Consider the following 242836-nt stretch of genomic DNA (forward strand, 5'->3'; position numbering starts at 1 on the left):
TTTTTACTGCTATATTTGATTTACTCCACATTAACAGTCTTATCTAAACATGTATTCCTATCAGTAGCAGCTCAAAACCAGATAATTTACTGTATTTTATAAAGCGATTAAATTAATTTTGAGCAGAATTTAGTTCAGAGTTTTGGTCCGGCCCCTGCAACCTTCGTGGTATTGGTCATGTGGCCCCTTGGGGAAATTAATTGCCCACCCCTGCTCTAGCTGCTGTAATAATTATGAGTGATGGCGCAACTCAAAAGTTTCACTCCGGTTTTGAGATGGGTGGTTGACTGGTCGAACAGATGTCGGACTTTCACCCAGGAGAACGGGGTTCATGTCCCCATGTGAAAACAAAAGTAAACAATGTGATTTCAACATCGCTGAACTGCCGTGTCTCACGTTTTGTGCATCATGTAATTATGTCACTTCCAGTAGTCACATCCTCGTAACTACTTCACTTCCGGCATTTACGTACATTTATTAACCTTTAAACTGCTATTTCGAGAACGATCCGCTCCGCTCTGTACCCTGAACCGCTCATATATGTTGTTCTGGATGGTATTGACAAATAACCTATTTTGTCATTCAGGTTGGAGATATTGTTGGTCCCCTGTGCTTTTAGTAATGTTCTAAACTTGTCTTTAGGCTTTTTGAACCTGTTATGGGTTATGGCTGCCAGATACTGCCTTATTTTGTACAGTTTTTTTTATCATCCATTCATAAAAAGGTCCTGTATGTCTCTGTAATCATGTGTTCATGAATAAATAAATAATTTTTAGTTTTTATTGTATTCATGCATATTTTATTTTGTGCGGGCAGTACATTTTACATTTTATTTTATTTATTTTGATCCCATTTTTAATTTATTTTATCTTATTGCATCTTACTGATCTATTGTTTACTACATCTCTTTGTATTGTGTTATGTATTTATTGTTTGTGCAGCACTTTGGAAACCTTGTATTTGCTAAAATTGTGCTATATAAATAAAGGGGATTGGATTGGATTGGAAACAAAACTCCTGCACATCTGTGTTCTTCCACAGCTTTATATCGAATTCAATTTGATGCAACTAACAAAAAAAACACTGGATCCAAATCTTTTGTTCCATGCTCTTATTGCCTTATAACTTGTTCCAGAACTATCCTTAAATTGTTTGCATGATGACCAAAGTATTGAAATATTCATAATAGATTCAGTTGGATCTTTTTATGGCCTGGAAATGGAGATAAGTGTGCATGTTAACATAGCCAGCAACAGTTGAGCAAGAGAAGTAGAGGAGGAAGAGAAGAGAAAACAGAGGAAAACAGAGAAGGGGAGGACTGGTGATACATTCCCCAGTAGGCTCATAGTGTTCTGGCGGTTAATGATTTTGTACCTCTTACTGCAAATGTACAGACGCTCTGCAGCTCCCTCACAGACATACAGAGGGCGGCTGTTTTCGATTGTATCGCCATGGAAACGTTAAAACATTTCAATGTGTTAGGCATGAGTGAACTAAGCTATGACTCATTATAACCCCTCCCAACGCAGCAGTGCACGCACACAGTATGGATTCACCCAACACTCATAAACACAGAGAAATGATCACTTACTGAAAATGTGCAACAGGTCAGATTTTGAGGGGGGACGAGCAAATTAAATTTATTTTCAACAAAGGAAATCTGCCAGATGATGTTAAATCAATGCAATGTTTAGTGTACTACATACACTACCGGTCAAAAGTTTTAGAACACCCCAATTTTTCCAGTTTTTTACTGAAATTCAAGCAGTTCAAGTCAAATGAACAGCTTGAAAGGGTACAAAGGTAAGTGGTGAACTGCCAGAGGTAAATAAAAAAAGGTAAGCTTAACCAAAACTGATAGATAATGTACATTTCAGAATTATACAAGTAGGCCTTTTTCAGGGAACAAGAAATGGGTTAACAACTTAACTCTATGGAGTCTTGGGCTATTTTGTCCATTTTTGAATTATTTTCATGTCTTTGTAAGTCATTTTGTGTCTTTTGGTGTCTTTTTTTGTCATTTTGTGTCTTTTTTTGGTCATTTTGTGTCTTTTTTTAGTCATTTTGTGTCTTTTGGTGTCTTTTTTTTGTCATTTTGTGTCTTTTTTTGGTCATTTTGTGTCTTTTTGGTCATTTTGTGTCTTTTTTTTGGGTCATTTTGTGTCTTTTTTTAGTCATTTTGTGTCTTTTGGTGTCTTTTTTTGTCATTTTGTGTCTTTTTTTGGTCATTTTGTGTCTATTTTAGTCCTTTGGTCCAACATAAAATGTGATTTTGAATCTTTTTTTTACTTTCAAAACACTATCATGCTCAATAAAGAATTTTAAATGTTGCAAATGTGCATTAATTTCAGAGTGCACTGAGACATTAAACTGCATCATTTTCAATTAAATTCTGGAAAACTTGGCGTGTTCTAAAACTTTTGACCAGTAGTGTTCGTCTGCTCCATGTGTTTGAATCCACTCTTGGCTGAAGACGGTTCTCCATAATGTTTGCTCATAAGAGATAGCAAGAGGCTGCCGACTCACACAGAGACTATGTGATCTGCTTGAGGAATGAAGGCCATTAAAGTTGCAGTATGTGAACCATACTGACAGTGATATCCTTAGGTTGTGTGCCACTTTTAGCCCAGGAATCTCAACGGACAGGTAATTTAGCTGCCTCGTCACAGGAACTAAATGGAGACAGTGACCCACAGCTCACTGATAATAGATGAAGCAGCTTTTGAGTCTGTTAGGTAACATTTAACACATATATCACAAATATATTTGCACTCAATTGAGTCTAGACGGGGTATTTAAATTTGGTTGATACTGTGAAATGACTCCATGACAGTCAAAGTCCTGCATTAAAACTTACTGAAGTAAAAGTACAAAAGTATCAGCATTAAAATGTACTCAAAGTATCAAAAATACTCATTATGCAGAATGTTTATATATTCCAAATTTATCATCGTATTGTTATTATTGATGCATTTATGTCAGCAGCAGTTTTATTTTCTCATGGTAGAGCTCATTTTGACTACTTAATATAGTGTTATACACCGCAAAAAAAGAAAAGTTGGGTGAACTCCAAATTTCAAGGCAACAAACTTCGATAAAATTTTAAGTTGGACAATTAAACTAAATATTTTAAGTTTTGTTTTTGAGTTTGCTCAACTCTGAATTTCTCTGGCACGATTGTAACGCCGCTATGAAATGTCAGCTAATGTTGTGACCACAATTTTGAGTTAGCATTGATACGCTAATGGCTACTCTTGTAGCTGTAACAAGCAGCGCCGCTAGCATCAGTTAGCCGCTAGCGTCAGTTAGCCGCTAGCCTCAGTTAGCCGCTAGCATCAGTTAGCCGCTAGCTTTCGCTAATGACCGAATTTCACAACAAAGAAATAAGAGTTAGCAGAACTATTGTCCCTTGTTGTGAACCCCAACTTAAAGATATAAGTAACAACAACTCGTTTTTGAGCAGACAACTGGCTTCCTTTGTTGTGCTAACTTACATTATTGCCCTAAATGTCAATAATTTATATTTCCAAGTTTTACCAAATTAAATCACTGTTTTAGGCCAAAAAATACAAGTTGGCTTTTTTGCAGTGTATGCTTTTTTATTTATAACACTCATTTTGAATTAATCATATTTAGTAGAAGTATAAAGTTACATAAAATGGACATACTCAAGTAAAGTACAAGTACCTCAAAATTGTACTTAAGTACAGCGCTTGAGTAAATGTACTTTGGTACATTCCACCACTGCCCACCAATAATCAATAGTAGACGATGGCTTTAGCAAAGAGGTTGGGGAAAAAACCTCTGGATGAGCTGGAAGAAATTCTCATCTACCTTATTTTATCCTTTTTATTGAAGCTATGAAAGCTGAAACCAAGGAAACGACGAAGCAGTATTATTATATTTGGGTTTGCTTCCCTATTTAAGTGTCTCTAGTTAAGTTTACTCCTGTGATGTTGGTTGTTTGTGTTGGTAACAGGGACAGGGAGAGGTGTGGTGGGGGTTTAGCCAGTTCCTGTTGTTGGTGGTTTCTGAAAGAAGCTAATGGCAGTCATATGTCAGATCATGAAGCGCTCTTTTAATTCCCTAAATGTTATATCACTGCAAGTTAACTTCTTTATCTGAGGCAGGATGTGTTCAGCCTTCTCTCCTTGGATTATAAATATCACGTTATTAAAGGAGATACTGTGCCATCCCATTAGCATTTGCGTCTTTTCCACTGCATGGTTTCGCTCAGCTCAACTGGCTTTTGGTACCAGGTGTTTCTACTTATTGGGTTTTCCACTACAGATGTTACCACCTCAGGGGAGGCGGAATTCTCAGCTGATCGCCATAGCAACGTCACATGAAACAGCCGTGACATCATCTTTTAAAAGCAACACATGTACTGGATCCTTTCATCGGCATTCAAATCAATGAATGTCTGCACTTGTGTACGATACAGTGTATGTCGGGCACGGAATAGTTTAAAAATCTGTTGTTTTTTATGTTTGGGTGAATAAAATAGTTACGGATGCTATTAAAGCAGGGGTGTCTAACTCTGGCCCGCGGGCCAAATTTGGCCAGCACTGTAATTTTATTTGGCCCTCGAGGCAATACCAAATTATTATCTTATTATTGTACTATAAAAGCTGACCCGCCGGTATTATACGGCGCATTTACAGCTAATACTAGATTTATTATTGTTATTTTATTTTTAAATGTATTAACCTGTTGAAAAAGTGTATTTTGATATTTAAATCAGAAGGATGCAAATAGAAAAGAGGCATACGATTTTTATTGAATTTTTATTTAATAAATTAATGACATTGATGTGTTTTTTATTTGAAATTTGATTTTGCATGTCTGCACTATTTAGTTATATATTGTATGTTTATAAGTGTTGCTGGTTCCATATTTAATGTTAAAGCACAACATGTTTGGTATATATTAAAAGGTTAATTGGTTCAATGTTGGCCCGCGATTTTATTCAAGTTTTAAATTTTGGCCCATTGTGTATTTGAGTTTGACACCCCTGTATTAAAGGTCGTTTGGCTATTAAAAAATGTTAGGTTTGTGCAGGATGTTTATTTGGAACCTTGACCAAAGTGGTATCAAAAAAGCTAAAAAAAAAAGGTACTATCCTAAACTTTTGCCAATGGAAAACCTAAAAAGAATGATTCCTAGCATGTGCAGTTGAGTGGAGCCGTGCTGTACCATGCAGCGGAAATAAAGCAACAGATTATACCTGAAGTTAAATAAAGGCTCTTGTTGCTAATGGACATTTTGTATTGTAGACTGCAGCCTCAGGTGTGTGTCAGCGTCTCCTCTCCAGGCTGTGACACCTCCTCCTCCTCCTCCTCCTCCTCCACCTCCTGCTTCCCCTTCCTTCCCCCAGTGGCTCTCCTCCACATTCAAACCAGATGAGCAAGTCCCGCGACACATATGTACTCCACCCACTTCTGACAAGTGACTCCCTCCGCACCCACCCACCCACACACACACACACACACACACACAAAACAGTGATGTCAGCATGTCTTGGTGCAATTTGAAACTCACTTCAGAGTTCAGTGGAAGAGCTTGTATGTTAGGACAAGACTCAAAGGTAACTGGCCCCTTGTGACTTGCCTCACCTGTCTGTCTTTTTTTTTTTTTTTAACTTCTTTTAATTTCCTTTTTTCCAGGTGCAGTCATACATTCACAAATTCAAAGAAACAGCACAGGTGAACATGGGGTAGAGGAGCAAGAAGATTAACCCATTGACGCCTAAAACTTCCTGTAAAACCTCTGGCCGATTTTAAAATAAGCCCCTAAAACCTGAAGTTTTTCTGTAAATTCAACAGAAGTGTCAACGCTTCTACTAAATAATAGATTTTTCAGCCTCTGTAGCAGATAGAAATGAAATTCAAAAAGTATTTGAGAGCTTATACAAATAATACAAAACGACGTATCCGCTTTCCAGGCTTCAATGGGTCAATATACAGTGTACAAACATTCATTATTCATATTTGAATGGCGAGGGAGGAAAAAATAAAATAGTTAAAGAATAATACATAAATCAAACAAAAGCAAAATACACAAATATAGAACACATCAATCAGATCAAAGGTTAGTAAAATCTGAAATAATTGGGGACCATTTAGTCAGGAGTACATCAGTTTTCAAGTGTAACCTTGCGGTTATATTTTCCATATAGTAAACATCCTTAACTTTCTCTCTCCATTGTGCTACTTCACCTGTCTGTCTGATTTTGTGTGTGTGTGTGTGTGTGTGTGTGTGTGTGTGTGTGTGATGTTTAACAAGGGGTCTCAGGTTTCCACCTGGCTGCACAGTGACAGGAACGAGCCACTCCCTCTTACCTGCAGAAAAAAAATACCTGAGGAGCCTCTTCACCTTTGCCAGGCCACCTTCCAACACTGGACTGCTTAGTAGTTTCCCAGGGAACTTGTCATCACATTTCGTTTTTAATATCTGTTTATTATCCAGTGGTGGAAAAAGTATTCAGATCTCCTACCTAAGTAAAAGTACTAATACCACACTGTGAAATTACTCCACTACAAGTAAAAGTCCTGCATTCAAAAGTTACTGAAGTAAAAGTACAGAAGTATCAGCATCAACATGTACTTAAAGTATCAAAAGTAAAAGTACTCGTCATGCAGAATGAACACACTCTTGTTTTTTCATTTGTATCGATGCATTTATGTAAGTGGTTTAATTTTGTAAAAAATAGAGGCCATTTTATCGACTTGATGTAGTGTTATGGGTTTAGGTTATTTTAAATCTCGACCTGAAAGGTAACTTCTACTAACTGTAGATATTATTAGATTATTCATTTTGTAAAGATAGGACTAATTTTAACTACTTAATATACTGTTATGAGGTATAATTTATAAAAATGCCTAATCATTTTTAATTTATCATGTTTTTTATGTTAAATCTAGACCTGAAAAGTAACTAAAGCTAAATGTAGTGGAGTAAAAAGTACAATATCTGCCTCAAAATGTAATGAAGTAGAAGTATAAAGTTACATAAAATGGAAATACTCAAGTAAAGTACTAGTACCTCAAAATTGTACTTAAGTACAGTACTTGAGTAAATGTACTTAGTTACATTGCACCACTGTTATTATCCCAATAGTTTTTCGAGTTTCAAGAAAAAAAAAATCTTTGTGAAAGCTACACAATAGTTCTGCCAGGCATTATGTTTAATATTTTTGCTTATAGAGTGATCTCTCTGGCCCAAGGTGTGTATTTTCTTGCCATGATGCTTTGTGAGCAAGAGGTTCCCCTCCTGAGGGAGTCTGGAATGACTGCACCTGATCCCCGGAAAGGAGGCTAGGTGAAAAAAAAAAAAGGAAAAGCCAACAGCAGGACCAGAAGCTACTAATGACCCAGGTGAAGGATTAAGTACTGAAGCTAAAAAGCTAAAAAAAGCAGCTGTTTAGAACGTGATAAAAAGCAACTGTAGCTGGAATGGTGTGGCTAACTCCTAACAACACTGTGAGTGGAGGGAGGAGAGGCTGGCTCTCATACAGAGGGAGGGACTCAGAGAGCATGGAGCTTCATTCACTCTGCTAAACACACACACACACACACACACACACACACACACACACACACACATGCTCCGCAAAGCTGTTCTCAGACTGAGAGAAAAGAGGGGAGCGGAGGAGAGGACTGCACGCTTGTTCAGTAAGTTGTATACTCTTATCTCCTGTCTGGCTGTTTTACAGCAAATATTTAGCATTGTTTTGCTAACGTGACGCAGAGGAAGCAGATGAATGCATGTAATTATCTACATTCTTTAAATGTGTCTTTATGAAGTACAAAGTATGCATTGTGCAAGTATTTTTCCACTGCTAGTTTTACAGAATTGAACTTCTTTCTCTTCTCCAGCTCACCCATACACTCTTTTTCTGCTGATGTGAACCACATGTCACACATGCATGCACACACACACACACACACACACACACACACACACACACACACACACACACACCACACGCACACACACACAGGCTCTGCAGAGGTCCAGCTCGCCTCCCAGGGGCTTCTCTTCTACATACACAAAAATCAGAGAATAGAAAAAGGGGAGTGGGGGTGGACGAGTGAAGGGAAAACTTTAGTAGGACATTGTGGGAATGCTCTGGATACATTTATAACAGTTAGTCTGGTCTATTTTCCCAATTTGTCCTGATTTTCTTCTCTATTATTTCTATTGTAAGTAATAAGTAATAGACGATGTTGCCTTGTTTCAGTTAATCTCCCTATCCAGAATGAATCTGCACTTTTTTCTGGCCTTGTTCTTGCTTCCTCGTGTCACTCTTTCCTCCTTCTCGGCTTCATTTTAATCATTTTTTTCTGCCTTTCCATCTCACTCTCTCTCATCCTGCTGATCTCACTGTTGTCCCAGGTGGTGACGGACAGGAAAAACAGAGACTCTGAGTGAGGCCAGAGGGGTTCATCAAACCCTGGAGAGCAGGGAGGTTTTAGATCCTGTGACCTGTTCCCCACTGAGGACACACTGATCCAGGTGGAGGTACCGGGCCTTAGCTCCCAGGACCAACCTCCAGGATGTCCCGGAGGAGGTCTACAGGGGACCTGGTGCCCAGGGACATCACTGAGATCTTAGCCCGTGAGGCGAGGGTTCAGCGTGGGCAGAAGAAGCCGGGGAGCTCCCTGGGACAGGCCTTCAGCTGGTTGAAGGGGAGCCGCAGGAAGAAGAACCTCGGCAACGGGCTGAACCGGACTGGGATTGGTGTGACGGACGCCAAACTTCAGAATCACGACCCTGCTAAAGGTGAGTGGGTCAAAACTTTCTTTTTCATTTTAAATGTTCAGCTAATGAGTGTGACAATAAGACATAAACCTACCAACACCAGCTGCACGTTCTTTCTTTCACAAAATTCAGCACAAAATTTTACTTTTATCAGTTCAGTTTACATTTATGAACACAAACAAACATATTTTAAGTCTAAATCTAAACTCATACGATCTTTTTTATGCTGTGCTTATCAAAATGTTTACACTGAAATGTGAATGTTATCACTTGTGGTGTTCAACCCACAGACAATTATCACTTGACTGCAGTTTCTCTCAGTTTTATGCTGCGCTTTAGCGTCTTTCAGCTCGTTTTGACTTTGTAGCCTGCAACAGTGTTGTTTTGGTTCACTTGAACCTCATTTACAGCTACAACAGGAAGCCATCATTTATCAGCAACAACTAGGATAAACCCACTGAAAGCAACGTATCTAGCATCAGGTAGCTACGTAGCAGAGGTAAAGTTAGCAGCTAGCTAGTGAACATAATTGAGCATTTAGCAGCTGGGAATGTTGCCCCATGTCTGCTGGAAGATCAAAGTGTTTGTTAATATGTTCCCCATAACAACTTTACTGCATAATGTAATATACATGATGTCAGTGTTTATAGCTTCATGGCCAGAAATTCAATTAATGCAGGTTTAAAAGAAGAAAAAAAACACTTAAAATGTGAAAGAGAAACTTTTCAAACCAAACCAGGAAATGTACTCTGTTCTACAAGTTATTGTTATTGTTTTTAAGGTTATTGTTTCTTTTCAATGGATTAGGAAAAGATCTAGGATCTACTAAGATCTAGTCCAGACCTGGGCATTGGGCGGCCAACGGGCCACATCCGGCCCGTTGGCTGTCCTTGTCCGGCCCGCGTGAGGTTACCCAGAAATTACAAATTAATACAACCGCAGTGCTTTTATTTTGAAGGCGACTTACGTATATCTGAGTTACCCGAGTTACCTAGGTACCTTGTGAATCCACCGTAAGTGCTAACAAACATTAGCATTAGCACTTGAGCAAACAAGTACTTTTACTACAGTTAAGACAACAAATATAGACAATAATATATATGACAGAAGAAAATAAACTTTAACAAACCTTGTGTCCTGTCAGTCAGCCACTATAGAAACATTTTTCATACTTTATATCAACTTTATATGAGTTGCGGTGCACTCGTTATTATTTACCGTTCGTTTTTCATTTAACCGTTCCATCTGTTATTTCCTGTCACTACCTTTCAAAATTAAAACACCCGTTTCACACTGGACGGCACCTTTTCAAAATAAAAGCACCACAACATTGTATATTTTCTAGGTGTTTTACAAACATGAAAAACAAGCTATATGAAACAAAAATACCAATAGGAACCTTGCTAAAGGTCATTTACAGTTGTGTTTAAAATAAATGGAAAAGTGATATAGTGATCGGAGTATTTACTACTTTTTACTGCTATATTTGATTTACTCCACATTAATAGTCTCATCATAACATGTATTCCTATCAGTAGCAGCTCAAAACCAGATAATTTGCTGTATTTTATAAAGTGATTAAATTAATATTGAGGTCATGTGGCCCTTTGGGAAAATTAATTGCCCTCCCCTGATCTAGACTATGTCTGTTATTGCATGTGGGTCCAATGGGATAGGAAACTTTGACCAACCTTTGGTGGCTATTTTGAAAAATGCAAGTTTGTGATAGCCTAATATCTATATCTATATCTATATTTGGTGCTTTTATCACAACCTATGCACCATGGAAGTGTGTGTCAGGATGGATTTTCCTTGTAAAGGTTCAGTTTAGGTGAGGACCAAAGTTTTGATGCCATGTTTTGCTTGTTTGGTAATTCTGTCTTGTTTTGTCTGCCGTGATCACAGACTGTGTGGTTATGATGTTTCGGAGAAATGTGTTGATTTTTGGATTAAGGTGGAAAGGATTTTGTTATCGTGAGGACATCAGTCTGTAGATTTATAACTTGGCAAAAGTGACTCATGAGCACACATACACACACGTAGTCTGACACAGGGGTCTAATCCCCCTTTCTGTTTACTGATGCGTTTGCTTGGTCGGCAGCACAGAGATTACCCACAGTCCCCATTTCCTGTTTTTGTTCCACCTCCAAAGCCATCCCTTTCTCTGCTGTCATTGTATGTGTGTGTGTTACTGTAGTAACTATCCAAAAACTCTTGGAAATCCAGATTCACAGTCTTTCAGACCTCGTTTAGCCTTTTGTGGTTTTTGTGCTCGTTCCGCCTAAAAAGGAACTTCCATGATCCCTTATTATGCCTTACATTGTGGTTTTGTAAGGTCTATGGAGGACTATGAATACTGGATGGGTCACAGGCAGTGACTCCATTTAAAAACCAAAGATTAACTAGTCGTAAGGCTAATAATTCCCCAGCAGAGGATGTGGTCAAAGGATGATAGTAAGAATGTGTGGGAACTATATTTTTTTGGCATTTTGTCTCATTATTATTATTTTTTTTAATTTTAAGACTAAAAAAAGAACCACTGTCAAGCTTGTCCAAGAAACAGAGCACAGATAATCACCCGCAACCAGCCAACCATGAGTTGTACACTGCAGAAAAAGAAAAGTTGGGTGAACTCAAAATTTCAAGGCAACAAGCTTTGATAAAATTTCAAGTTGGACAATTAAACTAAATATTTTAAGTTTTGTTTTTGAGTTTATTCAACTCTGAATTTCTCTGGCACAAAATAAATAAATATCTTACTTCTGCTAACTTCTGCAATGTGCTGAATTGGCACGATTGTAACGCCGCTATGAAATGTCAGCTAATGTTGCGACCACAATTTTAAGTTAGCATTGATACGCTAATGGCTACTCTTGTAGCTGTAACAGGCAGCGCCGCTAGCATCAGTTAGCCGCTAGCATCAGTTAGCCGCTAGCTTTCGCTAATGACCAAATTTCACCGCTTTCCCGCATTTCCCAACAAAGAAATAAGAGTTATCAGAACTATTGTCCCTTGTTGTGAACCCCAACTTAAAGATATAAGTAACAACAACTCACCAACTTGTTTTTGAGCAGACAACTGGCTTCCTTTGTTGTGCTAACTTACATTATTGCCCTAAATGTCAGTAATTTATATTTCCAAGTTTTACCAACTTAAATCACTGTTTTAGGCCAAAAAATACAAGTTGTTTTTTTTTGCAGTGTAGGTTCACTTTATTCCCTTATTGGATTGGATCTTATTAAATTTAACCTGACAACTTATAAAGGAGGTCAGTAGCTGTTTGTTCCTTATTCCACCATAATGAACAGCTGGTGTTTTCTCTCCCACTTGTGTGTGCAAGTTGTTCGGTCTGGATTGCCTCTTTTCTTTGGTGCTTTGTCTCCTTCAGAAAGACTGAGGGAATCCTGTTTTCCGAGCAGTAAATAATTGGTGCATCACATCTTTATTTTTCTCTTGCCTCTTTCTGAACCTGCTAGGCGACTGTACCAACCTGACGAGACAAAGAAAAATATCTGTTCAAAGACACATGTCACACTGACACATGTACAGTGTGTCCTCATAGTCTCCTTATCTAACTACTTGGTCTGTTTGCCTTCTGATATACTGGTTTACTGTATTCTTTCTAATGACCAGCAAGTCAGTGCACAAAGGAGTCTGGTTGTATAGATGTCTATGAGAAAATTACCCTACTTCTCACTTGATTTATAACCTCAGAAAACTTTTCCCTAATGAGTTTATTGGGTTACGCTTTATATTAAGGTCCTTGTAATAACCATTAATTAACAAGTAATAAGGCATTGTTCTCGCTTTAGATCCCTTTAGCTGCAAAAAGCATAGTAAACTGTTAAACAGTGCAGAGTTAACTTATAATAGATGAGCAATAAAGTATATTTTAATATGAATAAGCAAACAAAAGATTAATAAAGGCATGGCAAAGGCATAATGGGTGGGTTATGGGTGTTTGTAATGCTATTATGAAGAATTATAAGATACTCATAGGGCTTTTATTAATGTTCTTATTATACATCTCTTATAGCCTGCTATTAGCTGTATTATAATGCCATTATTAACACTTATATAGGCTTATAAACACACAGTAATGTTAATAAGCATCTTGTAAGGACTTACAAGGGCCTTATTACTTGTTAATTAGTGGTTATTACAAGGACCTTAATATAAAGCGTTACCGTTTATTGTCTCAATCACTAGTTTAAAGTCATTTTCAAGACAGCATTTAGTAAATTATGGACCCATTTACATTAAAAGATTATAAGGCAGCATATGCTTTAGGGTGGAGCTACTGTACCTTGTGACTGACAGGTCGCAGCTTTTTTTCATTTTTAAAATTTTTACTGTTTCACAGAATCAAAATGTATTCTAACATTTCGGTTGCCTAACATTACCTTGATCAGCATTTGGTTGGTCTAAAATATTAATATTGGTCTTGATACGAGTGTAATTATTCCTTAGTTTTAGTTGCTTTTGACTCTTTCAACAAAATCGCTACTTAAAGAACATTCAGTTTCCACCATTTCATCTGAATGTCTGAAATTCAACTGTAACGCTCTGCACAATTTAGTGCCTTCAAAAATTCCCTCACAGGGCAAAAACATTCAACGTATTACTTTGCTCATATGATAACTGGTCTTTAACAGTTACGGTATACAGATAGATGATGATTCGTAAGTGAATCATAGAGAAAACAATGAATGCATAACAAGGAAATAATTTCAGATGCAGCAAACATTTTTTCCAGAGTTCTTGTTGAGGAGATCTGAACTTAGGATAGACATTTGTTGTGGTGTAATGACATTTGACATGATGTGACAGTGACTTCTCACTCAGTAAAGCTTTCTGACTCTATCCTCCTCCAGAGAGCCGCCCCGCCTACTTGTTCCTGTTGCAATGACATGTAGCTTCTACAGTAATATGTCTTTGTTGGTGGGTTTACATTGGCTGTGTCAACCCTGCAGGATTGGCTCAGACCTGCTCGTCTGTGATCCACAGCTCTGCAGTCCACCGCTGACTGCCGGCTATATTTTAAAGAGATTCCTCTCCTATAAAAAAATAACACTCTTTGATGTGCTGAATTCCTCAGAGCAGTGCATCAGACCAGTTTGTGTGTGTGTGTGTGTCAAGGTCTGTTAGCGTGCATGTGTGTGTGTGTGTGTGTGCGTGGCAGCCTGGATGCCAGATTGGACCTAGAGTTATGCGATGCAGAGTAGAGATTACAACAAATCACAAAGGCCCATTCAGCCTTGAGAGGACTCTTAGGGAACACTCTCTCAATGCTTTTTTAATTAGAGCGACTTCTCAACACACACACACACATACACACAAACACACACCTATGTCTCTTTCTCTCTGATTTTTCAGTTTCTTTGCCTATTCATTACTGCATATTACTGTTTTTGATTTGCTTCTCAGATTGCTTAATACCCTCTATTCAGCAGTGCTGTGGGTGTGTTGGTCTTCACTGCTTATTATTGTGTAATCAGCGTGTGTTTAAAGTTGTGTGTGAGTGTGTGTGTGTGTGTGTGTGGACATCTACAGTGCTGAGTGAGGCTGTGTGACCGAGTGCTACCCTGTATCAGAGGGTATCTCTGTGTTTGTGTGTCAGCAGCATATTGCTAGGCTTAGGGCGGCGCCGACCCAGCGCCAGCGCTCATTACATCACCTCCACACACACACACACACACACACACACACAGACACACACACACAGAAGGGCGTATAGAGCCCCCGCAACTACCTGCTTTGTCCAGCACAGCCCCATCTTCGGCTGCTGGCTGTTTGAGCGGTGAGGTCATTTTGCACAATCCCTGCCTGGGATTCCACGTGTTTTTTTTCGAGTGTGTAGTCATTGTTTTCTACATGTGTGAAGCCATGTGTGTGTATTTTGTTTATTTGTTTATTTGTTTATTGAATGGATCCCCATTAGCTGACGCCTTGGCGACTGCTAGTCTTCCTGCGGTCCCTAAAAAGACATAGAACATGACATACAAACAACATAAACAAAAACAGGACATACAAGAAAAACAATCACAAACTCAATTAATACATACATGCATTACTGTTAAAAAATGCTACATTCATATTTACCCGACAAATGTTATACTGCAAAAATTAATTCAGATGTCTATAGTGTCAATATCAGCTGTATACACTTATAATTTATCATTTCATTAGAGCAGCGGTTCTCAACCTTGGGGTCGGGACCCCAACTGGGGTCGCGAGATGATTTCTGGGGGTCGCCAAATCATTTTGGAAGTCAGCTCTGTCTCCACTGTGTTAAAGTGTTCATGATTTTTAGTCTTTTTGGTCACTTAATGTCTTTTTTTTTGTCATTTTGAGTGTTCTTTTGATCATTTTGTGGTCAATTTGTGTCTTTTTGGTCATTTTATTTCCTTTTTTTGGTAATTTTGTGTCTTTTTTAGTCATTTTGTGTCTTTTTGGTAATTTTGTTTCTTTTGTGGGTCATTTTGTGTCTTTTTTTGGTCATTTTGTGTCTTTTTTGGTCATTTTGTGTCTTTTCTAGTCATTTTGTGTCTTTTTTGATCATTTTGTGGTCAATTTGTGTCTTTTTTGGTCATTTTGTTTCTTTTGAACATTTCAAAGGAAGAATCATCCGGCTACAGATATGTATGTGTGGGAATACTTTATACTGCAACAAATGCAGGCCTCGTAGATCTGTTTGTAATGCATCCCGCTCTTTGAGTGATGTTCTGTGTGTGTGTGTGTGTGTGTGTGTGTGTGTGGGTGTGTGTGTGGGTGTTGGTGTAGGTGGGTGGGTGTGTGTGTGTTTGTGGCTGCCACATCACAAAACACAGTCAGGGTGTGTAGATTCACAAACTATAATGCAGATTACAGACCCAGCTGAGTAATTGAAGAGCAAACATCTCATTACATAGGGAACATTGTATACAGGCTGAGCTCTATTACAGGCCACAACTCAGGGCGACTTTAATACAGTTTGACAAGATGAAGGCAGCGAGTGGAGGGCAAAGAAAGGCATGCAGCAGAGGGGGGGAGTGTGAAAGTTTAATGCAGCCACACAATGTTCCCTGTAGGCATCATTCAGCACTCACGCACACTTTGATGAGCGAGGTAATTTTACCTGGGTAAGCAGATACCTCCTCCTCATCCATCACTGCAGACCTGAAGCCATGCCGGTGAGGTAAACGTCTCCCAGGCAACAGCATTGTGAGGCAGCAATACTGCGTGGCTGCAAAAGGGTTTGTGTCGGGGTGAAACATTAATTGCCATTCAGGTCGCGTTTAAAGTGAGGATATATACAGTTGAAACCAGAAGTTTACATACACTATATAAAAAGACACATATGCTTTTTTTCTCACTGTCTGACATGAAATCAGAGAATCGCTTTTCCTGTTTTAGGTCCGTTAGGATTACCAAAATGATTTCTATTTGCTAAATGCCAGAATAATGAGAAAGGGACACAAATTGACCAAAAAAGACACAAAATGACCAAAAAAAGAAATAAAATGACCAAAAAAAGACACAAAATTACTAAAAAAAAGACACAAATTGACCAAAAAAAGACACAAAATGACAAAAAAGACACAAAATGACAAAAAAAATACACAAAATAATTTAAAAAAGACACAAATTGACCAAAAAAGACAAAAAATTACCAAAAAAGACACAAAATGACGAAAAAATACACAAAATGATTTAAAAAAGACACAAAATTACCAAAAAAGTCACAAAATGACCAAAAAAAGACACAAAATTACCAAAAAAAGACACAAAATGACTAAAAAAAGACACAAAATCACAAAAAAAGACACAAATTGACCAAAAAAGACACAAAATTACCAAAAATACACAAAATGATTTAAAAAAGACACAAAATGACCAAAAAAAGACACAAAAGGACAAAAAAATACACAAAATGATTTAAAAAAGACACAAAATGACCAAAAAAAGACACAAAAGGACAAAAAAATACACAAAATGATTTAAAAAAGACACAAAATGACCAAAAAAAGACACAAAATGACCAAAAAAGGAAACAAAATTACCAAAAAAAGACACAAAATGACCAAAAAAGGAAACAAAATTACCAAAAGGACACAAAATGACCAAAAAGACTAAAACACATGAACACTTTAACACAGTGGAGACAGAGCTGACTTCCAAAATGATTTGGCGACCCCCAGAAATCATCTCGCGACCCCAACTGGGGTCCCGACCCCAAGGTTGAGAACAGCTGTTTTATAGGACATGGAGTGTGTTTGATGTGGAGGGGAGCAGCTGGAAGATATCAGCGTGGGACTGAGGCAGTGGGAGTGTGTATACACGGGGATATACAACTGATTTACGTGTGTGTGGCTCCTCTTATGTAACTTGTTGTAATGGATACACCTGTTGAACGCTGTTTACCTGATCCAGCTGCATGTTCTCGCGTTCCGACTTTTTTTTCTGTGGAGAGAAGAATAGACCAGACGATGACAAAGCAGCTGAGGAATTCAGTCAGTTAGTGAGTAAAGTTGACGTGTGGGACCATATATGTTCTGATGGCTTATTGGGTAAAACATCTTGGAACACAGAGCAGTCTGACTTTATCTTATCTCTAATTTGTTTGTTTCTGGTTTAAGCTGTAATGCCACACTATGATTTATCATCTGACTGGCCTCTTCACAAGCTTTTAGTCACATATTTATATTTAGCAGGCTGCAGATTCTCCACAACAACTACACATGCTGTCCTACGCCACCAACAGGAAAGGAAAGTAACAGCAGCAATAGTTAACCCTTTATCAGGCAAAGAACTATATTTGGTAACTTCAGTGGATATCAAAACGGTGTGGAGAAAAAAGTTGCAAATTTACTAGATTAAAGTGGCAAATCTACAAGAAAAAAAGTTGCAGATTTAAGAGATTTAAAGTGGCAAATCTACAAGAAAAAAGTCGCAGATTTTAGAGATTTAAATTGGTGAATATGTGAGAAAAGTTGCTTTTTTCCCACTTCTTTCTCATAAATCTGTGACTTTTTTCCACGCAGATTTGCTACTTTAAATCTCTTAAATCTGTGAGTTACCACATACGGGTGAAGCAAAGTTATCAGCTGTTGTTTGCTAGCTAGTCGGATTTGCAAGGTGCATCTGTACTTTATTTTAACTGGTACCCTTGCCATAAATCACACCCTGCTTTATTGTCTATTTCACTCTCAATCAATATGTGCTGTGTGTGAGTCTGAGTGTGTGTTTGTGTGCGTGCATGACTAAATGCGTGTGTGTGCATGTTTGTGTATGTATACTAACAGAGAGGGGTCGGTTTTGTCATTTTTATTGTCTGTTTTTATTCTTATTTTTTGTAAAGCACTTTGTGTTGCATTTTTATGTATGAAAAGCGCGATATAAATAAAGTTTGATTTGATTTAAATGGCACCATTATTTACAGAGTGAACATCATTCTGTATAATAAGACAAACTTACCAGAAAAATCTTTACTGATCTGATAAATGAAATGAGAAATAGGGTAATTTTCTCATAGAACTCTGTATGGTCGGAATTCTTTTTGCAATCAGTACAGTTGCCCCCTGCTGGCTAAAAGACAGAATGCAGGCACTTCTGCATTGGTTTTACTTTTTAACCCTGGAGGCTACGTCTACTTCCTCTATACAGAACAAGCTGTTCTTCTTTCAGTTCTGCAGCCAAATGTTATTATGCTATGTAGTGTTTGCATCAAAATAACTGTATGGGTTTTTTATTGTGATAGCAGAGCCTTGCCACAAGATGGAAGTGCTGGGTTGATGTCAGATTCATTGGCTGTGGAAATCAAACTGTAAAGAATATCAATGCCATATAGGTCAATCTATAAAGACTGCCAGTATTTTATATAGCAACTTTTTGTAAATAAATTAAGTTCTCTGGGTGCACACTCATCAGTAAAAGTACACCGGAACAATTAGAAAGGTTTTTTATGGTTTAATCCTGTCTTGAGGCCCTGGTTATGGTCACCCTGACAACCACCTTCCCTGACGACTATTCCCTGACAACGGCATTCCTCTACACAAACGTCCTTTAATGTACGCATGCGAGCGTGCACACGTCCACACACACACACACACTGACTCGCTGCGCTCCGCTTTGAGTTCCCTGCAGCTGTCAAATCCTAAAATCTCTCTTGACAATGACACACACTTTGATCACTCTCATATTTAAATGTAACTGGGGCAAGTTTGGCACGTTGTGTTGCAGCTCGTAGGTGAAGGCAGGGTGCATCCAGCACACACACACACACACACACAGAGACACACATACTGTAGGAGTGCACTCTCATAGCTTTATGACAGTTGAGATAGTGAGCTCGGAGTACTCTACCAGCACAAATGTACTGGGTGTGGTTTTGATGGTGCTGCATTAAGAGGCTGCATCTCTCTGTGAGCATTTTATTGCAGATCATTTTACACTGAGAGGCTTGAGTGATATCATACACTCACATCTTTCATCTCCTGCTCTCTCTTCCATGCAAACACATTTCTACACATTGCATTTCTTATTCATATTTGGAAATTCCAAGTAGCTCCTCCTGCTCGTCAGACGATGCATTCATTCCTGCTCAGTAGTCCAGCACAGCTCCCCTTCCTCACAACCCCCCCAAGTCAGTAAATCTGCTTTTTATTGGAGGCTTTTTATCTTCCAGTAGTTCTCCACACATGAGAGGGGTGGGGGTTGTTGGAGGGATGGGAAGAAACGTGATCAGGGTGACCATGATGAGTGTGTGGTTTCACTTTCTTGCTCTTCGTCATCACACTCCTTTCCTCATCCTCCATTTTGTTCCTTCAAGAAATCTCAGTTTCACGTGATATGAACAGCGTGCTACATACTCAAGTCATTTCTCTTCTTTTATATGTCTCTCTCTGACCTCATTCTGGATGATTGCTATTGATCCACTAGCTCTGGGAGCAGTGTCACAGGCATTTATCCTGCATTTTTACTGCATGCTACAGCACAGCTTACCTTCACTTGTGCTTTTTGGCTTTCCATAACCATAAGTTGTGAGTATTAGTAACCTGGTATCTGGGACTTTTTTTTGGCACCTTGGTTGAGGTTCCTCAATAGCTGAATTTAGGGGTGTGCCATATCGTATCGTTCACGATAATATCGGTATATTTTTTTTATGGTTAAAAAAAAATTCATATCATGATATTGGCAACATCCCTACTTCTTGATGTAGTGGTTAAAGTTGTTTTAATCACAAAAAGCTACTTACTCCCTGTCGCTAAACACATGCAGCTTTCAAAATAAGAGCACAGTGTGTTGACAGAATCCACCACAGAACTTACAAGAAGACTGTCAAAATAAGATGCCTTAAATAAAACATACAAGAACCTTTATTCTTCTTTACAAAATTTAATTAAAATATGCCCCCGGAACCCCTAAATGGATATTTTTTTTTATTTGCTCATACTCAAGAATCAAGAGTAAATTTTTTAGTATTTGGCAACTGTTGAGATTTGCACTTCACACTACATTTTAGATTTTTATTTATTTATACAGACTAAAAAAATCATATTTTCTATATCATTTTAAGTATTTGGTAATATCCTGAAGAATATCGTTATCGCAAAAATACCCTGAAATATCGTGATATTCTTTTAGGGCCATATCGCCCAGCCCTAGCTGAATTGACACTAAAAGGAAGAGTCAGAACACTGGAGAGTCCTGATTGATCATCACAAGACATTCTGCACAAACATCTCATTATAAATAACAAGGCTTCTGTCAATAGTGACCGCAAATTTTCTCTACACTTGACCCAGATTTTTTTTTAATGGCAGCCTGCAAAAGTATGCGTTACACTTGGGCATACCACTGACTGTAACGGTGTGGTGAGGACCCAATTGCAAGAGACAAAACAGCAGGAGTAGTTGATAATGACTTTATTTCTTGGCAGCAGCAAGAAATGAAACAAGTATGTGGCAGTATAGTTCAAGACAATGAAGCTCCACACAGCCACAAGAACAGACAGACATAAACTAGTGGTCGGGGACAGAAGGCTGAGGCTTTTACGGGGGAATCGACGAGGCAGGAGAGTCAGAGACAGGCAGGGTCGGCAACAGGCAAGCAGTCCAAAGTTGCATCAAGGGCTTAGAACAATCTGGCACTGTATGTGTGTGATGAAGGAGTCTTTATACTGACCAGAGATCTGAGAGCAGCTGAGTGAACAGGTCAGTGGAGCTGGGCTGATGAGGTACACTGCAAAAAAGCCAACTTGTATTTTTTGGCCTAAAACAGTGATTTAAGTTGGTAAAACTTGGAAATATAAATTACTGACATTTAGGGCAATAATGTAAGTTAGCACAACAAAGGAAGCCAGTTGTCTGCTCAAAAACAAGTTGGTGAGTTGTTGTTACTTATATCTTTAAGTTGGGGTTCACAACAAGGGACAATAGTTCTGATAACTCTTATTTCTTTGTTGTGAAATTTGGTCATTAGCGAAAGCTAGCGGCTAACTGACACTATCGGCTAACTGAAGCAAGCGGCTAACTGATGCTAGCGGCTAACTGATGCTAGCGGCGCTGCTTGTTACAGCTACAAGAGTAGCCATTAGCGTATCAATGCTAACTCAAAATTGTGGTCGCAACATTAGCTGACATTTCATAGCGGCGTTACAGTCGTGCCAGAGAAATTCAAAGTTGAGCAAACTCAAAAACAAAACTTAAAATATTTAGTTTAATTGTCCAACTTAAAATTTTATCGAAGTTTGTTGCCTTGAAATTTTGAGTTCACCCAACTTTTCTTTTTTTGCAGTGTAAGAGTGGCTGGCACTCTTACACTAGGTAGATTAGAAAAGTACTGGGAGTCAGAGGTGCAGGAGGGAGCAGAGCTGAACTGAGACCCTGATGAAGTGTAGACATTCTGTTTGTTTGCTACATGCTGATGAAAGAATGTGAAAGAGTGTCGAATTGAAGATTATGTCACAGCAGTTTCACATGCGTCACTATGTCAATCAGCTGAGAATCCCGCCTACACTGACAGGGTGTAACCCAGGGTGGAAAACACAATACACAAAACAACCTGATACAAAAAGTTGAGCAGAGTCAAGTGGAGCTGAACCCAAACAGTGGAAATGAGGCATTAGAGATGCACTGTAAACAATTTTCTTGTAAAAAAAAACAGTAAAATACTGGCAGCAGGGTTTCCAGCATTCTACTGTTAATTTTACAGTTCCTTTACTGTTATCTACTTTACACTATGTTACTGTGATAAAACCACATACTGAATTATAGTAAAATCCTGCATTTCATTGATTTTTACAGTAGACTAAAACACAGTATAGTGCTGAAGCTAGTTGCAATATTGTTGCAGTATACAATGCAGACATTTTTTGTAAATAGAGCATATTACTGTCTGAAAGCCAATTACTACGACTACGAATATGAATACGAATATGAATACGAATACGAATACGAATACGAAAACTTTATTATCCACTGAGTGGAAATTCCTCTTTGGTTTCACCATAGACATGTCTCAAAACAAACAGAATAAATAGTAAAACAATAAAGAAAAACATTTCAAGGATAGAAAAATATAAAATAGCCTACAGCAATAACTGTACTTCACACATCACCCATTCAAGTACAATTTAAGCACTGTCTTCACTGTAACCTCAGTAATTTTAATAAACCATATACTGAATGAGTTAGTTAAATAAAATACAGCCATTAAGAATGTGGATAAGAAGAGACTTAGAAAATATCATAGATTTATATCATATATTTTATGGGAAACGGCAAGTTACCTACAAATATTGCCCAGAGTGCATTGTTTTCTACAGTATAATACCTTTTTAATGGGAAAACAGTATGTTACTGTCACAATTTGGCTGTTTTCTTACACTGCAAAAAAGCCAACTTGTATTTTTTGGCCTAAAACAGTGATTTAAGTTGGTAAAACTTGGAAATATAAATTATTGACATTTAGGGCAATAATGTAAGTTAGCACAACAAAGGAAGCCAGTTGTCTGCTCAAAAACAAGTTGGTGAGTTGTTGTTACTTATATCTTTAAGTTGGGGTTCACAACAAGGGACAATAGTTCTGATAACTCTTATTTCTTTGTTGTGAAATGCGGGAAAGCGGTGAAATTCTGTCATTAGCGAAAGCTAGCGGCTAACTGATGCTAGCGGCTAACTGACGCTAGCGGCTAACTGATGCTAGCGGCTAACTGATAGCCTACTAGTGGCGCTGCTTGTTACAGCTACAAGAGTAGCCATTAGCGTATCAATGCTAACTCAAAATTGTCCAACTTAAAATTTTATCGAAGTTTGTTGCCTTGAAATTTTGAGTTCACCCAACTTTTCTTTTTTTGCAGTGTATGTTACTGTCACAATTTGGCTGTTTTCTTACAGCAATCTGTTACAGTGTGGCAAAAGTCATGATTTCATCATTGCGTAACATCATGGTATTTAGGGACTGCTCGTTATTTTCAGCTTGAGGGACGGAAACAAAATAGGAAGGAGCAGAAAGGAATGAGGAAGATCACGACTTACCGTAACCATTACTGAGTTTTGGCTCAGTGTTGACCAAATCTGTATTTGCTTCCTCATCTTTGCTGAATATTGTCTCACATTACTGTTAGCGCTCTATTAGATTTCGCTTACATTACTTCTGTGAAATCCCCCATCATCCCTGTTTCTGTAACTCACCCATCTGGCTCAGCATCTGTATTTTCTCTAAGCGTAGCAGGAATGTTCTCATCTGAGAACAAGCTTTGATCTGTCCGACCGACCGGTTGACTGGCATGTATCCTGCTCTTTCTAGTTTTCATCTACGTCTGTGTGTGTTGGGAGGAATTTCAAAAGGTGCCAGACAGGAGAGCTGTACCTGTGAAGATCATTTGAATTATTGAGCATGGCTCTGCTGTTTTTTTAGTTTCCACTCTTGCCTTTATCTCAGTACACTGTAAAAAATAATCTGTTCAATTTACGGTAAATTACCGGCAGCTGTGGTTGCCAGAACTTCACGTAAAAAATACAGTGAGAGGGTTTTCTACTGTAAATTTAAATGTAACTATCAAAAACTGAAATTTAGACTGAATATTCTCGTAATTTTTACGGTAATTGTATCATTCATTCACACATCATAGCAAATCTCCATTAACTTTACATGAAAATGTTATATTTTTACAGCAAAACTGTGCGTTTCCTACAGTTCATGACAGTAAAAGTAAAAATTGTGCTATTCCTTGATTTACGGTAATTAAAAGTGCCTACTACGGTGATACACAATTTTTAATTTTACGCCCCATTCCTGATGCAATTTGCCAGTGTTTTACTTTAATTTCTACAAACATTTTTTACAGTGTATTTATACCATGTTTTTGTTACTCATCCCAACATAAACACACCATAATATCTGTTCCCAGCAGCAGCTTTTTCCCTGTGTGTGTGTGTGTGTGACTGTCATAGAGGAATCTGTGTTTTCTCCATCAGCCACATTGTGTTGACAGGATCTATCAGCTGTGCTTGTAATGGTTTGAAATAAAGACAACTGATAACTGATTGCTGCAAGAGTAAATAAGGGAAGATAAACAAGTGAAGAGTTGCATTATGACAGAATCATTTGATGATCATATATTAGTGTGTTTGTGTTTTCCATGCTCAGCTGTGTGATCGCTCAGCTCGGGAGCTCAGCGATCACAGAGGCAGAGAGTGGGAGGGGCACTTACACACACACACACACACACACACACACACACACAATGCATACACACACTTGGTAGTGAGCTTGTCAGTATTGGATGCTGCCGTTGCTTCAGCAGCTGGATGTACAGGACTGGAAGTGTGTCAGATCGCAGAATAGGACTTGATTTGAGTGTTTGTATGCTGCATGCTGGACCTGTTTGTGTGTGTGTGTGTGTGTGTGTGTTAGCATTCAAGCTGTTTGTTTCATAGGAATGGTGTCAGTGGGTCTGTAGCACACATTCACTTTACCGTGGTGTGTGTGTGTTTGCAGGACTGAATCAGCAGGAATTATTTAACCAAAGGGATTCAGGAGCGCGTTATTGACTTTGACTCAGGGTGTGTTTTCATGCTGAGGAGCGAGGGGCTGTTGGGGTCTTTTTAACTGAAGGAATACACGTGTAATGTCACAGGACAACGAGATGATAGACCCCCTTTAGGGATGCCAGGACTGCCCCGAAATGGGGAACAGCGTCCAGAAGAAGAAGAAGAAGGTCCAGTCAGAGGAAAACTTCTCTGCACCACCGTCCCCAACCTCCAACCAGGAAAAATCCAAAGGTTTATGGCTGCTTGGACATCGAGACAAACTAAGAACAGGTAAGGGGAATAGGAATGGATTGCCATAAATGATCAGAGACAAGCTTTGAATGTTCTTGAAAGGCTTTGCTGATGGAAAAGTATTTGGAATTGTAAAATCACACTTATTATCTTCGCAAAGGAGGTTATGTTTTCAGTTTGTTTGTCGGCATTTCAATAAAACTACTGACCCCATTCTCCTGAAACTTACACTGTAAACAATTGTCTTGTAAATTAACAGTAAAATACTGGCAGCAGGGTTGCCAACATTCTACTGTTAATTCTACAGTTCCCTTACTGTTATCTACTTTAAAAACCACATAGTGAATTACAGTAAAATCCTGCATTTCATTGATTTTTACAGTACACTAAAACACAGTATAGTGCTGAAGCTAGTTGCAATATTGTTGCAGTATACAATGCAGTCATTTTTTGTAAATAGAGCATATTACTACGAATTAAGCGCTGTCTTCATTGTAACCTCAGTAATTTTAATAATCTATATACTAAATGAGTTAGTTAAGAGAAATACAGCCATTAAAAAGTGTACAAGAAGAGACTTAGAAAATATCATATATATATAATATATATATTTTATGGGAAACTGCAAGCTACCTACAAATATTGCCCAGAATGCATAGTTTTCTACAGTATAATACCTTTTTAATCAAAAACTGTATGTTACTGTCACAATTTGGCTGTTTTCTTACAGCAATCTGTTACAGTGTAGTGGAAGGGTGTAGCACATTACATTTTTAAGTGGATCCGAATCATGAGGGGATACATGAAGTATTATTCACTTTCATTAACATCGCAAGTCCGGACGCTTGGCTTTGGCAGAAGTGCACTTCCAGTTCTGACTGTGACCACTTTGAAAACAGGCTGAGATTCCTTCTGTAGCTGGCTGTGTTTACCTGAAGGTGTGTGGTCATGTAAATGAGTTCCTACAGTAAGCTTTTTACATGCAGAGTGACAATATTCCCATGCTGACTTCCCCTTAGTCAGCTCCAGGGCTCCCTGCTTATTGCACAAGTGTGCAGAAGAGGGTTGTGTGTGGGCAAGTGTGTGTTTTTTTCTCTGTTTGTTCCGGTGATTTGTTCCTCCTGCTGACATATGAGTGGTAACAGAGGGTTTTAATTGAAGACAGATTCTGAATTTGCCTCTTTTTTTGTGTGCCCAAAACCTCAATGCCCTTTAGCGCCACAGTGCGTGAGTGTGTTTGTGATCCCGTGCCTTAGAGGGGGCATTATTATAATTATTTTATGATTCTGTGAGCTGTTTTTGTCAGACCAGTATACCTGCAGCGGAAAACAGAGCTTAGCCTGTCCCACGCTGATCATTGTCTCTGTTAACAGTCCCTGAAGCAACAAAAAACACCAGACAAACAGGTTTAACACCAGCTAGCACTGACACAGACAGATTGTCAGATAATGCTCCACCACTGAGATTTGTCTTTCACAAAGCTGCTGTTGACGTTTTCTGTTTCTCAAGTGTTGCTTTCTGTTTCATGTTTTCCATCCTCAACCAGGACTATTTTTACTCTACCTGTGTTTTTCATCTCTCTTCTGCCTCTAATAGGTTATTATTGACAAATAGGGCGTGAAATTAAAAATGTTATATCACCGTAGTAGACACTTTTAATTACCGTAAATCAAAGAATAGCACAAAACTTTTACTTTTTTCTGTCATAAACTGTAGAAAACACACAGTTTTGCTGTAAAAAATATTAGATTTTTCACTTAAGATGAATGGAGAAATACTATAATGTCACAAGGACATAACTACCCTAAAAATAATAGCAGAACAAAGGACCTAACAAAGGACCTAAAATGACCAAAAGAGTCACAAAACGACCAAAAAAAAGACAGAAAACGACCAAAAGAGACACAAAACTATCAAAAAAGACACAAAATGACCCCAAAAATACATAAAATTATCAAATACAACACAAAATTACCAAAAAAAAAGACAGAAAACGACCAAAAGAGACATGAAATTATCAAAAAAAGACACAAAATGACCAAAAAAATACGTAAAATTATCAAATGAGACACAAAATTACCAAAAAGAGACACAATAGGGATAAAATGGCAAGTGATTTTTCAGTCTAAATGACAGATTTTGCTGATATTTACATTTAAATTTACTGCTGCCGGTATTTTACCGTATTAAACATATTTTTTTTTACTGTCATAAACTGGGAGAAACACACAGTTTTGCTGTAAAAATATAACATTTTTTAAGTAAAATGAATGGAGAAATACCATGATGTGTGAATGAATGACACAATTACCCCTAAAAATAACTGGAATATTCAGTCTAAATGACAGATTTTGCTGATATTTACATTTAAATTTACAGTAGAAAACCCTCTCACTTTATTTTTTACGGTAAAGTTCTGGCAACCACAGCTGCCGGTAATTTACCGTAAATTTAACAGATTATTTTTTACGGTGCAGGGAGTTGCTTGTTCCACCTCGACCCTCGAAGCTGCGATAATCCATGTTTTTATATTAACAATGTATCCAGTTACTATGTGCAATCTGAAGGTGGCTCGCTGTGATGAATCCACAGATTAGTTGAAGGGCAGACCTCCGCCGAGGCCATGCCCCGTCTCACAATGTTAGCTAAAGCGGAACATAATTGGTGTATCTGCTGTGTGATTTGCATCAGCTCCAAAATTTAATAGGTTGTTCCTCGGTCCATGCTGCCCCCAAGGGCAGCTTAATGAAAACTGGGCCAGCGGGGTTTTTCTGAGTCATGCTGAAGTGGCTAAAGACGAAAAAAAGCAAAAAGTTGATTGAATGTTGAATTCACATCTTCCAAATGGTCAAAGCCCTACCAACTTAATAAGGTAATAATATGTCAGAGTTGTGTTTTTAGCTTGTTCTGCAGCTCCAAGTGGCAAAAAAAACAACATATAGCTGCTCTGGTGAAGGACGCTTGCAAATTTAATTGATCATTTTTTTAGGCTCCACTGCTATTTTGCTCTTATAAACAATCCTTGACTGCCAGCATTTAAACATGGATTTTAACATGGATTTAAACAGGAGTCATAATTGCCAAGATTAGTCGAGCAGTGTAGCTCCATCATGACAGTAGTTCTCAGGTCAGATCACCCAAAAAAGAAACAAAATGACCAAAAAAAGGAAACAAAATGACCAAAAAACACTCAAAATGGCCCAAAAAAAGACACAAAATGACAAAAAAAAGAGACACAAAATGACAAAAAAAAGAAACAAAATGAGCAAAAAAGACTCAAAATGACCACAAAATGACCAAAAAAAAGACACAAAATGACTAAAAAAAGACACAAAATGACAAAAAAAGAGACACAAAATGACAAAAAAAAAGAAACAAAATGAGCAAAAAAGACTCAAAATGACCACAAAATGACCAAAAAAAGACACAAAATGACTAAAAAAAGACACAAAATGACCAAAAAAAGACACAAAATGACTTAAAAAAGACTCAAAATGGCCACAAAGTGACCAAAAAAAAGAGACACAAAATGACAGAAAAAAGAAACAAAATGACCAAAAAAGACTAAAAATGACCAAAAAAAAGACACAAAATGACTAAAAAAAGACGCAAAATTACCAAAAAGAGCTGTCATTTATTCTGTTGTTTTGCCACGTTCATTACCTAAGCAGAGTCACCTGGCTCATCGTTATACACAAGGGAAATGGCCGGGTTGCCTCTTCTGTCATGGTTATCTGGCCATTACTTGGAGTTGATGTATTACAATATTACAAAATGCATCTATCTGCTTGTGTCATTGGCTGAAATATTGCCAACATTATCTGGCAGCAAACAGCAATAACAATCAGACCAAGACTCATTAATTCTCCTCAGACTTCCATTTTTCTTGTGGGTGTGTTTTCTATTGCAGTTAAACTTTCAGATAAACAAAATGTATATTGTGGCCTGTATTTTTTTCATTTATAATTTTCTTATTAGTTCAGTTCGGTGTTCTGCACGTCTTGTGTTTCACCAATACGACCCCGCTGAACCCTGTGTGATGAAGCTATGTGGATGCATGGGCTGTCAGAAAAACAAGACCGGGCAGTTAAAGTCTCTCATCAGAACCTCATGATGGCGTTTGTGTGTACAAAAAAAGATGGATTATGCTCATTGTAGGTAATGAATGTGTGCGTGTATACAAACACATCTTGAGATAATTTTCTGTCAGGGTGGTCGATGTCCACACAGGCGTGCTGTGTGATTGTCTGTTCTCCTGGATTCACCGCCTCATTCATGGGGAGATTATTCAGAAACTTGGGGTGTGAATGCATTCCTGCATTCCAGCTGATTTCTTTACGCATGAGCAGCCATCCAGCATTCAAGCACACGACTTCTTGAAGGTTTTGAGGCGATTGCAGCAGCTTGAAGGCAGATTGAGCAAGACAAAGAAGGAAAGAGTGCATTGTCTTGCATAGAATTGTCATTGCACATGGTCAAGACACAAAATGACCAAAAAAAGACACAAAATGACTTAAAAAAGACACGAAATGACCAAAAAAAGACACAAAATGACAAAAAAAAAAAAACACGAAATGACCAAAAAAAGACACAAAATTACTTTAAAAACAAAAACAAAATTACTTTTAAAAAAAGACACGAAATGACCAAAAAAAGACACAAAATTACTTTTAAAAAAAAGACACAAAATGACCAAAAAAAGAGACACAAAATGACTTAAAAAAGACACAAAATGACCAAAAAAAGACACAAAATTACTTTAAAAAAAGACACAAAATTACTTTTAAAAAAAGACACAAAATGACCAAAAAAGGCACAAAATTACTTTTAAAAAAAAGACACAAAATGACCAAAAAAAGACACAAAATGACTTAAAAAAGACACAAAATGACCAAAAAAAGACACAAAATGACAAAAAAAAACACGAAATGACAAAAAAAGACACAAAATTACTTTAAAAAAAGACACAAAATTACCCAAAAAAAGGGCACAAAATGTCTTTTAAAAAAAGACACAAAATTACCAAAAAAAGAGACACAAAATGATAAAAAAAAAAAACACGAAATGACCAAAAAAAGACACAAAATTACTTTAAAAAAAGACATAGAATTGTCATTGCACATGTTTATGTGCAGCTAAAATGACGCAATGCTCTTTAAAGTTGTTGACATTATTTATATATAGTAGCAGTAAGCCGTAGCTAATGGATTAAAGCCACAGTGAATGCCAGCCACACAGTACATGTTCTCTCTGTGCTGCAGTAACGATGATGAAACATGCAGCGGATGAACTCAATGACTACATTCTCCCTATGTGCTCCTGAAATATGTGTCATGTCTGAGCTTTTGGACATGTTCCAAACTAGACACCCTGCTCGTGTCCTTCACCACACCTGAGAGGTTGTTTATGTTGAGGAATACAACACTTAGCAGACTGGGAAACGACTGGATGTCACACATGGAACGCCTCGTTGTTTCTGGATTTTTTATTCAAGGTCATCCATCAGTGTGTTTCTCTCTCCTTCTGCTTTTAAAGGGGGATGTTAATGTTAGCAGCAGTGATCCTGAGGATTCATAATTGCCAAGATTAGTCGAGCAGTGTAGCTCCATCATGACAGTAGTTCTCAACCTTTTTGAGACGCGACCCCCAATTTAACATGCATGTTGTCCGCGACCCCCACTCACTGAACAGAATCACCAAAAAAGACTCAAAATGACCACAAAATCACCAAAAAAGACACAAAATGACCAGAAAAGACACAAAATGACAAAGAAGACACTAAATAACCAAAAAAGACTCAAAATGACCCAAAAAAGACAATAAATGACTAAAAAAAAGACACTAAAAGACCAAAAAAGGAAACAGAATGACAAAAAAAGACACAAAATGACTTAAAAAAAGACACAAAATGACCAAAAAAGACACTTAATTACTTTTTTTTAAAAAGACACAAAATGACCAAAAAAAGACACAAAATGACTAAAGAAAAAACACGAAATGACCAAAAATGTTGTGTTCAAAATGATTTGGCGACCCCCAGAAATCATCTCAAAATGGCCCAAAAAAGACACTAAATGACAAAAAAAAAGACACTAAATGACCAAAAAAGGAAACAGAATGACAAAAAAAAGACACAAAATGACTTAAAAAAAGACATAAAATGACCAAAAAAAGACACAAATTACTTTTTTTAAAAAGACACAAAATGACTTAAAAAAAGACACAAAACGACCAAAAAAGACACAAAATTACTTTTAAAAAAAAAAGACACAAAATGACCAAAAAAAGACACAAAATTACTAAAAAAAAAACCCACGAAATGACCAAAAATGTTGTGTTCAAAATGATTTGGCGACCCCCAGAAATCATCTCGCGACCCCAATTGGGGTCCCGACCCCAAGGTTGAGAACAGCTGCATCATGCAGGGAGAGCCAGAGAAGCGCTGAAGAAGAGTTACTGTCGACTGCAACTAAGCATTATTCTCATTCACGATGATTATTGTCTTAATTCATTCTTTGGCCCAGTAACATTTTTGTAAATTATGATAATCACATTACATCTGTGTGTAAGACAGTGATGAGACACATTACTGTTCCTAAATTTAGTAATCAATTTACACTTACTAATCATTTACGTCGTTTCTTGTGTTACATTAGTTCTTAGAGGCTCTTCAGTTTTGTGCAGAACAAACATATTGTCTGTCAAATGATTTGAGAGATTCCTCCTAATGAGGTATAACCACTGCTTTAGTAATAAACACGTTCAATTAGCTGAACTAGTCTCCTATTAAATTATGGTTTAGCATCTCCAGTGAGTGAGTGTTTGGCCTGTAAAATGCACTTCAAATGCTATTAAAACTCTCTTTTCAGTCCGTCATCATCTGACTGTAAAGTGGCAATTACGTGATAATGCATCTTAGTCATTGTTTGTGGAGTAATGGAAGAGTAATGTAATGAGCAGTAGTAACACTTTACTTTCTACAGGGACTAAATAATAAAGAATGCATTGCTTTTCTTCAAACTAAGCTATGTAATGTGAAATACCTAGCTTTTTTTACATGCATGTTGTCCGCGACCCCCGTTCACTGAACAGAATCTCACGCGCACAGTTCAGATCACCCAAAAAATAAACAAAATGACCAAAAAAAGGAAACAAAATGACCAAAAAAAGACACAAAATGACTTAAAAAAGACACAAAATGACCAAAAAAAGACTCAAAATGACCAAAAAAAGACTCAAAATGACCAAAAAAAAAATGACTAAAAAAAGACACAAAATGACTAATAAAAGACACAAAATGACTACAAAAAGACACAAAATGACCAAAAAAGGAAACAAAATGACCAAAAAAGACACAAAATGACTTAAAAAAGACTGACTTGAATATCAGAAAATAGGGAAAATGCTCATCACAATCACAAAGTCAAAGGTCACCTCTCACATTGATTATTTTGTCCAAACAACGGTTCAAAACCCACATATATTCAAGTCACTACAATATAAATAATATATATATATATATGCAGCAGATCATCACGATTGAGAAGCCAGAACCAGAGAAAACAATTAAAGAACCAGCCAAGTAATCGTTTCAGCTCCAGTGATGCTATAAACTCTGAAAAAACAGGGAAATGTGCTTATTGTGACCACAAATAGGAAACAATGTGCTTAAGAACTATTTCATATGAACTTTGTTTGACCTGGCTCAGTCATACTGTCAGCTCATCACTGCTTGTTTGCACACACACACATGGTTAAAAGACACAATATGGTGTTCAGAGTTTAGATTCTGCCAGCTGGACCACAAAGATACCATTCATCTGTTGATGTGAGCGCTAGGACGCTAGATAAGATTAGCTCACTGTGAGCTCACTGCTGCATCCACAGGTGGTCAGTGATGCAGAGGGAGACACACACACACACACACACACACACACACACACACACACACACATCCTTGTACTTCCATCTTTGTGAGGTCCCTCATTCATTTGAATAGTGAAGTTTGAGGGTTTTTTCTTCATTAGTTTTAGATTTAATTTTGTTGTGGATTTTTGTTTTCAAATCCAGTTAGTTTTAATGGAAACAAAGGACATTTTCACTATAATTTAGTTAGTTTTGTAACCACACAATACAGTTTCAGTTAATTATCATTATCATGTAACCTTTAACCCTTAAAACAAAGTCTGAAATCTCAAAAAAGCCTTTAAAGAAGTGAGGACCGGCCGAAATGTCCTCACTTTGCAAAAATGTGTTCTGGTCCCCACTATGTAAGAAGTACAAGAACACACACACACACACACACACACACACACACACACACACACACATTCTTGTACTCCTATCTTTGTGAGGACCCTCATTGTAACAGTGAATTCCGTATCAAGGTTACAATAGTTTTGGATTTTTTATTAGTTTTAGTTTTAATTTTGTTGTGAATTTTTGTTTTCAAATTCAGTTAGTTTTAATGAGATTTTAGAGTGAGTTTGCTAGTTTTAGTTTAGTTTTTATTAGTTTTAGTTTTTTGTAATGGGGTATTTGTTGGGTGGGAGATTAAAAGAGGTCACAGTAAATTTTGCCTTTATTTCCTTTGTCTTATCCATCTTCATTATGTATGAAAAAAGTTGACAAAGACGAAAACGAAATACTTTTTTTTTTTAGTTTTAGTTGGTTTTGTAACCACACGATACAGTTTCAGTTAATTATCATTATCATGTAACCTTTAACCCTTAAAACAAAGTCTGAAATCTCAAACAAGCCTTTAAAGTAGTGAGGACCGGCCGAAATGTCCTCACTTTGCAAAAATGTCCTCACTCTGTTGGTTAAAAAAGTGTGCTGGTCCTCGCTATGTAGGAAGTCCAAGAACGGATTTTTCATTAGTTTTAGTTTTCATTTTGTTGTGATTTTTTTTAATGCTTTAGTTTTAGTTTAGTTTTAATTAGTTTTAGTTTTTTGTAATGGGGTATTTGTTGGGCGGGAGATTAAAAGAGGTCACAGTAAATTTTGCCTTTATTTCCTTTGTCTGATCCATCTTCATTATGTATGAAAAAAGTTGACGAAGACGAAAACGAAAGACATTTTTCTTTAGCTTTAGTTAGTTCTGTAACCACACAATACAGTTTCAGTTAATTATCATTATCATGTAACCTTTAACCCTTAAAGCAAAGTCTGAAATCTCAAAAAAGCCTTTACAGAAGTGAGGACCGGCCGAAATGTCCTCACTTTGCAAAAATGTCCTCACTCTGTTGGTTAAAAACGTGTTCCGGTCCTCACTGTGTAGGAAGTACAAGAACACACACACACACACACACACACACACACACACATACACAAACACACACACACACACACACACACAGAAACTCTCTTTGTCCTGTCATCCTTTATTCTTGAGCCCTTTTGAGGTTTTATAAACTCGTGATGCAGCTGATTTGCCTCCAGATGTTTCATATTACTGCCTCATAAGTGTCATCTGTGGAGGGAGAACCTCAGCTGGTTTTCATCACCGGATAGAGGAAGTCCCTGCAACATGAGACATATATCTAATACACTACTTCACTGTACACTTGAAACTGAAATATTAAGATATATTGTTGAAGTCTCACACCTTCCCTGCCTTCTAACTTCACCTCGTTCCTCCACACTGTAAAACCCAATGTTGCTTGTTAAGCTACATAAAGGTTTTAAGATAAGCAATGGATGAAATGACTTGTGAGTTGTTGTTACTTCTTTCTTTAAGTTGGGGTTCACAACAAGGGACAATAGTTCTGCTAACTCTTATTTCTTTGTTGTGAAATGCTGGAAAGCAGTGAAATTCGGTCATTAGCTGACGCTAGCGGCTAACTGATGCTAGCGGCTAACTGACGCTAGCGGCTAACTGACGCTAACAAGCTGCTTGTTACAGCTACAAGAGTAGCCATTAGCGTATCAATGCTAACTCAAAATTGTGGTCGCAGCATTAGCTGACATTTCATAGCGGCGTTACAATCGTGTTGAGTTGAGAAAAATTTGAATTCAGAGTTGAGCAAACTCAAAAACAAAAAAAAATTTAGATGTTGCGACTTTTTACCCAACTTTAGCAGCTTTTAGCTCATTGTTTTGGTTGTTCAGCCTTAAATTATTTTATCACTTCCTTGAATTTGACCATTATTCTGTCTGTCAGCAAGATAACGGAGAAAACTTCAGACCCAATTTTCATGAAACCGGCCTGTACACCGTACCGGCTGCAACATTATATTTACCGGCTTTTTCAAAAAACTAAATAGTGCCAAGTTAAGTTGTGTACATGTTGTTTTGTGGACTAAAACCTTGTAGTTTCTTGTTTGTAGTTGCTTGTTTGTTATTATAACTCATTTTTACTTTTCAATACAACAAATATTTGTGCAAAAAGTAATTTTAACTTAAAATTTTAGGTCAAAAAGCAAGATTCATTTGAGTTAACTACATTGTCTTTGTTGTCTTGACATAGAATTCTTTACTACTTTACTCTTTACTACAATACTCAAATATTGAAACAAAAAAAAAAGTTGGGTTTTACAGTGCACACTCCCCTCCATCTAATCTCCTTTATGCTGTTATCACCTTGACCTTGAGATTGTTGGCTGGTTATTTATCTTCCAGCATTCCAGAGGGCAGATATTTGCTTGTATACACAGTAAGATTTACTCATACTGCACCTTTGACTGTGAAAAACTTGTGACTTTAGGGACAATGAACACTGCAAAAAAAGAAAAGTAGGGTGAACTCAAAATTTCAAGGCAACAAACTTCGATAAAATTTTAAGTTGGACAATTAAACTAAATATTTTAAGTTTGGTTTTTGAGTTTGCTCAACTCTGAATTCAGATTTTTTTACTTATTTTACATTGTAATAACTTTTAATCCTTACTTCTGCTAACTTCTGCAATGTGCTGAAGTGGCACGATTGTTACGCCGCTATGAAATGTTAGCTAATGTTGCGACCACAATTTTGAGTTAGCATTGATATGCTAACGGCTACTCTTGTAGCTGTAACAAGCAGCGCCGCTAGCATCAGTTAGCCGCTAGCATCAGTTAGCCGCTAGCTTTTGCTAATGACCGAATTTCACAACAAAGAAATAAGAGTTAGCAGAACTATTGTCCCTTGTTGTGAACCCCATCTTAAAGATATAAGTAAGGGTCGCCAAATCATTTTGAACACAACATTTTGAACACAACATTTTTGGTAATTTCGTGGGGTTTTTTTTAGCCATTTTGTGTCTTTTTTTAAAAATGACACCACCTACTACATTCATTTAACATGACAATCCTTTGCTAAATAAAAGCTACATAAAGGTTTAAAGATAAGCAATGGATGAAATTACTTGTGAGTTGTTGTTACTTATATCTTTAAGTTGGGGTTCACAACAAGGGACAATAGTTCTGATAACTCTGATTTGTTTATTGTGAAATGCTGGAAAGCAGTGAAATTTGGTCATTAGCGAAAGCTAGCGGCTAACTGATGCTAGCAGCTAACTGACTTGTTTTTGAGCAGACAACTGGCTTCCTTTGTTGTGCTAACTTACATTATTGCCCTAAATGTCAATAATTTATATTTCCAAATTTTACCAACTTAAATCACTGTTTTAGGCCAAAAAATACAAGTTGGCTTTTTTGCAGTGAAGGACTGAGGGGTGAACTGATGACAGAATTAAGGAGGGATAATTAAAAGAAGGTGACTCCCGTCTGGAGAACATAAAGGCTAGAGAAGAAGGGATGAACTGAGTATAATTCGAGAACAAGGCTGGCAGCAGATTTCCCTGCCATTTTCATTACAACTGTCTTGTGTGGGTTGTGATATTCCATATTCCATTATCCTGCTGGGTAAGGCTCGCCTAAGCCTTTTGATTTCTGTAAGCGGGGCTAAGACGCTCTCTTCTTGGTCCTCCTTTGAAGATCCCATTTAATGTGTGCCACTGTCAAAGTCGTGGACTCCCTGCAGAGGGCTTAGGCAACACACAGTTGGATAATGGAAAGATGACTTTTCCTCCCTGCTATCTATCCCTCCTACGCTCCTCTTCCAGCCCTGATCTTTCATGTTCTGGTGCTGTTTGTCTCTGTGCATCTCTCTGCTGCATCCATACATATATAATCTCTATTTCCCTTCTTTTTGTTTTTCTTCTGCTCTTTTTTAAGCTGAATTTCCGACCTCAGGAGACAAAACAATAGGAAAAAATGACGATGTTATTCCTTAACAAGCATCTGTCTTACTTTTCTGTTTTCCTTTCTTCTCCATCTGTAGCTTCAACAAGATCTCCAACCTAAACATCAGTACCACCCCTAATGATCCATATGATCATTTCACAGGAGTGAGCATTAAACAATAACACACACATTTGTCATTATACATACATGTACGGTTCGTGGTTTTAAAAAAAAGGCTGCAGTTTCTTTGAATTTAGGCTACAAAACCACTGGCCTAGGTTAACCCAGCTGTTCTCAACCAATTATATATATATTTTATCATGCTCTAGTTCTTTTTTCTTTTTTTTTATTGTTTTATCTTTTTTACCTAGCTTTTTATTTTATTATATTTTATATATATATATGCTTTCCATTGTCATTATTGACTTTTACTTTTTTTATTTTTTTATTATTATTATTATTATTAATAATAATAATAATAATAATAATAATAATAATACTTATTTTATTTTATTTTATCTTACTTTGTCCTTTATCTAATTTATTTCTAACCTGCCTCCAGTGTTTCCTCACTGCTCCATGTTGAGATGGAGCTTCCTCAGTTCCTCAGTTTGTGCTTTGTTTTTAATAGGATGGGGGGGATGAAGGTGGGTGGGGTGGAGGGTGTTTGTTTCTATGTTTTGTTATCTTTTTATTATCATTATTTTCTCCTTTCTTTTTTATGTAAAGCGCTTTGTGTTGCATCATCGGACTACCAACAGAAATCAGAACCTGTCTAATACTAAAATGTTGTCCTCTTCCCTACAGATTCATACACAGATATCTGTTTATAGACATCAGTCTGCTTTAGACCAAGTAAGTCAGTGAAAAGTCAGTGAAAGGCTCTGCTTCTTGCCCCAAAGTGTTCTTTGATTGAGTGAGCTTGTTACCATCCTATTCCACTCTGTCCTCTCTTGCTCTGTAGCTGTAGGAACTTTTGTTTTCATCTTATAAATGAAAGGACGTTTTTGGCAGCATGCAATTGTGGTTCGTCTGCATACTCCGCTCCTAAATGTAGCATGGGAATTCTTTCAGCCATTGGACGGCTTCTCCAGAACACTTTAAAGTAAGAATAAATCCTTCTAAAGGATCCACAACCCGTTAGCAAGTCTGTCTCATGCATGCAAAATAGAAAGTGCATGTGGAGTATTCTAAGGTTTGCTATGTGAAGACTTGACCCAAATTTAACTTAAGCTGCCATTAGGAAAGAAATCCTGTTATTTCAGCTAAGGCTAGGAGCGCTGTTCTCAGTACTCTTTTAAAAAGACTACTGTTTGAAGGCAGTAAAAAATGACACCACCTACTACATTCATTTACCATTACAGTCCTTTGCTAAATAAAAGCTACATAAAGGTTTTAAGATAAGCAATGGATGAAATGACTTGTGAGTTGTTGCTTATATCTTTAAGTTGGGGTTCACAACAAGGGACAATAGTTCTGATAACTCTTATTTGTTTGTTGTGAAATGCTGGAAAGCAGTGAAATTCGGTCATTAGCGAAAGCTAGCGGCTAACTGACGCTAGCGGCGCTGCTTGTTACAGCTACAAGAGTAGCCATTAGCGTATCAATGCTAACTCAAAATTGTGGTCGCAGCATTAGCTGACATTTCATAGCGGCGTTACAATCGTGTTGAGTTGAGCAAATTCAAAAACTTTTTGGCCAACTTGTCTTTGTAAGTCATTTTGTGTCTTTTTTAGTCATTTTGTGTCTTTTGGTGTCTTTTTTTTGTCATTTTGTGTCTTTTTTTAGTCATTTTGTGTCTTTTGGTGTCTTTTTTTGTCATTTTGTGTCTTTTTTTAGTCCTTTAGTCCAACATAAAATGTGATTTTGATTATTTTTTTTACTTTCAAAACACTATCATGCTCAATAAAGAATTTTAAATGTTGCAAATGTGCATTAATTATAATTAAGAGTAGACTGAGACAATAAACTGCATAATTTTCAATTAAATTCTGGAAAAGTTGGTGTGTTCTAAAACTTTTGACCAGTAGTGTATGCCACATCACAGATCTTTGACATTTAGGGGTAGAATTTTTTTTAAAACATCATAAATGTGTTCTATGTGGTCCACTTGGTCTGTTTTAATATCCCCCATAACTTTCCTTTAAATATTACTTGGTCTGGGGTCTTATGGGTTAAGTTTCAGAGGATGTATGACATAAGTTTCTGCTCTAACCCCTCAGAGTGATTTCCATCTGTCTCCAGAATAAAAGCCCTCAGTGTTTGTATTGCTCTGTAATAGGGCTCAGTGCAGTGACTTCCTGCATTGCCCCCTAAATTGAATTAAAGCATCAGACCATAGCATTAAACACCACACACACTCAAACACACAGACCTGCGTCTGACCTCTCCATTTAAAGGTCATTATTATGGCTTGGATATGATGTTTATCATTTTGAAACAAGAACAAACGAATCGTTTATAGCTCTTGTTAGGCTTAATTTTCTGACATAACTATGTCCAATCTGTAATTTGAACCTTGTGACAGTCTTAGCTCAGCGTGTCCTGTTGCTGATGTAGCAGGAAGTCACGTCCAACCTCAGATGAAACCTCGCTGAAATTAAGTTATCCATCAATCAAACTGGCTTTTACTAGCTGCCTCTGAGTTTTCTTCTGATGCTGATAAGAATAAATTAGTTTCTGAAACAAATACTTTTGAATTGATTTAATCAAAAATCAACAAACTTGATGCCTATTGCCAGCTTTTCAGTTAAACCACAAATTGTTGCTCATAGCAGCATAAAATAACTTAATTGTCAGTATTTTTAGACCATTATATGGTATTAATACCTTCCCTAAGTCCCATATTATTGTGAAATCTTTTAGGTGAGTTATAAGGTATGTTAGACAGAGAGGTTTAGCATAAACTTTGAGTCATTTGAGAATTTGAGTAAAATCTCCTTCCCACATCTTCTTGGATTTGTTCATCTCGTCAGATGTTTGAAATCATGGTAATTAACTTTAGTTTACCTAACTTTATTATAAAATAAAGTTACAAACATTATTTAGTCTAAATTAAATTTTGTACAAATGATAAAATCTTGGCTTTCCTGTTGCTTTTGGTCCTTCTGGGAGAACGTCCTGTGGACAGATGAGACCAAAGTAGAGCTTTTTGGTAAAACACATCATTGTACTGAAAATGAAATGAGGCCTTCAAAGAAAAGAACACGACCCCTATGGACAAACATAGTGGAGGTTCACTGATGTTTTGGAGTTGCTTTGCTGCTTCTGGCGCTGGATGCCTTGATTGTGTGCATGACATCATGAAATCTGAAGACTACCAGAGAATTTTGGGGCGCAATGTAGGGCCCAGGGTCAGAAAGCTGGGTCTCCGTCAGAGGTCAGGGGTCTTCCAGCAGGACAGTGACCCAAAGCACACTTCAAAAAGCACCTAGAAATGGTTGAAGACAAAGCGCTGGAGGGTTCTGAAGTGGCCAGCAATGAGTCCAGATCTAAATCCCATAGAAGACCTATGGAGAGATCTTCAAGCAGCAGTTGGGAGAAGGCTCCCTTCAAATCTGAGACCTGGAGCAGTTGGCAAAAGAAGAGTGGTCCAAAAGTCCAGTAGAGAAGAGTGTAAGAAACTCATTGATGGTTACGAATACGAATACGAAAACTTTATTATACACTGAGTGGAAATTCCTCTTTGGTTTCACCATAGACATGTCTCAAAACATACAGGAAGTGATTGATTTCAGTTATTTTTTCCAAAGGGTGTGCTACCAAATATTAAGTTGAGGGTGCCAATAATCTTGTCCAGTCCATTTTTGGAGTTCTGTGTGGAATGATCAGATTTGGCTTTTTATTCTCTGCTTTTTTTGTGTTGTTCAAATGCAAACAAAAGAAATAAACATGTGAATACCAAAGCATTTGTAATTGCATCAATTTTCTGACAGAAGTGTAGGGGTGCCAATATTTTTGTCCATGACTCTATATGTCATGTCAATTGGTGTAATACTTGACACCAGCCATAATTAACCTCAACAACTTAAGTTATGTCATCTCAACGGTGTCAGGAGACCTTGGCCTCATGTTGGCAGAGCGGTTCCCTCGGGGAGGCGAGTGTGTGAGCCAAGCAGATGGCGTGGCGCCGGCGCCAGCCCCGACCGCCGTTTGTGCTTTTGGCAGCAGGTTTACTCGAACACGCTGTCGTCTTTTCACGCGGATTTACAAGTGTTTTCAGACTGATTCAGTCAGAGTGGGTTTGACTTGTTTACGAAAGGGAAGCTTAGTTCATTGGCCGTGCATAATGGGATTTCACTGAGGAAGAGTGATGAGGAGGAGTGTGTTTCTGGGACTTTAATGAAGGCTCACAATTGGCAGAATGAGATGTTGTTTTCTGTGGGCAGGAGGCACACACAACCCTCGTTTTCTGCATATCTCTCTCACACACACACACACACACACACACACATTGTAGCACTTAGCTTGTTGATGAACAAACTATTACATTCACTGAGTGTGTGTTTTTCGTGAGTGTTACATGCATTGAAAACAGGGAACGTCTGTTCAAGCCTAATGTGTTCAGTGTGACAGTCAGATGAACTTAAAGTCTCTTTTCTCAGCAGTTGGGACGTCAGCAAATGTTTTCCATCCAAATTTTGCTCCTTATTCCTCATCAACAGGCTCAGTATTGACTAAAAACAAGCATCAATATTATATTTCCCATTTAAAAAAGTTTCTGGGGTAACGCTTTATATTAAGGTCCTTGTAATAACCATTAATAACGGGTGTGTAAAATGACAGTAGGTGGTTATTGTTGACGTTTTATTTTTTAAATGTGTTACTATTTTTTCTTTTTTGTGTGTTATTGTTGTTTGTTTGTTCATTGTTGTCTCATTATGACTACATGGGTGTATGTGTACTTATGTGTTTGTAAGTTAATAACAAGTTATGTGTGTTAATAATGGTAATAATGAGTTTATAAACTACATTACTATGTGTTATACATACATATATATAAATATTATTGTTATATAACTGAATATAGTAAATTAACATAGGGAGAAGGGATTTAATAAGCTTTGGCTCCTTTTGAACACAAATAAGTGTTGAGTCTTGTTGTTGTTTCATTTGTGTTGTTGTCTTGTATTTATTGTTGTTCGTTTGTTTTTAAATGTTCATCTTTTATTTTGTGTTCAAATAAATTCTCAATCAATCAATTAATTAACAAGTAATAAGGCCCTTGTAAGTCCTAACAAGATGCTTATCAACATTATTGTGTGTTTATAAGCTTATATAAGTGTTAATAATGGCATTATAATACAGCTAATAGCAGGCTATAAGAGATTTATAAGCACTAATAAGCTTGTTAACAGTTTGCAAATGCTTAAGAACATTAATAAAAGCCTCATGAGTATCTTATAATAGTTCATAATAGCATTACAAACACCCAAGTAATAAGACCCTTGTAAGTCCTTACAAGATGCTTATTAACATTATTCTGTGTTTATAAGCTTATATAAGTGTTAATAATGGCATTACAAACACCCATGACCCACCCATTATGTCTTTGCCATGCCTTTATTAATCTTATTTTGTTTGCTTATTGATATTAAAATATACTTTATTGCTCATCTATTATAAGTTAACTATAAGTTAACTATGCTTTTTGCAACTACCGGATCTAAAGCGAGAACAATGCCTTATTACTTGTTAATTAATGGTTATTAAGGACCTTATTATAAAGTGTTACCAGTTTCGGTAACTGTTTCCTCTGTGTTTCAGCAATTTGTGGCTGAATCACATGAGATTAATCCAATATAATGGACAGATTCCATGTACAGAAAAAGAACAAGGGAGGATTGTCCCACAGAAATGTTCCCGTCTGGAAATCTTTACAATCTCTATAATAGATAGAGAGAGATATTCCAGAAGAGGACATGGAATGATATAAATGACATTTTGGTTGGAAGGAAAGTCAGACATACATTCTGATTGGCTGATGAGACACGCCAGACTGTGACATTAGGATTTCGTATCATTATAGCAATTGTAGAAAGGTCAAGGAGACAGCTGCTAAATGTGAGGAACACATTCCTGTAAAGTAGACATCTTTATCTGATGGATGTTTATGGTGGTGATCCAGGTCTGTGACAGTGGGGAGATACACTGTCTTTTGGTTTGTGGTTTGGGTTTTCTTGGTCAGTGAGTCTCGTGTCAGTCCAAGGAGAAATATTTTTTGATTACAGGATAGATAAGTAAATCCATGAAACCACTGACTTGTACAGCAAGTATGAGTATGTACTTTTAACGATGGCTGAGAGCGACATGGATGAACTCACATAGAGAAACATTTTGGAGAGGTACAGCTTAAGCTTTTGTTTGTTTAAATTTTTAGAGAGCACTTGTGTCTCAAACATACACTTACATTTTTTTTTTTCCAAGCAGGAATCCTGACTTCCCTGTAAGTCAGACGAGAAGATTGCTGCTACTTTTTTTAATGTGGTAAATGTGTTGTTTGAGTCTCAATGGCAGTTTATTTTAGTCATTTTTGAGCCAAATTATGAGATTAGTTTAGTTTAGTATAACATTAAGACTGTAAGCAGGGCATGACATAACCACAGTTGGACCAATAACCAAAAGTTGGACAATTAAACTAAATATTTTAAGTTTTGTTTTTGAGATTGCTCAACTCTGAATTCAGATTTTTGAACTTATAATTTTACATTGTAATAACTTTTAATCCTTACTTCTGCAATGTGCTGAATTGGCACGATTGTAACGCCGCTATGAAATGTAAGCTAATGTTGCAATTTTGAGTTAGCATTGATACGCTAATGGCTACTCTTGTAGCTGTAACAAGCAGCGCCGCTAGCATCAGTTAGCTGCTAGCATCAGTTAGCCGCTAGCTTTCGCTAATGAATGAATTTCACTGCTTTCCCGCATTTCACAACAAAGAAATAAGAGTAGCAGACAACTGGCTTCCTTTGTTGTGCTAACTTACATTATTGCCCTAAATGTCAATAATTTATATTTCCAAGTTTTACCAACTTAAATCACTGTTTTAGGCCAAAAAATACAAGTTGGCTTTTTTTGCCGTGTGAGCTTTAGATATGCTTCGGTGGATTTTGTTACATTTGCTTTCCAAACTTAACAGAAGTCAGGCTAGCTCTTCCTGTTTCCAGTCTTAATGTTAAACTAAAGTAATCTAGCTGCTGGCTTTAGCTCCAATTTTCAGTCAAAAAGTGAATAAGCTAATTATCCAAAATGTCAAACTATTCCTTTAACTGATATACTTTAAATATAAGACCATAAATGATGAGACACTTTTAAAATATGTTGTTTTTGAAGTCTGCTTCAGTTCAAAACCAGCCGATCAAGTCCTCAGACTTTCCTGAAGAGGGTCCGACAAAGGAGTCAGACTTGAGATTGTGGGGCCAGTCCGGTCCTGTCCCGTCTGACATGAGACTGTGAGGAAGCTGAAGGTCTCTCATTAACTCATCAATCACTCTAAATCAGTCCATTCACCATTAGGCAGACATGCCCTTGAATAACCTGCAGCACCTGTGCTTTTTTTTTCCTTTCCCAGCTGTTGCCTGCGAGGTGTTCCTTTACCAACTGCTAATGCATTTAATTAAGAGGTGAAGTTTGCTTCTATAGAGATGATTTCTGGGGGTCGTCAAATCATTTTGGAAGTCAGCTCTGTCTCCACTGTGTTAAAGTGTTCATGTGTTTTAGTCTTTTTGGTCATTTATTGTCTTTTTTTGCCCATTTTCGGGTTTTTTTTGGTCATTCTGTGTCTTTTCTAGTCATTTTGTGGCTTTTTTTGCCCATTGTGCGTTTTTTTTAAATTAATTTTGTCTTTTTTGGTCATTTTGTGTCTTTTTTGGTCATTTTGTTTCTTTTTTTGGTCATTTTGTGTCTTTTTTGGTCATTTTGTTTCCTTTTTTTGGTCATTTTGTGGCTTTTTTTTGCCCATTGTGCGTTTAAAAAAAATAATTTAGTCTTTTTTGGTCATTTTGTGGCTTTTTTGGTCATTTTGTTTCTTTTTTTGGTCATTTTGTGGCTTTTTTTGGTCATTCTGTGTCTTTTCTAGTCATTTTGTGGCTTTTTTTTTGCCCATTGTGCAATTATTTTTGTCTTTTTTGGTCATTTTGTGTCTTTTTTTTGGTAATTTTGTGTCTTTTTCTGGTCATTTTGTGGTCAATGTGTGTCTTTTTGGTTATTTTGTGTCTTTTTCTGGTCATTTTTTGTCATTTTGTGTAGTCAATTTGAGTCCTTTTTTGCTTAATTTGATGTACTTTTTTGGTCAATTTGATTCTTTTTTGGGTAATTTTGTGTCTTTTCTGACAATTCCCAAATTAGCAAGTTATTACTTTACAAGGAGTCTCTGGCTTGAAGCTGACTGTTACAAAAAAATACATAAATGCACAGACAGAGAGATGTTTTAGTTGTTGTCTGCTTCATTATTTGTCCAAAATTCGTCGTATCAACTGAGTTTGTATGATCTGAACTGTGAGATTGTGTTCAGTGAGCGGGGGTCGCCGACAGCATGCGGGGTCGCCAACTCATTTTGGAAGTCAGCTCTGTCTCCACTGTGTTAAAGTGTTCATGTGTTAATGTGTTTTAGTCTTTTTGGTCATTTTGTGTCTTTTTTTGGTCATTTTGTGTCTTTTTAGGTCATTTTGTGTCTTTCTTTTCTCATTTTGTGTCTTTTTTTGGTCATTTTGTGTCTTTTTTTGTCATTTTGTGTCTTTGTTTGGTCATTTTGTGTCTTTTTTGGTCATTTTGTCTTTTTTGGTCAATTTGTGTCTTTTTTTGGTCATTTTGTGTCTTTTTTAGTCATTTTGTGTCTTTTTTTAGTCATTTTGTGTCTTTTTTTGTCATTTTGTTTCTTTTTTTGGTCATTTTGTGTCTTTTTTGGTCATTTTGTCTTTTTTTGGTCAATTTGTGTCTTTTTTTGGTCATTTTGTGTCTTTTTTTAATCATTTTTTGTCTTTTTTGATCATTTTGTGGTCAATTTGTGTCTTTTTTGGTCATTTTGTTTCCTTTTTTGGTCATTTTATTTCTTTTTTGGGTGATCTGAACTGTGAGTGTGAGATTGTGTTCAGTGAACGGGGGTCACGGACAACATGCATGTTAAATTGGGGGTCGTGACTCAAAAAGGTTGAGAACGACTGCTATAGAGTTTCATGCCTAGTGATTAGCATCTGTCTCTGAGACACTGAACTGGAAACATAGAAAAATAAGTTAGGATAATTTTTCAGTATGCTCTGTCTTCTCTCAGGGGGTTTCGTCTGGAGGCCTTTGTGTCTCTCCATACCCTCTCATTTCCCAGGGTCACCCTGAGGACTCCTATGCTCTCTCCCACACCACTTGGCAACAAATACATTTATTATCCTGCGTAGCTGAATGCAGTGAACAGTGAATCAACTGTGTCTGCACTGTGAGCCATGCAGGCGTATCTGTATCTGTGTCTGCAGAGCTCTCAGTTCGGCTCCCAAAAAAAAGAGGTGTTCCTTTACCAACTGCTAATGCATGTTAATTAAGAGGTGAAGTTTGCTTCTATACGTAGAGCAGACCCCCCAATTGGGATCGCGAGATGATTTCTGGGGGTCGTCAAATCATTTTGGAAGTCAGCTCTGTCTCCACTGTGTTAAAGTGTTAATGTGTTTTTGTCTTTTTGGTCATTTATTGTGTTTTTTGCCCATTTTGTGTTTGTTTTTTTGGTCATTCTGTGTCTTTTCTAGTCATTTTGTGGCTTTTTTTTGCCCATTGTGCAATTAATTTTGTCTTTTCTGGTCATTTTGTGTCTTTTTTGGTAATTTTGTTTCTTTTTTGGTCATTTTGTGTCTTTTTTTGGTCATTTTGTGTCTTTTTCTGGTCATTTTGTGGTCAATGTGTGTCTTTTTGGTTATTTTGTGGCTTTTTCTAGTCATTTTGTAACTTTTTTTTGCCCATTGTGCAATTAATTTTGTCTTTTTTGGTCATTTTGTGTCTTTTTTGGTCATTTTGTTTCTTTTTTTGGTCATTTTGTGTCTTTTTTTGGTCATCATGTGTCTTTTTCTGGTCATTTTGTGGTCAATTTGAGTCCTTTTTTGCTGAATTTTATGTGTCTGCACTGTGAGCCATGCAGGCATATCTGTATCTGTGTTTGCAGAGCTCTCATTTCGGCTCCCAAAAAAAACCTTTTAAGTTGGAACGACAAGAAGCAAAAACAGCTCATCCTCCGTGAGGAAAAACAGCCACAATCCCCTTATCAGGTAGAGAGAGACAGAGAGTGAGAGATGGATAATTACAAAAAGAGACAGTACTATTTTTAAACACAGTGGGTGCTGCAGCAGCTTAGTTGAGCTGTGAGTTTGTGTTTGGTGGCAGTGGGTCCTGAAGAGGAATCAGAATTCGGTGCAGTATAAACTATCAAGGAACACTTGTTACACTTTCATACTTTAAAAAGAAATGTTTTACTTTTATCCATTCATACATGGTACCAGAGCAGTAGTTGGTTAAATCTCTTGGCACCCACCAAAAATAAATAAGTAACCTTAACCCTTAATAGGGCACTCATTGAAATACTTGCAAATTCCAAATTTTAACCCTAGAGAATATTGGAGGATATTACATACTGCCAGAATGTATAAAAAAAACATTTACAGAAAAAGTTTACCAGATTAAAGTGGCAAATCTACGAGAAAAAAATGCATAGATTTATGAGATTTAAAGTGGTGAATCTGGGAGATAAAAGTTGCTTTATCCCCACTTTTTTCTCGAAAATCTGGGACTTTTTTAGCGCAGATTTGCCACTTTAAATCTCTTAAATCTGGTAAGGATCCTCCCAGACTCAAAATTACTAGAAATAGACACAAAATTACCAATAAAAAGATACAAAATTACCAAAATAGGCACAAAATTACCAAAAAGACACAAAATTACCAAAAAAAAAGACTCAAAATGACTAGAAAAAGGTACAAAATTACCAATAAAAAGATACAAAATTACCAAAAAATGCACAAAATTACCATAAAGACACAAAATTACCAAAAAAGACTCAAAATGACTAGAAAAACATACAAAATGACCAAAAAAATACACACAATTACCAAAAAAGACTCATAATGACTAGAAAAAGATACAAAATGACCAAAAAAGACACAAAATTACCAAGAAAAACATACAAAATGATCAAAAAAAGACACATAATTACCAAAAAAGAGGGGGAGAGGGGCGTCTGGAATGCCCTGCTTAGCCTGCTGCCCCCGCGACCCGGCCCCGGATAAGAGGAGGAAAATGGATGGATGGATGGCTATTTAGTAAAACTTTTTTTTCAAATATTCATTTATTTTAGAATAATTTTAACCCCTTACATGCCAGTTAGTTTGCATATTGCCATTGCCAAGATTCTATGCTCAATGCTAACAGTCTGGGAAATGTTGATTGAATGTTGAATAGCAACATTGATTTTGATGCATTGCTTCAAACAATTTAAAAACCCAGAGCACTAAATTAAAGGCCTGGAAAAAATAATGTGTGATTATTGTTATAATAGCTTTGGGATCAAAAATAGATGTTTTAATGGATTCAATGTGGACATTGTGTCATTCAGAGTCTGCGTGTCTCTACTTTAAAATTGAGATTTTTAGAAAAATGTTTATTTACCAAAACTAAAATCTTGCAATGACCTTGTTTTTCTTGTTTATCAAAGTAAACTAACTAGCTAAATTACACCCCCCTCCCTTTTTTTTTTTTAACATAATCCAATTAATGGTGGAGAAGCATGATATTGCCCACAAGATCATTTCAGATAATCTTATGATAGTTTTGCTCAGTGCTACAGTTTCTCCTCTTCTCTTCTCTTCGCCCTCTTCGTCCTCCTCACCGTTTCTATTCAAACCATTTTTCTTCCTTTCTTTCTTGTTCTCTTCTTATCTTACTCTCTCTGTGAGCCACCCAGAGGAAATCAGAAATGCGGGGGTTCATGAGCAGTGACAGTTCCTCTACCCAGTGATTTATGTCCTTCCTCTCCCAGGTACCTTCCCTCCTCTCCTTATTTCCTCCGCCCTTCCCTCCGTCTCCTTCCTCATGCCTCAGCCCTTCTGTCTACTCTCCTCCAGGGTCCTGTTATACAACTTTTACATTCTGTATGTTTTGTTTTTACGCTCCCTCTGCGACTATTAGCTCCCATCAGGTGCTACAGTAAAGAATGAGTCTCATCTCACAGTTCATGTTTCATTCTGTGGAGGCCACCAGAGCAGATGGAGCCAGATGTTAGCATAACAAGACACATGAAACAAGAAATTCGTCCCCTAGATATGTGCATGGAGGATGGAGCTCTCTCTCTCTATCTCTAATAATTCTGTTATTCATTTTAAAAGAAAAGAAAAACTAATAACAATAAAAGAAAGCAATATTTCCAATCATTGAATTACAATCAACATATAATTTATACAATCTAACTGTCCCAGCAAAAAAAGAAGAAAAAAATAAAATAAAAAATAAAATCTTTCATCTCTCTCTCTCTCTCTCTCTCTCTCTCTCTCTCTCTCTCTCCCTCTCTCTCTCTCTCTCTCTCTCTCTCTCTCCCTCTCTCTCTGGTTAATACTACACCGCTCAATGAAGGGGAGCTCATAATTCAAGTCCAACACAGCAGCCATAGAATACAAATCAGGCCAGCAGCAGCAACGAGCTGGATAATGACACCTGTGTGTGTGCGTGTGTGTGTGTGTGTGTGTGTGTGTGTGTGTGTGTGTGTGTGTGTGTGTGTGTGTGTGTGGCACTGAGGTTTATTGCTGGTCACATTTTAACCCTCTCGTCCTGTACTCTGGCAGTTTCATTACCTCTATCTGAAGCGATGGAAAGAGCGACTGGGAGAGAAAAACACTGCGGACAATCCTTGTGGTCAGCAGACAGAGACCCCACTGTAGCTGCTTTAGATCAGGGGTGTCAAACTCTGGCCCACGGGCCAAATTTGGCCCGCAGTGTAATTTTATTTGGCCCGCGAGGCAATACCAAATTATTATATCATTATTGTACTATGAAAGCTGACCTTCCGGTATTATACGGCGCATTTACCACTAATACTACAAATCCCACAATGCCCTGCTGTTGTTTTGGCGCGTCAATCAGGACAGGACCCAGAAACGCTCCTCTGTGACAGTCGTCATAGCAACCTCAAGCTAGAGCTGTCTCCCAGCTACCCCTTCCCAAAAATGGAGAAAAGAAAGGCAGAATCTGCGCATTTTTTCTCGTAGATTTGCCACTTTAATCTGGTAAACTTTTTTCTCAAAATATTATTTTCGTATGTTTTTTTACACATTCTGGCAGTATGTAATATCCTCCAATATTCTCTAGTGTTGAAATTTGGAATTTGTAAGTATTTTGTAAGAGTGCCCTATTAAGGGTTAAGAAGTTATCCTGTAGTCCTTTGGCAACTGGATCAAATAAGAGTCATTGTGGACACAGCCATTGTTGGATTTTGTGTTATCACTGACCGGGTGCAAACATTTACGCATGCTTTTGGATATTGTTGAAGACCTTTTGCTCATGTTGTGGAATTTCAGCAGATTATTTTCAACAGTGTTGCAGTGAATCTCCCAGAAATGCTGAGAGAGGATGATGAACAGGCCTGTTGTCTTTATATCACAGCTGAGATGTGTGAAACCATCCACTGCTCCCAATTTGTAGTCCGTATGATAAATATTTTCATTTTCTACCTTTGTTGATCACTCTCAATTTTGTGTTCAGCCTCCCATGTCCTCCCAATCATTTTTTTCCAATGAGCCCAGCATGTGCGCATTGAACTACACACCCATTAAAACGCACAAACGGTGGCCGTTTTCAAGCCCAGTCGGGCGTGAAGTGGAAACCCTGCTGCTTCTCATGGCCCAGTGGCCTGAACGCTCACCTGATACTGATGTTATGACAAAGACAGCTATCACTTCTTACTCTCTCTCTCTCTCTCTCTCTCACTGCTTCTCTGTTTACATCTTTCCTCCCCTGTGCAGCCAATGAGAGGTTGAGCTGAGGACATGACATGAGCTAATGCTCACCATGCGGTCACGGTATTACATTTTCCAATAAATGTGTGTGTGTGTGTGTGTGTGTGTCTGTGTGTGTGTGTAAGCGTCAGAGTCTGGGCTTGGTCTGTCCTCTGGGAGTCATATTTTACATTTAGCTGTTTTTTCATCCATCATCGGTCCAAACTGGCCCTGTGTATCTACAGTTAATGTTCTCAACAAATGGCTGTTTTTGCAGTCTCATACATGCAGTTAGAGTTGTTACAGCACCCTCTAGTGGAGCAGTTATACACTCTGTGTGTGTGTGTGTGTGTGTGTGTGTGTGTGTGTGTGTGTTCTTGTACTTCCTACATAGTGAGGACCAGAACACGTTTTTAACCAACAGAGTGAGGACATTTTTGCAAAGTGAGGACATTTCGGCCGGTCCTCACTTCTCACACAAAATGACCAAAAAAAGACACAAAATGAACCAAAAAGACACAAAATGACCAAAAAAAGACACAAAATGACACAAAATGACACAAAAAAGACACAAATTGACACAAATGACCAAAAAAAAGAGACAAAATGACACAAAAAAAGACAAAATGACAAAAAAGACATAAAAAAAGACACAAAATGACCAAAAAACTCAAAACAAAAATTCACAACAAAATTGAAACTAAAACTAATGAAAAATCCAAAACTATTATAACCTCGATAGGAAATTCACTATTACAATGAGGGTCCTCACAAAGATAGAAGTACAAGAATGTGTGTGTGTGTGTGTGTGTGTGTGTGTGTGTGTGTGTGTGTGTGTGTGTGTGTGTGTACCAGAAATGACTGATGTAGAGCAGCTAATCTATGTGATCTGTCCTCAGAGAGATAAGGTCTGTGTCTGCTCCATTAAAACTCATATATTTGCCTTTTACTGAACACTGAACAGGTCACTCTGTCTGATTATTGTCTGATTATTGTCTGTCAGTCAGCAGTGATGTCACGTTATTACCTCAAACATGGAGGTTATCTTTTCACTGCTGTCTATCTGTGTCAACAACAGAGAATCTGCTGGCCTGATTTTCATGAAACTTGGCAGCAGAGTGTAGCACGGGCAAAGGGAGAACACATTAAATTTTGGAGCAGATACATGAATAATTTTTTGCTTTCGTTAACATTGCATTTGTGCTGCATTCATGTGCTGTTGGAATAATCAGGAAAATTTGTTGATGCATTGCTTCAAACAATTTTAAACCCAGAGCACTAAATTAAAGGCCTGGAAAAAATAATGTGTGATTATTGTTATAATAGCTTTGGGATCAAAAAGAGTTGTTTTAATGGATTTCAATGTGGACATTGTGTCATTCAGAGTCTGCGTGTCTCTACTTTGTTTACAGAGTTTAGAATATTTCTAAGTACAATTGTGATTTTTAGAAAAATGTTTAATTTCCAAAGCTTTGTTCCTGACTTAGAACATTTTTGTGACTTGGTGGAGTTCTGCGGTCTCTGAGTGTCCCTCTAGATGTATAAATGTTCTGTTCTGGTTTTTTTTTGTGTTTTTTTTTTCATATTTATAAGCAGTATTGTATCCCAGAATAGGTCTGGTGGGTCAGTTGTCTTGAAGAGCTAACTGCAAATGAAACAGTTGTTAGTTGTGTAAAAGGTGGACATTATTTTATTAATGTTTTATCATCCTAGAAGACTAAAAAAACCAAACTCCAACAGTACAATTTTAACCAAAATAAATGAAAAAATATATTTCCTGACAACTGACTGCCTGAATAATGAACTACTTGGTTCAGTTCTACATTCAACAAAGAGTCTAAATTTAGAAACAAAACAGATTCCAGCTCCACTGGTTGGAACAGGAGATATAAATCAGACAAAGAGAACGGCACGTCAAATCATTATCATTATTTTGTCTGTGACTCTTGCTAAAGAGGTGTGTGCCTTTTGGCCTTTGACATTTTAACAAGCCTGTTTTGTGGCAGTCTGAACTCTGATTGTCCTCCAAGAGACTGTTTGACCTGCTAACAAGCCCAAAAGTCTCGTTCAGTTGATTTATAATATTATCTTCAGTGTTTGACACAGAAAACAGCTTCTGAGAAGGCATTGATTTAGAATAGTATTGTATTTTTACAATTGTATAACATAATTTGTCGCTTTTCTACAATCAATTTATGCAAAATGTGAAGTTTGGGACATCCACATTATCATTAAGTGAGCATATGTTACTATCCTCTATTGCAGTAGTTCTCAACCTTTTTGAGTCTCGACCCCCAATTTAACATGCATGTTGTCCGTGACCCCCGCTCACTGAACACAATCTCACATGCACAGTTCAGATCACCCAAAAAAGAAACAAAATTACCAAAAAAAAGACACAAAATTACCAAAAAAGACACAAATTGATCACAAAATGATCAAAAAAGCCACAAAATGACCAAAAGAGACCCAAAATGACCAGAAAAGACACAAAATGACTGAAAAAAGACACAAAATTACCAAAAAAAAGACACAAAATTACCAAAAAAGACACAAATTGACCACAAAATAATCAAAGAAGACACAAAATTACCAAAAAACACACAAAATGACAAAAAAAAAAAGACATTAAGTGACCAAAAAGACTAAAACACATTAATACATGAACACTTTAACACAGTGGAGACAGAGCTGACTTCCAAAATGATTTGGCGACCCCCAGAAATCATCTTGCGACCCCATTTGGGGTCCCGACCCCAAGGTTGAGAATAGCTGCTCTATTGTACTGCAAAGTGTTTTCTGCTTATGCGGTGGAATGGGCTGTTGTGTGCACTGAATCAAAGGCATTTGCAGCCTCTCTCTCCCCTCTGCCCTCTCCCCCAAGACCAGATGGTGTCTCTTTAGGCCCTCTAATGAATATTGATATGAGGGGTCCTGGTTAACAACAGGGGGGACCCAGGCTGGGCCAGAGACCCCAAAATTGGCACATTAGTAAAGGTCTGCATTGAGGGGACTGGGTGTGGAAGAGATTTATTTTTGCAGAAACTGGAGGTTTTGGAACTTTAAAGGCCATATCACCACTAACAAAGTACACTGTAAAAAATGTCTGTAGATTTTTTACGGTGAAAAACTGCTAAACCATGACAGTAAAAGACGTAAAATGATAAATGAGTTAATTCAGTTTCAGTAACAATGAAACACTGTAAATCTATATATCAGCCAAAACAGTATTTTTTACAGTTTTGTTTTTTAAAAAATACATTACTCCACTGTTAAATACACTGTAAAATGTATATATACAAGCCACCACTGTAATTTTTGCATTTATCTTTTGTAAAAAAAATACTTTTTCTCACTGTTAAATGAACACATAAACACCATATCAACAAAATATGTAAATATGTTATGTTATATGTTATGTTAATAAACAATAACAAAAATATGCTGTAATATTTAAAGGTAAAATCTTTCATTTATGCATTTTCATTTATGAAGTATTTTCTCGTCAATTATATGGCAAAATAGCGTTTCTTATGATGATAGAGTACAAATTTGAATAAAATGGCAATCTTAAACGTGAAATCAACAGTGCCAATATCTTTTTACCGTAATATCAAAAAAAGTTTCACCGTATTTATTATGGTAAAGTTCTGGCAACCACAGCTGCTGTTTTTTTACCGTAAAAACAACAGGGTTTTTTTTTACAGTGTGGTGATCTTATGCACATAAGCTCCCAAATGTTGCATATTGGTAATCTGTTCTGCACAAATCAATATGGATTAAGAGCTAATGAGTAGAGTCAGACCGATATGGGATTTTTGAGACGGATGCCGATATTGATTTTAGAGAGGTAAAATTCATTGATAGCCATATGGTGATTTTTTTTTTTTTAGCTGGAATGAAAATAGACCTTTTTATGTGGATTGTGCATCACTCTGCAACTGTAACATAAAACTTTATTCAATAATATTTAATATAATTATACATTATACCAACAATATGTCAGCCAATTCTATGATAACTGAGAAAATAAAGAATAAATAAGAATAAAATAAATTGCTAAAAAATTATCATCATAATTCAGTTACAGTCAATTGCTGACTATTTAAAAAGAATAAAAACATTAAAAGATAACACAACCTCTAAATCATGCCAAGCAACCTTTTCTGCATTAATACACTGCAAAAAAAGCCAACTTGTATTTTTTGGCCTAAAACAGTGATTTAAGTTGGTAAAACTTGGAAATATAAATTATTGATATTTAGGGCAATAATGTAAGTTAGCACAACAAAGGAAGCCAGTTGTCTGCTCAAAAACAAGTTGGTGAGTTGTTGTTACTTATATCTTTAAGTTGGGGTTCACAACAAGGGACAATAGTTCTGATAACTCTTATTTCTTTGTTGTGAAATGCAGGAAAGCGGTGAAATTCATTAGCGAAAGCTAGCGGCTAACTGATGCTATCGGCTAACTGATGCTAGCGGCGCTGCTTGTTACAGCTACAAGAGTAGCCGTTAGCGTATCAATGCTAACTCAAAATTGTGGTCGCAACATTAGCTGACATTCATAGCAGCGTTACAATCGAGCCAATTCAGCACATTGCAGAAGTTAGCAGAAGTAAGGATTAAAAGTTATTACAATGTTAAATTATAAGTTCAAAAATCTGAATTCAGAGTTGAGCAAACTCAAAAACAAAACTTAAAATATTTAGTTTAATTGTCCAACTTAAAAGTTTGTTGCCTTGAAATTTTGAGTTCATCCAACTTTTTCAGTGTATTAGTAAAAAAAAGTTTCCATAACTGCACATATCGATCAGCTTATTCACCGATACCGATAATATCTGTCAACTAATAATAATAATAATAATAATAATAATAATAATAATAATAATAATACATTTTATTTGTAAAGCACTTTTCATACAGAAATCTCAAAGTGCTACAGAAACCAGAAACAAGAAAGAGAAAACTCATTAAAATCAGCAGTAGAAAAAAAGACACGGGTAATAAAGTACATTATGCAGAGACAAAATAAAAACATCTAGGGACAACCTAAAAATGCCTCCCTGAACGAAAAAGTTTTAAGCCCTTTTTTATTATTATTTATATTTTAACTGATATATCTGTCGGGCTAGTGAGTCAGAATCAGTCACCTGAGCGATGTCATCCAGAGGATATGTCAGGCTTTGGTATGAAGTAAACAAAAAAAGGAGTGAAAATGTGAAATAACTGAGGCGTTTTTAAGCAAAATACTGAGATGAGAAATGCTGATAAAGGGAAAACAAACGTCAGGAGTGTCAGGTGAGGAGATGGACAGGTTAAGCCACTGGCAGCGTTAATCCTCTGGCATGACTGCATGTTTAAAGCTGCTCTCCTAAAGGCTTATTCCAGCCTCTTCAACCCGAGGCTGGACCACCGCCAGCAGTCTGACCCTGCACCCTGGGGTGGAGATTTCTTCACAGCCCGTTTTTCACGTGCCAGGAGTTCTGTGCTGGTGGCGGTATATGCAACTGAAAAGCTGGATTACTTGCAACTTTGATTTGGGAAAGGAAATCAGTCCTGAAATATCCAATATCTTAAGTAAAAGCGTCAAAAAGAGGAGACTGATTGGTTCTTTGTACAATTTGCTGATAAACGCCGAAAATAGCGATACATTATTAGAGAATATATACAATAAGTGGACTGAAGACTTAGACTTCTTTTTGATGTTAAAGAAAAATGGAAAGAAATGTTCTTTTCTGGGGTTTTTGGTGTTTTTTTGTTTGTTTGTTTTTTCATATTTATAAGCAGTATTGTATCCCAGAATAGGTCTGGTGGGTCAGTTGTCTTGAAGAGCTAACTGCAAATGAAACTGTTGTTAGTTGTGTAAAAGGTGGACATTATTTTATTAATGTTTTATCATCCTAGAAGACTAAAAAACAAACTCCAACAGTACAATTTTAACCTTGAAGAGGCTGGAACCAGAGAATTATGGATTAAAAGATGGTTGAATGAATCAACTAATTGCCAAAATAAATAAAAAATATATATTTTCTGACAACTGACTGCCAAAAAATGGAAAGAATGCTTGTCATTAACATACAAATGAACTACTAATGAAAATCTGCGCCTAATACAGTTTAAGGTAATGACAAGGTACTACTGTACTAGGGATAAAATAAACAAGTTTGATAACACATTGTCAGATAAATGTTTAAAGTGCAGGGTGGGTCGGTACAACCAATTATTAGTATTGAGGGAAGCATTGAACATTATAAGACAGATAAATTCTGAAGTAACTTTGATTTTGATGAAATACTATGAAACTGATTTTGATGAAATTCTGAAACTGCTATTTGTTTTATTAGGGCCCGAGCAGGCAACGACCTGCGAGGTCCCTATTGTATTTCGAATGATTATTTATTATTTTTATTATTATTTTTATTATTCTCTTGACAAAATGATCGCATTTTTCACTGCCTGAACATACCCCAAAACTCATGAAACTTTAAATATAAGTCACACATGGCGAAAAATGTTATAATCTATTGTCATCCTGAATTTCCACCACTAGGTGGCGCTATAATAAAGGAAAGTGCGTTTTGGCTAATAACTCCCACATACTTTATCGCACATTCAAAAAACTTATATCCACGCGTTCACTGAGTTGTGCTGAATCTTCTGATATAAGCCACGCCCATTTTTTTGCGCAAATTCGCGAAATGTCGCAAACCTACTTTTTCGAACTCCTCCTAGTTTATTTATTTATTTTGTTCTTATGTCTTTCCTGGTACCTAATATGATGACCCACAGAAATTAATAAAATAAAATTCTAAAAAAAAAAAAAAAAAAGGAGTTCTGTGCTGGTGGCGGCTGTATGGATGAAAGTAATTGTGTTAGTATTCTCCAGCTGGTCGGGGCCAGCTGTAGCCCCCTGCAGTGCCACTTTATTGGGAATAAACACCCATTCAGAGGGCAAGTGGATCAAGTGGTGCATCCATAGTGGGGAAATAACCCTGAAACACAGCACCGCTTGTTTGTTTGGCACTGAATCTGCCTTTTTAGATTTTTTTCCCGTAGCCGTGTTGTATTTCATACCCTCTGCAGTTTGTCAGGAAACATCAGTAGGCACACACACACACACACACACACACACACACACACACAGAGGCATGAGAGCTGCAATGATGAACCGAGGCTGTGTCAGCTATTTATAACTCCAACTAGACCTCTGTGGCTAAAAGGCAAAGGGGCAGACAGGAAGAGAAAAGCAGAGAAGAAAGATGTGAAGGAGGAGAGATTGGCAGAGACAGAAGGAGGAAACAGGGCGCTGCAGAAAGTGACGCAGTGAGGACTGTAAGGCATTGCATTACATGGGGATAGTTGTTTGGCTTTTCACTGTGAGGACGCAACCTCTGCTGTCAAATGTAAAACCCTGTAGCCCTGAGATAACCAGACAGAGCGTCAGACACACATGCTGAAGGCTTTCATTAGGGAGAGGACAATGACAAATAGAGCCATATCATCTTTAAATACACCATTCAATTGATGACTGTACAAAGACATTATTTTTTATTTTTTTATTAACCCTCTATGGCAGCTATTCTCAACCTTTCTCAACCAACCAATTAGGGTTGCGAGATGATTTCTGGGGGTCGCCAAATCATTTTGTTAGTCAGCTCTGTCTCCACTGTGTTAAAGTGTTCTTGTGTTAATGTGTTTTAGTCTTTTTGGTCATTTCATGTCTTTTTTTTGGTCATTTTGTGGGGGGTTTTGGGTCATTTTGTGTCTTTTTTGGTCATTTTGTGTCTTTTTTTTATCTTTTTTTGGTCATTTTTTTTTCTTTTTTGGGCCATTTTGTGTCTTTTTTTGGTCATTTTGTCTTTTTTTGGTCATTTTGTGTCTTTTCTGGTCATTTTGTGTTCAATGTGTGTCTTTTTGGTTATTTTGTGTCTTTTTCTGGTCATTTTTTGTCATTTTGTGGTCAATTTGAGTCCTTTTTTGCTTAATTTTATGTACTTTTTTGGTCAATTTGATTCTTTTTTGGGTAATTTTGTGTCTTTTCTGACAATTCCCAAATTAGCAAGTTATTACTTTACAAGTAAGTAAGTACAAGTTTTTTTTACACGTGTAAAATTGTAAAAACGTTCTTTTTCACTTGTGCACCGTTATGGTACAATGTTGCCTACAGGCACAAACCCCAAAAACTTCAAAAAAAAAAAAAAAAGAATTATAAAATTTCTTCATGTTCATCTTTATTGTGTTTATTTAGTCTATTTTTAGACAAAAAAAACACCCCAAACATTTTTTCCTAACTGGCATCATTATGCGTACCATAGAGGGCTAATTAATTCTTCTTTTCGAACCAAAAAAGAACAGCAACATAAACTACAACAGCGTAGGCTAGATGCATATACATATTCATACACATACTCACATAGACACCATTAAACAGATGTACATAAACATATAAACATTTATACACATACAGTATATAAAGCCCTATACATATACATGCATCTGCCCCGTTTAAGTAATAAGATAGAAATAAGAACCAGTTAACTTAATATTCAATATGCATATCCTTATATTGTTTTGGTTCGAGAAAAAAAAGGGAGTAGGCTGAAGTATAAAATACTTATCTATCCCCTGATACTCAACACTTCAAAAATAAGAAATTGTATCTCTATATATAGCCACTTAATGTCAAATAAATATGTATTATTATTATTATTTATTTACTTGTGAAAGATTGAAATTATATTTAATGTTCAAACTGTTTTCTTGTAAAAAATACAAGCTGATTTCTGTCTTTTCTTATTTACATTTTACACAGCATGCCAACTTTTTTTTTGGAATCGGGGTTGTTGGGGCCGCAGTTTGATTTGATAACATGAAACACGGGGAGGATTGCCTCCAGTGCTGCACATGTTCCCATAAAAACACATTTTCATGACAGAAGCTTGAGACTGCACTTCATTTAAAGACACAACTTTGATCTTTATATTGCTTTCTTGCTTTATACTACCGCAGACAAATGGATAGTTATTATTCTGAGAATCTAGTCATAAAGAAAGTTTACATCCATGCATTTTGAATCAAGACACTATATTTAGTTTAATAAGGAAAAATACCACAACATTTGCTCTGATTGGTCTTGAAATGTGGTACAGACATAGTATGAGAAGTATCTAACCGTACAAATTGATCTCATGAAAAATAACACTCTTACTTTTATTTTTTGAAAAATTCGGAATAATGCTAAGCTACACCTGATAAATGTATTATATATGTTTTTTTTTAATTCTGCACCAGCGTGCATATCTTTGATTGTACCCTTTATACAATGTAGTTATGAGCCATTTTCATATCATACTATATTCTCTGGGCACATGGGACTTTTTTTTTTTTTTTCCTAAAGTCTATTGCAGAGACAGTATTTCCATCATATGCCCAAAGAATAGATATAGTATAACAAGAAAAACTCACTTTTCAGAAATAAAATTAAACCAAATTAAAATTTTCAGTTCTGGGTACAAATTGGTTAAAACGTAGATAATGTTCTTTCAGTTATCATCAGGGTAGCATTTCACACAAATATATACTGTGAAATCATATTACAAATCAAAAAGTACAAACTGAATGTAAACCCTTAAAAAAGTGGTTCTCAAAATATGGTTGGAGTCCCTCACTGCAAAAAAAGCCGACTTGTATTTTTTGGCCTAAAACAGTGATTTAAGTTGGTAAAACTTGGAAATATAAATTATTGACATTTAGGGCAATAATGTAAGTTAGCACAACAAAGGAAGCCAGTTGTTTGCTCAAAAACAAGTTGGTGAGTTGTTGTTACTTATATCTTTAAGTTGGGGTTCACAACAAGGGACAATAGTTCTGATAACTCTTATTTCTTTGTTGTGAAATGCGGAAAGCGGTGAAATTCGGTCATTAGCGAAAGCTAGCGGCTAACTGATGCTAGCGGCTAACTGATGCTAGCGGCGCTGCTTGTTACAGCTACAAGAGTAGCCATTAGCGTATCAATGCTAACTCAAAATTGTGGTCGCAACATTAGCTGACATTTCATAGCGGCGTTACAATCGTGCCAATTCAGCACATTGCAGAAGTTAGCAGAAGTAAGGATTAAAAGTTATTACAATGTAAAATTATAAGTTAGTACAATTTACAGTTGAGTTGACAAAAATCTGAATTCAGAGTTGAGTAAACTCAAAAACAAAACTTAAAATATTTAGTTTAATTGTCCAACTTAAAATTTTATCGAAGTTTGTTGCCTTGAAATTTTGAGTTCACCCAACTTTTCTTTTTTTGCAGTGCTCAGGGGTCACAAGATCATTAAAAGGGTTGATTTTGTAAAAAATAAAATTCAAAAAATAATATTTTTCTAACATGGTTTCAGGCTCTTGGCATTCACATGTGTGGTGTGTGTGCATACACACAATCACACGTGTCTGTTGATATTGTGTGGAAGGGGGTGGAGGCCTAATGAAAGCCAAACTCTGACAGCCGTTTTGCTGGTGGGGGGGTTCTTCACTTGACAAAAGAGAGGGAGTTGCAATAGAGAGAGCCAGAGTGAGCGACAGAGCAAAATATAAAGAGAGAGAGAGAGAGAGCGGAGGGGGAAGGGAGGAGGGTATCAGACTCGGGGATAAGGCAGCTGGGACAGGCTGCTTGGCTGGAAGCAGATCTTATTGTGTATTTGTCCTTCTCAAGTCACTCAGGAAGGAAGAGAGAGCGTCTCCGTGACGACAGGCCATCTACGGTCACTCTCAGACAAACGGCTGTCAAGATTTAATCTTTTTTTTTACTCTTAAGACTTCAGAGCATCTTAAAAATCAGACTGATTTTTCTCCACTGGCAGAAAGACAACCTGTTGGACTGGACGTTGCTTTTTTTGAAACTGAATTTTGATTTTATATCTGCTATGGCGGTGGTGGTGGTGGTGTAGTCATGGTGGTCTACTTGAGGAAGAGCATCCACTCTCTGCTGTCTGTCTTCAAGAAGAAGGGTAAGTGCACTGTAAAAAATATTTGTAGAAATTACAGTAAAACTCTGTCAAATTCATCAGAAATAGGGTGTAAAATAAAAAATGTAATATCACCATGATAGACACTTTTAATTACCGTAAATCAAGGAATAGTGCAAAACTTTTGAAAAACTTTTGAAAACACACAGTTTTACTGTAAATATATATAAAAAAATCATGTAAAATTAATGGAGAAATACCATATTGTCTCAAGGACACAATTACCCTAAAAATAAAGGGACTTTAAGGGACCATCTAAATTACAGTTTTTGCTGATATTTACACTTAAATTTACAGTAGAAAAGCCACTCTGTATTTTTTACGGTGTAGTTCTGGCAATCGCAGCTGCCGGTATTTTACCGTAAATTAAACAGATTTTTTTTACAGTGTGCTGTGACTCACGTGGAGGAATGTGGCAGGTTGTAGCTGTGACTTCAGGCTGCTGACACAAATGCTGATTTATATGACAGTAATGCTCCTTAACTTTGCTTTGATTGAGGTTCTGGAGTTAAGCTGACCTTTTTTCAAATAGCTAATATGCCCCAAAAAGTTGCAAAGTGTTGCAAAGTTGAGGTTGAGGTACATTATTGTTTATTTGTTTATTGAATGGATCCCCATTAGCTGACGCCTTGGCGACTGCTAGTCTTCCTGGGGTCCCTAAAAAGACATAGAACATGACATACAAACAACATAAACAAAAACAGTACATACAAGAAAAACAATAACAAACTCAATTAATACATACATGCAATACTGTTAAAAATTCTACATTCATATTTACCCGACAAATGTTATACTGCAAAAATCATTAATTCAGATGTCTATAGTGTCCATATCAGCTGTTTACACTTATAATTTATCATTTCATTAAAGAACATTTAAAAGGAAGAATCATCCGGCTACAGATATAGCAGAGAAAAATAAATAAAATAAGAAAACAAAATAAATCGCAACATATTAGTAATCATTCAATTGGTGGGCGGCATCAAGTGCGTCTTAAGTAATTTTTTGAATGACAATTTGTTTTGTGTGCTGGAGATGTGAGGAGGCAAAGAGCTCCATGACATTATTGAACGATAGATAACTGTGCATTTGAGTATGTTTGTTCTTGGTGTTGGAGGTATTAAATGTTTAGTGGAAAGAGTTGATGATAATTGCTGCTTTTGTGTGCGCTGCTTATTGTCTCTGTCTCACACACAAACACACAAACTGGCATACGAGGTTTAGTGTTGCAGGCAGTATGGGGGTCCTCTCTAATGAGATGAAGGGCTTAACTGACTTTTTTGGGGATCATCTAAATCAACCAAAAGCCTTAAAGCTCCAGCAGGGGTCTGGCGGGATCTCATGAAGGGCTGCTGCTCCAATTAATCACAACTGCTGGTTAAAGCACAACACTTTAGATCAGGGGTCTCAAACTCAAATTACCTGGGGGCCGCTGAAGGCAGTATCAAAATGACCAAAAAAAGACACAAAATGAACAAAAAAAAGACACAAAGTGACCAAAAAAGACACAAAATTAAAAAAAAAAAGGACACAAAATGACCAAAAAAGACACAAAATGACCAAAAAAGACACAAAATTTAAAAAAAGGACAAAATGTCAGAAAAAAACGAATTATTAAAAATGAAACAAAATTATTAAAAAAGACACAAAATGACAAAAAAAGACACAAAATGACCAAAAAAAGACACAAAATTACTAGAAAAGATACAAAATGATTAAAAAAAGACACAATTATATAAAAAAAGACACAAAATTACCAAAAAAGACACAAAATTACCAAAAAAAGTAATTACAGGGACCTTCCACGCACAACACGGTAAAGTGCCATTCATATAAAACTCACATTAAACTTTCATATCAAGGTGGGGGCCACAAAATATCATCAGGAGGGCCACAATTGGCCCGCGGGCCACGAGTTTGAGACCCATGCTTTAGATGTAAAACGCACTCTGCTGGGGCCGTTTAGTAACAAACTTTGTCTCTGTTTCTTGGATTGCATCAGACAGAACCAGGTTTTTTCCCACAGCCACACACAGGAGAGGGCATTGTGTCTGGGCTGCTTCACCTGTGTGAATGAATGCAGGAGGAGCGGGGCAGGTGTGTGTGTGTGTTATCTTACACACACAAACATGTACAGTATGTACATCCACACTCACACAGTGTTACCTTACCAGGTGAGACTGAGAGCCACAGTGTTGAGAGGGACAAAGGAGGGAAAGAGGACACCTCGGGTCGACCTTTGATTAGCTAATAACAGACAATATACAACTCATTTAACTTATACAGCCAAACAAGCAATAGACGAATAATAGACCAAAACATACACACAAATAAAAATATTATTCTATCATTTTTCTAGACATGCTTTTAATTTATATACATTTTCATCATAAACTCTTAGCTTCCCCTCATTATTTGCAATACTGCTTTTTCTGAAGGATTTATTGGTTGGCCAATATTGACCTATCACAGAGATGTGTTTTTATTTATTTATTACTATCTGATTTGGTTTGTGGTATGTTTTCCAATATGAAACTTGTTTTTATAAAACATAATGTGTTTAACAGTGCTTGGGGTCAATAAGAAGGCTCAGCAATAAACTGATACTGTACATACATTTCTGGTATTTTTAAGCTTTTTATTTTATGTTTATATATTCTCTTGTAGTATTTTTTTTTTCATTTGTTGATAATGTAATACATTGTATGTAAAAAGTATATTAATTCATTCATTTATTTGTTTGAGAGCCTTCTGAGTCCCTTTGCAGTCAATCCACAAAAAAAATCACTATAACCACCGCCATATTGGTAATCTATGAATCCATCTTTTAAATCCCTAAATATTATTGTTTGTGCAAGTTTCTCTTGAACACTCTAGTTTGGTATATTTTATCCTGCTTAATTAGGTTAAGATGCTAGCTTTCCCTATATTGACTGCAGTCCAAGTAGTAATTTAATTTATTTTCAAATGTTCATTTTTTTGCTCGGTCCCCACTGTTTTCTGTTGTCCTGTGTCACTGTGTAAAGCCTCCTGGAGGGAGAGCCTGGTCCAGTTCCCACGCAGGAGGTCGCCCAGCAGGGGGTCCAGAGGCATCTTTACATGCAGTCAATCCAGATTATCTAATCCTCCATGGACTACTGAGGAAGAGAGATGCTGCAGGAGATTAGCAGGGCAATAGGTTACAGTAGAGAGCCGGTCAGGCTGGGACGTCTGCCGGCCAAACTGCTCGGCTGAGGAGATTTGACGAGTGTGCTGCGTCAAGAGTGTGCAGATAAACTCACTCACGACAGGTTGAGGTGTAGAGGGTTCACTGTAAAGCTGATAAATGTTTTGGCAAATGGACACGTGTTGATCCTGTTTGTACATGTAAGGATGTTTAAGAGGATGAGGAAGTGTTGACAGACTTCTCAGTCAGTGCACTGCAAAAAAAGAATAGTTGGGTGAACTCAAAATTTCAAGGCAACAAACTAAAATTTTAAGTTGGACAATTGAACTAAATATTTTAAGTTTTGTTTTTGAGTTTGCTCAACTCTGAATTCATATTTTTGTCAACTCAACTGTAAATTGTACTAACTTACAATCTTACATTGTATTAACTTTTAATCCTTACTTCTGCTAACTTCTGCAATGTGCTGAATTGACACGATTGTAACGCCGCTATGAAATGTCAGCTAATGTTGCAACCACAATTTTGAGTTAGCATTGATACGCTAATGGCTACTCTTGTAGCTGTAACAAGCAGCGCCGCTAGCATCAGTTAGCCGCTAGCTTTCGCTAATGACAGAATTTCACCGCTTTCCCACATTTCACAACAAAGAAATAAGAGTTATCAGAACTATTGTCCCTTGTTTTGAACCCCAACTTAAAGATATAAGTAACAACAACTCACCAACTTGTTTTTGAGCAGACAACTGGCTTCCTTTGTTGTGCTAACTTACATTATTGCCCTAAATGTCCATAATTTATATTTCCAAGTTTTACCAACTTAAATCACTGTTTTAGGCCAAAAAATACAAGTTGGCTTTTTTGCAGTGTGGAAACGCTGGTGTGTGTCAGAATCAATATGTGTCTTTGGTCCAAAAATTGCCAAATGGTAAATACACGGAGGGAAGTGTAACAAGCTGCCTTTGAATCCCATTTCTGAACAACATACTCATTCCATTCCAGCCCTTTTCCAGTGAAAAAACATGACATTCTCGGAAAAACACGCTCTAGGACAAAAACCATAAGAAGTTTATTATCATAATAGCATTTGTCATCTTTTGTGCTTTCCCTAACAGCTGGCCCGAAAGGGAATGAAGACCACAAGAGGTTGACCGTCCACTACAGGACCTCCCAGCACTACCAGGAGAATGTTTTCATTGAGGGCAGCAGGCCACAGTACCTGGAGGACCTGCACACCGAGGCCCAGGAGGGACTCAAGATACTGCAGCAGGAAGGTCAGATGCAGCACTATGAATATGAAAACATGTTACTTCATACGGTAGACACTAACTCACAAACATTTGTTTTATAGGCCTGTCACAATAAATAAAATATCAATTTTGCAAAACTTATCGAGGTAATGTCCATATATTTACTTTAAGCATTTAAGAACAAAAAATGCTGAGACACATTTTGCTCATTTCTGGTGGCGCTGCTTCTGTCCTCCCATCTGCCATCAGTGTCAGAATATTACTGTGGGTTGGGCTCAGGCAGGTTGATTGCTGCTTTTTGAAGGGGTGTAATTGCATTATTATGCCATTTTTAATATTTAATATATCAGTATTATTAAATGGTCTTAAAATTAAAATATCTGGGTGGGTTATCATGACAGGCCTAGTGATTTATACAAAATAAAAAAATAAATTAAAAAAACGTCCCCCCCAAAAAACTCACAATATTGGTAACGCTTTATGTTAAGGTCCTTGTAATAACCATTAATTAACAAGTAATAAGGCCCTTGGAAGTCCTTACAAGATGCTTATTAACATTACTGTGTGTTTATAAGCCTATATAAGTGTTAATAATGGCATTATAATACAGCTAATAGCAGGCTATAAGAGATGTATAATAAGAACATTAACAAAAGCCTCATGAGTATCTTATAATTCTTCAAAATAGCATTACAAACACCCATAACCCACCCATTATGTCTTTGCCATGCCTTTATTAATCTTTTGTATACTTATTGATATTAAAATATACTTTATTGCTCATCTATTATAAGTTAACTATGCACTTGTTAACAGTTAACTATGCTTTTTGCAGCTAAAGGGATCTAAAGCGAGAACAATGCCTTATTACTTGTTAATTAATGGTTATTACAAGGACCTTAATATAAAGCGTTACCAATTTTTGTTGGTCAGTGGCACTCTTCCGGATTAAAGGTGACCTGCTGAAATATTAAAGTTTACCCACCCTTTGATCTGTGATTGCTTCACTGATCATATATTCTGTATAAATATGATTATAGGTGGAGTTTGGGTGTATTCAGCTTCAGTGTTTGATTCTTGTCTCTTTGGCTCCCACAGAACACACAAATGGAGTGAACTTTCCTGACAATGAAAGCGTTGCTGTAAGTTCCCGAAAAAAGATCTGTGTATCATTTTTCCTTCACTTCCTACACACAAAGAATACCACCTAACTGAAACTGTGTGTGCATGTATGTGTGTGTGTGTATCCCCCTGCAGTCCACAGACACTCTGCGTCCGGAGCAGGATATCAGCTCCAAGGACGGAGGACGTGGCTCTCCGGAGTCGAGATCCACCACCGGGAGTACTGATACCACAGTCACCTCTGCAGCAGTGTCGACCAGGCCTGTGCTCACCCGCCAGGGTAAACAGCAAAATTCACAGCTGTGTGTGTGTTTGTGTGTGTGTGTTTAAAGCGAGACTTTGAAAGGAAGCATCCATATCTCGATCATCTCAAGGAAATAGGAGCTAATCATAGTGCTTGTGTTTGTGAAAGCAGTTTGAGCTTTGTTCCCGAGGTTTAAGCGTGTACTTATTTAGCATGCACGTCTCATTCCCAGCTGCTTGGTGCCTTTGCAGTTATGGTGTGAAATCAAAGGAAAAGCAACTTGACACACACACAGACACACAGCCGAAGCCTTTTTACTCCATTACTCAAAAGTTCTAAGCATCTGAAGACAGCACTGCGTCTGCCTCTGCATATCACAGCTGTAAGGCAAAGTGTGCCGTTGTGTGTGTGTGTGTGTGTGTGTGTGTGTGTGTGTGCAAGTGTGCACAAAGAAAGTGTGATTGGTATTCTAGTCCATAATTCAGACAACCTTTTTTGATCCTCTGGAAAGTCAGCTCCCCATACTTTACTCTGTTTCAATGCTTTATAGTGTACAGCTCATATTAATTCACATATTTCTTCTCCTGTACCATGATAGCTTTTTATTGCAAAAATGAGAAGGGCACTTTGAGTGCCCACACCGCCATCAAGGCCACGGCCTATCTCGCAATGTTAACAAAAGTGAAAAATCTTTTGTGAATCAACCCCATGATTCAGATCCGTTCCAAGTTTTATGGGTTCTTCCTTGGCCTATGCTCTACCCTTCTTCTAATGAAAATCAAGCCAGTAGATTTCCCATAATCCTACTGACAAATAAAGAAACTAAACTGAAAATTTCCTCAAATTTGGTTGCAGTTATAAGCCAGGTTTTCTCCATCCCTCAGGTTCTACATTCAAGCCTCTGAATCCAGTGAAAAGACTAGATAAGAGCAGGAAGAGGAGCAGGAGGACCACCATCATGGGTATTCCCAATCAGGTCCAAAAAGAGCTTGGTATGTCATTTAGCAAGTCTGAAGTATGTCTAGGCTATTATGCAGACATCATGTGTCCTTGTTGGTAAACTTGTTATTGACAGTCATCTGCCCTCTTCCCAGCATTGCACAGAAGCTCCACCTTCCAGCAGCTTGTTTCTACCCCTGACCATGACGGACAGCTCAGTAACAGCCAATCAGGTGTTGTTATCATTCCTACGGTGGATGGAGGGACTCCAGTAGCGAATAAGGAGGGAGCGAGGGTGCACCTTTCAGAGCTGGAGGTAAAAGGTTCCTTACAATCGTTTTTATACACATTACAGGATTTGTGTTTTTTTTAATAATAATTTAAGAATGGTGCCCTCTTCAAAGCAGGCCTCCAGGGACGAACAGCTGCTGAGGAAGCACATCCAGGCTATGTACCAAAACGAGCAGCCCTTTAACCACCAGGGATTTGGCTCCTATCTTGGTCCCACTCCCAATCTAAGACCCAAGTCCCTTGCGGTACCTGGAATGATCACTTCCTCCTCCTTTTGTCCTTCAATGATGTTAGGCTTCCTCCAGGAACCGCAGGTTAGAATGAAATAAGTTAGTTAAGGAGATGGCTTTAAAATTCAAGCTTTGTGTTGACATTTGTGAAATTTATATTTCTGTTGTTTTTTTTTGGCTAGGGTCCTGTGATGTCCATATCTCCTCAAGCCACCTACTTGTCTACAATCATCCCTAATGCGGTCTTGCCATCCTCGGTTGAAGTCATAGAGATTGACCGCAGCAGCAGCCGGGCGCGTGGCAGCAGTGTGAACCATGGCGGTAGTGTCCGCACTGTCAGCAAAAGCAGCCTTACATCCGGAGACTTATCAGTCAGCCCTTTGTTGTCCAAAAGATCCGATGGAGATGGCTCCCAGACTGACAATTCCCAAAACGACTCCACACTGATGCCCATGTCAGCGTCAGGGTCAAACTGGAGCGAGTCACAGTCTTCAAAGACCATCATGTCTAACTCCTCCCCAGTATCTTCTAAAGGGAGCACACGTAGTGGTAGTTCACAGAGAGGGGGTCTGAATGGGCAGGAACACAAGACAGAAGAGTCCAGTGGAGACCAAGACCTCGTCAGTCTCCGTAGCTCAGTTAGCATGATTAGCAGCTCCAGCAGTAAAAGGGAAAATGCTGTTTCATGCCAAGGATCTGAGGGTGATGTTTCAGGGTCTGCTGGGGACGATGCAAAGACCAGACGGAATTTCAATCGTCTGTCGGTTATGAAGACCAAGCAACCTCCGGCACCTCCACGGAGAACAAACTCTCTGCATGGTAATAAGATCAGGAGCAACTGCAGGGTTCTGGTGGAGCTCAATGACTCTGTGTCCAAAGATGTGGCAAATACGACAGAAAATACTGTAGGAAAGGATGAGATCAAATCAGTCAGTGCAGACACCAGTAACATCCCCACCCCTGTATCAAACTCCACTGGGTCCAGCTGTCTAGATGCTTCCTCCAGTTCTTTGAGCCCCACACAGGCCTCTTCCACTGAGGCAGGAGGATCAACACCTCAGCCAGAATCCAGCAGCTCCTCCCCACAAAAAACTCCCTCGGAAGGGGGTAAATTTGAACGGACCATGTCCCCTTCGAGTGGCTACTCCAGTCAGAGTGGCACTCCAACACTCTCCCCAAAAGGGATCACCCCAACCTCCCCTGACAAACACAAGAAGAAACCTGTCAAACCAGAGAGATCAGTGTCCCGGCCCTCGTCCTCAGCAGCTTCTCCTTCCTCCTCTCTGACCTCTTTATCGTCTGGTACATCAGAGCTTGTCAATCCAGATGTTTCCACATGTAGCTCCAGTCTGCTTCCACGGGGATCTCCACCCACTGTTGCCGCAAAAGATCCCACTCCGAATAGTAATTCTTCGACTTTGGCAGTTCAAGTCAGAGAGTTGTTGAACATCCCGCCACCTCCCAAAGTCAAAGCGCCATGTCCACCTCCCCCAGAGACTTGGGTTCACAACAGACGCACCTTTCAGCTCCTGTGTGGGCCTTGCCCTAATGTCAGCACAGTAACCCAGAAGCAAGACTGCACAGTTAAACAAGCAGGAACTCAGACTGAAGACAGCAATGACATGCAAGTTTTAGTTGAAAAACAATCAACGGAAGATGAATCTGTCCCAGGATTGTCTGAAAGCAAAGCAGAGCCTGAGATTTTGTCAGGAACAGGTCCTGAATGTGTTCAGAAGGAGATGGAGAACAGGGAAAGTCCAAGTTCCGAACAAGAGAGGATAGAAGCAAGTGCAGACGTTCAGAAACCAGAGCAGTGTAGTCCCCTTGTAGTGAAGAACCCTGAGACTCCAAAGAAAGATCCTCCTCCTGTCATGAAGAAACCCATGACAGTACCTCACAGAGAGGAACTGGCCTCAACAGAACAGTCAGTGGACAGACAGCAAAAGGAAACAAGTAGCAATGCCACAACAGAAGTTAATTTACCTGTTGAGAACCTTACAGCCTCCTCACAGAGCGGGGTTATCATTTTAGTTGATAACAATGACAATGAGATAGACAAAAGTGAGGTCACATCCATGCAGACGCTTTCTGTAGAAGTTCCTAAAATTAGTAAGTCCTCGCCACCTCCGACCCCTCCCCCTGCATACCACCCTACACCTCCTCCATCAAGAAAGACACCTCCTTCATCAGTGTCCATGCCATCAGAAGAGCTACAGAGGGTACAGGAGGAGACCCACGTTGTAGACTCTTGCTGGCCCCCTCCTCCGCCTCCTATGGAAGGGGACTCTGTGTTTGATGGAGGTGATGAGGTTGACTTTCCTCCACCTCCTCCTCCCTTTGTGACAGACAGTGTGCCAAATGTGATGGACAGGTCTATCACAGAGCCGGACGCCTCAAAGAGACCCACAGAGGAAGTCGGAGAGGTGATTGAGGATTTGAGTGAAGCTGGGACATCTGTCCCAGGGACAGTTTTGTCTCTTGCTGTTCCACAAACAGTATCCAACACTAAAACAGAGGTTGTCGTAGTTTCAAAAGCAAACACAGATGACAGGATTGTTTCGGACAGTGTTCCACCTCCGCCAGTGGAGGCACCTCCTTTGCCACCCATTACAAGAGTAGAGAGCCCAGTACCAGTCTCTGTTTTAGTTCCTCCCAGCATGCTCCTGAAGAGAGACTCTCTGAAAATTGAAGATCAGTCCTCCTCCGAGCTGCCCGTCAGCGCACTTCCTCAAATAACTGTCCCAGTAGCACCCCCTTTACCAGCAGATAATTTAACCCATGGGGTTAATTTCAGAAGGCAGCCAAGTGTGCAAAACCGTGACGCCAGGAGCAAGGAGCTCCTTTCTCGCCACAAAAGTGCACCCATTCCCAAAGAGGATGCTAACATACCTCTGGTCACCCCCTCCCTGCTTCAGATGGTTCGTCTCCGATCAGTCAACATGACTGAAGACCAGGTGAAAGCTCCATCGGAGGACAAGTCAACAATCCAAGGAGCTTCAGTTGAGGAGAATTGCCCCGTGTCAATCCCAGGACCTCAAAGCACTCCACAGAAGCCCATCCGCAAGTCTCTATCACTAAAATCTCCCCCTCAGACAGTAAAGACATCCTCTGTGACAGTGAATACACCTTCCATGCGCTTACAGGAAGCCATACGTATGAAAACCGCAGCCATGTCTTCAAGAGATGGCCTTCCCTCCCGACTGGGTGTGAGAGCTTCTCCTTACAGCTCTGTGGGTGAACAAGGGGGTCTGTATTTGAAATCTCCTGAGGGATGTGACATGCACAAGTCCCCAGCCTCTACCGCCAGCTTTATCTTCTCCAGGAGCACAAAAAAGGTCGTCATAGAGACTGCAGCCGCCTCCTCCCCTGAAGCTCAGGCAAGTCTGAAGCAAAGCTTGGCGGCCGAGCTCATGCAGGTGTCTGACCAATCGAAGGCTTTCTCTAATGGTGGGGTGAAGTTGGATAAAGTTCCTCCACCAGTTGCAAAGAAACCAGCGCAGGGAAGCGTCAGTCCTCAGAATCTTCCTGCTTGTTCAGCAAAGATGGACTTCAGTGTAGACGGAAATGGAGCAATAGGAGGAGTGCAGCATATGAGTGGAATAACACATCCAGAGACTACAAGTAAGAACTGCAACGTTATTTATATCCATGATTTTCGATCGATGCACTGGTCCAATGTCAGGTTATCACATGATTGATCAACTAATTTATGCTACACAGAAACAACAGCACATCACCTCACTTGCTACCTGATCCAAACGACCTGCCCAATCAGTACTGTGCAACTTTCACAGAGATGAGAAAGAAGCAAGATGGCTTATTTTTCAGTTATGAGTGTCAAATTAGATAATAAAAGAAAGTCTATGGCATTCATGTATGTATTTGTTCATATTTTACAAAGCCAGGGCATACAATGAGATCAATCATGTCACATTCAATTAGTGTTAGTAGTACGCGGCTGTTGATTAAAAAAAAAAAGGTATAAACGTATATATTGTTTTTAGTTTTTTTAAACGCACAGGTATCTTAATTGATCCACTGTATTGGCTGATACACCAATTCAGGTGTCATAATCGGTATCTGGAACATGTCTGAACATCTGTTATGAAAGTGTGTGTATAGTGCACTGCTGCTGAGTGTGTGAAGGCATTAAAGCAGACTCAGTGCTGACAGAAATCGATAACTCACGTGCCACTGTCTTGTCATGAGAAAGCAGAATGCAAATTGTAGCATTACCATGATCCTGAACAGCTAAGCAGTTTGACATTGGCTTAAACAGCATACGTTCAAGAGACAACACCAGCCCCTTTCTGCACAAACACAATACAAGTGCTGCAGGCTGGCCTTCAGCTTTTTTTCCAGTCAAATGTGCAAACATGTGCTCCAGTCAGCTTTTAACCTGAAGCTCATGATCATGTCTCAGTGGCTGAATTAGATTAGTAGAGAATACTCATTACGTGTGGTCCTGTAACTGTATTATGGCGATGCCATCATGTCTAACCTCCTCTTGTGTTCCCCCTACAGCTACAAGAGTGACAGCGGACACAATTGAAACACTGTTTTGAAAGAGAGTTGAACCAGACGGATGCCAGAGGAACAAGCAAGTCAAACGGACAACCCACAGAGAGACGTTTAACTCAACTATCAGAGTGTTATGTGAGAAGTCTTCTCCAAAAAAGCCTTAGCCTGTAATGGCCTTCCTTCATATTTATGCAAAAAAAATGTGTCGCTCCCAATTTCTTATGATAGCTTTATTGTGGAGTATTTTTCTAAGCTATAGTTTATCTCTTATTAAGGCCCCTCAGGATGAAATAGAGTACGTTGGCTGAACTGTAAATATTTGGCTTGTGTGAGATCGCCTCCCAGAGGTAGAAGTAGGTAGTGGTCACTGCAGCACAGAGGAAAAAAAGATTTGTCTTGACAAAGCATTTCTGTACAGAGGTTTACTATCTGTTAGGTCTTTTTTTCTTGTTGTAATATAAGACATTTTCATGGCAACTTAAGCAGGTGTCAAAAAGAGCTGATGTTGCATTATCAGCATTTTATCACCATGCAGATCTGAGTAAAAACAAATAGTCACTCAGTTTCAGCCCTGCTTTTCACCTAGTGGGTAGAAATATCTGGAATAGAAAAAGGGATGCTGCATACTCAGAATAATGAGATATTTTGTCAATTAAGAGGCACTTTTGTAAAGCTACACAAGACTCAACACAGGAGCGCATCTGCTAGAATGTCAATTAGATGCTTCTTCTACACAATCCTGGGTTAAGTTAAGGTCAACACATTCTGGGGAACCTTTTAGAGAAACAGTAACACGAGCATCCTATTTATTTATGTGTGGTTGTTTCCACTTGTAGCACTGTCAGTCACCTTTTCCTACCAAATATGAAATATTTAAGAATCTATTTCATCTGGCAAACCACTCTGAGGGCTATGGATGTGATGACTGGCCCTGGATGATCGATACACTGGAGTAGACTTAGTGAGAGTCGGTGTTTTTATTAAATGTTCTGTATCTAAAACTTTGGCCCTTTTTGGAGGAAAATCCAACTCATCACTATTTGCACAAAATGCTCTCCCCCAGCAAAATCATGGTGAGTGAATTATACTGACTCTGGTCAAAAATATTGATGATTATAAAGAATTATGTACAGTTATTACTTCTATAAATAAAATTTAAGTGTATTAAAAAATGCAGCTTCTTTTACTTTCTTTCTTGACACCTAAACACAATAAATATCTCAATCAATTTGTGCAGACCTCAGAATTCAAACCAGCTTTTATTTCATATTAGAGATGATGCATCATTTGATAATATGACAGCAAATGTTCAGACACTGATTTATGTACACTTCCCCCAATGCAACCGTCCTATGTCTTATAGTACATATTGATTTTTTTTTATATACACTACCGGTCAAAAATTTTAGAACACCCCAATTTTTCCAGTTTTTTATTGAAAATCAAGCAGTTGAAGTCAAATGAACAGCTTGAAAGGGTACAAAGGTAAGTGGTGAACTGCCAGAGGTAAATAAAAAAAGGTAAGCTTAACCAAAACTGAAAAATAATGTACATTTCAGAATTATACAAGTAGGCCTTTTTCAGGGAACAAGAAATGGGTTAACAACTTAACTCTATGGAGTCTTGGGCTATTTTGTCCATTTTTGAATTCTTTTCATGTCTTTGTAAGTCATTTTGTGTCTTTTTTAAGTCTTTTGGTGTCTTTTTTTGTCATTTTGTGTCTTTTTTTAGTCCTTTAGTTCAACATAAAATGTGATTTTGAATCTTTTTTTTATTTTCAAAACACTATCATGCTCAATAAAGAATTTTAAATGTTGCAAATGTGCATTAATTTCAGAGTACACTGAGACAAAAACTGCATCATTTTCAATTAAATTCTGGAAAAGTTGGTGTGTTCTAAAACTTTTGACCAGTAGTGTATATGTGATGTCTAAAACCCAGAAAAAACATTTTATTTATTAGGTATTATTGGCAGACATTTACCAAGAAGGCATTTTTAAACCAGAAAAGCACATTAAGTCCCCTTAAGTCCCTTTTTAAACACCTGAGATCCTTATCAGCTACTTCCAGGAACAACCGACCCAGCACTGCAACATCCAATAAAATAATCCTTCATTATCTGAGTCGCAGTATGTCTCTTTTGTAGAAACTGTTGTATATTTAAGTGTGTTAAGAACAACATACAACACCAGGTAAACGAGAGAAACGGTGATGAATCATATGTTGATTAGTTGCATTTTTGTTGTACACTTTCTAATGAAGTCAGAGCAAGATAATAATAATAATATGTTGCAGCCAGTCAGAAGCATCTGAGACTTTTGGCATCAATGTCCCATCATCCTCCCAGAAAACATCCAGCTGAAGTTTGACCGTTGAACATCGAACATGATGAAGGTATTCTTGTTTTTATGTGGCCGGCAGGAGCAGCTTCAGTGATGAATGTAATGTATCTAACTGATGTTTCCTCCTTTCAGTGTCTTACATGTGATCTGTCCCAGTTTAGTCATCAGCTGCTTGTCTTTCCACTGAGCTCCGCACTCGTCTGAGATCTTCAGGTCCACCTGAAAAATAACACATAAACAGTCAATTATAGATATGAATTTTATTCCAATTTGCCAATTATCCATTATAGAAAAATGATACTTACTATTATAAATATACAGTAAATTATAGATATGAATTTTATTCCAATTTGCCAATTATCCATTATAGAAAAATGATACTAACTATAATAAATATACAGTCAATTATAGATATGAATTTTATTACAATTTGCCAATTATCCATTATAGAAAAATGATACTAACTATAATAAATATACAGTCAATTATAGATAGGAATTTTATTCCAATTTGCCAATTATCCATCATAGAAAAATGATACTAACTATAATAAATATACAGTCAATTATAGATATTAATTTTATTCCAATTAGCCAATTATCCATTATAGAAAAATGATACTAACTATAATAAATATACAGTCAATTATAGATATGAATTTTATTCCAATTTGCCAATTATCCATTATAGAAAAATTATACTAACTATAATAAATATACAGTCAATTATAGATATGAATTTTATTCCAATTTGCCAATTATCCATTATAGAAAAATGATACTAACTATAATAAATATACAGTCAATTATAGATAGGAATTTTATTCCAATTTGCCAATTATCCATTATAGAAAAATGATACTAACTATAATAAATATACAGTCGTGGAAAAAAATATGATTATGATTATGATTATTATGATATTGTTTTTCTTTTTTCTTTTTTTTTTGCTGGGACAGTTAGATTGTATAAATTATATGTTGATTGTAAATATTGCTTTCTTTTATTGTTATTAGTTTTTCTTTTCTTTTAAAATGAATAACAGAATTATAATAATTTATTGTAAATATTGCTTTCCTTTTCTTGTTATCTTTTTTTCTGATGCTTGCTTTGGCAATATATACATTGTTACGTCATGCCAATAAAGCCAATTGAATTGAATTGAATTGAAAAAAATATGAGACCACCCTTGTTTTCTCTCATATATTGTTCATTTTAATGTCTGCTACAACTAAACATTTGTTTGGACAAAAATAATGATAACAACAAAAATAGCTCATTAGCGTTTACATCTAGCCATTTTCCATGGTTTTCTTGATAATGATTTTGGTTATGGCAGGCATTATGAACAAGAAATTGAAGGAAATGGGGTGGTCTAATAATTATTTCCATGACTGTATATGGTCAATATTTGAAATAAGTTGGATTTTCAAGAATAAAACAGTAATTTGTAGACATTATTTTAATTAGTGGCTGAAACATACCTGCACTTTCTCCCACACCTTCTTCTTGGGGTTGAGTCTCTCGTCTGGTTTCCCCGTCTCGTATCCCTCGACAAAGACCCGTTCTCCTGGCGACGATCCCTCTGGAGGGTCCAGAGGCTCCACCCTCCTGGGCTCCCCTTCACTAGAAATCAACCAATCAGAGTGGATTTTAAAATAAATAAATAAAGCTGAGGGATGTACGCTGCCCTACAAAGCAAAAAGGCAGTAACTGCATATTTGGTCAAAAATGAGGTATCATTTTCATGACTTTCAAGGCATCCTTTCCAATCCAATCCAATCCCCTTTATTTATATAGCACAATTTTAGCAAACACAAGGTTTCCAAAGTGCTGCACAAACAATAAATACATAACACAATACAAAGAGATGTAGTAAACAATAGAACAGTAAGATGCAATAAGATAAAATAAATTAAAAATGGGATAAAAATAAATAAAATAAAATTTAAAATATACTGCCCGCACAAAATAAAATATGCATGAATACAATAAAAACAAAAAATCATAACATCAAAATAAAATCAACACTCTACGTGGTGTTAAAAGCCAACGAGAAGAGGTGGGTTTAAAGAAGAGATTTAAAATTGTTATGTGACAAAACATCTTATCTCAAATGTGTGTCGTTTTGGAGAAAAATGGTAATCGTTTGTACAGTAACTAAACGGCTGGATTACAGAATACCTTTAAAGTCATTTTTCTCAGTTCTGCACTCTGCGTAGTGACTGCCTTTTTGCTTTGTAGGGCAGTTCGGTTTGTTTCGTTTGTGCAAAAACAGAGCGAACACTCACATGGAGGCACACAGCAGCATGGCTTGGGACTCGATCCCTCGCATCTTCTGGGGTTTCAGATTGCACAGCACCAACACCATCCTGTCCTGCAGCTCCTCCTGAGAGACGAACGCCACCAGCCCGCTCACCACCGTCCTCGGCTCCGCCTCGCCCACGTCGATCTTCTCCAGGTACAGCGAGTCAGCGTCTGGGTGCTGGGGGCGGGAACGCAAAGGAACAGGTGAACACAGAGGAAGAGGGCTGCAAGGAGGATCATACAGCACCAAGTGACCATCATGGCGTCCTACCTTCTCCACACTGATGACCTTGCCCACCCTGATGTCCACTCTGGAGGGGACCAGCTCATCATCCTCTCCTCCACCTCCTCCTCCTGCCTTGGCACCCTTTCCTGTTTCTGATCACACACACAAATGATGTTAAGTCTCTCCGTGTCTGAGCATGGAGGCCAACCAGGAAGTGCCTTAAGCCTGCAATCTACCGAAATTTTCCAGCAGGGGGTGCTATGTTTGGCTGCAAAAAAAATCTGCCCATTAATTTCAGTGCAAAATTTCATAACTTCTCACTTGATTTATTACCTCAGAACATTTTTTCAGGACAACACTATGGTCTCAATCACTAGTAAAAAGTCATCTTCAAGACAGTTTGATGTCAATAGTTCTAATAATGGCCCCATTTAGAAGAAAATAGAAGATAAAGAATCGTATGATTTGGGGCGGGGCTAGCTTTGATTGACAGGTCACTGACAAGGCGAGCCGTCACCAGGAGAGAAGCAGAACAATGCGTATCCACGGCAACGTGTCAATAAAGTTATATATAACGTTATATAGATAGAAAAGAGGACGTTTAGCGGTTTGGTCTCATAACTTTGACCCTTTCACTGTATTTTCACTTAATGACAGTTTATTTGAATGTTTTGTTCATTAAATGTCTTGTTCAGTGTTTGGTTGGACTAACAGACACTCCAAGGAGTCGCTGCTCAGTTTTCTGAGGTCAGAAAGATACATTTTGTTTTTGTTTTTTTGCTAGCCAAAACTAACATCCCAGTTAATGCTCCAGTTAATGCTAACATGAATTAGCAGCAGCTTCTCTCAGTCAGGTTGAGGTGTAGAGAGGCTGTAGTCAGTGATCAGATCCCTCTCCTGCTCCACAGTCCAAATATGGTCTGCTTCCTGTATCGGAAACAAGATGGCGACGAGTGTAACGCTGAACTCGAGGCTTCCAACGGGCCACAAACCAATGGGTGATGTCACGGTGACTACGTCCATTATTTATATACAGTCTATGATCCAACCAAATTCATGCAGAACTAGTCACATTAATAGAGAGGGATGATGGGTAAGACACTGACTTGTCTTCGAGGGGTCGGGGTAGGCGGTGTTGGTCAGTTTGCGGAGCTCAGGCATCTCAAACTTCTTTCTGATTGGCTCCAGCAGCTGGTTTAGTGAAACCTCCACTGAGGCCTTCAGGTCTCCTGGATGGATGTGCTATAAAAAGTCAGATTACTAGTGGTTAGATCAGAGCACGAGGGGAAATGAAACTTTGAAGCAGAGATACACTACTGGTCAAAAGTTTTAGAACACACCAACTTTTCCAGAATATAATTGAAAATGATGCAGTTTAATGTCTCAGTGTACTCTGAAATAAATGCACATTTGCAACATTTAAAATTCTTTATTGAGCATGATAGCGTTTTGAAAATAAAAAAAAAGATTCAGAATCACATTTTATGTTGGACTAAAGGACTAAAAAAAGACACAAAATGACAAAAAAAGACACCAAAAGACTTACAAAGACATGAGAAGAATTCAAAAATGGACAAAATAGCCCAAGACTCCATAGAGTTAAGTTGTTAACCCATTTCTTGTTCCCTGAAAAAAAGGCCTACTATAATTCTGAAATGTACATTATTTTTCAGTTTGGTTAAGCTTACCTTTTTTTATTTACCTCTGGCAGTTCACCACTTACCTTTGTACCCTTTCAAGCTGTTCATTTGACTTGAACTGCTTGAATTTCAATAAAAAACTGGAAAAATTGGGGTGTTCTAAAACTTTTGACCAGTAGTGTACTTTACTATTTTTTTATTCTTCCAATAAACCTGTGTTTCTATACTTTACCTCCTCAGCAAAGTCCTTCTCCACCTCTTCAAACACAGTGTAGATTTTGTCTCCACCCCACTTGGGGTCTCTTTTGATGCAGAATTCTGAAACGTAATAATCACAATTATCAACTCATTTGTACTCAAATTAAATAGAGGAGAAGTCAGAAGTCGAGACACCAGCAGGGAGTTCTGTACCTCCACGCAGAGGGAAGACAACATGTTTGACAAAGGAGAGGACTCCATTGTTCTGGATGTTTCCTGGCTCACAGAAAGCCTTCTTCAGCTTCTTCTTCACGTCTGCCGCAGAGTCCAGCAGATCAATCTTTGACTCCTACGGCCAAAAGAAATAATGTTGTGACTGATCACATGTATAAAAAAAAAAATTATGAGCTGGCTCACATGTGATGACTGGCCCTGGATGATAGATACACTGGAGTAGACTTAGTGAGAGTTGGTGTTTTTATTAAATGTTCTGTATCTAAAACTTTGGCCCTTTTTGGAGGAAAATCCAACTCATCACTATTTGCACAAAATGCTCTCCCCCAGCAAAATCATGGTGAGTGAATTATACTGACTCTGGTCAAAAATATTGATGATTATGAAGAATTATGTACAGTTATTACTTCTATAAATAAAATGTAAGTGTATTAAAAAATGCAGCTTCTTTTACTTTCTTTCTTGACACCTAAACACAATATCTCATTCAATTTGTGCAGGCCCCGAATTCAAACCAGCTTCCTATGTCTTACAGTACATATTGATTTATATATATATATACATATAAATCTATATATATATATAAATCTCTCTCTCTCTATATATATATATATATATATATATATATATATATATATATATATCTGATATCTGATGTCTAAAACCCAGAAAAAAACATTTTATTTATTAGGTATTATTGGCAGACATTTACCAAGAAGGCATTTTTAAACCAGAAAAGCACTGAAACATTAAGTCCACTTTTAAACACCTGAAATCCCTGATCAGCTGTATATATGATCACATGTATAAAAAAAAAAGAATTATGGATTTTTTTGTTACATACCTCCTCTGAGGAGCTCATCTTGGCCCCTGTGAGTCCTGGGACCATGGGGTTCATCAGATGGGAGCGCTTGGCGTATCCAAGAGAAGGCAAGTACTGCAGACAGATGAGAGGCTCCAGTTACACTTTATTATTTTTATAGAGCTCTTATTTTGAAAGCCGTTTCATAGGATCACCCTGCCATGACATTTATAGTTCATCAGTTCTATAAACAACTTTTTTTTTGTAAGACCTGAAAGTTAACCCTCCGAATTCCAAGCAGTTTCAGAGCATGTTTTATCATATAATATCACTTATTGTAAGTCGCTTTGGACAAAAGCGTCTGCTAAATGACATGTAATGTAATGTAATATTTACTCACTGTGGCCTTGTTTTTCAATGCAATTTACAAGTGCTGCACCTCTATCCAAACAGCACAAGCACGGCTAGAAGTAGAATTAAAAAAATGTCTTTTGTGCAGTATAATGCAGTTATTATGCCATTAATCTTAATATATAATAATGTATTTAACAAAAACAGGAATAAGATGGAATCTATATATACAACAATGTGCCCACAAGTGTTACCAATATTGGAAAAGATGGAGCTCATAACCACTATTATTATTAGTCTCCTCTCTGCTCTGTGAAAACAATATTAAATATTACTATTTTAGGCTTTGATTTGATTATTTTTCTGGGAATCATGCAATTTTGGCTATTTTTTTAAAATAAACATGCCAGCAAACTGTGGGATTCAGAGGGTTAACGCACCTAGAGTGAATGAATTAAAATGTAAAATAGGTTACTAAATTAACAATGTGCCATCAATAAACTCATAGCTTGAGAATTTTTCGGTGGCATAGTGACAAAATACACTTTTCCACATCCAAAACTGAGAATATTGTCCGAGCCTCAGTAGAATTTTAAGTATTTTTCAGGAAGTTAGCGACGAGCCAAGTTACTGCGACTCCATAACCGAAAGTCCAACTCATAGCTACTCCTAAATGAATCATCAATAAGGGCTAAGGAGTATGTGGTGAAAATAAGAGAAGTGGTATGAGGCCGCTAATGTCGGCAGGAGAGAGGGAGGGGTGAAAATAAAAGTAAAAAGACTTAAAGTGGCTGGTACCTTCTCTGCCAGAGTGAAGATCTTCCTCTGGTCGACTCCTCCAAACTGAGCGTCCACCTTGAGGTACTCCTCATCCAGAGCCTGAGTAAAGACAAATCACTTTTACAACACAAGTTCAAGATGTGAGGATGAACTCATATCTGGATCATATCCAGTGACTGTTCTGGTTTAAAAACAGCTTATTTTTTTAATCCCCACATGTTGCAAGGCAAGTTTATTTATATAGCACAATTCGGACACAGGGCCATTCAAAGTGCTTTACAGGGGCAAGATTAAAATACATAAAACACATTAGAAGACATTTAAAAGTGAATAAAAAAAAGAAAAAAAAAAGTGAATGAATAAAACATTTAAAAGCGAATGAATAAAAATTACAGGTTAAAATGGAAACAGAAAAGTCTTCAGACTTGATTTAAAAGAGCTGAGAGTTGCAGCAGACCTCAAGTTCTCTGGGAGTTTGTTCCAGAGATTTGGTGCATAAAAACTAAACGCTGCTTCTCCTTGTTTAGTCCAAATATATATATATATATATATAATATAACTCTGGGGACTGTAAGTAGACCTGTCCCAGACCACCTCAGGGCTCTGGACGGCTCATAACGTATCAGCAGATCGGTAATATATTTTGGCCCTAGACCATTTAGGGCTTCATAAACCATATTTTGAAATCAATTCTTTGAGGATGTGTTGCTGTAATTACAGTAATAACTCTTATCAGCAGTGTGATGTGCTCAGCAGCTACTCCTCCCTCTAGAACAGTGTTATTACCTGCAGTCCGGGGTAGAGCAGACCACTCAGCAGGGGGTGCTCCACCTGTTTCACCACCTCTGCTCCAGCCTTCTTAGCGTCATGCTCCGTCACCATGGAGGACAGACGGTACACATCCAGAGTGTACTCTCTGAAAATACAGAGCTAAAGCATGATTACATCTGCAGCTACAAACACTGTCTTGGAGAATTTAACCCTCTGTGGTACGGTGTTGCCCTCAGGCAACATACCCATTTTTGGCCTGTCAAATTTCTACAATGCATGTTTTTGAGTGATGCGATACTTTAAAAAAGAGGGAAGAGTATAGGGAACCAATAGCAATGCTTTAATTTGTCACGTGACCTCCAGGAGGCCATATTGAAACACTTCTTTGCAGAGTTTTCCAAAGGAGACAGTTTCGCCATTTTGAGCCACAAAAAAAAACAACACTCAAACGTCATTTCCTTCCCTTTTCCATCTGGAATAAAATATATTCCTACTGATAGTTGAGTAAACCTTCAATTTTGATAGTTTCATACACTTAGACTGTTGAAGACATTCATTTTATTGGGTCGTTGGTTCAATGGTTCAATGTTTCCTACAGGCAACATTCAGACAAGAAACCGGTTCAAAAAGTTCCTTTTATAATGTTTTTAAATTTAAAATGTTATGTCTTGTTCCCTGTTGAAGCTACTGAATCTTTTACATGTTTATTAAATGAATTATGTTAAAATTAACTTAAAAACTATTTTTTTCACTGCACCGTTATGGTACAATGTTGCCTACGGGCAACAAACTCCAAAAACTTCTGAATTTTTTTTCCAGATTATGTTTATTTAGTCTTTTTTAAGACAAAAAACACTCCAAATATTTTTTTCCTAACTGGCATCATAATGTGTACCACAGAGGGTTAAGATGAAATAAATAAATACATAATAAGACTCCGGTACTGTCAGCACAACTGACCTGCTGAGCTGGAAGTCAGTTCCTTTGACAAACTTGAGTTTATCCAGAGGCACACCGATGCTCTCCAGCATGGCTTTGATGACCTGTTCATAGTACTTCACCCTGAGCTCCAGCAGCTCCCAGGGGGCCTTCATGTTGTCGAGGAAGGCGTGCAAGTCTGCAAACAGAATAGTGACCTGAAGAAGAGAAGAAGAAGAAGAATCAGAAACATGAAGCTTCTGGTGAGCAGAACCCTGATATAGCTGATTGTCAACGAGATCTGCCCACCTCACATCCAGCCTTGAGGAAGTCTGCGATCTTGGACATGGGGACGAAGTACGCTACGTGGGGTTTACCGGTGGTCGCTGTGCCCCAGTACACCTTCAGCTCTCTCTCCTGAAGAACCTGCTTCAGCTTCTCCTCTCCAAGGGTCTCCTGCAATACACACATTCAAGATGTAATATTTCAGATTCAGATTTGACTTTATTAATCCCACAGTGGGGAAATTTCTTTGTTACAGCCGCAAAGTTTCACACAATTAAGATAAAAAATAAACAATCTAAGAAAAGACATATTAACAATATACAAATATACAATAATAATAATAGTAATAATATACTATATACAACTTAGCGCAAATTTAAGTGGAGAAATGTGCAGAGTTATGCAAAAATGTTCAGGTTGTGTTGGTGTTGTACAGTCTTATGGCAGCTGGATATTAAGTTATTGTTATTAAGTTATCATTCACTGTGAGTATTAAAGGAGTCTAATACTGGAGCTACTGAGGTATTTGAGTCCCAGAATAACCTGATTGACACGCCTCGCCTTGGCTGATGCTCTCAAACCACATTGAATAAATGTTCACGCTGTTCCACAACACAGTGCGTTTATTGCTGTGCCATGTAAACAAAGAAAAAACAACAAACCCTGCCCAAAGAGGGTGAACAATCACACCTATATGCACCTGAGCTCCCCAGGTACCCCACACATACGTTGAGTGAATTACACCACACATCAAAACTCAACCAAACACATTCAGCTCCTACAGTGAGTTTATGTTTTGTTGCATGTCCCACCTGGAGGTTCCTTGTTATGAGGTGGAACTTTTCATCCGGACTGAGCTGATCTGCCATGGTGCAGAGCCTCCTGACAAGAAACATAAAACAGCAGCATAAGACAAAGTAATATATACACTACTGGTCAAAAGTTTTAGAACACACCAACTTTTCCAGAATTTAATTGAAAATGATGCAGTTTAATGTCTCAGTGTACTCTGAAATTAATGCACATTTGCAACATTTAAAATTCTTTATTGAGCATGATAGTGTTTTGAAAATAAAAAAAAGATTCAAAATCACATTTTATGTTGAACTAAAGGACTAAAAAAAGACACAAAATTACAAAAAAAGACACCAAAAGACACAAAATGACTTACAAAGACATGAAAAGAATTCAAAAATGGACAAAATAGCCCAAGACTCCATAGAGTTAAGTTGTTAACCCATTTCTTGTTCCCTGAAAAAGGCCTACTTGTATAATTCTGAAATGTACATTATCTTTCAGTTTTGGTTAAGCTTACCTTTTTTTATTTACCTCTGGCAGTTCACCACTTACCTTTGTACCCTTTCAAGCTGTTCATTTGACTTGAACTGCTTGAATTTCAATAAAAAATGGAAAATTTGGGGTGTTCTAAAACTTTTGACCGGTAGTAATAGGTAAGCAGAATTAACATAGAATGAATATACAACAAATAAGATAGTATAGATATACATAACAAGGACAATAGAAATAGAAAATCTGTGCAAATAAAGAAATATCAGTGCAAACTTCTGTAGTAGTGCAAATATATTGACCCACATTATCATATGCTGTGTGTTGGGCTGCCTATAATAGGGAGTAGCTCTAAACAGCTGTGACCAGATGTGACTTATTGCACAGATCTGCATAGATCCGTTAATAGCAGCATAATCGTTTTATATGAATCCAAACGCTGAATTGATTTGGCTGTTTCCCAAAAGATCTCCTTTCACCAAACTGTGCCTTAGTGGGCGGCCGCAAGAAGCAACAATCTCTCTCTACATTTGGACATTTTTATTAAACAAATCACCTGTATTTCGACTTATTCCTATATTTACCACATGACCACAGCAGTTAGTTGTGGGCATTTAAATCTGGGTGAGTTAAGCACTGAGAAAGATAACGTGACATAAAACTGATTTGGGGCTTTCAGTATCTAGGCAGCACAAAGCGGGGAGCTACTGGCTAACATTAGCTTTGTTTATTCTATCACGTTAAGTCAGAGAAGGCCGTTCAGTGAACTTTAAAGATAAAATGCCTGTTATCCGGCTGGCCAGCTCACCTTTAACGTCACGCTGATAATGAATGAAAAAGCCAGCTAGCTAGCTAAGGCTAACTGGCTAGCTCGCAACTGAACCATGTGCAGCTAATGTTAACTAGCTCCGATGGTGTTTCGAGTTAAAACTACACCTCATTTAGTATCCCCATTTCTAGTTCATCACATGAAATATCAGACTACCATAAAACCATACTATACAAGCTGCTGACTCACCTCAAAAGCTCTCTTCTTACAGTGAGACGTGGGAGAGTGGAGCCGGGTGAGTGGACCTGTCAGTGTGTTGCATCAGCGCTAGCTTCTGCTCCGCGATCGACTCACAGGCAACTCCAGGGGAAAGCAATCGAGTGCAGACTGCACTGCCTATGATTAGGATGCAGTCAAAACCTACAGTCTATGGGCAGTAAATGTGTTATTATCTGCTTTTAAAAAGTAGAACAACTGACATATAACAGTTTAGGGCAGTCTGTGGCCTAGAGGTTAGGAATCGGGCTTGCAACTGGAGAGTCGCCGGTTCGAATCCCGGTACTGACAGGTCTAGGACTGAAGTGCCCTTGAGCAAGGCACGTAACCCCCCTGCACAGCTCCCCGGGCGCAGTAATATGCTGCCCACTGCTCCTTGCATGGTGTGTTCACTTGTGTGTAAAAAAAGGATGGGTTAAATGCAGAGATTGAATTTCCCCATTGTGGGATTAATAAAGTACTCTTCTTCTTCTCTTTATTTTGGTCGGTCTGAAGATCATCTTTTTTGTATTTTTTGGTTTCTGTCATATTTTTGTCTGCTGTGTAATTTATTTATTTGTATTGTTCCTGTTTTTAATATCTGTCTCCTATGGACCCTGAGTCTTGAATAAAAATGTGATTGATTGATTGATTGATTGATATTCTCTCGGGAAAAAAACTGTTGTTGGGCCGCCTTTAGATCTGTAGGCAGAGTACTCTAAATGTAAGATAGGCAATTGATAACATAACAATTGTTTGAGCTTTGTGTATGCATTTTCCAGCTGATCCTAGTTTATTTTTTTTAAAGAGGTTATTTAACTTAAGAAGTAAGATCATTTTCTCAACACTTGATCCTTCAGTTTTTCACAACAATTTAAATCCAACACATCTAGAAATACATGGTTTTTACTGTACAGGAAGGGGATGAAAAACGGACTGTATAAAGATATAGTCAATGCATATACAGTCTATGATGAAAAACTGTAATGTGACAAATTACTGAAGCTACCAGATAGGAGTAGTGGAGTAAAAAGTACAATATGCACCTCTGAGATGTAGTGGAGTAGAAGTAAAGTAACATAAAATGAAAATATTCAGGACACATTCCACTGATAGTGTTATGTAAACTGTTGCTTTCTGTGCTTTCTTTCTCCTGTCCAGCTTTCAGATAGCAAATGCTTTCCCCTCCTCTATATTACATTTCTCTCTCCTTCATCACACCCCATAGAAAAGCATTGACTATAGCAATTAGCATGTTATTAATATGTTATTACACTTTAAATACATCATAGGTGACCATCATGTTGCCTGAAATGTAATGATTTTGCTGGGGAATCTATCTATCTATCTATCTATCTATCTATCTATCTATCTATCTATCTATCTATCTATCTATCTATCTATCTATCTATTTTCTATTTTTTCCTTTGGGGGAAAATAATTTACTCTTGTGTAACAATACAGGTCTGAACTGAATATTAATCTGATCTATCTATCTATCTATCTATCTATCTATCTATCTCAAAACACACCTGTTTAGACTAGCCTATCCCTAATATATTCATCATTTTTAAATTACAATTTTTCTCTGTACTGTTTCAGTGTTGTTTATTATTACAGTGTTGTTTATTATTACTGTCATTGTTGTCTTTATTGTTCTAATTTGTAATTGTTTCATTGTTGTTTATTATTACTGCCATTGCTGTTTTATTACTATTGTTTTGTTTTTAATTGTTTATTGTAAGGTGACCTTGAGAGTCCTGAAAGGCGCCTATAAATAAAATGCATTATTATTATTATTATTATTATTATTATTATTATCTATCTATCTATCTATCTTGGCACCATATTGGCCTTTGAGTTGCTCCACATTTATTTTTTATGCAGGAATAAAAAGGTAACAATTAAAACTACATCAAACAGTACCTGAAAAGTTGTTTAATATTGACATTTTAGTACAGTTTTATTGTCTTGTAGACTATGCCTATGTATCTATCTATATTTCTATCTATCCATCCATCCATCCATCCATCCATCTAACTAACTAACTAACTAACCCCCTGCTGCTAAAAGATCAACACTGGTTGCGTTCAAATATCATATTTTATTCTCCCAGTCAACTTGTCTGGATGAATTACGAAAAAATAAAGTATCATTTGCATGTGAGGTGATGTGAGTGAGTGTCCGCCCGGCCCGGGGCACTGGTCAGTGTTTGTCGGGAGGAGGAGAGTCAGAGGTCGGGCTCCAGCCGGGGCAGCACCGGGAGGAGGAGAGTCAGAGGTCGGGCTCCAGCCGGGGCAGCACCGGGAGGATGAGGTTCCCAAACGCCGAGTCCTGGGTGATGAAGAAGCCGGAGGAGTGGCCGTGAGCGTGCTGCAGGGCGGCCTTCTGCTGGGCCGCGATGTGCTGCTGCTCCGCGCTGTCCCGCGCCTCCTTCAGGCTGGGTCTGGCCGACAGGGGGACGCTGGCTCCGGGGCCGCTCATCAGCCTCCTCTTCTCCTTGTCCAGCTCCACCAGGATGGCCACACGTGTCTTGTTCTGGAAGCCTGCAGGTCCTGCAGGGTTAGCGGCCATGACAGCTCGAAGGAGAAAAGTAACAGTTTCACTGTTCGTCCATGAAGCAAATAACTGAGAATGCTTTGAACGTTATGTGCTTTTTTTCCAGCTGACTTCGGTTCAATTTCTTTGTGATAATTGCAAACATGGAGCAAAGGGCAGCCAGAATTAGCTGCTAGCTGCTAGCTGCTTAAGGCTAACAACATGTAAACACTTCCGGCTTGCGTGTTCGTCTTTCAAAATAAAAGCGTTCTCACAAACTTTTATTCACATTTCGTCACACTGTTAAAATAATCGCCTACCATATATATATATATATAGGTCCTCCTATATATATATATATATAGGAGGAAGTAAAAAAAAATATATATATATATATAAAAAAAAAAATATATATATATATATATATATATATATATGTTTTTTTTTTTTTCCTCCTCTTTCCCTTCTCTCTTTTATTATTATTTATGTATTTTATATGTTGTTTATGTGGTCAGTTTATTGATTTTATACAGACTGTCTAAATATCTAAATACTGTATAGTCTATTTGGTTTCGTTTTGTGTTTTGTACCCCCCCCCCCCCCCCCACACACACACACACAAACACACACACACTCCTTTCTTTCCTTTTCTTTGTCCCTTTTTATTTATTTATTTATTTTTTATTTTATATATATTTTTTTATATATATATTTATTTATATATATATATATTTTTTTATTTTATTTCCTCTTTCCCCTCTCTCTTTTATTATTATTTATGTATTTTATCTGTTGTTTATGTGGTCAGTTTATTCATTTTATACAGACTGTCTAAATATCTAAATACTGTATAGTCTATTTGTTTTCGTTTTGTGTGACTGTTGTTTGTTCTTAAAATCATACAATTTAAATCTAAGGGTGTGTACAACATGTTTAATGTCGACACCAATGTACCCTGATGTAGGTATGTCCCTCTGGTTTTTTTGTATACACATCAATAAAAATATGAAACACAAAATAATCGCCTAAGTCATTTTTTTTGTCAAAATTGTTATTGTTTTTTGCCTAAATCATCTCCTCATGACGCCGGCCACCTATGGTAAAATCTCCTACATCCTCAGTTGATCAGATCATGTGATTTCACCCCTTTAAGATCATCACTTCTTTGAGAATTTGCCACATTCATAGGCATCAGATAAGAACCCAGCAAAGAAGAGCTAGAGGGAGATTGTTTAGTTATCAGTTTAGTTTATCAGTGTTTTATTGTTGACATTAATATTGGTAACACTTTACTCTAAAGTGTCTACATAAGAGTGGCATGAGCGTGTCATAAACATGACATGGAATGTGTCATGAACATTAATGACACTTTGAAGTAACATTAATGCTCATGATACATGTCATGTCATGTTTCTGACAAGCTTGTGTCACTCTTATGTAGACACCCTCAAAATAAAGTGTTACCATATCTTGATTAAGTCACAAAGGCATGTTTTAAAAAAGTGCCTAAGTCATTTATTTCTCTTAAGTTACATCATTTACACACAGTGTTATTACTATGCCAATAGCCATCCTTTGTTACATCCTTTTTGAGTGAAATGATCAATAAATGTCACATGTTACACTTTTGCATGTTACACTTTTTTGTGTTTCCTGCAAAATTTAAAATTATTTTAACAGGGTGACGATTTTCAAGAACACTTCCTTTGTGCAGTCATCGAAATAAAGTAGTAAAAACGCGATTATTTTTATGTTAATTATGTTTTAAAAAATCAACAAAAAATGTTTTGTGAAGACACAATGACACAATATGAAGCGCCAGAATCTAAATATTACAGCATATTATTACAGAGACACTATGGATGTAATATGATCAAATTAAGGTCAAATTAGTCAGGAAAAAATAAAATAGCACTTTTTTCTGAAATATTTTTCATGAAAAGTGTCTATAAGTGCAACAAACAATGAATAGGTAGACGTTTGATTAACCACACAAGCAATATTTCATAAACTTGGGACTAAACACGGACACTAGATGGCAGTAGTGGACCACAATAAATGCGCTGTGTGTAGAAAAAGGCTGTATGTAGTAAATACAATTAACTTATACTGTCTCCACTTAATTCAGCGTATGAGTGATTAATGTTGCAACAACTGAGTATTTTTTTCCCATTATTTTGCAGATTTTTTAAAGCAGTGTTAGCCCCCTTTGTTGCTCTTTAATTGGACTTTTATGTTGTTTTTGAACCAGCTCATTGACTGTTCTCAAAGATTGCTCCAAGTGCATTTGGGGATAGTTTTGAAACTAACTGTATTTATCTGCTGAAATATCATCTCTTCAGTAGGCTTTGGGTTATGACTAAATAGCCACATGATGCATGTGTGATATGAGTGTACGGACATTAAAAAAAAAAAATGGTAACGCTTTATTATAAGGTCCTTGTAATAACCATTAATTAACAAGTAATAAGGCCCTTGTAAGTCCTTACAAGATGCTTATTAACATTATTGTGTGTTTATAAGCTTATATAAGTGTTAATAAGGGCATTATAAACACCCATGACCCACCCATTATGTCTTTGCCTTTATTTTGCCTTTATTAATCTTATTTTGTTTGCTTATTGATATCAAAATATACTTTATTGCTCATCTATTATAAGTTAACTATGCTTTTTGCAACTAGCGGATCTAAAGCGAGAACAATGCCTTATTACTTGTTAATTAATGGTTATTAAGGACCTTATTATAAAGAGTTACCATATATTTTCCTTGTATTTGTTGCTTCAAGTAAAGAAATGTTGACAGCTCATTCACAGTACACTTATCAATTAGTATTTATTAACAATATCTTTTTCAACCTCAACTTTTTTTCTTAAATAACTACAGTACAGTGTACATAGGTTCATTTCACAGCCACAAATATCAAAGATATTTACATGTTTACATACAATATATACATATGCACAAGAGGCATGTTCACAAGGCTTCTGTGGGATTAAAGCTCACACATTTGGCTACAGCCTCAAGAGTCATGTTCACCGACAGATCCATAAAAGAAAAAAAAACAATATAAAACTGGATGAGATTTACAGGATGTACAACTATTACAGGGTTATTGGGTGAAAATGGCACCGTGTTGGCATGTAAAGTATCCTCGACTAGAGATCTGAGGGAACTCTAGAGAGGAAAAAGAAACCTACAAGTGAATGAAACATGAACATTTTTCACATCGACAACAGATTGTTGTCAGAAACAACATGCTGAAGATGTAACAGTATGTATAACATATGATACTGTATGTACACAATTCCATATCAATGGATACGAAATATGTCAATCCACCTTTTTCATGACAGGGATTGAGATGATCACAAAGCATTCTGGTTGTTCCTTCAATACACACACATACATACATATATACAAAGACAATAAACATTCAAAAAACACACAAGTTCCCTCCCCTGTCTTCTTTTTTAAACCACTATGTGCTTCCCTTTTTTGAATGCATTCAGAGAAAGATGGTAGCCATGGCAACATGCATTAAAAGGCGTGTTAATGTTTTAAAACTGGACTCCTTCTCCTTCTCCGCCTCATTTTTTTTATTAAACTTCTAATTCATTTGGACACTCACAGGCCTTAAATATATTTAAATACTGCAAGAAGCCTGTTTTTTTCCAGCAAACATGAATTCAACATGAAAAACAACATGTAAAATCAAAACTAATAAATATTTAAATAATGATACGGTTAAATCAGCACCGGCTGTAGTCAGTTTTGCTCCGTACGAAGGAAATGAAAACATTTAGAAAAAATGAATAGCCTTTCCTGTCTTCAGTAGATAAGATAATGTTTTTGCAAACTAACTGTTTTTAGTATTGTAGTGGTTTTTATTACTAATGTGGGGAACTAAAACAAGCTCTTGTTGCTGTCCGGCCACTAGTTAATATCACATTATGATGGATTCTTTAAAAGGAAAACTTGGGATGGGAATGAGACGAACTGGCCGAATGCTTTTAGTAAACTATGAGGATTAACTGAAAATTTACAAAAAAGACATTTAAACACGTTCAAAATACAAACCAAGTCTATGACTCAGGAGCAAGGACTGACTTAAGTGTCAGTTTGTCAGTTTTTAATTCCTAAACCCCTAAACGGGGCTGATATTAAGGCGTTTATTGTTCAAGTTTCTCAAGATGTTCACATCTCAGAACTACACAGTTGTGTTTAGCGCAGTGTTCAAGGTCATTAATGCTCCATGTGCTATGTACAAGGGTGGAAACTGTAGCACCAAGAATGGCAGCACTGACTATATAAATATGCTCCCATCACATTTCATGGTTTTGTGCAATTTCAAACGACAAAGGCTTACTTTAAAAAATAAAAAAAAAGCTCAAAAAAGTACTCAAAAGTAGTATTTTATACAAAAAAGTAAGGCTTTTGAGTTTCTGACTGAACAAAAGGAGAGAGAGAGTGAATTGCATGCTGGGAAAATGTCACAAAGCGGAAGGCAGGATGTTTATAGGAAGGCCTCAGCGTGGCTGAAGCCTCCACACGAATAAGTCGATCAAGTTTTGCAGACGGGGAACAGCAGCAGTGTGATTGGACAAGGCAGTGTCTGTATAATCCGACAGGTCCCGGTAATGTCGGTCCTGTCAAGTGCAACATGCCATCGGTCACCCGATTGGTCCGTGGGTTTCTAAAACGTGCTACACCATGGCGGCTAGTTCTGTCGAGTCCGTTTCTGAATCTGCCTCGTTTTCCCTGCAACAAAGTAAAAAAAAAAAAGTATTTTCAGTTGGAGTTTTTTTCCCCCCTTCACTGACACAAACAAAATACAATAACAAATAATAGTCTAGTTCATTACATACTGTCTATGCACTTTGTGTTTTTTATGCACACTGTTCATTGCACCTTATTTGTTTCATAGCACCAACATTTTTATACTGTATATTCATATTTATTCTGCACTGGAATTCTATTCTACTCCTTAATACATACTCCTTCTTTAGACAATTTATTTTTATTGTATTTTTATTGTATTTTTATATTTTATTGCTTGAAGTATGCCTAGGTTGTTCTTTTTATTTAATTGTGTTGTCATTGTCTCTGTGTGTAATGCTGCTGCTACACTGTAATTTCCCAGCTTGGGATAAATAAAATACAGTACAGGCCAAAAGTTTGGACACACCTTCTCATTCAATGCGTTTCCTTTATTTTCATGACTATTGACATTGTAGATTCTCACTGAAGGCATCAAAACTATGAATGAACACATATGGAATTATGTACTTAACAAAAAAAGTTTCCTTTGCTTACTAGAATATAGTAATAGACATGTTTTCAGTTATTTCACACTTAATTAGTACATAATTCCACATGTGTTCATTAATAGTTTTGATGAATTTACAATGTCAATAGTCATGAAAATAAAGGAAACGCATTGAATGAGAAGGTGTGTCCAAACTTTTGGCCTGTACTGTCTGTCTGTCTGTCTGTCTGTCTGTCTGTCTGTCTATCTATAAACACATAAAAGTCATTTCAGTTCCTCACCTCTGTTCCTGCAGCAGTTTGCGGTTTCCTTGCCTCCTCTCCTCATTGATTGGATACGAGTACAATATGCACAGGCCGATTATGATGAGAAGTACGGGGGCGGCTGAGACCAGCACTTTCAACGTTATGTGCACTTCCTCTGGTTGAGAGCAGCCTCGACTGATATAGCCTGCAAAACTGAAGAAGAAACCACAGGATTATTATTATTACACTGTAAGGTGCTTCACATCTGTGCATTGACCCTCGTTAACCCACAAGAACCCAGAGCCAGTTATTCTTAAAGGATGTGTTCTATAAGTGGACCACATAGAACACATTTTTGATGTTTAAAAAAAAAAAAATACTACCCCTAAATGTCAAAAATCTGTGATGTGACATATTTTTGACATATCATTTTTTGTCTTTTTTAAGTCATTTTGTGTCTTTTGGTCTTTTTTTTTTTCATTTTGTGTCTTTTTTTAGTCCTTTAGTCCAACATAAAATGTGATTTTGAATCTTTTTTTTACTTTCAAAACACTATCATGCTCAATAAAGAATTTTAAATGTTGCAAATGTGCATTAATTTCAGAGTACACTGAGACATTAAACTGCATCATTTTCAATTAAATTCTGGAAAAGTTGGTGTGTTCTAAAACTTTTGACCAGTAGTGTATGTTACAATGGGCGTTTATGGTATTTATGTTTATGATATTTTTTATTGTAAAATAGAAAAAAACTAGACACATTTTCTGCTTACAGAGACACAATTTTGCCTTTTTATTTTGCATCTCCATAACCATATATCAAAATTGTGACTTTAATTTGTTCAGGAAATATGGTCAGAACAAGTTAAATGCAACACAGGACACAACTATTAATGGATTAGAATTATTAAATTGGTTTAAACTGAGCCTCGTAACAAATAATAAGCTTTTTAAAATTAGCTACTTTTACACATTTCTGTTTCCAGTGACGCAGTATGTGTCGCTTAGGGATTTAATGAGTTAATGTCTAGCATAAAGCTGAATATGGGAGATTCTAGAAGATTTAAAGTGTTTGTTACATGGGTGTCACCATAGGTTCTTATGTGTTAATGTTGTTGAGGCACACACCTATGATAATCCATTTTTAGTGAAGCCAAGATCTTGATGTGAGGGCGAAATTCCCACCAAAACGCTGATCAAAGTCTACAACTCTGCTGTAAAGTCTGTCATGTGGTGCATACACACACACACACACACACACACACCTTACTGTACTTAATCTAATAAAAGCAAAAGGAATTCCTCTCTTTGATGTAGGATTTGGAGACTGGGAGATTTGGCTTAGCCTCATTTAGACTTAGATTTAGTTTTTTATTGTGTCTCGGCACATTGGATATAAACCTAATGAAAGCACCTACAAAAAGGTTTTCAATGACTCACTATATGGGTCATGTGCGTGCGTGTTTTAGGGCTGGGCGATATGGCCCTAAAAGAATATCACGATATTTCAGGCTATTTTTGCGACAACGATATTCTTCACGATATTACCAAATACTTAAAAAGATTTAGAAAATATGATTTTTTTAGTCTGTATAAATAAATAAAAATCTGAAATGTAGTGTGAAGTGTAAATCTCAATAGTTGCCAAATAAAAAAAAATTTACTCTTGACTCTAGAGTATGAGCAAATAATAAAAAATAACCGTTTAGGGTTTTTTTAATGACATTTTGTAAAGGAGAACAAAGGTTCTTGTATGTTTTATTTAAGGCATCTTATTTTGACAGTCTTCTTGTAAGTTCTGTGGTGGATTCTGTCAACACACTGTGCTCTTATTTTGAAAGCTGCATGTGTTTAGCTACAGGGAGTAAGTAGCTTTTTGTGATTAAAACAACTTTAACCACTACATCAAGAAGTAGGAACGTTGCCAATATCACGATATGTATTTTTTTTAACCATAAAAAAATATACCGATATTATCGTGAACGATACGATATTGCACACCGCTAGCATGTTTAAGCGAATACTTACTCTAAGCTGAGGGTGGAGATGCCGAGGGAGACTCCAGAGGCGAACTTGGTGAAGAAGACGTAGAAGGAGTAGAAGAGCGCCTCGTGGCCGGTGGAGTCTGGGTTCTGCACTTGGAAATCGTCGACAACATCAGGAAGCATAGACCTGAGAAAAAAAAAAAACAGGAACGTTAGAGTCACATAAAAATCATTAAAAAAATGCCAGGTAACGCTAGATATTAAGGTCCTTATAATAACCATTAATTAACAAGTAATAAGGCCCTTGTAAGTCCTTACAAGATGCTTATTAACATTACTGTGTGTTTATAAGCCTATATAAGTGTTAATAATGGCATTATAATACAGCTAATAGCAGGCTATAAGAGATGTATAATAAGAACATTAATAAAAGCCTCATGAGTATCTTATAATTCTTCATAACAGCATTACAAACACCCATAACCCACCCATTATGTCTTTGCCATGCCTTTATTAATCTTTTGTTTGCTTATTGATATTAAAATATACTTTATTGCTCATCTATTATAAGTTAACTATGCACTTGTTAACAGTTAACTATGCTTTTTGCAGCTAAAGGGATCTAAAGCGAGAACAATGCCTTATTACTTGTTAATTAATGGTTATTACAAGGACCTTAATATAAAGCGTTACCCAATAAACTCATTAGGGAAACGTTTTCTGAGGTTATAAATCAAGTGAGAACCAAGGTTATTATAGTTAACGAAAACTAACAAAATCTAAAATTGAAAAAACATTTTTGTTAACTGAAATAAAAATAAAAACAAGAGTTTTTAAAAAAACGATAACTAACTGAAACTGTATTGTGTGGTTACAAAACTAACTAAAACTAACTAAAATTATAGTGAAAATGTCCTTAGTTTTCGTCTTTGTCAACTTTTTTCATTCATAATTCAGTGTATTTATTTGAACATGCAACACATGGTAAATATGTTTACTGAGACTGGGATGTTTACACTAGAACCAAAATACAAAACACCCAGAACTGTAAGAGTTAATAACCTTATTGGGGCTGAGATGATAAACCAAAGGAAATAAAGGCACATATCCATTACAAAAAAACTAAAACTAATAAAAACTAAACTAAAACGAAGCATTTAAAAAAAATAAAAACCAAACTAAAATAGCAAACTCACTCTAAAAACTAACTAAAACTAACTGAATTTGAAAACAAAAATTCACAACGAAATTAAAACTAAAACTAATGAAAAATCCAAAACTATTATAACCTTGGTGAGAAGTAGGGTAATTTTCTCATAGACATCTATACAACCAGACTCCTTTGTGCACTGACTTGCTGGTCATTAGAAAGAACACAGTTGAAGTTTAAGTCACTTCCTCATTAGGATGGCTACTGCGAAGCGTTACCTAATGCCACACAGAAAATAATGTGTATAACTCTCACCAGGGCAGCAGGAAAGCTGTGGCCAGTCCTACTCCGGCAGCGAAGGACACAATGTAGGTGACGATCAGGTTACTCTTCACACACACCACCAGGATCATGAAGGGAACCACAGACTGGAAAGAACAGAAACACATTAGACCACTTCAGCTGTCAGTCACAGATTCACTTCCTAAAACAAGTCTCTTAATGGTTCTGGAGCGCATACAACTCCTAGAATATCACTTAATTCCTGTCAGTCTGAGAGGCTTGCTACGGTTTAGAAGTGGTGTCTGGACGTGACTGCGGCCTTACCAAGGTGCCAACGTAAACCGCCGTCTTTTTCCCAAAGCGAGTCAGAAACCACTGCCAGAAGGGGATGGCCAGCGTAGCGGAGAGCTGGAGGAGGGAAAAACAATATTTAAAGTCTGGTTAACCAGCCGGTTTCATTTTGACACACACAAAACTCACAGTGAATTCCACACAAGGCCCTCTATTAGAGGTTAATGTAGTTTAACACAGTAGTTCTCAACCTTTTTGAGTCGCGACCCCCAATTTAACGTCCATGTTGTCCACGACCCCCGCTCACTGAACACAATCTCACACGCACAGTTCAGATCACCCAAAAAAGAAACAAAATGACCACAAAAAGACACAAAAAAAGAGACAAAATGACCAAAAAAGACAAATGACAAAAAAATAGACAAAATGACACAAATTGACCCCAAAAAGAAACAAAATTACCAAGAAAGACACAAAATGACTAAAAAAAGACACAAAATGACCCCAAAAAGAAACAAAATGACCAAAAAAAGACACAAATTGACCAGAAAATTATCAAAAGAAGACACAAAATGACCAAAAAAGACACAAAATGACTAAAAAAAGACACAAATTGACCAAAAAAAGACACAAAATGACCAAAAAAAGGAAACAAAGTGACCAAAAAGACACAAAATGACCAAAAAAGACACAAAATGACCAAAAAAAGGAAACAAAATGACCAAACAAGACACAAATTGACCACAAAATGATAAAAAAGACGCAAAATGACCAAAAAAGACACAAAATGACACAAATTGACCACAAAATGTTCAAAAAAGACACAAAAAAAGACACAAAATGATTAAAAAAAAGACACAAAATGACCAAAAAGACTAAAACACATTAACACATGAACACATTAACACAGTGGAGACAGAGCTGATTTCCAAAATGATTTGGCGACCCCCAGAAATCATCTCACGACCCCAACTGGGGTCCCGACCCCAAGGTTGAGAACAGCTGGTTTAACAGACACAACATGGGAAGACGCTCTGTGCCTCATTACATAACAGTAACGCAGTAAAAGTCGCTTCCGTTTGTGTTTTGACGCGACTTGAAACGCGGTGATGTAGAAGCACATTTGACCTCTTATATCCGACAAACACAACATGGAGATGGAAGAAAACTCTTCACAAAACACATCTGAGCTGAATGTGATGCAGGATTCCACAGGGGTCATCCTGTGAGCTGAGAGAGGGCAGGGGGCTCTAACCCCTCCATGTTTGACTAAGGTAGAGATAACAACAATGGTGCAACAGTATTTTCCCACCTATTCTTGTGGTTAGCACCCACACATCACCCCAGTCTCACTGCTTTGACACTTTACAATTTCATTTCCTTCCCTTTTTCTGTTTTGTTTTTAAATTTTTGTCGCATCAGCAGTGTGTGTGCACTTGAAATGAGTCACAGGCTACGTTTGGCTACATGATGACGGTCTGAACAGAAGACGCAAAAGTGGCGTCACGTCTTCACTTTTTATTCCTCGTTTAGACGAGCGTTTTCAGGAGGAAATCTGCTGCATACGGTGACGCAAAAGTGTTTTAAATTGGATTGTCTGCAGCCAGGCGGCATCACTTAAAGCCATAAGAGCATCTTTGGGCATGCAGAAGTTTTCACGCCACACATTTTCATCAGCTACTCCTTCCACAAAGTTCTCCACCATCACTAGATCTCCCAGGTCTCGTCCAAAGCCGTCTGGCTGATTTTGGCGATTTAGTGTCTTTTTGTGGTCAATTTTTGTCTTTTTTTGGTCAATTTGTGTATTTTTGGTCATTTTGTGTCTTTTTTTGGTCAATTTGTGTCTTTTGGTGGTCAATTTTTGTCTATTTGTGGTCAATTTTTGTCTTTCTTTGGCCATTTTGCATCTTTTTTTGGCCATTCTGCATCTTTTTTGGTCATTTTCATTTTTCATTTTTCATTTTCAGTAATTTTGTGTCTTTTTTTGGTTATTTTGCATCTTTTTTGGTCAATTTGTGTCTTTTTTTTTGTCAGTTTCTGTCTTTTTCTGGTCAATTTGTGTCTTTTTTGGTCAATTTGTCTTTTTTTTTTTTGTCATTTTGTGTCTTTTTGTTGCCATTACTCCTCCTTCCACAAAGTTCTCCACCATCACTAGATCTCCCAGGTCTCGTTCACAGCCGTCTGGCTCCTCCCACCAATCGCTGCATCCAGAATGTGATGGAGGTAATTCCAGATCCTTCTCTGTTCACTAATACTATCTGTACATATCCTGGACATTTGGTGGAAAGACTCCTGTAAGTTTATTAGAGCTGCCAGAGCAGCTTGAAGGTCCCACGCATGGAAATAATCCCACGTTTGTTTATTTCCTGTACTGGAGCATGTATGTGACGTAAACACATACGTGACGTGAGCAGATCAGATCAGAGTTTTCTGAGCGGATTTAACTTTTCCACTTTGGAAGGTGGTTTCAGATTTTTGCATTTTTAAGCCCCAAAAACGCTGTCACCGTCTAAACGAAAGGCACTTCTGATAAAATATTTTGTCGATTTTACCCGCAAGCGTCCTCGTGTAAGATGTGGACAACTTCCATTCATTTAAAAGGCAAGTTTAAGTTGTGAAAAGTTGTCAAAATCTAAGATCAAAAGATCTAGTAAACCTCTATTTGAAGGGGTGTGTATTATAATTTTTTCATACATTTCTGATATTTCACCGGTATACAGTAGATGTCAGTTGTGATTTGTTTTAAAATAATAATTAAAAAAAGATGTAGAAACTGAGCTGGGGGAATCAATTTTATTGAAAAACAGTCAAATAGTGCTTTGAGGGCTCTCTGCCTTTTTAAAGTTTTTTAAGTTAGAGATAACAACAGTATTTTCTCCCCTTTTCTTGTGGTTTTTAAAGCCATTTGATGTGGTTTCACACTATAAAGTTTCATTTCGCCACTTCCCTGCAGACACCACCCTCTCCTCTATCAGCCTTATCAGCCTCCTCATACATAATCATCAGTTAATACGGCTATTAAACAGACCTCATAAAGAACAACTGAAGCACGTTTTTCACAGCTGACCTCATTGTTTTCCAGCCAAACGAAAGCGAGGAGCACAACAGGGCGACTCTTCTAACAAAAACACTGTCCAGCCCTTGAAAATTAGTTAATTTGCTGTGAACCAATGTAGCGTACAGCATGTTCTCTGCAACGTGCCTCATGTTAGAAAAAAATGTTACAAACAAGAGTCTTTCTGTATTTCTCTCACACAGAGTTTCATTACATTTGACCTTTACTGTCAGAGTGAAGTCAATGTGTAAAAAAAAAGAAAAAGATCCTGTAAATAAATGTAATCAGAAACTTATGAGTGGGGTTTTTGTTTGCATTGAGAAAGTTTCTCATTATGTTAAATAATGAAAAGCTTCTCATTGCTTATTTTTCTTCTCATTATTTTGAGAAAGTTGCTTATATTCTTCTCAGTATCTCAAATAATTAGAAACTTTCTAAAAAAAAGTGATTTCATTTTGAAATAGTAAGTTATTAAGTCATTATTTTAAGAAAGTTAGATTTACAAACAGTTGTTTTTAATGATGAGTCTTCATCTTATATTTTTATTTTACTGGCAGAAATGGGCTCGAGATTGACTCCTTATATCAGCTATTCTCAACCTTGGGGTCGGGACCCCAATTGGGGTCGCGAGATGATTTCTGGGGGTCGCCAAATCATTTTGGAAGTCAGCTCTGTCTCCACTGTGTTAAAGTGTTCATGTGTTAATGTGTTTTAGTCTTTTTGGTCACTTAATGTCTTTCTTTGTCATTTTGTGGGTTGTTTTTTTTGTCATCTTGTGTGTTTTTTGATAATTTTGTGTCTTTTTTTGATCATTTTGTGGTCAATTTGTGTCTTTTTTGGTCATTTTGTGTCTTTTTTGGTCATTTTGTTTCCTTTTTTTGGTCATTTTGTGTCTTTTTTGGTCATTTTGTTTCCTTTTTTGGTCATTTTGTTTCCTTTTTATGGTCATTTTGTGTCTTTTTTTGTAATTTTGTGTATTTTTAGTCATTTTGTGTCTTTTTTTGGTCATTTTGTTTTCTTTTTTTGTCATTTTGTGTCTTTTTTGATCCTTTTGTGGTCAATTTGTGTCTTTTTTGCTCATTTTGTGTCTTTTTTTGGTAATTTTGCGTCTTTTTTGATCATTTTGTGTCTTTTTTGGTCATTTTGTTTCCTTTTTTTGGTGATCTGAACTGTGCGTGTGAGATTCTGTTCAGTGAGCGGGGGTCGCGGACAACATGCATGTTAAATTGGGGGTCCTCAAACCTAAAAAAGGTTGAGAACTACTGCCTTATATAACGCCTGTTAGTTTGATCTGTTGAGTTTGAATTTATCCGATCTTCCAAGGTTAGTGTGACATCTCATCATATTAGTGCAGGTGAGGATTAGCATCACTCCTGTCAAAGCTCACACTGTTGAAGCCTCTGAAGAGGAATTAAACTAAATAAATGTACAAAAAAGGTCACTGCCTTGGCTCCATAATCCTTTCCATAAAGTAAAGGATCAGAGCATGTAATCTTTTTAACCTCGCTAACCAGAACTTTCTCAGTTCTGCTGTGCGTGCTGCAGAAGCACATCTATGGATTAATCGGGTTTAATACCTGTCAGGGTCTGAGGTGACTCTTTGATAGAAGAAACCTCTTGTCAAGAGGTCAGGAGAGATAAAGGAGAAGCTCCTTTACTGTCTGTGGGAATGGGATGGCATTCAGGCAGAGTGGACACTCATCATCAGGAGATACTGCTCTCTAACCGAGTACAAGCCAACCTTGTAATTGAAGACAATTTATGCCTTCGTCCTGGGAGGGAAGCTTTTGTCTGCACTCTGAAGCTAATGGCCCGACTTATTCCACACAAATGGGCTGCTCAAGGTTTCATATGCTGAAGGAAATGCAGCCATTGCTATGGGAACCGTGCGCCGATCTGTCTGAGTGAAAATGCCACTGTGTGTGTGTGTGTTCTTGTACTTCCTACATAGTGAGGACCAGAACACGTTTTTAACCAACAGAGTGAGGACATTTTTGCAAAGTGAGGTCATTTCGGCCGGTCCTCACTTCTTTAAAGGCTTTTTTTAGATTTCAGACTTTGCTTTAAGGGTTAAAGGTTACATGCTAATGATAATTAACTGAAACTGTATTGTGTGGTTACAAAACTAACTAAAATTATAGTGAAAATGTCCTTCGTTTTCGTCTTTGTCAACTTTTTTCATACATAATGAAGATGGATCAGACAAAGGAAATAAAGGCAAAATTTACTGTGACCTCTTTTAATCTCCCACCCAACAAATACCCCATTACAAAACACTAAAACTAATAAAAACTAAACTAAAACTAGCAAACTCACTCTAAAAATCCATTAAAACTAACTGGATTTGAAAACAAAAATTAAAACTAAAACTAATGAAAAATCCAAAACTATTGTAACCTTGATAGGGAATTCACTGTTACAATGAGGGTCCTCACAAAGATAGAAGTACAAGAATGTGTGTGTATATGTTCTTGTACTTCCTACATAGTGGGGACCAGAAAACATTTTTGCAAAGTGAGGACATTTCGGCCGGTTCTCACTTCTTTAAAGGCTTGTTTGAGATTTCAGACTTTGTTTTAAGGGTTAATGGTTACATGATAATGATCATTAACTGAAACTGTATTGTGTGGTTACAAAACTAACTAAAATTATAGTGAAAATGTCCTTCATTTCCATTAAAACTAACTGGATTTGAAAACAAAAATTCACAACAAAATTAAAACTAAAACTAATGAAAAATCCAAAACTATTGTAACCTTGATAGGGAATTCACTGTTACAATGAGGGCCCTCACAAAGATAGAAGTACAAGAATGTGTGTGTGTGTGTGTGTGTGTGTGTGTGTGTGTGTGTGTGTGTGTGTGTGTACTCACCATGATGACCAGCAGTATATTCTGGAAGTCGTTCCTGAAGCCCAGTGTGGAGCTGCAGAACAGGGCAAAGTTTCCCTCCAGGAGCTGCAGGATGAAGCACAGAGACTCACTCAGTCAAACTCTGCAGCCTAAACAAACAAATAACAACAACAACAACACACTCCGGCCAAGCTGGCAGGCGCCACATCAACTTTGGCTGGGAGCACAAACTGAGAGACTCCAAACATTTAACATAAGAAGAGCCAGTTGGAATCAGTTACCGAGAAAGACTGATGGAGACACTGAACACACACTAACTAAGCTCACAGTAAAAGTTTGTGTGTTTCTTTACGCACCATGAAAGCCAGCGAGGTAAACAGGAACACCATGACCAGTTTGGCGTACGGTCCGTGTCCCATTACCAGTTTGATCCCCTGGAAGAACCCCATGGGCTCTGACCTGGGACGGCAAGACTCTGGAAAGAGAAAAAAACAGGAAAGAATAAACAAAAGTTTTAAAATTACATCCACTTTAATGCTTTAAAAACTCATATTTTCTGACTACAATGGTTTTTCCATTTCATTTTACATGAAGAGTGCCTTTATTAATGGTCATGAGGCTTCCCATTTAAAAGCCTGCGTCCTTGGGTTTTTTTGGTTTACATGAGTGATTATGTAGATAAAAGTCCTGATTATGTTAAAAATCAAGCATTTTCCTAACCAACGAAACATAATGGTTCAAATTAACCCATTTAGGCCTAAAACGCCTGGAAAAAATGCCTGCAAAACCTTTGGGTGATTTTAAAATAAGCCCCTCAAACCTGAAGTTTTTTTAGTAATTGTATGTCTTTTTTTGGTAATTTTGTGTCTTTTTTTTGGTAATTTTATGTCTTTTTTTGGTAATTCTGTGTCTTTTTTGATAATTTTGTGTCTTTTTTTGGTAATTTTGTGTCTTTTTTGGGTAATTCTGTGTCTTTTTTGATAATTTTGTGGTTTTTTTGGTAATTTTATGTCTTTTTTTGGTAATTCTGTGTCTTTTTTGGTCATTTTGTGTCTTTTTGGGTAATTCTGTGTCTTTTTTAAATAATTTGTCTTTTATTGGCCATTTTGTGTCTTTTTTGATAATTTTGTGTCTTTTTTTGGTAACTCTGTGTCTTTTTTGATAATTTTGTGTCTTTTTTTTTGTAATTTTGTGTCTTTTTTTTGGTAATTTTGTGTCTTTTTTAATAATTCTGTGTCTTTTTTAAATAATTTGTCTTTTATTGGTCATTTTGTGTCCTTTTTGGTCATTTTGTGTCTTTTCTTGGTGATGATTCCAAAGTTCTGGAAAAGTCTCATGTTGCATTGCGACACTCCCACATGTATTCTGATGCATTTCATTGGCCAAGAGATTGAAAATAGGTGAAAAAAAACCCTACAAATAATACAAAACGACATATCCCCGTTGGACAAGAGAAAAACATCTCTATTATGTTAAAGATGTCAGGCTCGTCTAACTAAAAAAAACTTCAAGTTTGATTGAACAGTTATTATTTCAGACCAGAAATTTGATTTGTCTGTTATTCATACTGCAACTAAAAAGGCATGGAATAACCATTTAAAAAGCAAAAAACTAAACCTATTTTGGCTTTGAAGGCACATTAAAATGATGCGACAACAGCATCTAAACTAATGGATGGAGCCAGTTTGTTTAAGAGATTAATGCTTTACCTTTTTGCTCTCTCACGCCGAAGAACAGAACAATCGCACAGAGGACGTAGATGATGCAGATCACCCCAGAAGCAATCATGTACGCCGTTTTCTGTAAGGAAGCAACAAGAGAAGATATTATACAACAAATAGCAAACACTATTTGTGTTCTGAATGTAACTTTAGTTCAGTTCTTGTTGTTTGGATAGTAAAAATGTTGTTAGTTTAAAAGCTAAAAAAGAAACAAATGTTAACAGAAACTCATAAACTCAGTTCCGTTTTGACAGTAAAAGTATTAACAGCCTTAAGCTTGTTTACCGTGTGATCCAGGGAGATGACGGGCTCTGACTCATTGTGTACCGCAGGCAGAGAGGAGTTCATGGCGGCGATGTCGGCGGGTCCGGGGAGGCACGGAGCGTTCGCCATGCCCACGATCTGCCCCTGGATAGCCGTACCGAGGAGAGTCCCCAGGACCTCCACCGTCATCCCTGATCAGAGGAAACATCATGTTTAGTCTCTGAAGACAAGAGCATTAACCCTTTATCAGGCAAGGAACTATATTTGGTAACTTCAGGTAATATTTTGAGAAAAAAGTTGCAAATTTACTAGATTAAAGTGGCAAATCTACAAGAAAAAAAGTTGCAGATTTAAGAGATTTAAAGTGGCAAATCCGTGCGAAAAAAATCGCAGATTTACGAAAAAAAAAGGGGAAAAAAAAATAAAAATACACATCATATTGCTGAATTGCAACTTTCTGGTTTCTTACAGGTATATGATACTATGAAAAAATCACCATGACGACAATTACTTTGTCTTTTGTCGCAGAAATCAGGAGGTTAACCCTTAGGTTAGGTCAGGTAATATTTCGAGAAAAAAGTTTATTTACTAATATAGTAAATTTACTAGATTAAAGTGGCAAATCTGTGCGAAAAAAGTTGCAGATTTATGAGAAAAAAAGTGGGAAAAAAGCCACTTTTTTTTCCCAGATTCACCACTTTAACCCTTAACAGGGCACTCATTGAAATAATTGCAAATTCCAAATTTCAACCCTAGAGAATATTGGAGGATATTACATACTGCCAGAATGTGTAAAAAAACATACAAAAATAATATTTTGAGAAAAAAGTTTACGAGATTAAAGTGGCAAATCTACGAGAAAAAAATGTGCAGATTTATGAGATTTAAAGTGGTGAATCTGGGAGAGAAAAGTTGCTTTTTCCCACTTTTTTCTTGTAAATCTGCAACTTTTTTCACGCAGATTCACCACTTTAAATCTCTTAAATCTGCGACTTTTTTCTTGTAGATTTGCCACTTTAACCCTTAATAGGACACTCATTGAAATACTTGCAAATTCCAAATTTCAACCCTAGAGAATATCGGAGGATATTACATACTGCCAGAATGTGTAAAAAAAAACATATGAAAATAATATTTTGAGAAAAAAGTTTACTAGATTAAAGTGGCAAATCTACGAGAAAAAAAGCGTAGATTTATGAGATTTAAAGTGTTGAATCTGGGAGAAAAAAGTTGCTTTTTTCCCCACTTTTTTCTCTTAAATTTGCAACTTTTTTCTCGTAGATTTGCCACTTTAATCTAGTAAATTTGCTACTTTTTTCTCGAAATATTACCTGAAGTTACCAAATATAGTTCTTTGCCTGATAAAGGGTTAAAATGCTAATTATGCACGGTTACTATGATACTCACTGTATGCGGTGGCTGAGTCTCTTTCTTTCTGCTCTGAGCTGATGAACATGGTGAGGGCAGAGTACGGCACATGGAAGCACTGGATTGCAAAGAAAAAGAGGAACAAGGTGAGAAAATGATTGCACTTATTTATTTCACTTCTTGGTCATGCAGATAAGTAAAGATCAGTGAAAAATGTTTTACATTTTACTTTTTTTTGCAGGGGTGGGTTGGATAGTTTATCTGCATTCTTGTGTAAAGTGGAAGATTGATACAACTTTAATCCTTTTTTTGCCAAGTGAATCATTTTAGATTATTGTGTAACTGCAAGATCTCCTACAAAATCGTTTGGATATTTATACAGTACAGGCCAAAAGTTTGGACACACACCTTCTCATTCAATGTGTTTCCTTTATTTTCATGACTATTTACATTGTAGATTCATCAAAACTATGAATGAACACATGTGGAATTATGTACTTAACAAAAAAGTGTGAAATAACTGAAAACATGTCTTATATTCTAGTAAGCAAAGGGTGGTTACTTTGAGGAATCTAAAATACAAGACATGTTTTCAGTTATTTCACACTTTTTTTGTTAAGTACATAATTCCACATGTGTTCATTCATAGTTTTGATGCCTTCAGTGAGAATCTACAATGTAAATAGTCATGAAAATAAAAGAAAACGCATTGAATGAGAAGGTGTGTCCAAACTTTTGGCCTGTACTGTATATTTTTTGAAGATTGCGACACTTTGCCAGGCTAAAGTAGTTTGAAAAAAAAAAAAAGCCAACATGATTCACAGTTCTGGCTACTTCCTACTGACCTCACAATATCACAATAACATTTAAGGAGTCATTGGGGCGTGAGTGTAACTGGTGAAACTCTTATTGTGAAACCAAACATTCCCAGACCTGTATATACAGTACAGGCCAAAAGTTTGGACACACCTTCTCATTCAATGCGTTTTTCTTTATTTTCATGACTATTTACATTGTAGATTCTCACTGAAGGCATCAAAACTATGAATGAACACATATGGAATTATGTACTTAACAAAAACAGTGTGAAATAACTGAAAACATGTCTTGTATTTTAGATTCCTCAAAGTAACCACCCTTTGCTTACTAGAATATAAGACATGTTTTCAGTTATTTCACACTTTTTTGTTAAGTACATAATTCCACATGTGTTCATTAATAGTTTTGATGAATCTACAATGTAAATAGTCATGAAAATAAAGGAAACGCATTGAATGAGAAGGTGTGTCCAAACTTTTGGCCTGTACTGTATATTTTTGAAGATTGCGACACTTTGCCAGGCTAAAGTAGTTTAAAAATAAAGCCGGTAACACTTTACAATAACCATAATTTATAAACGATAAACAGATAGTTTATTAATGTTTAATCATCATTTATAAACTGTTTATAGACCATTTAGAATGGTAAATACATCATTTATTAATGTTTAACTAACTTAATCATGTATAAATGGCAAATAGATGTATATTCATTTATAAACATGTCTATTAATGTAAGTTTATAGTTACTTTACCATTTACAAACAATGAAATTATAATTAATTGTTTATAAATAGTTTTAGTTGCACCCATTTTAATATTTTTAACTCCATATTAAGTATGTTAATGATTTTGAAATGATTCATATACCTTTAAGAAATTGGTTGAAAACATTTAACGATTAAATATGTAAAGCATTTTGTAAATGGTTAATAATTGGTTTATAAGCCATCTATAAACATTATTTAGTTGGTTATTGTAAAGTGTTACCAAAAAGCCAACATGATTCACAGTTCTGGCTACTTCATAGTGACCTCACAATATCACAATAACATTTGAGGAGTCATTGGGGCGTGAGTGTAACTGGCGAAACTCTTATTGTGAAACCAAACATTCCCAGACCTGTATATATAGTCAGTGGGAGTGTCTGCGTGGGCATGTGGAAAAATAGTTTTAGATTCTTGATATTTAAACAATAAACATTTCCACAACATTTAATTAAATCATGTCTCATAGACAAATGGGCATACAGGCCAACTACAGGGGATTAACATGTGTATTGCATGGCAATTAACTGAACTGGTTCCCAATCTACGTTTCTATTGTTTCTTTGAAGTTTATGTGTCTCACTACTTTCAATGTCTGGTTCCTGTATGTTAATCTCATCAAGACGCTGCTTCACCTGTAACTTCCTCCTCTCTTTGATCCAACATGATCTCACAGAAATCCGTGGAATAGCCACGGATTTCGCTTAACTCAAAATCCGTGGAATAGCCACGGATTCGCTCAAATTTCCGTGAAACTGACACGGATTTCGCTATAATGCAAGTTAATGACAGTCATATCCCGTGGCTATTCCAACATACAAAGTGATTATGTACATTCACTAAGTGAATATTTAGAAAATAAAACATATATTTCTCGCTACAAATGTGATCAAAATCCATTTTTATGCAGAAACTAAGTCAAAATATTGATTTTTTTCACTAAAAATGAGAGAACTGTCCGCCATGTTTTTTGTTCTGACCGCTGGGACCTTGAAAGTCACGTGACTTCGAACAAACCAATAGCCACGGGATATGACTGTCATTAACTTGCATTGTAGCGAAATCCGTGTCAGTTTCACGGAAATTTGAGCGATTCCGTGGCTATTCCACGGATTTCTGTGAGACCAGGTTGCTTTGATCATGTAAAGCTGAAATATTGTATATAAAGGAAGAAAGTTTACTTTGTCGAGAGAGATTGCTGAGGACTCTCTCCGTGTACGTAACTAAAAGCTCTGATTGATCACACCGGCTCATTTTATTTTTCTTCAATATTTTGGGAAGAAACTGCATCTACAGGCACAAGTGTTGCTACTCACCGTCTGAAGAGTCTGGAAGATGCAGTAGAAGAACAGGTACCAGATGACTTTGCCGTCCTCAAAGGGAGGAACGTACCAGATGAGGAAATAGGAGAGAACAGCTATAGGGGTGGAGAGCACGATCCTAAATTTGGACAAAAGAGGAGAAGAGACAACAACAACAACAACATGAGAGGGTGAAAACGTGATCCTACTAGAGCATGAAGCACTTTGTAAACAATTATGAGCCTTTATGAAGAGAGGGGGAACTTCATTACATAACAAATTGTGGCCATTTGAGCGTGTCTCTCATTTAGCTTGTGCCAACGTGTTCAGCTCTGTTTCTGTCTCACGCTGATTATCATTAATAGAGACACAGTGTTCCTCTGGTTCACGTGCATGCAGCAGGTGGAGCTGGTGGCTGAACATCACAGACTGTTCATATTTTTAAGAAAAAAAAACTGAAGACTTATCTTTTTAACTTGGCTTTTACCTGAACCATTCATTTTTAGAGATTTTTCTGCTCATGCATCTTAGTGTTAATAATAATAATATATTTTATTTGTAAAGCACTTTTCATTGTTAAAAGCAATCCCAAGGTGCTACAGAGTACAACAAGATTAAAAACAGGTTAAAAGGCCAAAGCACAATGATACATTTAATAAAAGGCTTTTCTAAAAAGAAAGATTTTTATGCCTTTTTTAAGAGAGATGTTATTACATCTTCTCTTTTATTTATTTATTTATTTATTTGCTACTATTTATTAATCTATATTTTATCATGCTCTAGTTCTTAATTATTTATTTATTTTTTTGTCTTTTTTATCTAGCTTTTTATTATATATATATATATATATATATATATATATACTTTCCATTGCCATTGACTTTTACTTTTTATTTTTTATTATTATTATTGTTATTGTTATTATTATTATTATTATTATTATTATATATCTTTTTATCTTCTTTTATTTTATCTTACTTTATCCTTTATCTAATTTATTTCTAACCTGTGTTTCCTTTTGTTTCTATGTTTTGTTATCTTTTTATGATCATTATTTTCTCCTTTCTTTTTTATGTAAAGCGCTTTGTGTTGCATCTCTCTTGTATGAAAAGTGCAATACAAATAAAGTCTGATTCACTGGGGGAACAACTTTACATACAACATTTTAATGAGACAATTCAATGCATGTTAAAAATGTTTACATGAGAATTTTTGTTATGATATTTGATTCGACTCCACCTAGGTTTTTTTTTGTTTTGTTTTTGTTTTTTGTGGGGGGTTTTTCTACTATAATTCTGTTCTTTCGTGTTGATTTTAAGCATAAATGAACATGTACATTCTTTATTTTTGTATGTGAATGAAAGAAAAAAAACCCAATAAAGAGAAGTTTGAAAAAAAAAAATGTTTACATGAGTAAGAGTACGTCATTTTCATGCATGCTCCTCCTCCTCCTCACATATTGAAACATTCCCGTAAATTCACTCCATGCATGATGTCATTTAAAGAGAAAGAAATGCAGGAGTAGAATTCCTTCAGTCACTTCCTTCCTCCCTTTTGCTTCTTCCTATGGTCAGATCAAGCCTCTCCAATCAGATATGAGAGAGCGAGGGCAGCCACGCCTCTGGAAATACGAGTCTGGCTTGAACGGGAAGCAGCCGTGGCATCCTGTATATTGTTCCTCTAATTTTTTATCATTTTTACATCTGGTGATTCATCCTCTGACAGGATATGAAGTCACAAACCGCATGCTATTGTCATATATAAATAAATAAATAAAAATGAAGCAGCTTCTCGCCACGCTGCTGTCAAAAATCCAATCAAATGACCTGATTCTATACGTATATATATATATATATATATATATATATATATATAAGTATTGCATTAGAGGGTCGAACCAAAAATTCTATGAAGCATGGGCCCCTCTATTATCTTATTTTGAAAAACTTACAGCCCTCCCACAAGATTAAAAATTAAAAGAAGAAAATAAGAAAAATTATGTATGTTGAATATCTGGGATCAATACTAATTTCTTCAAATAAAAACATGTTTAAAAAAAAAAAAATCCAATCAAAGTGATCTTTGACTGAGCAGAAACATGAATCGATTTAAGCCCATTTACATCAAAACCTCTGATAAACAGTGATGTGCCTTAAAGACAGCAGACTCTCTGGCCCATGTGATGTGATTAACTGTACCCTCGTGTGAAGTCACAGGGAGTGTGCAGGAAATATCTGCTTGAACTTGCAGACTTTTTATCCTGTGATGACAGTCGACTTAAGAATGCATCTGTTAAGCGTGTTTCCTCCGTGACAAATCACACGAACACATATCGAATCAGACATTTTATCTGATCTGAATTCAACGGAAGTGTGTCTATCAGAAAAAACTCCTGCACTGCAGAAGTGCAGTGACACAGCACGCCTTATAAGTACTCCCCATATTCAAATGTCCTCTGAAATAGCCGTGCTGACTATGAGGGGGGATTTTTTTTTAATCTCAGCAGGTTTAATTTAGGACGTGACCGCTTTTAGTCTGGTATCAATGAACTGCAAAACTTTTTTTAAATGGTCTGAGGGCATTAATAAATGATTTTGCCAGTCATCATTGGGCTGATGTGTAACCAGCTGTAATGAAAGATGAAAACTAAGCAGACATCCTGTATTTTAGGCCTTTGCTTCACTTCATTAACTTAAAAATCAAGAGAAATGTTCAACTTAAAAGCATGCTTTATGCAAAGTTTACGTTAAAAACATCCTATTTAGCCGACTTGACAAAATGTCTGTTAGGTGAGACAGGGAGTTGCAATACAAATATGTAAATAAATCCCTTTAAATGTATGTTTAGGGAACATATCTGTCACTTGTGACTCCTCCAGTGGCTCTGCAGCAACAGTGCCACTCATTCTACTACTGCTCCACAACTTGAACTGGAGTAAACTCCAAATTCCTCAGTCAGTCTTTAAAATTCCTCCCGGAGCCATTCGGAGGTGAAGCTGACGCCTGATTGGCTGACGTGTGTGGTGTGTTGTGGGCTGGACCAATGAGAAGCGAGCCTGACTGGGTCTCCCCTCCCCCACTTCCTACACAGAGCTTTTAAGATGGAACAGCGGTGAGTGACTGCATCTCCTGCTTTCTCCCTCATCTCAGGCGCCACGCCCATCTCCTCATATCTTCACCACTCAACTGACCATAATGTGATTGAACATGCCAACCATTCCTCCATGCTTTCTTCTTCCTATAACCCCCACCACCACCACCCACCTACACTCCATCTCCCACAACAAACGCAGGAAATGCATCTCGCTTTGCACGAGCACAACCAAGTATGACCCACTTTTGAGATTCATACGTCAGCATCTTGATGGGGGCTGGAAATTACAATAATCATATACTTACTGACCTTTCCCTTTCTGTACAATGACCCAGTTAAGCTCAATTTAACAGATGTGCATTTACTGTCATGACTGAAAATAATATAAGAAAAAATGGAACGTTTTTCAATTAAAATTTGAATAATGATGAAAAAAAATGTATTTTTGCTCCAGTGTTGTGACTCATAGGGCTGGGCGATATGGCCCTAAAAGAATATCACGATATTTCAGGCTATTTTTGCGATAACGATATTCTTGACGATATTACCAAATACTTCAAATGATATAGAAAATATGATTTTTTTAGTCTGTATAAATAAATACAAATCTAAAATGTAGTGTGAAGTGCAAATCTCAACAGTTGCCAAATACTAAAAAATTTACTCTTGACTCTTCAGTATGAGCAAATAATAAAAATAACCATTTAGGGGTTCCGGGGGCATATTTTAATGACATTTTGTAAAGGAGAATAAAGGTTCTTGTATGTTTTATTAAAGGCATCTTATTTTGACAGTCTTCTTGTAAGTTCTGTGTTGGATTCTGTCAACACACTGTGCTCTTATTTTGAAAGCTGCATGTGTTTAGCGACAGGGAGTAAGTAGCTTTTTGTGATTAAAACAACTTTAACCACGACATCAAGAAGTAGGAACGTTGCCAATATCATGATATGCATTTTTTTAAACTATAAAAAAAAAAATACCGATATTATCGTGAACGATACGATATGGCACACCCCTAGTGACTCAATTGCATTATAAGTCAAAACAATCTTAATTAGATAGATTTTTTTTTTCTCCAAATTGTTCAGCCCTTAAAAACCTATCACTGTTTATCTGATAGCAAATTTCTTTACAGCACTGTAGTTCTTATTCATTTCTTTTGGAAAACTTCCATCTTAACTTGCAGAACAAGAAGTTAATTTAGTTGCACATGTATAACTGCCATAGCTTGATTTCATTATCATCATTTCCGACACTTCTGGGGGACTGCTAACCAAAAGCTGCACAGGATTGCACTGAATTAATTATGCAGGTGTTGTCAATATATGCACACCCAAGGGAGCAGCAGCACAGGAGACAGCATGAGACCTTCATGACTGGCTTCATCTCCCAGTTGTGCCCCTCCTAACACAAGGTACACACATTTTATAAGCAGCGAGGGAGATAATGTTTTTAATCAAGCAGGAGTGGGAGTAAATATGCTCATCTCCCCGTGGTGCTCATTATAAAGCTGCAGAGACCCTCTGACATTCACCTAGTCAAAGTGTCACCTTTTCTCCTGATCACAGCAGCTCTAAAATATCTCCCGTGTTGACAGGAGACTGGCAGTCACTTCTGTGTCACCCTACACCGCACGGCTGTGACATAACAGCGTCAACTACACCTGTCAGACATGGCTAAAGAGTTTCAGCAGGGTCTGCAGCTTTAGACAATGCAGGGTCCCTCAGTTTAATACTCATACAAGACTCATGAACAGACAGATAAGGCAGGTCTTAGACCAGGGGTGTCAAACTCTGGCCCAATATCAAATTATTATATTATTATTGTACTATAAAAGCTGACCCGCCGGTATTATACGGCGCATGTACCGCTAATACTAGATTTATTATTGTTATTTTATTTTTAAATGTATTAACCTGTTGAAAAACTTTATTTTGATATTTAAATCAGAAGGATGCAAATAGAAAAGAGGCATATGATTTTTATTTATTTTTTATTTAATAAATTAATGACATTGATGTGTTTTTTTATTTGAAATTTGATTTTGCATGTCTGCACTATTTAGTTATATATTGTATGTTTATAAGCGTTGCTGGTTCCATATTTAGTGTTAAAGCAAAACATGTTTGGTATATATTAAAAGGTTTTATTTTTATTCAAGTTTTACATTTTGGCCCATTGTGTATTTGAGTTTGACACCCCTGTCTTAGACCTACATTTGTAAACTTGATTTGTACTGTGGTGTGCTTTTATGAAATTTTGTACTTGAATGGGTGATGTGTGAAGTACAGTTATTGCTGTAGGCTATTTTATATTTTTCTATCCTTGAAATGTTTTTCTTTATTGTTTTACTATTTATTCTGTTGTTTTGAGACATGTCTATGGTGAAACCAAAGAGGAATTTCCACTCAGTGGATAATAAAGTTATGGTATTCGTATAACTCATGAGAGATGAACCCCATGTTGGCTGCTCAGTGATCGAGAGGTAGGGATGTGGGGGAGGGGATGTGGCAGCTGAAAAGAAAAGGGTCAGTAACCTTTCTGGGAAAAAAGGCTCGAAGCGCCACACAGGCCTCCCACACCCTCCGCCACACACCGCCAGGGATGCAAAGCAGCATTTTAACATTCATTTTGCTCTTCGTGAGGGAATTCCACAGAAACTGTACTCATAAAAAATTCCCACCTAGTATTTTTTTTGTCTCCTTACAATTTTACATATTTACATTTACATATACACGGGGGCAGTCCGTTGCCTAGAGGTTAGGAATCGGGCTTGTAAATGGAGAGTCGCCGGTTCGAATCCGGGTCCTGGGACATGACAGGTCTAGGACTGAAGTGTACTTGAGCAAGGCACCTAACAGAAATGTGCTGCTCCTTGCATGGTGTGTTCACTTGTGTGTAAAAAAGGATTGGTTAAATGCAGAGGTTGAATTTCCCCATTGTGGGATTAATAAAGTAATCTTCTTATTATCATTATTTCCCATATTTTATTACCAATTATCAATTTGTATTATTGGAGTACTATTGAGATATCACATAGCTGAAGAATAACTCACTATTCAAATGTACATGGATTTCAAGTGTCTGAGTCCTCCGGGGGAAGTCTGCTTCTTACAGCAAGCACACAAACCTTTCCCAGAAAGAATTCTGGGAAAGGTTTGTGTGCTTGCTGTAAGAAGCAGACTGTGTAGCAGGCAGGGGTTAGATTTGTCAACGCCATGCCAAAGGCCACGCTGTGGGAAATGTGCGAGACAAGCACCTGCAGGAACTCCCTGTATTTGTTTGGAAAATAAAAACAGAAAGGCTTAGTGCCTTTGACTGACTTTAGCCTCAATTATATCAAACAAAAGCATTTTCAGTTGATTATCTCATAGTCTGTGTGCTTAGCAGCAGTTGTGTGTGCGAGACGGAGAAACTGTGTGTGTGTGTGTGTGGGGGGGGTGCATTTATGGGCAATGAGGAAGTGGTGGCTGATTGCATCAGCATGACCCACAGTAACCCCTTGTGGAAGATGACGCTGGTAGTTCAAATGCAGGCCTCTCTCTAAGCCCCGCCCCCAAACACTGACACATGTACAGCTTATGGTTGGAAATCTTCCACCTCCACTGTGACTCACGAGGCTGACAGCAGCCCCCCATGAGGCACGGCCAATAACAAATATGTGATAAGAGCTTCAGTGACGCATTGACTAACTGGACTTTATCAACAAGGTAAAGGAAATGACCTGTCTGAGAGCTGAAGAGGGGAAAAAATGACCCATATCTACTAAAAAGGCCTTATGTGTAGATCTAACATAGAAAATTGCATCAAATTGTATCAGACAACAGCTGGTTTCAGCTGGAGTTGGACCTACCAGGGCAGCATGCGTCCAAAACGTGTCCACGGGCTCCGGGAGACCAGGAAGCCCACAGTGGGGTCCGTTATAGCGTCCCATGCTCGGCCCACAAACAAGATAATGGAGGCGTAGAAGGGATCCAGCTGCCAAAAGGACAAGACGCAAAGATTAGTTACACTTTTACATGAAAAGTACACAAATTTTCCTCTATTATCTGAAAAACCAACATAAATACTCTACGAACAGCTCTACAATGGAATAGGATGTTAGCCATTTTCAGTAATAAATAAAAATCTGAAAATCAGTATGTGCAACAAAAGATATGATGAATCAATTCATTTAAGAAGAGATTTGTTTGAGGGTTTTTTTTTTGTGTAATGTCATAAAATATATGAAAAAAAAGACATTCACAGCTTCATTCAAAAATATAAATACAAGGAGTCAAATGAGGGGGAAAATGACATTTAGTATAGCCAGTACACCATGGGAACTAGAATGACTAAATGTCACAAGCAAGTTGACAAACATACATACATACATACATACATACAAACATACATATATACATACATATATACATAGCCTGTGGTTGTAATAGATAAACTGTTAATCTGTTTGATGAAGCAGTCAGCAGTGTTGTTTTACGACATGACATAGTGAGTGGTGTTTATTTTTCTGCTTTTTTTTTTTAAGTCAGTAGTCAAAAGAGAGCACTTAGCAAGAATGAAGTCAAACAGTGAAGGTGCCACTTGGCAGCCCGGCCGGTCTGCTGCTGTTCATTCAGCAGGATTGTGTCTGACTGGAGGCCAGCAAGGATGAATGCTCCACTCCTGACTGTACAATCTGCGCCATGCTGTGTCACCCAATAGACTTTTAATCAATAATCTCGGTAGCCGGACAAAGCCGAACCCCGGGAAGCAGTTGACTCACACGCTATTCTTTGCCTTTACCACCAGATTAGTGTCAGAGCCCATTAAAGCGAGCCCCTCCTCGGCGTTCCCCCTCCCAAACATTTTTCAGAACAAGCCCCTGTAAGCCTTTTGATACAGTGGAGCCACATCATGGAGTCAATCATGGAAACAACTGAATCTTTTTCCAACCTCTTCATTTTTCCAAGAGAATTGCCCCCTTTGTTGGGGAGCTTTGGCGGTCACAATGTCCTGTATGTGCCCTTGTGAGAGAGGTGATATGGGATCATGTACAACTCCTTGTTCTCAAGCTTGGAAATGCCACCACACATACTGGGCCAGGACAGCCTAGGCGCATGGGGAGGGCAGTATTGCAGGCACAGTGTGTTCCCATGTGGGGAAGGTGGTGCATTAAGGGCAGCAGGGGGGCTATATTTAGCTCTGTGTCATGAAAGAGACAGTAAATGTCAGGTAGGTAAATGGACCTGGACCTGCACTTATATAGCGCTTTTTCTAGTTGCTTTGCGACCACACAAAGCGTTTTACACTACAGACTGTGCTCATTCACCCTTTCACCCAAACATTCATACTGGTGGCAGAGGCTACCCTAAACGGTCCCACCTGCCACCATTGGGAATTCATTCACACACCAATGAACACAGCACATCGGGAGCAATTTGGGGTTCAGTATCTTGCTCAAGGATACTTCGACATGTAGGCTGCGATGGTTGGGGATCGAACCACCAACCCTTCGGTTGGGGGCCAACCAACTCTACCAACCGAGCCACAGCCGCGATCATGGAGTTTTTAAATGATCTCACCTGAGCTACATCCAGTAGATAGATCTGCAGGAAGAATCCGAGGGCACATCCTGTGATCTGGTAGGGAGCTCCACCGATGGCATAGCAGATCTTATTGCACACTGACAACCTGTTCCTGTGCTCATGCTGTGGAAAAACACAAAAAAGAAAAAAAGTTAATCAAATACAATCAGCATCTAGATTAACCCGAAATGTGGAAACAGGAAATGTTACACAAGTGCAGACAAAATAATAGATCTGTCTAAATCTATCTGCTGAGAAATAACGCCGAACAAATGACTGACTTGAGGCATATTCTCTACTTTTGGTAAAAGTGTCCTAAAGGCTAAGAATTTGCAGCTGTCCTCAAACCTTTTCAGGCGTTGGAAGGGCCAAGCCCTTGTAATTATAGGAGGGGTCAATTCTGCAGAGTCGACATGCAGCAGCTTATTCCTAACAGGGTAACGGCAATACAGCAGCGAGAGGTGCTACCTCCAGGCTTATACATAGGTAACTTTCTCAATTTCTGTCTGAACTATTTAATCTGTAGAATAAAGTCCGATTAAGGCAACAACATGGTTTTCAGTGCCTCGTAAAGGAATGTGGCCTAAATTCTTAATCACAAGAGAGTCTTAAGAGCCAAGAGTTCAGCTGGCAAAAAGCTAACCATCATGGAGCGTATTTGGCAGAAGTCAGGGACAGCCACTGGGAAACAAGAAGCCCTTGGTTTCCTAACAAGTGCTCATTCTTCTTTATTTTCTCCACTGTAGATGTAATAATTTCCTCAGCAGACGGACTCTAAACAACTCCTCTAATAGCAGCACAAATCTGTACAGATTAGTGCCAGGGCATGACAACATCATGGTGTCACACACACTGAAAGCCAGGGTGACAGCACCTTGGCTGCAGCCTGAACTGGCTAAACACCCAATGGTTTGGCTGCCAGTTTGACCAGTGCTCTGACCACTTCTGCCCACAGAGAGGGGATGAAAACACACCCTCCCCACCGACCAATCAAAAGGTTTGGTGCTCTTTTCAGCTGGTCAAAGGAAATTTTCATCAGTTGTGTTTAATGGGGCAGAGGAAAAGGTTAAAGCCCCAGACAAACAATAACACAGACTTCAAGGTAGCATCACCAGCTTTTATAAAAATAACCTTGAACTAAAGGTTTATTTCAGCGTTTGTCAAGTATATGTCACTGATATGCATAAGCCTAATCTTTTATCAGACGACAACACAAAACATCATTGTGATTGTGACTGCTGAATGAACTGGCCTCTGTCTTGTTGATACAGCCAACCAAAGCCTTTATTTAGGTGACAAAACGCTCTCTGGCTGAAATGAGAAACCAGCAGCATCAAAACAGAAGGAGTAATACAAACTGGAGTGAGTGAACACAATGGTTGGCCCCACACCACTAAGACTACCTGGAGATTTAAGTTATGTCTCCATGGTAGTGAATGTGGACCCCACCATGTGATTCACATAACCACTTTAACTGAACTGCAAAGAAGTTACTGTCTGACGAAGGTCTATGACTATACATATTTTGTTTTTTCACCATATGTAATCCACCCACACCTGTTCTACCAGTGTGCACATACAATTCAATACACTTCAGCCACTCCTTGATATATTAACTGTCATGTAACATAGGAATGTGTTAGCATGACACCATATAAATGTCACTCTCTTCACACGGCTTCCAAGCAATCCACTTAGAAAACCCCCTCTCTTTGCAAAACCTTTCCAATTTGCATCAGTTACAGCCGGGGAGGAATGTGTCTTTTGATGTCTTCTGCAAAAAAAATGCTTTCATATTTAAAATAGCATGTATCTAATAAGGAAGTATCTGTCAGGAAACCTATAGCTTCCGATTACCCTTATCTCTTACTCTCTTATCAGTGCTACTAGTAATGATATGTGATCAGTTGTTAAATCAAAAGGTAGTAAAACCATTTTCTGCTTTATGGTGTAATTAGAGATGTTGGACTTTAAATTGTTTATACTGGCAATGACAGAAATGTCAAAAGTCCAGATCCTGTTTTGGATTTTAGGAAATCCTCTGTCTTCTTCTTCTTCTCTATTTGACACGTCGCCTTGGTAGGTGCGTCCTGCTGCATTCAAAGATGTCGGAGATATTGGACTTACTCTCCAGACTGCACTCGAAATGTCTAATTCAGCGAGTTTTTTCCTCTAACAACCGAGGACACTTTGAGGAAGAACGATCACATGAATAAAAATAATCAAAAAAATAAACTGTGGAAAGGGATAGCTTAGATATTGTCTCATAACAACCCTTCGGTGAGAAAATGGCCAAGCTGATTATGTTCTCCTCCTCATTTCGCTACTACAATACATAACATTGTATCGTATTCATTCTGAAACAGAAAGGGACGTACCAATGAGAATAAATCTGTGTTAAATCATTTTACTTTCACTTATATATGCCAAATAATGATATGACTGGAGTCCTTTGCCTCAGATGTGGTGTGATTCAGAGGAGCCCTGAACGCAGCATTACAACAAACCTACTGATTTGGCGACTGAATCACATAAACTAACGTTAACATGTAAATTATCTTATATAACTCATAATTTCATTAGTCGCCAGCACCCTATACCTTATTTATAGACTCCATTTTCCCAGTGTGTACAAATATCCTTATACTGCATTTCAATTCGTTAAAGAGACCATTATACAAATAAGAAATTCCAACGTATACGTGAAAATTGACGAGCTAACGTATACTAATAATATAAAACGAACATGAACATATATTTTTATAAAGGCAGCTGTTAAATAAAAAGTGTAGCTTGCATTTTCGGGGTTTAAATTTAGCTCTATGTGGCTGTGGTAATGAGTGCACGTACCGAAAGCCCCTCTCATTGCGGTCTACAAACTAAAATTATGACTCGATAGCTATATTTACCCGACAAAGCGTCATGATTTAACATTTAACGCAGCTTAAACCATTTTATTTGTCTCCAGATATTGGGGGAGGATGAAAATATAGCTGATAGCGTTGATTTATGGACTGAAAATCACATTTTTTCGTTTGTTTTTTCATTTTTAATAATATTTTCTTTCATTTCATAATTAAATATAGACATATATTGGGCAACTCGTGTGCAGCAATATCACAATGGGCAATAATGCGCGCCCATATGACTAACGTACTCCAAATGTCACCTCACCGGTCTGCTCCATTCATTCAAACGATCAACACACTCTCCATTTACAACCTGTTTCTTTCTGTCTGTTGCTGTGTGGTGAGAGGATTTAGATAATAAAAAAACAAATAAAAGCGATCGTTTTAAATAAATAAATTAATGAATGAACTCACCTTTCTAGCGAGCGTGATACCATCCGAGCTGACAGACTTATTCAATAAACTGGCGTTGGAGTATTGTTCACCTCCCTCTCCTTTTGCCATAGCAGAAAAGCTGATTTTCTTAATTGAAATTGACAGAAAAAAATGTAGAAATATCAACAGCAAAAAAACTATCAGTAAAGGTGTCCCGATAAGGTTTTTTTTTTTTTTGAGGAAACGCGTCCAGTGGTTTCGTCGTGGTCTACAATCTATTTCAAAACTGAGTGAGAGGATGCAGCAGACAGGGTGGTGTAGTAATGTTTGCAGCTCCCGCCCCGTTTCAACGTGTAATGCATTCACCCCATGTCTGTCTCCGCCCCTCTGAGGGCGGGGTCACACTGCTTTATCCCACATCACCATCAAGCTGCAGCCACTGCCCTGCAGATAAGAGCAACTCTCACTGAAGACATGTCTACAGAATAAAGATTGGCCTTTATCAAAGTCTGTGTAAGTCCCAGATGGTCAGATGAGAAGTGGCCTACAGGCTGCTGTTGCATATCTATAAACAAACAATCCTGTTTCCATTCCCCTATGTGCAGTGTAACAACGACCACTGAGGACATGGAGGTCATGTCCTCAATATGCATGATTGTTTTTTAATTCTCAGGACATTTAGCAGCCTGTATATAGTGTCAGTAGGTCATAAATTTATGTTTATTGCTCTCTTTTTCAGTTATACATATAACAAGGGTCAAGTTTTCAGTTTTGGTCTTCTCAACCCAATATAATTTTGCCTATCTTATTTAATCATTTAATCACTTTATTTATTTATTTGTGTGTGTATGTGTGTGTGTGTGTGTGTGTGTGTGTGTGTTGACTAACTAAAATTATAGTGAAAATGTCCTTCGTTTTCCTCTTTGTCAACTTTTTTCATACATAAAGAAGATGGATCAGACAAAGGAAATAAAGGCAAAATTTACTGTGACCTCTTTTAATCTCCCACCCAACAAATATCACATTACAAAAAACTAATAAAAACTCAACTAAAACTAAAGCATTTAAAAACTAATAAAAACTAAACTAAAACTAGCAAACTCACTCTAAAAACTCATTAAAACTAACTGAATTTGAAAACAAAAATTCACAACAAAATTAAAACTAAAACTAATGAAAAATCCAAAACTATTATAACTTTGATAGGGAATTCACTGTTACAATGAGGGTCCTCACAAAGATAGAAGTACAAGAATGTGTGTGTGTGTGTGTGTGTGTGTGTGTATTGAAACGTCCCAATTTCCAACAAATATCTTCAACATCAAACATCATTGAGGCCTTCCATATTTAACCCATAAGAACCCAGATCCAGTAATCCTTAAAGTAAAATTATGGGGGATTTACTGCAGAGCAAGTGAACCACATAGAACACATTTTTTATGTTTAAAAAAAAAAAATCTACCCCTAAGTGTGAAAGATCTGTGATGTGACATATACACTACAATGGGCATTTATGGTATTTATGTTTATGATATTTCTTATTTTAAAATAAAAAAAAAACTAGACACATTTTCTGCTTACAGAAACACAAATTTGACTTTTTTCTTTGCATCTCCACCACATATATAAAAATTGTGACATTAATAGTGCTGTTTAACAATATATTATTTTTCAGATTTGTTTTTAAGTAACAAAATAAGAATAAATCAATAATAAAAAACAAATAACCATTTCCCTATTTGTCTGCATCTCCATAACATATATCAAAATTGATGTGACTTTAATTTGTTCAGGAAATATGATCAGAACAAGTTAAATGCAATAAAGGACACCCTGTTAACGGATTAGAGTTAACGGGTTTAAACTTAGCCTCGGAACAAAAAATACGCTTTTTCAAATTAGCTACTTTTTCGGTTCTTATTTCCCGGTTCTTATGGGTTAATATTTTGATTGATGAATCCAAAAAGTCCATATGTTACACAAAGATCATACAGTCTTTATCCGTCATCCATGGGATGTTGATGTAAATGTAGAATTTCAAGCTTTTTTTTATCTGACGTAAAACCATCAAAGTCCTGCATCCAAATATTTAACGCTAAAGTGAAAGAGATTGTTAATAGCACAATGTATTCAAATATTTTTTAACAATTTGCTCAGGGTGGAGCTCTTCATTCTAATGTAATGCTACATACTTTAATAAACATTAATGCAATAATGAATGGCAGGTGCTCAAGACCAAAAGAGGGCAAGGTCCTGAGTGAAGTACTTCGGATAAGTGGTTCTTGAGAAAGCTGCAAGCTGCAATAGCCCATTGCAATGTACTGAAGTATGGTGTTAACAAAACAATCTAGATTTTAATAATTCATTTGAAGGCAGCAATAAAAATATATGTCCCTATGTGTATCAATACCGACTTCTGTACTATATGACAAAATCCACATTGTCTGCACCTCACACACTAAATTCCCCTGTTACAATACAAAGTCTAAACTATTATTCAGAGTTGAGATTAGTCTTCAAAATGGCCCAAAATAAATGTTATGAGTCGCAAAATGATAATTATTATTACAGCAACTATACTTCCATCCAATATATACAGAATTTCCCTTCGGGGATGAATAAAGTAATCTATCTATCTATCTATTTACCATATTTACATTTCAAGTTGGAAAATGCATTTCATGCAAACCATGTCATCTACATATACACAAATAGTTTATTTTTGGAAAATAGGCTGCTCCAAGGGTTTGTTTGTGTGTGTGTGTGTGTGTGTGTGTGTGTGTGTGTGTGTGTGTGTGTGAATGTTTGTGTATCTACACTGCAAAAAAGCCAACTTGTATTTTTTGGCCTAAAACAGTGATTTAAGTTGGTAAAACTTGGAAATATAAATTACTGACATTTAGGGCAATAATGTAAGTTAGCACAACAAAGGAAGCCAGTTGTCTGCTCAAAAACAAGTTGGTGAGTTGTTGTTACTTATATCTTTAAGTTGGGGTTCACAACAAGGGACAATAGTTCTGATAACTCTTATTTCTTTGTTGTGAAATGCGGGAAAGCGGTGAAATTCGGTCATTAGCGAAAGCTAGCGGCTAACTGATGCTAGCGGGTAACTGATTCTAGCGGCTAACTGATGCTAGCGGCTAACTGATTCTAGCGGCTCTGCATGTTACAGCTACAAGAGTAGCCATTAGCGTATCAATGCTAACTCAAAATTGTGGTTGCAACATTAGCTGACATTTCATACATATACATACACAAATAGTTTATTTTTGGAAAATAAGCTGCTCCAAGTGTTTGTGTGTGTGTGTGTGTGTGTAAGTGCTATCTCTGGTCAGTCACGCTCTATTTCAACTATAACTTGAAAGTGACCTCCTCCTTCTGTACTAACCATCACTGAAGACGCTTCAAAGTGCCCGTTTTAACATCAACATTAACACGGACACACATATAGCCTGGCTGCTAAAAGGAAGCATAGACAGGATTCCTCATGTGTGGCGGAGCAAACAAGAACCGTTCTCATGCGGCTTGCCGGAGGTTTGCCTGCTCGCTGCTCGAGGGGCTCTCAAACTCTCTGACTCAGGTCTTTATTTGCATCTTCAGCTCCGTCTGTGCACATATACAGTATGTTCCAGTTTTAGCTGAGCATACATACCTACAGTATACATATGCAGTAAACACACACCACCACTAGTTTGAATACCCATCTTTGTGTGCAGCAGGAACCTCTGGATTACCGGATATGTATAGATATTTGCATGTATGTTTACTTATGACTTTGCATGCAAACAGTGTTTCCAGCCACACACACACTTCAACAGGCCTCACACACACCTGTAACCTCCCCTAGATCAAACATACACCTACACTTACATTGCAGCTTTATCTCTGAATGCGTACACACCTATTTGTTTACACACACACACCTCTTAAAGGGACTCTCCCAGCTGCGTTATTAATTTTCTGATAGTTGAACTCCGACCTTGCCAACTGTGCAGTCAAGTTCAGCCTGTTCGCACACCGTGGTGTGAGTCTGTCATGGTACAAATCAATGTGTGTCAATATGCAGCAGATAAGATAAGGCTGAAGTTGTTTGGGGTCTTTCCAGATGATTAAATGTCTCCACAGTGTCAGTTGTCTGCTCACCTTTGAGCTCATTTCAATATCATTAAAGCATTTGTTGTAATGCCTCTGGAGTAAAGAGCTGCTGGTCTGTTGCAAAGTGTGCATGTTGAAATATTTCAATCTTCCAACAGCATTATTGTCTGTGTGTAAGGCTAATTTTGCACAGGAGGAAGGGAGCCTTGAGACATGTTGAGGGTAAGATTGCAAGACTGACGGGCAGAGGATGATGTGTTAAAAAAAAGACACAAATTGACCACAAAATGATAAAAAAAGACACAAAATGATAAAAAAAGACACAAAATGACCAAAAAAGACACAAAATGACCAAAAAAAAGACATTAAGTGACCAAAAAAGACACAAAATGATTAAAAAAAACAACACAAAATGACCAAAAAAAGACATTAAGTGACCAAAAAGACTAAAACACATTAACACATGAACACTTTAACACAGTGGAGACAGAGCTGACTTCCAAAATGATTTGGCGACCCCCAGAAATCATCTCGCGACCCCAATTGGGGTCCCGACCCCAAGGTTGAGAACAGCTGATTTAGAGTACATTTCACTGATATTTTGCATAAATCACAACTTTATTTCTACAAAGAAAGAATAGCGACTAATATTGGTAAGGTTACCTCATTTTTATTACAGTTATGTAATCATTCACACTTAAAGTGACACTGAGCATCTTTTAAAGCAGTAGTTCTCAACTTTTTGAGTCGCGACCCCCAATTTAACATGCATGTTGTCCGTGACCCACGCTCACTGAACACAATCTCACACGCACAGTTCAGATCACCCAAAAAAGACACAAAATGACTGAAAAAAAGACACAAAATGACTGAAAAAAAGACACAAAATGACTTAAAAAAAAACACAAAATGACTGAAAAAAAAGACACATAATGACCGAAAAAAAGACACATAATGACCGGAAAAAAAGACACAAAGTGACTGAAAAAAAGACACAAAATGACTGAAAAAAAGACACATAATGACTGAAAAAAGACACAACATGACTGAAAAAAAAGACACATAATGACCGAAAAAAAGACACAAAATGACTGAAAAAAAGACACAAAATGACTGAAAAAAAGACACAAAATGACTGAAAAAAAGACACAAAATGACTGAAAAAAAAGACACAAAATGACTGAAAAAAAGACAACTGACTGAGAAAAAGACACAATGACCAAAAAAAAGACATAAAATGACAAAAAAAAGACACAAAATGACCACAAATTTTTTTTAAAAAGAAACAAATTGACCACAAAATAAATAAAAAAAAGACACAAAATGACCAAAAAAAGACACAAAATGACTAAAACACATGAACACTTTAACTCAGTGGAGACAGAGCTGACTTCCAAAATGATTTGGTGACCCCCAGAAATTGGGGTCCCGACCCCAAGGTTGAGAATAGCTGTTTTAAAAGATAAAACAAGTGTATTGAGGATAAAACAGCTCTATACATTCAGGCATTTAGCAGCTAGAGCCTCACATGGTCTGATATGACCAGTAGCTTATGGCTAATGTTGGCTAATGATAGCTAAGATAAATATTGCTGTATATAACTGACTTTATGACTCCTTTATCCTTCAGCGACCATTAAACTTGCATATAAATACCTGAGACGGACTTCAAAAATGAGGCAATCCCCATAGACTCCCATGATAAAATGCCCAGCTTTACAGCAGAAATAAACATTATTATTATTATTCGGTCTTTATAGAAATTTCACGACACCTGTACAGGGAGGGAATTTTTAAATATCTCATCTGTTTAATTTAAGGTTTAAATATATGCATCGTTAAGGGTGAGGCTGTTTTAAGAGACAGTTGGAGGTGGCGTGTTTTAGCTACCAGGACCCGTTTGGCTACAGGCATTCTTGAATCAGCTCACTAACTTTATGACTTGTTTACTATACTCTTGTTTTACTGTGACATTGACATTTACCATTACCCTCAAACACACCATTTAACCCTTAATAGGACACTCACTGAAATACTTGCAAATCCAAATTTCAACCCTAGAGAATATTTGAGGATATTACATACAGCCAGAATGTGTAAAAAAAAAACATATGGACCCAGAGGAGGGGTTAATATTTTGAGAAAAAAGTTTACGAGATTAAAGTGGCAAATCTATGAGAAAAAAATGTGCAGATTTATGAGATTTAAAGTGAATCTGGGAGGGAAAAAAATGCTTTTTTCCCACTTTTTTCTCGTAAATCTGTGACTTTTTTCACGCAGATTTGCCACTTTAAATCTCTTAAATCTGCAACTTTTTTTTCTTGTAGATTTGCCACTTTAATCTAGTAAATTTGCTACTTTTTTCTCGAAAATACAAGTCACTGAAGAATAACACAACCTTTTCTTGCAGATTTTTTTCTAAATTTTTCATTTTTACATTGGAGGTCAAGGGTCAATAAAGTTAATATATATTATTATTATTATTCGCCCGATAAAGGGTTAAATAGTTTCGGTAACACTTTATAATAACCAATTAAATAATGTTTATAGATGGTTTATAAACCAATTATTAACCATTTACAAAGTGCTATATATATTTAATCTTTAAATGTTTTCAACCAATTTCTTAAAGGTTTATAAATCATTTCAAAATCATTAAAATACTTAATATGGTGTTAAAAATGTTAAAATGACTGCAAATAAAACTATTAATAAACTATTAATTATAATTAAATGGTTTGTTAATGGTAAAGTAACCATAAACTTACATTAATAAACCGTCTATTAGCCATTTATACATTATTTAGTTAGTTAAACATTAATAAATGATGTATTTAACATTCTAAATGGCCTATATACGGTTTATAAATGATGATTAAACATTAATAAACTATCTGTTTACCATTTATAAATGATGGTTATTGTAAAGTGTTACCATACACTGTAAAAAATGTCTGTGGATTTTATGGTGAAAAACTGCTAAACCATGACAGTAATAGACTGTAAATTGATAAATGGGTTAATTCAGTTTCAGTAACAATGAAACACTGTAAATGTATATATCAGCCAAAATAGTATTTTTTACATTTTTATTTTTTTTAATACATTACTACCACTGTAAAAACAACAGGGTTTTTTTACAGTGTAGTTAGTTAAACATTAATAAATTATGTATTTAACATTCTAAATGGCCTATATACGGTTTATAAATGATGATTAAACATTAATAAACTATCTGTTTACCATTTATAAATGATGGTTATTTTAAAGTGTTACCATAGTTTCTACTGTTTGATGTCAATTGCTTTTAAATTAATAATTATTACTCTAACAAATAAACTCTTCATTCATTTGCAATGAAACACACTTATATAAATACATTGAGGTATTTACAGTCCAGTAGCAGCAGTAGCTGCTGTTATCACCTTTAGATAACCTGCAGTGGGACAGACATTACTGAACCAGATCAGACTCTGAGACTCTTCTCTTATTGTGAAACTCTTACAATATATTGAAGCCTTCACCCTCGCCCAGTAACTGTCTCACAACTCTTAGTATTTAAGCATTTGTTTGAGCATCTCACCTAGCGACAAACATCTAAGTGCTTGTAAGTAAATCCACAGTGTGCTAAAGGATAATGAATGCGCTGTTCTTCCCAGAGTTCATCTAAACCAAGGGGGACTTTCAGAACTGATTAGAAACCAAAGTCCCTATTGCAACAAGACAAAGACTGTGTACTGCTGTCTGTATCCTGAGAGACCTAACCCTGATCCAGCAAGGTTCTTTCCCATGGATCACCTTACTTGTCCCATTTATTTTGGCTCCGCTAATGAAAAAAGCCACCGAAATGGTTCAGTATGTGTCCCCAAAGGAGCTGCTGTGACCCCGTGTGGAGCTTGGGAGAGATATTTAAATTGCCAAAATAATGTTTGGTGTTTTGCGAAATAGAGTTGGTTCATATGTATAAATACTTAGGAGTCTTAATTGATGATTCACTCGGCTTCAAGCCACACATAGAAAATCTTGTGAAGAAGCTGAAAGTTAAAATTGGGTTTTTATTTTCGAAATAAGTTGTGTTTGTGTTGTGAATGCTAGCGGCTAACTGATGCTAGCGGCTAACTGATGCTAGCGGCTAACTGATGCTAGCGGCGCTGCTTGTTACAGCTACAAGAGTAGCCATTAGCGTATAAATGCTAACTCAAAATTGTGGTCACAACATTAGCTGACATTTCATAGCGGCGTTACAATCGTGCCAGAGAAATTCAGAGTTGAGCAAACTCAAAAACAAAACTTAAAATATTTAGTTTAATTGTCCAACTTTAAATTTTATCGAGGTTTGTTGCCTTGAAATTTTGAGTTCACCCAACTTTTCTTTTTTTGCAGTGCATACGGAGTTGGGTAAAAGGGCATTTGTTTACTCTGCACCTTATGCTGGATTATGCGCCAGAAAGAATGGAAACTAACTGAATTTGTTTCTTTGAGCACTTTTAAATCCAAACTAAGAGTTATTGAGGCCAATTCCACAACATGCACTTGTTTCTCATGACGTGTTTAAGGTCTGTATGTTATGTAAATATGTAACTGTATTCTGTGTTTGCTGCCTCTTGGCCAGGGCTCCCTTCAAGAAAAAGAGGTTCTTAATCTCAATGGGATATTCCCTGGTTAAATAAAGGTTGAATAAAAAAATAAATAAAAAATGTGCCTGTGGTGCTGCGACTATATTGTTGTGAAATGAGTGCAAACAGGGTCACGGTCACACTGGAAAAGCTTGATCCAGACATCAGCACCACGATTGCAAGTTGTTTGGCATCAGTTTGTGTACGTGTGTGTATGCGTATGTCTGTATTTGTGTGTGTGTGTGTGTGTGTGTGTGTATGCGTATGTGTGCTTTGAGCTGCTTCGATCACACCACTTGTTGATACACATCACACTGGCACCTGTTGTGATTGTACTGTGTACAAAGGGGTATATTATTGTGTGTGTCTGTGTTTGTGTGTGTGTGTGTGTGTGTGAGTGTGTATTTATGTGTGCGTAAGGCCTCTTGACTGTGTGTATTTGTTGCCAATCACAGTCAAGGAATAATATATAATAATAACGAAATAACGAAAACTAGAATTGAAAAAACATTTTTGTTAACTGAAATAAAAATAAAAACTAGAGTTTTTAAAAAAATGATAACTAACTGAAACTGTATTATGTGGTTACAAAACGAACTAAAACTAACTAAAATTATAGTGAAAATGTCCTTAGTTTTCGTTTTTGTCAACTCTTTTCATTCATAATTCAGTGTTTCTATTTGAACATGAAACACATGGTAAATATGTTTACTGAGACTTTTTTACACTAGAACCACAATTCAAAACACCCAGAACTGTAAGAGTAAATAACCTTATTGGGGCTGAGATGATAAACCAAAGGAAATAAAGGCAAAATGTATTATGGCCTCTTTGAATCTGGCACCCAACACATAGCCCATTACAAAAAAACTAAAACTAACACTAAAACTAATAAAAACTAAACTAAAACTAAGCATTTTCAAAAAATTCAAACTAAACTTAAACTAGAAAACTCACTTTAAAAACGAAAACGATTTGAAGACAAAAATTCACAACGAAATTAAAACTAAAACTAATGAAAAATCCAAAACTATTATAACCTTGGTCACAGTGTGTGTGTGTGTGTGTGTGTGTGTGTGAAAGTCTGATGATGCAGTGCAATGCAGTGAATGCAGAGGCCGTCCAATGGGTCGAGCTTTGTGTGCGTCATGTGAACCGAGCAGCAGGACATACATAGCTACAGGTGGGATGGAAACTCAAGAGGGAGGGCAACACACACACACACACACACACACACACACACACATACACTAAGACACAAATGCACATAAAATAGTGCAAGTTGAGCTGTAGAAGAAGGAGGGGTGTCATGTGCTTTGTGTCCATAGTTCAGGTATTTTCCCATGAAGTGTGTTTCAGAGAAGACATTCAATCATCCAGGAAGCAGCTGGTCCCTCTCTGTGTCCCTATCTGTCCAGAAAGTTTGACAATATTTGTCTTATCTGTGAGACAAAACATTCGTACACTGTAAAAAATGTCTGTAGATTTTATGGTGAAAAACTGTTAAACCATGACAGTAAAAGACTGTAAAATGATAAATGGGTTAATTCAGTTTCAGTAACAATGAAACACCGTAAATGCATATATCAGCCAAAATAGTATTTCTTTTTTTTCTACAGTTTTTTCTGTTTTTGAAAAATACATGACTCCACTGTAAAATACTGGCACTGGCAGTCGCAGATACTGGCACTGTGTTTGTTACAAAAATATACTGTAATATATATACAAACATCACTGTAATTTTTGCATTTATTTTTTGTAAAAATACTTTTTCTCACTGTTAAATGTACTAAAGACCAATCTATGCATATTTAATCTATGCAGCGTTTATAAAGTATTTTCTTGTCAATTATATGGCAAAGCACAATTTCTTTTGATGGAAAAACTTTTTATTTTTTATGGTAAAATATGGAATAAAATGGCAACCGTTAGCGTGAAATCACCAGTGCTAATATAATTTTACTGTAATATAACAAAAAGTTGCACCATATTTATACGGTAAAGTTCTGGCAACCACAGCTGCCAGTTTTTTACTGTAAAAACAACAGTTTCTTTTTTACAGTGTATAACACTTCTGAACTCTTACAAGTAAAAAAATAAATTAATAAATAAATATCTTGGGAAAGAAAGAGAAAGAGAGAAAAGGGGGGGGGGGGGGGCTTTATAACCACAAAATAAAAAAATAAGTAAATAAATATATACATACATATATCTATACACACACACAGATACATATACATGTCCGTAAAGCTCTAAATGTGTATGCTAAATCAAGATAAAATAAAAAGATAAATAATTCTTCAGTTCAGCTCATCATTGCACTGCAGCTCTCTATTAAATATGCATTACTGCAATCACAGTTAGAGCTCTAGGGCATAAAAGAAATACAAAAGAAGGAGATTCTTCTTCTTTAATTATACAGTATACTCTACCTGTTGCGACTTGCATGGAAAGCTGCACCCTTTATTTGACTACACCCACACATTCATATTTGTGTGAGTTGGTGTTGATGCGACAGTACTTGCAGCTAATGAAGACTTCTATTGGAGGTAGACTGATGCAGGAATAGTCAAGACCTTGTTATTTCAGATTATGTTTGTGTCTAGTCTTTAATTTCTGTGCTCTGAAAGTACAGGTTATGAAGGAAACTCTTGTGTGCACAAGGCTTATTTACTTATATCTTTAAGTTGGGGTTCACAACAAGGGACAATAGTTCTGCTAACTCTTATTTCTTTGTTGTGAAATGCGGGAAAACGGTGAAATTCGGTCATTAGCAAAAGCTTGCGGCTAACTGATGCTAGCGGCTAACTGATGCTAGCAGCACTGCTTGTTACAGCTACAAGAGTAGCCATTAGCGTATCAATGCTAACTCAAAATTGTGGCCACAACATTAGCTGACATTTCATAGCGGCGTTACAATCGTGCCAGAGAAATTCAGAGTTGAGCAAACTCAAAAACAAAACTTAAAATATTTAGTTTAATTGTCCAACTTAAAATTTTATCGAAGTTTGTTGCCTTGAAATTTTGAGTTCACCCAACTTTTTTTTTTTGCAGTGAGGGGATATATGCTTATTTTTTATCTAATAAGATAGTTCGTCTTAGTCAGCAGTTTTTATTTTACACTGTTTCACTTGTTTGATATAAAGATTCCACGGCTTTTGCCTTATGATGGAGAATGGAGTTAATTTTTTTCAATCCATGCAGAAAGCCAAGAGTAAGCACCTTTACTCTGTCGCAAAGCATTTCTGTGTTCTGTGTTGAACTCACTGCATAAAAGTAGCAATGAGAAACAAACATTTAAGACGGGCCCTGCCCTTTCCTACCACTTTATCTTGATTAGACTCTTTAATCTCATCTGTGTGGCTGCTTCGAGCATGCTCTCATCTGCACGGCATCAGAGGTCATGGATTGGTTATAAGCCTCCTCCTAAATCCCTATCACAATGCTGTCTGTCCTGCCAAGTCATTCACCTAGGGGTTCGTCATCGTCTGTGTTTCATTATTTGTGAAACAAATTTATTCTCCATAGAGATGGGATTTTGGAGGAGTCTTCATAATACTGGAATCAAATAATGGGATTATTGTTATGCATTGCTGTTTGGATGCAGCTTGACTTTGTTGATTATAAAGCAGGTCTAGGTGCGATATAAATACTGTGAAAGTATCAAAGCACTCAATGTAGAAATTCACAAAGCCCAAATTAAGAAACTGTGCCTTTAAATGTATACTATGCAGGAATTTCCCTAAAAAAATGTCAACATGGTCTCACAGAAATCCGTAAAACAGCCACGGATTTCGCTTAACTCTAAATCCGTGGAATAGCCACGGATTTCGCTTAACTCTAAATCCGTGGAATAGCCACGGATTTCGCTTAACTCAAAATCCGTGGAATAGCCACGGAATCGCTCAAATTTCGGTGAAACTGACACGGATTTCGCTACAATGCAAGTTAATGACAGTCATATCCCGTGGCTATTCCAACATACAAAGTGATTATGTACATTCACTGAGTGAATATTTAGAAAATAAAACATATATTTCTCGCTAGAAATGTGATCAAAATCCATTTTTATGCAGAAACTAAGTAAAAATATTGATTTTTTCACTAAATTGAGAGAACTGTCCGCCATGTTTTTTGTTCTGACCGCCGGAACCTTGAAAGTCACGTGACTTGGAACAAACCAATAGGAACAAATATCCATGGAATAGCCACGGGATATGACTGGCATTAACTTGCATTGTAGCGAAATCTGTGTCAGTTTCACGGAAATTTGAGCGATTCCGTGGCTATTCCACGGATTTTGAGTTAAGCGAAATCCGTGGCTATTTCACGGATTTCTGTGAGACCAGGTTCAAAAATGTATAGTCATACAATAGAAATTCCAGCAGATACCCTCCCCTCTGCCTGTAGTTTCTCTTTTCTTGCCAAAAAAGTGCAAAAATAGCAAGGCAAAATGTCAGGTGGACAAAGCTTGTTCCATTGAGAGTGAATCTGGGATGAAGGGCCGACTTTGAGCAACAATTCCTGCATAGATTGAATATTTATAGTATATACAAAGTTCTGCTACAGAGCCGTGTCAGTCATTCCCCAGCTGCAATGATGGTGAAGACCCTGAAACACCGACCAATCAGAGCAGACAGGCCTTTTTTGGAAGTGGGGCTTTAAGAGACAGGCACCAAAAAGGCTTGTTTCAGAGGGAGGTTAATACAGGTATATTCAGATATAATGAGAAAAATAATGTGTTGGTTTTTTTTAACATTAAAGCATGTAAACATGTATGAACCCAAAAAATTGCATAATGTGTCCCATTTAAGTTGTGAGTAAACACATTTAATAATACATTATAAAACATACAACACATAGTTTTAATGAATATATCTGAGTAAAAAGATGCTAACAATAAAAACCTCAAAAACAACATACCTTCACAGGAGCCAATGGCTGTGGTTGGAACAAGAGTTATATTTGCACTGGCAACAAGGTACTCCTCAGGAAGGATGTAATAATAATAATGTCCAAGCCATTATTTTGAAAAACCAGTCCCCATTCATCTTTTATTTATGTGATTTCTTTTAAGCTTGAAAGAAATCCACCCTGTTTCACCGTTTCAGACAAATATGCACATATTTAGTGGAGCACCGCTGTTATTTTTGCAAGGTAAAACTTAGATTATATCACAATATTATTGTTATTTCAACGACAAACCTCAGCAGAGTTCGTGATCCCCACAAAACATGCTTTGTTTTTTAGAAAAGGGCCTTTTTTTCCTGACTGGAACGTTTGATGCACTGTTGCCATATTGCTCTGCCACTAATAAACAGGAAGAAGGTCTGAAAATACAAGTACACACCTGTTCACACCATGTTTTGGAAACTGGTGTGATTGTTTCAAAGTTCATGTTTCTTGAACGTGTGGCTCAGAGTGACAGAACATTGAACCTGGCTGTTATCAGGATGGACTGACCTCGCTGGCATCGAGACATTTCACCCAGACTGTTGATGTCACTGTGTTTATGTTAGCTGTCTGGCTGCTCTTGCATGTCCAGGTCACATAGGCCTCAGTTACGTTAGAAGTACGTACACTACTGGTCAAAAGTTTTAGAACACACCAACTTTTCCAGAATTTAATTGAAAATGATGCAGTTTAATGTCTCAGTGTACTCTGAAATTAATGGACATTTGCAACATTTAAAATTCTTTATTGAGCATGATAGTGTTTTGAAAGTAAAAAAAAGATTCAAAGTCACATTTTATGTTGGACTAAAGAAAGACACAAAATGACCAAAAAAAAGACACAAAATGACCAAAAAAAAAAAGACACAAAATGACCAAAAAAGACACCAAAAGACACAAAATGACAAAAAAAAGACACAAAATGACCAAAAAAGACACCAAAAGACACAAAATGACCCAAAAAAAGACACAAAATGACCAAAAAAAAGACACCAAAAGACACAAAATGACTAAAAAAAGACACAAAATGACCAAAAAAGACACAAAATGACCAAAAAAAAGACACCAAAAGACACAAAATGACTAAAAAAAGACACAAAATGACCAAAAAAAGACACAAAATGACTTACAAAGACATGAAAAGAATTCAAAAATGGACAAAATAGCCCAAGACTCCATAGAGTTAAGTTGTTAACCCATTTCTTGTTCCCTGAAAAAGGCCTACTTGTATAATTCTGAAATGTACGTTATATTTCAGTTTTGGTTAACCTTACCTTTTTTTATTTACCTCTGGCAGTTCACCACTTACCTTTGTACCCTTTCAAGCTGTTCATTTGACTTGAACTGCTTGAATTTCAATAAAAAATGGAAAAATTGGGGTGTTCTAAAACTTTTGACCGGTAGTGTACGTAAAGCAGCGCAAGGTGCATTCACACTAGGGCTGGGCGATATGGCCCTAAAAGAATATCACGATATTTCAGGCTATTTTTGCGATAATTATATTCTTGACAATATTACCAAATACTTAAAAAGATATAGAAAATATGATTTTTTTAGTCTGTATAAATAAATAAAAATCTGAAATGTAGTGTGAAGTGCAAATCTCAACAGTTGGCAAATAAAAAAAAATTACTCTTGACTCTAGAGTATGAGAAAATAATAAAAAATAACCATTTAGGGGTTCCAGGGGCATATTTTAATGACATTTTGTAAAGGAGAATAAAGGTTCTTGTATGTTTTATTTAAGGCTCTTATTTTGACAGTCTTCTTGTAAGTTCTGTGGTGGATTCTGTTAACACACTGTGCTCTTATTTTGAAAGCTGCATGTGTTTAGCTACAGGGAGTAAGTAGCTTTTTGTGATTAAAACAACTTTAACCACGACATCAAGAAGTAGGAACGTTGCCAATATCATGATATGCATTTTTTTAACCACAAAAAAAATATACTGATATTATCGTGAACGATACAATATGGCACACCCCTAATTCACACAGTAGTTGGCTCTAACTGCTTCGTACTTCAGTTCCCACACTGCAAAAACGGAAATCTAAATAAGATGAAACATCTTAGATCAAGGGGATATATGCTTATTTTTTGTCTAATAAGATAGTTCTTCTTAGTCAGCAGTTTTTATTTTACACTGTTTCACTTGTTTGATATAAAGATTCCACGGCTTTTGCCTTATTTCAAAAGTTTTAAGAAAAATATTCTACATATTCTACATTCTACAAAAAAAATCTTTGTAGCTGTGTCAAGAAAAGTTCACTAGTTTTTAGTCTGACTTTGCTGGTTTCAAGAAATATAATGCCTATGCATATCATTATGTCAAGATGATGGCTCTGGCATTTACTTATTATTAATTCAAGAATATTTTTCACGTGTATTTCGTTAGAATCAAGAAAAATGCACTTGTTATTAGTTAGAATACACTAATTCTAAGGTATTTGTGGGTTCATTAAGATTAGATATTTTTACTTGTTTTGGAAAGTCTTGACAAGCCAAATTTTCTTGTTCCGTTGGCAGATAATTTTGCTATTCTCAAGCAAAATACACCTAATTTTTGTACTTTTTTCTCTTGTTTTTAACCCATAAGAACCCATGGTGACACCCATGTAACAAACACTTTCAATTTTCTAGAATCTCCCATATTCAGCTTTATGCTTCACCTGAACTCAGTAACTCTATGGAGTCTTGGGCTATTTTGTGCATTTTTGAATCATTTTCGTGTCTTTGTAAGTCATTTTGTGTCTTTTTTGGTCATTTTGTGTCTGTTGTTGTGTCTTTTTTAGTTATTTTGTGTCTTTTTTTGTCTTTTTCAGTCTTTTTTTTTGCCATTTTCTGTCTTTTTTTGTCATTTGTGTCTTTTGTTGGTCATTTTGTGTCTTTTTTTGGTCATTTTCTGTCTTTTTTTGTCATTTTGTGTCTTCTGTTAGCCTTCTGTGGTTTTTTTGGGTTATTCTGTCTTCTCATTTTGTGTCTTTTTTGGTGATTTTGTGTCTTTTTGTGTCTTTTTTAAGTAATTTAGTGTCTTTTTTAAGTAATCTATTTTTTTCTGTCATTTTGTGTCTTTTTTTTTTTAGTAATTTTGGTCATTTTGATACTGCCTCCAGTGGCCCCCAGATAATTTGAGTTTGAGACCCCTGTTCAAGAAGATTTAAAGTGTTTGTTACACGGGTGTCACCGTGGGTTCTTATGGGTTAAGAGCTGGCTTTTTGCAGTGCATAAATCACACGATGTCATGCTAATAAACTGAATGTTTCTTTTGGAAGGAATAAGCTGGGAAAGAGACAGTTTTCTTTGTCAGGGCCTCGAGCATTTATACATAAAATGTTGCAGCTTTAAATGCAAACTGTCCATGCATAATAAAGTTTAAGAGTCTAAGAGTGAAGAAAGGTAAAAAGCATTAAGTCTCATCAGCAGGAGGCTGCAGAGAGTTCACATCTTTACAAGCATGATCTCTGCACAGCAAGGTACAAATCGCAAAAGAAGAAAAGATCAAGATGTTATGAAAGGGTATAGAGTAATAATAAAAACCTCACACTGAGAGATATCTTTTTAAAGTCAACAGTGGTATCTTTGATGAGCATGCAGATATCAGAGAAGCTCCAGGGATTTTCAGGCACATGTGAGGGGAAAAAAAATGAGAACAAGAGATTTGTGAGAAAGAAAGGAAGACGATGTTGACATGCACAGACAAAACAAACTCCACGACACGCACAAGAAAAATGCACCGCACTTGGCTCATTGACAGTAACAGGAACACAAACCGGCAGGTAAATACACACAGTAACAGTAGTCATGCCACCGGGCTCGATTCAGTTTGATAATTAACTATCACCTCAAATACAACCTTACATTCCTGGTTAGAACACCCAGCCCTTCGTACATGATCTCACTTGAACTTAATGACATGAATCTGTTCTTCTGGTTGACTTAGAATTACAGTTGGTAACAGGTCTATACAGGTTTTAAAGGATCTATTAATACTTTTGGGGTTGAAGTCTGGTGGTGGAGCGCCCCCTTGGATGCCTAACCGAAACTTTAATTGTAACTTTTTTAGGTTGTGTTTTCTTTTTCTTCTTTTTTCTTCCTTTCTACATCATGTACATGGGAATAGGAACCCGTCAGCTGCATGTTATGATCTGTACTCAGCACATTGTATTATAAATGAATGAAAAGACTTAAGGTGAAGTTCATTTAAGTTTGCAATATGAAAGCAGAGGAAATAGCTAACCTGGCTCTGTCTAGTAACTGGAGCGAGACTCCAGGAAGTCGCTGCACCCAGCTGAGAAATAGGTGCTTAATGCAGCATAACACCAGCTTATCGTTTTACTTTTTGACAGTGTTGTGATGTTGTGATCTGGCATGCAAATGCTTAACTAGGTGGCACTGTTGCAAAGCTGAAACAGTTTGAGACTAAAGACTGCAGTACATATCATAAACTGTATTAAAGAAGTGGACGTAGTCACATGACGTCACCCATTGGTTTAGAGACAGAAAGCAACACGCGTCACTCTGAATACCATGCTCACCGGAGGGGAAAACTATCAGTGCCACAAATACAACCAATAGCTGATCATAAAAGACACAAAATGACCCAAAAAGACACAAAATGACCAGAAAAGACACAAAATGACCAAAAAAAAGTCACATATGGACCACAAAATGATCAAAAAACGACACAAAATGACCAAAAAAGACACAAATTACCCACAAAACGACCAAAAAAGACACAAAATGACCCAAAAAAGAAACAAAATGACCAAAAAAGTCACAAATGGACCACAAAATGACAAAAAAAGACAAAAAAAGACACAAAATGACCCAAAAAAGAAACAAAATGACCAAAAAAGACACAAAATGACTGAAAAAAGACACAAAATTACCAAAAAACACACAAAATGACAAGAAAAACACACAAAAAAAAGACATTATATGACCAAAAAAGACTAAAATACATTAACACATGAACACTTTAACACAGTGGAGACAGAGCTGACTTCCAAAATGACCCCAATTGGGGTCCCGACCCCAAGGTTGAGAACAGCTGCTTTAAAGGAGCAGTGTGACATTTGGGAAATACACTTGTTTGCCCCCAAACCAACACATCAGCATCAATTTAGGATAAGAACAGATGTGCACTTTGCATTGTGCTAGAAGACTTTGGGCAAAGGCTAAACATTGGCACCTCATAGTTGAGGCTTGCCCGTTTTACTGAAAGCATATCAGAACACCATGGTTAGCAGTGAATTCGCTGCAGACTGTATGCAAAGTTAAAAGAGATAAATGGGATGGATCAATAACGTACTGTATGTTCTTACATGTGGAACAGTGTGTGCGAACCAAGTAGACTGCAGCAGGCAAGGTAAAGTAGAGTAAAGGGCAACTATGATATAAATACACACATACGTTTATCAGTGTACACTATCATTTACTTTAAACCAGCAGGAGAAACCAGTTCAAATTCAGTTGGACACACACATATACATATCATAAAAACACAAGTCAAAGTCCAGTAGCGTAGGTGTCTCATGGAGAGTTCCACTGTTGTGGAAAAATTCAGATTATACAGTAAGTCAGGCCCATTATCGCTTTACATTTTTATGACAGGCAGCGAGGCGTTAAAAAGAAGCCTTTACAGCGTCTATAAACACCAACTTGATAAACACATACCATAGCATCTTAATTACATTTCAGACTGAGCTCTCTATTGTGTTTTGGCGGTCCGGTATTTGTCGTGGGTCATGTGCTCGATGTGGTGTGACTGTGTAATGATTTAGCCAGAGGTTACCTTCAGCTGCAGAAGGTCATTCTGACTCTCAAGTGCAGGTCAGTCAGGTCAAACTATAGACAACATGTTAGGTTAGGTTCAGATCACAAATGGGGAAAACAACTAAAACACACACACTGTAAAAAAGCCAACTTGTATTTTTTGGCCTAAAACAGTGATTTAATTTGGTAAAACTTGGAAATATAAATTATTGACATTTAGGCCAATAATGTAAGTTAGCACAACAAAGGAAGCCAGTTGTCTGCTCAAAAACAAGTTAGTGAGTTGTTGTTACTTATATCTTTAAGTTGGGGTTCACAACAAGGGACAATAGTTCTGATAACTCTTATTTCTTTGTTGTGAAATTTGGTCATTAGCGAAAGATAGTGGCTAACTGATGCTAGCGGCTAACTGATGCTAGCGGCTAACTGATGCTAGTGGCTAACTGATGCTAGCGGCTAACTGATGCTAGCAGCTAACTGATGCTAGTGGCTAACTGATGCTAGTGGCTAACTGATGCTAGTGGCTAACTGATGCTAGCGACTAACTGATGCTAGCGGCTAGCTGATGCTAGTGGCTAACTGATGCTAGCGGCTAACTGATGCTAGCGGCTAACTGATGCTAGCGGCACTGCTTGGGTTTAGTTGGGGTTCACAACAAGGGACAATAGTTCTGCTAACTCTTATTTCTTTGTTGTGAAATTCGGTCATTAGCGAAAGCTAGCGGCTAACTGATGCTAGCAGCTAACTGATGCAAGTGGCTAACTGATGCTAGCGGCTAACTGATGCTAGCGGCGCTGCTTGTTACAGCTACAAGAGTAGCCATTAGCGTATCAATGCTAACTCAAAATTGTGGTCACAACATTAGCTGACATTCATAGCGGCGTTACAATCGTGCCAGAGAAATTCAGAGTTGAGCAAACTCAAAAACAAAACTTAAAATATTTAGTTTAATTGTCCAACTTAATTGTCCAATTTTATCGAAGTTTGTTGCCTTGAAATTTTGAGTTCACCCAACTTTTCTTTTTTTTGCAGTGAGGGGATATATGCTTATTTTTTGTCTCATAAGATAGTTCTTCTTAGTCAGCAGTTTTTATTTTACACTGTTTCACTTGTTTGATATAAAGATTCCACGGCTTTTGCCTTATTTCAAGAATTTTAAGAAAAATATTCTACATATTCTACATTCTACAAAAAAAATCTTTGTAGCTGTATCAAGAAAAGTTCACTAGTTTTCAGTCTGACTTTGCTGGTTTCAAGAAATATAATGCCTATGCATATCATTATGTCAAGATGATGCCTTGAAATTTTGAGTTCACCCAACTTTTCTTTTTTTTGCAGTGCAGGGCCACAGACAGACAGTGTGGCTGACCAGAACCACGTCATATCGGTCAGTATCTTGCAACACACATGCCAGCTACATGAATGAGTAGCTCGGATTGTTTTTACACTGGTTCTGTTGATATCAAACACTCCCTCACCATGTGACACTGTACATGTGGACAAGGGCAGCTGGGGTGTCATAATAGACTTCATACAGCTGGCTGTGTATGGTTATGCTCTCAGGGTTTATTTATGTTTAGAATGGAAACTGTGACGTGTGCATGAGTGTGCACGAGTCTTTTTCTGAGAGTGTGTCTGTGTAGCGTCCCCGCCCCCTGGTATGTCTGCCTCAGTCCCCTGGGAGAAAATAGACAAGGACACTGAAAGGAAATTGGAGTTAGCAAGTCGCAAGTTCACTGCCAGCCTGTTGGCGTGTGCGTCATGTCCGCTGTTCCTGCTGTGTTCCTATTATTCATTCACATTTCTCTCAATATAGAACAATGTTATAAATATAAACAGTGCAGGGAGGCTATGTTTATCTGTAGAAAGGGCTCAAATTGTCATTTAACCCATAAGAACCCACGGTGACACCCATGTAACAAACACTTTCAATATTCTAGAACAGGGGTCTCAAACTCAGATTATCTGGGGGGTGCTGGAGGCAGTATTCAAATGACCAAAAAATCTAAATTACTTAAAAAAGACACAAAAAAGACAGACAAAATGACTTAAAAAGGACACAAAATGACCAAAAAAAAAGACACAAAATGACTGAAAAAACATTAAATTACTTAAAAAAGACACAAAATGACCAAAAAAAGACACAAAATGACAGAAAAAAACTAAATTACTTAAAAAAGACAAAAAAAAGACACAAAATTACTAAAAAGAGACACAAAATGACCAAAAAAAAGACACAAAATGACTGAAAAAACACTAAATTACTTAAAAAAAGACACAAAATGACCAAAAAAAGACACAAAATGACAGAAAAAAACTAAATTACTTAAAAAAGACACAAAACCCCCCACAAAATTACTAAAAAAGGACACAGAATGACCAATAAAACCCCACATCATAAATATGTTCTGCGTGGTTCACTTGGTCTGTGATATATCCCCCATAACTTTCCTTTAAGGATAACTGGGTCTGGGTTCTTATGGGTTAAATCATCAACACACGTGCAGACTCCCCATAAAAACAGTGAACATACTCCTATCTCTATGAGTAAGCCACTGGGCTATCTAACATCATTAGCCATTATCTTTATTACCTCCCTGGAGATATTCCAGTTAATGTTTCCTGCTCTCTGTGACCTCTCATATCTCCTCTCACATAGTGTCTCTGAAGGGAGCATGTTTGAAGTGTGGGATGTCAGTTGTGGGATGGCATAAATAGTCTACAAGACAATAAAACTGTACTAAAATGTCAATAATGAACAACTTTTCAGGAACTGTTTGATGTGGTTTTAATTGTTACCTTTTTACAGCCTCCGGTACAAATATGACTCATCTGAATGTAATAACTCTGAGCACCTTCCTAAAGCTGGTAGCTTCTGTTTTAAATCAGATTAAGATTCAGTTCAGACCTGTATTGTCACACATGAGTAAATTATTTTCCCCCAAAGAAAAAATAGAAAATAGAAATAATAGATGGATGGATGGATGGATGGATAGATGGATGGATGGATGGATGGATGATGGATAGATAGATAGATAGATAGATAGATAGATAGATAGATAGATAGATAGATAGATAGATAGATAGATAGATAGATGGATAGATGGATGGATGGATGGATGGATGGATGGATGGATAGATAGATAGATAGATAGATAGATAGATAGATAGATGGATGGATGGATGGATGGATGGATAGATAGATAGATAGATAGATAGATAGATAGATAGATAGATAGATAGATAGATAGATAGATAGATAGATAGATAGATGGATAAATGGATGGATGGATGGATGGATGGATAGATGGATGGATAGATAGATAGATAGATAGATAGATAGATAGATAGATAGATAGATAGATAGATAGATAGATAGATAAACAATATAAACAATAATCATCACTTGTAGAACAATGTACAGTGTCAGGGTGATTGTGAAACCACCTTTACACTATGTGTTTAAATCTTTGCTGCCACCTACTGGAATATTTGTAAAATGACAGCATGTGTTGCTGAGACTAGAACAACTAGTGCAGTGCCCATAGGAAGTATGTATTCATATAGTGGGAGATTAAGTAGATTTTAAATCTCTATAAATCTTAGCATACGAATTGAGAATAACAGAATTTGCACATTACATGCATGAAAAAAGTGCATGCACAACGTCTGTAACTCCATAAAACACTTACTTTTCATAAGGTACCACACCATCCAGCACATACACACTGAACATTGATATTCACTGGAAAATATCAGAATATTATTGGAAAATCGAACCTTGTAGCGCACTTTAAAACTCTGAAAGATAGGTATAAATAGACTAGACTAGGCTAAATAGACGCTTAGTTACAGTTTCTAAGCAATTGATTATGTGCATTTTCCAATACTGCGCTCACTTTTTCAAGACTCTTCACATAGTCAGAGGACTGGCTGTCAATGTGGACCAAATTGTGGATCACTTTTCTTTGCACTGACGACATCTTTAAAATGTCCTAAGAAATGTTCTCACTCAAACTCATTCACCACCAAACCACTGTTCATTTACCCTCCATTTTGCACAATTACATCCAAACTTGATTAGATGATTAATGGTTGAAGAAGTGGTCAGATCTTGTACTTAAGTAAAAGTAGCAATACCACAATGAAGGAATACTTTGTTACAAGTAAAATTTTTGTGTTCAAATTGTTACTTGTAAGTTTAAAGGTTTTAGCCTGAAAATATACTGAAAATACGAAAGTAAAAGATCTCACTATGCAGAATGGCCATTTCAGAATAATAGTATATATATCTATATCTATATCTATATATTATCTCTCTCTCTCTCTCTCTCTCTCTCTTTCTCTCTCTCTCTCTCTCTCTCTCTCTCTCTATATATATATATATATATATATATTAGTTTCATAAAAGTATTTTGCATGTTTGCAACATTAACTGTTGTATGAAGCAGCAGATTTGTGAACAGAAACAGGTGAAATGTCAAAAAGTGAACTATAATTGATCTTGTGTGCAGGAACACAACATGACCAACAGGGGGCAGTAAACGTCAGTGTTCCTGCTCTGTAGACCAGGACTGGATCATTCATGGGCACTGCAGTTATTCCAGGAAACGCTTCATGTGGAGACAAACAGGTAATAACCCTTAATAGGACACTCATTGAAATACTTGCAAATTGCAAATTTCAACCCTAGAGAATATTGGAGGATATTACATACCGCCAGAATGTGTAAAAAAAAAAACATACGGACCCAGGGGAGGGGGCTAATATTTTGAGAAAAAAGTTTACAAGATTAAAGTGGCAAATCTACGAGAAAAAAATGTGCAGATTTGTGAGATTTAAAGTGGTGAATCTGGGAGAAAAAAGTTGCTTTTTCCCACTTTTTTATTGTAAATCTGCGACTTTTTTCGCACAGATTTGCCACTTTAAATCTCTGAAATCTGCGACTTTTTTTCTTGTAGATTTGCCACTTTAATCTAGTAAATTTGCAACTTTTTTCTCGAAATATTACCTGAAGTTACCAAATATAGTTCTTCGCCAGATAAAGGGTTAATGTAAGGCAGCAAATGGAAGGTGACAGAGACCCTGGGACCCAGGTCTTTATCTGTATAATGCTGTATGCATACTGTGATGGGATGGGATAAAATAAATTGACAGGTCAAAAACAGCATTTGGTTCGTCTAAGTCACATGTGTATGTTAACCCACAGCAGGTTCCCCTAAGGCAGTAGTTCTCAACCTTTTTGAGTTGCGACCCCCAATTTAACATTCATGTTGTCCACGCCCCCGCTCACTGAACAGAATCTCACACGCACAGTTCAGATCACCCAAAAAAGAAACAATATGACCAAAAAAAGACACAAATTGGCCAAAAATGACAAAAAAAAAGAAACAAAATGACCAGAAAAGACACAAAATGACCAAAAAAGACACAAATTGACCTAAAATGACCAAAAAAAAGAAACAAAATGACCAGAAAAGACACAAAATGACCAAAAAAGACACAAAATGACCAAAAAAGGACACAAATTGACCAAAAATGACAAAAAAAGAAACAAAATAACCCCAAAAAGAAAAAAAATACCAAAAAAAGACAAAAAATTACTAAAAAAAGACACAAAATGACCAAAAAGGAAACAAAGTGACAAAAAAAAAGACACAGATTGACCACAAAATGACAAAAACAAGACACAAAATGACCAGAAAAGACACAAAATGACAAAAAAAAAGACATCAAGTGACCAAACAGGGGGACGGGAGTCTGTGAATGTTTAACTTAGAAATAGATGTCTCTATTGTTGATTACATTTTACCATATACCTCCCTTTGATGATGGTCACAACTTCCTCTGACCTCCAATCCCAGTTTGGCCAGGGGGATGTTTTATGACTGCAGCTGTGTGTGATCTAGGAGAGACCACGTACTGTATAAAAAATACCACACAACAGATTCTGGACGCTTCAGTTTACAACACTCTGTGGTGTGGGCTGATCGTCCTCTTGCAAGAATTTTAATAAACCTGAAAGACCACTCAGTCCTTAAGATACACTAACGGTCAAAAGTTTTAGAACACCCCAATTTTTCCATTTTTTATTGAAATTCAAGCAGTTCAAGTCAAATGAACAGCTTGAAAGGGTACAAAGGTAAGTGGTGAACTGCCAGAGGTAAATAAAAAAAGGTAAGCTTAACCAAAACTGAAAGATAATGTACATTTCAGAATTATACAAGTAGGCCTTTTTCAGGGAACAAGAAATGGGTTAACAACTTAACTCTATGGAGTCTTGGGCTATTTTGTCCATTTTTGAATTCTTTTCATGTCTTTGTAAGTCATTTTGTGTCTTTTTGTTTCTTTTTTTGGTCATTTTGTGTCTTTTTTTGTAATTTTGTGTCTTTTTTTTAGTCTTTTGGTGTCTTTTTTGTCATTTTGTGTCTTTTTTGGTAATTTTGTGTCTTTTTTTAGTCTTTTGGTGTCTTTTTTTGGTAATTTTGTGTCTTTTTTTTGTCTTTTGGTGTCTTTTTTTTGTCATTTTGTGTCTTTTTTTTGGTAATTTTGTGTCTTTTTTTAGTCTTTTGGTGTCTGTTTTTGTCATTTTGTGTCTTTTTTTAGTCTTTTGGTGTCTTTTCTTGTCATTTTGTGTCTTTTTTTGGTCATTTTGTGTCTTTTTTTAGTCCTTTAGTTCAACATAAAATGTGATTTTGAATCTTTTTTTTATTTTCAAAACACCATTATGCTCAATAAAGAATTTTAAATGTTGCAAATGTGCATTCGTTTCAGAGTAGACTGAGACATTAAACTGCATCATTTTCAATTAAATTCTGGAAAATTGGTGTGTTCTAAAACTTTTGACCAGTAGTGTATTTCCACAACATCTAATTACCTGTAATAATATAATTATCGCTAACTCTTTCCCTATGTACAATGACTATATAAGCACAGCTTCTTTTTTCAAGACGCTAGAACTTGCAAACAGTGTTGAAGGTCACATAAGAGGGAACAATGTCTCCGATCCTTGAACTGCATCTGTGCTTTGATACTGAGTCAGAGTGGGAGAGAAAGGAATGCTGTCAGAAATGGAAAGGCAAATGATATTCATTATCTCATTTTTTCTAATTTGCAGTCTGAATGAGGTTTTCATGAGGCCAAATATGGTCGTTATTAGATATGGATTACATATTAGTCACTCTTGCTTTGGATAAGTGAGGGGGTGGTGTCAGCAAACTGCCACTTAATCAATGGAGTGGTAATGGATGATGAATATTTATGTTAAAATGTCATTTTTAGAATTTAACTGATTAAAAAGAAAAGCACAAACATGTCGCAAAGTTTGAAAATACATCCAGTTACAAAAGCCTATTATGTGATTGATGTGTTCACAACAGAAAATACACTTGTAATGAGGCTAAATAAAAGAATCTCCAAGATAACACACTGAGGGGAGGAGAGCCATATGCTCTGGATACCTCTGGGCACACATTAGGAAATTACTACAGCAACAAGGATGACCTCATTACACAGTTTTAAATGTAGCTTTATCAAGTATAGAAAACACTTTTCCACACCACATATTGGGTAACTGCCAGGTCTGAAAAATGAAGCAATTGTGAAAGTGCCTAAAACCTGCATTCTCTCTCATGGCCAGCAGGGGGCGCCTCCACGGGTCAATAACAATAACAAGCGGGACAATATAGAAGTCTATGAGAAAATGAGCCTACTTTTACTGTTTAGTGATATATTAGCTCAGTAAAACATTTTCCCAATGAGTCCATGGTCCCAATCAAAGTGTCAGGTCTTCTTCAGCATGTCCATTTGTAAATAATGGTGTGGCACATTTCCATTTTTCTGTCTTTGCACTTTGACCATTTCAAAGTAGTCGTGTTTCCATTTACCCATAAGAACCCAGACCCAGTAATCCTTAAAGGGAAATTATGGGGGGTATACCACAGACCACATAGAACACATTTAAATTCTACCCCTAAATGTCAAAGATCTGTGATGTGACATATATACGATAAAATGGGCGTTTATGGTATTTATGTTTATAATATTTCTTATTTTAAAATTTTAAAATTTATAACGATGAACAATGGAACAATTCTGACCTTTTTTTTTGGGTTCAAACAATATCTCATTGTACACAAAAGGAACCCAGAATGTTACATTGTATAATAGTTTAAAAGTTTAGGAGTCTTATTGGGCTATTTTGTCCATTTTTGAATCCTTTTCATGTCTTTACGTGTCTTTGTAAATAATTTTGTCTTTTTTGGTCATTTTGTGTCTGTTGTTGTGTCTTTTTTTAGTTATTTTGTATCTTTTTTTGTCATTTTGTGTCTTTTTTGGTCATTTTCTGTCTTTTTTTTTGTCATTTTGTGCCTTTTTTGGTCTGCTTTGTTTTTACTGCACTTTCAAAATAAAAAAAGTGATTGTGCACAAAAATGAGGAATGTCATTGTCATACAAAAAAACAAAAACTGTTCTTGTTGGTGAATCTCATTATTTAGATCAATGTATTTGTATCTTCCAAAAAATGTACTTAAATGAGATGTTTAAATAAGCTAAATAAAGATTTTGAATTCTTAAATATCATCTTTGCCATTTGTTAATGTGCTAATATGCCCCTCTGATTAAACACTGGCCCCTCCTTGGCTCCCACAGTAAAACTGGTCTCGAACCGCCATTGAATGTGTCACATCTAAGAAGGGCTTGAATCATTTTTTGTGTGTGGTCACTTGGTCCGAATGGTCACTTCTGTATCAGAAATTGAATGTAAATGTAAACACGATTACTTCAGGGACTACTGGGCACACAGCGGGTGATTTTTTTTATGTTGTCATCACTTTTCAGTGTGTCTCTTTAAGTGTGGTGGGGGGAGTATTGGATGATGTCACAGCTACCTGTCTGACTGACTGAGTGATTAATCACCAGGGGGCTCGGAGTGGGAGGAGAGGGCGAGCGGGATCGGATTGGAATGAGCGAGGGAGGGGCCGGACACTGATCAATCACAGTGATTTACAGGCCTGAAGTGAGGATCAGCATCTCTGGAGGATTCTACATCACCACAGAGAGACACGGGCACAAACACACACACAACTGGACGTATTAAACACACACACATGCATGCTTATAGAGCATAATCACAATAAAAAACATGCAGAAAATAAACACAAATTGCCACACATGGTTGTTGCTTTTCTCCCCCATTCATATTTGGAGAATGTGACAAAGTGGGTGAAATATACCCAGATACAGGTCGGATAATAACAGATGGATTTACTGCCATGATTGGGACACACACACACACACACACACACACACACACACATACAGAGCAGACTGTAATCATCACCATGCATTCATGTCAGCGACACATTCTCATCACGGCCACTGTATCTGCCCAGAAGGGTGTAGAAGAGAGAGAGCAGATGTAGGAGCGAAGATATACAGTGTTACATTTAATGAAGCCACGTGCAAACACGTGCACGGATACTTAGAAGCCCTCTGCACAGAAAAAGTCCTGCATCACATTTTTTCAGGGAAGTTAATGATTATTCCCTGCATCAACTGCGTGCATCTCTTCTCTTTATGCTCTTTCTTTTACTGTGGGGGCCAAGGAGGGGCCAGTGTTTAATCAGAGGGGCATATTAGCACATTAACAAATGGCAAAGATGGTATTTAAGAATTCAAAATCTTTATTTTAGCTTATTTAAACATCTCATTTAAGTAAAATTTTTGGAAGATACAAATACATTGATCTAAATAATGAGACTCACCAACAAGAACAGTTTTTTTTTGTATGACAATGACATTTCTCATTTTTGTGCACAATCACTTTTTATTTTATTTTGAAAGTGCAGTAAAAACAAAGCAGACCAAAAAAAGACACAAAAAGACACAAAATGACAAAAAAAAGACACAAAATGACAAAAAAAAGACACAAAATGACCAAAAAAGACACAAAATTACCAAAGAAAAGACACAAAATGACCAAAAAAAGACACAAAATGATCAGAAAAGACACAAAATGACAAAAAAGACACGAAATGACAAAAAAGATACAAAATGACAAAAAAAAGACACAAAATGACCAAAAAAGACACAAAATGACCATAAAAGACAGAAAATGACAAAAAATATACAAAATAACTAAAAAAAGACACAAAATGACAAAAAAAAGACACAAAATGACCAAAAAAGATACAAAATAACTAAAAAAGACACAAAAAGACACAAAATGACCAAAAAAGACACAAAATGACCAAAAAAAGACACAAAATGACAAAAAAAAGACACAAAATTACAAAAAAAAAGGATACAAAATGACCAAAAAAGACACAAAATTACAAAAAAAAGACACAAAAAAAAGGATACAAAATAACTAAAAAAGACACAACAACAGACACAAAATGACCAAAAAAAGACACAAAATGATCAGAAAAGACACAAAATGACAAAAAAGACACGAAATGACAAAAAAGATACAAAATGACAAAAAAAAGACACAAAATGACCAAAAAAGACACAAAATGACCATAAAAGACAGAAAATGACAAAAAATATACAAAATAACTAAAAAAAGACACAAAATGACAAAAAACAAAACAAAAACAAAAGACCAAAAAAGACACAAAATTATTTACAAAGACAAGTAAAGACATGAAAAGGATTAAAAAAATGGACAAAATAGCCCTTTAAGACTCCATAGAGTTAAACTATTATACAATGTAACATTCTGGGTTCCTTCTGTGTACAATGAGATACTGTTACAGTATCATTTGCTGATTAGTGGTGAATTATTGCAGTTTCTTAGAGGGACATCTGTCACTAGCCAGGGCCGGCACATGGAGAGCCCCAGGGGCCCGAGGCTGCCACCTGAGAGCCCACCATCAGAGCCTCTCCCTGGGGTCTAATCATACCAATACCACCCCCCCAAACCTAACAGAAACACCATATTAACCCCTATTTTTAATCCAAATGTCTGCTCTTTTCCTATATTTTCTTCGTCTCCTTATCTAATCTTAACCCCCTACTTTTTGATTTTCCAGACATACAATAGGCGAAGATTATAGAAACATTTGCATTTCTTTATATTCGTCCTCCCCCATCTTTTACCCCTCATCCCTCCCCCCAAGCTAGTAGCATCACAATAGGGCTAGTGTCTATCAGTCTGTCCCTCCCCACAGTGAAGATGTTAAGTAACAAGATGCTCCTCATTGATATCTGCTCCTGATTACATCTGGCTAGTCCTATTGATTGTGTGTGTGTGTGTGTGTGTGTGTGTGTGTGTGTGTGTGTGTGTAATGGTACGCGAAATTCACATTTCCACAGATAGCACAATAGATACAGTCATCCAGGTTCAGTATGTTCCTTGCACGGTGCTGAAGACAAAAGAGGATAACATTTATTTTGAAAATCTTGCTAAAACTCAACTCAACTCAACTTTATTTGTAAATCACTTTAAAACAACCACAGCCACAACAAAGTGCTGTACATAAACTAACAGAACAAGAGACAATAAAATAAATAAAACAGGAAATAAACACTAAAATAAATAGATTCATTGCTTTTTAAAAGACAATGTAAAAAACAACAAATAAAAGCAAACCATAAAACACTAAAAACAAGAGCAGAGTCTCATGCGTGGTTAAAAGCCAAGGAATAAAAATAGGTTTTAAGATGACTTTTAAAAATAGACAGTGAGGAGGCTGTTCGATAAAAAGACAACAGAAGGAAACAAAAATTAAATGTCTATGTCAGTGTTGCTCCAACTCAATTAAAAAACTATGAGCATGTGAGTTTTCATCTTCTTAATGCTCCTGATGGGAAATCTAAATTACATGGGATACAATTATTTTTATGTGATGTTATTGGATTATTATCACTGATCAGTGGCGGGATGTAACTAAGAACATTATGTCAAGTTTGTCCAATTTTGAGCTACGTGTACTTTACTTTAATATTTCCATTTTATGTAACTTTTTAAATATATAAATAATAAATAAATAAATAAATATAAATACTGCCTCATTTGACGGCGTCTCAACAAGCTACTGTAGCTGTAGAACACTGAAAAACACACTTATGTACTTGAGAAAACATACATGAACATTACTAGAACATTTTCAAATGTTTGTGACACCCGTGTCACCGTGGGTTCTTATGGGTTAATTTATGCTTTATTTTTTCTTGCTGTATTTAGAAAGACACTGTTCTTGTTGAAAACTGGCTTCCATCATAAACACTATGATACTTGCATCAGAAAAAAATGAATTGATGTCATATAAAGAAAGATATAATTCAGAAATACACTATGCTGAGCAAACTGAGCAAAAGTATAGTATTTGAGCCAAAGTATTTAGTTACTTTGAACCGCTGTGTATGAAAGGTTCTACAGGGGCAGCACATAGGGTGTAATTAAGCTGCAATTATTAGCCTCACAGGGGCGAATCAAACCCAAACAGGTCATGTATCAAATTGAATGACTTGTATAAAATGTTTTGTGGCAAATATGTACTGTTTCATGCAGCGCTGTGTGTGTGTGTGTGTGTGTGTGTGGGCGAGTGGATGCCTGTGTGTGTGTGTCTGCACTTTCAAGCATGAGCGACTTATAACTAAGTTTGTTAAAGACGAAGGGAGGCAGAAAGATTCCCAGAATGATTTGGATTCCTTTAGACTGTGACCTTCTGCCATGCGGTGTCAGAAGGCCATATGCTTCACACACAATAAGGAGCACACTGCAAAAAAAAGAAAAGTTGGGTGAACTCAAAATTTCAAGGCAACAAACTTCGATAAAGTTTTAAGTTGGACAATTAAACTAAATATTTTAAGTTTTGGTTTTGCGTTTGCTCAACTCTGAATTCAGATTTATGAAATGTCAGCTAATATTGCGACCACAATTTTGAGTTAGCATTGATACGCTAATGGCTACTCTTGTAGCTTTAACAAGCAGCGCCGCTAGCATCAGTTAGCCGCGAGCATCAGTTAGCTGCTAGCATCAGTTAGCCGCGAGCATCAGTTAGCCGCTAGCTTTCACTAATGAACGAATTTCACCGCTTTCCCGCATTTCTCAACAAAGAAATAAGAGTTATCAGAACTATTGTCCCTTGTTGTGAACCCCAACTTAAAGATATAAGTAACAACAACTCACCAACTTGTTTTTGAGCAGACAACTGGCTTCCTTTGTTGTGCTAACTTACATTATTGCCCTAAATGTCAATAATTTATATTTCCAAGTTTTACCAAATTAAATCACTGTTTTAGGCCAAAAAATACAAGTTGGCTTTTTTGCAGTGCATTTTGCAGAATGAACCCACTCAGATTGTTCTATATATTCCAAATATATTATTGGATTATTTATCATTTATAATTTAGTTTATGTCAGCAGCATTTTACCCAGGTAGGGCTCATTTTAACTAATGAATTAACTTCCAAGTTTTACCAACTTAAATCACTGTTTTAGGCCAAAAAATACAAGTTGGTTTTTTTGCAGTGTAGATACACACACATTCACACACACACACACACACACACACACACACACACACACACACACACACACAGTGGCCAGCCTCAGTTTGGCAACATTTGAGGAGGAGCTGGAGGAGGTATTGTTAAAGTTAAACCATTGTGTCTTCTTCAGCAGGGACGGTGAGAGACAATTGCTGGGTGTTTCCGAGGTAGAGGAGTTTGTGAGGGGTGACGGGGGACACCGAGCCCTGAGGACCCAATGAATATATGGTGTCCTGCAGCAGATTGTGTATGGGCACTCAACAGTCACAATGTGGATTTGGAAGACACCTTACGTCCAATGCCGGACAATGATGAGGAACGCCCACAATTATTCTGGGCCATCACAGCCCAGTTATTTCTCTTAATGGGATGCAGCCACAGTTTAACCAAAAGCAGTGGTAGAAATGTAACTAGTACAATTACTCAAGTACTGTTCTTAAGTACAATTTTGGACTACTTGTATTTTATTTGAGTTTTTCCATTTTGTGCAACTTTAACCCTTTATCAGGCAAAGAACTATATTTGGTAACTTCAGGTAATCTTTTGAGAAAAAAGTTGCAAATTTACTAGATTAAAGTGGCAAATCTACAAGAAAAAAAGTTGCAGATTTAAGAGATTTAAAGTGGCAAATCTGCGGGAAAAAAGTCGCAGATTTACAAGAAAAAAGTGGGAAAAAAGCAACTTTTGTCTCGCAGATTCACCACTTTAAATCTCGTAAATCTGCGCATTTTTTTTCTCATAGATTTGCCACTTTAATCTTGTAAACTTTTTTCTCAAAATATTATTTTCATGTTTTTTTTACACATTCTGACAGTATGTAATATCCTCCAATATTCTCTAGGGTTGAAATTTGGAATTTGCAAGTATTTCAATGAGTGTCCTATTAAGGGTTAAAGTGGTGAATCTGGGAGAAAAAAATAGCTTTTTTCCTTTTGGTGAAAACTGCTGCCTGCTGCACCTGGAAACGATGAGAATGGTGAGAGGGAACAAAAACTGAGCAACAATGAGCTGAAATGCTAAAACTCTCCATAAAGATGACTGCAGAGTTGTGTAATAATTCTCTGTAGTTCCTTTATTACATCCACCTCCTTTTAAATGCAAGCAGTCATGTGATGCATTGTCATATAACAGATTACAGCCACTTTAACCCTTTATCAGGCAAAGAACTATATTTGGTAACTTCAGGTAATATTTCGAGAAAAAAGTTGCAAATTTACTAGATTAAAGTGGCAAATCTACAAGAAAAAAAGTCGCAGATTTACGAGATTTAAAGTGGCAAATCTGCGCGAAAAAAGTTGCAGATTTACAAGAAAAAAGTGGGAAAAAAGCAAATTTTTTCTCCCAGATTCACCACTTTAACCCTTAATAGGGCACTCATTGAAATACTTACAAATTCCAAATTTCAACCCTAGAGAATATTGGAGGATATTACATATAGCCAGAATGTGTAAAAAAAAAAACATCGGAAATAATATTTTGAGAAAAAAGTTTACTAGATTAAAGTGGCAAATCTAAGAGAAAAAAATGCACAGATTTATGACACATTTAAAGTGGTGAATCTGGGAGAAAAAAATTGCTTTTTCCCTACTTTTTCTCGTAAATCTGCGACTTTTTTCGCTCAGATTTGCCACTTTAAATCTCTTAAATCTGCAACTTTTTTTCTTGTAGATTTGCCACTTTAATCTAGTAAATTTGCAACTTTTTTCTCGAAAACATTACCTGAAGTTACCAAATATAGTTCTTTGTCTGATAAAGGGTTAAATACAGTATTTTCATTTTCTCTTGGTTTCCCTCATTTAGCTTACATTGCAGACATACTTTTCAGTCTCAGAGCGATACACTGAGACTGATGAACCAGTGTAGTGAGATAAAGCAGGCTCTGTACTATGAGACAATGCTAACAACTGAGGCGATCTGTGCCGACAGCCTTGTTTTGTTTTGAATCATCCTAGTGTGGGAAATCACACCCACAGGGCCAATAGGAATTACCCCCACTCTTCAAAAGGCAATTAATCTTAATTAGGAATAATTATGATGGCGAGATGGTCTCTCCTGGTTCCTTTCATCTCCACTTATCCTCCGCTGTTGTGTGGGCAACCATGTTTACAGCTTGTGCATTCTAACAAGAGCCTATGGAGAAAGAAAACAGACGTGCTTTTCCTCATCTGATACGCGGAGACGGGGATGGTTCATTTGAATAACAAACAGCACGTCCCAAAGCTGTCACGATGGAAATTTGAGTTTGGGGAAGCCTACATGAGCAGTTATACTATTTTTTTTACACATGTGCTGATAGTTGGTGGTAGGGTTTGTTGTTTTTTTTTAATCACTATCTCCTTCAACATCTTTATGATAGAAAACTTCCTTTGATCATCAACATGTTCGGCTCAATTAGGACATGTGCAGATGTATTTTTCTCATACATAACTTTTATTACACTGCAAAAAAGCCAACTTGTATTTTTTGGCCTAAAACAGTGATTTAAGTTGGTAAAACTTGGAAATATAAATTATTGACATTTAGGGCAATAATGTAAGTTAGCACAACAAAGGAAGCCAGTTGTCTGCTCAAAAACAAGTTGGTGAGTTGTTGTTACTTATATCTTTAAGTTGGGGTTCACAACAAGGGACAATAGTTCTGATAACTCTTATTTCTTTGTTGTGAAATTCGGTCATTAGTGAAAGCTAGCGGCTAACTGATGCTAGCGGCTAACTGATGATAGCGGCTAAATGATGCTAGCGGCTAAATGATGCTAGCGGCGCTGCTTGTTACAGCTACAAGAGTAGCCATTAGCGTATCAATGCTAACTCAAAATTGTGGTCGCAACACTAGCTGACATTTCATAGCGGCGTTACAATCGTGCCAATTCAGCACATTGCAGAAGTTAGCAGAAGTAAGGATTAAAAGTTATTACAATGTAAAATTATAAGTTCGTACTTAGTTATAAGTTTGACAAAAATCTGAATTCAGAGTTGAGCAAACTCAAAAACAAAACTTAAAATATTTAGTTTAATTGTTCAACTTAAAATTTTATCGAAGTTTGTTGCCTTGAAATTTTGAGTTCACCCAACTTTTCTTTTTTTGCAGTGTATATCAGAAATATTCCACATGTAACATGACACTTTGAACAATGGAAGTTAAAAATATTCCACATTTTGTAAACATTATTGGTATTATTCAAGTTTTCAATGACATTCATATTAATTACACCAAATCTTCATTTTCTTACTACCTCTACGACTTCAAGTTCTTGTTTCTAGTATTTCTTCTTCTTCTTCTTCTTCTTCTTCTTCATTTAAGTGACCATTGCAGTGTCGTGTCAGTTATTCAATCAACTTAAAGATACTCCACATTTTGTATACAATATACGTATTATTCAACTCATTATATTCATATTAATTCCACCGAATCCCACTTTTCAAACTATGTCTACTTCAACTTCTTGTGCCACTTCCTGCCAGCTATACAGCAATTCCCATAGCAATTTCTTCAGAAATTGCATTCTCTAGTTTTTCTTTACTATGCATTTTAATTTGTGCTAAATCCGTCGGTCCTTCCAAACTTTCTAGGAAACACAGATTGACAGATTTGCATTTAGTCAAGTCAAGTCAAGTCAAACTTTATTTATAGAGCACATTTAAAACAACCGGGGTTGACCAAAGTGCTGTACAGATATCACAGTTGCAGGAAATACGGTAAAAAGTAAAATACTAAAATACATAAACACATAAACAATACGGAAAAAACTAAAATACTAAAATACATAAACACAGTGCAACAATAGAATAAAATAAATAAAAATGTAATAAAATAAATTATTATTATTATTTTTTTTCTAATATTTTATATTTTTCCCCACAAAAAACACTTACATCACAAAACACAAAAAAAGGGAAAAAACAAACAAACAGCACAGCACACAGACAAGGAATACAACAAAATAAATAAAAATAAGAGATTAATTAATAATAAAAAATAATAAATAATAAAAATAAATTAAACATTTTTGTTTTTGCAAGATGTCCACTTAAACTTGATTAAAAGCCAGGGAGAAAAAGTGTGTTTTTAAGGAGGATGCAAAAACCTCAAAAGATCCTGCAGATCGGATGTGCCATGGCAGGTTATTCCAGAGCCTGGGATGATTGTAATGTTAATGTAAAGAGATAATGCACAGATCTCCTCTTCCTCTCTCAGCTTCCTCCACTCCAACCAACACAGATGTCTCCTTCTATCAGTCTTCACTGCTGACAAGCCAGAGCCACACTCCTTCTTTGATCTCTCTGCAGGGCCCTTTGTGAGTGAGTGTGTTTGTGTGTGTGCCCATCTGTGCCTGGGTGCCCATCTGTAGGTTACATGCCTCCAGGCTACAGGACCAGCTCAGGACCAGTATCCAGCAGCCCCTGCACACATTTAGCTCCCCCACCCAAGCAGTTTTTATAAAAAAAATTATAAAAAAAACCCAAATACATCACTCTTATTAACCCTTTGATGCACGACATATTGACCCCCCTTCTAGTGCACAACATGGGTAAAAAATGACCCGCATTCATTTCTCATGTTTTTTCATGCTTTATTTTATGATTGAACAGTCCAAGTATTATTTGAATATCTTTTTTTATTACAACAGATAATTATATCCATTTTTCCTTTCATACTTTATGAAGAATAATATTTTTTTGTATTATTACATCAAATTTAGACACATAGGTCAAAAGTGACCCATTCATCCAAATTTGATGTAAAATTAAATTACCTAATACTATAATGATAGCAATTTGTACTGTACTTGTACTGAATACTTGGACTAATAAATGATAAAATACATTTATTTCAAAGATGTATAATAGAAACACTCAGCCGTACATGAAATAACATTGAAAATGGATGTGGGTCATTTTTGACCCTTGTTTTGCATTAGAAGTGTAGTGACACCAAAAAGGTTTTTTATTCAAAAAGTAAGAAATTAAAACAAAAAATTAGATGTATGATGATGAAAAACATGTTGACTGAGGAAAACCTGGAATACTGAATGATGAAATTAATTTATTGCAAAGATACAGAAAATAAAAATACAGTCGGGTCACTTTAGACCCATGTTGTGCATCAAAGGGTTAAGCTGAAACAGAAAGCAGAACTGCAACAAAGAAAAATGGCTCTTCCTAAATTGCCAGATTTCCCCTAATTGGCTTACAACCTGTTATTTTTATTTTTAATCATCTACACATGCAGGACATTGTTAATGACGTACGGGAAATCCTGTACCTTGTGTCACCAACAAAGGCTGAGCCTGTATACCATCTGTACGAAGTAACAGCTTTAACGAGTCATGTTAGCTTCAGCTAGTAACTTTAGCTATTTAGCTCTCTGTGGAAAACCCAACACCTCTCACCATCTGTTGTAGCCACACATACATTTCTATTGTAGACAAAAAATAAGACTTTCTGACTCAGTGTTCAGCCTCACAGGCAGACCTTCTATTTTAGGCCACAGAAATATCTTCCAAAAATACTTTTGGAAAATGCAAAAAGCTGTAAAAACAATGTTGAGTTAAAGGAGCAGTGTGAAGGATTTAGGGAGGATCTATCGGCAGAAATTGACTATTTTATAAAATTTGTAATTATATTGTCATGGTTTGAGGGTTTTCTCTGCCTGCTTTCTGTGATTTTTGTGTGTGCCAGCTCCACTATATAGAGCTGCTCTCGCCACTCATTAAGCACCAGATTGTTTGTTTAGCTAACAGAAAAGAAAAGTTGGGTGAACTCAAAATTTCAAGGCAACAAACTTTGATAACATTTTAAGTTGGACAATTAAACTAAATATTTTAAGTTTTGTTTTTGAGTTTGCTCAACTCTGAATTTCTCTGGCATGAGTGTAACGCCGCTATGAAATGTCAGCTAATGTTGCGACCACAATTTTAAGTTAGCATTGATACGCTAATGGCTACTCTTGTAGCTGTAACATGCAGCGCCGCTAGCATCAGTTAGCAGCTAGCATCAGTCAGCCGCTAGCATCAGTTAGTTGCTAGCTTTCGCTAATGACCGAATTTCACAACAAAGAAATAAGAGTTATCAGAACTATTGTCCCTTGTTGTGAACCCCAACTTAAAGATATAAGTAACAACAACTCACCAACTTGTTTTTGAGCAGACAACTGGCTTCCTTTGTTGTGCTAACTTACATTATTGTAAAAATGTCAGTAATTTATATTTCCAAGTTTTACCAAATTAAATCACTGTTTTAGGCCAAAACCATAACCATAACCATAACGTTCGTAAGAAGTTGATTATTAACTGAATACTTCACTTAACCACTTGATTAAACCTACAAGAGACCTTGCATAAATTTAAGTTAACCCTAACCCTTACCCAAAACTTACCGTTCCCCACTAAACATGTTACTCCACCATGCAGCAGTGAGTCAAAACTTCCAACCTGAGCTAACCAGCCAGTTAAAACCAACCCTACATCCACGTTTTAGTGTTACATATAGTCACAAGGACGTGAGGCACGGCCCTGATCAATCATAGCATCGCATGGTGAGGTCTGCTGTGAACTGCATTGGGATCCATAATAACGCAGGAATGTGTAAACATGTTTATTTCTACTATAAAGTTGGGCATTTTGTCATGGGGGTACATGGGGACTGATGTACCCATGTAACCCCAAAGTTTTTAGAAAAACTTTACAACTAAAAGGGATCTGAATGGATTTTATTCAAAACACATCCAGGTCAGTGGAGACACAGGGTTTAACTGTGCTTATAAATGGTGTTCATATTATTTTATATCAGGGGTTGTTTTGATGCAGGCTGTTTTAATATCTGCTCTGAACTGAAGTGTTTACCAGGATGTTTTTGTCTTCACACACACACTCACACATAGAATGTTCTGGATCAGCTCGTCAAGGTTACATCTTCACTGTGTTTAAAAGCCAAATGAGGTTTTCATTCTTGTCAGCAGGCAGAGAACAGATTCAATGGTGCTGCTACATTTAATACTTATATGTAAAGCACCTATATTATGCTTCTATGACTAACTATGTGCCCTCTTGTAGTTAGTGCCGTGCACATTTTGTACATTATGTACAAAACACAGAGAAATAGAATTTGATTGGTTTAAATTCATGAATAGAAAAAAAAAAAAGAAAATGTGAAGGCATACTGCTGTCTCTGGGCATTTTCAGCTTCAAGGACAGTGTGATTGTAAAGCAGTCAGGAGTCAGAACATTAGTTCTCTCCACTAGATGTCTCACTTCTGAACAGGACGTTCTGATCTGCTGCAGCGGGGACACAGTGGGTGCAGGATTCATGCCATGTTCCAAAAGCTGCACAGAGACACAGAGATGCTGTGTTTGGTTTGAGGATGTAGTGGAGGGTAAATATTACATTTTACCTACCATTTGATTATGAAGTGAAAATAACACAGCTATGTGTCAATGGACAGTAAACAAATCCAACTTTATAAAGGGAAAATGTGTCAGTGTAGCTTGTATTTACTGCTCACACTTGGCCCAAACATGTTTATGTATCTTTAAATGGTAAATTATATCTTAACCCTCTATGGTACGCATCATGCTGCCTGTTTGGAAAAAACATTTTTGTAGTGTTTTTTTGTCTTAAAATAAACCAAATAAACATAATCTAAATACATTTTAAAATTATTTTGGTTTTTGGGGTTTGTTGTCCATAGGCAACATTGTACCATAACGGTGCACAAGTGAAAAAGAAAGTTTATATATATATATATATATATATATAAATATAATATATATATATAATTAAAACATCATTTATTTAATAAACATGTAAACGATTCAGTAGCTTCAACAGGGCACAATACATAACATTTTAAATTTAAAAACATGATAAAAGAAACTTTTTTAACTGGTTTCTTGTCTGAATGTTGCCTGTAGGCAACGACCCATTGAAATGAATCTCTTGAACAGTCTAAGTGTATGAAACTATAAAAATGAAGGTTTACTCACATATAAGAAGGAATATATTATATAAATTACGTTTTTTTAAGTGATTGTTATGTGGCGCAAAATGGCAAAGCTGTTTACTTTGGTTAGTCAATATGGCCTCCTGGAGATCATGTGGCAAATTAAAGCTTTGTTATTGGTTCCCTATGGTCTTCCATCTTTTTTAAAGTATTGCATCACTCAAAAACATGCATTGTAGAAATTTAACAGACCAAAAATGGGTATGTTGCCTGAGGGCAATACTGTACCATAGAGGGTTAACCCTTTATAGAGCACTCCTGGAAATTGAAAATGTCAACCCTGAAGTGTTATTGGAGGATATTACAATAAGACTTTTTGCAAAATGGTTCATTTTTATATTGCAAATCGAGGTCAATTAAGTCATTGTTATTATTATATTTATTATAGTCTCTTTCCCACAGCAACCCTAAATAGACAATAACACATCATCTGCATCCATCAGCACTTTATCTTTTACCTTTAAACTATTTATTATCTTTTTAGACTACTTATTACACATGCATAATGTCTGAATGTCTTTTCAAAGCACCTTATGTATGAAAAGCACACGTAAATTTAGTTGTATACTTTTTTAATACAATGGCAATAAAGGAAAGCTTGAATCCATGTGGTTCTATGAGGAGACCTGTGATAGATGTCCGCTCAAGTTACCAAATATGGTTCTTTGCCTGATAAAGGGTTAAGAACTATGCCTATAGGTAAAGGTTGTGATGTCACAAGTGACACCAGTCAATTGTCTCTGTGGATGCACAGTACCACAGGATACACCTGTATATCATCATATGTTGGCTGTCCTGTGAGAAGCATATACTCTAAAAAGTCAACTTTAGAAAAACAGTCCTGTTTTCAGTTTTTGGAAAGATGTGAAACATTTCAATCTGACAGCTGTCAGACAAATGTTGTGGGAAAAAAAATCACAATATTTGCCTGTGAGATGTTGTGGGGTAGAAGTATAGAGTTGCAGTTTAGGTACATGGTTTAAGAAAAGATAGTTTATATTAAAATAACTATGTGGTATCAGAAGTAATGTGGTATGTGACTGCAGGTAGACCCTTCTCATTAAAGTCATCCTAATGGCAATGCAGTGATGATGCAGAGACACAGGGCGCAGATGTGGAAGACCTGGAAACTTGACTTACTTTGATTTTTGAATAAAATCCCTTTTTCTGTCAGTAGTCTTCTAATACACAACATGGGTGAAAAATGAGCCATATCCATTTTTTAGCTAAGTAGCTTGCTAAGCTAACTACTTAGCTAACTTCTTGGCTAAGTAGTTAGCTTAGCAAGCTACTTAGCCAAGTAGTTAGCTATGTAATAATACAAAAACTTTTTTTCTTCATAAATTATGAGAAGCAAAATGAAAATAATGATCTGTTGTTATCAAAAACAAGATATGTAAAAAATATTTACAATATTCAATCATAAAATAAGTTGATATCAAAAGATAGAGCGCAGAAACACACAGCAAGCAATAAATAACATGGGAAATGAATGCGGGTCATTTTTGACCCATGTTGTGCATCAAAGGGTTAAAGAGACAACTTTAGAATTCAATTCAATTAAAAAACAACTTCAAAATGAGTTGTTGGGCATACATGTTGCTGGTCCTCATAGTCCACAGACCATACGCTTATGGTTGCAGCTGAAGAGCTAGCTTGCATGTAGCCTGCTGCTTGTCTTAGCTGCATAGCATAAAACCATTTGAAAGCATAATATGAGCTATTATTGCACGATGTGGTGCAAACATGACAAGCTGCAGCTTATTGTTTGGAAACACGCGTGGAGATTTGACCAGAATCGACCATGGACACCATGCCGCTTTGCAGACATGAAACCGAGTGTGCAAGGCAGGATGGGTATACCCAGGCTAGATCTAGGCCCCGTTTACACCAGGACGCTTGCGGGTAAAAACGACAAAATATTTTATCGGAAGTGCCTTTCGTTTAGACGGTGACGGCGTTTTGGGGGCTTGAAGACGCAAAAATCTGAAACCACCCTCCAAAGTGGAAAAGTTAAATCCTCTCCTCCGTAGCGTGTCGTCTACACTGACAAGACACAAAACTCTGATCTGATCTGCTCACGTCATGTATGTGTTTACATCACATACATGCTCCAGGACAGGAAATAAAGAAACGTGGGATTATTTCCATGGTGGGACCTTCAAGCTGCTCTGGCAGCTCTAATAAACTTACAGGAGTCTTTCCACCAAATGTCCAGGATATGTACAGATAGTATTAGTGAACAGAGAAGGATCTGGAATTACCTCCATCACATTCTGGATGCAGCAATTGGTCGGAGGCGAGCCAGACGGCTATGAACGAGACCTGGGAGATCTAGTGATGGTGGAGAACTTTGTGGAAGGAGTAGCTGATGAAAATGTGTGGCGTGGAAACATCCACATGCCCAAAGATGCTCTTATCTCTTTAAGTGATGCCGCCTGGCTGCATACAATCCAATTCACATACTTTTGCGTCACCGTATGCAGCAGATTTCCTCCCGAAAACGCTCGTCTAAACGCGGAATAAAAAGTGAAGACGCGATGCCACTTTTGCGTCTTCTGTTCAGACCGTCCTCGTGTGAACGGAGTCCTAGTCTAACTTTGGCAGTGATGGGATCCTATCATATATGCAACCACAGCAGCAAAAATCTAACAATTATTTTGTTTTCCACCAGAGTGGCAGCTCCTCCAAAAATGACAAATGGGCTGTTGCTCAGGCAACTTTGTGCACGTCCCTTGCTGCAGAACTTGAGTAAATCAGTTGCATTCCACCACTGGCAAAAGCAAAATACTCTTCTCCCAGTTAAATCTAACATTTCAGAAGATTTGGCATTAATTAGACTTCACATGTGACTGTAGAACTGACCAATATTTATCCTACCTGGTCCTCTTTAGAACAGCTGGTGTGGAGAAGCTGTGATATGAGGGACCAACAGAGCAGAAGTGCATCCTCACTGTGCAGACGCATGCAAAACAATCAGCTCAGTCGGTTGTAACACACAGAGACATAAACACACACTGATTACCAACCAGACATTTTGCATTATGTAACATAAATGCAAAGCAGCAGGCGGTTTATCAAAGGGAATGTTAGCAGACTTGTGTTTATTTACTACAGTTCATATGCATATATGTGGGATTATGTGCACTCTGAGTGTGTGTGTGTGTGTTTGTGTATCTGTCACTGTGTGCAATGCTTCAAGAATGCTCAATAAAACAGCTCTGCCAAATATCAGTTATGTAATTGCATCGTTTTCTTCAAGTCTGTTCCTGCGAGCTGCTATCATTTCACCTCCCCAAATCTCCATCATGCTGTTTCTTATTTCTCTCCCCCTTCTGTCTCCCCTCACCCCCTTTGATATATAATACCCTCCCTTCCCCAAACCATCTTTACATTCTTCACACCCCCACTCTAATTTATTATTTTGCACAGCATCTTTCTCCTCCGTTTCCCCCGTTTCTTCTCTCCTTCTCCTGCAAAACACTTGTTATTCCCTCGCTTTCTTACACACAAACATATACCCCTCATTTTTTTACACTCACACCCTCTCTCTTTACCTCCCTCTCTCTCTCTCTCTCTCTCTCTCTCTCTCTCTCTCTCTCTCTCTCTCTCTCTCTCTCCCTCTGTCTCTCCAGGGAACAGTCTGTGCTGACAGCCTGCTCCTCCAGAATTGAGGAACTACCCAGAATGCAATAAAAGAACTGGAGGAAGAAGAGGAGCAGCTGAGTAACAACAGCTTGTCAATCAGTGCTGCTGATGTGTGTGTGATTGGGGCACACACACACACACACACACACACACACACATTATTGTACTTCTATCTTTGTGAGGACCCTCATTGTAACAGTGAATTCCCTTGCAAGGTTATAATAGTTTTAGATTTTTCCATTAGTTTTAGTTTTAATTTCGTTGTGAATTTTTGTTTTCAAATTCAGTTAGTTTTAATGAGTTTTTAGAGTGAGTTTATTCGTTTTAGTTTAGTATTTTTTTTAAAAATGCTTTAGTTTTAGTTTAGTTTTTATTAGTTTTAGTTTTTTGTAATGGGGTATTTGTTGGGTGGGAGATTAAAAGAGGTCACAGTAAATTTTGCCTTTATTTCCTTTGCCTTATCCATCTTCATTATGTATGAAAAAGGACAAAAACGAAGGACATTTTCACTATAATTTTAGTTAGTTTTGTAACCACACAATACAGTTTCAGTTAATTATCATCATCATGTAACATTTAACCCTTAAAACAAAGTCTGAAATCTAAAAAAAAGCCTTTAAAGAAGTGAGGACCGGCCGAAATGTCCTCACTTTGCAAAAATGTCCTCACTCTGTTGGTTAAAAATGTGTTCCGGTCCTCACTATGTAGGAAGTACAAGAACACACACACACACACACACACACACACACACACACACACACTGTTGATCTACCTGTCTGCACATGGTGGAGACAGTGTGTTGAAAGCAATAATGTATGTTCACTCTGAGTATTCAGTCGTATCCTCATCAGAATGAATAGATTTACTGCCTCTTTGATGCTTTTTCTATAACTGCTAATCATTAGCTGTGCTGCAGTTTGATGGAAATCAATTTCTCATTTTATTTCACAGAACTGTTGTCTTTGGGCAGATGTGTTTATGTACAGAAACACATGCTAATATACACAGATTATCCCTCTATGGTACGCATTATGATGCCAGTTAGGAAAAAAAAGAGTGTTTTTTTGTCTTAAAATAGACTAAAATACTAAAAATAATCTGAAGAAATGTTATAATTCTTTTTTTTTTGGGGACGTTTTTGGGTTTGTTGTCCATAGGCAACATTGTACCATTGTACCAACGGTGCACAAGTGAAAAAGGAAGTTTTTTAAATTAATTTTAACATCAACAGGAAACATTGTACCATTGAACCAACGACCCATTGAAATGAATGTCTTCAACAGTGTAAGTGTATGAAACTATCAAAAATGAAGGATTACTCGCCTATCAGTAGGAATATATTTGTTTCCAGATTGTAAAGGGCCTGGAAAAATGACGTTTTGAGTGATTTTTTGTGGTGCAAAATGGCAAAGCTGTTTCCTTTGTTAAAGTCTGCAAAATAGGGTTTCAATATGGCCGCCTGGAGGTCATGTGACAAATTAAAGCATTGCTATTGGTTCCCTATATTCTTCCCTCTTTTTTAAAGTATCGCATCACTAAAAAACATGCATTGTAGAAATTTAACAGGCCAAAAATGGGGATGTTGCCTCAGAGCAACACCGTACCATAGAGGGTAGAGAAACCCAATTGGATAGTTTTTATATTCTAAATATATTATTGTATTGTAGTATATCATTTTTGATGCATTTATGTAAGCAGCATTTTAATTTTGTAAAGATATGGCTCATTGTAACTACTAATACTGTTATGAGGTTTAATAATAAAATGTCCAATCACTTTAAATTGACCTGAAGAGTAGCTAAAGTTGTTAGCTAAATGTAGTGGAGTAAAACCTACAATATTTGCCTCAAACTGTAGTGTAGAAGTATAAAGTTACATAAAACGGAGTTAGTTAAGTGTTTGATTTGTTCCCTTATTATAAAACCTTGATGTTTTCTGAATGCGTACACATTTTCATTCAGCTCTATTGTATCAGAATGGAAGTAAAACTTGGACAAATAAAACTGTCTCATTAGATACCACAAAAGAGAAGTGAGAGCGTTTATTTTTTATTTTTTTTTTGGGTGAAATGATCCTTTTTTTAAAAAAAGCATGGGAAAAAGTGAAGGAAGGCTTGAAACAGAAATGAAACCCAAATTTTGCGTATATTTGTGTGTGTGTGTGTGTGTAATTGGTTCAAGGTTTGAATTGAAGTTTTAGTAATTTTGCAAATTCCACAATTATAGAATTGGCTTCTTAGAAAAGTATCTAATTTTCATTGTTTTATGTAAAAGTAGGTCCCCATTAGTCACCAAATAATCTGTGTGAAATATGCTAATTCATGTAAATGATGTACCCTGAAAGCATGTTTACTGGTTCCCCGGATGTCCCCATAAAGCCTGAATAAAACATCACTTCAACATTTCAGAGGTTTGAATGCGTGTATAGGTTAACTAAGCTGTGGCAAGTTTACTCAATTTTTTTCAGCTCTCTACAACCTCTAGAACAGCTATTCTCAACCTTGGGGTCGGGGCCCCAATTGGGGTCGCGAGATGATTTCTGGGGGTCGCCAAATCATTTGTTTCAGTCTTTTTGGTCACTTAATGACTTTTTTTGTTAATTTTGTGTCTGTTTTTGAACATTTTGTGTCTGTTTTTGGTCATTTTGTGTCTTTTTTTGGTCATTTTGTGTCTTTTTTGATCATTTTGTGTCTTTTTTGGTCATTTTGTGTCTGTTTTTGGTCATTTTGTCTCTTTTTTGATCATTTTGTGGTCAATTTGTGTCTTTTTGGGTCATTTTGTTTCTTTTTTTTGGTCATTTTGTTTCTTTTTTGGGTGATCTGAACTGTGCGTGTGAGATTGTGTTCAGTGAGCGGGGGTCACGGACAACATGCATGTTAAATTGGGGGTCACGACTCAAAAAGGTTGAGAACTACTGCTCTAGAAAGGGTGGTCCCCACAACTGATGATTAAAACACACCAGTATGTGTGTGTGTGTGTGTGTGTGTGTGTGTGTGTGTTAGTGTGTCAGTAGGAGGTCAACACCATCCAGTGGGTAGCAGCTGCCACTTTTCCTCTCCGGTCTCCCAGATTACATAAAGTGAACCTGTGGCGGCCCAGACACACTGATGGGTGTGTCTAGTCCCAGACTAGGTGTTCATTGATCAGTCTGGGAGGTCAGAGTCGGGTGGAGGAGTGAGGTGAAGGATGACCCAGGAGGAGGTGGGGGCCACACTTGTCCTTCCTCCTCTCCAACATCACTCCTCCTGTCCAGCTCCATCTCTTCTTTACACTTCCTCTCTTCCTCGGTGCAATAAATCGTCTCCTCACACATTGTTATGTAAATATAAATATTCCTGTCAAAAGAGACATTATGTGTATATATATACATATGCTCAGTTATCTGTTGTAAGTCCATGTGTCAATCTGATCAGTACACATGCATATTTATTCATTGAAATACTTGCAAATTCCAAATTTCAACCCTAGAGAATATTGGAGGATATTACATACTGCCAGAATGTGTAAAAAAAACATACAAAAATAATATTTTGAGAAAAAAGTTTACGAGATTAAAGTGGCAAATCTACAAGAAAAAGAAGCACAGACTTATGAGATTTAAAGTGGTGAATCTGCAAAAAAAAGTTGCTTTTTCCCCACTTTATAATTTGCCACTTTAATCTTTTGCAAAGTCACTGAAGAATAACTCTGTTTGTACGACTGTTTCTTGCAGATTTTTTTCCTAAATTTCTTATTTTTACATTGGAGGTTAAGGTCAATGAAGTTAATATTATTATATTATTCTTATACTGATGTCATGGTGTCACAGTCTGTGATGTAGCCTGATCTTTGCCAATTAGCTGGAAGAAAAGTCCATGTGGTTCTACGACTAAACAGAAAGACATGAGGACCTCATTTAGATATCCACTGAAGTTACCAAATACGGTTCTTCGCCTGATAAAGGGTTAATACACAGTCTTATTCAAGTAAACCTGCATTTCTTTGTTGCATAACGTTTCTTTCTTTTTGCATAATAAGTGTGATTATTTTTATCCTCTTGTGTTTGATAAAGTCATTTATCATAAAGTGCTCTTTGCTGCTGCTGCGGCGGCCCCATGGGGATCATTACAGCTTCATTTAATCTGATCTAATGTAATGATTAGAAGCCACCACATTATGTGGCAATGAAACACAATTCAATGCACAGTATGTTATAAAAAAAACACTGCAGGGGGAGTGTGGGAGGGAAACAGTGACTGTTGTATATGCAGGTTATAACCTTTGATGGGAGAAATGAGATGTTATGGATGAATATATATAATATGTGGGGAAAAAAGAGGATGAAGTGAAGTTTTATCATGGCTGTTGACCCCAAGATGCTGCTTTTAGGAACAGGTTTTAGTAGCAGATCTGTGAATTTGAAGATTTTTATTGATTTATTTATTTATTTTTACAAATATTAACCATAAAATGGAGGTTGAAATCTGTAAATTCATATAATGGGACACTATAGTTTATCTAGGTGTTATCCAATTACTTAATGGTCTTAAATGCCAATATTCAGTGAATTATGTAAAAATAAAAAAATACACATCATATTGCTGAATTGCAACTTTCTGGTTTCTTACAGGTTTATGATACTATGAAAAAATCATCATGACGACAATTACTTTGTCTTTTGTCGCAGGAATCGGGACGTTAACCCTTTATTAGGCAAAGAACTATATTTGGCAACTTCAGGTAATATTTCGAGAAAAAAGTTGCAAATTTACTAGATTAAAGTGGCAAATCTACAAGAAAAATGTTGCAGATTTATGAGAAAAAAATTGGGAAAAAAGCAACTTTTTTTCCCCAGATTCACCACTTTAACCCTTAATAGGGCACTCATTAAAATACTTGCAAATTCCAAATTTCAACCCTAGAGATATTGGAGGATATTACATTGTGCCAGAATGTGTAAAAAAACACATGAAAATTATATTTTGAGAAAAAAGTTTACGAGATTAAAGTGGCAAATCTACGAGAAAAAAAAGCGTAGATTTATGAGATTTAAAGTGGTGAATCTGGGAGAAAAAAATTGCATTTTTCACACTTTTTTCTCGTAAATCTGCGACTTTTTTCCCACAGATTTCCCACTTTAAATCTCTTAAATCTGCGACTTTTTTTCTTGTAGATTTGCCACTTTAATCTAGTAAATTTGCAACTTTTTTCTCAAAATATTACCTGAAGTTACCAAATAAAGTTCTTTGCCTGATAAAGGGTTAATAGTACAAATACAACTTTCACGCTATAAAAAAATCCACCAGGAATGTGTGTTAAATGTATACGTGATGTTGCGTTTTGACAAAAGTTAAAAGCAGGTTCAGCTACCAGATGACTCCTTTTCTCTTCTCAGACAGGAGAAATAGGAGGTCTCCTGATGTGAAACATCACAACACAGATGGTGCATAAATTAAAGAAACTGACAGGATAACATTTCCCTGGGATTATGATTGATTGATTGATTGATTGATTGATTGATTGATTGATTGATTGATTACCTTGCATCTCCATGGTTACAACAGAATCCGAAGAAATCACTGCACACAGCCAGTTAATAGTCATGTAAAACCTCAGCTTCACTCTTCAGTTTTTGTGCTGAAACAGATGAAAAATAACTGTATGAAAGAAGTGGACGTGATTTGTTCCCTTATTATAAAACCTTGATGTTTTCTGAATGCGTACACATTTTCATTCAGCTCTATTGTATCAGAATGGAAGTAGAAATCTTAAAACTTGGACAAATAAAACTGTCTCATTAGATACCACAAAAGAGAAGTGAGAGCGTTCATATTTTTTGTATTTTGGGTGAAATTACCCTTTTTTTAAAAAAAAAGCATGGGAAGAAGTGAAGGAAGGCTTGAAAGAGAAATGAAACCCAAATTTTGCGTATATGTGTGTGTGTGTGTGTGTGTGTGTGTGTGTGTGTGTGTGAAATATGAAAAATAACCAGAGACTGTATGAAAGAAGTTGTCAGTTAGAAGGTAGCCCCGCCCTAAAGCATACTCTTGATAAATTATTTTATATATTTTTTTAAATCATTTTTTTCTATAAATTGTGTTTATGTCAATCGCCCCATTTACCATTTACCATTTAATTATAAATATTGTTTTGTTACGACTATTCTTTTGTTGGTTTGCTTATAATGTTCTTTTGTTCTTTATATTTATCCATATGTGCATGTATATATGTGTGTGTGTGTGTGTGTGTGTGTGTGCATTTTCAAAATAAAAATTGAATTGAATTGACTCTGCTTTATTGTCTACCTAAATGTGAGCATCATTTACTAAATTAATTCTTTAATACTGTATTGAAGAAGACTTGAAACTAGCGCCTGGGACAATAAAGTCATGAGGAAAATGTTTACTGAGCTAATGAATCAAGTGAGAAGTTGAATCATTTTCTAATAGACTTTCATACAATCTGACTTATTTTTGCAACCAGTGGAGTCGCCTCCTGCTGGCCATTAAAAAGAATACAAGTGCAAGGCAGGTTGCCACTTGGATAAAGTTGACTAAAGAGTTTTAGAGATTATTTTTTATTTTTCTACTACCTTTAGCTGAGGGAAGTGCTTGCTGGCTGTTACTTCACATTTACCCTACAGATACACTACTGGTCAAAAGTTTTAGGACACACCAACTTTTCCAGAATTTAATTGAAAATGATGCAGTTTAATGTCTCAGTGTACTCTGAATTGAATGCACATTTGCAACATTTAAAATTCTTTATTGAGCATGATAGTGTTTTGAAAGTAAAAAAAAAGATTCAAAATCACATTTTATGTTGGACTAAAGGACTAAAAAAAGACACAAAATGACCAAAAAAAGACACCAAAAGTCACAAAATGACTAAAAAAAGACACTAAAAGTCACAAAATGACCAAAAAAAGACACCAAAAGACACAAAATGACAAAAAAAGACACCAAAAGACACAAAATGACTAACAAAGACATGAAAATAATTCAAAAATGGACAAAATAGCCCAAGACTCCATAGAGTTAAGTTGTTAACCCATTTCTTGTTCCCTGAAAAAGGCCTACTTGTATAATTCTGAAATGTACATTATTTTCCAGTTTTGGTTAAGCTTACCTTTTTTTATTTACCTCTGGCAGTTCACCACTTACCTTTGTACCCTTTCAAGCTGTTCATTTGACTTGAACTGCTTGAATTTCAATAAAAAACTGGAAAAATTGGGTTTTTTTCTAAAACTTTTGACCGGTAGTGTATGAGACTCTATCAGTCTTTTCATCTGACTCTCATTTTTCCTACAATGTTGAACTTTGCAGAGATTTGTCTTAGCTATGGCATGATTTTACTTGCACACCCTAATGTTATATATTAATATGCATAGTGCAGATTCACATCATCAGTGCAGAAACCACTTAATTGCTACCTCATGAGTAATAACGGCTCACTAATCCTCTGAGACTGACTCTGGCATGTCTCGACTGTATGGGTGTTTTTGGAGAAAAAGAAGATTGGAGGTTGAGCTCACATCCCGAGGTACCCCTCCTGTTTTTATGCAAACAAGGTTCACTAATCCATAGGGGATTTACTGTAAATGAGCTATTTCCCTCTGAGCCCCACCACAGCACATACATGTAAGGATCTGCATGTTAAGGACATTTTCCAGCATCATATTTACATTTAAATATGTTAACTTTTAATAGGAAAAGGCACATTTTTGTACACATGAATGATTTAAAGAGCGCGGTCCCCTTATGAGGGCTGAACTCACTTAATCTACTTATTTTATCTAAAAAGACATTTCTTTTCTTTTCATTTGAAGGAGCTGGTCCTTGCACCCATTCACTTTTGATGATTAATTCAAAGCGGGGAGGCAGATTAAGCATTTCAAAGTATGTAACAAGGCAGAAGACAGAGAGAAGAGAGATAAAAGCGTCGAGAGAAAGACGGATCAGGAGCAGGAAGAGTTGAGAGAGAGAAAGTGATACAGATGGAGGGAAATTGAAAGATTGCCGCCTCTGTTTCTCCAGTCTGTTAGTTCTGTGTCTTTGTAGGCTCTCTCCTGGGAAACGGAGGATATAACCCTCTAAAGTCTCCCCGTTTCATGTAGGGTCAAGATCTTTTTGATCAGGGGTGACTGAGGATAAAAGCGCAAGAGGGGGGCTGAGAGAGTGGGGGGGGAGTAAAACTGAGGAGAGAAGAATAGAGGATGAGTGACAGGAGATGGGGTTTGAGGGGAAAGGAGGAGAAGGCGGGGGCTGTCTGAGTTTGATGGGAAGATGAGGTGAACAGACAAGGATTTCACGCTGTCTGCTTCACCGCCGAGCTGGATGGGGAACTTCAGAGGAGCAGTTATAGGAAGGATGTTTCTCAATCACCGTCCTCAAGAGCGAGGGCGCCAAAGTTTATTGCGGCATAGTTTCATGGCTCCAAAAAGGCAAGCAGAGAAGGTTTATTTATTTATTTTATTTATTGTCGTTTGCACTTAAAAAAAACATACAATCGTTAGGAAATAACAGTACAAGAAACAGTAAAAGAAAATGCAGGAAAGATCAAATTTTTTTTTTTTTTTAAACATTTGTTTATTGATTTTTCAGTGACATAACAAAATCAAGAGATGACATTACGAGAGTCAAAACAGTGTCAAGTGTAACAAGTAAAATAATAATAATAATAATAATAATAATACATAAAATATAAAATAATAAAATAAAATAAAATAAAATAAATAAGGAATAACGGAAAGATCAAAATTATACTTATACGCGACCCTCCCTCTTAAACCTATAAGTAACTATACTTTACTTAAATTACATAGCTAGATGAAAATAAAAAAAAATACAAACAAAATTTAAACAAAACAAATACAAAGGTGTAGAACATCTATTGGGATTTTTTGAGCTTAGTCTTAAAAGTATTTAAAGAGGAACATGATTCTGTTAGATGTTTTATGTCATTCCACTGCACCTTGATAAACAAATGAGAATTTGGCAACAGAGGTCCTACAGAAAGAAATATGTAAATCATTCTTTCTTCTTGTAAGATGTGCATGATAATGAGAATTCAACTCAAAGTAACTGTGAAAAAAGTTAGGTAAAGATGCAGAAAGGCAAATTACTTTATACATAAGAACCCCTGTTTGATACTTATTGACCTCATGAATTGTAAGTAGTTGCAATTGTTTAAATAATGGTTTAGTTGGGGCTAAATAAGAAGAGTTAGTGGCAATTCTTACAACGGATTTCTGAAATCTATGAATTGCCTGTAAATAAGAATGGTTAGTGCTCGCCCAAATTATATTACAGTAAGATATGTAAGGATAAATTAAACTGTAATACAATGTTAGAAGTGTGCTCTTTTTCAAATGGTGTTTAACCCTTTTTATAATGCCCAACGATTTCATAGGGTTTCATATGGCAAAGAAAGATAAGAGTCAGCAGTTGTTGTTGTGTGTCTGCATGTGTGTGCAGCTGTTGAAGTGACACACATGACACGGCAGACACACAGCGTTGCTTCCATATTGACTCTCCCAGAGGAGGGGCTCTGCATCATAAGCTTCATATTGATTACAGGGACCAAGAGATGCATGGGTGACATCAGATACTGCGGCCATATGTCCACATGAAATATCTGTAACGGCCTCACACACACATGCACAGACACACACATTTGTATGGCTCTTTGTTGTAGAAGATATCCCTCTTTATCACAGCCTTTTTTACATGGATGGATTACTGAAGTCCAGGGGCCCCTGGTCTTCAAATGCAAAATGACACTCAACAAATACTAGCCATTAAAGAGATGCAAAATGACCACAAAGAAACATAAAACCACTACAAAGAAACATAAAGTCACTACAAAGAAACATAAAGTCACTACAAAGAAACATAAAACCACTACAAAGAAACATAAAGTCACTACAAAGAAACATAAAACCACTACAAAGAAACATAAAGTCACCACAAAGAAACATAAAGTCACTATAAAGAAGCATAAAGGCACTACAAAGAAACATAAAACCCACTACAAAGAAACATAGAGTCACTACAAAGAAACATAAAGTCACTACAAAGGAACATAAAGTCACTACAAAGACACATAAAGTCACTACAAAGACACATAAAGTCACTACAAAGAAACCTAAAGTCACTACAAAGAAACATAAAGTCTCTACAAAGGAACATAAAGCAACTACAAAGAAACATAAAGTCACTACAAAGAAACATAAAGTCACTACAAAGAAACATAAAGCCACTACAAAGGAACATAAAGTCACTACAAAGAAACATAAAACGACTACAAAGAAACATAAAACCACTACAAAGAAACATAAAGTCACTACAAAGAAACATAAAGTCACTACAAAGGAACATAAAGTCACTACAAAGAAACATAAAACCACTACAAAGAAACATAAAGTCACTACAAAGGAACATAAAACCACTACAAAGAAACATAAAGTCGCTACAAAGAAACATAAAACCACCACATAGAAACATAAAGTCACTACAAAGAAACATAAAGTCGCTACAAAGAAACATAAAGTCACTACAAAGGAACATAAAGTCACTGCAAAGAAACATAAAGTCACTACAAAGAAACATAAAGCCACTACAAAGGAACATTAAGTCACTACAAAGAAACATAAAATCACTACAAAGAAACATAAAGCCACTACAAAGAAACATAAAATCACTACAAAGAAACATAAAGTCACTACAAAGAAACATAAAGTCACTACAAAGAAACATAAAGTCACTACAAAGATACATAAAGTCACTACAAAGAAACATTAAGTCACTACAAAGAAACATTAAGTCACTACAAAGAAACATAAAGTCACTACAAAGAAACATAAAGTCACTACAAAGAAACATAAAGTCACTACAAAGAAACATAAAGTCACTACAAAGAAACATAAAGTCACTACAAAGAAACAAAGTCACTACAAAGAAACATAAAGTAACTACAAAGAAACATAAAGTAACTACAAAGAAACAAAAAGTCACTACAAAGAAACAAAAAGTCACTACAAAGAAACATAAAGTAACTACAAAGTAACATAAAGCCACTACAAAGAAACATAAAGTAACTACAAAGAAACATAAAGTCACTACAAAGAAACAAAAAGTCACTACAAAGAAACATAAAACCACTACAAAGAAACATAAAGTCACTACAAAGAAACATAAAACCACTACAAAGAAACATAAAATCACTACAAAGAAACATAAAACCACTACAAAGAAACATAAAACCACTACAAAGAAACATAAAGTCACTACAAAGAAACATAAAGTCACTACAAAAAAATATAAAGTCACTACAAAGAAACATAAAGTCACTACAAAGAAACATAAAGTCACTGCAAAGAAACATAAAGTCACTACAAAGAAACATAAAGTCACTACAAAGAAACATAAAATCACTACAAAGAAACATAAAGTCACTACAAAGAAACATAAAGTCACTACAAAGAAACATAAAGTCACTACAAAGAAACATAAAGTCACTACAAAGAAACGTAAAATAACTACAAAGAAACATAAAGTCACTACAAAGAAACATAAAGTCACTGCAAAGAAACAAAACCACTACAAAGAAACATAAAGTCACTCCAAAGAAACATAAAGCCACTACAAAGACACATAAAGTCACTACAAAGAAACATAAAGTCACTACAAAGTATCATAAAGTCACTATGAAGAGACTCAAAAAGATTCAAAGCAGCTGGAAAGAGACATGAAACTCAAAATATAAAGAGAGAAAAAATACAAAGAAACCAAAAAGGGACTACGATTAGACCAAAACAACCATATAGAGATTCAAAACAACTGCAAAGAGACACAAACAGGCCACAAAGAGACTCACAAAACAACAGCAAAGACACAAAATAATTACAAGGTGACAGAAAACAACTAGAAAGAGAAAAATATAAACAGACTCAAAATAACTTAAAAGACAAAACGACTATAAAGAGACAAAATCAATAACCAAGAGATGCAAAACAACTATAAAGAGGCACAAATAAACCACAGATAACTGTGAAAAGAAGAACTATAAAAAGAATCAAAAACGGTTATAAGCACACACACACAAGTATATGGAGATCAAATAACAACAAACACATCCATAACAGCTGCAATATGATACAAAGAGACTCACAATGACTATGAAAAGGGGCAAAACAACCACAAAGAGACACCAAATGACTTCAAAGAGACACAAAACAAATACAGAAAGAATCATAAACCGTTATAAGAACACACACAAAAGTATATACAGATCAAATAACAACAAACAGATCCATAACAGCTGCAATATGACTCATAATTACGATGAAAAGGGGCAAAACAACCACAAAGAGACACCAAATGACTTCAAAGAGACACAAAGCAACTACAAAGAAAGACACAACAACCACAGACTAAAAAATAACTAGAAAAAGACACAAAAGACACAAAACAACAGCAAAAAGAGCCTTAACGACATGAAGTCTGTGTGAGCAACTCACACACACCAAGGTTATAATAGTTTTGGATTTTTCATTAGTTTTAATTTCGTTGTCAATTTTTGTTTTCAATATTTTTTGGAAAACGCTTAGTTTTAGTTTAGTTTTTATTAGTTTTAGTGTTAGTTTTAGTTTCTTTGTAATGGGGTATTTGTTGGGTGCCAGATTCAATAAGGTCACAATAAATGTTTCCTTTGTTCCCTTTGTCTCATCCATCTCAGCCCCAATAAGTTTATTAAGTCATAAAACCAGATGGATGAAATAAATTTAATATCAACCAAAAGAATTACGTATGAAAAAAGTTGACAAAGATGAAAACTAAGGACATTTTCACTATAATTTCAGTTAGTTTTGTAACCACAAAATACAGTTTCAGTTAGTTATCTTTTAAAAAAAAAATACTTTTCACTCCCTCATATCTGTTTTTATTTTTATTTCAGTTAACAAAAATGTTTTTTCAATTCTAGTTTTTGTTATTTCGTTAGTTTTCGTTAACTATAATAACCTTGACACACACCCTGTGTAGGAGAGGAGGTGGGTCTTCTTCTTACATGTCTGTGCTCAGGAGCCCATTGTCTCATAATAACCCATCCATGCTTTTTATAAGCAGCATGATAATATTGCTGCAGGTGGTGGTGCATTTCCACACTGGTGTTTACACTCTCACATAAGCGCTGCTATTATTTTTGCATAATTCTTGCACAAGAACAGAGTCGTGATCTTATGAAATCAGTGTCACATAACCCTCTGCTCTCACAAGAGTCCTCCTGCAGAGCATCATGCGCGTTTTTTTAAAGTGTACTGTCCCTTTAAATGGCAGGCGTGGCTCTCCTACTACGACCCGCCTTTTATGCATAATAGCCAACTCCCCTTTCCCCGGATCATATTATAGTGCAGTAGTCGGCAAAGAAAGTGACCACAGACCGAAGCCTATCCAGCCGTCTGAGCGGCGGGACTGCGAACAAACCTTTAGCTCACCGACTGTTTACAACAGACAGACAACAGACAGCCAGCGGATCAACTCCCAGTTTGCGGCAGATTAAGGAAATCATTGCTGCGGCTGCGTTTTGGACACTTAAATATATTGCGCACGGCGGATCTATGAAGACGCAGGCAGGTTTTTCACTCGCAACACCAGGTAAAACTCTTTTTATCCAACAGCAACTCCTCCTGGGAGGATTTTTAACACACAGGCACATGAGTGGAGGTGTCACGCAGTAAATGAACCGCTTCAAGTTTTGTGTTTGTAGCTTCGCAGCGCGTCCGCTGCTTAATTAACTGATCGGCGCTTTTTTTAGTCGCAGCTGAATTCTTTGAGCTTGATAAGGAGTTGAAGCGAGGAGGAGCAGAATAAACTACTTTACATAGAGACTCTGTGTTCACAGCTTCACTGGCAGGCAGGACGGGTACCTGTCTGTCCAATTAATCTATTTCAATCTAATTTAATCACTCCGTAGAAACCCCTACCCTCCTCCTCCTCCTCCTCTTCCTCCTCCTCTCTGTCACAGTATAGGCCTACTACTAAAGCAGTGTTATGTAATGAAACACTGTTGCGAAACTTGAACTTCTCAGCAGCAACACAGAGTAGTTTAACTTTAACTTTGCGGCATTTACGCACAGATAGGCTACTTTTTATTTGTGCGTGGGAAAAGAAACCTTTCCCCCCAATATGTGTCTGCTTCAATGACCTTATAAGGACTGTTGTAGTCTTAATTGGCACACAATGTTCTCATACAGGTACTTAGTTTATCACACCTCAGTGGATGTTTATTAATTTTTTAAATATTTGGCTAAGCATTAAACCAGAATGGTGCATGCAGAATAAAGCATATGCATGGGCATAAATCAACCCCGCAGAGGGCAACACGTGCACAGACTGGGGTGATTATTTTATGATATTTAAGGCTCAATTATGATCAACTGTTGGCTCTTTCTGCAGACCGAGGGAACAGGGAGTGATTCACCCCGCTGCCTGCAGCCCCCATGCCGGGCATTAGCTCCACCGCGCCTCGGTATGAAAACTGGGACATGGACCACCTCGACCACTACCAACATTATTTCTACGACGACCACCACGACCCGGACGAGGATTTCTTCAAGTCCACAGCTCCCAGTGAGGACATATGGAAGAAATTTGAGCTGGTACCGACCCCGCCCATGTCCCCTATCCGGGCGGTGGAAGGGTCTGGCAGGGTCGGGCTGCTGTACCCGTCTCTGGGGGACAAGCTGGAGTGGGTGTCTCAGTTCTTAGGGCAGGAGGATGAGCAGCAGCAGCAGCAGCAGCAGCAGCAGCAGCAGCAGGATTTTCCCTGCAAGCTGACCACAAACAATGACTCGTTCGGGAACCTGAGCTCCATCATCATCCAGGACTGCATGTGGAGCGGCTTCTCCGCCGGACAGCAGCTGGAGAGAGTTGTAGGGGAGCGCTGCGCCTCCTGTCCCGGGACAGGACAGGGGGCAGCGGCTAAAGTCGCAGCCGGGTCTGCGGTTACATCCCCGGGGAGGGCTCAGTGCGCCCCCGCGGACTCGTCGGCCCTCAGCGGGCTGGCCGCGGACTGTGTGGACCCGGCTGCAGTGCTCACCTTCCCGTTAACCGGTGGATGCAAGAAACAAGTGTCCTCTGGGTCCGAGTCTCACACCGACTCATCAGGTCAGTAACAAACAGAATATGCAGGACTTTTCTGCAGCTCTTCTTTCACTTCTAGTTTACTATGATAAGGAGATGGTTGTATTTGTGTTGTAGGTACTTTAGTGACCTTACTGTCACATTTTATGGCTGTATTTTCATTCTATCCAATTATATTTCCCCTAAAATAACAATTTTGTAGTTTTAGCTTCCAAGTATTTTCATAAAGGTGACATAAGGACTTTCTTTGACCTCAAATGCCTCGTTCCCGTCTCATATTTAGTTAATATTTTGCTTTGATTGGCCATTATCTGGCATGGCACATGATGACTGCATTGCGTTACCTTGGTGCATGCAACACATGCTTGGAGCCCTGAGAGCGACACGCCCATTGAAACATCTGCTGCTTGGCCTGGCTCCAGCAGACCAGCTGCTCCCTCTCCCTGCTCCTCCAGTCTGACTTATGATAACAATATCCTCCCCGCACTCCTTGGTGCTTTTGACACAAATTCAAAAAGAGTACTCAAACTTTATGTAACGTAGAGGAAAAGGGAAATCAACCCTTTTTAGTTAGTAAGTCTAGACAAAAAAAAATATTTTCCCTCACTCCAGTTTTTTTCTTTTTCTTTTTCCACTCCCATATGATTGAGATTGGTATGTAGGTTGCCATGTGATGCTGAGCTTGGACCATGCATAATGGTGTGTGGAATGTCACAAAGGGAACTTGTTGCTGCATTCCTGCACTCAACAGGCTGCAGCGCCAATTGTGTCAGTGGGTGGATTTGGTCCGAGCCAGCCTGGGCTGTGAATAGAGCGGGATTAGCCGTTTAGGAGGTCGGCTAGGCGTGCAGAATTCTTTGACATGAGTGTGAGGCCGTATTTCACACCATTTCAGGGGATAATGTGCGTTCAAAGAAGACGGGAATGAGCAATCGTAGCAAATATGTCTGCTTATGCTCCAATAAAGAGCCATTATAGCGCTACTTAAGGGAATCCTGCATGTCTTGTAATGTGATATGTCATCCTTTTGTCATATAAATGCTGTTGTAAGTAATACAGGCCCCTCCAAATCTATTCGTCCATTCCCTCTTTACTGTGTTATTCATATAGAGATTACTGCTTTGTGAGCGGTCCAATCCACGGTGGTGCAATTACTTTAAAAGTGTGTTTCAATTTACAAGAGTATTGGAAATCCCCCAGGATTCTTGTCAGTTGGCGGGAATCAAGTCGATAAGACCTTTCCTCATGTTTAATACCCTGTTTCCACTCCAGTAAATAGAGCGGCAAATGGTTTTGAACGTGCGCAGCGTTGGATATTAGTCGTGTTCTTTGAACAAGTGTTGATTTGCACCTGAGTGCTTTTTAACTTAAACCCCCTCTGCCTCTCATCCTCTCTCTGGTGAAGGCAGAGAGCTGACCTAATGCAGTGACTCAACAGCGTGACAGTGTGTGTGTGTGTGTGTGTGAGATCATGTAGATTCTATGAGGATGTGTGAAGTTCAGTTTTACACAGGACTCTAATAGAGCCGGACCAATACTGGATATCTGGGGCTGATCCTGACACTGGGGAGTAAAAAAATATTCTTATATATATCGACAGATATCCTTTATATGTATGTAACAATGCCATTTCTAGGGCATCACAGATTTGAGATTACAATACCAATTTTACAGGTGCAATATTATCAACCTGGTCTCACAGAAATCCGTGGAATAGCCACGGAATCGCTCAAATTTCCGTGAAACTGACACGGATTTCGCTACAATGCAAGTTAATGACAGTCATATCCCGTGGCTATTGGTTTGTTCCAAGTCACGTGACTTTCAAGGTCCCAGCAGTCAGAACAAATTTTTTAGTGAAAAATCAATATTTTTACTTAGTTTCTGCATAAAAATGGATTTTGATCACATTTCTAGCGAGAAATATATGTTTTATTTTCTAAATCTTCACTCAGTGAATGTACATGATCACTTTGTGGTGAAGATCTCGCCAGAAAAATATGACTGTCATTAAATTGCATTGTAGCGAACTCCGTGTCAGTTTCACGGAAATTTGAGTGATTCCGTGGCTATTTCACGGATTTCTGTGAGACTATGTTGAATATTATATATGATTGATATAGCATTATATGTAATTTGGTAATAAAACATTTTCATACTGATTGATCTATGATGGACCAAAATTGAGTGACCAATAAATCGTTCTTGCTCCAACAGTTACACTCCTGTTCATGTTCCAAAATGCCAATATGACTTTTCTTAATGCCATCTGCTACAGTGACCCAACCTTTGACCCCTGTGTTGAATGACATTGCTGAAAGCAGCTTTTTGTCTCTCATTCTGTGCTGCTTGCTGCTAGATTGTAAGTCGCTCTGCTGGACAAACAATGTGATGACAGCTTTTTTTTTTTTTAAATTACCCAAGCATCTTCGTTTTTCTGCATTTTTCTGTTAAAAAAAAAAAAAAAAAAAAAAAAAAAGTAACATTTACATTTTGGTAAATAAATAAATAAATGGTAGTGGAACATTTTTCACTGTATACTGTCATAGGCGATACTTTTCCCTCCCTCATATCTGTATCTGTGTCGGTTCTAATCAATATTTTCTCCAGTCAACAAATGATTAAATACCTTCTCTTTTGTCCTCCCAGATGATGAAGATGACAAAGACGATGATGAGGAGGAGATCGACGTGGTGACGGTGGAGCACAAGCAGCAGCGCAAACCTCGTCGACTGGTCAACACTCGCAAACCGGTGACCATAACGGTGCGAGCGGACCCCCTGGACCCCGGCATGAAGCGGTTCCACATCTCCATCCACCAACAGCAGCACAACTACGCTGCCCCCTCCCCAGACACACTCCCCACGCCGGTGGAGCCTCCTCGCAAGAGGGTCCGGCAGGAGGCCTCCTCCCATGCCGCCCACCCCCACCAGAACTCTCATTACCAGCAGCCCCGGCCCGGCCACGCCCCTCTGAACTTAGACAGCAGGAAGTCTCACGTGACCGGGAGCGGCGTCAGGTCGGAGTCACCTAACCTCAGCGCCTGTTCTCCTACCTCCTCCACGTCACCGTCGTCTCCTCCCTCCTCCTCCACCTCCCACTCCCAGAGCTCGCCCTCCAAGCCCCACTCCTCCTGCCACTTCTCCAGCCCCCAGTCCTCCGACTGCGAGGACACAGACAAGCGCAAGGCGCACAACTTCCTGGAGCGCAAGCGGAGGAACGACCTGCGCTCGCGGTTCTTGTCGTTGCGGGACGAGATCCCGGGCTTAGCGGACTGCCCCAAGACGCCCAAGGTGGCGATCCTGACGCGGGCCACCGAGTACCTGCAGCAGCTGCACGTCAGCGAGCGGCAGAAGGCTCAGGAGAGGAAGCAGCTGAAATCCAAGCAGCTGCAGCTGCTGCAGAGGCTGGCGCTGCTCAAACGCTCCTGAGCGACGGGGTCGACTGTCACCATACACCTCACGGGACTGACTACATGAAGGAGAAAAGACACTAATGTTCACTTTGATTTGGTCACGTTGGAATAGTGCGGGTGGATTTTTTTTTTTTTGTTTGTTTTCTATTTGTGGTTTGCACATTAGCTTCTGAGTGATTGACGAGGCCGTAAGCCGGTCAGGACAGCAAGCTAGGGACTGATCTAATGGGGCATCTTACGGGCAGATTAATATGTCCATGGTTACTCAATATAAGTTTGTCAAACTGTTCTATTTCCCCTCGCTGAAAAATGTTCAAAACTATTGCTTGCAATGGGAAGGCTCGCTGTGAATGCAGCAGCTTGTGAAACTGCTACAGCTGTGCTGTCGACCTGCTGCATGGTCCGCTCAGACGTTTCCTTGATTGTGATAGGGCTTGGTGTGCATGCACAGCAGAGATGTCTTCGTTTTCTGTCCGTCATCAGTCTCAAGGCCCCCTTAGAGAATGGTCTCCTTTGCATTTCATGTTCATTACAGTCCCCTGCTCCTTAGCACTTGGCACACAACTTGGAATATTTAAAATCAAGTTGTGCCTTGTTTCTGCTCTGCTTGTTTTCATTTTTCTTTCTCATTTTCCATAGCATCTAACCTTTTTTCTTTATTTTTTTTCTTTGCACTTTTTCCTTCTCAGTTTCTTCTTTATGTTTGCTGCTCATGGGGGGCTGTAGTGGGACTGTACTGAGCCCTGCAACAGTGATGTTACAACTGGATACAATATGTTCTGCACCTCCTGGAATAGCTCAGGTTAAGTCCCAACTTCTGTGCCTGCAGGTTTCCATTCTTCTTGCATCATAAATGTTTTAACAGCAGCACCGTGCCCACAGTAACAACCAGTTTTGTAGCATTGTTTGGAGAAAATGAGAAAACATGTTGCCAAACAGGCATTGTTTGAGATGAATCCTGTTTTCAATCAATATCTGCAAAAACACTATGAAGATACCAAGATTTCTTTACTATTGTTGTGCCATGGAGACCAGCCAAAAGGTGAATGTTGGCTTCAAATTATCAACCGAAAGAAACTCTTTGTGAATGGCTTAAATTGAATCTCTATGTTTAAGCAACATTAAAAATTAAAAATGCCAACTTTTGCTTTGAGATGAAGCCCAACGAAGTCCAACTGTACATTTCTTTCATCTTGCTGTCTGATATATTTGTAAAATTGTTTTTGCATTTTGATGTAATGCCTATAGAAGCCTTTCAATGTACGTAGACGATCCTGTTGGATGTTATGTATATAGTACCTTTACTGTACAGTCCCTAAAACAAAACCAGAGCTGTCTACTATACTCATCCTAGATTTTGTTTGCCCCGCGTCCTAAACCGGGGCCGAGCTTGCCGGCTTTTCAATGATAACTCAAAGCTTCTATTTTTGTTAATAAAAATGATAAATGAAAAAGAGTCAAAATAAAACACTTACTGAACATTGATCACACTAGCCACTTTGTCACCACATTTTTGTTTTGTTTTGCAATGCCTACTTGTTTTCTTGACTGTTCATTAGGTTATCTGTCTCTGGGGTTTCTTTTATTTGTACAAGTCAGAGTTGACAAAAGTTTTATACTATATTTTCCTACCGAGTTTGTGTTTCAGTGTGAGCTAATGACTGTTTTTGTTATTGTAGCTGGCAGGGCTTTATTGGTGGTTATGTGCAGAACATTGGCATTGTGGGGTCTGCTTTCTCTCCGTGGAGTGGAAAGCACCTGAATGCTCAATCCAATCACTGTAGCTGTAGCACTCTCTTAAATCTGGCGCGCGTGGGGGGGGGACTTAAGAGGATCTACCGATTAAACTTCTGGCTGTGTGTAGCCTATAGTGACCTTAATGTTACTGCTTTCTCTCTACTTTTTTCTGCAAGCCCTGGTGCTCCCTATTGTTCCCATAACAAGCCATGCAACAGAGAACACTGTAGCCCTGGTACTAGTACTGTAATTGACTCGGTCATGACGAGTAGCATCCTCTGCTCTTACCAGCACTCAGGAAACTCCCACGTAGCCTGTAGCTCTCCTTGTGATAGGGCCATAGGCTGTGCTCGAGGACAACGCCCCCCCGCTTTGATATGCTGTATATGTAACCGAACGCCAGACCCACACAGAGAGCGAGAGAGAGAGCATTACATCAGAGGTACCACAGACATATACCTCAAGATACCACCAGTAATGTTCCCTTGAATTAGCTGTTTTAATGTTTTTCTGCTAATTAATTCAGCACAAACCACCATTATTAGCCCTGATTTTTTTTTTTTTTGTTAAATAGGGTGCACCCAGAGCAGTGGTTTGCCCCATTATTATTATTATTTTTATTTGTTTGACTTGTATGGGTCACTGGTCTCTGCTGTTGGCACAGTCACGGTGGCAGTGGGCGTTGCTTACTTTGGGAGTTTAAATATGGTGATTTTGGAGCCTTGTCTCAGCACTTTGTTTTTTTCTGTACCTCATAAGCCTCTATGTATGAAGAGTAAGTCAGAAAAATAATAAATTCATGGTTTGACATCAATCAAATATGACCTGTTTTGCCTTATGTTTGTCTCTTTCACACACAAATTAATATCTAGCTATACACTCACCGACCACTCTATTAAGTACACCTGTTGTACGACCTGCTGTAGTTCAAAGAGAGCATCAGGATGGGGAAGAAAGGTGGTTTAAGTGACTTTGAACATGGCATGGTTGTTGGTCTGAGTATCTCACAAACAGCTGATCTACTGGGATTTTCACACACAATCATCTCTAGGGTTTACAGAGAATGGTCCATAAAAGAGAGAATATCCAGTGGGCCTTAATGCTTTGTTGATGCCAGAGGTCAGAGGAGAATAGTCAGACTGGTTATAGATAATAGAAAATCAACAGTAACTCAAATAGCCAATTGATACAACCAAGGTATGAAGAAGACCATCTCTGAACATACAACACGTCCAACCTTGAAGCAGATGGGCGACAGCAGCTGAAAACCACACCGCCACTTTATTAGGTACACCTTGCAGTGGCCGGTGAGTGCATCTTTAATGAAATCCAGTGTGTTTTTTTTTTAACTGGATCAAGGTATTATTGGATTGCACACATTTGTTTTCCGAAACCACCTGTATGAGTAAACACACGTCTCCCCATCAGCCATTTGTTCTGAGCAGTCTCCAAGGTAACTGATCCTGGCATCTTCGCCATGGCAACAAGCATTTCTGCTCACTGCTGCAGCAGTGAGCAAAGATGCCAGTTTCCATAGAAACAATTGTCACTATGCTGCAATCCTCAGTGTAAAAAGTGTTTCATAAACATTATAAATGTTATTAAAATCTGTTGTTCAGCAGCAAGGAGAGATATTTCAGACATCTCATTGACTAAAATATTGCTTTTAAACTAGTTTTGATCACTTCATTAGACTGTAAAGCTGCATCAGAGCGTTTAATTTACAACAGAAAGACTAAAATATTCGCATTACTACATTTATCTATCCTCCTCAGATTATTCTCCTCCACATTATTCCCCATCAATCAACGTTGCTACAGTAACGGCTGCTTGTTGCCTAGAAACAGAGCCCACCTCTGTTCTCCTGGGCCACTGCGCATGCGCGGTGCCGTCAGCTGGGCTTCCGAGGAAGCAGCATCATGGCGGCGTCCGCTGGTAGCGTGCAGTGTGCTTTAAGGAGAGCGATGGTTCCGTCGTTGGTTGTGATTTTGGGAGCTACCGGCACCGGGAAGTCCAAGCTGGCGATCGAGATCGGAAGACGGCTTCAGGGAGAGATAATCAGCGCCGACTCCATGCAGGTAGGACGGCTGTTAACACGAGGAAACGCGCTGGGAGTCCTTGACATGGCAGCCATAATGCTCTTGATGGCTGGAAGAAGTCGAGGAATAAAACATTTGCTGTTAAATCTAATAAATGCACAGCTGAAAACAAGCTAGAAGACTGTTAGCTAACTCATCTTATTGGTTGTGTTTAGCTAAAGCTACGGCGCAGGATAGCAGACAGGCGTTAGCTAACTCGCAAGTCAGAATGTAAAAAAAGGCATAAAATTGTCAACATAAAGCGATTATGCCACTATTATAAAGAGTTAAAGGTCTTTTGCCGTCGCTGCTCCAAGGCTGTGGAACAAACTGCCCCCTGACATTGGTTTCACTTCTGATCTCAGCCTTTTTAAATCAAAGTTGAAGACCCACTTTTTTTTTTAGGTTGGCATTTAATTCTGCCAACTCTGTTTCTTAGGTCTACTCATTTTGTTTGTTCCTTTCTATGTATGGCTATTGTCTATGGCTTGTACTACCTTGCAGCACTGCAGCACTTTTATTCTGTACTTATATGTTATGCATGTGTTATGTATTGTTTTTATGGATTTCCTGTGAAGCACTTTGGGTACCTTCTGGCTACTGTAAAGGGCTATACAAATAAACTTGATTTGATTTGATTTTGAACTGACTCGTATCCAACATTCAAGCTCACCTCAGGTGCACTACAGGGACACAGCAGCCGGAGACAACAAGACACTTCATTAGCATCAGTCTGTCTGTCTGTCTGCTATTTAAAGCCCTTTAATGGGGACATTATGACTTATGACATTGTTTTGATTCATATCTGTATATTAGTTTCTACTATGATTATATGCTTTAATGTTTTAAAAAGCACATTATTTATCTCAATGTATGCCTGAATATACCTGCATTCACCCTCTGTCTATGCTCAGTTTTAGTGCCTGTCTCCCCTCCTGAAAAAGCCCAGTCTGCTCTGATTGGTTAGTGTCAAAGGGAAAGTCTAGCCGTATCATGAAGTCATTTTATTCCCATATAAGTTATTGATGTGCCGGCACTGACTAACTATCATAGGAATTAATGTGGCCCTGCCTCCAACATTGTATCCAGTTCTTGTCTGCACTAAGCCCAGAAAGAGCCCTGGGCTTTGGCATAGTAGCTAAATGGCAGAACTATAACTCACATGATACAGTGGGACCCAAAAAACTTTTTCCCCATAGACTTATAATGGAAAAAAGATGTCTATAAATCAGTGGAAGTATTTTTTGAGTGATCAGTATTGCATCCATTTGGTGCGAGAACGTTAAAAAAGTCACATAGTTATTTTTTTCAGAATCCCTATTAGCAGAGTGCTAGATAGGGAGTGTACCATGGAAGTTCTGTGTAACTTTATACACAAAGTCAAACCTTTTTGGCTTAATGCTCCACTGAGTAACTTTCATAGGAATGAATGGGACCCAGTCTGTAGTGCTGCATTCAGTTCTCACTATACATCCATGCTGTGCATCTGCCTTATAATAAATAAAAAAAAGACATGGAAATCTCACTTTTAACAATATGGGACCTTTTAAGTCTTTCAGAAAACCCAGGATCAAATAAAACTCCTTTTTTTCTTCTTCTATTTTATATGTTGGTCATGGTGAAGACTTTATAAACTTGACAACAGCAACAGATGGGGCTTGGTTATGATTCCATATTTTTGGCTTTCGGGACATTCTTGGCAATGTGATCTCAAGATGTTTTTTCTGTGAGGGAGTGAGGTGTAAAGCATTAAAGAACATTGTTGTTAAATTTTAATTTGGTGTGATATCACCATGCAAGCTACTACAGTGAAATACTGAAGCTGATTTAACACATATAAGAATTCGAGAAAAGAAGATAATATGAATTTGAAACTGAAATGTACAAAATATACAGCATTAAAACAAAGAAGGTTCTATATAAGTAAACTACAAAGTGTATTGATTGAAACTGAATCAATAAACAAGTGAGGAAATACATTTCTATGAATAACTAAACATAAATAAATCCAGAGACAGTCAACATATCTGATATAGGATATAAGCAAAATTATAGCCATGTATTGAACATTTTGGCAACTTCAAAATATAAAGCACTTTGCCTGGAGGGTAAACGTTATTAGGTGATTATTAAATATACTCCTTAAGTCACATTATTTTTTTTTAGATGTAGTCAAAATGTTTTATTGTAGCAGTCATTACTGTAGTATAGCAGCAGTCTCTGGGCTAGTTTCAGCAAAGTGAAAATGAATACAGATCAGTCATGAGTTAGTGTATACTGTACAGTGGTGGAAGAAGTAATCAGATCCCTTACTTAAGTAAAAGTTCTAATTACACCACACTGTAAAATTACTCTACTACAAGTTATCTATAAACATGTGTATTCATTTTAAATTGATCACTTTTTATCTTGTTAAATCTCGACCTGAAAAGTAGCTAAAAAAGTAAAATTTTTGCAGCTAAAATGTAGTGAAGTAAAAGTATAAAGTTACATATGTGGAAATATTCAAGTACTTGAGTAAATGTACTTAATTCCATTCCACCACTGATACTGTAATCTATCATAACGATATTTATTGGCCCTTTAATAAATGTGTCTTATTGCTAATTCAGTAAAAACAAAGCATATTCAACAGGAAGTAGTTAAATGTATACTGTAAAAAATGTTAGTAGAAATTACAGTAAAACACTGTCAAATTGCATCAGGTTGTAAAATTAAACATTGTACATCACCGTAGTAGACACTTTTAATTACAGTAAATCAAAGAATAGCATAAAACTTTGAATTTTACTGTCATAAACTGTAGAAAACACATAGTTTTGCAGTAAATATAAAATTATGTATTATGTTTGTACAATTTATGGAGAAATGCCATGATGACACAATTACCCTAAAAGTAATGGGATTTTTCAATAAAAAATTACAATTTTTGCTGATATTTACATTTACATACGCTCACTGTTTTTTTTACGGTGAAGTTCTGGCAACTACAGCTGCCGGTATTTTACCGTAAATTAAACAGATTTTTTTTACAGTATAATAGTAGTTATAATAAGCAGTGAGCTCTCTGAGCTGACTGTATTAAAGACAGGATAATATATTCTCACTTTCACTGGTGTGTGTGTGTGTGTGTGTGTGTCTGTGTGTGTGTGTGTGTCAACGCAGTGACATTTAAAAAACTCTCAGGCTTGCGTCTCTTTGCTCCTCTCTCTCTCTCTCGGCCCCGCCCTTCCTTTTGGTTCTCAGGCTCCGTTGCCGCAGCAACCAGAGGGCGCGCACTCAAAAGAAAAGGTTGGGTACAGGTTTGAGTCTGGGTCACATCAGAGCACACACACACACACACACACACACACACAGATAATGACGATAATGACACACAGTTACTTCACTTTAACCAGCAGTGTGATTCTGAATCACCTGATCACATCGTGTTCACTCTTTCATCACCTTGCTCTTGTTCCATCACTCTCTCTTACCCCCCTTCTTTCTTTCTGCCTCTTGGTGTGCATTGTCCTTGAGAGTGTGTGTCCCTGTGGGGAGCGCCTCTTCCAGCACTCAACTGGTACTGGGTAAACTGGGTTACGCTAATAACATTTCATCCCAGAATATCTCAACGACCAGCAGCCCTGGTGGAAGAGAAACAGTGGCCTAGTTACGGCACGGCAGCCCCAGCCAGCCTATCTCCACAATCCCTGGCCTTGTTGCTACCCTCCTGTTGGTTTGTGTGACAGCAAGAGAGAGCGAGAGAGACACGCAGACATAGAGTGAGTGAGAAAGAGACTGCTTATGTGAGAATGAGGCTGTGTATAGGCTAGAGCTGGCCTGTGTTGTCTTTGGGATAGGAAACAGTCTGGTCTTGTTTGGGAGAAAGCAGCATTGTGCTGAGCTTGTGCATATTCAGCGCCGTGCTACGCCGGCCCAGCAGCTGATAGTGAATGGGCACGCTGTGGCCACTGGGAAGTGTCTATTGTCCTGGGGAGAATTGGTTCCCACACTACCCTAACACTCCTATTGTGTTAATATCACCCCCCCTGCCCCCGGCCCATGCCCTCAACCCACAGTTCATTGGACATGCAGGGGGATATTATTCACTCATTAAATGAACATGCTATCTATGGCACACACACAAGTGCTCCGCTGTACTGTCAGTGAATGAGGCAGCGCCCAATAGTGTAAACTCAAGGTTCCCAAAGTAGGGGTCCAGGCACCTGCGGGTGACCCTTTAGAGCATGGGTCTCAAACTCACGGCCCGTGGGCCAATTGCGGCCCTCGGGACGATGTTTTGTGGCCCCCACCTTGATAATTTTGTGTCTTTTTTGGTAATTCTGTGTATTTTTTGGTCATTTTGTGTCTTTTTTAAGTAATTTAGTGTTTTTTCAGTCATTGTGTGTCTTTTTGTGGTCATTTTGTGTCTTTTTTTAGTAATTCTGTGTCTTTTTTTGGTCATTTTGTGTCTTTTTTTGGTCATTTTGTGTCTTTTTTTGGTCATTTTGTCTTTTTTGGTCATTTTGTGTCTTTTTTTAAGTAATTTAGTGTTTTTTCAGTCATTGTGTGTCTTTTTGTGGTCATTTTGTGTCTTTTTTTTAGTAATTCTGTGTCTTTTTTGGGTCATTTTGTGTCTTTTTTTGGTCATTTTGTGTCTTTTTTGGTCATTTTGTGTCTTTTTTTTAAGTAATTTAGTGTTTTTTCAGTCATTGTGTGTCTTTTTGTGGTCATTTTGTGTCTTTTTTTTTAGTAATTCTGTGTCTTTTTTGGGTCATTTTGTGTCTTTTTTTGGTCATTTTGTGTCTTTTTTGGTCATTTTGTGTCTTTTTTTGGTCATTTTGATACTGCTTCCAGCGGCCCCCAGGTAATTTGAGTTCGAGACCCCTGCTTTAGAGGTTTCCAGCGAAAATGTCACTGTTGTCCCGCTCCCTAGAAGTCGGGATTATGGGAAAATGTGTGCCTGTACAGTAAAAGTGTGATTTTAGGTTGCCTCGGCTATATATAGAAAAAAATGTGTCACTGGGTACCTTGTGAACCTGAAAAGTCCCAAATTAGCCTGTTCCATTTTTATTTCAGGCAGAGAATGAGAGGTTTCTGTTCACCATATTCCCACTTATTGCATGAATGCAGAACTGAGTTGGTACTCGAGCCCGACTGATGTTGATCATTTTAGAGCGGGAACATTCATAGATGACTAATATGGTGGCTGATATAGTGATATACTGAGCTGGAATGAAAATAGACCTTTATGTGGATTGTGCACCAATTTTTCCACATCTTTGAAAATGTACCAAGAAACAAAAAAACTTTATTGAATAATATATAACATTGTTATACATAATTGTACATTATACAAACAATGTATAACATTGAACAGCCAATTCTATGAATGATTACTGAGAAAATGAAGAATGAATGGGAATAAACCTCAGTACTGTTCATTGTCACTCAATTGCTGACTTTTAAAAAAAAGAACAATAAAATAATTGATAGCAAACACCTCTTCTAAATTACGCCAAGCAACCTTTTCTGCATTATATATTGTGCAACAAAAATTCCATAACAGCACATATCAGACAACATATACACCGATACGGATACCTTTGATACACTGCAAAAAAATAAAAGTTGGGTGACCTCAAAATTTCAAGGCAACAAACTTCAATAAAATTTAAAGTTGGACAATTAAACTAAATATTTAAAGTTTTGTTTTTGAGTTTGCTCAACTCTGAATTTCTCTGGCACGATTGTAACGCCGCTATGAAATGTCAGCTAATGTTGTGACCACAATTTTGAGTTAGCATTGATACGCTAATGGCTACTCTTGTAGCTGTAACAAGCAGCGCCGCTAGCATCAGTTAGCCGCTAGCTTTCGCTAATGACCGAATTTCACAACAAAGAAATAAGAGTTAGCAGAACTATTGTCCCTTGTTGTGAACCCCAACTTAAAGATATAAGTAACAACAACTCACCAACTTGTTTTTGAGCAGACAACTGGCTTCCTTTGTTGTGCTAACTTACATTATTGCCCTAAATGTCGGTAATTTATATTTCCTAGTTTTACCAACTTAAATCACTGTTTTAGGCCAAAAAATACAAGATGGCTTTTTTGCAGTGTAGGCCAATATCAGCCAATAATATCTGTCAGGCTGTAGTTAGTATTCCAGTCGTCATAGGCTTTAATCATTATAAGCTTGCACTCCTGTAGTGCAGACTTACCCGTTTTAATAAACAGGCAGCATTAGAGAGCTTGAGAGGCCTAAATTTGGCATCTGATCACCTGAAAGAGTCCCAGTTTGGCAGTGGAAACCTGTATTCATGGGGTACTTAAATACAGATTATGAATGAATTTCTGGGTGTAGGGGTGTCACGATCTCTATTCCAATGAAAAAATCAATACAAATGAGTATTAAATTCCAAACATGGAAAATCAAAAGCAGTCTAGACATTATCAGGAATTCAACCATATGGCCTAAGTGAAGTAGATGGCAGATATGTCGATATGTCACACTTTATACCAGTAGTTCCCAACCTTTTTCTTGAGGAACCCACATTTTAACCATTGTAAACTTTGGCGACCCCCCCATTGTCCATTGCTTCTATGAAGCCGAACTCAACGTGACTTTCATGGTAACCTCTCTTTTTCTTTTTGAGATATTCAGCATTTTCGTCTCCCGTCTCGCTTCACAATTTTTCCATTAGCTCTGTGTTTCTGTTGTTAGGTGAGGTTACCGGTAGGTGAGGTTACCGCTAGGTGAGGTTACCTGTGTATACTGCAGGAGGGATGTTACACATGTCCTTATTCTCGTGAATATAGCCTTTATTTTTAAACTTTTCTATAGTGATTTTTCTATTTAAATAAATGAATAAACGTTTCATGTAGCCATTATTTAGTTGTTTTTGTCCCACTAATGAATTAAATGCTGACTCATCTATATTTAACACATTAGATTTATTACATCCCTTAAAATCTAGAGGGCTTCTTGACCCCCTGTGGATCTTTGGCACCCCCCTTGGGGGAATCACTGAAGGATATTATTATTATTAGTCATTTGGTTTTTTATTGTTATTTTATTCTCACATTTATTTTTAGCCTGTGGAAAAAGATTACTGTTAAATTTAAATTTAAAGAAGGCCGCATATAAAATAAAGGGACATACGATTTTTATTTAAATTTTATTTAAGAAATGAATGCCATTGATGTGTTTGATTTATTTGATATTCGATTTTGCATGTTTGCAATATTAAGTTATATCAAGCTTTGCTTGTTCCATTTCGTTTGAACTTGTTTAGGTCAATTTTTTCAATAAAAGGGTGTTTCTGCAACTACGGTCACTTTTGACTCTCCCAAATTAAAAAAATCAACCTCAATGAATTTCACTTTCAACCATCAGAGTCTGTAATACATATTAACAGGTACACAAAATTGTATATAATCGTTAAGATTTTAATCTGGAAAAAGTTTATTTTTTTATGGTTTTCATCGCTTTTTCTTACAAAATGTCCTTACCGCAACATTAAAATAACGTTCATTTTATACATTTTCCTTTTTGAATTTCTACAAAATTTTAAAACATTTACATTTATTTTCATCAAGTTTTGTGCATCATTGTAAAAACTGATATAAAAAAATAATAGAAATAAGGGGATTGCTGTGGTAATGACATCTTGCGTCACAATGTGAATGGCAAAATTTAAAACTTGGACAAAGTCGCGGGCCAACATTGATATTTACATCAATGTTGGCCCGCGACTTTGTCCAAGTTTTACATTTTGGCCCACTGTGTATTTGAGTTTGACACCCCTGCATTAGAGCCTCTTTGATGTTTATAATACCACATCAAGGTCACAGATTACTGTTGCACTGATTGTTTGATATGCCCAAGTTGTAGGATTTAATTGGTCCAATGAGGTTTTTGATGAACTGTAATGGACAGACATTTGTTAATCAAGTGTCACCTGAGGGAGAGGACGATCCATCCAGGCACCGCCACTTTGCAAAGCATTATTGGTAATAAGAAACATTTGACATGGACAGTGACAGCAAGGGGACAGAGTGATTGCACTTCAGAGGTGATTCATGTGAGGACTGAACATTAGACCGGTTTACTCAGAGCTGTGATCATCATTCAAAGGCTGCCTCGTTGATGTTCGGCTGCACATTATATTTGTGAAATATTCTGTGAAGTTTACTGTCTCACTCGTCATTTTTAACGATATTGGCAGCTACTGGGCTTTGCTGCTGCCAGCGTGGGCACCGTCCATGTTTTTATTAATGACACATTCAACTAAAGTTTACTTGTTTGGTAATTTAACCCATAAGAACCCACGGTGACACCCATGTAACAAACACTTTAAATATTCTAGAGCAGGGGTCTCAAACTCAAATTACCTGGGGGGCGCTGGAGGCAGTATCAAAATGACCAAAAAATCTAAATTACTTAAAAAAGACACAAAAAGACAGACAAAATGACTTAAAAAGACACAAAATGACTGAAAAAAGACACAAAATGACTAAGAAAAAGGACACAAAATGACAGAGAAAAACTAAATTACTTAAAAAAGACACAAAAAAAGACACAAAATTACTAAAAAAGGAGACACAAAATGACCAAAAAAGACACAAAATGACCGAAAAAACACTAAATTACTTAAAAAAGACACAAAAAAGACACAAAATTACTAAAAAAAGACACAGAATGACAAAAAAGCCCCATCATAAATATGTTCTGCGTGGTTCACTTGGTCTGTGATATATCCCCCATAACTTTCCTTTATGGATTACTGGGTCTGGGTTCTTATGGGTTAACGGATCTGAAAAGACTGTTATGGTGTTTTTACATGCTTTAACTTGGAATGATACACATCAGGTACTTAATGATTCAGAGTTTCAGTTATGTTTTTTGTACAAACATTACAGAAGGATATTTTGTTTACCGGAAACACTTGAAGCCACCAGCAACAAAGTGTTTTAAAAGCAGTCTCTGTTACAAAGTTTTCAAGTGTCTGTGAAGTTAATTAACACTGAATACAGAAATGAATGGATAGCAGTTGAAGGTCTAAATTAATTGAAATCTAAATTGATCGTTAGTAATGCAAAGTGTGCTCAGGTTAGGAGTAAATTGGCTAAATCATACAAACAGCCAGTGTTATTCTGTTGATGCCTGTCAAAGATTTGAATTATTTAACACTTTCACAAGAGATTGAGACCATAAACTCATTATGAGAAAGTTTACTGAGGTAGAAAATCAAGTGAGAATTAGGCTAATTTTTCTATCGACTTCCAGTGTTTCCCACAGGATTTGTGACTCTGGGAGGGGGGAAACTGAACCATTGAGGTCATCCCCCAATTTTTTTATTTTTTTATTTAATGCATCTTATTTTGACAGTTTTCTTAAAAGTTCTTTGGGGGATTCTGTTAACACACTGTGCTCTTATTTTGAAAGCTGCACGTGTTTAGTGACAGGAAGTAATTTGATAAAGTGTAGCTTTTTGTGATTAAAACAACTTTAATTGTTTAATTGCAGGTTTAAGGTACTCATGCATTGGCTTCACTTTTCAGGCTCAGAGGTTGCCACTAGTCTGACTTACCACATGTAGACCGTTAGTATAAGTCCGAGATTAGTCACGTTTTTTTAGGGGACATTATATTCAACCTTTCTGCTATTCCAACTATCTATTTTTGAGGGCCACTGTTTCTGCAACATGGTCTCACAGGAATCCGTGAAATAGCCACGAATTTGCTTAACTCAAAATCTGCGGAATAGCCACGGAATCACTCAAATTTCCGTGAAACTGACACGGATTTCGCTACAATGCAAGTTAATGACAGTCATATCCCGTGGCTATTCCAACATACAAAGTGATTATGTACATTGTACAGTGAATATTTAGAAAATAAAACATATATTTCTCGCTAGAAATGTGATCAAAATCTATTTTTATGCAGAAACTAAGTCAAAATATTGATTTTTTTTTCACTAAAATGAGAGAACTGTCCGCCATGTTTTTTGTTCTGACCGCCGGGACCTTGAAAGTCACGTGACTTGGAACAAACCAATAGCCACGGGATATGACTGTCATTAGCTTGCATTGTAGCGAAATCCGTGTCAGTTTCATGGAAATTTAAGTTATTCCGTGGCTATTCCACGGATTTTGAGTTAAGCAAATCCGTGGCTATTTCACGGATTCTTGTGAGACCAGGTTTGTTTCTGCGTCCCGGGCTTGGCCTTCATAGCAGAATGACTGAGTGCAGCAGTGCTGACACAGAGCTGTGGAGAAAGGTCTGGCCGTGCGAAAATAGGCATTAACTAATAACAAATTGTTTGACAGCAGGGTGTAAAAAGGGGCGTCCCGCTGAGTTATGTATGGGGCTGTGGGGTATCATACTAAAGGGCCATCAGAGGTCATAAAGGTCAATTTAACAGGTCATGCACATGTATGCATCATTACTTTTAGCTTGTGGGACTGTTGAAAGTATTGGAGGCCGGTGACCCTTCTGCTTTTTGCACTTATGAAAGAAGGCACTGGCGTATTCTCTCAAAGACGACATGAGCTGTGAAAATTGTGACAAAGGAAGACAATTTGTCAGGCTTGTGGTTTTGTGTTGAATGTGAGAAATTGGCCTCAGCAGCTGTCATGTGTCATCTTGACCCTTATAGTCCCATAAAAGTGGAGAGAAGGAGGTCTTCTTTGTAAAAACCTTAAGGGCTCATTTGCCTTTTAAGTCGTAAATTTTGGGAATGTGATGGTCATGCAGCCAGCTGATGTGACCGCGAGGGGGGGGGGGGGGGGGGGGGGCTTATTCTCTCAAAGGTTATGCTTATTGTTGGCCAGAGGTTATAACACACGTACACCAGCACCAACTGCTTATCTACGTATTAAACACATCCTACACTCAATGCTGTGCTGCTATGTGTTATATCCCTCTAATTCGCTCGGAGTCATCCCCCCCTCCTCCTCCTATCTCTCTTTCTCTTTCTGTGCATGTCTCTTTATCTCTCTCCCCCCCTCCCCCCCGCTGTCTCTCTATCTGTCTGGTGTGGCTATGACCTGTCTGGGCTTTGACGTATCTGTTTGTATTGTAACTCAGGCGATGCTGCCTCCCACATCCGATTTATGATGCATCTTTTTAAGTAATCTAAGCCTGTGTAGGAGCTAGCCAAAAAACAGGGCTGATTAACTCTTATTTTTGGTGTGTGTGTGTGTGTATGTTGTGCGTGTAAATATGCAGTCTGCGGGTGTGGTGATGCGGTCACTGCTACAGTAAAGCAGCAAGGGAGAGGAGGATGGCAGGATGGAGGAGGAAGAGGAGGAGGAGGAGGAGGAGAGGGGGGAACAACGCCATGAATGATTTATTAGTCTGGCATTACTGGGCCATTCCCCACAGAGAGACAGAGAGAGAGGAGAGGAAGATGGAGGGATAAATTGTTGAAGGATGGTGCCTTGAGGGGGAAGTAGAGAAGGGGTAAAAAAGAGAAAATAGGCGGATAGGTATTCTGTGGTGGGTGTAATGGAGGAAAGGATGAAAATAAAGCAATGCAGCTGACAGTTTGGCTGTTGGACGTGTAAAGGGCAGTGTCCAGGGGTCACAATGAGGACGGACTGTCCTGTCCTTCTCTCTGGACCACAGCAGACTGACTGCAACTGACTCTGATTTTATCTCTGATAAAAGCTTTTAACATTTTGGTTGGCATTTTTTTTTGCAAAGCATTTTTTTATGAAGGCAAGGCAAGGCAAGTTTATTTGTATAGCACAATTCAACACAAGGTGATTCAAAGTGCTTTACATACACATTAAAAACAGCAAGACATAATTGAAAACAGTAAAAACAGTCAATTAAAACAGGGAAATAGAAATAAAAGTATAAATAGGATGAAATAAGATACAGCAGGATAAAAAAAAGAGAGATAAAATAATAAAAAGCACAAGTCAAACATTGTGTAGTTAAAAAGTAAGGGCAGTAGAGCAGATAAGTGTTAAGAGTTAAAAGAGATAAAAGTTAAGAGTACGCTGCAGTAAACAATAGTGTTTTTAGTCCTGATTTAAAGTTAAAATGTTTTTTTTTTGAATGTCAAGGGCAAGCATTGAACCCAGAAAACTTGATAAAATTGAAATGTAAATTAATCATCATGGCATCGCTGAAACCAAAACTATTAATGCAACGAGGATTGTAGCATATATCAGGCCTCTTGGTGAAGAAGTTATTGTTATTATTGAATAATTATAGGGACACATATCTGACATTCCAATAGTCAGACTCAGGGTGGTCAGCTAATACCAGATCTGAGACCAGAGATATTTTTTACTTCTCTTTGTGGAACTGATTGAAAATCGTTCATACAATTTAATTTATTTTATCTTATTGCATCTTACTGATCTATTGTTTACTACATCTCTTTGTATTGTGTTATGTATTTATTGTTTGTGCAGCACTTTGGAAACCTTGTGTTTGCTAAAATTGTGCTATATAAATAAAGGGGATTGAATTGGATACAAAAACATTCTATAAAGACTTTAACAGATTTGTATCAAAGCCAGGGTTGGACTATAGATTATTTTAGTTATCGAGCATTTTACCCATTATTCCATCAATGAATTGATTATCAGATAAGATAATAGTTAATATACAAAAGAGGAAGATAAGTCACATAAAATTAACAACGAATGGGTTTCCTTTCAGCATTTTTTTTTTAAATTCAAGAATGAATAAAATGGTCAAAAAAACCATCCGAAATATCACAAAGACGCCAATCCATGTTAGTGTCCTTTAGTATCAAAAGGTTTTAGGGATTTCTGTAACAATTGCTTTTCCTGTCAATTGGGTGGCGAGAACTTCTGTTCTGTAAACTGCTGAGGAAGCTCTTTGTTGTCAATATACCTAGGGAAGCCATACATCTTCAAAATGCCCAAGGTCTCTGGTTTGTGGTTGTAAAGTTTCACGAGGCTGCGATTATCCTCGAGGTCACAACAGGTAATTTCATACAATGAGGTCAAGTGATGCCAGTAGCTTTAAAAGGTTTTTTTTTATGTTTTATTTTTATTTTATTTGCACAGTTAGAATTACATAAAATGACAAAGATAACATATAATGTAAAGTGCAGGGAGAGGCTGAAAACCCAGATGGGCTTATTTAAAGCCTCCACCTAAAATTTCATTAGAAAGTGATAAACTAATAATAGGAAAATAAATGTATAACATCAACAAGTTATAATGACAATAACAAAAACAATTAAAAACAAAAATGAACATGTTAAAAAAGTGTATTTGTGTGTGAACTAGAATTTCAAAACAGCAGTTAAATGAGCTTTCAGACATCTTTTGAAGCATTTTACAGAGATGGAGTCCTTTGCCAGATGGGAAAAGATATTCCAAAACTGAGCCCACTTCAGCCCATTGGAACGCTAAAGGGTTAAATAAATGGCATAGGGCAGGGAAATGTCTAAAGAAATGGGTACAAGATGTTGTCTGCAGTGAAAGATCACAGTTGACAATTATATTCTCTGCTTGAGTCACCCAAACTGATTATATCACATGGGCACCAAAGCCACTCCAGGAGGTCTACCCCCCATTAGGAATAGAAGGACGCCTCTCCTCTTATCACTGGCGACAAATTCTCTTTTACTTTGTACTTGTTTGAACTTGATTTTGGGAAAGTGACAGCCCTCGTATGCATCTTCAGTTGCACTCAGAAAATCAGCCTGTGCACCGTTGATAAATCAGAATTTTTTAACTATTAAAGCATGCAGTGAATGCCAGCACCAACTTGCACCCTGGTGTTGGCATGGAGAGGGGGTGGGTGCTTCTGAAACAGTGTTGGGCTCAGTGTTCTCTGGCTCAGTAGTTCTCAACCTTTTTGAGTCGCGACCCCCAATTTAACATGCATGTTGTCCGCAACCCCCGCTCACTGAACACAATCTCATGCGCACTGTTCAGATCACCCAAAAAAGAAACAAAATGACCAAAGAAAGGAAACAAAATGACCAAAAAAAAAGACACAAAATGACCAAAAAAAGACACAAAATTACCAAAAAAGACACAAAATGACCCAAAAAAGACACAAAATGACCCAAAAAAGAAACAAAATGACCAAAAAAAGACACAAAATGACCAAAAAAGACACAAAATGACAAAAAAAGACACAAAATGACCCAAAAAAGAAACAAAATGACCAAAAAAAGAAACAAAATGACACAAAAAGACACAAAATGACAAAAAAAAGACATAAAAAAGAAACAAAATGACCAAAAAAAAAGACATTAAATGACCAAAAAAACTAAAACACATGAACACATTAACACAGTGGAGACAGAGCTGACTTCCAAAATGATTTGGCAACCCCCAGAAATCATCTCGCGACCCCAATTGGGGTCCCGACCCCAAGGTTGAGAATAGCTGCTCTGGCTGTCAGCTTCAGCCCAACCCGAGAGTGGAACAAAATCAAAGAATAATCAAAGACAGGAAATCTTGTGATACTTGATCCGGTCAATAAGGTGTCTGCATGTTTATCCCTCAATATTAATATATATGCATGGTCTGTTATGGTTATCTGTGGTCAGAAATAGTCATTTTTAGGGATGTAACGATGCATCGCAAAAGAGTTAAAAATTGATACAAATGTGTGACGATTTCAGCCGGTTGAGATGAGTTGTAATAATGTCTAAAAGCTGCTGTGTGGTGAAAATCACTACCAATAAGTTAAAGAACCCGAACAAAGTTTATAAAATCTGACAAACTGGAAATCTGAACTTTTAAGAGGGCAAAAGTGGATATTCGCTAACACTAGCTTGCTAACATTAGCTTGCTTACAAATACCTAACATTAGCTTGCTAACACATAGCTAACATTAGATTGCTCATAGCCATGAGTGTTCTAACAAATGGCTAACATTAGCTTGCTAACACGTGGCTAACATTAGCTTGCTAACACGTGGCTAACATTAGCTTGCTAACACATGGCTAACATTAGCTTTCTAACAAATAGCTAACATTAGCTTTCTAATAAATAGCTAACATTAGCTTTCTAATAAATAGCGAACATTAGCTTGTAACAAATAGCTAACATTATATTATATTAACTTGCTATCAGCCATCAGGGGACATTGTGAATGTGAGATCTCAGCTTCTGCCTGAGAATTTTGATAAGCTAATTTTCCTAAAAAACAACCATGTAAATTCCAAACTAGGAACACATGCAAGTCGTAGTTTGTTCATGTAAAGAGATTTCATTTATTTTTATTATTCCACTATGTTATTTTGATGTGGGATTTGTTTTAAAAAACAAAATTAACCTTTTTGTTAGGTTAACATAAAATATAATTTCAGATGCAAGGGGTTCACTTTAATTTGTTTAAGAGAAAATATATTTTGTCTTTTTTTTAATTTTACATATATATAGATATATTTTAAATATGCGTTTTTGGCATATTTTTGTCTGAGAAATAATTTCAGGAATCTTTTTCAGTCATGATTTGTCTGTTTAAAAAAAAAAAAAAAATTTTGATAAGCTAATTTTCCTAAAAAACAACCATGTAAATTCCAAACTAGGAACACATGCCAGTCTTAGTTTTTTCATGTAAAGAGATTTCATTTATTTGTATTATTCCACTAGTTATTTTGATGTGGGAATTGTTTTAAAAACAAAATTAACCTTTTTGTTAGGTTAACATAAAATATTATTTCAGATGCAAGGGGTTCACTTTAATTTGTTTAAGAGAAAATATATTGTGTCTTTTTTTTAATTTTACATATAAATAGATATATTTTAAATATGCGTTCTTGGCATATTTTTGTCTGAGAAATAAACATTGTGAGAAAATTCTATCATTAACCCTGTATCGGAAAATCATGAGTTGTGTGTATCGTTACTAGTCATTTTGCCATAAGTACCATAATAACATACTGATACTGTCATGAAACTGATACATTGGTCTAACACCACTGTGAAAGGTTTGCTTTATCCCCTTTATGTTCTTTTGGCTTCCTCTGAATCTTATTCCATGTCTCAATGAGTGTTTGTTCTCTGCATCTCTTTCTTTTTTCCTCACCCCTCTCTGTCTCTCTTGCCCTCTTTCTTTCATTCGGCCATGCTCCCCCCTTATTTATGTGGCAGAGGAACAGCTGTCTCGTGCAGGGCGTAAGGTTGGCCAGGCCGCTCGGCTGCAGGCTCTGCAGAGCTCGAACACTGAGCTCATTGTCTCTCTCACACACACACACACACACACACACACACACACACACACACACACACACACACACACACACACACACACACACACACACACACACACACATTCCTCTCTTACTCACACACAAGCCACACGGTCACATCCATTCACATCCATTTAAAAGCGAGACAGGAAGGAGTAGGCAGCTGAACCCACATTAGATGGGTTTCCATTGAAGTACATCAGCGTGAATTATAACGTTTGCAATTAGAAAAGCTGTATGTGATGTGAGTGTGTCTTTGAAACCTTTTCACAGCAACTTCCCAGAAAACACACCTTACACTTCCTCGAGTTATTTCATTTCTAATGAAATGCCACAACACATTAAGACCGGAACATTTTATCAGACTAAATCTCTTCACTGGTAAAATGTGTGCATGCTAGCATTGCATAGCATAAACGCTGGTCATTCATAGAACACTGTTATGGGAATTTTCTTTTCAGATGGCACGATATACACTACTGGTCAAAAGTTTTAGAAGACAACAACTTTTCCAGAATTTAATTGAAAATGATGCAGTTTAATGTCTCACTGCACTGAAATTAATGCACATTTGCAACATTCAAAATTCTTTATTGAGCATGATAGTGTTTTGAAAGTAGAAAAAAGATTCAAAATCACATTTTATGTTGGACTAAAGGACTAAAAAAGGCACAAAATGACAAAAAAAGACACCAAAAGACACAAAATGACCAAAAAAAGACACAAAATGACAAAAAAGACACCAAAAGACACAAAATGACCAAAAAAAGACACAAAATGACAAAAAAGACACCAAAAGACACAAAATGACCAAAAAAAGACACAAAATGACTTACAAAGACATGAAAAGAATTAAAAAATGGACAAAATAGCCCAAGACTCCATAGAGTTAAGTTGTTAACCCATTTCTTGTTCCCTGAAAAAGGCCTACTTGTATAATTCTGAAATGTACATTATTTTCCAGTTTTGGTTAAGCTTACCTTTTTTTATTTACCTCTGGCAGTTCACCACTTACCTTTGTACCCTTTCAAGCTGTTCATTTGACTTGAACTGCTTGAATTTCAATAAAAAACTGGAAAAATTGGGGTGTTCTAAAACTTTTGACCGGTAGTGTATGTTACCAGTATTATATAATACCAGTATTAGCTGAAACCAAGCAGCACTTCTCCAACTTCCTTCATCTTCCTTCATCTTCCCTCCAACTCACATGACAAAAGATCGTCACATTTTACTTTTTGCATCATTTGAAATGTTTCTTAAAACAATGCTTGACAGTTAGTCATTCAACCGCCTTTTATCGTGTCATTTTCTTTCAGTTTCCTCCGCAGGACGTGTAAACACGATTAGCTCTCTGAGCTCAAACATCGCCCGCAATTTGTATCTCATTTCCACCTCGCCGACTGGAAGTCTTCATTCTCTCTAATTTGCAGCTCCCCCTCAAAGCATTTTTCTCCTCATATCTTCCACTCAAGAGGCTCTTTTAATTTTAACTGATGTACAATCCTGTCTTATTCTTGCTGCTTTTACTCTTGGGTCACCTTGTTCTTGTTAAGGCGAAATTAAAATCACAATCTGTTTTTTCAAAACTCTTGCAAGAGAGCATACATGTACATTGAGGAGTAATTACATAACACTTCACTGTGGTTCTCTCAGTGGCAGGTGAGAGTGGATGAAATGTGAAGGCAGGTTTAGGGAGATCTGGGCCCACTTAGTAGCTTTTCTGTAGCTATCAGTCCATATCACATGATCTTCTTCAACAGATGGGAGTTTGCCGAATCCAAACTTTTTAGTCAAGCTGGACGAGTAGTCCAAAACGAGAAATAAAGGGTACACTGTAACAGATTGCTGTAAGAAAACAGCCAAATTGTGACAGTAACATACTGTTTTCCATTAAAAAGGTATTATACTGTAGAAAACAATGCATTCTGGGCAATATTTGTAGGTAGCTTGCCATTTCCCCAAATGTATATGATATATATATCTATGATATTTTCTAAGTCTCTTCTTGTCCACATTTTTAATGGCTGTATTTTACTTAACTAACTCATTCAGTATATGGTTTATTAAAATTACTGAGGTTACAGTGAAGACAGCGCTTAATTCATAGTAATTGGCTTTCAGACAGTAATATGCTCTATTTACAAAAAATGACTGCATTGTATACTGCAACAATATTGCAACTAGCTTCAGCACTATACTGTGTTTTAGTCTACTGTAAACATCAATGAAATGCAGGATTTTACTGTAATTCAGTATGTGGTTTTATCACAGTAACATACTGTAAAGTAGATAACAGTAAAGGAACTTTAAAATTAACAGTAGAATGCTGGAAACCCTGCTGCCAGTATTTACTGTTAATTTACAAGACAATTGTTTACAGTGTATGTTTGTAGGAGAGCTTTTGTCTTCTCACCATGTGAGGAAATGTTAATCAGGGAGGTGTGTGGCTCAGAATGAGATACACATGACCCTCGCTCACTAAATTCCTCTCTGTATCTCTCTATTAGGCCTGTGTATAGGCAGGAAATCTGGTGATACGTCCCAATCCGATCTCAAAATCAGGGCCAATCTTTTCTTTTGTGGTATTGCCTGCACATCAACGATGCACAACCGATCTCAACTCTCCAATGCTGTCTGTTTGTCCACCACTCCGCTGAGGAACTCTGCAATGTAACACCAGGCTACATAAATGACAGCAAAATGCAGTATGAGACAATTTTTTTACATTGCGTAATCAATTTATGTACACTTATTTCAGCTCAGCGCTAGTCATATTAGAATAGAATAGAATATATCTTTATTGTCTGTTCAACAGAGCAGAAATTTGTCTTTCGACACGGCTGTAAAAATTAATGCAAAACACACAACAATTACATGAGGTGAGATAAAACAACAACACTTCAGTAAAAACACAACATCAATAAAAAAGAATGCCGTGGGGTACAGTGTTACCGGCCACTATTTAGTAAATAACTGCCTGTATTTAAGAGAGAGGAAAAAAAGAGATGCAAAAAGAATTGAAATGCCTTTTATTATTATTATTATGACTACTCTTGTTATTGGTTATTTTCATTGTAATTGTTGAACTTGGGATTTAGATTTGGTGAATAGTGTTTCACCTACATACTGTAGAAAATATAGATGGATAATAAAATATAAGTTTCTGTCTGAAGAGTCTGATGCCATCTTGGCAGTGATTCCTCCAAACTCCTGGCTAATCCAAAAAAGGGGCAAAGAGCTGGAGAGGGGCTGAGCTGAGTGCAGCGGCCATCACTTTAATTATGTATAACTTTCAGCCACAATATCATTTGAACGGGTGTATAAAAATGTAGTCCCCTCAAACTTTTTATTTTTTCCACCAGGCTTTAGACGTGTTTATCTCTTCTGTAAAGTTGATCATTTAACATGGGGCTCTATGAGGATTGACTCCCTTTTGGAGCCTCAGTCAGTCGAGGAACTGCAGCTTTTGACACTTCTGTTTCAGTTTCACCCTTTAAGTCCTTGACATTGCTCCTTTACCGACCTGCAAGTGCAACAAAAGTCTTGGAAGCAAAAGGCCAATATAAGTGTTTTTTTCAATTAAGTCTGCACAGAAGACAACAAAAACATGCACTTTTTTTTCTAAATGTAATGCAGAGCTTTTCAATTATGAAGCCTATACACAGGATTGCTTTCAATTACCTACATGTCCTTGAAGTGTGCAGCTGTGTTATGTAGGAAAATAAAAGTATTGGCTCAGGACTCTTTGTCTGCAGATACTCAATATGAAATGACTCAAATCGGGGCCAATATGCTTGATTGAGACATCCCTTCGAAACAACTCTGATGATACAATTCTGTGTAATTATTATGACATTGTAGGCAAGGTGATAATATTGCAATTTTGAAAATCAAATTTCAGGAAGACTGTCATAGTATAAAGAACACACCACCATATACATTAAATCTAGAGTAGAGAAATAAAAAGTGGGATCTGCATTTATGAGTCTTTAACATCAAACATAAAAACACTGTGTTGTGTGCAATCTGTCTGCTACAAGTCTTTGCATGTAAACTATTACCGTATTTTCCGGACTATAAGTTGCTCCGGAGTACAAGTCGTACCAGCCATAAAATGCATAATAAAGAAGGAAAAAACATATATAAGTCGCACTGGAGTATAAGTCGCATTTTTGGGGGACATTTATTTGATAAAATCCAACACCAAGAACAGACATGTCATCTTGAAAGGCAATTTAAAATAAAAATAGAATAGAGGCAACAACAGGCTGAATAATTGTATGGTATGCTTACATTACATGACACAACTGAGAACGTGCCTGGTATGTTAACATAACATATTAAGAGTTATTCAGATAACTATAGCATAAATAACATGCTAAGAAGTTTACCAAACCATCCGTGTCACCCCAAATAACTAAAATCCAATGAAATCTTCATCCTCGGTGTCACTTTTAAACAACTCCGCTAACTCCGGAGGTAGAAGATGCGGCGCTTCTTCTTCTACGTCGCTTACATCAGACTCATCCTCATACTCGGCATAGAGCGCCCTCTTGCGGTTTAGTGTGAAAATAACATGTGAAATGATATACTGGTAATAATGTGTTAATAATTTCACACATAAGTCGCTCCAGAGTATAAGTCGCACCCCCGGCCAAACTATGAAAAAAACTGCGACTTCTAGTCCGGAAAATACGGTAATTGTTTTTGAGAGTCGATACGGTATCACAAGACATAATATCGCGATACTCAAATGTATCGATATTTCCCTGCACCCCTATTCTTACACACCGACCCAAAGCCAACCTTTATCTCTGAGCATCTCTATCTTTCTCTCGCCATCCTTCTGCCATCCTTCTGCTACCTGTCATTCTGTCTTCACTGTGCAATCTGCGCGAGTGTGTGTGTGTGTGTGTGTGTGTGTGTGTGTGTGTGTGTGTGTGTGTGTGTGTGTGTGTGTGTGTGTGTGTGTGTGTGTGTGTGTGTGTGTGTGTGTGTGTGTGTGTGTGTGTGTGTGTGTGTGTGTGTGTGTGTGTGTGTGTGTGTGTGAGAGAGAGTACGATGGTAAAGGAGGGGTGGTGGTGGATAATCTGTGCAAATTTGTCAGGGAGCATCCTGTTCTCTGTAACAAGTACACAGTGCTCTTCTGTCTCCTCTTCTGTCTGTTCATCTCCCTTTCTCTCTCATCCTCTCCAACACACTTTTTTCTTTCCAAAAAAGCCCTCCCAAACCTTCACTTGCTCTCCATCTCCTTCATCTGTCCATCCATCCATGCATCCATCCCTCCCTTGGCTGACAGCGGTGTCGTGCAGAGACGCCGTGAATAATTTATCCGGCTGGCTTGTTCTGCCATGCCCTGCATCCCACTTTTGGCTCGCCGCGGTGCTGAGAAACATTTGGTGAAGTACACGCAACCCACACACACTTTCAACCAAGGATGTGATCAATAACCTGCACAGCTGCATTGATCACCCAATGCACATATGTTGGGTTAAACTACCAGTCTGTCATGCTGTTGCCTTGAAATATGAGATTTAGAGTAGTGGAAGATGCATGGTAACAACATTAGGAGGTATTTAAGAGGATGTGGGCGTGCCTTGGATTTCTAAGCTGGAAAACAAAGACAAAATAAAATTACTTATTCTGCCTGATGAGACAAATCGTATATACGACAGGATATTTGTGTGATTAATATGGTTGTCTTTGCAAAAAATTAGACCCGATGAGTAAAAAAACGCGGCTCTCTGTGAGATCCTGGTGGAAAAAACGAATCCTATTTGATGTGCAAGTGACAGACGTTAAAAACGCTTGCAAAAGTACGTCCAGTGGGAATTGGACTTTAGTTGTTGTTGCTCTGCTTTTGTTCTCGCACAGTAAACGTAGTTTACAGCAATAAAAGTGGCAGATGTACCACTGGAACTCTAAGTAATCTGCTTAATTGATTTCAGACAAAAGCAGGTTTCTTATTTCTAGTTCTGACTGTCAATTTTGCTGAAATCTCTATCAGCTGTATCTAGCCAATCTTCGCTTGATTAGCTAATATTAGCTTAATTAGCTAATGTGAGCTAAAACATCGATTCCATCTGACTTTTTAATTTTTCCACTTTAGAACAGATAAACTTGCAGTTCAATTAATTATTTGCACACACACACTTAAGCTTGTTTTCTTTATATTTTGAAAAGGCTACAGTCTTTAGGTGCTTGGCAGGTCTGCCACGTCTAGTAATGTTTGCTAAGCTTTGATTGGACACCCACAGTAGGGGTGTGCCATATCGTATCGTTCACGATAATATCAGTATGTTTTTTTTATGGTTAAAAAAAATGCATATCATGATATTGGCAACGTTCCTACTTCTTGATGTAGTGGTTAAAGTTGTTTTACTCACAAAAAGCTACTTACTCCCTGTCGCTAAACACATGCAGCTTTCAAAATAAGAGCACAGTGTGTTAAGAGAATCCACCACAGAATTTACAAGAAGACTGTCAAAATAAGATGCCTTAAATAAAACATACAAGAACCGTTATTCTCCTTTACAAAATGTCATTAAAATATGCCCCCAGATCCCCTAAATGGTTATTTTTATTATTTGCTCATACTCTAGAGTCAAGAGTAATTTTTTTTTGTATTTGGCAACTGTTGAAATTTGCACTTCAAACTACATTTTAGATTTTTAATTATTTATACAGACTGAAAAAATCATGTTTTCTATATCTTTAAGTATAAGTATTTCCTAATATCATCAAGAATATCGTTATCGCAAAAATAGCCTGCAATATTGTGATATTCTTTTAGGGCCATATCGCCCAGCCCTAACCCACAGTTTGGGGGAGGGGTTAAATTTACTATTGGATTATTATCACACTCAAGATACATTCAGGTTGCAGGTAGGAGTTCTTTCAAGTGGTAACCCTGTAATTGGCTCTGAACCCTCTGAAGAATGAATGGCAACAAAATCTGAGCTTTCCACAATGCATGGTTTGTCTAGAAAATTTCATTCCTACAGAGGAAAAAATCAGCTCATGAGCAAAAGTCAAGAGTGACTTCATTTGTCCATTCTTTCATACAGTAAAAATAATACCGGTGTGTACATTGGGGACCGTGCTTCGGTCCCAGTAGCCGGCTGACTGCTGATGATTAAAGCCTGTATTTTCCTACTCTGAATTATTGAACAATAGAGCGCTTCACCAGTTCCAGGCTGAATCCAACCAGAGGTTTCAGCCTACTGGTAAAATTGTTTGTGAAAGTTTTTGACTTCATAAGGTTTTCCTGGCAACTCTGGGCTGATTCTCCGCTTTATGAGCCACGCACACATACTTTGAATGGTTGATTGTAGACTACACACAGATGCTGTGCAGAGGAGAGGCTTCTGGAGGTGTATTTATGATAAATGAGAGGAGATATTGATATTTTTGCCATCTACAGCCTGATTATTAGTGCTGTAAACTGAAAAATCAATGCAAATTATTTCTGTTTCTTTGTTTATTTGTAGTCAAAATATTCTTGTACTTGCATGGCCCAGAATCAATGCTGCTCCATCTACAGCCCCAATTACAGTGTTACATCATCATTATTGACAGATGGACCAACACTGCTGTACATTTCCTCTTGTGCTTGTTGTGTTCAACGTTTTTAATTAAATGAGAAAATGGTCAATATCTTTCATTTTTCAAGTATTTGATTCACAAATGAGGCTTTACCATGTTGTTATTGCATATAGACTATTGACTATTTATTCAATTACCATAAAGCATGCTATATATTAACAGATATTGTTAGTGAGATATGGAATTAGAAGATTTTAGGCATATCGCCCAGCCCTAACACACTGGCCCACATTAACCCTTTGATGCACAACATGGGTCAAAAATTACCCGCATTCATTTCCCATGTTATTTAATGCTTGCTGTGTTTTTCTGTGCTCTATCTTTTGATATCAACTTATTTTATGATTGAATATTGTAAATATTTTTTACATATCTTGTTTTTGATAGCAACAGATCATTATTTTAATTTTGCTTCTCATAATTTATGAAGAAAAACAGTTTTTGTATTATTACATAGCTAACTACTTGGCTAAGTAGCTTGCTAAGCTAACTACTTAGCCAAGAAGTTAGCTAAGTAGTTAGCTTAGCAAGCTACTTAGCTAATTACTTAGCCAAGAAGTTAGCTTAACAAGCTACTGAGCTAAAAAATGGATATGGCTCATTTTTCACCCATGTTGTGTATTAGAAGAGTAGTGACAGAAAAGGAGATTTTATTCAAAAATTAATAAAGGAAAACATAAAAATTAGGATGTATGATGATCAAAAACAAACTAATTGAGGAAAACCTGGAATACTGAATGATGAATTATTGCAAAGATATAGAACATAAAAACTGTCGGGTCACTTAAGACCCATGTTGTGCATCAAAGGGTTAAGAACACAGGATAAATGTGTCTCCAGTCTAGGGCTGGGCGATATGGACCGAAAGTCATATCCCAATATATTTAGGTTAAATATTTATAAACGATATGTATCCCGATATTTTTATCGCAGAGTGAGAGCAAATGTTAAGTCAAAGCCAAATATGACATGTCACAAGTAGTTTTATTGAAACATAAATACTGTATAACAAGAGTACCTTTTTAAAAAAATAAAAAATCAAAGCTTCATAAAGTGCACATTTAAATAAAAACATATCTTAAATAAAAATAACCTATGAAAAAAATAGGCTGATCTTTTTTCTGAATTTTTTTTAATTTATATGAGATAAGAGTAACGCACATTGCAAAAGAACTAAATATGACAAACCCTAGTAAGGGCAGCATTTATATATATATGTATATAAAAGAAAAAAAATTTAACTATATCGATATATGTGATATAGTCTAATTCCATATCACATTTAAAAATATATCGATATTTTTTTTTTTATATCGATATATCGCCCAGTCCATATAATAAATGCAGAAACAGACCTTAATCCGGTCAGGAAGTGCACATAAACTCCACTAGGAGTCTAAATCAGAGTTTAATTTGATTTTTTTTTTTAATAATAAAGGGCATGGAACAAAAGAAAACAAGACTTTGAAGATAAAAACCTCTAGAAAGACAATTTGGAAAATCCTCTGCATCCTGAGACATCCCTTTAAAACTCTCCACCCTTGACTGTGTGTGTATGTGTGTGTATGTGTGTGTATGTGTGTGTATGTGTGTGTATGTGTGTGTGTGTGTGTGTGTGAGAATGAAAATCATGACGGACTACTGTATGACACCCAGCTGTCAAATTCCATGAGGCCCCTCGCTGGGTGATGATAAAAATGGACAGGGGAGGTGTGCATCATAATTTTCAGGAATGGTCAGAGCCATTTCACATGGACGACATAGAGCGATCCTCGTTCTTTCATCCATAACAGCCTGCGTCTGACATTGATGAATACACACACACACATACACCCCTCCACTAGCACAGATTTCAATCTCCTGTCCAATTTGTTTTATGGGGCTATTTTTTTTCACTGTTGTCCAGGGACTCATGCTTTCTAGGACAAAGAACTTGGATTAAACTTCTGTTCTTAGAGTGCAGTTGTGAAGACTTTGAGAGTTTTATGCAACGGCTTTTCTATTTTTAGCTCACCATATATGTTCTTATATGTCTGATTATATCTGCCAATTAAGCATTTATTATTATTATTTTTAATTATTTTTTTAACTTTCTTTTATTGGTTTTATGTTGAGTATAGTCAGAGAGAGAAAGTTAGAGCGAAAGATATAAAGTGGGAAAATAAAGAGGAACAGTACCTGTTGGGGGGCACTCCACATTACATATAAACAATATTTTACATTTCTTCATTTTTTGACATGTACAGCATCCATTTATCCCAGCCTTTAGAAAATGAGTCTTCCTTAGTTTTTAGTCTATATCAAGGTTATAATAGTTTTGGATTTTTCATTAGTTTTAGTTTTAATTTTGTTGTGAATTTTTGTTTTCAAATTCAGTTAGTTTTAGTTAGTTTTTAGAGTGAGTTTTCTAGTTTTAGTTTAGTTTTTATTTTTTGAAAATGCTTGGTTTTAGTTTAGTTTTTATTAGTTTCAGTGTTAGTTTTAGTTTTTTGTAATGGGCTATGTGTTGGGTGCCAGATTCAAAGAGGTCATAATAAATTTTGCCTTCATTTCCTTTGGTTTATCATCTCAGCCCCAATAAGGTTTTTAACTCTTACAGTTCTGGGTGTTTTGAATTTTTGTTGGAGTGTAAACATCCCAGTCTCAGTAAACATATTCACCATGTGTTGCATATTCAAATAGAAACACTGAATTATGAATGAAAAAAGTTGACAAAGACGAAAACTAAGGACATTTTCACTATAATTTTAGTTAGTTTAGTTTTGTAACCACACAATACAGTTTCAGTTAGTTATCGTTTTTTTAAAAACTCTAGTTTTTATTTTTATTTCAGGCCTTTTTTGCTGCAGCAAGAAGAATCTTAATCAAGTATTGGGCTCCTTTGTGCACCGATCCTTCCATATGTCCCAGGTACAGGACAAGACAAGATCGGGGGATTTTGTATCCTAGTACCTCACATAGCACAACATGGATATGATCCCAGAAAGGTTGAATTTTACTGCAGCTCCATGCATTTATTTTTTTAATGATGATTCTTATTAGGGGTGTGCCATATCGTATCGTTCACAATAATATCGGTATATTTTTTTTATGGTTAAAAAAAAAAGCTTATCATGATATTAGCAACATTCCTACTTCTTGATGTAGTGGTTAAAGTTGTTTTAATCACAAAAAGCTACTGACTCCCTGTCGCTAAACACATGCAGCTTTCAAAATAAGAGCACAGTGTGTTGACAGAATCCACCACAGAACTTACAAGAAGACTGTCAAAATAAGACGCCTTAAATAAAACATATAAGAACCTTTATTCTCCTTTACAAAATGTCATTAAATTATGCCCCCCGGAACCCCAAATGGTTATTTTTTATTATTTTCTCATACTCTAGAGTCTAGAGTAAATTTTTTTGTATTTGGCAACTGTTCAGATTTGCACTTCACACCTACATTTTAGATTTTTATTTATTAATACAGACTAAAAAAAATCATATTTTCTATATCTTTTTAAGTATTTTTTTTGTAATATCGTCAAGAATATCGTTATCGCAAAAATAGCCTGAAATATCGTCATATTCTTTTAGGGCCATATCGCCCAGCCCTAATTCTTATTCACTTTATCCTTTTTGTGTGTTTCTTTCTGTCTCCTTCAGGTGTACCAGGGCCTTGACATCATCACCAATAAGGTGACAGCGGAGGAGCGCGCTCAGTGCAGACATCACATGATCAGCTTTGTGGACCCGTTGGTTAGCAGCTATACGGTGGTGGACTTCAGGAACAAAGCCCTGGCTCTAATATCCTTTCCTTGGAAACAGTTAAAAAGCAGAGGAGCACGATTTTCTCCATAACACCTCTGCCACAACTTCCCTCCCAGATTCTTAAGTGATGACTGCAGGGAGAGAATTCAGTCAATTTGACTTTTACTAATTGGTCTGCAGGTGAGTGTGGAGAAGATCTGCCATGTGGTTTTGTCAGCATGCCTCGCTGCAGATGTTGCACATTAGAAGAGAGAGATCACAGCAAAACGATATTTATAGAAAAGTCTGTATGTGTGTCTACATGCAGACACACATCCAGTCTGGGCAGTCACACCCTCCCGCAGACACCGGCCGTCACACAGATGTGGAGAGAGGACGCGATAACTAGAGGCGGTATTAATAGATCAGGATGACACACACACACACACACACACTCACACACACACTCACCAGTGCGGCGAGGGGCTGCGGTAGCTCCAAGAATAGGCTCAGTGCAGCGCGAGCTTGCTGCTGGGAAGAGGGAGAAATGGAGAGAGATGAATACAGATTAGTAAGGACAGAAGCGATTTAAAGGATTTTTAAACTGTAGAGCAGGAAAAGAGATCACGGAGGGAAAGGGAGGAGGAAAGGGTGGGCTGCGTGTGGTGGTGGGAGAGGGCTGACAAGCATGAGAAGTTCAAAGAGGCAGGACCTAATGATGCATCATCAGCTATCAATCCTTCACTCAACATGCCGTTCACATAAACTCTCTCCGGCTAACCCCCCCCCTCGCTCTGTTTCTCCTTTATTGCTCTCAGTCTTCCAGCCCTTGTTCTGTTTTCCCTCCCTTAAATTTTCCTCGCCGCTTGTCAGCGATCATCCTCTCTCTCTCTTTCTCTTCCATCTCCTGCTCTTTTTGCCGCTGTAAACCCAGTGATGCAGCCCTCTCGTGTGTCTGTGTCTATGTGTGTGTGTATGTGTCTGTCTCTGTGTGTGTGTGTGGAGATGAGTGACGACGGCTGATGAGCCTTTATCTTGTTTGAGTGCTTATTTGATTATCCCGGAGTAGAGAAGGTGGGTGAGGGAGGAGGAGAGGAGGGAAGGAAAGGTGCAAGATGAGAGCAGATGCGACATAAAAGGAGAGACTAAAGGAAAGAAGGTGTGGCAGGCTGGCACTGGCTCTGTGTGAGCAGCAAGGTCCTTTAAAATTCCAATATTGATGTTTTTTTGTGCTGATCTGGGAGGTGAACCAAACAGTTAAAGGACAGCATTGACTCTTTTGCTGCAGCTAATGATTATTTTCATTATTAATTAGCTATTAAATTATTACTAGTTAGTTATGTTAGGAAAATGCACATCAAAACTTTCCAGTTGCTCAATTCAAACAGTTCAAAATCCTAATATATTCAGTTTGCTATCATAATAATCATAATATCACAGTTGTTCCCAAACATGGAGTGGTCATAACATAATTACTGGGACAGTACAGAAGAATGTTTTGAATAAATGACAGAAAAATGTCAAAGAAAGTACTATTGGGCGAATATTTCATGTCAAAACTATAAATTACTCCAGCAATGCAACTTTGTGATAGTTGCAATAATTTTTTTTCAGTTAAAGGTGGTAATATATATTATTATATTATATATATTGTGCAGGCAGAGGACCAACTCGCAGAACATATATGTCCAGGGCTTTTATTGTGAAAGTAACTCAATTTAACAAACAAAGTCTTTTTTTGTGTTAAAACTCTCAACTCATAGTATACTGACACCTCAATAACTTAAAGCAGGGGTGTCAAACTCTGGCCCGCGGGCCAAATTTGGCCCCCAGTGTAATTTTATTTGGCCCGCGAGGCAATACCAAATTATTATATTATTATTGTAAATTAATGACATTGATGTGTTTTTTATTTGAAATTTGATTTTGCATGTCTGCACTATTTAGTTATATATTGTATGTTTATAAGCGTTGCTGGTTCCATATTTAATGTTAAAGCAAAACATGTTTGGTATATATTAAAAGGTTTATTTGTTCAATGTTGGCCCGCGATTTTATTCAAGTTTTAAATTTTGGCCCATTGTGTATTTGAGTTTGACACCCCTGACTTAAAGGGACAGTGCACCCCCAAATGAAAAATACATATTTTTCCTGTTACCTGTAGTGACATTAACAACATAGATTCATGTGGTTCAAGAATCATGCTGTCCCTTTTTAAATTATAAAAGGGAATAATCACATTTCTCAGTCGACTTACTGTTCAGACAACTTATTGTTTTAGTCTGAATGCATTGGTCCGCTGTCCACCCTAAGGCTGTTTTTAGTGTTTCTACCATACACACATCATATTAAATCACCACTATAAGACTGTTTCGTCATATCAGCCACCCTGCACTCAGCTACTATAAATGCTGTGAAGAAGAAGAAATCCACTGAGAGTCAATCCACTGATGTTGCAGTTGTCTTTATAATGTTAGTCTTTTATTGACCCTAAGTGGTAATGTTCTTGTTTATCAAGTATCCCGCTGAGGCTTTTCATTTTATGGGCCACATGCTGTGGTGCTGCAGCATGTTGAGGTTCTTGGTTTAATCTCTGAACACTGTTTTGCAGCATTCTGTCATGATATATTATTCAGGTTTTTTTCTTTTTTTGAACATTGTTTTTCAAGTTAAATTTAAACAGACATACTCCCACTAATGACGACTCTGCCAATCCAAACCACATGAACAGGAACAGACTTTTTTCTATGTATTTTCAGTGGAACTATAGTTTGCAAAACTGTCTTGTAGGGGTGTGCCATATCGTATCGTTCACGATAATATTGGTATTTTTTGTCTCAAAATGACCAAAAAAAGACACAAAATGACCCAAAAAAGAAACAAAATGACCAAAAAAAGACACAAAATGACCCAAAAAAGACACAAAATGACCAAAAAAAGAATATCATGATATTGGCAACATTCCTACAAAGCTACTTACTCCCTGTCGCTAAACACATGCAGCTTTCAAAATAAGAGCATGGTGTGTTATCAGAATCCACCACAGAACTTAGAAGAAGACTGTCAAAATAAAATGCCTTAAATAAAACATACAAGAACCTTTATTCTCCTTTACAAAATGTCATTAAAATATGCCTCCGGAACCCCTAAATGGTTATTTTTATTATTTGCTCATACTCAAGAGTCAAGAGTATTTTTTTTAGTATTTGGCAACTGTTGAAATTTGCACTTCAAACTACATGTTAGATTTTTAATTATTTATACAGACTAAAAAAATATATATATATTTTTTATATCTTTTTAAGTATTTCCTAATATCGTGAAGAATATCGTCATCGCAAAAATAGCCTGAAATATCGTGATATTCTTTCAGGGCCATATCGCCCAGCCCTACTGTATTGTTCTGTGTGTCTCTTCACTTGAATAGTTACTATTACTATTATTAACGCTTTATTTTAAGGAGGAACACTCTGAACATCCCTCACTGTTCTGTCTCATTTGTATTCTCCCTGTATTCTTCAATGTGCATGCAATATAAATTAACCATTTAACACATTCCTCAGGAAATGTACAGTGAACACCGATAGCCTGAGGAGTTGTATGCAATTTAGCAAAATGCGATTAGCAGCTTCTCAAAGTGACTGACTGAATTGAATTACAGCTGGCTGTAGTTGCTGTTATTCCATTAAGGTGTGAATGCATTGAGCTCAAAACATCATTTAAAATGGTTTTAATTGTGGTGCATTTTTTATATAAACTCTCGAAATTGGCAGCAAGTGAAGCCACTCTGGAATTCGTTCATAAAATGTGCACAAATGAGTTTTCTCCTTAACGCTCTCCAACGTAGACGACATGCACAGCACAAACAAACTGCCAGTCGTTGTAGGAGGAACAAACTATTACATTGAGTCTTTGCTGTGGAGAGTCCTGATGGATACAGGGGTGAGTACCATGCAAAAGGCTTTGTGATATTTTCATTTAAAAAAGTTTTTTTTTGTGTATTTATTTTTATTGTTTTCGTAACAGAAAAAATATAAACAAATTATACAGTACAGGCCAAAAGTTTGGACACACCTTCTCATTCAATGCGTTTCCTTTATTTTCATGACTATTTACATTTTAGATTCATCAAAACTATTAATGAACACATGTGGAATTATGTACTTAACAAAAAAGTGTGAAATAACTGAAAACATGTCTTATATTCTAGTAAGCAAAGGGTGGTTACTTTGAGGAATCTAAAATACAAGACATGTTTTCAGTTATTTCACACTTTTTTGTTAAGTACATAATTCCATATGTGTTCATTCATAGTTTTGATGCCTTCAGTGAGAATCTACAATGTAAATAGTCATGAAAATAAAGAAAAACGCATTGAATGAGAAGGTGTGTCCAAACTTTTGGCCTGTACTGTATATACAAATTAGAGATAGTTGGTGGAGCTACACAGAACAATACATGTTTTTTTGTGTGTTTTTGACATTAGACAAACAAAACAAGGGTAGAACATAAATGGCACAGCAACAGAATAACACTAATTCAGTTTTTAGACATTAAATCAAGAAAAGGTTGCCATATTTTAAAAAAAGACATCTTCTTTAGTAGATATTATGTACCCAGTGGCGGTTCTAGACCAATTTTACTGTGGGGGCCAAGGAGGGGCCAGTGTTTAATCAGGGGGGCACATTAAAAATCGTCAAAATTATATTTAAGCATTCAAAACCTTTATTTTAGCTAAAATTCTCATATTTGGAGGAACGACATTGATTGAAACACTGAGACTTACAGACATTAACAGTTATTTTTGTACGACAATGACATTTCTCATTTTTGTGCACAATTACTTTTTTTATTTTGAAAGGGCAGTACAGTGAGAATGATCTTTATATTTAGCTTTTATTGCACAATTGAACTATTATACAATGTGCACATTCTGGGTTCCTTTTGTGTACAATGAGATATTGTTTGAACAAAAAATAGGTTAGAATTGTTCAGTCATTCATCATTATAAATGTATCATTTTATTATTAGTTTGACACAGGGGCCACAGCAGGGGCCAAAGGCTTCTTCACAGGGGCAGTGGCCCCTGTGAAGAATTAAGAAGAAGAAGAATTAAGAAGAATAATTAACTTTCTGGCTAACAATGTTGAAAGGGATATAGCCTTAGCTTCATACATTTAAAAAAGTTTGACTTTGTTTTAGTTTCTGAGTTGCCAAGACATGACGTGTAAGGTTTGTGTCTTCATACAGATCTCCTCCTGCGTCTCACAGCAGGAGAACGAGGAGCCAGTGGATGGAGGCGACGGCGCTCCGAACAGGAAGCTGGAGCTGGAGAAGCTGGAAGCAGCTGAGTTACATAAACGTCTGGCTGAGGTGGACCCCAAAATGGCTGCAATGTTACACCCCAATGACAAACGCAAGCTAGCCAGGTGATACAGCGGGTAATGTCTTCCAAACTATCAAAACTAACTTATTAAAAACGCCACAAGCATTTGGAGGAAAAATTGGCTATATTAAAAAATCACATGTATCCGTTTTGAGCAATCATTCTATCCTGCTATCATTTTTGGTGTATGTTAGCCATGTTTTTAAGCTAATTATTGCTCTTGCTAGCTAGTAAAATTGCTAATGGCAAAAGAAACATGAACAAAGTTTGTGAAAAATTGATTTTTTTTACTATCTCAATATGGACTGTGGCCACTCATTTACATAGACTGTAGGTAATAAGAGGATGTAGCCACCGTGACATCACCAATTTGATTATAGTCTACAGTTTTAAAGCCTTGAGTTTTATATTTTTCTGTCACTATTTTGTTTTTTGGAACCAGACAGGGTTAAATTCGGACGAGAGGGTGGTGCTAAGATACCAGCTAGCACTTGCTAGCTGTCTTGATTAGCAAGGTGCATCTGTAATTCAGGTTAGCTGTGATATTAGCTGAGATGCTAATGGCTAGCAAAAAACAGGCTTAAAACAAAATCTTGTCAACTAATAGTCACATACAAATATTATAAACATTTATATATATATATATATATATATATATATATATATATAATTGTTTATAATATTTGTATGTGACTATATTGATTATTCATATATATATGTATATAGATATAGAGGCCTGTTAAGCGGTAGGACTCGATACGTTTTTTTTACTTCTTCCTACTCCCTTTCGAGCTTGCAGAAAGTGTCTGTTTTCTCAATTTTTTTTGCTTTTTTGTTTTGTTTTTTATTTATTCATCTTTTAATATTTAAACTTGTTTTATTTTTATTTGCATGCACGTTCGAAATAAAGACAATCAATCAATCAATCAATCAATCAAAACTTACGACTGAATGCTGAACAAGACTTTTTTGGTTACAATTAACTTTCATAAACTGGAAACAAACTGTGAAAGGGTTGAAGGGTCTAAAGCATTTTTTACTCTAAATGTGACAATAATTTACAAGGTGAACATCATTCTGTACTGAAGAAGACTTGAAATGAACGATTGAGACCATGGACCCATTAGGAAAATGTTTTTACTGAGGTAATGAATCAGTGATTTTAATGGGTGAGATTCTCGCTCCACCTTTTGGATAATATGTAATATAGTGTTTATGGCGTCATGGTAACTTGTTTGCATGTTTATGTGGTGTTACGCTGATTGGATCACAATGTTGTTGACTTTTCTCATGTTTTGTATGAGGTCCTGAAGGGCTCTCCCTCTGTCTCAGGCTGACAGTCACAGAATATGGCCTCCACCCAGTACACACTGACAGGGTGTCTGTTTATACACACACACACACACACACACACACACACACACACACACACACACACACACAGAGGGCTTGATGAGTAGCAGCCAGCGCACTCTGGTCTTTTGTGCGATCAGGTTAGGTTACCCTGCTCTTCTGGATGACAGGACGACAGGAATCATCTTTTCTTCATAACCTCAGAGTGCAGCGCGGCGTGGCTAAAGGGTCTGGTTTGGATGTGAGAGAGTGATTTCATATTTAAATTTTTGTTTCATCATTGATTTATATTTCCCTTTTGGCTCATCTCTTCTTCTCACCCCTGTCTTGTCTTTTGAAGTTATTGTAGTTGGCCTGTTAATCATTTAGACCAGTAGTTCTCAACCTTTTTGAATCGCGGCCCCCAATTTAACATGCATGTTGTCCGCGACCCCCGTTCACGGTACAGAATCTCACATGCACAGTTCAGATCACCCAAAAAAGAAACAAAATTACCTAAAATAGGAAACAAAATGACTAAAAAAGACACAAATTGACCACAAAAATGATCAAAAAAGACACAAAATGACCAGAAAAGACACAAAATTACAAGAAAAGACACAAAATGACCCAAAAAAGAAACAAAATGACCAAAAAAAGACACAAAATGACCTAAAAAATAAACAAAATGACCAAAAAAGTCACAAATTGACCACAAAATGATCAAAAAAAGACACAAAATGACCATAAAACAGACAAAGTGACAAAAAACCACACAAAATGACCAAAAAACACACAAAGTGACAAAAAAACACACAAAATGACCCAAAAAAAAAGACCAAAAAGACTAAAACACATTAACACATGAACACTTTAACACAGTGGAGACAGAGCTGACTTCCAAAATGATTTGGCGACCCCCAGAAATCATCTCGCGACCCCAAGGTTGAGAATAACTGATTTAGACGACACTCAAACTAGACTCTAAATATGAGCCTCAGAAGGGAGATTGGAGAGTTTCATTTCCACATGATTCAATGGATGAGTGGATGTTTCACTCATCTAATTCACTTTATGCACTGAAGCCTGACACACAGGGACTGGGATTTAAACTCATAGTTTAGTGGAGATCATAGGAATTTGTAACAAACCAAAAAAAATCATCTGCTTGTGTATTTGCTTCCTACAGGAGTCTTCAAATCCACGAGGAGACAGGCGTCTCCCATAGCCGCTGGCTGGAGGAGCAAAGGGGGCAGAAGGGAGGCGACGGGCTGGGGGGGCCGCTGAGATACCCCGACCCCTGCATCTTCTGGCTGCACGCTGATATGGACGGTGAGGAGGCAGGATTGTATGGATTTGATTACATTTGACTGTTATTACTATTTATTGTATTATTATTTACCTCACTGTCTCATTTTAAATCTCTTCTTAAAACCCACCTCTTCTCGTTGGCTTTTAACACCACGTAGAGTGTTGATTTTATGTTGATTTTATGTTGATTTTATGTTGATTTTATGTTGATTTTATGATTTTTTTGTTTTTATTGTATTCATGCATATTTTATTTTGTGCGGTCAGTACATTTTACATTTTATTTTATTTATTTTTATCCCATTTTTAATTTATTTTATCTTATTGCATCTTACTGTTCTATTGTTTACTACATCTCTTTGTACTGTGTTATGTATTTATTGTTTGTGCAGCACTTTGGAAACCTTGTGTTTGCTAAAATTGTGCTATATAAATAAAGTGGATTGGATTGGATTGGATATTGAAACAACAGAAATGGCAATGGAGCTTCAGAACAGCATGAAATAACTTTATTTTATAACGTGTCTTATTTTGCTGGTGCACTCGCTTTATTTTTCCCTCCAGCTTTAGACAAGCGGTTGGATGCTCGTGTAGATGAGATGTTGTCTGCTGGACTCATCGAGGAGCTCAGAGACTTCCACGTCCGCTACAATCGGCAGAAAGTCCAGGATAACAGGTAGCAAACCAGCTGCAAAACATGTCCACACACACACACGTCTACTGGTCCCAAAGCCTGTTTGGGGACCTCAATATGCACAAATATTCTAATACAGTAGGCGGAAATGGAAAATTTGTACTACATGAGAAAAACTGTGGTTTTTGCCTTAAAATTCATGTTATCAGCACAAGTAGTAGTAGGCATGTGTGTAAAGAGGAAACTTGTGGGAATGCAGAGAGCCTATTTTCATTCAGATAGCATGACATCAGAGGTCACATGACCGCTTTGAAAACCACCAAAATAGCCTAACTTTGCTATAGATCAGTGATCATCAACTGGCGGCCCGCGGGCTGAATCCGGCCCGCCGAACTGTCCAATCCGGCCCGCCGAACTGTCCAATCCGGCCCGTGACTGTATTCCAAAATTGTAAATCAAGGAGAAAATATCATGTGGTCCGCATTATTAAAGCAACTGAAAACAGCAACGACAACTGAGACTCTTAACTATCAGTAATCCACCATATATGACTCTATTTAATGAGGACAAACTTGCTGCACTGTTTAAATTAACATTTATTGTTTCACACAGTACTTGTTTTCGTTTGGGTTTTTTTTTAACGTAACTTTTCCTCATGCCATTACGTAACATGGTTGGTTTTTATTTCAAAGTCTCAACAACAAGCTTCAGACTAGACTTCTCAGTACAGAAAAAAAGGAAAACCAACTGGCATACCTTTAAATAGCATGGTATCAGAACAGAACAGGTCACAAATAATGATTGCACATCAAATAAAACGTGACTCATAAAGGCTAAAATGGCTTCAGTTTTGTAATGACATGAAAAAATATGAACAATAAATAAACATTAAATAATAATGTTATGCCAAAATTGGCATAACATTATTATAAGTTATGCCAACATTTTATTTGAGGGTCCGGCCCCAAACGTGACTATCTAATAAAATTCTGGCACTCCGACAAATGTAGTTGGTGACCTCTGCTATAGATTCTTTAGATCTTCTAGTATCATATGATATCAATATCTTCAGTATACTCCTAAAATTGAGCCCGATACGCTCTCCGGAAGAAAAAAAAAGGCGGAGAATGACGCAGGTCAACCGGTGGACCTTCTGAATAATAACAGGTTAACTGCAAAATCAACCAAAATCCACCTATCAGATACAGGGTGGGATCTGGAATCTGTTACATGGGCCAGAAACATCTGTCATACTTGGCTTTGCACCAGATCCGAGATGCTCTGTGGATTCACTGTCTGTACTTCAAGTTCAGCATCACATTCTCATCTTCCTATCTAAATGAAAGATCCAGACTGTGTGTCTGGATCCAGACTCTGACTCCTCTCCTCCATGTAGCCAGGACAATGGGAGTGAAGTGAACTCGGTCAAGCAGCCATCCAGTTATTTGTTTCTCCTTCCCAGTCTGACAGGTCGCTCTGTTCTCTACGCGCTCCTGTTCCCAGTGGCCTGCACACCAATTTAGATTCAGCCCACACTGTTGTGAGTTTAGTTCAGATGGGGCTGATATTTCTTCAGGATGTCCAGTGATTATTAATAATTGCAGAGATAAGCACCCTCCAAAGGACATAAGCACTAACAGGGGAGTCTGGTGATCGGTGCTTATTACCTCAGGGCCTCACATTGAAGGGACATTCTGGTGGCCCGGGAACAAATGACTTACAATGCTTTGCTGTCTGTTCCAGATGCTATTTAAAGATAATGTTAATATGATCAAGATTGATATTTTGTCTTTCAAACAATTACCAAATTGTCCCTGACATTTCCTTAACTGTAACCTCATGACCAGCAGCAAACTGGAGCTACGTCACTCGTTTAGCATTTGATTGGTTATGATTACAACTTCAGGACCAAACCCACAAAAAAACCAGCCGGTGAATAGGATTTTTCTGCATGTGACATGAAATATATATAAAGCTGTAAGGTGCAGACACCCCATGTCTGTACACTAAATATGAAGCTAGAGCCAGGAATGGTTAGCTTAGCCAAATATAAAGACTGGAAGCAGGGCTAAACGGCTAGCCTTGCTCCATCCAAAGCTAATTAACACTTTATATCTTGTTTGTTAAATCCATACAATGACATAAGTGTAAAACAACAAAGTGTCATAGTTGGTTATGTGCCCTCTCAGGTCTGTACGCTAAGCTAAGCTAAGCTAAGCTAACCACCTCCAAAAAAACCCCAAACCCCCTGGCGGGTTTGAAAATTACTTTTCTTTAAAAAAAAATTTGCAAAATTGACACACTTCATCATAGACAGAAACTATGAAAAAAGGCATTATTGTTTGATATTGATTTTTAACTTTCCAACAATCATTGAACCATCATATGTGGCAAACACTTCCATCAGAAAAAGTAACCAAAACCTTAAAATAGTGATTTTTCATTGAAATAATTTTATTCTACACATCACATTTAAAATCTGGACACAAAAAAAAATCCCAGTTTGCACCATCCAGATACTGTAAAAAAAAAACATTAAATTCCTGGCTTACCAGCACAACTGGGACTTGTTTTCGGAAAACAAGAAAAAACACAATTTTTAGTTAGTCCATTGGTATTTTTAATTGATATTGTAACAGTAAGTTCAAATAGAAGTGTGAACAAGTTTGCATAAAAAATGAAACACATTGATTTCATAACAAATAAAAGTGACTTAGGCAGAATATGCCCTGACTAAGGCAATTTTTCTCTTACATATAAATAATGTAGTTTGGTTTGTATGTAGCGGCAAAAATACCTAAGTCAAAGAGATGACTAAGGCAGAAAGTGATTTTGGACTCTAACAAGCGTTCTGATAGGCTGAGAACATAGGTAATAAGGCAGAAAGATGCAGCAGTGGTAGGAGAGTAAAGTTAGGCAGATATCACAATTTGGCCAAAATATGACTTAGGCAATTATGCTATGAGGCTAACGATATGGAGCTACGTCACTCGTTTAGCATTTGATTGGTTATGATTACAACTTCAGGACCAAAAACCCACAAAACCAGCCAGTGAATATGATTTTTATGCATGTGACATGAAATATATATAAAGCTGTAAGGTGCAGACACACTGCTGTGGGCAGATATTGATATTGTATGATGGGGCGTGGCTGCGGGGGGAGTTGATGCATTGGTGGAACGCTGCCCAGGAAGCTGCCAATTCCCTTCTTTCGTCCATCCTTTCTTTCATCACCCCATCCCACCTCATGCACCAGCAGCCTCCTCCTCCTCCTCCTCCTCCTCCATCTCTGCCACTATTGCCCTCTCAGCAATCTGATCACCCGAGCACTTTACTCCCTCCTCCTCCTCCTCTGTCTGCCTGTCTTTCTCTCCTTTACCCTCATGTCTCCATCCCCGGCTGGCTGCTGTGGCCAGACATCAAGGTCAAATCTCTCCCTCCCTTCCTCTTGTCTTTCTTTTTCTCTCTCTCCATTGACTCTACATTTCCTGTGCTCTGTTGCTATTCTCAAATTTCTGTCTCTGCCCGTCTAGCCAGATTTATTTGAGTTATTTCCTCCTCTTGTTTTCGGTTACAAGTGTAAGTTACGGACCAAAAATAGTCATTGGATTTCTTATAATATTTCTTCTAGAAGCGTGTTCAAGAAGCACTACAAATAGAAAAAAATGAAATCAAAGACTGATTTATAGATGAAAAGTAAACCAGAAAAGAGGACCAAACCCACAAAAATAAAAAAAAAAATCACAATTTTGGCTTCCAACAATCAATTTCGATATTTAACCCATTAAGGCCTAAAGCGCCTGGAAAAAAATGCCTGGAAAACCTATGGGCGATTTTCAAATGACCCCCTAAAACCTGAAGTTTTTCTGGAAATTCAACACCTACTAAATAATAGATTTTTCAGCCTCTGTAGCAGATAAAAATGAAATTCAAAAAATATTTGAGTGTAAGTTACGGACCAAAAATAGTCATTGAATTTCTTATAATATTTCTTCTATAAGTGTGTTCAAAAAGCACGACAAATAGAAAAAAATGACATCAAAAACTGTGATTTATAGATGGAAAGTAAACCAGAAAAGATTAAAAGTCAAAGAATAGATAAAAGTCTGTAAATCCGTCAGTTCAAAGAAAAGACTTCCAGTTCAAATGTCCAGTGTGATCATCTGAATATTATCAGAAAACGGGTCGTCTGTTTTGTGTTTTTATGGTATTTGGTGGTGATATTTTGACTGCAGCTACAGTAGGGCTGGGCGATATGGCTCTAAAAGAATATCACGATATTGCAGGCATTTTTTGCGATAACGATATTCTTGACGATATTAGGAAATACCTAAAAAGATAAAGAAAATATGATTTTTTTTAGTCTGTATGAATAAATAAAAATCTAAAATGTAGTGTGAAGTGCAAATCTCAACACTTGCCAAATAGAAAAAATTTACTCTTGACTCTTGAGTATGAGAAAATAATAAAAAATAACCATTTAGGGGTTCCGGGGGCATATTTAAATGACATTTTGTAAAAGAGAATAAAGGTTCTTGTATGTTTTATTTAAGGCATCTTATTTTGACAGTCTTCTTGTAAATTCTGTGGTGGATTCTCTTAACACACTGTGCTCTTATTTTGAAAGCTGCAAGTAGCTTTTTTGTGAGTAGAACAACTTTAACCACTACATCAAGAAGTAGGAATGTTGCCAATATCATGATATGCATTTTTTTAGCCATAAAAAAAAATACCGATATTATTGTGAACGATACGATATGGCACACCCCTAAGCTACAGTTTATACAGAAAAAAAACTGAAAACACTAATGTATTCTGTTAAATAGCTGCAGACTTGATCTTTCATCTATCAGGTCAACTGTTACAAAAGAAAGACATTTTCTTGTAGTAGTAGAAAGAAACATGCTGCCACTGCTGACCCCTACTTTTTTTTTTGCAATAACTCCAAATTCAGGAAAGCTTCAGGTCATTGAACTTAACACGCATACCAATTGTGGAGCTATTACTCAAATCTGGAAAGGTGCAGCTGGGGTCAGAACAGGCAGCAATGCTTAAATTGGGGTGATAGTCTGACATGGATGGAAGTATTCTGTCTTTACTGTCTGACAAGGTAGCCAGTGGGCTTCTGCCCGGCACCCTCGGGTCTCTCTGCCAGTGCCATTCAGTTTTTTTAATGTCATTCTGTCACTTTGTACCCCGGAGGACCTCACATCTGCTCAGACTGATATTCTTTGTTCAGGGAGGGAAGGAGAGATAGAGGAGGAGGAGGAGAAGGTGAAATGAGTCACCACCGGGTGTTTAGAAATGTCAAGTTGGAGACGGAAAGTTTTTTTTATTTTTTTATTTTATTGATGGATAAAGTTTCATTCTCTCCTCCCCAGCCAGGACTATCAGCATGGGATTTTCCAGTCGATCGGTTTTAAGGAGTTTCACGACTACCTGACTGCACCTGAAGGCAGCAGCCAGCAGGAGAAAGACACACTACGAGACAAAGGTCAGAGAAATACCTGATCAAAGTCACAAAGATGGATTTAGATTCACTGCTTGGTGGACCAGCTGACTGATCAACTGGATGGCTCTGTTTAAAGATATACACTACTGGTCAAAAGTTTTAGAACACAGCAACTTTTCCAGAATTTAATCGAAAATTATGCAGTTTAATGTCTCAGTGTACTCTGAAATTAATGCACATTTGCAACATTTAAAATTCTTTATTGAGCATGATAGTGTTTTATGTTGGATTAAAGGACTAAAAAAAGACACAAAATGACCAAAAGAAGACACAAAATGACTAAAAAAAGACACAAAATGACCAAAAAGACACAAAATGACCAAAAAAAGACACAAAATGACTAAAAAAAGACACCAAAATACACAAAATGACTAAAAAAGACACAAAATGACTAAAAAAAGACACCAAAATACACAAAATGACTAAAAAAAGACACAAAATTACCAAAAAAAAGACACAAAATGACTAAAAAAAAGACACAAAATGACTAAAAAAAGACACCAAAAGACACAAAATGACCAAAAAAAAGACACAAAATGACTAAAACAAGACACCAAAAGACACAAAATGACTAAAAAAAGACACAAAATGACCAAAAAAAAGACACAAAATGACAAAAAAAACACAAAATGACTAAAAAAAGACAACAAAAGACACAAAATGACTAAAAAAAGACAACAAAAGACACAAAATGACTAAAAAAAGACACAAAATGACTAAAAAAAGACACAAAATAACTAAAAAAAGACACAAAATGACCAAAAAAAGACACAAAATGACTAAAAAAAGACACAAAATGACTAAAAAAAGACACCAAAAGACACAAAATGACTAAAAAAAGACACAAAATGACTAAAAAAAGACACAAAATGACTTACAAAGACATGAAAAGAATTCAAAAATGGACAAAATAGCCCAAGACTCCATAGAGTTAAGTTGTTAATCCCTGAAAAAAGGCCTACTTGTATAATTCTGAAATGTACGTTATATTTTACCTTTTTTTATTTACCTCTGGCAGTTCACCACTTACCTTTGTACCCTTTCAAGCTGTTCATTTGACTTGAACTGCTTGATTTTCAATAAAGAACTGGAAAAATTGGGGTGTTCTAAAACTTTTGACCGGTAGTGTATTTATTTCCTGTCTCCTTGTAACTCTCTGCAGGTGTCGAAGCTTTGAAGATTGCTACGAGACGCTACGCCCGCAAACAGAATAAATGGGTCCGTAACCGCTTCCTTAAACGTGAGTGCCCTTCACCCACCTCATACAGTAACGGTTTGTTTTGTGTGTGTTTGTCCTCCACAATCCAGTTCCTTAGCAATCAGCACTCTCTTTAACAAGATGAGATTCATGCACTCCATTAGACACACAATAAGCTTCTCAGACACCGTATTATGTTGCAAGGTACAGACTGTAGTGTGTTTGTGTGTGTGTGCAGCAGGAGCAATGTCTCTTTCAATACAGTGATTATCTGCTTCATCAGATTTATTTTTGTATGATTTGTCAACAAATAAGAACATCTGCAGACTTTTATTTGCATTATTAAAATGGATTATCCTAATACTCAGCATCTTTTTTGGTTTAGCTTCTATAAGTAGATTTAAATTGACAGCTTTCACTTCAAAGTGTTTTTTGAGGATTGACTTTGTAGAAAACATTCACAGCGTCTGTAATATTTTCCTGTCATTGAAGGAATAGTTCATCGTTTTTAGAAAAATGTGCTTTTAGGCTTTCATGCTGAGAGTTGGTTACAAAATCAGTATCACCCCCATGTCTGTACACTAAATATGAAGCTAGAGCCAAGAATGGTTAGCTTAGCCAAATATAAAGACTGGGAGCAGGGCTAAACGGCTAGCCTTGCTCCATCCAAAGCTAATTAACACTTTATATCTTGTTTGTTAAATCCGTACAATGACATAAGTGTAAAACAACGAAAACAACAATCTGGCAAACAGCGTGAAAATAAATAATCTTGCAGAAAGCGAGAACTGGAGAAGCAAAGCAGCAGCAACACTCTCTCACAGACACACACACAACAAACATAAATTTCTGTTGCTCTACATACGTCATCTGGTATAACTGATCTGATTGGCTAAGAGCTACCTACAGACGCTTTAATAGACATTCTAATCGTCCAATAAACGGCTCCGGAGGATCGTAAACCACACCTCCTCTACGGAGAAATGAACTGTTGGTTTCCAGACTACATCTCAAATGAGATTTGGTCTGGTGTTAGCCAGGCTAGCTTCCCAGCACAACTGAGGAAAAAAATGTAAATAGTTCTGTGTGTAGCATATGGAGCTTCCATTTTTTCCAAATTTGGTAACACTTGTGGACTCTTGGAATTAGTATAGATAGGTTGTATTTTATTTGTTTTTGTTTTTGTTTTTGATACAAGATCCACTGGCACTGAACTGCATTAACTTTTATTCAGCATCTGTGTGCGGCTGCGACATTATAGAGGGATAATGTTTCAGGATCATTAGTAAACACCTGCAGCTAAGACCCTTGAATGCTTTTTGTCCCGTGTGGGGAACCATAGTGGCTGATTCTGGCACTGCAGAGTGGATAAATGTACCCAACGCAGCCAAAATCAACCAATGTTTGGCAGCTGCTGGTTTCCCACCCTGGTGGTGACCCTTTGGAAGGCAGATGTGTTTTCAGATGTATATAAAGGCTGAGTGTGTTTCAGTGTTGCAAAAGGGAAACCTGGCCTCTGAGTGCCACCAGCAGCATGCCCTGCAGTAACCCAGCCTCCTAATCCTGTTAGGCCCAAGTGGCTTAGGCCGCGCCAGGCCCTAAACCTCAATACCCCTCTTTCTGCCTGCCCACTGCACGCACCATATGGTCTTCATCACATGTTCTTTTACATATGCAGTAATCTGTCGGGACTTGTCTGTGCTTTTGCACATGCATGTGTTTCTGTCTGTGTTTTGTATAACCGCCCCTGAAGACCCTGCTTAGACTCGATTCAAAACAAGTTGCATGACATTTCCCAGCAGCACCATCAGGCCTGACGGTGCAGGTGGCAGGAGATGAGATGGGATCAAGTCTGAAACTCTGTCACATGAAGCCACCCAGGAAACACTCAGCAACAAAAAAGGGCTGCACAATTAATCGAAATTTAATCACAATCACAATTTTGGCTTCCAATGATCATTTTCGATATTTAACCCATTAAGGCCTAAAGCGCCTGGAAAAAAATGCCTGGAAAACCTCTGGGCGATTTTCAAATGACCCCCTAAAACCTGAAGTTTTTCTGGAAATTCAACACCTACTAAATAATAGATTTTTCAGCCTCTGTAGCAGATAAAAATGAAATTCAAAAAGTATTTGAGAGCTTATACCCGTGGCTTTCATACGAAGTTGAGTTTTTGTCCAAACCTTCAATAAAGTTTTTTAAAAAATCAACAAACTCAGCAAATGTTACATTTGACTGAATAAAAAATCCTATGCATAATACTAATACATGCCCATTAGCAAGATGCTAACATGATGTGACCATTGGAAGAACAAGACATAGTTCTCTTTAGCCTACTCTAATAAAACAAAAAAAATCATAATAATAATAAATAATCATAATAATACATTTTATATATTGCACTTTTCAGGGTACTCAACGACGCATAAAGTAATATAAGACATAAACAGTCATGATTTCTTATATCATCATCACAATCAATTAGCCTATTATTATTATTATTATTAATATATTATTAATAATATTATTATTATCTCCAGATGGCCACAAATCTGTCTGTTCTTCGGTGAAAATATGTCGTCTAAAACATATTCCTCATCCATAAATGCTGGTCGATTGGTTCCGAGGGTTCAAAGTCCAGATCAGCAATAAAATCATCGGCGCTGTTTTCATCAGATCTCTTCCGTCACTTCCTGCTGAGCTCCTCCGCTATAGTCGTCTTCCGCCATGATTTAAAGTTCTGGAAAAGTCCCATGATGCATTGCGACACTCCCACATGTATTCTGATCATGATTCTGATGCATTTCATTGGCCAAGAGACCGAAAATAGGTGGAAAAAAATACAAATACTACAAAATGACATATCCGCTGTCCCGGCCTTAATGATAGAGTGACGCAACAGTGCTCCCGGTTTTAATGGTAGAAATGCAGTAATGCTTTCCCGGCGTCAATGGGTTAAAGTGTAATCATTCCATTCATAGAAAGCTCTGTATTAAAGCAAACTACTGCCAATGAGTCACTGCAAGGCTCAGCTTAGTTTCTTGGATGCAGACAGTCACAGATGACAGAGTAATGTTGGGAAATGATACATCAGATAGCAGACAGTTAGACGCTGTACTTGGAGCTTCTGAGGCTGCTAATGTGTGTGAATATGTTATTATTAATAACAGTAGCCTAAAATAACAACTGTTATCTCTACTACAGTGTTGACAACCTATTAGTTAACTTAACCATTTTGTTAAATCAACAAATAATCATGATTATCATTGTTAGAGACATTTTGTACATTGTAGAGAAGCTGATAAATAATTCAGATTTGTATTTCATAAGTTTATAGTTCTTTATTGAGGTTGTAGGAATGCCTATTGGTTCGTAGGAATTGCACTCTTCTTATTGGCTGAGATGTGTGTAACGTCATAATTGCATACTTTGTTTTAATTAGGATTATGGAGACGAGGAGAGCACACTAGTTTTTGACCGTGCTCATAATTATTATTATTTTTTGGATTGCTGCAGTTTATTATTTGTAATGCTCAAACGAAAGGTTTTCAATAAACCATAAGAAAGAAACTGTGGGATTTTTTTTGGCTTAAGACACGCGTCAGCTACATCCTCACGCTCCATAATTGAAGTGTGCGTTTTGAAAGTAAAACTGGACGGAGCCACACTAAAAATCATTTTGGCCATAATCGTGCAGCCCTACAACAAAGCGCTGCTCACACTATTGTTTTTGTTTACCACCTCTATTGATTTATTTGTTATTTGTTCTGGCAAAAATAACCAGACAAGGGGAAAGAGCTTCCTACAGTTTGTCCAAACAGAAAGCAGTCCCCTGAAATACCTGCAGTTATTGTAGCTTCTGCTCTACACTTTCCCAGACGACTATTTTCTCTGTTTCCTTCAGATTTGTATAGTGTTTTTAGAGTTTTCAAGATGATTGACAGTTATCTGCATTGTCAGGCCTGGCAGTACAGCTGGCAGCAGATGAGATCAAGTCTCTGGAGGAAAAAAAAAAGCCTCAAAAAACACTCATGAACGTGTCTGTGTCAGTTTGCGGAATTTACAAAAGTCTTAAGGTGTTAAAGGAAGTTGTGGTGCTGGGTTTAAGTGGATGTTCAGAGCGAAATAAACCCTTTCAAGCATCAGTGAGAGCATGAAACACATCCCAGAAAGTTCAGTTTGAGGACTAGATTCTTGATTTTGAAGGCATTTTGGCTGTCAAAACACTGCAGAATGGCTTAAGATCCCATGCTTACTGGAAAACTTTAATATTTAGAGACAGATTTTCTACCCATGGAAGTATGTTGAAATTGATTAATGAGAAATGAGAAATAACCCAACATCATGACATTTTTATTTTGTTGTCCTATGAAAGAGTTAATTGCCTATTTTGTACCTATGCACTGCAAAAAAAGAAAAGTTGGGTGAACTCACAATTTCAAGGCAAAAACTTCAATAAAATTTTAAGTTGGACAATTAAACTAAATATTTTAAGTTTTGTTTTTGAGTTTGCGCAACTCTGAATTTCTCTGGCACGATTGTAACGCCGCTATGAAATGTCAGCTAATGTTGTGACCACAATTTTGAGTTAGCATTGATACGCTAAAGGCTACTCTTGTAGCTGTAACAAGCAGCGCCGCTAGCATCAGTTAGCCGCTAGCATCAGTTAGCCGCTAGCTTCAGTTAGCCGCTAGCATCTGTTAGCCGCTAGCTTTAGCTAATGACCGAATTTCAGAAATAAGAGTTATCAGAACTATTGTCCCTTGTTTTGAACCCCAACTTAAAGATATAAGTAACAACAACTCACCAACTTGTTTTTGAGCAGACAACTGGCTTCCTTTGTTGTGCTAACTTACATTATTGCCCTAAATGTCAATAATTTATATTTCCAAGTTTTACCAACTTAAATCACTGTTTTAGGCCAAAAAATACAAGTTGGCTTTTTTGCAGTGTGTGCGAATTTTAGGAGTAAATGTTACCACGTAAGCCTTCTCTGCCATATTTTAGCCACCAAAAAAGACCCACCTAAAAAATTTCTGTTTAAGTATACACTTTATTTAGTATGTTAATATTTTCTCCTCTTACAGTAGAGGAACTGAAACTGTAATTTGTGTGCTCTTCAAAGCCACCAGACTCTTTTGACAAAACAGTAATTTTACCTCACAAAACACAGAAGTTACTGTTCTACTGCTGCCTTGATCAGATAGTTAGTTTGTGATATTGTGTAACTTTGATGATTTGGCACTCCTGCCTGCTTCTTCTAACTCAGGGGTGTCAAACTCTGGCCCGTGGGCCAGAGTTTGGCCCGGAGTGTAATTTTATTTGGCCCGCGAGGCAATACCAAATTATTATCTTATTATTGTACTATAAAAGCTGACCCGCCGGTATTATACGGCGCATTTACCGCTAATACTACAAATCCCACAATGCCCTGCTGTTGTTTTGGCGCGTCAATCAGGACAGGACCCAGAAACGCTCCTCTGTGACAGTCGTCATAGCAACCTCAAGCTAGAGCTGTCTCCCAGCTACCCCTTCCCAAAAATGGAGAAAAGAAAGGCAGAATTTATTAACCTGTTGAAAAAGTTTATTTTGATATTTAAATCAGAAGGATGCAAATAGAAAAGAGGCATACGATTTTTATTTATTTTTTATTTAATAAATTAATGACATTGATGTGTTTTTTATTTGAAATTCGATTTTGCATGTCTGCACTATTTAGTTATATATTGTATGTTTATAAGCGTTGCTGGTTCCATATTTAATGTTAAAGCAAAACATGTTTGGTATACACTACCGGTCAAAAGTTTTAGAACACACCAACTTTTCCAGAATTTAATTGAAAATTATGCAGTTTAATGTCTCAGTGTACTCTGATGCACATTTGCAACATTTAAAAATCTTTATTGAGCATGATAGTGTTTTGAAAGTAAAAAAAAGATTCAAAATCACATTTTATGTTGGACTAAAGGACTAAAAAAAGACACAAAATGACAAAAAAAGACACAAAATGACAAAAAAGACACAAAATGACTGAAAAAAGACACAAAATGACTGAAAAAAGACACAAAATGACCAAAAAAAGACACAAAATGACTTACAAAGACATGAAAATAATTCAAAAATGGACAAAATAGCCCAAGACTATAATTCTGAAATGTACGTTATATTTTATTATTTTTTTATTTACCTCTGGCAGTTCACCACTTACCTTCGTACCCTTTCAAGCTGTTGATTTGACTTGAACTGCTTGAATTTCAATAAAAAACTGGAAAAATTGGTGTGTTCTAAAACTTTTGACCAGTAGTATATATTAAAAGGTTTATTTGTTCAATGTTGGCCCGCGATTTTATTCAAGTTTTAAATTTTGGCCCATTGTGTATTTGAGTTTGACACCCCTGGTTTAACTGGTGGGCGTGTCAACTGCAATATATGGAAACTACCTCATACCACTTCAAAAAATCAAAACTATCCCATTAAAATCTATTTGAAATGTTTTTTTCCACTGTCAGACAGCCTTGTCCTTCTGCCCACCCTGACTGGGATTGTCCTAACCCCAGGTTGTGCTCTTTAACCCGGATCATCCCACCTTTCTGTCTGCATCGCTGTGTTCACCTCGCTCTCTAGCTGTGACTGCTGACCTCTTTTCTGTTTCGTCTGAGCCCCACACACACACACACACACACTCACACAGATGCCGACAGGCCTCAGCTGAGCAGGCTAATCTCTTGAAGCATTACAGAGCTGCCGGGAATTTGCCCCGACCACACAAACTCAGGCAACGGGGTCACCGGGGGCTATGCAGACCAACCCGAGCATACAGAGACTAGTGGGTCAAAGGGAAAGACGGATCGGAGATGACAGAGGGCCTCAGTCAGGAAAACACTATGAAGTCGCTTAGAGCAGCTAAAGTGTTCATGTGTTAATGTGTTTTAGTCTTTTTGCTCACTTAATGTCTTTTTTTGGTCATTGTCGGGTTTTTTTTGGTCATTTTGTGTCTTTTTTTTAAATCATTTTGTGGTCAATTTGTGTCTTTTTTGGTAATTTTGTTTCTTTTTTTTAGACATTTTGTGTCTTTTTTTAGTCATTTTGTGTCTTTTTTTGTCATTTTTGTGTCTTTTTTTGTCATTTTGTGTCATTTTTGTGTCTTTTTTTTGTCATTTTGTGTCTTTTTGGTCATTTTGTGGTCAATTTATGTCTTTTTTTGTCATTTTGTGTCTTTTTTTGTCATTTTGTTTCTTTTTTGGTCATTTTTGTGTCTTTTTTTTATCATTTTGTGGTGCATTCGTGTCTTTTTTGGTCATTTTGTGTCTTTTTTTGTCATTTTGTGTCTTTTTTTGGTCATTTTGTGTCTTTTTGGTCATTTTGTGGTCAATTTATGTCTTTTTTGGTCATTTTGTTTCTTTTTTTGACATTTTGTGTCTTTTTTTTGTCATTTTGTGTCTTTTTTTGGTCATTTTGTTTCTTTTTTGGTCATTTTTGTGTCTTTTTTTTATCATTTTGTGGTGCATTCGTGTCTTTTTTGGTCATTTTGTGTCTTTTTTTGTCATTTTGTGTCTTTTTTTAAATCATTTTGTGGTCAATTTGTGTCTTTTTTGGTCATTTTGTTTCTTTTTTTTTGACATTTTGTGTCTTTTTTTGGTAATTTTGTTTCTTTTTTTTGGTAATTTTGTTTCTTTTTTGGGTCATTTTGTGTCTTTTTTGGGTGATCTGAACTGTGCGTGTGAGATTCTGTTCAGTGAGCGGGTGTCACGGACAACATGCATGTTAAATTGGGGGTCTCGACTCAAAAAGGTTGAGAACTACTGGCTTAGAGAAGCTACAAAAATGACCTGAATACTACATGTAAATACACAGAATGCAGAATCTCATGCCTCGAAGGTACAAGTTTAACCTAGTTTTCCAGTTCACAGATTTCAGCAGCGACTGTCAGTGAGGGAGCAGGTGGGCGTTCAGTGCCTTAAATACTTTTCAGCGGGATACGTGGCTCTTGATGGACTCAACTTTGGTTGCTGTGGGGATTAAAGCACCAGGTCAGCCATCTCAAATTAAATCAAGCTTAATTTGCCTTGCCTTAAAGTGTATGTGGGTGTACACTTATAGGGTGTGTGTGTGTGTGTGTATGGGGATACAGGGGAATAGTTAATTAGTAGATTTAATTACCCATAAAGAAAATGGTAATTTGAGGTTATATTAATGTTAATAGATGCCACATTTTATGCGGAGGGTGCCAGCGCCCTCAGAGTTTTTAATTTTTTAATTCCACCAAAGACATACAGACACACACACACAAACTCTGCCAGTAACCAGGATACGCAGGTGTAGTTTGACTGAGGCCCCGTGAGTGTTAAGTAACAGGGGTGTAGGTATCTTTAGTCCCGAGAGAGAGAGAGAGAGAGAGTGAAGGATGGATGGAGGGAGGGAGAGAAAGAGAGAGAGACAAACAACACATGGGTAGCTGGGTGGATAGTGAGTTGAGGTAATCGGATCCAGCTGGGGCAACAGGTGTGGGGCGAGTTTACACCCTTGTTTTCTAGCAAGTGCGAAGCTTTCATGTACGCGCACACACAAATGCAACCTCCTCCTCTGGGGATAAAGTTGTTGTCGTCACAAAGACCTCTCTGTCACCTCCACGAGATGGAGAGACACAAGAGAGGGCTGGAGAAGAGGACAGAGTGACACGGAGGGTTAAAAGGAGCACATTTCCATCAATCAAATAGTCTTTATTGTCATTATATAGTTCAGTAGTTCTCAACCTTTTTGAGTCGAGACCCCCAATTTAACATGCATGTTGTCCGCGACTACTGCTCACTGAACACAATCTCACACGCACAGTTCAGATCACCCAAAAAAGAAACAAAATGACTGAAAAAAAGACACAAATTGACCACAAAATGATCAAAAAAGACACAAAATGACCAAAAGAGACACAACATGACCAGAAAAGACACAAAATTACCAAAAAGACACAAAATGACTAAAAAAGACACAAAATGACCAAGAAAAGGAAACAAAATGACCAAAAAAGACACAAATTGACCACAAAATGATCAAAAAAAGACACAAAATGACCAAATAACACACAAAATGACCCCCCAAAAAAGACATTAAATGACCAAAAAGACTAAAACACATTAACACATGAACACTTTAACACACTGACTTCCAAAATGATTTGGCGACCCCCAGAAATCATCTTGCGACCCCAATTGGGGTCCCGACCCCAAGGTTGAGAATAACTGATATAGTTCACTATACAACGAATTTGAAAGTGCCACTGTATAAGGTGCATAGTTATGACAATCATAACAGAAAACAACATGAGTAAAAACATTTAAAAAATACTGAGCTAAACAAGGACAAAAACAAGAACAAGGACATGTGATGTAATAAATAAGTATGAAAATAAATAAATGGCTACTTAAAATGCTATAATTTATACATGAGGTAAATTGAGTGTTTTGCACATATCAATTGTATTGCACATGTCTGTTTTATTGCACCTTTTACTTCATTTATCCTGTGTTGACAGTTAAGAGTTCTGAGTGTTAAGAGTTCTGACAGCCCAGGTAAAGAAGCTGTTTTTCATCCTGCTAGTTCTGCATTTAAGGCTTCTCAATAGATTGATTGGAACTGCAACAATATGAAAATCAAGAAAGAGTAAAAGCAGCTACTCTCAAGAGACACCCACAGGATTTATCAATAAAATGAGCAGTTGTGAAGTAGGGATTTGAGACTACAACATCCTTGATTCTCCCCACTCTCTCACTGAAATGGCCAATAAAAACACCACAGGGTACATGTGAATCAGAAGTGATTCAATAAAAAACATCATTTTAATTAAAAAGCTGCAATAGAATGCCATTATGCATCAGTTACTGTTGCAATGTTGTCACATTCTCGAATATATTCATACAAAGTTAATTGCAAACACGATTCACATTTCGATTTGCCATAACAAAGACATTACACAGCATTTTACACCTGCAATTACTGATTTATTCTGGCCACCTGGGGGCAGCAGAAAGAAGGTACAAACCATATAAGGGAGGGGTTGCCAAGGG

The 242836-nt window shown here is 37.1% G+C and overlaps 6 protein-coding genes across 7 annotated transcripts in view; 3 read left to right on the forward strand and 3 right to left on the reverse strand.

Annotated features, from left to right (window-relative positions):
- The first annotated feature begins 7648 nt into the window (after positions 1-7648).
- Positions 7649-75014, forward strand: nhsl3 (NHS like 3). Its single transcript, XM_059349547.1, has 10 exons — positions 7649-7673; positions 8398-8784; positions 66444-66602; positions 67677-67720; positions 67836-67980; positions 68829-68936; positions 69039-69199; positions 69291-69488; positions 69587-73025; positions 73929-75014. The coding sequence occupies exons 2-10, from the start codon at positions 8559-8561 to the stop codon at positions 73967-73969; spliced, it is 4521 nt and encodes a 1506-aa protein (XP_059205530.1). The 5' UTR covers positions 7649-7673; positions 8398-8558; the 3' UTR covers positions 73970-75014.
- Positions 75015-75149: 135 nt separating this feature from the next.
- On the reverse strand, positions 75150-87220 carry yars1 (tyrosyl-tRNA synthetase 1). 2 transcript variants are annotated; one of them, XM_059349557.1, is made up of 14 exons: positions 87084-87220; positions 85591-85660; positions 84803-84949; positions 84536-84711; positions 83591-83720; positions 82823-82903; positions 81716-81808; positions 80851-80986; positions 80672-80757; positions 79906-80041; positions 78845-78951; positions 78558-78751; positions 77751-77892; positions 75150-76486 (listed from the first exon to the last, which is right to left on the reverse strand). In XM_059349557.1, the coding sequence occupies exons 2-14, from the start codon at positions 85645-85647 to the stop codon at positions 76376-76378; spliced, it is 1596 nt and encodes a 531-aa protein (XP_059205540.1). In that variant the 5' UTR covers positions 85648-85660; positions 87084-87220; the 3' UTR covers positions 75150-76375. The 2 variants fall into 2 exon arrangements, with proteins under 2 accessions (XP_059205540.1, XP_059205541.1); XM_059349558.1 differs by having other exon boundaries at positions 85591-85657; positions 87084-87162.
- A 1946-nt stretch (positions 87221-89166) lies between these two features.
- Positions 89167-89880, reverse strand: LOC131985380 (SOSS complex subunit C-like). The gene has a single exon (XM_059350450.1). It carries the CDS (start codon positions 89661-89663, stop codon positions 89364-89366), a length of 300 nt encoding a protein of 99 aa, XP_059206433.1. The 5' UTR covers positions 89664-89880; the 3' UTR covers positions 89167-89363.
- A 2556-nt stretch (positions 89881-92436) lies between these two features.
- Positions 92437-123224, reverse strand: mfsd2ab (MFSD2 lysolipid transporter A, lysophospholipid b). Its single transcript, XM_059349963.1, has 14 exons — positions 122977-123224; positions 119651-119776; positions 117940-118064; positions 111009-111132; positions 108147-108225; positions 106761-106930; positions 106464-106554; positions 105111-105229; positions 104776-104859; positions 98882-98965; positions 98591-98703; positions 97169-97312; positions 95178-95354; positions 92437-94388 (listed from the first exon to the last, which is right to left on the reverse strand). The coding sequence occupies exons 1-14, from the start codon at positions 123064-123066 to the stop codon at positions 94334-94336; spliced, it is 1581 nt and encodes a 526-aa protein (XP_059205946.1). The 5' UTR covers positions 123067-123224; the 3' UTR covers positions 92437-94333.
- Positions 123225-180902: 57678 nt separating this feature from the next.
- myclb (MYCL proto-oncogene, bHLH transcription factor b) lies at positions 180903-188617 on the forward strand. The gene is made up of 3 exons (XM_059349965.1): positions 180903-181153; positions 181955-182665; positions 185291-188617. Exons 2-3 carry the CDS (start codon positions 181999-182001, stop codon positions 186070-186072), a joined length of 1449 nt encoding a protein of 482 aa, XP_059205948.1. The 5' UTR covers positions 180903-181153; positions 181955-181998; the 3' UTR covers positions 186073-188617.
- Positions 188618-189609: 992 nt separating this feature from the next.
- trit1 (tRNA isopentenyltransferase 1) overlaps positions 189610-242836 on the forward strand; it is a 63339-nt gene continuing 10112 nt past the window's right edge. The window contains exons 1-8 of the mRNA XM_059349964.1: positions 189610-189871; positions 217317-217457; positions 221244-221342; positions 222651-222829; positions 225308-225450; positions 225993-226104; positions 231446-231558; positions 232739-232816. Of these exons, the coding sequence (XP_059205947.1) occupies positions 189713-189871; positions 217317-217457; positions 221244-221342; positions 222651-222829; positions 225308-225450; positions 225993-226104; positions 231446-231558; positions 232739-232816 (1024 nt within the window). The 5' untranslated portion in view covers positions 189610-189712. The remainder of the gene's footprint in view (positions 189872-217316; positions 217458-221243; positions 221343-222650; positions 222830-225307; positions 225451-225992; positions 226105-231445; positions 231559-232738; positions 232817-242836) is intronic.

This window comes from Centropristis striata, chromosome 14 (assembly GCF_030273125.1).
Source record: "Centropristis striata isolate RG_2023a ecotype Rhode Island chromosome 14, C.striata_1.0, whole genome shotgun sequence".
Classification (NCBI taxonomy): Eukaryota; Metazoa; Chordata; class Actinopteri; order Perciformes; family Serranidae; genus Centropristis; species Centropristis striata.

Bases quoted from the DNA above. Each gene is read 5' to 3' on its own strand.
- nhsl3 (XM_059349547.1), top strand. From the start codon at position 8,559: ATGTCCCGGAGGAGGTCTACAGGGGACCTGGTGCCCAGGGACATCACT. The intron at 67,721-67,835 runs GTAAGTTCCCGA...ATCCCCCTGCAG, and splicing joins CTGACAATGAAAGCGTTGCT to TCCACAGACACTCTGCGTCC. The intron at 73,026-73,928 runs GTAAGAACTGCA...TTCCCCCTACAG, and splicing joins AACACATCCAGAGACTACAA to CTACAAGAGTGACAGCGGAC.
- yars1 (XM_059349557.1), bottom strand. From the start codon at position 85,647: ATGGCAGATCAGCTCAGTCCGGATGAAAAGTTCCACCTCATAACAAGG. The intron at 80,758-80,850 runs GTACAGAACTCC...ATTACGTTTCAG, and splicing joins TGTCTTCCCTCTGCGTGGAG to AATTCTGCATCAAAAGAGAC. The intron at 80,042-80,671 runs GTAAAGTATAGA...GACTTTTTATAG, and splicing joins AGAAGGACTTTGCTGAGGAG to CACATCCATCCAGGAGACCT.
- LOC131985380 (XM_059350450.1), bottom strand. From the start codon at position 89,663: ATGGCCGCTAACCCTGCAGGACCTGCAGGCTTCCAGAACAAGACACGT.
- mfsd2ab (XM_059349963.1), bottom strand. From the start codon at position 123,066: ATGGCAAAAGGAGAGGGAGGTGAACAATACTCCAACGCCAGTTTATTG. The intron at 119,777-122,976 runs GTGAGTTCATTC...GTTTTTCCACAG, and splicing joins GTATCACGCTCGCTAGAAAG to CATGAGCACAGGAACAGGTT. The intron at 118,065-119,650 runs GTGAGATCATTT...TCCTTTTGGCAG, and splicing joins ATCTACTGGATGTAGCTCAG to CTGGATCCCTTCTACGCCTC.
- myclb (XM_059349965.1), top strand. From the start codon at position 181,999: ATGCCGGGCATTAGCTCCACCGCGCCTCGGTATGAAAACTGGGACATG. The intron at 182,666-185,290 runs GTCAGTAACAAA...TTGTCCTCCCAG, and splicing joins GTCTCACACCGACTCATCAG to ATGATGAAGATGACAAAGAC.